Source organism: Homo sapiens, chromosome 7 (assembly GCF_000001405.40).
Source record: "Homo sapiens chromosome 7, GRCh38.p14 Primary Assembly".
Taxonomy (NCBI): Eukaryota; Metazoa; Chordata; class Mammalia; order Primates; family Hominidae; genus Homo; species Homo sapiens.
Genome location: NC_000007.14, coordinates 6,325,589 through 6,556,791, shown reverse-complemented (window position 1 = coordinate 6,556,791; position 231,203 = coordinate 6,325,589). Strand labels below are relative to the sequence as shown.

Below are 231,203 nucleotides of genomic sequence, written 5' to 3'. Positions count from 1 at the left end.
GCTAGGGTGGTCTCGAACGCTTGACCTCCGAAGCGATCTGCCCGCCTTGGCCTCTGAAAGTGCTGGGATTATAGGCATGAGCCACCATTCCCGGCCAGCCCTTCCTTGATAATGGGGAGCGGAGTCTCCTCTCATGGTTGACTTGAGGCCCCTCCAGGACGGCATGATGCCCAAACCCCACCTAGGCACAGGGGACCACGGGAGCCCAATGCTTTGCCACCAAGTGACAGAGGAAGTGTCCCTGAGGCTCCATGCCTAGGGGCCAGCACCACAGCCTGGCAGCTGGGGATGAGGACTCCCGGGATGTGTTTGGATCTGATCCCGCCAGCCTCAGGGTGTGACAACCTCTTTCCCACCTAGTGCAAGGAGTTCTCTCACTGGGCCCTCTGGTGGCCAGGTGACACCAGTTCTCATTGGGTGTCACTCAAGGAAAGTTCCTTCTAGTCCATCATAGATAGGTCTCTTCCTCGTCCCCAGTCCCCAACTCTGCAGCTTCCTGGAAGTATTCCCCAGGCCTCCTGGGAGAGGCTGGTTCTGCAAAGAAGACGGCCATAGGCAGATCTCCACACAGCTGCAGGGGGCTGAGCGGTACCCAAGCCCAGGGCCTTGCAAAACCAGCCCTCAGAGGTTCTTCCAAGCCAGCTCAGGAAGCCTTCACACACTGACCAGAACGACACTGACCACACCACATACTGCCTACGGTTTCAGAGGCCGCCATGGGCTCCCATAAGAAATCCCTGCTATAAAGAGAAACACACACCAGGCTGAGGCAGGAGGATCACTTGAGGCCAGGAGTTCAAGAACAGTCTGGGAAACATAGCGAGACCCGGTCTCTATTTTAAAAAATGGGCCGGGTGCAGTGGCTCACGCCTGTAATCGCAGCACTTTGGGAGGCCGAGGCAGGTGGATCATTTGAGGTCAGGAGTTCAAGACCAGCCTGACCAACATGGTGAAACCCCATCTCTACTACAAATACAAAAATTAGCTGGGCAGTAGTGGCACACACCTGTAATCCCAGCCACTCGGGAGGCTGAGGCAGGAGAATCACTTGAGTCTGGGAGGCAGAGGTTGCGGTGAGCCAGTCTGGGTGACAGAGTGAGACCGTCTCAAAAAAAAAAAAAAAGAAAAAAATTTTTATTTTTGTTTTTTGTTTTTTTGAGACAGAGTCTCACTCTGTTGCCCAGGCTGGAGTGCAGTGGTACGATCTTGGCTCACTGCAACCTCCACCTCACAGCTTCAAGAGATTCTCCTGCCCCAGCCTACCAAGTAGCTGGGATTACAGGCGCCCGCTACCATGTCCAGCTAATTTTTGTATTTGTAGTAGAGACAGGGTTTCACCATGTTGGCCAGGCTTGTCTCGAGCTCCTGACCTCAGGTGATCCACCCACCTTGGCCTCCCAAAGTGCTGGGATTACAGGCCCGAGCCACCACTACCGTCCTTAAAAAAAAGTTTTTAAAAATAAAACAGATTAAAAAAAAAGACACACAGAGATTGTTCCATCCAGCATAGTCCATCTTCACCTTTCCACTGGAGACGGATCTCCAGTCCCTCGCCAGCCCAATTGGCCTCTTTTGGAGGACAGAGCCACTTCCTCCCTGAGCCCATGCAAGAGCTAGGAGCCCAGAGACCTGAAATCAGCCATACCATCCTTCCCCGAGGAGGCCAAGAAGGAGAGTCTTACCTCCTCAAAGATTTGCTCAAAGGGCAAATCCCCTCTCACCAAACATCAACAGGAAATGAGATGAAACTTTCTTTTTTTTTTTTTTTGAGACGGCGTCTCGCTCTGTCACCCAGACTGGAGTGCAGTGGTGCAATTGATCTTGGCTCACTGCAACCTCTGCCTCCCAGGTTCAAGTGATTCTCCTGCCTCAGCCTTCCGAGTAGCTGGAACTACAGGAGCATGCCAGCACGCCCAGCTAATTTTTTTATTTTTTGTATTCTTAGTAGAGACGCGGTTTCACCATGTTAGCCAGGATGGTCTCGATCTCCTGACCTCGTGAGCTTGTGATCCGCCCGCCTCGGCCTCCCAAAGTGCTGGGATTACAGGCGTGAGCCACCGTGCCCGGCCGAGATGCAACTTTCATATGAGAGCTCTTCCTGTTTCCTCTTTACTTAGAGGTTTCTAGCACTGAGTGTCCCACTAGTTGCAAGTGATTGCATCTGAACTCTAAACAGCCTTAAATTTTTTTAAATGTATTTATTTATTTACTTATTCATTTGTTTGTCTATTTTTGAGACAGGGTCTCACTCTACTTCCCAGGCTGGAGTGTGGTGGCACCATCATGGCTCACTGCAGCCTCAGACTCCTGGGTTCAGGCAATCCTCCCACCTCAGCCTCCTGAGTCGCTAGGACTACAGGTGTGTACCATCATGCTCAGCTAATTTTTTTTTTTAAGACAGGGTCTGGCTTATGCCTGCAATCCCAGCACTGTCGGAGGCTGAGGCGGGTGAATCACCTGAGGCCAGGAGTTTGAGACCAGCCTGGCCAACATGGCAAAACCCTGTCTCTACAAAAAAAATACAAAAATTAGCCATGCATGGTGGTGTACACTTGCAATTCTAGCTACTCGGGAGGCTGAGGCAGGAGAATTGCTTAAACCTGGGAGGTGGAGGTTGCAGTGAGCTAAGATCGAGCCACTGCACTCCAGTGTGGGTGACAGAGCGAAACTCCGTCTCAAAAAAAAAAAAAAAAAAAGGCAGGGTCTTGTTCTGTTGTCCAGGCTGTCTTGAACTCCTGGGCTCAAGTGATCCTCCTGTCTCAGTCTTCCAAAGCACTGAGATTACAGGCGTGAGCCACCTCATCCAGCCAAACAGGCTTTAAAAAACAACAACCAAAAAGAGGAATTTATGAGCCTGTGTTACTGAGAAGTCCTTCTGTCAAATGTAAGTTGGGTGCATTTCAGGCACAGCTGGATCCAGGAGTTCGGATGATGTCATAAGAACTGATCCTCCACAGGGTGGCAACATGGCTGCCAGCAGCCCCAAACCTTTGACGTCCATACAGCCAACGGACCCACAGAAAGACCGTTCTCTCTCAGGACCAAAGTATCAACTCTGCAGGGGCTCCAAAAAGCCCTCTGTAGGACACAAAGGCTGAGATACAGTGATTGGCCAGCCTGGTCAATGCTCACCCTGGCCACCAGGGCCAGTACATAAATGTTTGTTCCCCAAATCCTAGGGCATAGGAAAGAGGACATCAACCCACTCCACCTCCTACAACACGAGTGAGGGGAAGCCAGTGAGGGCATCCTCAAGCCAGGCAGGAGACGTCTGGACAGAGGTTTGAGGCTTTGCCTGAGGTGTGTGTGGAGGCTCTGTGGAGACAGCCTTGGATGGGGCCTGAGGGTGACCTGGCACTGCCATTCCCCAGCTGGGTGACCTTGGGTTAGGGCCCTCTCCTGTCTCAAAGTGCAGACACGCCACATGCTGGGTCTGAGGAGGTTTCTTTCTTTCTTTTTTTTTTTTTTGAGATGGAGTCTCGCTCTGTCGCCCAGGCTGGATGGAGTGGAGTGCAGTAGTGCAATCTCGGCTCACTGTAAGCTCCGCCTCCCGGGTTCATGCCATTCTCCTGCCTCAGCCTCCCGAGTAGCTGGGACTACAAGCACCCGCCACCATCCTGGCTAATTTTTTTTGTAGTTTTAGTAGAGACGGGGTTTCACCATGTTAACCAGAATGGTCTCGATCTCCTGACCTCGTGAGCCGCCCGCCTCTGCCTCGCAAAGTGCTGGGATTACAGGCGTGAGCCACCGCACCCGGCCTCTGAGGAGGTTTCTAAAGTCTCCCCCAGGCTGGGTGCAGTGGCTCACATGTGTAATCCCAGCACTTTGGGAGGCTGAAGAAGGAGGATCGCTTGAGCCCAGAAGTTTGAGACCTGTCTGGGCAACATAGTGAGACCCCATTTCTATAAAAATTTTTTTTTAATTAGCTGGGCATGGTAGTATGCGCCTGTGATCCCAGCTACTCAGGAGGCTGAGGCAGGAGGATGACTTCAGCTTGGAAGGTCAAGGCTGCAGTGAGATATGATGGTGTTCCTGCATTCCAGACTGGGTGACAGAGTGAGACTTTGCCTCTAAAAAATAAAGCCCAAGAGGCTGGGCACGGTGGCTCACGCCTGTAATCACAGCACTTTGGGAGGCCAAGGCAGGTGGATCACCTGAGGTCAGGAGTTGGAGACCAGCCTGGCCAATATGGTGAAACCCTGTCTCTACTAAAAATACAAAAAGTAGCCGCGCATGGTGGTGGACACCTGTAATCCCAGCTATTCGGGAGGCTGAGGCAGGAGAATCGCTTGAACCCAGGAGTCAGAGGTTGCAGTGAGCCGAGATCACACCACTGCACTCCAGCCTGGGTGACAGAACAAGACTCTGTCTCAAAAATAAAATAAAATAAAATAAATGCCCAAAGATATGAATGGTCTCTGAGGGACCATTCTGCTCCAACATTCTGGACTTCCGTAAGTTTGTGATTCATGCCAGATCCCGAAAGGGAATTTTGGTAGATGGAGAGGGGTAAGAAGAGGGATTAAAGTGTAGGGAGTGAGGAGGGCCCATGGAAGCCAAGTGTACATGTAAGACAGTAAAACAGACCTGTGGAAGCAGGAGGGGCCCATGGAAAAGGATGTGGCCGCATTGGTTAAAAATCCAAGGCACTCAAAAGAAGACTTTAAGGAAGGGCCATTTTTCTTTTACACCCCCTCCCCAATTTTGTTTTTAGTAAAAACAAACAAACAAACAAACAAAAAACAAAAAAACAAGCCAGGCATGATGGTTCATGCCTGTAATCCTAGCACTTTGAGAGGCCAAGCAGGCAGATCACCTGAGGCCAGGAGTTCAAGACCAGCCTGGGTAACATAGTGAAACCCTGTCTCTACTAAAAATACAACAATTAGGCAAGCCAGGCACGGTGGCTCACGCCTGTAATCCCAGCATTTTGGGAGGCCAAGGCAGGCAGATCACCTAAGGTCAGGAGTTCGAGACCAGCCTGACCAACATGGAGAAACCCCGTCTCTACTAAAAATACAAAATTAGCCAGGCTTGGTGGCACATGCCTGTAATCCCAGCTTCTCAGGAGGCTGAGGCAGGAGAATCATTTGAACCCAGTAAGCGGAGGTTGCGGTGAGCTGAGATCACGCCATTGCACTCCAGCCTGGGCAACAAGAGCGAAACTCTGTCTTAAAAAAACAAAAACAAAACAAAACAAAAAAACATAGATGGAAGGGAATTGAGACAAAGACGGAGTCAGAGGGAGGAGGCAGAGATAAGTAGAGGCCTTCAGTGGCCCTGGGCCTTTGAGTGGCTTTGGAGCCATGGACAGAGCAGCAAGGAAATCCCTGTTCTGTCTCCAGTTCTAGGTGCATGGCCACCACTGCCACGCCGGCCACGAACCAGGGCTGGCCAGAGGACTTTGGCTTCCGGCTAGGTGGCTCTGGCCCCTGCTTCGTCCTGGAGGTGGCCAAGGGGAGCAGCGCGCATGCCGGAGGACTGCGGCCAGGAGACCAGATCCTGGAGGTGGAGGGGCTGGCGGTGGGCGGTCTGAGCCGCGAGCGCCTCGTGCGCCTGGCACGGCGCTGCCCACGTGTGCCGCCCAGTCTGGGCGTGCTCCCGGCTCCCGACGGTGGCCCCGGCCCAGGATCCGGCCCCGCGGCCCCGACCACAGTCTTGCGGGCCCCGCGGTGCGGCCGCGGCCTAGCTCTGGGCCGTGAGCTGCTTCGCCTGGCCGGCCGCAAGCGCCCGGACGCGGTGCACCGAGAGCGCAGGCGCAAGGCCCAAGAGTTCAGCCGCAAGGTAAGGCGCGGGGGTGGGAGGTGGGGGCGGGAAGGAGGGGGCTCATAATGTGGGCAGGGAGTGGGCCGGGCGCCGCTCTCCCAGGGCCAGAGGTAAGGAAACTTCTGGGGTCAGATTTAACAGAAATATGGGAATGCTCAACTTCAAAACCTTGCAAACAATTTTGCATTTTTTTTTTTTGAGACAGAGTCTCGCTCTGTCACCCAAGCTGGAGTGCAGTGGCCAGGTCTTGGCTCAGTACAACCTCTGCCTCCCAAGTTCAAGTGATTCTCCTGCCTCAGTCTTCCAGTAATTGAGATTACAGGCGTTTGCCACCACACCCAGCTAATTTTTTTTTTTTTTTTTTTTTTGGTATTTTTAGTAGAGACGGGGTTTCACCATGTTGGTCAGTCTGGTCTCAAACTCCTGACCTCAAGTGATCTGCCCACCTCTGCCTCCCAAAGTGCTGGGATTACAGGCATGAGCCACTGCGCCCGGCCTAATTTTGCAATTTTTATTCACTTGTGTTTCTTTTTTATTAAGGTACTATAGGTGTAAAGTGCATTAAGTGTGCAGCTCAATAAATTTTCCATATACATGCACCCTTGAATAACCACCCTCTTGATCAATATATAAAATAATAGGATATAGATAAAAATATAATGTAGACTATAGAATAATTGACACCAGAATGTTCCCACGTGCCCCTTTCTCTGTCTATCCTCCCCATTAGAACTTAACTGCAGGCCAGGTGCTAGATGTAATCCTAGCATTTTAGGAGACCAAGGTGGGAGGATCACTTGAGACCCTGAGTTCAAGGCCAGCCTGGGCAACGTAATGAGACACCATCTCTACAAAAAAAATCAAAAACTAGCTTGGCATGGTGGTGCATGCCTTATAGTCCCAGATACTCAGGAGACTGAGGCAGGAAGATCGCTTCAGCCTGGGAGTTTGAGGCTGCAGTGAGCCATGACTGCACCACTGCATTCCAGCCTGGGTAACGGAGTGAGACCGCATCTCTAAAATAAAAAGATAAAATAAAAAGAGCCACAGATATCGCTTCTTGGCCCTTCATCTAAGATCAAGTGTAAAAGAGCCAGTGGGGTGAGGTGGCTCACGCCTGTAATCCCAGCACTTTGGGAGGCTGAGGAGGGCTGATGACTTGAACTCAGGAGTTTGAGACCAGCCTGGGCAATGTGGTGAAATCCCATCACTATCAAAAATATAAAAAAAAAAAAAACCAGCCAGGTGTGGTGGCGCGCGCCTGTGGTGCCAGATACTCAAGGGTGTTGAGGTGGGAGGATTACTTGAGCTTGGGAGACGGAGGTTGCAGTGAGCTGAGATCATGCTACTGCACTGCAGCCTGAGTGACAGAGTGAGACTCCATTCCCCTCCCCGCCATTCCCCACCTCCAAAAAAATGTAAAAGAATTCCGCCTGTTCTAAGCCCCCACAAAACCAGGATTAGACCTGCCCTTGCACAGCGGCCTGGCTGGCTTGTTGGCTGCAGGAGGCCCTAGTTTGGCTTCACCAATCTGCCAAAGGCATTTCCTCTTGACTTTGGCACAAACCAGGCTGTGATAGACTGCAGGTGGAATATTAGCGTGGTCCTGAAGATTAAGAATGAGGAGCCTGGAATGGATCAGACCTCTAGCCACAAGAAGAACCCAAGGCCTGAGTCACCTGCAGGAAGTAGGGTGTGGCCACAAGCCAAGATGGAGGCACCATTTAGAGACCCAGGGCTGGGATGGAAAGAGGGAGGATAGAGTCGGTCTCAGGCCTGAATCCCAAGCAACCCCTGATTTGCAGGAACCTGCCATTTACTGGACAGATCCAGGCAATTCCAAGAAACCTGGGACGTGACATGGTTATAAAAGAAGAAGCTGCCTAGTATGGTTACAGCTACCCCAGGCCACTGACTAGGTCCCAGTACAGCAACCTCCCATGCCATTCACCTTCACTCCTGTCCTCCAGGGCTTTCAGATGGGGTCCTAAGGCCTTTATTTCACTAATACTTGAATGGAACAAAAAGTGATCCTGTGTGCGACTAGGAAATAGTCCGGAGCCAAGACACTCAGTCCCTACCCCTGCCTGGCTATCGGACCCCTGTGGACATGAAGCCTGGAAACTCAGTATTTGCTTGGCGGCTGGGACACTTAAGCTCATAGACTTTTTTTTTTTTTTTTTTGAGGCAGAGTCTCGCTCTGTCACCCAGGCTGGAGTGCAGTGGTGTGATCTCGGCTCACTGCAACCTCCACCTCCTGGGTTCAAGTGATTCTCCTGCCTCAGCCTCCCGCGTAGCTGGGATTACAGGCGTACCCCACCATGGCCAGCTATTTTTTTTTTCTGTATTCTTAGTAGAGATGGGGTTTCACCATATTGGTCAGGCTGGTCTTGAACTCCTGACCTCGTGATCCATCTGCTGCGGCCTCCCAGAGTGCTGGGATTACAGGCGTGAGCCACCGCATCTGGCCAACTTTTTTTACATTATTTTGATTTTTAATTTTTGTGGGTACCTAATACGTGTATATATTTATGGGGTATCTGAGATACTCTAATACAGGCATGCAATGTGAAATAAGCATGTCATGGAGAATGGGGTACCCATCCCCTCAAGCATTTATCTTTTGAGTTATAAACAATCCATCTACACCGTTTAAGTTTGTATTTATTTTTTTTGGAGCCAGAGTCTCGCTCTGTTGCCCAGGGAATACAGTGGTACGATCTCGGCTCACTGCAACCTCCGCCTCCCGGGTTTAAGCAATTCTCCTGGCTCAGCCTCCCAAGGAGCTGGGATTACAGGCCCCCACCACCATGCCTGGCTAATTTTTGTATTTATAGTAGAGACACGGTTTCACTATGTTGTCCAGGCTGGTCTTGAACTCCTGACCTCAGGAGATCTGCCTACCTCGGCCTTCCAAAAGTGCTGGAATTACAGGTGTGAGCTACTGCACCTGGCCTAAGTTATTTTAAAATGGACAATTAAGTTATTATTGGCTATAGTCACCCTGTTGTGTTATCAAGCTCACAGACTTTTCCTCCGTGGAAGGGAATCTGCTCAGTTCTGCCCCAGCAGCACTTGGCCATGGGGTTTGGGAGGTCAGGGAGCCTGGAAACTTTGTCGGAGTTTGACTATTGCAGAAATGCCTCCCAGCCCACTGCCCAGGCATCAGGTCCCCACCCACTCTGGCCTCCTTCAGTGCCCAAGCTTGGTCCAGTCCTAACCCCTTCCAAATTAACCCCCTCAGGAGTGTCTCCTCCATCATGTACCCTAGCCTGATCCCCTGAATGGGCTTTTCTGACCCTGAGTAGACCAGCCTCTGTGGCCAGATACACACACTCGCATACACACAGGACTCAACTCCAGCTTCCCTACATCACCAAAGTCCAGATCTTCCAAAGCTGTGACTTTCTTCCTGTACCCACAACAGGCTCTGCTGCTATAACAAACAAACCCAACATTTTTTATTGTTGTTGTTTTTGAGACAGGGTCTAGCTCTGTTGCCCAGATTGGAGTGCAGTGGTACAATCATAGCTCACTACAGCCTCCAACTCCTGGGCTCAAGTGATCCTCCTGCCTCAGCCTCTCTAGTAGCTGGGACCACAGGTGTGCACCACCACACCTGGCTGATTAAGAAAAAAAAAAAAGACTGGGGAGATGAGGTCTTGCTATGTTGCCCAGGCTAGTCTCAAACTCCTGGCCTCAAGCAATTCTCCTGCCTCAGCCTCCCAAAGTGCTGGGATTATAGGTGTGAGCCACTGTGCCTGACCCAAAATCAACAACTTAGTGCGTTTGCACTACAGAAGTTTACTTTTCACCCACAGAGTCCTCTAGGGGGTCAGTAGACTTTCTAGGGTGGCTTGATGTCCATACGAGGTCTCAGCATTTCAGACTCCTCCATCTCTATGTGAAGCTTCAGGGTTCCCTATGGAAGAGGAAGAGAGCTTGGAAAATTGTGCATCTCCTCTTAGAACAGCACCTGTCCTCAATGCTCATTGGGCAGAACTAGGTACACTGCTCCTCCCTAAGGATGCTGGGAAATGTAGTCTAATGTGTGTCCAGGAAAGAGGGAAGACCTAGAAATATTGGTGAGTGCGAGTAATGCCTGCTACAATCCCAGATCACCTGCCATGGAGCCAAAGGTCTATCCCAGACTCCATCTAATCCCTGCAGAGTTGGAAGGGGGCACGTTCAGAGCTCCAAACAGGGCAGGATGCAAGAGAAGACCTGCCCAGGAGCAGGGCTGGGCAGCAACCCGCTGAGGGTAGAATCCGACAGGCTGCCCAGGCCAGCTGCAGTGTGTTTTCTGGCAAGGAGGAACGGGGAAGTGGAGGATTTTGGTTAGGGCTCGCTGGGCACCCACAAAAGCTGAGAGTGAATCTCCAAAAATGACTTCCTCTGGAAGATGAAGGGCCTCCGTGGAGCCCAGTTGGTTTTCTATCTTTTTTTTTTTTTTTTTGAGACAGAGTTTCGCTCTTGTTGCCCAGGCTGGAGTGCAATGGCGTGATCTTGGCTCACTGCAACCTCCGCCTCCTGGGTTCAAGCAATTCTCCTGCCTCAGCCTCCCAAGAAGCTGGGATTACAGGCATGTACCACCACGCCCGGCTAATTTTGTATTTTTTTTAGTAGAGACAGGCCAGGCTTGGTGGCTTGGCTGGGCACGGTGGCTCACACCTGTAATCCCAGCACTTTGGGAGGCCGAGGCAGGCAGGTCACCTGAGGTCAGGAGTTCAAGTAGAGATGGGGTTTCACCATGTTGGTCAAGCTAGTCGCAAACTCCTGACCTCAGGTGATCCACCTGCCTCTGCCTTCCAAAGTGCTGGGATTACAGGCATGAGCCACTGCGCCAGACTGGTTGGTTTTCAATCACCAGCCCTCCAGTTCTCGCCTGCGCTTTCTGCCTGCCCCAGTTTTTCCTCCTTGAAGTGGCTGATATTTAATAGAAAATCCATTAGTGTCCCGTGATGATACCTCATGCTTAGATGTAGGCTGAGAACATCTGGGTAATAACTGACACCGAAACCGCACTGTAGCACGGGCCCCAGGAGGGAGGAACTATTTTTTCCTCTTTCTTACATAAAACATCTCTGCAGCCAGCCATGTTCTCCTTTGAATTGAGGTTGCTGCTGACTTTGATTTCCAAACTGGCAACCTTCCCCAGCACGGCGCGTGCGTGGGGAGGGGGCGGCTGGTGCTGCCAGCCTGGCCCACTCACAGGGAGGGAAACAGTGGTGAGCTGGGGCCTGCAGGAAGTGCAATGCAAGGCTGCTTTTTGATTCAGTCCCATCCACATTCTCTGAGTGCCTAATATGTGCCAGGCGCTGTGCTTGGGGCTGGACAAGCATGAGACCCCGGATCATCACACCTGGGTGGGGGAGACAGACGGTTACACAGACTCATGGTGCATCTGTGCTAGGATTCAGACGTGTACAGAACGTGGCCTCTGACTGGAAACCCTCGAAGCTTCCCGCTACTTCTCCTCCCCTTTTGGAATCATCTAGAAAGCGGGTGGATATACAGTTCCAGAGTTCAAGAGCGAGCTCTCGGCTGAAGATCGAGGTCTGAGAGTCACTGTCTGGGGTTCTTCGCCAGAGCTGGGTCGTGGAGAGCCTCAAGTGCAATAGTGAACTGCAGTGGCAAAGGGCAGTGGTACAGAAACAGCACGTGTAGACGGCTCCAGACTACAGAAGGGAGGAGAATGAGCAGCTTTCAGGATCAAAGGAGGATTGTCTTTTATTTATTTATTTATGGAGACAGGGTCTTGATCTGTCACCCAGGCTGGAGCTCAGTGGTGTGATCATGGCTTACTGCAGCCTTGATTTCCCGGGCACAAGAGATCCTCCTACCTCGGCCTCCCAAGTATCTGGTAGCTGGGAATACAAGCGTGCACCACCATATCTGGCTAACTTTTTACTTTTTCTTTTCTTTCTTTTTTTTCTTTTGAGATGGAGTCTGTCTCTGTCACCCAGGCTGGAGTGCAGTGGCGCGATCTCGGCTTACTGCAAGCTCCGCCTCCCGGGTTCACACCATTCTCCTGCCTCAGCCTCCCGAGTAGCTGGGACTACAGGCGCCCGCCATCACGCCCACCTGGCTAATTTTTTTTCTATTTTTAGTAGAGACGGGGTTTCACCGTGTCAGTTGGGATGGTCTCGATCTCCTGACCTTGTGATCCGCCTGCCTCGGCCTCCCAAAGTGCTGGGATTACAGGCATGAGCCACCGCGCCCGGCTGTCTTTCATTTTTTAGAGACAGGGTCTGGTTATGTTGCCCAGGCTGGTCTCCAACTCCTGGCCTCAAGTGATCCTCCCGCCTTGTCCTCCCAAAGCTCTGGGATTATAGGCATGAGCTGCTGTGCCCAGCTTGTTATTTATTTATTTATAGCCTGAGAGAGACTTGAACATTTATATAAGCTGCAGGGAATGGAGAAGTAGATATACTGAAAACCATGCAGGCCGGGCACAGTGGCTCACACCTGTAAACCCAGCACATTGGGAGGCTGAGGCGGGTGGATCACCTGAGGTCAGGAGCTCGAGACTGCCTGGCCAACATGGAGAAACCCTGTCTCTACTAAAAACACAAAACATTAGCTGGTTGTGGTGGCGGGTGCCTGTAATCCCAGCTACTCAGGAGGGTGAGGCAGGAGCGTCGCTTGAACCCGGGAGGCAGAGGTTGCAATGAGCCGAGATCATGCCATTGCACTCCAGCCTGGGCAATAAGAGTGACACTCCATCTCAAAAAAAACAGAAAGAAAAAAGAAAAAGAAAACCATGCATTTACCAGTCATTGATCATGGGCCTATGATGTGCAGGACAGGGGAAACAGCCATGAACAACACAGGCAAGGAGCCTGACTTCACACACCTAACATTACTGCAGGGAAAGAGACAGTAAGCAAGTGGATTAATCAATACACAAGCTATTAAAGATCATGACAGGCCAGGCACGATGGCTCAGACGTGTAATTCCAACACTTTGGGAGGCCGAGGTGGGAGGATCACCTGAGGTCAGGAGTTTGAGACCAGCCTGGCCAACATGGTGAAACCCCATCTCTACAAAAATTACCAAAATGAGCCGGGCGTGGTGGCATTTGCCTATAATCCCAGCTACTTGGGAGGCTGAGTCAGGAGAACTGCTTGAACTCAGGAGGTGGAGGTTGCAGTGAGCCAAGATCCCACCACTGCACAGAGCGACAGAGTGAGCGACAGAGTGAGACTTTCTCTCAAATAATAATAATAATAATAAAATTAAATTAAATTAGCCAAGCACAGTGGCGTGCACCTGTGATCCTGGCTACTCGGAAGGCAGAGGTGGGAGGATCGCTTGAACACAGGAGTTCAAGGCCACAGGGAGCTATGATTGCACCACTGCACTCCAGCCTGGGCAACAGAGCAAGACCCTGACTCCAGAAAAAAAAAGATGATGATGAATAAAGTGGAGGCATAAATAGGGTGAGGTGAGAGTGACGCAACCCACTTTGACAGGGTGGCCAGGAAAGGCTGCCTGATGAGATGATCTTTGAGCTGAAAGCTGAATGACAAGTAGGTGGCAGGAAGAAAGGGGTGGAGACTGGGAATGGTGAGGTGTCTGTGGCCTGGTGATTTGGCCTTGACTACAAAGGGGGCTTTTTTTTTTTTTGAGACAGAGCCTCGCTCTGTCACCAGGCTGGAGTGCAGTGGCACGATCTTGGCTCACTGCAACCTCCGCCTCCCAGGCTCAAGCAATTCTCCTGCCTCAGCCTCCCGAGTAACTGGGATTACAGGCGTTTGCCATCAGATGCTCAGCTAATTTTTGTATTTGTAGTAGAGATGGGGTTTCACCATGTTGGCCAGGCTGGTCTCGAACTCCTAACTTCAGATGATCCACCCACCTTCGCCTCCCAAAGTGCTGGGATGACAGCCGTGAGCCACCGCACCCGGCCGGAAGTGGGCCTCTTCAACCTCTGAGAGCAGAGGATGGAAGGGAAGGATGCGGAGTCTGTTGAGAAGTTTGGAGGTGGATGAGGGTGAGAGAGGCGGGGCCTGACAGCCCCAGTTCAGGCTGAAGTTGCACCCACAAGTCCTCGAGAGAGGGAGACGTGAACGACTCATGGACTCACTCAGCCGCCCAGCCTTGCTTCAGGGTCAGCTCCAGCTGTCAGTGCCCAGAGACAACCAGACCCTCAGCCAACAAGGGAAGGGTCTCATGGAGTATGTGCTTTCAGTGGCTAAACTGTATGACATGTGGGCAATTCGATGGTTTTTAATATATTCACAGGATTGTAACACCCATCACTACCATCCATTTTCAAACAATTTCATCACTCTAACAAGAAATTCTGCACTCCTTAGCCATCACTCCCTATTTCATGGTTTTATTTTCTTATTTATTTATTGAAATGGGGTCTTGATCTGTTGCCCAGACTGTATAGTGCAGTGGCACAATCTTGGCTCACTGCAGCCTCAACTTCCTGAGCTCAAGTGATCCTCTCACTTCAGCCTCACAAGTAGCTGAGACTACAGGCATGCACCACCACATCTGGCTAATTTAAAAAAAATTTGTTTGTAGAAATGGGGTCATGCTATGTTGCCCAGGATGGTCTTGAATTCCTGGTCTCAAACAATCCTCCTGCCTCGATCTCCCTAAGCACTGGGATTACAGGTGTGAACCATTGCCCCCAGCCCTGCCAGGATCTTGCCTCCCACCTACTTTGGGATTTTCTTTTTTCTTTTTTTTTTTTTTTTTTTTGAGATGGAGTTTTTGCTCTTGTTGCCTAGGCTGGAGTACAATGGCAAGATCTCGACTCACTGCAACCTCCGACTCCTGGGTTCAAGCGATTCTCCTGCCTCAGCCTCCCGAGTAGCTGGGATGAATAAAGGCACCCACCACCACGTCTGGCTAATTTTTGTATTTTTAGTAGAGACGGGGTTTCACCATGTTGGCCAGGCTGGTCTCAAACACCTGACCTCAGATGATCCGCCCCCCTTGGCCTCCCAAAGTGCTGGGATTACAGGTGTGAGCCACCGCGCCTGGCTGAGATTTTCCTCTTTGTTTTTGGCCTAGATAGCCAAGAAACTACAAATATCTCCCACATGGATGTACTGCAATTATTTAGCCCCCACTGTCAGATATTTATATTGCTGCCAACGTCTTAGTGTTAGAAATAATACACAGGTGAACCACCTCACTCATACATCATCGTGCATGTGTCTTGTCAGGATGTGTGTAAGATAAATTCCTACATGTGAGATCATTGGGTAGAAGGATGGGCTTTGGACACACTTAACAACCTGCCTTCCAGAAACGTGACCATTTGCATGCTCATTTCCAACATGACCATTTGCATGCTCATTTCCAATGTGCCCATTTGCACACTCGTTTCCAACGTGTGCATTTGCACGCTCGTTTCCACCATGTCTATTTGCATGCTCCTTTCCAACGTGATCATTTGCACACGTTTCCAACGTGTCCATTTGCACGCTCATTTCCAATGGCCACACACTCCTGTGTGCAGATGTGCCTTGATTAGTATCAGCTGGTTTGTGGACAAAGACAAAAGTTTGGAGAGAGAACTGAGGGAGTCAAAATTCAGGGCCAAGCTGACGTGCCAGGACTTTTTTTGTGGAGTCAGAATGTTCTGTGTGGGATCTCTCAGCGCACAGTATGGAAGGGAGTGTAGTATTATAATAATAGTAACTAGCAATTACTGAATGTGTGGTGTGGTTTTAAGCTTTTATATTAATTCCTTTGATCTTTACGATATTTATTAGAACAGCTCTCTTTGGGTTTGAATCCTGACCCTTCACTTTCACCCCGTGACGCCGTCACCTCTACCAGCCTCAGTTTCCTTACATGGAAAATGAAGATGCTGGCCAAGAGAGGTGGCTCACACCTGTAATCCCAGCACCTTGGGAGGCCGTGGTGGAAGGATCACTTGAACCCAAAAGTTTGAGATCAGCCTGGGCAATATAGCAAGACTCCATCTCTATAGAAAAAAAAAATTTAATTAGCCAGTTCTCTTTAAGTAGATGAGGGATTATAAAAAAACAGATTAGCCAAGCATGTAGGCACATACTTGTGGTCCCAGCTACTCGGGAGGCTAAAGAGGGAGGATCACTTGAGCCCAGGAGGTGGAAGCTGCAGTAAGTTATAATCACACCACTGCACTCCAGCCTAGACAACAGAGTGAGATGATACCTCTCAAAAATTAAATTAAAATAAATTGGCTGTGTGCGGTGGTTGACACCTGTAATCCCAGCACTTTGGGAGCCCAAGGTGGGTGGGTCACCTGAGGCCAGGAGTTTGAGACCAGCCTGGCCAACATGGTAAAACCCCATCTCTACTAAAAAAAAAAAAAAAAAAAAAAATTAGCCAGGTGTGGTCACAGGTGCCTGTAATCCCAGCTACTTGGGAGGCTGAGGCAGGAGAATCTCTTGAACTTGGGAGGCGGAGGTTGCAGTGAATCAAGATTGAGCCACCGCACCCCAGCCTGGGTGGCAGAGTGAGACTCTGTCACAAAAAATAAATAAATAAATAACAATAAATTAAAAATTAAATTAAAATAAATAAATAAAATGAAGATACTAACCATGCGACCAGGCCCTCTTCGCAGGGCAGATACATGGTTAGAAATGGCATGATATGGCCGGCCGCGGTGGCTCACGCTTGTAATCCCAGCACCTTGGGAGGCCGAGGCGGGCGGATCACCTGAGGTTGGGAGTTCAAAACTAGCCTGACCAACATGGAGAAACCCTGTCTGTACTAAAAATACAAAATCAGCCGGGCGTGGTGGCGCATGCCTGTAATCCCAGCTACTCAGGAGGCTGAGGCAGGAGAATCGCTTGAACCTGGGAGATGGAGGTTCTAGTGTGCCAAGATTGCACCACTGCACTGCAGCCTGGTAACAAACTGAAACTCCGTCTCAAAAAGAAAGGAAGGGAAGGGAGGGGAGGGGAGGGGAGGGGAGGGGAAGGGAAGAAGGAAGGGAGGAAGGAAGAAAGGAAGGAAGAGAGAAAGAGAAAGGAAGGAAGGAAGGGGCATGATATGGGCATAGCACTCAGGTGGTACGCCCACGTCAGCCATCCCGTGTAGGTAAACTGAGGGAGGAAAGGAAGGAGGAGAGCAGTTCTCCAGGGTTCCACTCTGGATCCCTTTTGGTCATTCACAGGACTCCTCCTTGCAGGTGGATGAAATCTTGGGGGACCAGCCAACTGCCAAGGAGCAGGTGTTCGCTGCACTGAAGCAGTTTGCAGCTGAGCAGCGGGTGGATGATCTGGTGTGGACTCTCACCCTGGCGCTGCCCCGAGAGGCCTGCGGGCCACTCCTGGACAACCTCAGGTACTGCGGGCAGGGGGCAGGATAGACAGGCAGGGTGGGTCTCACTTAGAGCCATCATTCCCTCACAACCACCCCAGGCACCCCTTCCAGCCCAGGTGGGAGATAATAGATGGTAGCCTGCTCTTGAACAGCATCGCAACATAACTGCAAGCCCCAAACAAGGGTAGGCCAATGACCCTGAGAAGGCAGCTGTTGGCTCTGCCAGATGCCAGGGTACCACCTTGAGTGATGGGAGAAGGGCCAGGACAGACCTCAGAAAGGATCCACCTTCTGATCCAAAGTCACCACCTTGGCCAGGCATGGTGGCTGCTGCCTGTAATCCACGTGCTTTGGGAGGCTGAGGTGGGAGAACCGCTTGAGGCCAGGAGTTGAAGACCAGCCCACGCAACATAGAAAGACCCCATGTCTATAAAATATAAAAATTAACTGGGTGTGGTGGTGCATGCTTGTAGTCCCAGCTACTTGGGAGGCTGAGGCTGGAGGATTGCTTGAACCCAGGAGGGTGGGGCTGCAGTGAGCTATGATTGTGCCACTGCACTCCAGCCTGGATGACAGAGCAAGACACTGTCTCAAAAAAAAAAAAAGGTCACAGTCTGCCCTGCTCCACCCCAAAACCTAGATTGTAAAAATCTCCAACAGGATACCAGACACTTCCAATTCTTTATTGAGACAGGATAATGGCACAATGTGAGGGCAGGGAAGCCCAGGACTGTGCCATGTGGGGCTCCAGTACCCCCTCGACCTCCACCCTACAAACCATGTGTGCTCTTGGCCCTTTGATTTCCTTTCTTTCCTTTCTTCTCTCTCTCTCTCTTTCTCTCTTTCTTTCATCTTCCTTTCTTTTCAGACAGAGTCTCACTCTATCGCCCAGGCTGGAGTGCAGTGGCGTGATCTCGGCTCACTGCAACCTCTGCCTCCCCGGTTCAAGCAATTCTCCTGCCTCAACCTCCCGAGTAGTTGAGACTACAGGTGCCACTACGCCCAGCTAATTTTCATATTTTTAGTAAAGATGGGGTGTCACCATGTTGGCCAGGCTGGTCTCCAACTCCTGACCTCAAGTGATCCACCCACCTCGGCCTCCCAAAGTGTGTGGATTACAGACGTGAGCCACTGTACCCGGCCTGATTACTTTTCTTGTTTTGTTTTGTTTTGAGACAGGGTCTCGCTCTGTCGCCCAGGCAGGAGGGCAGTGCCATGATCTTGGCTCACTGCAGCCTCCAACTCCTGACCTCAAGTGATTCACCCACCTCAGCTTCCCAAAGTGTGTGGATTATAGGCGTGAGCCACTGTACCCGGCCTGATTACTTTTCTTGTTTTGTTTTGTTTTGTTTTGTTTTGTTTTGTTTTGTTTTGAGACAGGGTCTCGCTCTGTCACCCAGGCAGGAGGGTAGTGCCATGATCTTGGCTCACTGCAGCCTCCAACTCCTGGGCTCAAGTGATCCTCCTGCCACAGCCTCCTGAGTAGCTGGGACTTCAGGTGCGTGCCACCATGCCCAGCTAATTTTTGTATTTTTTTAGAGATGAGGTTTCGCCATGTTGTCCAGGCTGGCCTCAAACTCCTGAGCTCAGTCAATCGCCCACCATGGCCTCCCAAAGTGCTGGAGTTACAGGCATGAGCCACGGTGCCCGACCCTTTGGTGATGATGATGAATGTGTGCCAAGGACCTCAGCAGACACTAGAGGAACACTCTTTCACTGAATCACCCAAGAGCTGTTATTAACCCCATTTCCCAGAGACAGACTGAGGCTCGGAGAGGTTAAGAGGCTGGCCTGAAGCCACACAGCAAATTGGTAGCAGTCACAGGACCACGAGCAGGGTCAGCAGTGCACTTTCTGCTCTTCCGCTCTGTTTTGCTCGAAGCTTTTTTGAATCGGAGTCTCGCTCTGTCATCCAGGCTGGAGTGCAGTGGCATGATCTTGGCTTACTGCAACATCTGCCTCCCGGGTTCAAGTGATTCTCCTGCCTCAGCCTCCCAAGTAGCTGGGTGCCACGATGCCACGCTTGGCTAATTTTTGTATTTTTAGGAAAGACGAGGTCTCAGCCGGGCACAGTGGCTCACACCTGTAATCCCAGCACTTTGGGAGGCCGAGGCGGGCAGATCATGAGATCAGGAGTTCGAGACTAGCCTGGCCAACATAGTGAAACCCCCATCTCTACTAAAAATACAAAAAATTAGCAGGTTGTGGTGGCGGGCGCCTGTAATCCTAGCTACTGGGGAGGCTGAGGCAGGAGAATCACTTGAACCCAGGAGAGGGAGGTTGCGGTGAGCTGAGATCACGACACTGCACTCCAGCCCTGCCAACAGAGCAAGACTCTGTCTCAAAAAAAAAAAAAAAAAAAAAAAAAGGTCTCACCATATTTGCCAGGCTGGTCTCGAACTCCTGACCTAAAATGATCCGCCCGCCTCAGCCTCCCAAAATGCTGGGATTACAGGCGTGAGCCACCGTGCCCGGCCTGCTCTCAGTTTATTTGTCAGAAGAAAAAAAATACTGGTGGGTCCTCACCTGGAGGGACCCAGGAGTCTCCTGACTCCACTTCCATCCTTGGAGGCCCTCCCTGCCTGCCCAGCTTGGACCAAACCCCCTCTGGGCTGGACTGCTGTTCTCCCTCCCCGGATCCCGCCGGGTTTCCCTCCTCACCCAGCCTCCTGGGCCTGCGACTGCTCCTCCATCCCTCCCCTCCCTCTTCCCGGACTCAGCCCGCCCCCTCCCCTTGCTGCCATTCACCCCGCAGCCTGCCCCTCCCTCTGGGCCTGGCCAATGTCAGGGACTGGGCTGGCCACCCTCCCCGCCGCCCCCCCGCCCACCCCAGCCCCGGCGCAGCTCTCGGCTCTGCAGCGGAGCATAGGCGACCACCACCGAAAGAGGCCACCATGAGCTGCCTGGGGTGAGTAAGGGGTGAGCCCCTTGCTAGGAGAATCAGAAGAGGGGAAAAAAGGAAAAAAGTTATTTCTAGAGCCGAATTTGCCGCGGAGATGATGCGCTGGCTCTGAGCGCTTCCTGGGGAGCTGATTGACAGGCAGCCCCCCGTCCCGCCCCTCCCCACCAGGGATGGGCCAGCGGGGCGCAGGCGGCCCAGCTGTCCCCCAGGAAGTTGGCTCGCTCGTCTCCCGGCTGCTGGCAGCCGGGCTCGGCTGGAGGCCCTCTCGGTTCTCCTCTCCCACAGCGCTGCCGGTGTCTGTTCCTGCCCCCTCCCGGGCCAGCCCGCCTGCCCCCCGGGACAGCCCCATGCCCGCCTTTCCCAGCCGCCGCTGGTCCCCAAGCCGCCGGCAGCTGCGGCAGCGGGTCGGGCAGGGCGCGGGAGGGGGAACCCCCTTGGGCGCGCTCGATTTAGAGCCTGGGCAGCGGGAGCCCTGGACACCTGGGGATGCCCAGTCCCCGCAGCTTGAAACGGCAGCCTCTGCTGTAAGCGCGTGTCAAGTGCGCCAGGAAAACTGGGGAGGCTGCTGGAGGAAGGGGCGGCGCCCAGCTGGGCTCCGCAAGGAGAATGTTACCCTGGCAGTAGGGCTTCAGCCACCCCGCACCTCTTCAAACCCCCTACTTCCCAACAACCCCCTCCCCAGGGCTGGCCAGTCACCCATGGCCCCATAGTGTGCTGGCCTCTAGGGTGGCAGCGATCTCTGGGCAGCCCCATCTGGAGAGAGGTCAGAGGGGGCATGGAGAAGCCACAGACGCAGCTGTGATTCCCAGGGTTGGGTGCCAGTTGATGGCTAACTCAGCACAGAGCAACCAGGGCAGGCTTCTTGGAGGAGGCAGCAGGAGGTGGCGGTGCTGTGGCTTAGTGACTGGTGGAGTCTGGTGGTGCGTCCTGTAGATGTGGGAGGACAGTCCCCAAGGAGAGTTCGGATGGGCCAGGTGCTAGCCATACAGGGTGAGGGCAGTGCCGCCCTGGCCTATGGCATCCAACAGCCCCCAGCTGTGAACCACCCAACAGGGAGTAGAGGGGACCACAGAGAGCCACCACTTGGGCCCTAAGACCCCACATTGAGGAGAGACAAGGTTTAATTTTTTTAAGAATTTATAAATAGAGACAGGGTCTCACTATGTTGCCCAGGTTGGCCTGGCCTCAAGAGATCCTCCCATCTCAGCCTCCCAAAGTGCTGGGATTACAGGTGTGAGCCACTGTGCCCCACCAAGAGGTAAGGTTTAAGTGAGAGGTTGAACAGCCAAAGGGTGGTAGGCAAAAAAATATACACGTGTGTGTGTGTCAGAGATCTGCAAGGAGGCCAGGACCCACCCAAATCAGAGAGGTGTGGCCTCACTAAAGGGTGATCCCAGTGGCCAAAATAGAAGGCTTGGGGAGAAGGAGAAGGGAGCAGTGACACCATGAAGCTGGGCCATCTAGCACAGTAGCCACTGGCCACACATGGTTATTTAAAGTTAAATGTGGCTGGGCGTGCTGGCTTATGCCTGTAATTCCAGCACTTTAGGAGGCCGAGGCGGGTGGATCACCTGAGGTCAGGAGTTCGAGACCAGCCTGGCCAACATGGTGAAACCTCGCCTCTACTAAAAATACAACAATTTGCTGGGCAAGGCCCGGCGCGGTGGCTCACACCTGTAATCCCAGCACTTTGGGAGGCCGAGGCGGGTGGATCACCTGAGGTCCGGAGTTTGAGACCAGCCTGACCAACATGGAGAAACCCTGTCACTACTAAAAATACAAAATTAGCTGGGGGTGGTGGCGCATGCCTGTAATCCCAGCTACTCGGGAGGCTGAGGCAGGAGCATCGCTTGAACCTGGGAGGCGGAGATTGCAGTGAGCCGAGATCGTGCCATTGCACTCCAGCCTGGGCAACAGGAGTGAAACTCTATCTCAAAATAAATAAATAAATAAATTAGCTGGGCATGATGGCAGTTGCCAGTAATCCCAGCTACTTTGGGAGGCTGAAGCAGAAGAATCGCTTGAACCCGGGAGGTGGAGGTTGCAGTGAGGTGAGAACAAGCCACTGCACTCCAGCCTCCAGCCTGGGTGACAGAGCCAGACTCTGTTCCAAAAAAAAAAAAGTTAAATGTAATTAATATTTGATAAAATATAAAGTTCAGCTTCTCAGTCTCACTAGCCACATTCCAAGCACACAACAGTGACAGTGACATATGGCTAGCGGCTACCGTACAGGACCAGGCGGATGTAGACCTTGTCCATCGTCACAGAACGTTCCCTTGGACAGCGCTGCTGCTGTAAAGGGTGAGATGGGTCCGTGGTCACCATGTAAGCAGGTGGTCTCCTATTCCTTCACCACAACAGTTAATCCTGCGACTGGGAGGCTAATTTGGGTCTCTCCCCAAAGGGACCCCGGTCTGATGAAGTGAGAAAATGGCTTTCTAATTAGGACAGGCCAGGCAGTTTGGAAAGTGTGACGTGGCCAGGAGGGAACAGGAAAGCAGAGTCAGCTTTGTGGTCCGCTAGCGTTTCAGGAAATATGAGTGGTGGCGTGGGGGGAACGGGGTGTCAGGTCAGGGGCAGGTCATGGTAGAAGCTGGGATTCGGAATCCGGACAGACCCGGCTTGAATACAGGTCCACTCACTGGCAGTGCAATCTCAGGCAGGTTCACTGACATCTACAGTTTGTCTGTAAAACGGGCTTGGTAGTTTCTGGGTGTTCTCAGCAGGGTTCTTGGTAGGAAACCATGTAAATGAACTTGGCCAACTGAAAGCAGGAAAGGTGAGTTGAGAATCTAAGGGTGGCCTGTGAGGGACTATCTGCACCCCGTCACCCTCTTCTGCTTCAGTGCCAAGTGTCATGAACACCATAATATAGAGTTATTGGGACTGGGTGCAGTGGTTCATGCCTGTAAGCCCAGCATTTTAGGAGGCTGAGGTGGGAGGGTTGCTTAAGGCCAGAGTTCAAGACCAGTCCGGGCAGCATAGTGAAACCCCATCTCTACAAAAAATACATATAAAAAATTAGCTGGGTTTGGTGGTTCATGCCTGTAATCCCAACATTTTGGGAGGCTGAGGTAGGAGGATCACTGGAGCCCAGGAGCTTAAGGCCAGCCTAGACAACACAGCAAGACCCCATCTCTTAAAAAAAAAAAAAAAAAAGTTTAAAAATGAGCTGGGGGCAGTGGTGCCTGCCTGTAATCCTAGCGATTTTGGAGGCTGAAACAGAAGGATTGCTTAAGGCCAGGAGTTGAAGACCAGCCTAGGCAACAGAGCGAGACCCCATGTTTACACACAAAAAAATTAAAAAATTAGCCAGGCATAGTGGTACATGCCTGTAGTCCTAGCTATTTGGGAGGCTGAGGTGGGAGGATCACTTAAGCCCAGGAATTTGAGGCTGCAGTGATTCATGATCATGCCATTGCACTCCAGCCTGGGTGACAGAGTGAGACTCTGTCTCTAAAAATAAATAAGAGAGATATTGGCAGAATTCTATGAGACGTGTAGATAGAAGCACCAGGCATAAAATATGTGCTCAATTAGTATTGGCTTCTCTTAGGGAAGCTCTCGTTCCCAAGAGCAGGTGTCTCAAGTAGGGCACTGCTGACATTTAGGAGCTGATATTTCTGTGTTGTCAGGGGCTGTCCTGCACATTAGAGGATGTTTAGCAGTATCCCAGGCCTCTACCCCCTAGATGCCAGTAGCACAACCCCTGTCAGTTGTCATTTTGTAACAAACAAAATGCCAAGTGACTGCCAAATATCCCCTGGGTGGACAAAAATCACGACTGGTTGAGAAGTACAGCTCTGGAGGAAACTTAAGCAGTGCCTTTTGCTGGAGCAGACACTTCAGGGAAGTCCGGCTGTTGCCTGTCCCCTGGTGATCACCTAGTGACTGGGTGACCACCTCATGCTGCCCTGGGTCACCTGGCCACAGGCATGAGCAGCTGGCCCCACTGTGCCCACGGAGACCTGGCTCTGAGGTAGCGTGCCTGGATTTGACCCTGGGCGTCTGCTCCCTGGTTGCATCTCCTGTGCTCACAGCACGGTGGATGGTTTTCAGAGCCTTTGGCCATGTGTGGTTCTGGATTCTGGGCCACTGCAGCTGGCACAATACAACCAGGAATGGCTCCAATCATAATGGGATGGCTGGGGCCCCACAGACGACAGAGAGCTGTGCTGGCTGGGAGGCTTGTCAGCTGCTTCTCTCCCTTGCAGGGCTGAGGACAGGGCTTGGGGAGGGCACGGCATGAGTGGGCACTGGCTCCAGTTTCTGGCTGCTTCCAGGAAGAAGTACAGCCACGGGGGGTCACAGCAAAGTGATGGTCTTGCAAGGGCCAGGAATGGGGGGCTGCAGTGTATTGGGGAGCAGTGCGTGGACAGTACCAGAGACCGATGATCGGACCAGAGGGTCCTCCCTGTGCTGCCTGCAGGTACCCACAGGCTGCCCCATGGGAGCTGTCCCTCTGAGTGAGACAGAGGGAAAGTCCCCGGGGCATCTTGCCTCTCCTGTTCCCGCCTGTCTTTGGAGAGGGCTTCATGCTGATGTTCTGGTTGGGGGTGCCCCTGAAGAGCCCCTCCCCAGGATGTGCCTTGAACTGGTTACCCCAACTCTCATTTGTTCCTCAGGCCTGATTCTGGGCCTCTCCAGAGGCAGTCGGGACTCCTTGAGACATGACACGCAAGCAGGCACGCTGGGGTCCCCTCCTGCTGCTGTTCAGGGGATGGCAGGCCCAGAGCCTCCAGGGATGAGTCCAGACCTCCTTTCCTGTGGCCTCCCTCTCCTCCCCTTTAATGTTCCTCCCCTCTTCTCTCCTGGCAGAGCAAGAGGCGCAGCTCTGGGAGGCCCTCTACTCGCTCCCTCCCCACTCACCTGGGTGTTGTCGCAGCCTGGGCGTCCTGTCCTCACTCGCACTGACTCCCCAGGCCTCAGACACTCCACCTCCTCTGTGTTTTGGAATTCGGCTTCTTGTCCCATCCCAACACCCCCCTCTGGGTCACCTCCCAGCATCAGCCCTCTCCTGGTGTGCCAAAACCTTTGGAGTCCTTCCACCTCTCCTGGAACCATGAAACCCTCCCACGGCTCCTTCCTCTTCCCAGAGTGGGGTCTCAGCTGCTGACCACGGCATTCAAAGCCTCCCTATCCAGCCTCTTCTCGGCCACAGCCGATAATTAGCCAGGCATGATGGTATATGCCTGTAGTCCCAGCTACTTGGGAGGCTGAGGTGGGTCCCTCCCGACCCCGGGGAGGGTAAACAGGGCTTCTTCTAGCCGGCCGACTCCTGCTGAGCCCTGGAGGCCCAGCGTAAAGGGCATCCCCTCCGGAAAATATTGCATGTTCTACCAAAGGCCGTCGGGGCTTCCTCTGAACTGCGGGGACTCGCCACTGTGTGGGGGTCCGGGGCGCAGTAGCTGGAGAGGACGCAGGCGAGGATCCTGGGAAGGGAATAACGGAGAGAGCCAAGGGGAGTGAGCGCGGCGGCTTCAAACCGCCGCCAGTTTCCGCTGCACCCCAGAGCGACCAAAAGGGTCCCAGCAGGGCAGAGGCGGGGCTACCTGGAGGGGGCGGGGCCACCAAAAGGGGCCAGGGCGGGGCTGCGGGCCGGGACGGCTCGGGAGGGGCCGCGCGCGCTCGCAGGGCAGAGGTGCGTGGAGTCGCGGCGCGCTCGCTCCATTCCTGGGCTCGGCTACCCCCTGCCCTTCGGCACCTGCCGCGCCGCGGTCCCCGGCTCCAGATGGGGAAGGACCAGGGCTTCTCTCGGCACTTTCGGTAGCTTCCCCATCGCGTCCCGCGCCTCCGGGAACCGTGCGCCCTCTGCGCCACGGATCCGCCTCGGGCTGGTCTGAAAGCGGGTGGGGCTGGAGCGTGGAGGGGCTTCCCTGCCCTGGGTGGGCACCCTCCGAGCCTGGGCGGAGCCCGAGGCCCAGGGAGGTTGGAAATAAACTCGGTGGGTACCGGGGCGGCGAGGTCTAAGCGTTGGGCGCTCAGAACCCGTGCGTGGCCCTAAAGAGTCGGTGTTGGGATAAAAGGCTGGGATTGAAAGCCCACTTTCCTTCCTACAATTGGGCTGGTCGAGGGGACAGGACAGAGGGCCGAGACTGAGGTTGGGTGCTCTTGTGAAAATCGGGGGCATCTCGTCCTGAGTTTGGGGGGCACGACCTCTCCACTGCCGTGCTCCCTATACTGAACCAGGGAACCCTTGTCCCCTTGCCACCATTTCGCTGGCTGATGATCAAAGGTGAGATAAAGAAAGCTGGGTGGGGGGCCAGGCGCGGTGGCTCACGCCTGTAATCCCAGCACTTTGGGAGGGCGAGGGGGGTGGGGGGTGCGGATCTTCTGAGGTCAGGAGTTCGAGACCAGCCTGACCAACATGGTGAAACCCCGTCTCTACTAAAAATTTAAAAAGCCAGCCAGGTGTGGTGGTGCATGCCTGTAGCCCCAGATACTCGAGAGGCTGAGGCAGGAGAATCGCTTGAACCTGGGAGGCGGAGGTTGCAGTGAGCCAAGAGTGTACCCCTGCACTCCATCCTGGGCGACAGAGAGTCTCTCTCAAACAAACAAACAAACAACAACAAAAAAGGCCAGGCGCGGTGGCTCACTCCTGTAATCCCAGCACTTTGGGAGGCCGAGGCGGGCGGATCATGAGGTCAGGAAATTGAGACCGTTCTGGCTAAAACGGTGAAACCCTGTCTCAACTAAAAATACAAAAAATTAGCCGGGTGTGAAGGCATGCGCCTGTAGTCCCAGCTACTCGGGAGGCTGAGGCAGGAGAATGGCATGAATCCTGGAGGCGGAGCTTGCAGTGAGCGGAGATCGCACCACTGCACTCCAGCCTGTGTGACAGAGCGAGACTTTGTCTTAAAAAAAAAAAAAAAGAGAGAGAGAGAGAGAGAGAAAGCTGGGTGGGGAGAGAGGACCCTAGGAGGGGGCGGGGTAGGAACTTGGGGTTGGATTTAGACCTGACTCTGGCAGAGAGAACAGAACTGACCCGGTGTGCAAGGTCATTGTGTGGCCCCCAGGAAGAGTCCTGTGGCCTGAGAGAGGCCTGTTGGCATAGCAGGGACTCCAGAGTCCAGAGACAGTGATTGCTGGACTGCCACTCAGGGGGGATAGTGACTGGTGGTAATAGTCACTGTGGCCCCACTGCTCCTGGCTCTGCTGGGTCAGTCGATTTAGGGCAGACCCAGGGCTGGGGACTCTGGGCCAGACTGAGCTGCATGGAGGGCCAGCAGGAGCCAGGTTGGATGTCTGGCTCACCAGGCAGCCTTGGCCTCTGTCTCAGCCCCAAAAACACCAAGTAAGGAAAGGGCTGCCCAACCTTCTTCCATCTGTGCAGTTGGTGACAGCCTGGTTCCCACCTGGGGGACAGGGCCTTTTCTTTTTTTTGAGATGGAGTCTCACTCTTTTGCCCAGGCTGGAGTGCAGTGGTACAATCTCGGCTCACTGCAACCTCTGTCTCCCCGGTTCAAGCAATTCTCGTGCCTCAGCCTCCTGAGTAGCTGGGATTACAGGAGTGCACTACCATGCCCGGCTAAGTTTTGTATTTTTAGTAGAGATGGGGTTTCACCACTTTGGCCAGGCTGGTCTCGAACTCCTGACCTCAGGTAATCTGCCTGCCTCGGCCTCCTAAAGTGCTAGGATTACAGGCTTGAGCCACCGCGCCCGGACGACAGGGCCTTTTCTAGTTGCTGCTGGAAGGTAGAGCTGTGATGTCCTCTTGACCCCTGCCCAGGTTGGACTCAAGGGTTGGGTGCATGGGGTGATGTCTTCAGAGTCTGTGGCTGGAGCCGGAAGTGAGGTGGACAGTCTCAGGTGTGTGTGTCTTCTCTCCTTTGCCTGGACATGAGGCTTGAGGTCTGGGAGGCGCTAGGGAATGTGCAGGCCTGGCAGATGGAGCGGTCAGGCTCTGGAGACCTTAAATGACCATCTGGGGGATGAGGCTGTGTTTCCGGATTTGCAGGAAGCATTGCAGGTGGATGGGAATGGGCACCGGGCAGAGGTGAGCAGGACATTCATCCTGGTTCCTGGTTACCCCCCGGACCATCGAGACCTGGAGCGGAGCTCACTGCGGGGACAGAGCCTCCTCCCTGAGAATCCACACCCACTTCCTCCCACCAGGCAATTTCTTTTGCCTGGCGGGCCTAATTACTCCTACCCACAGAGGTGGAGGGAAGTGTGAGGGCCGCTGGGACACCTCAGAGGGGTTTGTCTTTCAGCTGCAAGGCCACTGATCCCTTCTCCCTTCTCCCCCTCATCTTGCCCTTGGCCCTGGCACCTGGTACAAGGAACAGGGAAGGGGGCCTTGGGATGCAGCCAGGGAGACCTCACAGGCAACCAGACCTTCAGGGGCTCTTGTTAGAGGTCCTGCCACAGTGCTGAGCGCTGAAGTCTGTTCTCTGATGCCAGCTGTGCCACAGGCCAGCTGTGTAACCGTGGAGAGCTACAGGTCCTCTCTGTGCCTCAGAATCCTCTGCCACAGACCGGAGAGTCCATCAGGATGTTAACTGCTGCCATTACTCAGAGATGGGGTTAGGCTGCTGGTGGATCTCCTGTTGACTGAGTCTCTCCTATGTGCTGAGCCCTGGCTAGTCACTGTGGCTCAGGATTGAACTATAGACATAACCCCCGGAAAGCTTCCAAGGCTGGGTGTTGTAGCTCACGCCTGTAATCCCAGCACTTCGAGAAGTGGAGGTGGGAGTATCACTTGAGCCAAGGAGTTTGAGACCAGCCTGGGCAACATAGAGCCTCATCTCTACAAAAAAAATTAAAAAGAAAAAAAAATGCCGGGCACAGTGGCTCACGTCTAATCCCAGGACTTTGGGAGGCCGAGGCGGGCAGATCACCTGAGGTCAGGAGTTCAAGACCAGCCTGGCCAACATGGTGAAACCCCATCTCTACTAAAAATACAAAAATTAGCCGTCGTGGTGGCATGCATCTGTAATCCCAGCTACTCGGGAGGCTGAGGCAGAAGAATTGCTTGAACTGGGGAGGTGGAGGTTCCAATGAGCTGAGATCTCACCATTGTACTCCAGCCTGGGCGACAGAGCAAGACTCTGTCTGAAAAAAAAAAAAAAAATTAGCCTGGTGGCATGTGCCTGTAGTCCTAGCTACAAGGGAGGCTGAGGCAGGAGGATCCCTTGAGACCAGGAGTTCCAGGTTACAATGAGCTATGATCGTGCTATGATCGTGCCACTGTACTGTAGTCTGGGAGACAGAGCAAGACCCTCTCTCAAGAGAACGAGAGAGACAGAGAAAGAGAGAGAGTTTCTAGCCCTGCAGCGGAGACCCACGGGCCTTCCCCCTGCCTCTCACTTCCAAGGTAACTACTTTGAGAGCAGGAGCCACAGTCCCTTTAGCTTTGAACGCCAGTTCCTGGCTGGCACAGATAGCAGGGGCTCCCTGAATACATGTAGGATTAAGTTGAAAGGAGGCCAGTGTTGGGTACGGAGCCTCATTTAGCTAAGGAAGCAAAGGAGTGGACCTGGGCAAGAGCCTGGGCAAGAGCTTAGAGATAGGACTGAAGGTGGCAGAAACGGGGTTCCTGCCAGATATCTGAGTGGGCAGCTGCAGATGGGCCTGGACAGAGAAGCAAGCAGGAAGACTGGAGGCGTGGTGAGGGGCTCGTGGGTTCCAGTTTCCTCCAGCAGAGCCATCTAGAGACGAGGTGGGAGACAGTGGGTGGTGGGGATCCCTGGCTCAGGGCTTGGCCTGGCGGGTGCAGAGGGAGTGGGGGGAGAGGACAGAGGCAGGAGGAGGAACGGGTCCGTGGACTGGCTTTGAGGGGCTCGGGCCCTGCAGTGGCCAGAGTCATGGAGGACGGTCCGAACGGGCCATTCCCGAGGTGAAGCGAGCAGGACGCCAAGTCCTAGCTGGGGGCGCAAATCCGAGCAGCGAGGGGGAGACTGGGGTGCTACCGGCTGCTCATCCCGATCCCCCCAGCCCTCCGCCACTCCTAGGAAGAGGTGGGAGAGCCTAGGGCGGCGCCCGCGAGGACGCGCCTTCGGGCCGCGGTTTGCAGAGATCCGGGGTCCGGGAACGCGCCCCGACTCCGCCGTCCTCGCCGGCAGGATCTTCATCCCCAAGAAGCACCGGGCGCGCTTCGACGAGGTGGTGTCTCAGGGCCTCCTGGGCAAGCTGTGCCGCGCACGCCGGGCCCAGGGCGCGCAGCGACTGCGCCGGAGCCGCAGCGAGGAGCGGCCGGAGCGCCTCCTGGTGTCCACGCGCGCCAGCGCCCCGCCGCGCCGCCCCGATGAGCCGCCCCCGCGCAGGGCCTCCTTGCTGGTGGGCGGCCTCGCCGGCCCCGGGGGCGCGCGCAGGTACGCGGGGCTCACAGGCACTGGCAGCGGGCGCCTCCCTGCGGGTGGGCTCGGGACCGAGACCCGGGGAGAGGGCGTAGGGGCGGGGCTGGGCATCTGGGGTGCATAGGGGGCCGGAGAGGTTAAGGGGAGAGGGACACGGGACATCTCCAACCTCTGCGCCCCAGGGCCCCCTCTCCATCATGCTGCTCGCCCCTTCTTTTTCCCCCAGGACTGTCCGAGTCTACAAAGGCAACAAGAGCTTCGGCTTCACACTTCGCGGCCACGGGCCTGTCTGGATCGAGTCTGTCCTGCCTGGTGAGGGGTGGGCCGGTTGCCCTAAGAGTCCCTAAGGCCCAGGATGGGGTGAAGGGCCCCGTGGTGGCTCTGCCGGGTCATTGTACCCCATGTAGGCTCCTGCTCAGCAACCCCTCCACGTCAGGTACCATCCTTGTGTAGACCGTGTCCCCAGAGTGTCCCAGAGCCAGCAGATCTGAATCCCATTCCTACCTAAGATGCTTGAGGCCAGAGCCTTCTGCCTGAGTTGGGGCACCCCACCCCTGCCCCTCTAAATTCAGCATCCCCCCAAGCCAAGGGAACCAGGTTCTGCATCCAGACCTTTCCTGTGTCCACAGGGAGGGCCGGGGCACTGTCTAGGACTCTGGGGCAGCCAGGACTGAGCTGCTGCCTACCCAGGCTGTGCCCCCAGCAACACGAGCTTCATGGAGTGCCCACGCTGAACTGGGTTCTTGCCTGGCAGGCCAGACTCAGACAGCCAAAAGGGCCTCAGGGCCTCTGCCTGCTGTCTAACACCTGCTGAATATGGACTTCGCTCTCCTCCCACCCTGCTTGCTCCTTCTTGTTCCTGAAATCATGGCATCTTTTTATTTATTTTATTTTATTTTAATGAGATAGTGTCTCGCTCTGTCACCCAGGCTGGAGTGCAGTGGTGCAATCTTGGCTCATTGCAACCTCCATCTCCGAGGCTCAAGTGTAGCTGAGCCTCCAGAGCCTCCTCAGCCTCCAGAGTAGCTGGGACCACAGGCGCACGCCACCATGCCTAGCTAATTTTTTGTATTTCTGGTAGAGCTGGGGTTTTGCCATATTGCCTAGGTTGGTCTTGAACTCCTGAGCTCAAGTAATCCTCCCGCCTTGGCCTCCCAAAGCGCTGGGAGTACAGGCGTGAGCCATCACACCTGGCCTATTTTTAAAATTTTATTTAATTTAATTTTTTGAGACAGAGTTTTGCTCTTGTTGACCAGGCTGGAGTGCAATGGCATGATCTCAGCCCACTGCAGCCTCTGCCTCCCAGGTGCAAGCGATTCTCCTGCCTCAGCCTCCTGAGTAGCTGAGATTACAGGCGCCTGCCACCACACCCAGCTAATTTTTTTATATTTTTAGTAGAGATGGGGCTTCGTCATGTTGGCCAGGCTGGTCTTGAACTCCTGGCCTCGGGTGATCCACCCGTCTTGGCCTCCTAAAGTTCTGGAATTACAGGCAAGAGCACCACACTCGGCCTATTTTATTTTATTTTAAGAGATGAGGTTGGCCGGGGCAGCATTTTAGGAGGCCAAGGCAGGTGGATCACGAGGTCAGGAGATCGAGACCATCCTGGCTAACATGGTGAAACCCGTCTCTACTAAAAATACAGAAAAAAATTAGCCAGGTGTGGTGGCAGGTGCCTGTAGTCCCAGCTACTCGGGAGGCTGAGGCAGGAGAATGGCGTGAGCCCGGGAGGCGGAGCTTGCAGTGAGCTGAGATCATGCCATTGCACTCCAGCCTGGGCGACAGAGTGAGACTCCATCTCAAAAAAAACAAACGAGAGATGAGGTCTCCCTCTGTCACCCAGGCTGGAGTGCAGTGGCATGATCATGGCCCACTGTAGCCTCCAACTCCTGGGCTTAAGGGATCCTCCTGCCTCAGCCTCCTAAATGTTGGGATTACAGGCGTGAGCCACCATGCCCAACCATGGCATCTTGAAGAAGGCAGAACCTCTGCAGTGCAAGAATCCCTTTCTTCCTGCCCCTCCAGTGGGGCAGGGGTGTGTGTGTGCACTCATATTCATTGTGGAAGGTGTTTGTAGGGCAGAAGTGTCTCCTAGAGCTGAATTGAATTCTCCCTCCCTGTAACCATCTGCTCAGAACTGGGTCACCTGCTCTGTCCTGCATCCGTCCCCTCCCAGCACCTAAGTGTAATGCTCCTGGTTACACATCTCCATTGGTGGCCATGCCAATGCATTCTTTCCACACTCTGTGTGTCATCACATCTCCAGTGTATGGATCTGTGAGCTGGGCATCGTCTGATCCTGTAGTCCCAGCCCGGGACTGATCCCATGCCTTTCCTGTCATAGGAAGCCAAATGGATGCTTAGATGGACGCTTTTACAAAGGGGGAAACTGAGGCCAGTAGTCCCAGCCCTGGAAGAGCACTTCAGTGTCAGTGCATCATCCTTACAGGCTTCAGGCTGTTCTGAGACTTAATCCTGAGAAGTGGCATGTTCAGGTTCTTCCCCGATTTGGGCATCACTAACTTGTTGACACCATATTGTAAGCAAAAGGCCCAAAGCTGCTCTCTGGAGAGCTTCCTCTAGAAGTGATTAATCTCTCCTCTGTGGATGTGGCTGTTCCAACCATGCCACCACCACCATCTCCATCTCCCAGTCTCTCCCACATGTGTAGCCAGAGATACCTGGCCTAGGGCCTTGTTAGAATCCAGGTGTGGCTGGGTGCAGTGGCTCACACTTGTAATCCCAGCACTTTGGGAGGCCGAGGCAGGAAGATCACTTGAGCCCAGGAGTTTGAGACCAGTCTGAGCAATAGTGAGGCACATGCCTGTAGTCCCAGCTACTCTGGAGGCTGGGGTGGGAGGATCACTTGAGCCCAGAAGTTCGAGGCTGTAGTGAGCTATGATCATGCCACTGCACTCCAGCCTGGGTGACAGAGCAAGACCCTGTCTCAAAAAAAGAAAAAAAAATCCAGGTCTGCTGTTCTTCCCAACCCAACCTTCAAGCCAGTGATCCCATGCCTTTCCTGTCATAGGAAGCCAAATGGATGCTTAGATGGAAGCTTTTACAGATGGGGAAACTGAGGCCTGGAGAGGCTCTGGTAAATTAAGGACCAGAAACTGGGATCTCCTGACTCCTGGCCCAGTGCTCTTTGATCCCCTGCGACAACCTCTCTAGCTGTCCCACCATTCCAGGCAGGCCAGATTGGATTCGCCACCACCATCACTCTCTCCTTTTTGGTCCAGGGAAAGGACTTCCCCCATCTCGCCTCTCCCGGGAAGTCTTCCCTAATTGTTCCCTCTCTTCTCTGGACAGTTTCCACTTCCCCCAGAGAGAACTTCTCGCAATCTGAGAGTATATTTTATTTAGCCATTGATCATTTTCCCTACTTTCCAAATTACATTTAGAATGATGACTCATAAAAGAGGCAGAAAGAGGACTACGTGGTGGCTCACACCTGTAATCCCAGCACTTTGGGAGACTGAGGCAGGAGGATCATTTGAGGCCAGGAGTTTGAGACCAGCCTGGGCAACATGGTGAAACTTCGTCTCTACAAAAAATACAAAAATTGGGTGGCCGGGCATGGTAGCTCATGTCTGTAATCCCAGCATTTTGGGAGGCCAAGGCGGGCGGATCACTTGAGCAGGAGTTCGAGACTAGCCTGGGCAATATGGCGAAACCTCATCTCTACTAAACACACGCTAACACACACACACACACACACACACACATATTAGCCAGGCATGGTGGCTGTAGTCCCACCTATTCAGGAGGCTGAGGTGGGAGAATAGCTTGAACCCAGGAGGCAGAGGTTGCAGTGAGCCGAGATCACACCACTGCACTCCAGCCTGGGTGATAGAGCGAGACTCCATCTCAAAAAAAAAAATTAGCCCGGAGTGGTGGTGCGTGCCTATGGTCCCAGCTACTCAGAGCCTGAGGTGGGAAGACTGCTTGAGCCTAGGAGGTTGAGGCTGCAGTGATCTGTGATCACACCTCTGCACTTCAGCAAGACCCTGTCTCTAAAATTAAAAAAAAAAAATACAGAAAATAATTCTCCTGAAGCAAAGAGGAATCCCAGACCCTGACAGGACCTTTCTGTGTGGGGCTAAGAACAGTGTATGGAGCAGGGACTCAAGAAGTACTGATGCTGCCTGAGTCCTGCCCTCCAGACCTCCCTCTTCTCCAGCACTGGGGGTCCATGCTGTACCCCTGCTAGGGGATCACTCCCGTGGTCCTTAGATCCTTAGAGCAGCTGAGATCAGAGACGTGCAGAGTCTATTACAGGGGTCTGCTGACCTGATTTGACTCTCCTCTGCCACCCATGCCTATGGGGCTCTGTATTTTTTTTCTTGGTAGAGATGGGGTCTCGCTATGTTGCCCAAGCTGGTCTCGAACTCCTGGGCTCAAGCGATCCTCCTGCCTTGGCCTCCCAAAGTGCTGAGGTTACAGGTGTGAGCCACCATGCCCGGCAAGCTATGGGTCTCTGAGTCTCCATTTCTCGCCTGTAAAACAGGATAGCATCCTGCTCTCAAAGTGGTACCCTGCCCAGCTGACCGGCACACCCTCTCTTCTTGCTTCCAGGGAGCCCAGCTGACAATGCTGCCCTCAAGTCAGGTGACCGGATCCTCTTCCTCAATGGACTGGACATGAGGTCAGAGGCTATTGGGGACACCAGGGGTTGGTGAGGAGCTGCCCCCACCCCCTGCAAGACTCCTGCCTCTTGGGGCACCCAGGCTGTGATCACAATCTCCTCTCACCATTTGGTCCCCAGGGTCTGTCCCTCTTCCAATGGGAACTCTTGAATCTAACCCTCCTCCTCGCCAGTCGCCAACTCTAGCCAGGACCTCAGTTCATCCTTCCAACCAGAAAATACTCCAGCTCCATGCTGGGGACACAGAGTCACACAGAGGTGGTCTTGCTGTGTGACCTCTGTGGGCAGGACAGGGAGGTCTGGCTGGTGGCCGTGGACAGGGCTCACCCCAGTCAGGCCCTCCTGGGCCATCTCTGCTTGGCAGGAACTGCTCCCACGACAAGGTGGTGTCCATGCTGCAGGGCAGTGGTGCCATGCCCACGCTGGTGGTGGAGGAAGGGCTCGTCCCATTTGCCAGTGGTGAGACCCCCATGGACACTTGGCTTCCTTGGCCCCCAGAGACCCTGCCCAGGCTGCTATATGTGAGAGTCACAGTGCGGAGGACTCAGCTCTTCCCCTAAACCTGCAGCTTGCCTCCCCGGGGCTGCCTCCTAAGTGGTGCTATAGAACCCCAGTGAGGCTGGGCATGGTGGCTCATGCCTGGAATCCCAGCACTTTGGGAGGCCAAGGTGGGAGGATCGCTTGAGGCCAGGAGTTTGAGACCAGTCTGAGCAACATGGCACAACTCTGTCTCTACTAAAAATACAAAAACTAGCTGGGCGTGATGGCACGTGCCTGTAGTCCCAGCTACTTGGGAGGCTGAGGCAAGAGAATCACTTGAACCCAGGAAGCGGAGGTTGCAGTGAGCCGAGATCACGCCATTGCACTCCCGCCTGGGCAACAGAGCAAGACTCTGTCTCAAAACAAACAAACAAAAAACCCTAGTGTATAGCCTTAGGGACCCTTCCCAGGGCTGACTCCCTCTATCCTTGGCCCCGGTGTCGGGCCACAGGCATGCCTTCCCATGCATGGCACTGGACAGCCACACCCCAGCTCAGGAGGTCTCCTGACCTCAAAAGCCAGGGAGACTACACCTGGCCTGGGGACTCTGAGTCACTCATGCCTCTCCCGCCTGTGGTCCCAGCAGACTCCGATTCTCTGGACTCACCCAACCCGTCGTCGGCGCTCACCTCCCTGCAGTGGGTGGCGGAGATCCTGCCGTCCAGCATCCGGGTCCAAGGGAGGACCTTCAGCCAGCAGCTGGAGCACCTACTCACACCTCCTGAGCGCTATGGGGTCTGCCGGGCCCTCGAGAGCTTCTTCCAGCACAGGTGGCCGGGCCAAAGCCGCGGTGGGGCCCTGCCCTGGGTGGGCCCTAAGTCCTGCCTAGACTCACATCCCAGTCTCCCTGCCTGAACCTCCTCAGTCCCGTTCTCCTGGGGGATGCTCAGGAAGGTGGCTGCTGGTATCAGGGGCCCCAGGGTGGTGGGCAATTGAGCTGCCCTGGAACAATCTCTGACTCTGACACCTCCTAGTCACGTGACCTTGGGCGAGTCTCAGCCTTCTCTGTGAAGTGAGGCAGACAGGAACCACCTGCAACATTCTATTTTTTTTTTTTGAGATGGAGTCTCGCTCTATCACCCAGCTGGAGTGCAATGATGAGATCTTGGCTCACTGCAGCCTCCGCCTCCTGGGTTCAAGCGATTCTTCTGCCTCAGCCTCCGAGTAGCTGGGATTACAGGTGCCCACCACCACACCCGGCTAATTTTTTTGTATTTTTACTAGAGACAGGGTTTTACTAGAGACAGGGTTTCACTATGTTGGTCAGGCTGGTCTCAAACTCCTGACCTCGTGATCTGCCCGCCTCGGCCTCCCAAAGTGCTGGGATTACAGGCGTGAGCCACCGTGCCTTGGCCCACCTGCAGCATTCTTGATGGGACCTTCACCAGAGCCCCACCTGTGGGCACTTGTCATGGGCTAGGCCCTTCGGGGTAGGGTTGGTGTCTTTCTTTTTGGACCTCAGCTGCAGCCAGCTGCATTTATCACACTCCTCGGTCCATGGGGTCATTATTATGGTCTCTGCAAAGCCTGTCACTTGTCCATACCTTTTTGTTTTGTTTGAAGGGTTTTTTATTTTTGTTTTTGTTTTTTGAGATGGTGTTTCACTCTCGTTGCCCAGGCTGGAGTGCAGTGGTGCGATCTCGGCTCACCGCAACCCCCACCTCCCGGACTCAAGCGATTCTCCTGCCTCAGCCTCCCAAGTAGCTGGGATTACAGGCATATGCCACCACGCCTGGCTAATTTTGTACTTTTAGTAGAGATAGGGTTTCTCCATGTTGGTCAGGCTGGTCTCAAACTCCCGACCTCAGGTGATCCACCTGCTTCAGCCTCCCAAAGTGCTGGGATTACAGGCATGAGTCACCGCACCTGGCCTGGTTTGGTTTTGTTTTTTAAAAAAGATGGGGAGGTCTCACTATGTTACCCAGGCTGGTCTCGAACTCTTGGGCTCAAGTGATCGTCCCAAAGTGCTGCGGTTACAGGCATGAGCCACTGTACTTGGCTCTAAAGAGTCTTAAGATGTAATTCACATACTATACAATTTGCCATTTAATTATACAATTCAGTGGTTTTTAGTATATTCACAAATACGTGCAAACATCACCACGGTCCATTTTAAAACTTCATCACATCAAAAAGAAACCCAGGCCAGACACCTATAATCCCAGCACTTTGGGAGGCTGAGGCAGGAGGATCGCTTGAGCCCAGGAGTTCAAAACCAGTCTGGGCAACAGAGCAAGAAGCCATCTCTACAAAAAGAAAAAATTAGCTGGGCATGGTGGTGCGCACCTGTAGTTCCAGCTACTTGGGAGGCTGAGGCAGGAGAATCACTTGAACCCAGGAGGCAGAGATTGCAGTGAGCCAAGATCACACCACTGCTCTCCAGCCTGGGTGACAAAATGAGACTTCGTCTCAAAAAAAAACAAAAAAACAAAAAAAAACTGTGCTTGATATCATGTTTTGTGTCTAACTTATTCACCAATTACTATGTGTTTAGCTCTGTCCAATGTATATTTCATACATTGATTATAACTAAAGCCAAATTCCTTTAGATCACAGTGATGCCCAACTTTTTATTTTTGCTAGTTTCTTTTTTTTAATTTTTATTTTTTGTTTGAGATGGAGTCTTACTCTGTCATCAGGCTGGAGTACAGTGGCGTGCTCTCGGCTCACTGCAACCTCCCCCTCCTGGGTTCAAGCGATTCTCCTGCCTCAGCCTCCCGAGTAGCTGGGACTACAGGCACTCTCCACCACGCCCAGCTAATTTTTGTATTTTTAGTAGAAACAGGGTTTCACCATGTTGGCCAGGATGGTCTTGATCTCTTGACCTCGTGATCTGCCCACTTCAGCCTCCCAAAGTGCTGGGATTACAGGTGTGAGCCACGACACCCGGCCTATTTTTGCTACTTTCTTAGCCATAAAAGTGACATCCTGTTATTTTTATTTGATTTTCTTCTATTACTAATTATTTTAAGCATCTTTTAATATGCTTGTGAACTTTTTCTGGGATTTTTCTCTATAAATTACTGTTCATACCCTTTGTCCATTTTTGTTTTCTTGGACTTTTTGTCCTTGTTGACTGGCATGAAGTTTCTTGTATATTTTATTTTATTTATTTTCTGAGACAGGGTCTCACTCTGTCACCCAAGCTGGAGTGCAGTGGTGCAAACACAGCTCACTGCAGCCTCGAACTCCCAGGCTGAAGTGATCCTTGTGCCTCTGCCCCCCAGGTAGTTGGGACTACAGGCACTCGCCTACCATGCCCAGCTAATTTTTTTTTTTTTTTTAGTAGAGACAGGGTTTTGCCATGTTGCTGGTCTTGAACTCCTGGGCTCAAAAGATTTGCCCATTTTAGCCTTCCAAAGTGCTGGGATTACAGGTGTGAGCCACTGCTCCCAGCCCCTTGTATATTTTATTTTATTTATTTATTTATTTATTTATTTATTTTGAAGCAGAGTTTTGCTCTGTCGCCCAGGCTGGAGTTCAGTGGCATGATCTTGGCTCACTTCAACCTCTGCCTTCCCGGTTCAAGTGTGTCTCCTGCCTCAGCCTCCTGAGTAGCTGGGATTACAGGCGCCCACCACCATGCCTGGCTAATTTTTGTACTTTTAGTAGAGATGGGGTTTCACCATGTTGGCCAGGCTGGTCTCGAACTCCTGACTCAGGTGATCCCCCTGCCTCAGCCTGCCAAAGTGCTGGGATGACTTGTGAGCCACGACGGCTGGACACCTTTGTATATTTTAGATGCTGATTTCTCCTTGATTTTGAACATTGTAAATTTCTCTCCCATTTGTTACTTCTGTTATTAGGTCTGTTGTGTCTAATATGAATGTGTCTAAGTTGGGCTTCCTTGAATAGATAACCTTGATTTTGCATAATCAAACTCACCACATTTTTGGTCTTATAGTTTTGTGTAGGGTCCAGCCCTACAGGGCCTGTGGGTTTTTCTCTTCGTGTGCGGAGATGAGAGATCGTAGAAATAAAGACACAAGACGGCTGGGCGCGGTGGCTCATGCCTGTAATCCCAGCACCTTGGGAGGCTGAGATGGGCAGATCACGAGGTCAGGAGATCGAGACCATCCTGGCTAACATGGTGAAACCCCGTCTCTACTAAAAATACAAAAAAAAAATAGCCGGGCGTGGTGGCAGGCGCCTGTAGTCCCAGCTACTCGGGAGGCTGAGGCAGGAGAATGGTGTGAACCTGGGAGGCGGAGCTTGCAGTGAGACGAGATTGTGCCACTGCACTCCAGCCTGGGTGACAGAGCCAGACTGTCTCAAAAAAAAAAAAAAGAAAGAAAGACACAAGACAAAGAGATAGAAGAAAAGACAGCTGGGCCCGGGGGACCACTACCACCAAGACGCGGAGACCAGTAGTGGCCCCGAATGCCTGGCCGTGCTGTTATTTATTGTGTACAAGGCAAAGGGGCAGGGTATGGAGTGAGAGTCATCTCCAATGATAGGTAAGGTCATGTGAGTCACGTGTCCGCCAGACAGGGGGCCCTTCCCTATTTGGTAGCTGAGGCGGAGAGAAAGAGGGGACAGCTTACGTAATTATTTCTTCTATGCATTTTAAAGACTTTAGTACTTTCACTAATTCTGCTGCTGCTATCTAGAAGGTGGAGCCGAGTGCACAGGGCAGAACATGAATGCGGACCAGGAGCGTGACCACTGAAGCACAGCATCACAGGGACAGCGTTAGGCCTCTGGGTGGCTGCGGGCGGGCAAGCAGTGGTGGAGCAGAGTCTTCTTTAACTCCACCAGGAAAGGGAGACTCCCTTTCCCGGTCTGCTAAGCAACGGGTGCCTTCCCAGGCACTGGCGTTACCAGTAGACCAGGGAGCCCTCTAGTGGCCCTGTCCAGGCATAACGGAGGGCTCACACTCTTGTCTTTTGGTCACTTCTCACCGTGTCCCTTCAGCTCCTATCTCTGTATGGCCTGGTTTCTCCTAGGTTATAATTGTAGGACAAAGATTATTATAATATTGGAATAAACAGTAATGCTACAAACTAATTATTAATAATATTCATATACATATCTATAATCTATTTCTAGTATAACTATTCTTATTCTATGTATTTTCTTTATTATATTGGAACAGCTTGTGCCCTCGGTCTCTTGCCTTGGCATCTGGGTGGCTTGCCGCCCACAGTTTTGGCTTTTGAAATTTTAAGCTCTTCCCTGCTTCTAGGTCAAAAGATATTCTCCTACTTTATTTTTATTTATTTATTTATTTATTTTTTATTATTATTATTTTGAGACGGGGTCTTGCTCTGTCACCCAGGCTGGAGTGCAATGGCGCGATCTCAGCTCACTGCAACCTCCACCTCCCGGGTTCAAGCGATTCTGCTGCCTCAGCCTCCCGAGTAGCTGGGATTACAGGCACACACCACCACGCCTGGCTGATTTTTGTATTTTTAGTAGAGAGGGGGTTTCACCACGTTGGCCAGACTGGTCTCGAACTCCTGAGCTCGTGATCCACCCACCTCAGCCTCCCAAAGTGCTAGGATTACAGGCGTGAGCCACCACCCCCAGCCTATTTTTATTTTTGTTTATTTATTTATTTTTTTGAGACAGAGTCTCGCTCTGTGGCCCAGGATGGAGTGTAGTGGCGCAATCTTGGCTCGGTGCAACCTCCGCCTCCCCGAGCTCAGGCGAGGCGATTCTCCTGCCTCAGCCTCCTGAGTAGCTGGGATTACAGGTGCACACCAACATGCCTACCACATTTTTGTATTTTTTTGTAGAAACAGGGTTTACCATGTTGGCTAAGCTGATCTTGAGCTCCCGACCTCAGATGATTCGCCTGCCTCAGCCTCCCAAAGTGCTGGGATTATAGGCATGAGCCACCATGCCTGGCCTGCTCTATATGTTTTTTGGTTTTTTGGGTTTTTTTGAGACAGAGTCTTGCTCTGTCACCCAGGCTGGAGTGCAGTGGCGCAATCTCAGCTCACTACAACCTCCGCCTCCCAGTCTAAGCGATTCTCCTACTTCAGCCTCCTGAGTAGCTGGGACTGAGGGTACATGCCACCACGCCCAGCTAATTTTTGTATTTTTAGTAGAGAGGGGGTTTCACTATGTTGGCCAGACTGGTCTTGAACTCCCGATCTGAGGTGATCCAACCGCCTCGGCCTCCCACAGTGCTGGGATTACAGGCGTGAGCCGCCACGCCAGGCCTGCTCTGTGTGTTTTAATCTTCACAACAGCTCTATGAGGTAGATGCTATTTTTATCCCCATTTTACAAATGAGGAAACTGAGGCACAGAGAGGGTAAGTCACTTGAGAAAGGTCACTTAGCTGGTAAGTGGCAGAGCTGAGATTGGAGTCTGGCTACCCTATCCCTGGAGCCTGCCTTCCTGCCCACTTCTCTCTCTCTCTCTTTTTCTTTTCTTTTTTTTTTTTTTTGAGTTGGAGTCTCACTCTGTCTCCCAGGCTGGAGTGCAGTGACACGATCTCAGCTCACTGCAACCTCCACTTCCCAGGCTCAAGCAATTCTCCTGCCTCAGCCTCCCGAGTAGCTGGGATTACAGGTGTGCACCACCACACCTGACTAATTTTTATACTTTCAGTAGAGACGGCCTTTCACCATGTTGGCTGGGCTGGTCTCGAACTCCTGACCTCAAATGATCCACCTGCCTCGGCCTCTCAAAGTGCTGGGATTACAGGCGTGAGCCACTGTGCCCGGCCCCCACTTCTGTCTTTGAAGGGTAGGGATAGGGCATGAGGGCAGACGCTGTGGCTTGGAAGTGCCGTCTTGTCTACCCCCACTCTGTGCATCATGGTAAGCCCGTGAGTATTGAGCCTCACATTCCTGCACCTTCCCCCAGGAACATCGACACCCTCATCGTTGACGTCTACCCTGTGCTGGACACCCCTGCCAAGCAGGTCCTGTGGCAGTTCATCTACCAGCTGCTGACCTATGAGGAGCAGGAGCTCTGTCAGGAGAAAATCGCATGCTTCCTGGGCTACACGGCCATGACAGGTAAGCGTCCTCTCCCCTGCCACTTCCCTGCCTGCAGCTGCTGACTGTCCAGCTCACCAGGTGAACAGACAGACACCTGTTCTCACATGTGAAGGTGTTTGTTTGCTTGTTTGTTTGTTTTGAAATGGAGTCTCACTCTTGTGCCCCAGGCTGGAGTGCAATGGCACGATCTTGGCTCACTGCAACCTCCGCCTCCCAAGTTCAAGCGATTCTCCTGCGTCAGCCTCCCGAGTAGCTGGGACTAAAGGCGCATGTCACTACGCCCAGCTATTCTTTTGTGTTTTTAGTAGAGAAGAGGTTTCACCATGTTAACCATGATGGTCTCTATCTCCTGACCTCATGATCCACCCACCTCGGCCTCCCAAAGCACTGGGATTACAGGTGTGAGCCACCACGCCCAGCCTTTTTTTTTTTTTTTTTTTTTTTTGAGACGGAGTCTTGCTCTGTCGCCCAGGCTGGAGTGTCGTGGTGCCATCATGGCTCACCGCAGCCTCAACCTCCTGGGCTCAAGTGATCCTCCCACTCCGGCCTCCCAAAGCACAGGGATTACAGGTGTGAGCCACTGCATCTGGCCTCACCTATGAGGTCTTACAGCCGATTTGGGCCCCTCCCACATAGAAGTGTCCACAGCCATGCACGTACACACCCAATACACCAGGGCTAGGCCCACACGTGGCCCCACGGACGCGCCTTCCCAGCGTGACCTTTATGCAGCATATACAACATAACCTGAGACTTTAGACACTGCACCTAACCACCTGCAGTCTCAGTTTTTGCACCCACAAAATGGAAGTGGTCTCAGTGGCTGCGCTCTGTACTCTGAGAAGTGGAACTTGTGAGAAGGAACTCGTGTAAGGCTGGACGTGGTGGCTCACACCTATAATCCCAGCATTTTAGGAGACTGAGGTGGAAGCATCACTTGAGCTCAGGAGCTCAAGATTAGCCTGGGCAACATAGCAAGAGCCTGTCTCTACCAAAAAAAAAAAAAGTTTTAATTTAGCCAGGTGTGATGCACACCTGTAGTCCCGGCTACTTAGGAGGCTGAGGTGGGAAGATGGCTTGAGTGCAGGAGATCAAGGCTGCAGTGAGCTATGATCAAGCTACTGCCTCCAGAAAAAAAAAAAGGAAAGAAAAAAAGAAAAAAGAAAGAAACTCACGTGGTTGCCAGACATGCCAACACCACCACCAGGATCATGAGCACACGACCACATCCCACCTGGCTGGTGGGCTCCCAGTGTACTCTTTCTTGCACACACACAGGCCTGCAGTGCCATGTGTGGCTGCCACCTGTCTGTTCAGCGTGCCCTCCGAATGCCCACAAACCCCTGCACTCAGCATGCAGGTCATGTGGATGGAAGGTGTGCCGAAGCCTGTGTTCTACCCTGTTCTAGGCATCCTGCACCTGCTATGAAAGCCGCTGCAGGTGCAGTGGTTCACTCTTGTAATCCCAGCACTTTGGTAGGCTGAGGTGGGTGGATCACTTGAGGTCAGGAGTTCCAAGTCCAGCTTGGGCAACACAACAAGACCCCCATATATTCAAAATATTTAAAAATCAGCCAGGGGTGGCCGTGCGCGGTGACTCACGTCTGTAATCCCAGCACTTTGTGGAGCTGAGGCAGGCCAATCACGTGAGGTCAGGAGTTCGAGACAAGCCTGGCCAACATGGGGAAACCTCATCTGTACTAAAAATACAAAAATAAGCCAGGTGTGGTGGTACGCAGTTGTAATTCCAACTACTCGGGAGGCTGAGGCAGGAGAATTGCTTGAACCTGGGAGACGGAGGTTGCAGTGAGCTGAGATCGCACCACTACACTCCAACCTGGGCAACACGGTGAGACTCCATCTCAAAGAAAAAAAAAATAAAAAATTAGCCAGGCGTGGTGGTATGCACCTGTAGTCCCAGCTACTTGGGAGGATGAGGTGGGAGGAGCACTTGAGCTCAGGAGTTGGAGACCAGCCTGGGCAACATAGCAAAAAAATTTGAAATTAGCTGGGTGTGGTGGCACACACCTGTAATCCCAGCTGCAGGGGAGGCTCAGGCAGGAGGATCTGTTGAGCCTGGGATTCAAGGCTGCACTGAGCCTTGATTGCACTCCAGCCTGGGGGACAGAGTGAGACCTGTCACAAAAAAAAAAAAAAAAAAGAAGAAAAGAAAAAAAGGCAGGTGTGGTGGCTCACATCTGTAATCCCAGCACTTTCAGAGGCTGAGGCAGGTGGATCACCTGAGGTTAGGAGTTGAAGACCAGCCTGTCCAATATGGTGAAACCCCATCTCTGCTTAAAAAAAAAAAATACAAAAATTTAGCCAGGCATGGTGGTGCATGCCTGTGGTCCCAGCTACTTGGGAAGCTGAGGCTCGAGAATCATTTGAACCTGGGAGGTGGAGGTTGCAGTGAGCTGAGATTGTGCCACTGCACTCCAACCTGGATGAGAAAGCCAGACTCTGAATAAATAAAGAGAGAAAGAGAGAAAGAGACAGAGAGAGAGAAAAGAGAGAAAGAGAGAAAGTGAGAGAAGGAAGAGAAGGAAGGAAAGGAAAGGAAGGAAAGGGAAGGGGCCGCTGCAGAGTTGCTGGTCCTTGTGTGCCCATGAGCTGCAGTCCCAGGGACCCACAATTTGCTAGGGTTTTAGCGAGAAGCTCAGGATCCATGCTGGACCACACATGCCTTACATATCTGCGTAGGCTCAAAAAACTTCTATTTTGGCCGGGAGCAGTGGCTCACACCTGTAATCCCAGCACTTTGGGAGGCCGAGGCAGGCGGATCACCTGAGGTCAGGAACTTGAGACCAGCCTAGCCCACATGTTGAAACCATATCTCTACTAAAAATACAAAAATTAGCCAGGCATGGTGACGGACACCTGTAATCCCAGCTACTTGGGAGGCTGAGGCAGGAGAATCGCTTGAACCTGGGAGGTGGAGGTTGCAGTGAGCTGAGATTGCACCACTGCACTCCCACCTGGGCAACAAGAGCAAAACTCAGTCTCAAAAAAAAAACACTTCTATTTTGCCCATAATCCTCTCTGGGCAGCAGTGACTTGGCCTGGGGCAAGCACAGGGCGTTGAGACTCTGGAAGCTGTTGTCATGAGATCTCTGCTAGGCCCCTGAGTTCAGGCTAGCTGCATTCTGGTGCTGCATTCTGGTGCTGCTCCTGGCACCTGGTTTCTTGCCCTGGGGCTTCCCCTCAAGAGCTGTTCTGGAGGCAAGCAGGGCAGGCCCCGTAGCTTGGGGTCTGCATATTGGTGCAGATGACATCTGCCCTCCCCTCCCTGTTTTGGAGGTCCCTTGTCTGGCTGAGAGGGCAAGAGGGCCCCATGTTCCCTGCATGTCCCACAGCAGAGCCGGAGCCTGAGCTGGACCTGGAGTCCGAGCCCACGCCTGAGCCCCAGCCGCGGAGCTCCCTGCGGGCTTCCTCCATGTGCCGCCGCAGCCTCCGGTCCCAGGGCCTGGAGGCCGGCCTCAGCTGCGGTAAGGCTGGTGTCAGGGGGAGGGTATGAATGGAGCTCAGTTTTCCCACCTGCAAAATGGGCTTGGTGAGGTGGGGAATCCCAGGGAATGGGGCTAAGCAGGGCTCAGGATTGGCCCTCCTGGGTCTGCGGGGCATGTTGGTTCTGGGCCGGGGCCTGAGCCGTAGAGCTCAGATACGGTAATGACATTATTCCCCGGTAGGTCCCAGCGAGTGCCCTGAGATGCCTCTTCCCCTGATCCCAGGCGAGCGCCAGGCAGGCGACGGCACGTCCCTCCCTGAGACCCCCAACCCCAAGATGGTGAGACCTTCTCTGCCCTCCACGTGGGGTCAGTAGGGGGCAGGGAATGGACGGTCCATAGGACTGGGCCCAGGAGACCCAGGCCAAGGCGTCCCTGTGCTGCTTCAGGCTGGGGCATATCCCTGCCTCCCGGCCCACCCAGGCCTGGACCACATTAGGGCTACGAGGGGAAGCAGAATGGGCTGGACTCTCCCCCGTCTCCCTCCAGATGTCAGCCGTCTATGCAGAGCTTGAGTCTCGACTGAACAGCAGCTTCAAAGGGAAGATGGGGACCGTGTCCAAATCCCGGGCTTCCCCTCCAGGCCCCAGCCCAGCAGTCACCACAGGTAGGGCTCCAGCCTCTGTCATCTACTGTCTGGGTGTTTCCCTCCACCCCAGGCTCAGCCCTGGAGCTGCTTCTCTGCTCCATCAGGGTCAGGGTTGTCCCAGTCCCTCCCATGGCCCTGTGACCCTCACCTCAGCTGTGGATCAAGAAAGTAGCCTGGGTACCGTGGGTCGTGCCTGTAATCCCAGCACTTTGGGAGGCCGAGGCAGGAGGATCAATGGAGCCCAGGAGTTTGAGACCAGCCTGGCAACATAGTGAGGCCCCATCTCTAACAAAAAAAATACAAAATTAGCTGGGCATGGTTGCATATGCCTGTAGTCCCAACTCCTCAAGAGGCTGAGGCGGGAGGATCACTTGAGCCCAGGAGTTCAAGGCTGCAGTGAGCTATTTCGAACCACTGCACTCTAGCCTATAAGCAACAGAGTAAGACCCTGTCTTAAAAAAGAAAAAGAAAGAAGGCAGATGCCTGATTCTGAGGAAGTCCCCGAGTTAGCAAGTGGTTATTGGATAAATGATCAAGTGCAACGCGTTGTACCAGCGTTGGCACAGCTGGGAAGACAGTTGCTCTGCAGCTCAGAAGGCAGGAGCCCTGGGAGGCCCTCCTGTGATCTCAGGGCTTGCTGGGTGCGCGAGACGCTCCATGACTGTGGCTCTGGGCCCTAGAGAAACCCCTCCACCCTTTGAGTTAATGGTGTTCAGTGGCTCCCAGCTGGGACCCCTGGTGACCATTCCAAGGTGAGCTGGCGTCCAGCCTGTCCTGAGGCCGAGCAGTGCTCCTGCTCACCAGATCTGGCCTTTAGTCATGCTTGGAAGGCAGGGCCGCTCAAGGTCTTCCTGCACTGTGCCCAGAGAGGGAAAGGAGAGTGGCCTGGGACACAGAGCCAGTCTGTCCTAGGACCCTCTCTCCAGCTTGCACCTGGAACCTCGGTGCTGGCTGAAGAGGAATCCTCATACTCCATCCCTCCTCCAGGGCCCAGGACCCTGTCCGGCGTCTCATGGCCCAGCGAGCGACTCTTGCCCTCCCCCTGCTACCACCCGCTGTGTTCGGGGGGTCTGGCCTCCCCCAGCAGCTCTGAGTCCCACCCCTACGCCAGCCTGGACAGCAGCAGGGCACCCTCCCCACAGCCAGGCCCCGGGCCCATCTGCCCCGACAGCCCCCCAAGCCCGGACCCCACCCGCCCGCCCAGCCGCAGGAAGCTCTTCACCTTCTCCCACCCTGTGCGAAGCCGCGATACTGACCGCTTCCTGGACGTGCTGAGCGAGCAGCTGGGCCCCCGGGTCACCATCGTGGATGATTTCCTGACCCCGGAGAACGACTACGAGGAGGTGGGCACGCAAGCAGGTGTGGAGGGAGGCGGGTGAGGCGAGGTGTGGCGGTCTGCAAGGCAACAGTGTTCCTGGGCTCCCGCAAGGGGCCTGCTGCCCTTGGGATCTTCCCCAGGCTATCCCACTCCCTAGCTCAAGCTATCCCACCCCTTGCCCCAGGTTACCCTATCTCCTGTTCAAGGTTATCATGCTCCTTGACTGAGGCTAGCCCATATTCCCTGTCGCAGGTTAGCCCATTCCTTAGCTCAGGCTATCCCACTCACAGCCTGAGGCTAACCCGTGACAGGGTCCTGTCCTTATTCCAGGCTATCCCCCTCACAGCCTGAGGCTTACCCATGAGAGGGTCCTATCCTTAGCCCAGGCTATCCCCCTCACAGCCTGAGGTTAACCTGTGAGACAGTCCTATCCTTAGCCCAGGTGTCCCTCACAGCCTGAGGCTAACCCGTGAGATGGCCCTGTCCTTGTCCCAGGCTATCCCATGATCCTTCACTTTGCACCTGCTCTAGTCTCTCTGGGCCCAGCCTCACCCTCCCCTTGCCTCTCTCCCCACCACCAGATGAGCTTCCATGATGACCAGGGCAGCTTCGTAACCAATGAGCGGAGCAGCGCCAGCGACTGCATCAGCAGCAGTGAAGAAGGCAGCTCCCTGACCTACTCCTCCATCTCTGACCACATCCCCCCACCCCCGCTCAGCCCCCCACCACCGCCACCCCTGCCTTTCCATGACGCTAAGCCCAGCTCCCGCAGCTCTGATGGTTCCCGGGGCCCTGCTCAGGCGCTGGCCAAGCCCCTCACCCAACTCAGCCACCCAGTCCCTCCACCACCCCCACCGCCCCTGCCCCCACCCGTGCCCTGTGCACCCCCCATGCTGTCCCGGGGCCTGGGCCACCGGCGCAGTGAGACCAGCCACATGAGCGTCAAGCGCTTGCGGTGGGAACAGGTGGAGAACTCAGAAGGCACCATCTGGGGTCAGGTAGGTGACCTGGGACCCAGCAGCGCTCTGTACTGGGGGAGGATGGCTTGGGCAGCAGCACTGAAGGAAAACCCATCGGCCAGGCATCTTCCAACATCATCCTCCCTACCCCAAGCAGAGGATGAGTAGAGGCCCAGCCCAAGAACGTCCCCACGCTTGGGGGCCACTGCAGGCATTGAAGCCAATCTGTGTCCCTCAGCCAAAGACACACACTGGGGACACCTGGAAATGCCACCCTACCCATCCTTGAAACCTATCACTTTTGAGGCCAGACAAGTTCTCTTAAACCTTTAAAAGAGCAGCTGGTTCAAACTCCTGCACACCAGCCTTCACCCTTTCACTTTGATGCTTGAAGTTCCTCCCTCACAACACTGGCAGTGTATGCTTGAACACCTTCAGTGGTGGGGAACTCACTACCTGTCAAGGTCTTCCTTTCCTCACTGGACGATTTTAACCATCCTTTGTCTTGCTCTGAAATCTTGTCTCCCCAGGATTCCCATGCCCTGTTTTCTTTCTGGCCCTTAAAATCGGGCAGAGCAATCTTATCCACAGACCAACCAATCTGCAAGATGAACAAGGTTCACCCCACCCCTTTTTTTTTTTTTCAGATCATTCTCTTAGAACATGGTTTCCAACCCCCACTCCAGTGTCCATGTCCCTGTCAAAGAGACATTCCCAGATGGAACCCCCAATGGGGCTTGACCAGCTCAGAGGAGAGAACAGGGTTCTCAGCTCCTTTGACTGGGACATCATACTCCTTTTAATATGGCAGGGGCTCCTTCCAGCTCCCAGGGCTGCCCCGTCCCAGTGCTCATGATCACCATCATCCTCAACTCCATCTTCTTGGGATCAATAGCTCACTCTCACATGTAGTCACACTGGGCAGAGGCATGCTTGTGATTTTTCCCCACTGCCATCTCCTGGGTCCCAATTCTGTCTCCTGCTTTCTCAGCCCACATCTCCAGGGACCCTTTCCAAGTTGCTAATAAAGATGCCCATTGAGGCCAGGCTTGGTGGTTCACGCCTGTAATCCCAGCACTTTGGGAGGCTGAGGCGGGAGGACTGCTTGAGCCTAAGAGTTCAAGACAAGTCTGGGCAACATAGTGAGATCTTGTCTCTACAAAAAAATCAAAAAGTTAGCCAGACCTGGTGGTGCATGCCTGTGGTCCCAGCTACTCGGGAGGCTGAAGAGGGAGAATCACTTGATTCCCACAGGTGGAGGTTGCAGTGAGCCAAGATGGCACCACTGCACTCCAGCCTGGGGTACAGAGTGAGACCCTATCTAAAAAAAAAAAAAAAAAAATACCTCAGTGAGACAAGGGCACAAATAAGGACCTCCTGGGTCCCCTGGAGACCTCACTCCTGCCAGCCTTGGACCGATCTTCAAGTATTGCTCCACAGCGTGGTTCTTCCATTGGTTACCAAAGGTGGACACAGGGACACAGGTCACACATGTGGCCAAACCCAAATCCATCCTCAGTGTCCCTGCCCTGCAGCCATGTTCTAAGACTTCATTCCCCTGCCTGCCCTCCCTTTGGGTTCTCTCCCTTTGGCAGCCACCCCGTCCGCACTCCCTGCCCCAGCCCCAGGCTGTTACCTCTCATCTATGCCATTCATCACAGCCACGTGTCCAGCGTCTGGCCCCTAGGCTGTCACAGTTGCAGTTCTCTCAGCACCAGCTCACTCTGCCCAGGGCAGCCCTGGTGAACTCACCGCTCTCCAAGGAGACCTGATGACAGAGCCAGACCCCTGAGCCACCTCCGGTAGCCCCTTACTTGGCTCTAGCCTCTTCACAGCTCCTTCATGCCCCCGCTGCAGTCCCACCTTGCTGGCTTCTGCACGAGTAGTGTTCCAAGTCTTGAGTCTCGATTGACCCCAGGAGGCGCTGGCTCAGCACCCGGTGACTCGGATGATCTGGCTTCTCCTGCAGTCTCCTCCTGCTCCGGGCTTTATCCCAGCACCTGATGGGTGCTTTTGCTCGGGAAGCCCCTATGGCAGCCCTCAGAGGGTGGGAAGTGGGAGGCCAGTCCAGCTGCTGCTGCTCCTCCTACTCTGAACCTCCCATCCTCCCTCGCAGCTCGGGGAAGACTCTGACTACGATAAGCTGAGTGACATGGTGAAATACCTCGACCTGGAGCTCCACTTCGGCACCCAGAAACCTGCTAGTGAGTGGCCTGATGGCCTTGGGGGAACCCCAGATACCACACCATCTGTGGCAGCCCCAGGCTTAGCATCTCCCAGGGCTGCACTGACTACTATTTAACCTGATGCGTCCTCAAGCCTTCAGTCCCTGAGTTATTTAATAGCTGGCATTTAGGCCGGGCACAGTGGCTCACGCCTGTCATCCCAGCACTTTGGGAGGCTGAGGTGGGTGGATCGCCTGAGCTCAGGGGTTCGAGACCAGCCTGGGCAACGTGGCGAAACCCTTGTCTCTACCGAAAATACAAAAAATTAGCCAGGCACATGGAGGATGTCTGTGGTCCCAGCTACTTGGGAGGCTGAGTTGGGAGGATCGATTGAGCCTCGGAGGTGGAGGTTGCAGTGAGCCGCGATCACACCACTGCACTCCGACCTGGTAACCTGGGTGACACAGTGAGACCCCGTCTAAAAAAAAAAAAAAAAAAAAAGCTGGCATTTACTGTGCAGTGATCAAACACCAGGGACTCTCATTTCTAAATCCCATGGCAACTCTGTGATGTACATAATGTGATCACCCCCCACTTCCTAATGAGGAAGCACAGAGAGGTCAGGTAATTTGCTCAGTCACACCGTAGACAGGAGGCATCCACAAATACATCTTCCAGGCTCTCTTGCCCTCACCCCTTCCTGGGTATCTCCCTGTCGTTGATGGGTGGAACAGGCGGTCCCAGGATGGAACAGAAAGACCTGGCTTCCTGCAGCACGGGGAGTGCACAGGACACGGGGCGGGGGAGGTTACACACAGGACCTGAAGGTCCCCGACCTGAGGAATGAAGGGACTATGGACGTGTAGCTGATTAAGTCGAGGTCGTGCTTAGGGGGATAGTGGCTGTTGGCTGTGACCACGCCACCCCTGGGCCTTCCCACTGCAGCCTCAGCCTAGCCGCCTCCGTAAACTGTCAGTTTCTTTTCCAGAACCGGTGCCGGGGCCGGAGCCCTTCCGGAAGAAGGAGGTGGTGGAGATCCTGTCCCATAAGAAGGCCTACAACACCTGTGAGGGTCCGGGGAACCCCAGGGGGTGTAGGGGGCAGGCGGCGGCCCTTTCTCTGGGCCTCAGACCTGCCCAGGTGGATGACAGAGATTAGGCGGTGGGGACCCGGCCTCCTGTCGCTCAGCGCGGTGAAGGCCCCCTCCCAGGCCCCATAGCCAGCCAGATCCCATCTGGGCGCGGGTGCTGGCCCCACCCTCACTGTCTAATCAACTTCCCGGTTCTGGCCCCGCCTCCAGCCTCATTCCCTCTCTCCTTCGCAGGCCCCGCCCTAGTCCCTGGCCCGACCCCCATAGACCCCACCCAGCTTCTCAATCTAGCGTCTCGAGAACCCCGTCCTCACCCTTAAATCGGTCGCTGAAAGACCGTCTCTATTTCAGGGCCCGCCCCTGCCCCGGCCCCCTACGGCACCCCTCGCAGGCCCCGCCCTTGTTCCTTGTCCCCTCCATTCGGTCTCCTCCCTGTAGCCGAAGCCCACCTGGAAGCTTCGCCCTCTCCCTGCTGGGCCCCGCCCTCTCCCCCCGCTCGAACTCAACCAGCAGCCCCGCTCAGTTTCCTTGCTCCTACCCGCCAGGCTCCTCACAGTAGCCCCGGCCAATCCCAAAGCCCCGCCCTCTTTCCACCCGGGCCCCGCCTCAGTTTAGCCTCATAGACCCCGCCCTGTTCATTGACCCCCACCCCTCTAGAGTTCCTCCAGTAGCCCAGTCCCCGCCCCAGCTCTGCCTCACAGGTCTACCTGCTTCCCTTGTCCCCTGCCCCTTCAGATTCCCCGCTGTATCCTGGGCCAACCTGGAAGCCCCGCCCCCTTCCTGCCAGGCCCCACCCTCTCCCGGCCCCTGCTCACCGAGCGGCCCCGCCCCCTTTCCTTTTTTCTTCCCCTTAGCCCAGGCCAATATTGAAGCGCCGTCCTCTCCCCATTCGGGAGCCGCCTCAGCTCAGCCTCTTGTCCCCGTCCGCGTTTCTTGTCCTTCCAGCCTCAAGGCCCCGTCCTCTCCCCTAGGCCCCGCCCCGTGTCCGCCCTCTCCCCGCCTCTGCCCTGCCCTCTCCGTCTTGGGTCCCATCCGGCCCCGCTCCGGCCCCGCCCAGCTCACCGCCCCGCCCCGCCCGCAGCCATCCTCTTGGCACACCTGAAGCTGAGCCCCGCGGAGCTGCGCCAGGTGCTGATGAGCATGGAGCCCCGGCGCCTGGAGCCCGCACATCTCGCGCAGCTGCTGCTCTTCGCGCCCGACGCCGACGAGGAGCAGCGCTACCAGGCCTTCCGCGAGGCGCCCGGCCGCCTCAGCGAGCCGGACCAGTTCGTCCTGCAGGTGCCGCGACCACAACCCCGCCCCGAGGCCTCGGCCGGCTCCACAGGGGCTGTCGCTGTGGCCAGGGCTGCTGGGGTCCCGCGCGCCTTCGGGGGCCGCCATTGCGCCCAAGCCTCTGAGTCCCAGTTTAACACCTTTAATGGCCGGGTCCTATCAGGGGTCCAAGGTACATGGGAGGCGGGCTCCCCCAGGGATCGTGCTTATTCTTCCTACCGGAATATCGGGCCGAAGCAGCCAGCAGATCCCCCCCTCCCACCCCAAAGCCTGCGGTGGGGCAGAGGGTCCCAGGAAGGGGATGGGTGAATCCTGGCTCTGCCTTCGAGGCAGATGCTGTCAGTTCCCGAATACAAGACACGCCTGCGCAGCCTCCACTTCCAGGCCACCCTCCAGGAGAAGACAGAGGAGATCCGAGGCAGCCTTGAATGCTTGCGCCAGGCCTCCCTGGAGCTCAAAAACAGTCGGAAGCTCGCCAAGATCCTGGAGGTCAGTGGGCGTACCCTTCCTGGCACCCTATCTGCTTCTCTGCCTCCTGGGGCTTCCAGCCTGGAGGCCCATCCAGACAGCAGGGTGGATGGGTGGTGGGGTGAGGACAGGACCTACCCACCTTCTTGTCCACAGTTTGTGTTGGCCATGGGCAACTATCTCAACGATGGACAGCCCAAAACCAACAAGACTACGGGCTTCAAGATCAACTTTCTGACAGAGGTGAGGGGACCTGCCGGCAGCAATCGACTGGTTTGCTCTACCAGCAAGGCGCTAACGCCAGGCCTAGCTCAGTTGTGGCAGAGGGCAGAAGAGGACATCGTGACCAAGGAGGGCTCTCCTCCTAGCAGGAAAAGGGCCACATTGAAGCCAGGATGTGACTGCAGCAAAGGGTGGGGTGGGGTGGGGTGGGGTGGGGGAACACACTCCCAGGATCTGGAAAAATGGAGTGAGGGAAGAGAGTTGGAAAGAGAGTGTCAAAGGCTGGGGATTGGGCTGGGTGTGGTGGCTCATGCCTGTAATCCCGGCACTTTGGAGGCCAAGGTGAGAGGATCACTTGAGGCCAGGAGTTGGAGACTAGCCTGGACAACATAGCTAGACCCCAGTTCTACAAAAATAATTAGCTAGGCATGTCACAGGCCTGTAGTCCAAGCTACTTGGGAGACTGAGGTGGAAGGATCGCTTGAGCCTAGGAGTTTGAGGCTGCAGTGAGTTATGATGGAGCCACTGCACTCCAGCCTGGGCAACAGAGCAAGACCCTGCTATTAAAAAAAAAGTGGGGGCGCCAAGAATTCATCATTGATGCCACAGTAGTCCAGGAGAAGCTGGGCCCATGTGACCCCATCTGATGGGGTCCTTGACGGGAATGTATATTGGGGGTCACTTGCAGCTGAACTCCACCAAGACAGTGGATGGGAAGTCCACCTTCCTGCACATCCTTGCCAAATCGCTGAGCCAGCACTTCCCTGAACTCCTGGGCTTTGCTCAGGACCTGCCCACCGTGCCCCTGGCTGCCAAAGGTATGCTGGGTGGGTGGATGGGGAGGCAGAGGCATGCTGTCCTGGGCTGGGAGAGTGGCCCCATGCAGCCCCTGTCCTCTTCCCTACAGTGAACCAACGGGCCCTGACCAGTGACCTGGCTGACCTCCATGGCACTATCAGCGAGATACAGGATGCCTGCCAGAGCATTTCCCCCTCTAGCGAGGACAAGTTTGCAATGGTCATGTCGGCATCCTCTGAGCAGCCTGTTCCTGCACCAGGCTGGATCCTGGGGTGGTTGGGTAGAGCTGGCTGTGGCTCCAGTGGCCGCTGGAGACCTCGACTTCCAGCAGAGATTCTGGACACAGGTTGCTGTGCACCCAGGGGTCCTGGAAGAGGCTCTATCCTGGGTTGTTGATTGATTGATTGATTGATTGAGGCAGGGTCTCACTCTGTCACCCAGGCTATGCCTGGCTAATTTTTGTATTTTTAGTAGAGACAAGGTTTTGCCATGTTGCCCAGGCTGGTCTAAAACTCCTGGGCTCGAGTGATCTGCCTGCCTCAGCCTCCCAGAGTGCTAGAATTACAGGTGTGAGCCACAACACCAGGTCCCATCCTGGATTATAAATTTATTTATTTATTTATTTATTTGTTTGTTTGTTTAATTTTATTTATTTTTTGAGACAGAGCCTTGCTCTGTTGCCCAGGCTGGAGTGCAGTTGCACGATCTTGGCTCACTGCAGCCTCCGCCTCCCAGGTTCAAGCTATTCTCCTGCCTCAGCCTCCCAAGTAGCTGGGATTACAGGCACCCACCACCACACCTGGCTTATTTTTGTATTTTTAGTATAGACATGGGTTCACTATGTTTTCCAGGCTGGTCTTGCACTCCTGACCTCAGGTGATCTACCTGCCTCTGCCTCTCAAAGTGCTGGGATTATAGGCCTGAGCCACTGTGCTTAGCCCTGGGTCATTTATAATCCAAGTGCTTATGCCAAGTCTGTGTGAAACTGAAGCCAGAGCTCTTTTGAGTGCCCCAAAGCCACTGTACCATCTGTCCTCTGGGGCAGTGGAGCCCAGAGCTAAGTGTCAAAATTACAAGGAGCAGCCTGTCAGGCCCTACCAGCCAAAGGCAGTCAGGAGGGTGGGACATTCCCACTGAGCCTCCAAACAGGGCCTGGCCAGTGGGTGACAGAGGCCCAGATGGGAAGACAGGAAAGAAGGGCATGTGGCAGTTCTCGCTGCTCCCCCTCTCTGGCTCCAACACCCCTTGGCAGGGAACACAGGGTTTTCCCTAATGCTGAAGCTAGGTAAGGGGGAGAGCTCTGGGGGCTGTGCCTGTGGCCAGGGCAGTAGGTGGTGAAAGCCCCTGTCACATTCCTCTGACTGCAGCACATGGGGCCTGGTGCGGGTGAGTGTCTGAGTAGGAATTTGATGTCAGATCTACCCCTGCCCTTTCCTCTCAGGCAGGAGATCTGCAGAGAATCACTAAGCAAACTCTACAGCTTGGGCAAGGTGCTTTTCACCCCCATCTTTCACCCACTTCACACCCGGATTTTTGTTTTGTTTTGAGACGGAGTCTCGCTCTGTTGCCCAGGCTGGAGTGCAATGGTGCGATCTCGGCTCACTGCAACCTCTACCTCCTGGGTTCAAGCAATTCTTCTGCCTCAGCCTCCCGAGTAGCTGGGATTACAGGTGCCCACCACCACAACCGGCTAATTTTTTGTATTTTTTAGTAGAGATGGGGTTTCACTATGTTAGTCAGGCTGGTCTCAAACTCCTGACCTCATGATCCACCTGCCTCGGCCTCCCAAAGTGCTGGGATTACAGGTGTGAGCCACTGTGCCCGGCCCACCCAGATGTTTTGCAGATGTGAAAACTGAGGCTGTTTAGGTAAGGGTTAGTCCACTCTAGCATCCCTCAGTCCAGGGGTATTGGCGGCTTCCTTGGGCTTGGAGGTCCCCAGAGAGAAGATGGATGGTCACATTCAAGGGTAGCCTCTGGGCCAGGTGCAGTGGCTCATGCCTGTAATCCCAGCACTTTGGGAGGTCAAGGCTGAGAGATTGCTTGAGGCCAGGAGTTTGAGACCAGCCTGGGCAACATAGGGGGACCGCGTCTCTACAGAATAATTTGAAAATGAGTCTGGCATAGTGGTGCATGCCTGTAGTCCCAGCTACTCAGGAGGCTGAGGCTAGAGGATCACTTGAGCCTAGGAGTTCAAGGTTACAGTGAGGTATGATCACACCACTGCACTGTAGCCAGGTGACAGAGTGAGACCCTGTCTCAAAAATAAAATGAAGGCAGTCCAGGCGCTGTGGCTCACGCCTGTAATCCCAGCACTTTGGGAGGCCAAGGAGGGCAGATCACCTGAGGTCAGGAGTTTGGGACCAGCCTGGCCAACATGGTGAAACCCTGTCTCTACTAGACATACAAAAATTAGCCAGGTATGGTGCCATGTGCCTGTAATCCCAGCTACTCAGAAGGCTGAGGCAGGAGAATCACTTGGACCCAGGAGGCGGAGATTGCAGTAAGCCGAGATCATGCCATTGCACTCCAGTCTGGGCAACAGAGCGAGACTCTGTCTCAAAATTAATTAATTAATTAATTAAAGGCAGCCTCTGCAAAGGAAATTGACCTGGCACATCAGACAGGCATAGGCCCAAATCCTGGCTCATTTCCTTACCTGCTGTGGGACTATGGGCAAGTCAGTTACCCTCTGTGAGCCCAGTTTTCTCATCAGGAAAAAGAGGGGTCATGAGAACCTCTACCACAGTGGTCATTAATTGATGTGACCCTGGTGGGTTCAACCGTGGCTCAGGCACCACAGTGCTTGCTGTGTGATCTTGGGCTAGTTGCTAAAGTCCTGTGTGCTTTAATTTGTTCACATGTAAAATAGAGATAATCTACCTCATAGAGGTGTTAAACGATGATTCAACAAGCTTGGAACAAAGCTCGGCACCATTTTAAGTGCTGAAAAAATGATAGCGATTCAGCCACTGAATCTTTTTGCAAGACTGACCATGTATCAGATGCTATTCTAAGCCCTGGAGGTGCAAGGAGGGAGCGAGCTTTCACTTAGGCAGTAGGAAATGAACTTATGAACAATTTCAGATCATGACAAATGCTCTAGAAAACAGAGTAAGGCCTAAGGCCAGGTGCAGTGGCTCACACCTGTAATCCCAGCACTTTGGGAGGCCAAAGTGGGAGGATCACTTGAGCCCAGGAGTTTGAGACCACCCTAGGCAACATACACCCCATCTCTATTTTAAAAATCAAAAAATTAGCTGGGTATGGTGGTGTAAACCTCTGGTCCCAGCTGCTCGGGAGGCTGAGGTGGGAGGATCACTTGAGCCTGGGAGGTAGAGGCTGGAATGATCTGTGAGCTGTGATCACACCACTGCACTCCAGGCTGAGCGACAGAATAAGACCCTGTCTCAAAAAAAAAAAAAAAAAAAAAAAAAGTAAGGCCTAGAGAGTGACAGAGGGGCCTACTGTAAATGAGTGGTTGGGGAAGAAGGTGGCAGTGGAAGCCTCTGATCAGAGACCCAGGGCCTGGCCCTGCAGAGAGAACAGGGGTGAATGGCCTGAGGCTGCACTGGCTGTGGCCAGTTCCAGGATGAGTTCAGTGGCCAGTGGGACTAGAGTCCCTGAACAGGGCCTGGTTCCCTGTTGGACACAGGGCCTGGCCCTTGGAAGGACTCAGGCCAACCGGGAATAGGGCTGCTAGGGACCTGTCTGTCGGGCCACCACCTGAGACCCTGGGGGCACAAGCGGGCTGGCTGTTTCCTTAACTGAGGCCTGTCAGTCCTTCCTGGAGACGGCCCAGCCAGCACTTCGGGCGCTCGACGGGCTGCAGCGCGAGGCCATGGAGGAGCTGGGCAAGGCGCTGGCCTTCTTTGGGGAGGATTCCAAGGCCACCACCTCTGAGGCTTTCTTCGGCATCTTTGCAGAGTTCATGAGCAAATTCGAGGTGAGCCTCGCTGGAGCCCTGAGGGGCCCTTTTGGAGAGGTGGGGGCCAGAGGCCAAATGAAGGGATCCTCCATGAAGCCAGGGCTGGGAAAGGGGCTCCAGTGAGCGACATGTCCCCCTAACCCCCTGATGGGCTGTCTAGTGTGGGAAGAGACAGGGAAGGCGTCACAGGTTCCTGGGACCACTGACCACCCTACCTCTGTGTTCCCCCTCCCCAGCGAGCGCTGAGTGACCTGCAGGCCGGGGAGGGCCTGCGCAGCTCCGGGATGGTTTCACCCCTGGCCTGGTGACAGTGGCCACACCGCGTCCTCTGCGGCCTGAGCAGGGAGATGGAGGCCGAGAGGGCAGCCCAGACACTGCCGAGGTCCGGGGCCACTGTGCCCCGGGCTCTGAGCACACCGCCAGCCTCTCCTGCAGCTACCTCAGCCGCCGAGCTGTGGTCGGGCCCTCCTCTGCCAGCCCTTGTTCCTACCCCCAGGCCCAGAGCCAGATGCTGTAGGAGCAGGTGCTGAGTGTGCCTGCACATGGAGGACCGTGCTCTGTCGGCTTCTTGGGCCCACTTCCCACTTCGCTCCCAGGCTGTCAGGGGGGCCTGGAGGGTGGATTACAAAGTGGCCACATTCCTGGGACATGTGGACCTTTTTTCTGATCCTGCTCCTAGTGGGTCCCTGTGAGGGGGCCGACACCCTTGAGCACGACCCTGCAGGCAGGCGCGAGACGCGAGAGGGCAGAAAGCCGGATGTAGAGGGGCCCTGGGGATGTGCACGCCCAGCCTGGGCCTTGGAAGCTGGCTTCAGGGACACAGGAAGAGAGAAGCCTGGGAGAGACGCAGGGAAGGAAGGACTGGAGAAGGAAGACCCCCTATGTCAGACTGCGGAATTGAGGTTTCATGCAGTGGACAAACCCAAACCTGTGTAGAGGTGGCCCAATTGGAAGTGGGGAGCCTGGGAGTGGAATAGGTGTGGTCAAGGTAGAGCAGACAGAATGGGGAGGTGTTGAGGCAGGAGGTGAGCAGGATCTGGTGGCCAACTGCCAGACTTCTCACCTGGACGGATGGTGATGTTCCCTGGAGCAAGTCATGAGACCGGGGCAGGTGTGGGGGCAGATGACACAATCTGGGATGTGTTTGGGACCCAAATGGTCATTTTACATGTGCCTAGGCATATAGCAGGAGTTACCTGGATACCAGGAGCAGGAGCAGGTGGCGTGGTGGGCAGGGAGGGAGGGTGTGTGAACTGTTTCACCTTTTTTAAAATTCTCTGATTGACAGATCCTTGGATCAGACAGCTTCCCTCGTTGCACTTTTTTTTTTTTTTTTTTTTGGAAAAGTCTGAAATGGGCTTTAATCCTGTCTCATGGATTCTTTTTCTCCCACTGCAATCAAATGGCTTACATTGCACCTGGGCAGTACTGGGAACCTGTTCAGTTCTTCCCAGTCTCCCCTAGGCCCCTCTTGGAAGCCACCTTTGTTTTTTTGTTCCTTGCACACAAGCACCATACAAAAACATCAAAACCAAAATATATACTGCAAGGGGGATGTGGCTAGTGGGGTACATTTCACCCTAGCAGCTCAAGCAGAATTGTTTCCAAAAGTTCCCAGTGCCTGTGTCTCTGGGAAACATGTCAGGAGGTCAGTTAAAACCTCTGCAGGCAGGGCGTGGGGGCTCACGCCTGTAATTCCAACACTTCGGGAGGCTGAGGCAGGTGGATCACCTGAGGCCAGAAGTTCAAGACCAGCCTGGCCAACATAGTGAAGCCATATCTCTACTAAAAATACACAAAATTAGCCGGGCGTGGTGGCACGCGCTTGTATTCACAGCTACTTGGGAGGCTGAGGCAGAAGAATTGCTTGAACCTGGGGGTCGGAGGTTGCAGTGAGCCAAGATCCTGCCACTGCACTCCAGCCTGAGCGACAGAGTGAGACTCCATTTGAAAAAAAAAAAAAAAACCCTGCATAAGATCTGTAGAGATAATAGACTCCAACAGGCGTGATTTCCAGGCCTGGTTAGCCCACATGGCATTTTCCTGCAAGTTAGAAACACATGTCCCTTCCAGGAGACCTAACCTCTTGATTGCACAGTGTGGCAGGCCAAGCACCAGCTAGGTTTTCTCCCTAGCATGCCTTTTATTGGTTGTTTGCTACAACAACGCTGCATAACAAACTGTCCCAAAACTCACTGGCTTCAAACAGCAATCACTTACTGCTCACAAGTCTCTGGGTCCCAGTTCTGATCTGAGCTAGGCTCTGCATCTTCAGTCAGCTATGAGTCAGCTAGGCAGCTTTGGTAATCATACCAAGCAATCTCATGTCTGGGGCCTTTGGCTGGAAAAGCTGGGATAGCCCTGTGGGGTCTCTCATTTTGCACCCAAATAGCCAGGATTTTTTTCATGAGGGGACTGGGGGTCAAAGAAGGTGAACAACCAAAGGCACAGAAGATGGCTTGAGGCTGAGGCTCAGAGCTGGTACACCGTGCCTTCTGCCACAATCTGCTGTCCATCCAAATGACAAGGCCAGCCCTGATTCTAGGGGAAGGGAAACAGGCTCTGCTAGGAGATATCGCAAAGCCACTCCACACAGGGTGAGGATTCAGGGACAGATGGAGAATCAGGAGCATTTTTGCAATTAATCTACTGGATGACCTCTTGGCCAGGGGTGCAGATCCCAGCCTCCTTAAAATCCCCAATGGCACTGGTGCTGCCTGGACCCAGCACAGATCTGGTTCCCCATCCCCATGTACTCACCAGGTGGCATGCTTCTGTGTCTTACCTGGTCACCCATGAATTACCTGACTTCTATCCAGATACTTAGTCCAGTCTGGGCACAGTGGCTCATGCCTGTAATCCCAGCACTTTGGGAGGCCGAGGTAGGTGGATTACTTGAGGTCAGGAGTTTGAGACCAGCCTGGCCAACATGGTGAAACCCTGTCTCTACTAAAAATACAAAAATTAGCCAAGTGTGGTGGCAGGCGCCTGTAATCCCAGCTACTCGGGAGGCTGAGGCACAAGAATCTATTGAACCTGGGAGGCAGAGGTTGCAGTGTGCCAAGATTGCGCCTCTGAACTCCAGCCCTGGTGACAGAGGGAGACTCTGTCTCAAAAAATAATAATAATAATACATAAATAAATGAAATAGATACTTAGTCCGGTGGGCAGTGTGGTCTGCCTGCCTGGCAACCAGTCTCGCCCTTCTGCTGGGAAAGGATTCCTGTTTCTCGTTTCAGAAATTATCTCTCCCCTACTCCCAGGGCCTGGAGCTGGAGTGATTGGATAAAGATGATCTTGTGACTCTGGCTGTGTGGCTCAGAGTCAGTCCAAGCCTCCGGCTGGCACTGTTTGAAAAAGAGATTCCCTTTGCTCTGGAATTTCTGGGTGTATAGAAGGTAGGAGTCAGGAGGGGCTGCCAAGACCACCATATGAAGGGCACCTGCCTGGATATAAAGCTAGCACAGGAGAAAAAACGGGGAGAAGATCACCATATACATCCCACTGTCCCTGGATCCAGCCATACCTGAAGCACACACTGGCCTTGTCAGTCTTCAAGACAACAGATTCTCCTTACATTTAAAAGAATTTTAAATGTATTTAAATTCCCTGGCTTAGGCTGGTTTGAATGGTTGCTATTACTTACAACCCTGAAAGGGTTAACTAACAGACCCATTAACAGATGCTGATAGATGTTCAGTACTCAGTGAGTGCTCTTCCTTCCTGCACTCATTGGCCAATGCCTTTTTTTTTTTTTTTTTTGAGACAGAGTCTCACTCTGTCGCCCAGGCTGGAGTGCAGTGGCACAATCTCTCAGCTCACTGCAAGCTCTGCCTCCCGGGTTCATGCCATTCTCCTGCCTCAGCCTCCCGAGTAGCTAGGACTACAGGCACCCGCCACCACGTCCAACTAATTTTTTGTATTTTTTAGTAGAGACAGGGTTTCACTGTGTTAGCCAGGATGGTCTCAATCTTCTGACCTCGTGATCCACCCTCCTCGGCCTTCCAGAGTGCTGGGATTACAGGTGTGAGCCACTGCGCCTGGCCTGCTTTTTATATTTTATATATTTTTATTATCATTATTATTTTGAGACAGGGTCTTGTTCTGTCGCCCAGGCTGGAGTACAGTGGGATAATCTCGGCTCACCGCAACCTCTGCCTCTCGGGTTCAAGCGATTCTCCTGCCTCAGCCTCCTGAGTAGCTGGGACTACAGGCATGTGCCACCACGCCCGGCTAATTTTTGTATTTTTAGTAGAGATGGGGTTTCAACATGTTGGCCAGGCTGGTCTCAAACTGCTGACCTCGTGATCCGCCTGCCTCAGCCTCCCAAAGTGCTGGGATTGCAGACGTGAGCCACTGCGCCAGGCCGGCCAGTGCTTTTTAATTGCCTACTGTGTGCCAGGTGCGTTGCTAGGTACCAGCATCTTAGAAGGCAGCCTCTCTGAGTCTGGTTACCTGGGGTTATGTTTTATGGTGGTTCTACCCCAGAGTCAGTGCAAAGCCCTGTATGTGACTCAATATCTGTACCATATCCACCCAGACCCCCTAGTTCCTCACCAAATGACAAGGTGTGAATGCAGGCACTTATGCCTCAGGAATTCATTTATCTCCAATAATACTAACAAAATAACGTAGCCTCACGATACACCACCTTTCCAGATAGTAATATCCGTGAGTGGTTCGTTAGTGTGCTCAGTGTTTTTACGGATTTCATTTCATTTTACTTTCACAAAAACCCAAGGTGGATTTCATTACCTCTTTTTTGCAAGTAAAACTCTGAAACTTAGGAAGGTTATGTGACTTGCTGGATCTAAAACCCAAGTCTGTCTAAATCCAAAAGCCCCATCCTCTGAGTGAAAATAGCTGCCATACACACACACACACACACACACACACACACACACACACACACACACACACACACACACACACACACGTATCAGCACTCTAAGGGCCACAGATGCTGGGGGTTTCAACATAAAACCCTTACTTCTTTTCTCTCTTCCTGTTCCGTCTATTCGTTTGCTAGGGCTGCTATGATAAAAATACCATAGATTGGGCAGCTTAAACGAAAAAATGTGTTTTCCCACAGTTTTGGGGGCTGGAAGTCCAAGATCAAAGTGTCAGCAGGTTGGGTCTCTCCTGAGGCTGTTCTCCTTGGCTTGCAGACAAGCTTTCTCCCTGTGTCCTCACTCGGTCTTTTCTCCCCGGCATTTCTTCCTTCTCCTTCTCTGTCTCCGTCTCCCTCTCCATCTCCGTCTCTGTCTCCTCCTCCTCCTCCTTCCTCCCTCCTCCTCCTTCCTCCTCTATCCTCCTTCTTTCTTTCTTCTTCTTCTTCTTTTTTTTTTAAGATGGAGTCTTGCTCTGTCACCCAGGCTGGAGTGCAGTGGCGCGATCTCAGCTTACTGCAACCTCCACCTCCTGGGTTCAAGTGATTCTCCTGCCTCAGCCTCCCAAGTAGCTGGGATTACAGGCACACACTGCCAAACCTGGCTAATTTTTGTATTTTTAGTACAGACAGGGTTTCACTATGTTGGCCAGGCTGGTGTCAAACGCCTGACCTCAGGCCTGCCTCTGCCTCCCAAAATGCTGGGATTACAGGTGTGAGCCACTGCACTCTGCCTCTTCTTTTTTTCATAAAGACAAGGTCTTGCTCTATCACCCAGGCTGGAGTGCAGTGGTACAATCATGGCTCATGCAGTAAACACCAAGTAATGCAGACATATGGAGGATTGCTCGTGGGTTCAAGCAATCCTCCCACTTCAGCCTGCTGAGTAGCTGGGACCACAGGCATGTAACACCATGCTTGGCTAATTTTTTTTTAATTTTGTAGATATGGGGTCTTGCTATGTTGTCCAGGCTTCTGCCTCTTCGATTAAGGAAACCAGTCCTATTGGATTAAGCCCCCTCCCCATGTGGCCTCATTTAACCTTAATTACCTTTCTCCAAATACACTCACATTCTGAGATACTGGGCGTTAGGACTTCCACATACGAATTTGGTGGTGGAGGGAGAGCGATACAATTCAGTCCATAACACCCTCCTTTCAGGTGCCAAAGATATAATAGTCCTTAGTCTCAAGGAGGCCTCAAAGATTTTTGTATGAGTTGATGATGCTTCACAGAGAAAAGATTCTATCAAGCAGAGGCTGCACTGAGGCTCATGCCTGTAATCCCAGTACTTTGGGAGGTCAAGGAGGGTGGATCACTGGAGGTCAGGAGTTTGAGACCAGCCTGGCCAACACAAAGAAACCCTGTCTCTACTAAAAATAGAAAAAATTAGCCAGGCGTGGTGGTGGGGGACTGTAATCCCAGCTACTCAGGAGGCTGAGGCAGGATAATTGCTTGAACCCGGGAGGCAGAGGTTAGAATGAGCTGAGCTCGTGCAGTTGCACTCAAGCCTGGGCGACAGAATAAGATTCCATCTCAAAAAAAAGAAAAAAAAAGATTCTATCAGACAGGATTCTCCCACCCCATGCCTCTTCTACAAAGTTGTATGCATCGGCTCCCATCCTCATCACAGGGCATCCAGGCCTCCCTCCCCACTCCTCCAATTCAGAGTGAATTCCCTGTCTATGCTGGGCACCTGCCTTCCCAAGCTCTCACTCCATCAGTGACCACAAATCACTATCAACTAGCTCTTTCCCCTTCACTGGTAAATAAACCCTTCCCACCGCTGTCCACGCAGCATGCTGGACAGTTCTAGACCTCGGCGGCTGCTACCCTCTCCTTCCCCTTTTCTTTTCTTTTTTTTAATTGAGATGGAGTCTTGCTCTGTCGCCCAGACTGGAGTGCAGTGGTGCGATCTCGACCCACTGCCTCGGCTTCCCAAAGTGCTGGGATTACAGGTATGAGCCACCGCACCTGGCTTACCCAGGTTCTTAAGAGATAGTTTTACTGGGTGCTATGGTTTGGATGTTTGTACCATCCAAACCTCATGTTGAAATTTGATTCCACCTTTTCCAACTGGGGCTTTGCAGGATGGCTTCTGCAAAGAAGGGTGGCGAGAAGAAAGGTCGTTCCGCCATTAGTGAGGCGGTTACCCCAGAATACACCAGCGCATGGGTGGAGTGGGCTTCAAGAAGTGCCCCTCGGGCACACAGAGAGATCCAGAAATTCGCCATGAAGGAGATGGGGACTCCAAATTTGCACATTGATGTGAGGCTCAACAAAGCTCTCTGGGCCAAAGGAATAAGGAATGTCCCATACCATATCCATATGAAGTTGCCCAGAAAACTTAATGAGGATGAAGATTCACCAGACAAGCTCTATGCTTTGGTTCCTACATATACCTGTTACCACTTTCACAAATCTATAGACAGGCAATGTGGAAGAGAGCTAACCACTGATGGTTCAATACATTAAGTAAAATTATTTTTAAAAAAGAAATTTAGGCCGGGTGCGGTGGCTCATGCCTGTAATCCAGCACACTGGGAGGCCAAAGTGGGCGGATCATTTGAGGTCAAGCATTCAAGACCAGCCTGACCAACATGGTGAAACCCCGTCTCTACTAAAAATACAAAAAAAATTTAGCTGGGTGTGATGGTGTGTGCCTATAATCCCAGCAAAAAGTGAAAATAAAATAAAAAATAAAAACAAGACAAAAATATAAGAAGTTTTCTTTTTTCTTTTGGGTAAAGACTATTAATTGGTATGTAATGGATTGTATCTACCTTCCTATATAAAAGGGTGTTCTGTATTTTTTTGTTTTTTAGACAGTCTCACTTTGTTGCCCAGGCTGGAGTGCAGTGGTATGATCTTGACTCACTGCAACCTCTGCCTCCTGGGTTCAAGTGATTTTCCTACCTCAGCCTCCCGAGTAGCTGGGATTACAAGTGTGCGCCACCATGCCCAGTTAATTTTTGTATTTTTAGTGGAGACAGGGTTTCACCATGTTGGCAAGGCTGGTCTTGAACTCCTGACCTCAGGTGATCCACCCACCTTGGCCTCCCAAAGTGCTGGGATTACAGGCATGAGCCACTGTGCCTGGCCTGGTGTTTTGCCTTTGAAATCACTTTGATGGACTGCCAGTGATGCTCATCACAGTCTAGTCTGATGCTGATTCATTAATAAAACTATTTCATTCTTTTCTACATTTGGAGCAGAAGTTTTACTGGGTTAGCAGGAGATATTATTTTCATTATTTTTTCCCCAACAGTTACAGTGAAGACATCAGCCAAGGCTGCATTCATCTGAAGGCTTGACTGGGGCTGGAGTCTTCCTTCCAGGATGGTTTAATCATTTGTCTGTTGGCAGAAGGCCCCCTTCTGGCTGCTAATAAGAAGACTGTTTCTTACCACGTGGATTTTTACAGATGGCTGCTTTGGTGTCCTCATGAGCAGACAGCTAGCTTTCCCCAGAGGGAGTGGTTTGACAGAGAGGGGAGGAAGCTGCAACACCTTTTAGACCTAGTCTCAGAAGTGACAAGCTGGCATCTCTATCATATTCTTTTTATTAGAAGTCAGTCAGCCAGGTGTGGTGACTCACACCTGTAATCCCAACACTTTGGGAGGCTGAGGTGGGTGGATCACGAGGCCAGGAGTTCGAGACCAGCCTGACCAATATGGCAAAACCTCACCTCTACTAAAAATACAAAAATTAGCTGGATGTGGTGGCACACACCTGTAATCCTAGCTACTTGGGAGGCTGAGGCAGGAGAATTGCTTGAACCCAGGAGGAGGTTGCAGTGAGCTGAGAGCACGCCACTGCACTCCACCCTGGGAAACAGAGCGAGACTCCGTCTCAAACAAAATAAAAGAAGTGAGTCACTGGGGCTGGGCACAGTAGCTCACGCCTGTAATCCCAGCACTTTGGGAGGCCGAGGTGAGTGTATCACTTGAGGTCAGGAGTTCGAGACCAGCCTGGCCAACATGGTGAAACCCTGTCTCTACTAAAAATACAAAAAAATTAGCTGGCTGTGGTGGCACACGCCTGTAATCCCAGCTACTCAGGAGGCTGAGGCAGGAGAATCACTTGAACCTGGGAGGCGGAAGTTGCAGTGAGCCGAGATCATGCCACTGCACTCCAGCCTGGTGACAGAGTGAGATTCCATCTCAAAAAAATAAAAAAATAAAAAAGTGAGTCACAGGCCATGTGTAGTTGGCCAACTGGACAACACATGCCTGTTGTCCTGGCTTCTCAGGAGGCTGAGGTGGGAGGATCACTTGAACCCAGGAGGCTGAGGCTGCAGTGAGCTATAATCAAGCCACTGTACTCTAGTCTGGGTGATGGACCAAGACCCTCTCTCAAAAGAATAAAAAGTCACTAAGCCCATCCCATATTGTAGGGAAGGAGAATTAAGCTGCCTCTCAAGGGAAGTGTCATATCCAAAAGCACTGAACTATTTACATACAAGGAGTGCTAACAATCTGGTTAACTAGTATTACAGGCTGGGTGCAGTGGCTCATGCCTGTAATCCCAGCATTTTGGGAGGCTGAGGCGGGTGGATCACGAGGTCAGGAGATTGAGACCATCCTGGCTAACACGGTGAAACCCTGTCTCTACTTAAAATACAAAAAATTAGCCGGGTGGTGGTGGGCGCCTGCAGTCCCAGCTACTTGGGAGGCTGAGACAGGAGAATGGCGTGAACCCGGGAGGCAGAGCTTGCAGTGAGCAGAGATTGCGCCACTGCACTCCAGCCTGGGCAACAGAGCGAGACTCCGTCTCAAAACAAAACAAAACAAAACTAGTATTACAAATCCAAAAAGTATCACACGTTAGTCCCTGCACAAGAAAACTACAAGTACCCTGAAATCTTGCAGCTCTTCTGTGAAAGAAATGTGAGAGTTTCCCAAATGTGACAGTGGCCCTAAAAATTTCCAGGGTAGTACCCAAAACAAGTAGAGAAGATAAAGGAAATGTTTCCACAGTATCAAAAAATTTTTTTTCAATCAACAATGCTAGAGAAAAGACAATTTTTCTATTCTCACTATAGGAAACATGAAGGGGCAATCAAAGAGTGTACGGTGACAAAAATGTAAGAAAAAGCCAAGCACAGTGGTGTGCACCTGTAATCCCAGCACTTTGGGAGGCTGAGGCAGGAGGATCACTTGAGGCCAGAAGTTCGAGGCTGCAGTAAGCCATGATTGCACCACTGCACTTCAGCCTGGGCAACAGAGGAAGACCGTGTCTCGATGTAACATCAACAACAACAACCAAAAATATATATACACACACTCACATATATATGCATATATATTATATATGTGATACACATATATATGTATATACGCATGTGCATATATGCATATATAAGGATGTGCATATATGCATATATGTGCATAGACATACATGCATATAAATGTGTATGCATATATGCGCATATATGTATATATGTGTATACATCTGTAGAGAAAAGACTATTACAGAAGTGCGTGAGGTAGTTAATCAATAAAAGTATTATTTTCTGAATTTTGTGTTCTTCATTATCTGTGAGAAGAGCTGACTTCTAGTACAACAGTGCAGTTTCCCAGCGTACAGTGCTCTGAAGGGCCAACACTCAAGGTTTAATGTTTTGCAGTCACCATCCTGAAAATTTCAGCTTTGGATTTGTGTTTTGTGAAGCCCAGATGAGACAATGGAGCACGCAATAGAGACTGGAAGCCTGGGCACACACATGGTTCCACCTCTTGCCTCCCCAGGATGGGTTCTCTGAGCAGAGAACCAGTCTAGCAGCCTGGTCTCCCCATTTCTGCCCTTGCCCAGTGACCACTGCTGCCCTCTGTTCAGCTGGGGGCCTGGGCGTGGGTGCAGAGTGCGTCGGGCCAGGTAACAGTGGGTAAGACCAGACTCATATGCCCTGTGCCTCTTTGGGCAGGCCATGGTGGTGGCTGCTCACTGTGGGTGGTGCCCTGGTGCATTTGGTGGGCAATTCAGCAGAGGTAAGTCTCACCCCCACTCCTGATCCAGGTACCTAGCGGGTTCCTTGCATGAAGGTTGCAATACCCTTGAAGGTTGCCTTCTGCCAGGTCTTGGGGTGGTGTTGCATAGAAAGGGGTGATGTCTGACTCAACCTCCCTGCACTGGCCGGTCACTTGGCAGGAGAGGAAAGCAGCACCTGTCAAGCCCAAATGCATATCGCCTCCGCGTTCAATGTAGATGCTCATGTGCACCAGGGGAGCACGTGACTGTCTACACTGGCCCATCTAGCATCCCTATGCCCAAGGTGTGCGCTCAGCCAGCTCTGTGCCTGATGGACCCCCACCCCTTCCTTCCAACCTTCCTGTGTCTGGCCTATGCCTATCTCCTCTGGCCAGCCCCAGGCACACTCCGTGGACAAGCCATGAACTACGAATCATGTACTTTCTTGGATTTTTCATCTCAGTTAAATGATCTGATATTTGCATTCAAAATCGACATTGCCGGTCTGGGCATGATGGCTTAAGCCTGTAATCCCAGCACTTTGGGAGCCCGAGGCAGGAGGATCACTTGAGGCCAGAAGTTCGAGGCTGCAGTGAGCCATGAACGCGCCACTGCACTCCCGCCTGGGCAACAGAGCAAGACTCCATCTCTAAATAAAATAAAGACAAATGGGAAAGTTCATGGTCATTATTAAAATTTTCTAATTCTTCTTTACTTAGAATGACGTTAAATAGCAAACAAGAAATACCGCAAGTCGAGAAAGAGACTGCAAAAGGAAAAAGCTTTATCTTTTAGGATTTTAACAACACTTTCCCGCATTGCGGTTTTTTTTGTTGTTGTTGTTGTTTTTTTTTTTTAAGACGGAGTATCGCTCTGTCGCCAGGCTGGAGCGAAGTGGTGCAATCTTGGCTCACTGCAACCACTGCCTCCTGGGTTCAAGCAATTCTCCTGCTTCAGCCTCCTGAGTAGCTGGGACTACATGCGCGCGCCACCATGCCCAGCTAATTTTTGTATTTTTAGTAGAGATGGAGTTTCACCATGTTGGCCAGGATGGTCGGGATGTTTTTGTTTTTTTTTTTTTTCTTTTGAGACGGAGTCTCGCTTTGTAGCCCAGGCTGGAGTGCAGTGGCACGATGTCGGCTCACTGCAAGCTCCGCCTCCCGGGTTCACGCCATTCTCCTGCCTCAGCCTTAGGAGTAGCTGGGACTACAGGCGTCCGCCACAACGCCCGGCTAATTTTTTTTGTATTTTTAGTGGAGACGGGGTTTCACCGTGCTAGCCAGGATGGTCTCGATTTCCTGACCTCGTGATCTACCCGCCTCAGCCTCCCAAAGTGCTGGGATTACAGGTGTGAGCCACCGCGCCCAGCTGTTCTGGATCTCTTAACCTGTTGATCCGCGAGCCTTGACCTGCCAAAAGTGCCGGGATTACAGGCGTGAGCCAAGGCAGCTGGCCAGCTTTTTTTTTTTTTTTTTTTTTTTTTTTTTTTGAGACAGGGTCTCACTCTGTTGCCTAGGCTGGAGTGCAGTGGTGGAATCTCCGCTCAATGCAACCTTTGGCCCCTGGGCCCAAGCAATCCTCCCACTTCAGCCTCCTGAGTAGCTGGGAGCACAGGTGCGCATCACCATGCCTGGCTATTTTTCTTTCTTTTTTTCTTTTTTTTTTTTTTTTTGTATTTTTAGCAGAGACAGGGTCTTGCCATATTGCCCAGGCTGGTTTTGAACTCCTGAGCTTAAGCGATCCTCCCTCCTCGGCCTCCGAAAGTGTTGGGACTACAGGCATGAGCCACCGCACCAGGTCCTCGCCCCCGCCCTGCTTTTTGAACTGCGAACTGTGCGTTTTTGTTTTGCACTCCGTCCCGCAAATTATGTAGCAGATCCTGTTTGTCAGCTTTTTTTGTTTGCAATTTCTTGTGACGTCCCCATCCCGTAGAAATATTCAAGTTTCTTTTTTTTCTTTTTTTTTTTTTTTTTTTTTTTTGAGATGGAGTCTTGCTCTGTCGCCAGGCTGGAGTGCAGTGGCACCATCTCAGCTCACTGCAACCTTCTCCTCCCAGGTTCAAGCGATTCTCCCTGCCTCAGCCTCCCGAGTAGCTGGGATTACAGGTGCGTGCCACCACGCCCGGCTAATTTTTGTATTTTCAGTAGAGACGGGGTTTCACCACGTTGGCCAGCATGCTGTCGATCTCTTGACCTCGTGATCCTCCCGTCTCGTACTCCTTAAGTGCTGGGATTACAGGGATGAGCCACCGCGCCCGGTCAGACGTTCACTTTTCTACCTAATTTTGGATTCTCTTTCTTAAAGACAGTCCCCAGAATGGTAAAATCTTCAGACCCCTACATAAACTGCATCTTCCACCTCCACCTTCAATGTTGACCTTATCTTGAGTGAGGCAATCAGAAATCAATTTTTTTCCTCTTGTACTTTTTTTTGTTTTGTTTTGTTTTGTTTTGTTTGAGACAGGGTCTCACTCAGTCGTCCAGGCTGGAATACAGTGGTACAATCATGGTTCACCGCAGCCTCGATGTCCTGGGCTCAAGCAATCCTCCTGCCTTAGCCTTTAAAATAGCTGGTACTACAGGCACCCACCATCAGGCCTGGCTAATTTTTTAAAAAATTTTTGTAGAGACGGGGGGTGGAGGAACTCTCATTAGGTTGCCCAGGCTGGTCTCGAACTCCTAGGCTCAAAGGATCCTCCTGTTTCGGCCTCTCAAACTGCTAGAATTTCAGGCATGAGCCACCGCACCCGGCCTTCTCTTACACTTTTTCATACAATAGGCCTGTAGAGCTCTTTTGATATGTGGGAGGAAAGAAAAGATCCCCAGGGAGTGTTATTTCAAAAAAGTAAAGGAAACTGCTGGCACCCGAGGAGAAGCCGGAAACCCGGCAGGGAAAATTTGGCAGAGTCCGGGGTCTTCTTGCAAGGGAGTCCCTGCGAGCTGACCTGCTGAGCCTGCGCTGGGGCGCGCCCCCTTTAAGGGGCGGGGCCTGGCCCCGCTCTCCCAGGGTGCCCCGCGCGCGCGCGCGCCGGCAGTTCGGCCACGTCCCTGGCCACGTCGCGGGCGATCTCGCCATCTTCGCCGCTTCCTCTCAGGGGCCGCCGCCTCCTGAGCCGCCCAGCCCCGGGGCCGCCGCGCTGCGCCGACCGCCACCGCCGCCGCCGCCATGAACATTTTCCGGCTGACTGGGGACCTGTCCCACCTGGCGGCCATCGTCATCCTGCTGCTGAAGATCTGGAAGACGCGCTCCTGCGCCGGTGAGCGGCGGGGGAAGGCCCGGAGAGGCTCGGGCGTGGGGGCCGGGTCTCGCCGAGGACCCGCCGACCTCGGCCACCCCACGGCTCGCGGGGCCTGCGCCGGCCCGACACACCCCCTCGGCCGGCCTAACGGGTGCCCGGACCCGGGGGGCAGCGGCCTGCGGGCCCTCGGGGTGGGCTCCGGGCCGGGTGTCGCAGCGCGGGACCCCGCTCTGCAGTCGGTCCCCGCGTGAACTTGAGCTGTCGGAGCGCACCCGGCTGCGCGGGGCCCTGCTGTGTCTGAAAAGTTGGCGTGGGACGGGGGGTCCGACAGGCGTGGCCCCTCTCTGGGCTTGAATGGGGGCGCTTCTCCGGCCGGGATCTCCCGTGGGGGTCCCGGGGTTGCAGGAAACCCGCGAATCAATGGGACGGGCGGGAGGAGGATGGGCAGGATCGTGGCCGGCTGCGCCTGACGTGGCAGCCCAGCCAGCTCGGGAGGTGGGGCGGGCGCCGGGAGAGGTCACTCGGCTCCCCACCCTGCCCGTGCAAGACCGGGCTCTAGGTGTGGTGTAGTGGGGTCGGGTCAGACCTGTCCTTAAGTGTTGTGTGGGCATCACCCAAGCCCTTGGGTCCAGGATCACACCGCTGGGGAGGGGCTTGCCGAGAGGTCGTCAGTGATTTTCTTGGCGTAATTAATGCTGCTTTGGGAAACGATCTGGTTTTTAAGTGCCTCCATCTAATAATGGGTTCTCTTAAAACTGCGGCGCCCGGGGACCGCCGAGGCCTCCTATGGGCTCCTGCAATTCGTTGCTCCACGTCACCAGTGAGCTGGCTGGTTCCCTGATCAAGAGTACAGATTTCATGCAGGCACTGCTAGGCGGCAGTGAAACGAGTCTTTCCCAGATAATAGTTTTGGACTTTTACATTTCGTTAATTTTAAAGGTATAATAATTGAGAGTTTTTAACTTATTTTTTTTTTTTTGGAGGCAGGGTCTCGCTCTGTCACCCAGGCTTGAGTGCAGTGTGTGATCACTGCTCACTGCAGCCTCTACCTCCCCTGGCTCAGGTAATCCTCCTGCCTCAGACTCCTGAATAGCTGGGACTCCATGCGTGCACCACCATGCCTGGCTAACTTTTTTTTTTTTTTTTTTTTTTGCTATTTTTTGTAGACACAAGGTTTCACCATGTTGCCCAGGCTTTAACTTTCTTAAAAATCCCTTAAACTTATTTTTGATGCTCGGCAAAATAATTTTTGTTGAACTCAAGAACTTAATTTTTTCAGAGGCAGTAAAAGATGATCCTGAATTATCTGGGTGCAGAGACTCTATTTACCTGATTTATTTCTAAAAATTTTGGCGTCTAAAGTCACACTTACATCTCTGAATCTGCTGTCTGCAGGCCTCGCCTGTCTCCTTGGAACATAACTGAGATCCGGGAAGTAAGCAAAACCAAAAAGACCTTTGAACAGTTAAGATGGGTGTTACAAAGTCCATGTGCCAGTGTGTTTGACTTGGAGGTTATCTCTCAGTTGATACATAGTTCTGAGAGGTTCAACTGTATGATTTCCAGTGACAGCAAATAACTGCTGCAGTTTGGGTAAGTGATGTTTAGGCACTTGCTGTATATCAAGTAGTCAGCCGAGTGCTTTATATGGCTTATCCCAGGTAGTCATTAAAATAACCTTAGGAGGGCCGGCCGCGATGGCTCATGCCTGTAATCACAGCACTTTGGGAGGCCGAGGCAGGTGGATCACCTGAGGTCAGGAGTTCAAGACCAGCCTCAACATGGAGAAACCCCGTCTCTACTAAAAATACAAAATTAGCCGGGCGTGGTGGTGCATGCCTGTAATCCCAGCTACTCGGTAGGCTGAGGCAGGAGAATTGCTTGAACCTGGGAGGCGGAGATTGCGGTGAGCTGAGATCGCGCCATTGCACTCCAGCCTGGGCAACGAGAGCGAAACCGTCTCTAAATAAATAAATAAATAAATAAATAAATAAATAAATAAATAAATAAATAAACGACCTTAGGAGGTAGGTGCTATTGTTCCCATTCTGTGGAGGTGGGATCTGAGTCTTAGGGAGTGGAATAAATTAGTGATAGAGCCAGGATTGAAGCACAATTAGTAACTCAAAGGATTGGATAGATGAATGTCTAAGGGAGCCTAAATAAACATTTGATACCAAACCACGATGTTTAGATCCTTTTTTGTTACACTCAGATGATGTTAGTTTTTTTGTTTGTTTGTTTGTTTGTTTGTTTAAAACAGTGGGACCGATGTCTCACTCTGTCCCCCAGGCTGGAGTGCAATGGCTGTGTCACGGCTCACTACAGCCCCAAACTCCTGGGCTCAAGCGATCCTCCCTCCTCAGCCTCCTGAGTTGCTGGGTACAGGTGTGAGCCACAGTGCCCGGCGATGTTACTTTTAATCTTTAGTTTTGCTTCAAAATCTTTGTGTGAGTCTCTTCATTTTCTTCCATATGTTTTTCAGAATCCCCTCCTCTGGCAAATCATTAAGCCTTGAAGTGTGCTGTCTCCTAAACTTTTATCCAAACTAAGATATTTGGGAGAATTTAGTGCAACTTCAGAATAATGATTTTTTTTTCTTTCTTTTTTTTTTTTTTTGAGATGAACTTTTGATCTTGTGTCCCAGGCTGGAGCGCAATGGTGTGATCTCGGCTCACTGCAACCTCTGCCTCCCGGGTTCAAGCGATTCTCCTCAGCCTCCTGATTAGCTGGGACTACAGGCGCTTGCCACCACGCTCGGCTAATTTTTGTATTTTTAGTAGAGACAGAGTTTCACCATGTTGGCCAGGCTGGTCTCGGTCTCCTGACCTCATGATCCGCCCGCTTCGGCCTCACAAAGTGCTGGGATTACAGGCGTAAGCCACTGCGCCTGGCCGTTTGTTTTTTACTATTCACTGTTTTCATTTGAGAGATTCAGGAGCATATAAGGAAAATATGAAATACTTCAGCTAAAATGCTAACGAAGGAAGTGAAATAGATGAGTTAACTTCGTGTGTGTGTGTTTGCCAAGTATTCCCGGGACATTATTAAATTGTTCTTGTTCTCAGACTTAGGATGATTTCTGTCCTGGTTTGTGTGTTTTCCTGATTTTAAGTAAATCACCCAGATCATTTATTCAGAATTAAATGCTAACTTTGACAAGCTGCTTTATTTTTCCATACTAAATTATAAAAGTTGTTTAGAGTCTTTTGAAAGAGTAAGAATTTGATATGAGTTTCTCAAATGACTGGAATAGGAGAAACGTGCATCCAGATTGTGTTTCTCATTTTGAAAATACTCATACCAAGGTTCATTTTTAGGATTTTAGCACTGATTTTGAAAATGCTGTTTTAGTCTCGGAACCATGGTGCTTTTTACCCCATAAGGATCAGGGATGAGGCTGACTCGTGTGGAAGCTGGAGATTCTGTGTTCCTCATAGGCAGATTCCAGAACAGCTGCCTTTAAGGACCGTTTTAAAGTGGGGGCAGTGAGTTGATCATGTTTGAGGCTGCATTCTCTTGTGGCTGTATCTGCTGTTGTCATTACAGAAGGGTGTCAACATGGAATGTGAGTTTCTCCTATTCTGAATTATCATTGCAGCTCGATCCACGGTATGCTCAAGTTGTCACTTTATTTTTGTCCTAAACACTGACCTACATAACCTCGGAAGAACAAGCGGTGGTTTTAGATGAAGGGCTTCCTATTCAAATTTTCCTGTAGGCCAATGGTTATTAGTGCTGTATCTACTGTAGTGCTGTGTCTATTAGTAGTGTGTATTACTGTAGCTAGTTATCAGTAGTGTGTATCTACTGTAGCTAGAGGAGTCTTTCTGAGATCCACGACCCCGGGCCTTCCCCCTCTAGTCTGTCTCCTTCCCTCCTTCCCCTGTTGCTTAGATTGTTGTTAGCTGTTATGTAGGTTGTAAACTTTTCATCCTACCAAACCCCATACTGGATCTTATGGTGTCCATACATTTCAGATATGGGACAGTTGATATTTTTGGAGTAATATAGTGGGTAAGATGTGGAGTACTCCAAGAAGCTTTTGCTTCACATATGCAGCTCCCTCTGTAGCTGTTTGGCCTGTGCTCTTTTGAGTGCCAGTCTCTGAGTAATCATTACTCTCATTTATTGACCACCCACTATGTGCAAGGCACTGGCACACAATTCAGAGCAGCAGCTTGTAGCTATTAAAAGTTTTTGTTCTTGGCTGGGCGTGGTGGCTCACGCCTGTAATCCTAGGACTTTGGGAGGCCAAGGCGGGCGGATCTTGAGGGCAGGAGATCCAGACCATCCTGGCTAACACGGTGAAACCCCATCTCTATTAAAAATACAAAAAAATTAGCCGGGCATGGTGGCGGGCGGCTGTAGTCCCAGCTACTTGGGAGGCTGAGGCAGGAGAATGGCATGAACCCGAGAGGTGGAGCTTGCAGCGAGCCGAGACTGTGCACTGCACTCCAACCTGGGTGACAGAGGGAGACTCCGTCTCAAAAAATCAAACAAACAAACAAAAAAAAAGTTTTTGTTCTTGGCCGGTCTTAGTGGCTCATGCCTGTAATTCCAGCACTTTAGGAGGCCAAGGTGGGTGGATCACTTGAGCACAGGAGTTCAAAACCAGCTTGGGCAGCATGGTGAAACCCTGTCTCTACCAAAAATACAAAAGTTAGCCAGCCGTGGTGGTGCGCTGTGGTCCCAGCTACTCAGAAGGCTGAGTGGGGAGGATTACTGGAGCCCAGGAAGTCGAGGTTGCAGCGAGCCGTGATCACACCATTGCACTTCAGCTTGGGTGACAGAGTGAGACTGTCTCAAAAACAAAAGACAAACAAAAGAGAGAAAAGTTTCTATTCTCAAGAAAGCTGCAATGTAGTTGAAATGATAGGAAAATGTACAAAAGATGGCCGAGCACGGTGGCTTACACCTGTAATTCCAGCACTTTGGGAGGCCGAGGTAGGTGGATCACCTGAGTCAGGAGTTCAAGACCAGCTTGGCCAATATGGTGAAACCCATCTCTACTAAAATTACAAAAAAGTTACCCGGGCGTGGTGGCAGGCACCTGTAGTCCCAGCCACTAGGGAGGCTGAGGCAGGAGAATTGCTTGAACCCAGGAGGCAGAGGTTGCAGTGAGCCGAGATCGCACCACTGCACTCCAGCCTGGGCGACAAGAATGAAACTCTTGTCTCAAAAAAATAAAAATAAAAAATAAATATTAAACTTTGCTGATGGACATAGAAGATGACCTGCATGTATGTTCATACTACGGTCCTGGAGAGCACCCAGGAAGGCTGGTGAGGAAGCAAGATGACATCTCTCCAAATTGATTTCTTAATTCAGAATAGTATCAAAGCTAAAGACAATAAACTGAGTGAAATAATCTGTAATATACCTAAGTGACAAAAGGTTAATATCTATAATAAAGTACTCCTACAAATAAAAACCCAGCTGAAAAATGGGCAAAGTTGGCAATTCACTGAAGAATAACGAAAGACCAATGAAGCATGAAAGGATGCTTAGTCTTGCTAGGAGTTAGGAATTTGAATATGAAAATAGCAGTGCGGCCAGGTGTGGTGGCAGCGCTTTGGGAGGTCAAAGCTAAAGGATCACTTGAGGCCAGGAGCTTGAGACCAGCCTGGGCAACATAGTGAAACCCTGTCTCTACAAAAAAAATGAAAAATTAGCTGGGCGTGGTGGCGTGCACCTGTGTCTTAGCTACTCAGGTGGCTAAGGAGGGAGAATCGCTTAAGCCCCAGGCTGCAGCGAGCTGTGATCATGCCATTATACCCTGGGTTGGGCAACTGAGTGAGGTTCTGTCTCAAAAAAAAAACCGGGGGGCGGGCAAGCAAAGAAAAAAGAACAGCAGTACATACCACTGGGTAGGAAAATGTTGGCAAGGATGTGAAGAAAGGGTCTTTGCATTTCGTGTTAGTAGATACGTAAATTGGCATAGCCTTTCTAGGAGAAATTTGACAATATCAAATTTTAAAATGTTCATGTCTTATTTTTGGTTTATGTGTTTTAATTTGCATTATTTGGGGTTACGGATTAAAATTTTTTAATTGATACATTATGATTGGATCTATTTATGGGGTACAGTTTGATGTTTCAATACATGTGTATGTTGTATAGTCTAATCTGGGTAGTTATTTCCGTCACCTCATGTGTTTATCATTTCTTCATTCGAAAACTTCTAACTATTTTGTAATATATAATACCTCATTGGGAAGATTGCTTGAGCCTAGGAGGTCAAGGCTGGAAGCTATGATTGCACCAGTCTACTCCAGCCTGGGCTACAGAGAGAGACCCCATCTCGAAAACAAAACAGAAAACAAAAGACATTTAACCTGGCCCAGTAGGATAAGACAAGAATGATGTTGTTTAATGACTGATTTCCATTTAACAAGTTGTACTCCTTAATATAGATGTTTGGTGTATTTGGTAAGGGGATATCAGTTTCAGAAACATTTACAAAAGTGAGTATTCTGGGAGATCTTATTACCTGGTAACCTTAGCATGCTTTGATCTCAAAGTGGAGAGAAGCCGACTAGGAGCTGCTCTGGTTTAATAGCAGGTATTCTACTCCCAACCCCTCCAGGAGATTCTTGCCCCACCCCCTTCTGTCTTCAGCTAGGATTCCCATTTTCCTATGAAGACAGGACAGTTTTGTTGTTTTAAAGGAAGAAGCTGCTACTTCCTAATCAGGATCTCAGGCTGGGGAAGAACAGTGTGGGACCACGTTAGCATCCGCAGATTTCCAGCAAGGCTGTCCTGCGTGGACGCTACTCCATGGACCGGCTTCAAACCACACACTGCCCTGTGCGCACCTGGGGCTCTCTCACCCTCTAGCTAGTAGTTAATTAGGGCAGAGCCCTATTTACAGTCACAGAGACACAGTATGACCTGGACATTCTTCAGAAGTGTTCTCCCAAAATACCACAAAATGAGAATTTGACCCCATGACATGAAGATAAAATGAATCCCATTTTCTTTTGTCCATTTATTCATTCAGCAAATATTTTCTGAGTCCTGCTGTGTGTCAGGGCCCAGTGTCCCATGCAGGGAATACAAGATGGAATAAGGCATGACCCCAGCCTTTAAAGATCTTGGTACTGAGTGAGGTTTTTGGGGAGAGGAGAGGCAGGAACCACATCATCACAGTGTATTTTTATAAGTACTGTAATTGGAGCTAGGGCAGCAGCTGGCATGAAGCAGTTCCCCTTATGTGCTTGCTGAATGAATCAACAGTCCTGAGGGAGGGTATCTTCAGAGATGACATCCCAGAGGAGGTGGGATATGAGCTGGGTCCCCACGGGGGCTGGTAAAGACAATATGATGGTCCCTGGTTTTCAGTATAGGAATGCTGGGAATGAGGACACAATTTCAAATCTGCCTGGCTTCCAAAGTTCTGTTAGAGTAAAACCCTTTCCCACAAAATTCACCTACTTGTATCCTGTATGTTTATATTTAAAATATTGGAAAGAACCATATAGGAAATAAGCTGGAAATTGATTTCTCAAGGCTTCAACAAACACCAGGTATGGTCTGACTGCTCCCTGTTCTTTCTTCTTCCCCCTCTGAAACCTCCCGGTTTCTTGGTTAGCAGCAGCCTTGTCATTTCCCCTTTGGAACATTGGTCTCTGTAGGAAGAAATCAGTTATCCGTTACGGGGAAAAGACTAAGAGCAGATTCACTGTCCGTGTCTCCTCCTTTGGCCCTTTGGTTTCTATTGATGGATCTGGAAGGGTGGCATCAACATTTTTTTCCATTTCTATTTAGATGTGTATGTGAATAGGCTGAGACTACAGTTATTCATCTGAGAAAGTAACATTCTTACATTCAGGTTTTCAGTTTCAGCAAGCTGCAAAATGATTGTTCATAAAATATTGAAAAACAACATGTAATACAAATATTAGCCAGGTGTGGTGGTGCACCCACCTGTAGTCCCAGCTACTCAGGAGGCTGAGGTGGGAGGATCACCTCAGCCCAGGGAGGTCAAAGGTGCAGTGGGCTGTACTTGTGCCACCGCACTCCAGCCTGGGCAACAGAGTGAGACCCAGTCTCAAAAAAAGAAAAGAAAAATAATGTGCTTTTCACGTTCCAGAGGAGTGTTGTGAATGATTTGGGTGAAGTGACTTTTCTGTTAAATTCATACTTACTAAAATGTGTAGTGGTGTGAAGTATGCATTATAGATGAGGGTGGGTGGGTTCTGACATTTAGTCAGCCTTCAGTTTCTTTAATGCATTTGCTCAGTCTCCAGCATCTGAAACCCATAGTTTGCGTCCTTTGTCACATAAATATTTGGCCAAATATAGATGTCAGAAAAGCTGTGTGCACACCACATAAATGTCCAGCCTTCCTGGCTGAGTGTGGCTGTGCCATGCAGTGCTCTGGAGGTGGGTTGGTGGTTGGAAGTGGAAACACAGTTTCAAGGCTTTAAAAAAGACAGCTGCTTTTGAAGACCAGCTGTAGTTGTGGGTTCATACCTTCATGTTGTCCTAGCATTCAGGAACATTTTTATACAAATACAATGGAATTTCTATTTTATTGTAATTAATTTATTTTTTGAGACAGGGTCTTGCTCTGTCACCCAGGCTAGAGTGCAGGGATGTGACCACAGCTCACTCAGCCTCAGCCTCCTGGAGTCACGCAATCCTCCCACCTCAACCTCCCATGTAGCTGGGACCACAGGTGTGTGCCACCTTGCCTGGCTATCACTTTTCTATTTTTCGTAGAGATGGAGTCTGGTCTCAAACTCCTGGGCTCAAGCGATTCTCCCGCCTTAGCCCCCCTATATGTGGAGATTATAGGCATGACCACTATGCCTAACTGAGAGGGAAGCTTTAAAAATCTTAACATATCCAAGTAATTGCCGCTCTTAGCAAAGAAGTCACCATGGGATGCGATGCCATTATTCCAGCGGGAGTTCCTGCCCAACTCTTACCTGAGTCGGTGCTTCTCATCTACTCCTCATCCCCCTTAATGACAGTAGACTCCATCTCCGTTCTCAAAAGATTTCTCACCATGGAGATACTGTTTTACCATACAAAGAAGGGACCAGGCGACATGGCTCATACCTGTAATGCCAACGCTTTGGGAAGCTGGGCCCAGGAGTTCAAGACCAGTGTGGGCAACATGGTGAACAAAAAATTTGTTTAAAAATTAGCTGGGTGTGGTAGTTCACACCTCTAGTCCCACCTACTCTGGAGGCCGAGGTGGGAAGATTGCTGAAGCCCAGGAGGTCAAGGCTACAGTGAGCTTGATCGTGCCTCTGCACTCCAGCCTGGGCAGCAGAGGGAGACCCTGTCTCAGGGGAAAACAAAAAAGAAAAATCTGAATGTAAGAGACAAGTTATAACACTAAATGACAGCAGAATTATTGAGAAATTTGTTCCTACTTAAGGTGATATATTTGAGAAGTAAAAGGTTCGTTTGAATGATACACATCCTGGCATAATAAAGCCCCTTTCCTGTGGTCGCCCTTTATAGTGAGACAGAAAAGCCTGTTAGAGCCTCCCAAAAGGAGCATGTTTGGGAATGGGAAGGGATAGAAAAACTACAACTGCTCTTGTTCATTCAGAGCCATCCCTAGACCTGGGCCTTGACCCCACGCACCCCTCCTTCCCTGTCTGCACTCCCTGCACAGTGTGATCCACAGGAATCCCAAAGCTCTTCAGGCCCTTCTAATACTTCCCTTCTGTTTCTCTAGGTATTTCTGGGAAAAGCCAGCTTCTGTTTGCACTGGTCTTCACAACTCGTTACCTGGATCTTTTTACTTCATTTATTTCATTGTATAACACATCTATGAAGGTATGGTATGCCATCCACAGGAATGTATTTCATCTACAGTGCACAGGTCTATGGACACTTAATTTATGTCAGCTGTGTATTTTTAATTAAAATGCTCCAAAAATAATGTCTTAATATGCTGTTCTTGACTTTAAAACTTTCAGACCACCTTGTATATATAACTGGGACTAAACGAGCTATCAGTAAGCATACATTTTTGGTTTCAAAACAGTAGTTAATTAAAATACTTTGAAGTTAGAACTTTTTTATTTTAGGTTCCTTAAGTATGATAAATCTAAAGCTCTTGATAACTCTGTAAGTAAGAGCGGTAACTATTATATTTTCAAGCCGTGGGAAATTACAGAGTCCCCAGAGAAATCCAGCAAGTTGGTACATAACAAGGAACGAAAGCAGGACTCCTAGTTGCAGTGTCTCATTTCGCTGCTGTGTGAGGAACTGTCTATAGGCTTCTATCTTTTTTCTTTGCCACTGAGTCAGTTTTACTTAAACTGTTGTGTGTGTGTCATTTTTATTACATTTGCCGTGCTTAAATGATCTCTATACCATCATTTACTTAGTAACGTATTTTTTTAAACCTTTCAACTTGTCCTAATTATTAGTATCTATAACACCTTTGTTGTCTTTCTTATATTTTTTCTAATTCACATTAAAACTAGTGTATAACTATTAAAATACAAAATGTTTGCACACCACCTAACACTTTGTGTAGCACTGGTGGCACACACCCCACACTGGGGGAAGTTGTGGACTACGTGAGCTTCAGTTCTTTCGCACAGTGTTGAATTCATGCTTGTGAACACCTACAGAGCTGGGAACTGAGGATGCGGCAGAAAATAAGCAGAAGTCTCTAGGCTGGTGTGGGAGAGTACACAGATCATGGCAGTACAAATGACTGCGATTTATGATGGGTGCCACAAAGGAAAAGTATAAGAGTTGCGAACCTATGGATATAAAAAACATGAAACAGGCCCAGTAGCTCCCGCCTGTAATCCCAGCACTTTGGGAGGCCAAGGTGGGTGGATTGCTTGAGCCAAGGAATCCGAGACCAGCCTGAGCAACATAGTTAGACCCCTGTCTCTAAAAAAAAAAAAAAAAAAAAAATACAAAAATTAGCCAGGCATGGTGGCATACTCCTGTAGTCCCAACTACTCAGGAGGGTAAGGTGGTAGGATCGCTTGAGCCCTGGAGGTTGAAGCTGCAGTGAGCCGTAATTGCACCACTGCCCTCCAGCCTGGCAGCCTGGGTGACAGAGCAGGATCCTGTCTGAAAAAAAAAAAAAAAAAAAAGAACAGGGGCTCTCAGGATATGTAATAGGAGTCTGATTTCTTTCTTTCTTTCCTTCTTTCTACAAATACTGAGCACCTGTGCACCAGGCACTATTCTAGGCCATTTGGTTATTAGCATACCCAAGGAAGTAATATTTCAACTGAATCCTATTGGTATGGCACCTAAACAACCTCCCCCCAACATTTTGTGTTCAAGAGCATTTTCATAAGCACTGTTGAAAGGAGACAAAGCAGTATGTGAGTCTGGTCTTTACTAAAAAGCAAATTTGAGTCACTTATAATGGATTCTTCATTACCAAATGATGGGAACCTAGTATTCAGGAAATAATGAGCTTACTTAAAAATGGTTAGGTCCCCACTTGTCTAGGCAAGTTAAAACTGCAGGCATTAGAGGTGTGTGAGCAAGAATCCTCTCTCCCCCTCAGGATGCCCAGGTTTCAGAGGAATCCATGCTTGCTTGGTTGTAGTTTCTAAGCACGATGTCCTGAAAGTCTGGCGTGAGACCCGAGGTGCTCGTGTCTTTTTACTTTAACTTCTGTGTGCTGGTGAGAGGAGAGAAGCAGCTGTTCTTCTCCAGGTGCTGCTAAGGCCTTAGTGGAAATAACGCCCATCAAGTTTTTATTAATGTTGAGCTGGCCACAGTCTAGGTCCTGGTGAGAGGCCTCTCTGCTGTGAGCCTTGGCTAGATGCGCTGAGGGGGCTCAGTGCATGTGTAGATGGATGTGTGTCTTGTTTATGCATGTAGATTTTGTTTTGTATTTATTCACATACATGGTGAGGAGATCGAGACCATCCTGGCCAACATGGTGAAACCCCATCTCTACTAAAAATTAGCTGGGTGTGGCGGCATGCGCCTGTAATCTCAGCTACTGGGGAGGCTGAGGCAGGAGAATTGCTTGAACCCGGGAAGCGGAGGTTGCAGTGAGCCGAGATTGCTCCACTGCACTCCAGCCTGGTGACAGAGCAAGGCTCCGTTTCAAAAAAAAAAAAAAAGTTAAACTTACACTTAACATATGACCCAGCAGTCCCACCCCTAAGTACATACCCAAGAGAAGTGAAAACTTACATTCACACAAACACTTGTACGCAAATGTTCACAGCAGCTTTATCCACTGTCCTCCCAAATTAGAAACCACCTGTCCTTCAACTGGTGAGTGAATAAACAAACTGGTGCATCCATACAATGGACCACCAATGGACGCAGCTATAAAAAGGAACAAATTATTAACACTAGGCCCTCACTTAATGTCATTGGTAGGTTCTTGAAGTGAAACAACACACACTGCAACTTGAAGTGAAACAACATACACTGAAGCCAGTTTTACCATAGGCTAATTGACATGAGTAAGAGTTAAGTTCCTACAGCATATTTCCGGTCCCCAAAACACCACCAGACTTTTAAATAAAGACCCAAAACAGGCCGGGTGCTGTGGCTCACGCCTGTAATCCCAGCACTTTGGGAAGCCGAGGCAGGCAGATCACCTGAGGTCAAGAGTTCGAGACCAGCCTGACCAACATGGAAACCCCGTCTCTACTACAAATATAAAAATTAGCTGGGCATGGTGGCAGGCGCTTGTAATCCCAGCTACTTGGGAGGTTGAGGCAGGAGAATCGCTTGAACCTGGGAGGCGGAGGTTGCAGTGAGCCGAGATTGTGCCACTGCACTCCAGCCTGGGCGACAGAGCGAGACTCCATCTCAAAAAAAAAAAAAAAAAAAAAAACCGAAACAAATGTGAGCTATACATTTATTTATTTATTTATTTATTTATTTTTTATTTTTTTTGAGACAGAGTCAGTCTGTCACCCAGGCTGGAGTGCAGTGGCGAGATCTCGGCACACTGCAAGCTCCGCCTCCTGGGTTCACACCATTCTCCTGCCTCAGCCTCCTGAGTAGCTGGAACTATAGGCACCCGCCACCACGCCCGGCTAATTTTTTGTATTTTTTTTAGTAGAGATAGGGTTTCACCATGTTAGCCAGGATGGTCTCGATCTCCTGACCTCATGATCCGCCTGCCTCGGCCTCCCAGAGTGCTAGGATTACAGGCGTGAGCCACCATGCCCAGCCAACATGAGCTATACATTTAAGAAAGATTAATAAAAGCAACATAATTATTTATCCAGTTTTTGGTGAATCCGTGCATGATGGTGGTCATAGTGGTGGCGGATTAAATCAAGAAGTATATGTTTACAAACAAAAATTATAAGGAGTACCTCCTACTACCATAAAGTTCAAAAACAAACAATAACAAATATAGCAGGCTCACTGAGTGCTTTTGTACTACATTGTTTATTGTGGTACATATGTATAATTATTGTATACTACTTTATGAATTATTTTACCATAGTTTGTATTCATTTTCCAACCCACTTACTTCATTTCAGGGTCCCAGGTGGCCAGAGCCTATCCCAGCAGCTCAGGTTCAAGGCGCGAACTTTCCCCCAACTGCATAGGATGCCATTCCATCACAGGGCGCGCTCACCCACACCCACTCACACTAGGACAGTTCACACATGCCAGTTCACCTAACTGGCATCGTTGAGATGTAAGAGGAAACCAGAGTATCTCTGGTGGGAGATTCTCCAAGAGTATCTCTTGGAGAAGACCCACGTGGACTCGGGGAGAGCATGCAAACGCCATGGATGGCGGCCCCAGCCGGGAACCAGTTTCTTTTCTCATCAGTGTTACAACCAAAGGATGTTATTGGCAGACCTGCTATACACACAATAAGTTTGGTTGCCTCTCAGATGCATTAGGCTAACTGAAATTGGACCCAGAAGGCAACATACTATGTGACTCCATTTATGTGGCTTTCTAGAAAAGGCAAAACTATGGACAGAGAACATAAGTGTGATTGCACTGCAGGAGGTGAAGGAAGCCTGGGGGAGTTTGACTGCGAAGCGGCAGCATGGCAGAATTTTGGGGATGATGGAACTATTCTGTGTCCTAATTTTGGTGGTGGTTATGCCTCAGAACTGAACACCTCCAAAAAAGAGAATTTTACTATATTTAAGTTTTAAAATTCCAAAAACAAAGCTAAGGAAAAAAATCTTGCCTTTCCAAATACATGGGTGATTAAAAAAGCTGGGGGGTGCTGGAACAGTGGCAAGGTATTGACACCTGGTGTTTTTTCTTTTATTTGTAGGTTATCTACCTTGCCTGCTCCTATGCCACAGTGTACCTGATCTACCTGAAATTTAAGGCAACCTACGATGGAAATCATGATACCTTCCGAGTGGAGTTTCTGGTGGTCCCTGTGGGAGGCCTCTCATTTTTAGTTAATCACGATTTCTCTCCTCTTGAGGTTAGTTTAAAAGGTTACTTAGGGCCAGGCATGGTGGCTCATGCCTGTAATCCCAGCATTTTGGGAGGCCGAGGCGGAGTTCAGCCTCCACTTTGGGTGGATCATGAGGTCAGGAGTTCGAGACCAGCCTGGCCAACATGGTGCAACACCGTCTCTACTAAAAATACAAAAAATTAGCTGGGTGTGGTGGCACGCACCTGTAATCTCAGTTACTCAGAAGGCTGAGGCAGGAGAATCACTTGAACCCAGGAGGCGGAGGCTGCAGTGAGCCGAGATCACGCCATTGTACTCCAGCCTGGGTGACAGAGCAAGACTGTCTCGAGGGAAAAGAAAAAAGAGGTTATGGCTGGGCGTAGTGGCTCACGCCTGTAATTCCAGCACTTTGGGAGGCCAAGGTGGGCACATCACGAGGTCAGGAGATCGAGACTATACTGGCTAACATGGTGAAACCCCGTCTGTACTAAAAAATAAAAAAAATTAGCTGGGCATGGTGGCGGGCACCTGTAGTCCCAGCTACTGGGGAGGCTGAGGCAGGAGAATGGCGTGAACCCGGGAGGTGGAGCTTGCAGTGAGCTGAGATTGTGCCACTACACTCCAGCCTGGGCGAGAGAGTAAGACTCCGTCTCTCAAAAAAAAAAAAGAGGTTATTTAGGTCTGGGCCTGGTGGCTCACCACACCTGTAATCACAGCATTTTGGGAGGCCGAGGTGGGCAGATCACTTGAGGTCAGAGGTTCAGGCATTCAGCCTGGCCAACATGGTGAAACCCTGTCTCTATTAGAAATACAAAAACTGGCCATGCGCAGTGGCTCACGCCTGTAATCCCAGCACTTTGGGAGGCTGAGGCAGGTGGGACACGAAGTCAAGGGATTGAGACCATCCAGCTAACACGGTGAAACCCCGTCTCTACTAAAAATACAAAAAACTAGCTGGGCGTGGTGGCGGGCGCCTGTAGTCCCAGTTACTTGGGAGGCTGAGGCAGGAGAATGGCGTGAACCTGGGAGGCGGAGCTTGCAGTGAGCCAAGATCGCGCTACTGCACTCCAGCCTTGGCGACAGAGCGAGACGCTGTCTCAAAAAAAAAGAAGAAAGAAAATCAAAAATTAGCTGGGTGTGGTATCGCACGCCTGTAATCCCAGCTACTCAGGAGGCTGAGGCAGGAGAACCACTTAAACCTGGAGGCGGAAGTTGCAGTGAGCCGAGATCGAGCCACTGCACTCCAGCCTTAGCGACAGAGCAAGACTCCATCTAAAGAAAAAAAGTTAATTTCATGGTCATGTCTGGTTATCTAGAATGGACCTATTTGCATGTTTGCAGATCGTGTAGGTTTTCATGGAGTTTTTTGTTTTTATTTTCTGGTTTGGCAAACTCTAGTGCAATGTTCATGACTGGTGTAAAAAAATCGTAGATGAGAATTAAGCACCCACATATTTAGGTGTCTGCTGACAGTTTACTGTCTGATTCATTTGAAATAGAAACTTGAAACTGTATTTCATTATCTTGACTTCAGTGGTACCAAACACAGAGCCCTGCCTGTCCCAGTGTGGGAAGAACAAGGTCTCCCTCCTGTAGCCCACATTTTGTTTGCTTTTCATGTACAGATGTGCACTGATGTCGTGTCTGTGACCCTGCTTAGCAGCACTCTGCACCTCTTGCCTTTAGGAAAGCTGGTTTGTGGTGCCCCTAGTACTGTGCAGTGAGCTGATCTGCTCCTGAGTGCCTCTTCTTTCCCTGCTGAACAGGCAAACGGTGCTGCTTCACATCCTGGGGCCGATCAAGTCACTGTGCTACCCTGGGTGTCTGATGGGTGCTGGGAGTGCCTGGACTTTTCTTTTTTTTTGAGACAGAGTCTCGCTGTCACCCAGGCTGGAGTGCAGTGGCATGATCTCGGCTCACTGCAACCTCCGCCTCCTGGGTTCAAGCGATTCTCCTGCCTCAGCCTCCCGAGTAGGTGGGATTACAGGCACCCACCATCATGCCTGGCTAATTTTTGTATTTTTAGTAGAGACCGGGTTTCACCATGTTTTCCAGGCTGGTCTTGAATTCCTGATCTCAGGTGATCTGCCTGTCTCGGCTTCCCAAAGTGCTGGGATTACAGGCATGAGCCACCACACCCAGCCATGCCTGGACTTTTAAAATACTCAAGGACCCTCTGAAAGTCCTTCTATCATCATCGTGAATAAAGTCATACGCTGGGCAGAGAATTTCCATAATTACAGTTGTGACTTCTACCCCTTTGATTTAACCACACCAGAAAGCTTAAGGAATAAGAAAAATAGTGAAAATATTTCAGTAGTTTGGCAAGATCAGTCAGTGAGGAAAAACAGCAGTGAGGAAGTGGAAGGAGCTTATCAATTATCAGTATTGTCAATCCTGGCGGAAAGCAGGGTTGATTTGGTATCCCAGATCTGGAGCAGGACAAGCTTGTCCAGGAGAAACCTCTGTATGTAGATTCATAGAAAATTGAAGAGGGAAGAATAAACCTGGAGAGACAAGGTGATGAAAATTCAAAGAGGTAGAGGTGTCCAGGTTACCCAGCTTGTCACACTGGCAGTGCCTTGCCTCTTAAAGGTTGCTTAAGTTTCTGTGATTTATGCCAGGAGTCCTCAACCCCTGGGCCACTGACTGGTACTGGTTCATAGCCTGTTAGGAACCAGGCCACCCAGGAGGAGATGAGCCGTGGGTGAGCAAGTGAAGCTTCATTGTATTTATAGCTGCTCCCCATCACTCACATTACTGCCCAAGCTCCACCTCCTGTCAGATAACTGGCAGCATTCAATTCTCATAGGAGCATGAGCCCTATTGTGAACTGTGCATCTGAGGGATCTAGGTTGCATGCTCCTTATGAAAATCTAATGCCTGATGATCTGTCACTGTCTCCCATCACCCCCAGATAGGACCATCTAGTTGCAGGAAAACAAGCTCAGGGCTCCTACTGATTCTGCATTATGACGAGTTGTATAATTATTTCATTGTATATTATAGTAATAACAGAAGTAAAGTGCACAATGATTGCAATGTGCTTGAATCATCCCGAAACCATCCATCCACCCTGCTGGTCTGTGGAAAAATTGTCTTCTATGAAACCGATCACTGGTGTCAAAAAGGCTGGGACCACTGGGTTATGCAGTTGCCAAGCTGTTGTTCTATTTTGGGCCGACATGCCCCACTCCCCACTCATCTTAGGCTGCTTTGTGGTAAAGAAAGCAAGAGTGTTTCCTCTGAGCTCCTGGTGGGCAGTGGGTCGTGATGGAAGCTTGCCATTTCTCTTCCAGATCCTCTGGACCTTCTCCATCTACCTGGAGTCCGTGGCTATCCTTCCGCAGCTATTTATGATCAGCAAGACTGGGGAGGCCGAGACCATCACCACCCACTACCTGTTCTTCCTGGGCCTCTATCGTGCTTTGTATCTTGTCAACTGGATCTGGCGCTTCTACTTTGAGGGCTTCTTTGACCTCATTGCTGTGGTGGCCGGCGTAGTCCAGACCATCCTATACTGTGACTTCTTCTACTTGTACATTACAAAAGGTATGTTGGGTGCGACCTGCGTTGTTTCTAGAGTGACGTGTTCTTTTAGGAGTGCCCTTGCCCAGCACTCTTCTAATCTGGCACTCTCTCATAAACTGGCTCCAGAGAAACACTTTCATGATTGGCCAATAACATTCTGGATCAGGATGTTGTCTTTTTAAATATAAGAACCCTTTTTCTTTTGCAATAGCTTTTCCTAAAGTGACACATTTTCACTGTAAAAGATTCATCTGGTGTTTCAGTGAACATTAACACCAGATACCTCTCTATGCATACACAGACACATGACTTAAACTGTACATTGCTGTTCTATACACTGCTTTTATCCCCTCACATTTTTCATGTCACTAGAAATCTACATAATTTTCAGTAGCCACAGAGTGTTTCATTATGTGCATGTACCATAATTTATTTACCCAGCCCCCATTCATGGGTGGTCAGGCCGTTACTGGTTTGCTGTTAAAATCCAGTCATTAAATCAGCATCCTTGTGTATATGTGTTTTTGCATTTGTATGAACATAGGACGTGTGAACTTTACAAATATTTGATGAAAGCTATCATCCTTGTTCAGAAAAAAAAAAACATTTATGCCAGGTGCAGTGGCTCACGCCTGTAATCGAGCACTTTGGGAGGCCGAGGCGGGCGGATCATGAGGTCAGGAGATCGAGACCATCCTGGCTAACACGTGAAACCCCGTCTCTACTAAAAATACAAAAAACTTAGCCAGGCGTGGTGGTGGGCGCCTGTAGTCCCAGTTACTCGGGAGGCTGAGGCAGGAGAATGGTGTGAACCTGGGAGGCGGAGCTTGCAGTGAGCCCAGATCGCGCCACTGCACTCCAGCCTGGGTGACAGTGCGAGACTCTCTCTCTCAAAAAAAAAAAAAAAAAAGATATTTACGCAAATGCACCCAAATGCATGTATATAGTTTTGAGGGGTTCAGGAGCCCCTGAAACCCAACCACAGATCCCAGGCTAAAAATCCAGCTATACAATAAAATTCCTAATGGTGGAATTGCTAGGTAAAAAGCATATATAGGTCGGGTGCGATGGCTCACGCCTATAATCTCAGCACTTTGGGAGGCCGAGATGGGTGGATCGTCTGAGGTCAGGAGTTCAAGACTAGCCTGACCAACATGGCGAAACCCCATCTCTACTAAAAATACAAAATTAGCCGGGTGTGGTGGCACATGGCCTGTAATCCCAGCTACTTGGGGGGCTGAGGCAGGAAAATCTCTTGAACCCGGGAGGCAGAGGTTGCAGTGAGCTGATATCACGCCATTGCACTCCAGCCTAGGGAACAAGAGCAAAACTCTGTCTCAAAAAAAAAAAAAAAAAAGAAAAAAAAGAGCATATATGTCTTATCTCTTTCCTTTTGTTTTTTTTGAGACCGAGTCTCTCTCACCCAGGCTAGAATGCAGTGGCTTGCTCTCAGCTCACTGCAACCTCTGCCTCCCAAGTTCAAGCGAGTCTGCTGTCTCAGCCTCCCGAGTAGCTGAGATTACAGTCGCGCACTACCATGCCTGGCTAATTTTGTTTTGTTTTGTTTTGTTTTGAGACTGAGTCTTGCTCTGTCACACAGGCTGGAGTGCAGTGGCGCAATCTCGGCTCACTGCAACCTCCACCTTGCAGCTTCAAGTGATTCTCGTGCCTTGACCACCCTAGTAACTGGGATTACAGGTGCGCACCACCACGCCCGGCTAATTTTTGTATTTTTAATAGAGACGGGGTTTCACCTTGTTGGCCAGGCTGGTCTTGAACTCCCAACCTCGTGATCCGCACACCTCAGCCTCCCAAAGTATTGGGATTACAGGCGTGAGCCACCACGCCTAGCTTTTTTTTTTTTTTTTTTTTTTTTTTTTTTTTTTTTTTTTTTGAGACAGAGTTTTGCTCTTGTTGCCCAGGCTGGAGTGCAATGGTACAATCTTGGCTCACCGCAACCTCCACCTCCTGTGTTCAAGCGATTCTCCTGCCTCAGCCTCCTGAGTAGCTGGGATTACAGGCATGCACCACCACGCCCAGCTAATTTTTGTATTTTTAGTAGAGATGGAGTTTCTCTATGTTGGTCAGGCTGGTCTCGAACTCCCGACCTCAGGTGATCCTCCTGCCTCAGCCTCCCCAAGTGCTGGGATTACAAGCATGAGCCACTGTGCCCAGCCTAATTTTTGTATTTTTATTAGAGATGGTGTTTCACCATGTTGGCTAGGCTGGTCTTGAACTCCTGACCTCAGGAGATCCGCCCACCTCTGCCTCCCACAGTGCCGGAAGTATAGGCGTGAGCTACCTCACCCTGCCATCCTTTGTGTTTTTTTTTTTTTTTATCTTTTTAAAGAGACAGGGTCTCACTCTGTTACTCAGGCTGCAAGAATGCAGTGGTGTGATCCTTCCTCACTGCAGTCCCAAACTCCTGGGCTCAAGTGATCCTCCCTGCTCATCCTCCTGAGTAGCTGGGACTACAGGTGCATGCCACCACACCTGGTTCTTTTTAAAATTTTTTTTTTATAGAGATGGGGTCGCTCTCACTTTTTTTGCCCAGGCTGGTCTTGAACTCCTAGCTTCAAGGGATCCTCCCACCCTGGCCTGCCAAAGTACTGGGATTACAGGCATGAGCCACTGCATCCGGCCTTTATGTTATAGTACCCAGAATTTCATAGGCCTCCCTACATAAGCTATATTTTACTATATATTGATTAGGGTGAAAGTCATAATAACAAAAAGCCACTATGAATTTAGTGGCACTTTCAATCAAATTTGTATTTTTAAAATACAATTGCTTATTTCCTATACCTTACTATGTAGAATCTTGTGTGTGGGAGACTTCTAGGAATGGGAAGAAGGAAGCTAAGTTTGTCAATATCAGTAACCTTTTGTTTTCTTTTCTTCTCTTTGAAATTCTAGTACTCAAGGGAAAGAAGCTCAGTTTGCCAGCATAAGTGCCAAAGACCATCACCAGCATCTGTCCTTCAGGGTGCTCGGACAGAATTCTTACCACAGCAAAGGCATAAGATGCTTGATACGGAAAATCAGAAACTTAACTCTTTTGTTGCAGATAGTCATCAGTGGCTCTGTAAAAACGCAGAGGAAAAGAGCCAGAAGGTTTCTGTTTAATGCATCTTGCCTTATCTTTTTTTATTACTGTGTACAAAGATTTTTTTACACAAAGAAACTTAATGCTGTATTAATAAATTCAGTGTGTAGCTTCAATTGGGATAGTTCCAAAAGTGAAGATTTTGTGAGGAATAAGTGCAAATTTTTTTTTTATTTTAAAAAATTCTTTGAAACTCTTAAGTCTTTGTGTCTGCAATGAAATTGTACTCCTTGACAGTTGATAGATTATATATTCTTCCATCCCTCAAACTTGCATTCCACTATATTTATTTTTTGGCAAAAGATGAGCTGTATTTGTTTGAAATCTGAGACACTATGTTCAATTGGATGTATCTGTTCAAATTTATTCCCACGTGACGTGGAAGTCCTTCGTTGGATGTCACAACACTACATTTAAGGTTGGTAAGGATGACTTGGAGGTCCATGGTTTTCATTACCAACATTTTAAGATTCTGAATGTCGATGGAGTCTCACTGAAGAGTCACCAAAGGTGCCTGCCCTCCTCCCCTGCTGGGAAGTGTCAGTTGGAGACTGTCCCAAGGGTGCTGAAGAATCCAGTGGCAGGGGTTCTGGCTGCTTTCCATCTGAGTGTGGGATGGGAGGGGTGTTCATGATCATTTGGATATAGCAATCTACTCTGAGAAATGGAACACAAGGAGTTACCTATCACTTTCACTTATAATTCCAAAAGATGACTACAACCATGTCCATGCTCAGATTCAAACAGTTTTCCATATCACTTTTGGGTGGTAAGATGATTTAATTACAGTTTTTTTTTTAATTGGCAGCACCACTAACCATTCCTTACATTCTTTTTTGTATGTGTGGTTTTCTTTTTATTTAACCCGCAGCCGACATCGTAGTTTCTTGTTTTGTTTTGTTTTACAGAGCTGTTGCATGACTTATGTTACCATCCTAAAAAACACTATATTAAACATGGAATAAATTGTCTTTTTATGAATTAGGCTTTTTGAACATCCTGTGTTGGGATTTTTTTGTTTTTCAATTGGCAACAAAAGCTCTGTAGGGCTGCAGACATTTAAAGTTCACATAATCATCTGTAAGACATTATGTATTTTGTGGAAATACTAGAATTTTTTTCCTGATTTTGCCATTATATGGATTTGCTATTTTTTGATTAATGCAAAAGTATATGACTTTGTTTTTTATGTGATACACCATAAATATTAAAGTGTTGAATACTAACAGTGCTGACTACAAGAAGGATGTAGTATTTTGGCTTTCTGCATTACAACGTCTTCTGGAGGAAGGGAGCAGGATGGGTTTCATTTGTATCTAGTGTGTGTCTTAACATCTTTCTAAATCGGCAGTGTAACTGCATAGTTTAACTTCCTGTCTGTCTCCCTCATTTTACTCTTCCCTCCTTGTCTTATGTTTTGGCTTTTGTGTATCAGAGCATCTTTCTTTGCAGCATCCTAGTCTTGCTTCAGTTTCTGTGGTCTCTTTTCATCCTGCTTGAAGATTCGGAGTGTGGAAGGAGGCTAGGAAGTCTGGTGCAGTAGGTGAGCAGACCTCTTGCTGCCCAGCCCAGGGTGGGTGGGGCGCACACCTGTCTTTGTGCATGCAAATCTGATACACCTGGCGCATCCTCTGGAGAGCACAACGCATGGAAAGGTCTGGAAGCTCTGTGTAGCCATTCCTTCTGCAGTCATCCTACCCAAGTAAAAGTAACCTTGGCTATGTTACCACCGTTTTGGTCACCCAGGAGGACATCTTAGCAAGGGTGCCTGCGAGGGAGTGTGGGACTGGGCCTCATCCTCGCCGGCGTTGGAAACCAAGGCCTTGTATGCCACGCCTTATGAAGCACTGTTTCACAGTTACTTTCACTTCCCGAATAAAGGTTACCAGGTAATTAATATTTTTATTGAGGTGTTTGTGTGTTTTTCAATGTAAGCATCATGAGAAATAAAGCAAAGTTCAGATATTTGCCCAGTAATGGATATAGGAAAAGCTGCTTTCCAGCCAGGCCTGGTGGCTCATGCCTATAATCACAGTACTTTGGGAGGCTAAGGCAGGAGGATCACTTAAGGCCAGGAGTTTCAGACCAGCCTGGGCAACCTAGCAAGACCACATCTCATTTAAAAAACTAGTAAAAATGAAAACTTAAAAATAATAAAGGCTTCTATCCATTGGCTCCTTAACAGAGAGAGACCAATCTATTCCCCTGTCCAGTTCAATCACAAAGAAACTTTGAAGAAGTTTCCCTGTTGCCTTATGCCCTGGCTAAGAGAAGAGCAGGTGGAGAAGTGGTTTTAATGGAGATCATAGTGATTTATGGGAACCCTTAAGTAAGAAAAGCACATGCTTTGGGCCCAGGCATGTGTTGAGGCTTGGTTCCCTCACTTGTACTCCCTGGCCCTGGACTTCACGTGAGCCTCGTTGCCTCCAGTTACATAGGTAAACTGCCAGGGATTTCTGTGTGGTTTAAATGAGCTGCTGTTGGCAAAGCTCGTGGCTGGAGCTTGGTACATATACAGTAATCATATTTGCCCTCCTAACTTTCTGCTTACTTTGTGACATCTGTTTGAAAAGCTGGTTGGAAACTGGTTCTGGCAGGAGTCCCTCTGACTCGTTTGATATGGGTCAGTTTTGCCAGAAGGTTCACAACCCTCCTTAGGCGCAGCGGCTCACACCTGTAATCCCAGCACTTTGGGAGGCTGAGGCGGGCGGATCTCTTGAGGTCAGGAGTTTCAGACCATTCTGGCCAACATGGTAAAGCCCCCACTTCCACTAAAAATAAAAAAATAAGCCGGGTGTGGTGGCACACACCTGTAATTTCAGCTACTTGGGAGCCTGAGGCACAGGCATCGCTTGAACCTGGGAGGCAGAGGTTGGAGCTGCTGAGATCATGCCACTGCACCCCAGCCTGGGAAACAGAGTGAGACTCCATCTCAAAAAAAAGAAAGAGCCAGGCATGGTGGCTCACACCTATAATCCCAGCACTTTGGGAGGCGGAGGCGGGTGGATCAGGAGGTCAGGACATCGAGACCAACGTGGCTAACACGGTGAAACCCCGTCTCTACTAAAAATACAAAAAAATTAGCCGGGCGTGGTGGCGGACTCCTGTAGTCCCAGATACTAGGGAGGCTGAGGCAGGAGAATGGCATGAACCTGGGAGGCGCAGCTTGCAATGAGCCAAGATCGCGCCACTGCACTCCAGCCTGGGCGGCAGAGCAAGACTCCGTCTCAAAAAAAAAAAAAAAAAAAAGAAAGAAATTGACTCCTTGGTACCTTCCAAAAGCAGCCACCCATCTGAGGCTAGCTTGATTGGATCTGCGTGGGTGTTTTCTGTGTGCCTCTGTCCTCGTACCACCCAGCCATCCTCACAACTATCTGGGTTAACTGGAATCTGTAGCCTGGAATCTGCTGGAAGTGCTGTGGGTGTTTCTCCAGTTTTGAAACAATTCCTTTTGTCCCTGCACTTTAAAAGCCATTTGCAGCGTAACATAGTACATATCCTTTTAAGCAATGACAAGGGTACTTTTTTATAATACTAAAATAAAATGCTCTGCCTAGTTTCATCTTGGGCACTTAAAAGGTGAGAGTCACCTGGCGTGGTGGCTGACGCCTGTAATCCCAACACTTTGGGAGGCTGAGGTGGGCGGATCACTTGGGGTCAGGAGTTCAAGACTAGCCTGGCCAACATGGTGAAACCTCGTCTGTACTAAAAATACAAAAATTAGCTAGGCGTGGTGGTGCACACCTGTAATCCCAGGTATTTGGGAGGCTGAGGCAGAGGAATCCCTGGAACTCAGGAGGCAGAGGTTGCAGTGAGCCGAGATCATGCCACTGCACTCCAGCCTGGGCTGGAGTCAAGACTCAGTCTCAAAAACAAAAAAAAAAACAAAAAAACTGCCAAGAAAGGCTATGAAGAATACTCTGTAATTTGCAAATTATGAAACTGACTGAAAGAACAAGCAAAGAAGAATATTAAGGGTATTTTATTTTTCCCCAAAATTCATGATGGGATAAATATGGCAGGATGTTATTCTGTGTTAAATCTACACAGTGGGCCCTTAGGTGTCAGGCATCTTCTATGTATCTGAAATATTTCCATCATTTCAAAAAAGTCATTGTGAGTCACTTTTGTAAGAGCTGTGCTTTGATCTCGATAGTTCATCTGGGAAATAAGAGTTTCTTAAAGATTTTTTTTTTTTTTTTTAAGACAGAGTCTCACTCTGTGGCCCAGGCTGGAGTGCAGTGGTGGGATCTTGGCTCATTGCAACCTCCGCCTCCCGGGTTCAAGTGATTCTCCTGCCTCAGCCTCCTGAGTAGCTGGGACTACAGGCGCATACCACCACGCGAGGCTAATTTTTTTTTTTTTTTTTTTTTTTTTTTTTTTTTTTTTTTTTTTGAGACGGAGTCTCGCTCTGTCGCCCAGGCTGGAGTGCAGTGGCGGGATCTCGGCTCACTGCAAGCTCCGCCTCCCGGGTTCACGCCATTCTCCTGCCTCAGCCTCCCAAGTAGCTGGGACTACAGGCGCCCGCCACTACGCCCAGCTAATTTTTTTGTATTTTTAGTAGAGACGGGGTTTCACCGTTTTAGCCAGGATGGTCTCGATCTCCTGACCTCATGATCCGCCTGCCTCGGCCTCTCAAAGTGCTGGGATTACAGGTGTGAGCCATCGGGCCCAGCCGAAATTTTACTTCTTAAAAAAATTTGTGGGCTGGGCGCAGTGGGTCACACCTTTAATCCCTACACTTTGAGAGGCTGAAGTGGGTGGATCACTTGAGGCCAGGAGTTCCAGACCAGCCTGAAACTGGACATGGTGAAACCCCGTCTCTACTAAAAATACAAAAATTAGCCAGGCATGGTGGCATACGTCTGTAATCCCAGCTACTCAGGAGGCTGAGGCATGAGAATCGCTTGAACCCAGGAGATGGAGGTTGCAGTAAGTGGAGATTGCACCACTGCACTCCAGCCTGGGCTACAGAGGGAGACTCTGTCTGAAAAAAAAAAAGAAAAAGAAAAAGAAGCAAAAAATTGTGGCTCATGCCTGTAATCCTAGCACGTTGGGAGGCTTGAGGCCAGGAGTTCAAGACTAGCCTGGGCCACATGGCAAAACCCAGTCTCTACTAAAAATGCAAAAAAATTAGCCAGATGTGGTGGCACGTGCCTATAGTCTGAGCTACTCAGGTGGCTGAGGTGGGAGGATCGCTTGAGCCTGGGAGGTGGAGGTTGCAGCGAGCCAAGATCACACCACTGTACTCCAGCCTGCAGAACAGAATGAAACACTGTCTCAAAAATAAAATAAAATAAAATAAAATTTGTATACTACCAGTTTCCCAAAAGAGATTTCTTTGAAATTAAATTGTTTTGTAGGGTTTTGTTATTGTTTGTAACATTAAGTTCACAATACCTTTACTTATACTAACAAAAGTTTATGTAGAAACATTATCTTATTGCTAAGTACAAATCCTGTTTTTAAAAGAACTATTACTTTTAAGAATTTGGCAGGCATGAGGTGGGGCATGGTGGCTCATGCCTGTAATCCCAGCACTTTGCGAGGCCGAAGCGGACGGATCACCAGAGATCAGGAGTTTGAGACCAGTCTGTCCAACATGGTGAAACCCCATCTCTACTAAAAATACAAAAAAAAAAAAATTAGCTGGGTATGGTGGTGCGTGCCTGTAATCCCAGCTACTCGGGAGGCTGAGGTCGGAGAATCGTTTGAACCCGGAAGGCAGAAGTTGCAGTGAGCTGCGATCGCACCACTGCACTCCAGCCTGGGTGACAGAGTGAGACTCTGTCTCAAAAAAAAAAAAAAAAAAAAAAGGATTTGGCAGGCATGGTAGCTCATGCCTGTAATCCTAGCACTTTGGTTTGGGAGGACGAGGTGGGTGGATCGCTTGAACTCAGGAATTTGACCAGCCTGGGCAACGTGGCAAAACCCGTCTCTACAAAAAATACAAAAATTAGTCAGGTGTTGTGCTGTGCACCTATAGTCCCAGCTACTTAGGAGACTGAAGCAGGAGGATCACTTGAACCTTGGGAAGTCGAGGCTACAGTGAGCTGAGAGTGGGCCACTGTGTTCCAGTGTGGATGACAAAGTAAGACCCTGTCTAAAAAAAGAAAAAGAAAAAAAAAAGTCGAGGCCAGGAGCAATGGCTCACGCCTGTAATCCCAGCACTTTGGGAGGCCAAGGCGGGCAGATTACAAGGTCTGGAGTTCGAGACCAGCCTGGCCAACATAGTGAAAACCTGTCTCTACTAAAAATACAAAAAATAAGCCGGGTATGGTGACACACGCCTGTAGTCCCACCTACTCGGGAGGCTGAGGCAAGAGAATCACTTGAACCCAGGAGGCAGAGGTTGCAGTGAGCCGAGATCCACCACTGCATTCCAGCCTGGGCAACAGAACGAGACTCCGTCCTCCCCGCCCCCCCAAAAATAAATAAATAAATAAATGTAAATATATAAATAAATATATGTGTGTGTATATATATATATATATATATATATATATATATATATATACACACGATCATAGGCACAACCTACTACTGAATTAATGGTGGCTCAGCGTTTTGGTTATATATTTGCATGCCACACATACGTATCACGATATGTTTGTGTGTATGTAATTACGGAGAGATTAGGCAAAGTTGAACAAGCATCATTTGAAAATAAACTTTGTTTTCATGCATACATAAAATTAGAGAACTTGTTTTACCTCACCCTTAAGTTTTAAATAGTTTATTTATTTTATTTATTTTTTTCAGACGGAGTCTTGCTCTGTCGCCCAGGCTGAAGGGCAGTGGTGGGATCTCGGCTCACTGCAACCTCCGCCTCCCAGGTTCAAGTGATTCTCGTGCCTCAGCCTTCCAAGTAGCTGGGATTACAGGTGCCCAAAACCATGCCTGGCTAAGTTTTTTGTATTTTTAGTAGAGATGGGGTTTCCTCATGTTGGCCAGGCTGGTCTCGAACTCCTGACCTCAAATGATCCGCCTGCCTCAGCCTCCCAAAGTACTGTGATTACAGGCGTGAGCCACTGCACCTGGCCCAGTCTTGGGTACTTTAAAGAAACTCCTAGATGGCATATTTCATCCATAGATACTACATTCTAGTCCTAGTTGATAAAGACTTTTTATCACACCAACAAAGTTAGTACTTCTTTTTTTTTGAGATGCAGTCTCGCTCTGTCGCCCAGGCTGGAGTGCAGTGGCACATCTCGGCTCACTGCAAGCTCCGCCTCCCGGGTTCACGCCATTCTTCTGCATCAGCCTCCCGAGTAGCTGGGACTACAGGCGCCCCCCCAGCAAGCCCGGCTAATTTTTTCTATTTTTTTTAGTAGAGATGGGGTTTCACCGTGCTAGCCAGGGTTGTCTTGATCTCCTGACCTCGTGATCTGCCCGCCTCGGCCTCCCAAAGTGCTGGGATTACAGGCGTGAGCCACCGTCCCTGGCTAGTAATTCTTAAATATCATCTAACAGTCTATGTTCAAATTTTCCTGTCTCAAAAACATCTTTTTATCTCTGATCAATGGTGTCCAGCAAAAAAAAAAAAAAAAAACCAAAAACATATTTTTTATGGTTTGTCAATTTGAAGCACATCCAAAGCCTGCACGTAGCAGAAGCAGATTATCACTTTTTTTCTTTCTTTCCTTCTTTTTTTTTTTTTTTTTTTTTTTTGGAGGGAGGGTCTCTCTCTGTTGCCCAGGCTAGGGGGCAGTGGTGCCATCATAGCTCACTGCAGTCTTTAACTCCTTTAACTCCTGGGCTCAAGCAATCCTCCCACCACAGCCTTCTGAGTACTTAGGACTACAGGCCCATGCCAAGACACCTGGCCAATTCTTAAATTTCTTGTAGAGACGGAGGTCTCACTATGTTACCCAGGCTGGTCTCCAACTCCCGGGCTCAAGTGATCCTCCCGCCTCAGCCTCCCAAAATGCTGGGATTACAGGTGTGAGTCACCATGCTCAGCCTGGCCCACTTTTATAACTAAAGGCTTAAAACTCACCAGCAACAGCCACGCTTTTAGAGTATATAGTAGTGCGTGCTGTGGTGGTATTTAGTAACTAACCCATCAAAAAAACTAATATATGCACATATATACATACTTTTTTTTTTTTTTTGAGTTGGAGTCTCAGTCTGTCGCCAGGCTGGAGTGCAGGGCGCGATCTCGGCTCACTGCAACCTCTGCCTCCCAGGGTCAGCGACCTCCCTGCCTCAGCCTCCTGAGTAGCTGGGACTACGGGTGCGCACCACCACGCCCAGCTAATTTTTGTATTTTTAGTAGAGACGGGGTTTCACCATGTTGGCCGGGATGGTCTGGATCTTTTGACCTTGTGCCCTATCCGCCTCGGCCTCCCAAATTGCTGGGATTACAGGCGTGAGCCACCGTGCCCGGCCCATACACATACATTTATTGTACATTTTACTGATTCAAAGAATGTTGTGTTGGAGATCCCCCAAACCACCTTCAAGTTGAGTGATTTTTTTTTTTTTTTTTTTTTTGAGACAGAGTCTCTCTCTGTCACCCAGGCTGGAGTGCAACTGCAATCTCGGCTCACTGCAACCTCTACCTCCTGGGTTCAAGGGATTTTCCTGCCTCAGCCTCCCAAGTACCTGGGATTACAGGTGCATGGCAGCACGCCTGGCTAATTTTTATATTTTTAGTATCACCATGTTGCTCAGGCTGGTCTCAAACTCCCGACTTCAAGTGATCTACCTGCCTCGGCCTCCCAAAATGCTGGGATCACAGAAGTGAGCTACTGAGCCCGGCCATGTTCTATGATTTGCTAGAAGCACTCAGGCTCAGAAAGGCTGTCATACTTATGGTTGTAGCTTATTACAGTGAATGGATATGGATTCAAATCAGCAAAGGAAAAGGTGCATAGGGCAGTGTCTGGGAGACGCCAGGCATAAGCTTCCTTTCACAGTGGAGTCATATATATATCCTTAATTTGCCCAGCAACAATGTGTGACAACATGCATAAAGTATGTCCAACTAGGGAAGCTTCCCTGAGCCTGGGTGTCCAAGGGATTTTATTAGGCTCGGTCATGTAGGCATGGAGCATCCGTGTGACTCACCTTACCTACTCAGTCTCCAGCCACCCACCCAGAGGTTAACCTAATACAGCATGGCGCAAGGCTGCCACCACCAACCCACTGTTAGCATAAACTACTAGATGTTGCCCAAGGCCTGAGATATACAAATACACTCCTATCAAGTAGAATATTCCAAGGGCTCAGAAGTTATGTTTTAGGAGCTGGTCAAGAGCCAATCCTTTCTTTAGAATGTGCATACCCCAGACCTGTTGTGATAACACTGTGCTGCATAGATGTGTAGCAGATAATTTATTACACAAATAATAATGATGACATATAATACTCTTTACTATAATTCCAGATTTCCAGATAGCCTGTCACAGATGCTTTTTTTTTTTTTTTTTTTGGAGACAGTCTTGCACTGTCGCCCAGGCTGGAGTGCAGTGGCACGATCTCAGCTCACTGCAACCTCTGACTCCCAGGCTCAAGTGATTCTCCTGCCTCAGCCCCCCGAGTAGCTGGGACTACAGGTGCCTGTGCCACCATGCCCGGCTAATTTTTGTATTTTAGTAGAGATAGGGTTTCACCATGTTGGCTAGGCTGGTTTCGAACACCTGACCTCAAGTGATCTGTCCACCTCCCAGAGTGCTGGGATTACAGGTGTGAGCCACCGCACCTGGTCAATGCCCAGAATTTTCATCAGCCCAGTGAAATACCCTTGTCTAAAAATGTATTTGTTCACAGACCTTGCAAGCTTGTATTTTAATTTTATTATTATTAGTTTCATTTATTCTGAAACTTTTGGTACAGATCTTGCAATGTTTTTACTTTTTCTTTTAAGAGACAGGGTCTCGCTATGTTGCCCAGGCTGGTCTCAGCCTCAAGCCAGCTTGCCACCTGGCTGATGTTGCAATGTTAACATTAATTTCCTGGTACTGTTCTCTGACTTCCATCTTCTCCTTCCCAAGCCCTGCCATACCGCTCCAGCCCCACCCCTGCCTCTCATTCCTTCTACTTACTCTTTTTTTTTTTTTTTTTTGAGACAAAGTCTTACTCTGTCGCCCAGGCTGGAGTGCAGTGGCGTGATCTCAGCTCACTGCAACCTCTGCCTCCCAGGTTCAAGTGATTCTCCTGCCCCAGCCTCCTGAGCAGCTGGGATTACAGGCACGTGCCACCACGCCCACCTAATTTTTGTATTTTCAGTAGAGATAGAGTTTCACCATGTTGGCCAGGCTGTTCTCGAACTCCTGACCTCAAGTGATCCGCCTGCCTCGGCCTCCCAAAAGTGCTGGAATTACAGGCGTCAGCCACCGTGCCTGGCCCCACTTACTCTACACATAATCAGTTATTCATTCATTGAGAATTTAAGAATGCCTAGAATGTGCTCTATTACATTCATAGGAGTGAATAAGATGGACAAGGTGCCTCTGCTCGTGAAACTTACACTTTTAAGGGAGGAGGTAAGAGATAATAAACATGATGTAATGTCAGGGGCTCATTATGTGCCATGAAGGAAACTAAAGCAGCGTAAGGAACAGAGCCTGACAGTTTTGCTGTTTTAGCTAAGGTGGTCAGGGAAGGCCTCTTTGATGCAGTGACACTTGAGCTGAGGCCTGAATGAAGTGAGAGATAGAAATGAGGCAGGAGCGGGGCACCATGGCTCACACCTGTAATCCCAGCACCTTGGGAGGCCGAGGTGGGCGGATCACTTGAGGTCTGGGGTTCAAGACCAGCCTGGGCAACATGGCGAAACCCTGTCTCTACTAAAAATACAAAAATCGGGCCGGCCACGGTGGTTTATGCCTGTAATCCCAGCACTTTGGGAGCCCGAGGCAGGTGGATCACGAGGTCAAGAGATCGAAACCGTCTTGGCCAACATGGTGAAATCCGTCTCTGCTAAAAATACAAAAATTAGCCGGGCGTGGTGGCCCATGCCTGTAGTCCCAGCTACTAGGGAGGCTGAGGCAGAAGAATCGCTTGAACCCAGGAGGCGGGGGTTGCAGTGAGCCGAGATCGCGCCCTACACTCCAGCCTGGCGACAGAGCGAGACTCCGTCTCAAAAAAAACAAAAAAAACAAAAACAAAAAAAGAGGCAGGAGAGGCTGGGTGCGGTGGCTCACGCCTGTAATCCCAGTACTTTGGGAAGCTGAGGTGGGCGGATCACTTGAGGTCAGGAGTTCGAGACCAGCCAAGGCCAACATGGCAAAACCCTGTCTCTACTAAAAATACAAAAATTAGCTGTGCATGGTGGCATATGCCTATAATCCCAGCTACTCAGAATGCTGAGGCAGGAGAATCGCTTGAACTCAGAAGGCTGAGGTTGCAGAACTCAGATCGCGCCATGGCATTCCCACCTAGGCCACAGAACAAGACTCCATCTCAAAAAAAAAAAAAAAGGAAATGAGGCAGGAGAATCAGGAATGAGGGTAATCAATGGTTAACAAGGGTTAAGGCATAAGCAAAAGATCAGCAGGTGCAGCCAGTTCTGGGCAAGATAAGGCAGCATAGAGGCCACATCTGCACTTCTGTGATAACAAGACAGAAGTTTCCACTTCAGCCATGAGTGTTAACCACATTCTTTCTGCTTAATGAAGACCCTAATTGAGGGGTCTCTTGAGCTGTGTGGTCTCTTGAACTTCGTGTCAATCAATCTGTGCTTTTTACGCCATTTGTTTGTCTTTTGTTGATTTGTTTTTTGTTGTTGTCGTTGTTGCTTTGTGGGGTTTTTGTTGCAATTTTTATTTATTTATTATTTTTGAGATGGAGTTTTGCTCTTGTTGCCCAGGCTGGAGTGCAGTGGTGTGATTTTGGGTCACTGCAACCTCCATCTCCCGGGTTCAAGCAATTCTCCTGCCTCAGCCTCCCGAGTAGCTGGGATTACAGGCATGTGCCACCACATCCAGCTAATTTTTAGGAGAGACGGGGTTTCGCCATGTTGGCCAGGCTGGTCTTGAACTCCTGACTTCAAGTGATCCTCCTGCCTCAGCCTCCCAAAGTGTTGGGATTACAGGCATGAGCCACCGTGCCTGGCCTAGTTTTTGTATTTTCAGTAGAGACAGGGTTTCGCCATGTTGGCCAGGCTGGTCTTGAACCCCTGACCTCAGGTGATCCACCCGCCTCGGCCTCCCCAAAGTGCTGAGATTATAGGGGTGAGTCACCGTGCCCGGCCTTGTGTTGCAATTCTCGGTTCAACGCGCAAGCCCCTGACCAACTCACAGCCAAGACTTTCCATCCAGTAACAGAAAACCTGCAGGAGGACTCTTCCTGGCAGAGGAAACACAGAATGTAGAACCCCTGGAGCAAAAATGACCCTGATGTCTTTTCAGAGGGGGAAAAGGCGGCAGGCAGTGGGGTGGGTGATAGAGGCAAATAGTAACCAGGGAGACAGATAAATGAGCCCTTACAAACTTTTGATGTGTGACTACCAGGGAAAGGCCTTTGCCAGGGGCTGGAGTGTAATTTTTTTTTTTTTTTTGAGACGGAGTCTTGCTCTGTTGCCAGGCTAGAGTGCAGGGCGCGATCTTGGCTCACTGCAACCTCCGCCTCCCAGGTTCAAGCGATTCCCCTGCCTCAGCCTCCGGAGTAGCTGGAATTACAGGCATGTGCCACCACATCCAGCTAATTTTTAGGAGAGACGGGGTTTCGCCATGTTGGCCAGGCTGGTCTTGAACTCCTGACTTCAGGTGATCCTCCTGCCTCAGCCTCCCAAAGTGTTGGGATTACAGGCATGAGCCACCGTGCCTGGCCTAGTTTTTGTATTTTCAGTAGAGACAGGGTTTCGCCGTGTTGGCCAGGCTGGTCTTGAACCCCTGACCTCAGGTGATCCACCCGCCTCGGCCTCCCCAAAGTGCTGAGATTACAGGCGTGAGTCACCGTGCCCGGCCTTGTGTTGCAATTCTCGGTTCAACACGCAAGCCCCTGACCAACTCACAGCCAAGACTTTCCATCCAGTAACAGAAAACCTGCAGGGGGGCTATTCCTGGCAGAGGAAACACAGAATGTAGAACCCCTGGAGCAAAAATGACCCTGATGTCTTTTCAGAGGGGGAAAAGGCGGCAGGCAGTGGGGTGGGTGATAGAGGCAAATAGTAACCAGGGAGACAGATAAATGAGCCCTTACAAACTTTTGATGTGTGACTACCAGGGAAAGGCCTTTGCCAGGGGCTGGAGTGTAATTTTTTTTTTTTTTTTGAGACGGAGTCTTGCTCTGTTGCCAGGCTAGAGTGCAGGGCGCGATCTTGGCTCACTGCAACCTCTGCCTCCCAGGTTCAAGCGATTCCCCTGCCTCAGCCTCCCAAGTAGCCAGGACTACAGGTGCGTGCCACCACACTTGGCTAACTTTTTTTTTAAATTTTAGTAGAGACGAGGTTTCACCATGTTGGCTAAGATGGTCTCGATCTCCTCCTGACCTCGTGATTCGCCCACCTTAGCCTCCCAAAGTGTTGGGATTACAGGCGTGAGGCACCGCGCCTGGCCTGCAATGTAATTTTATGCACAAAGTGCAGCCTTGCAAAGTCCCAGGCAGGGTGCAGGCTTTATCTGAAGGTTCACAAAGTCACCCTGGCTGCTGAAGAGGGCACAGCAGAATGAGAAAGCACAGTGGGGTGATGAGCCCAGGCAGGAGATGAAGGTGGCTCAGACCAGGGTGGGGCAGTGGGGGTACTGAAAAGCGCTCAGACTCCACCCCGCCAGCTGCAGGGTGGTTTCAGACCCTGAACTCGAGGGGTTCCTAACACGGGCTCCTTACAGCAAGGGGCACAGATGGAAGCAATGTTGTCCCATGCTTGCAAGTCTCACAGAACGGGATATGAGTCCCACACCTGCCATTGACAGCCTGGGTCTCTAGGCTAGCTAATTCCTCCAGGCCTGAAGCGTCCCTCCTTATAAAATGAAAATTTCGGTCAGGTGTAGTGGCTCACGCCTGTAATACCAGCACTTTGGGAGGCTGCGGCGGGAGGATGGTTTGAGGCCAGGAGTTCAAGACCGGCCTGGGCAACAGAGTGAGACTCCGGTCTCTACAAAAAATAGGAAAATTTATGGAGAAACCCCATCTCTACTAAAAATACAAAATTAGCTGGGCATGGTGACACATGCCTGTAATCCCAGCTACTCAGGAGGCTGAGGCAGGAGAATCGCTTGAACCCAGGAGATGGAGGTTGTGGTGAACCAAGATCGCGCCATTGCACTCCAGCCTGGGGCAACAAGAGCAAAACTATGTCTCTAAATAAATAAATAAATAAATAAATAAATAAATAAAAATAAATTAGCCGGGAGTGTGGCACGTGCCTTTGGTCTCAGCTACTCAGGAGGTTGAGGTGGGAGAGTCGCTGGAATCCAGGAATTCAAGGCGGCATTCAGGAGTTCAAGGCTGCAGTGAGTCATGATTGCGCCACTGCACTCCACCCTGAACGACAGAGCCATACGCTGCCTTAAACAAACAGACAAACAGGGCCGGGCGCAGTGGTTCACGCCTGTAATCCTAGCACTTTGAGAGGCCCAGGCGGGCGGATCACTTGAGGTCAGGGGTTCGAGACCAGCCTGGCCAACATGGTGAAACTTCGTCTCTACTAAAAATACAAAAATTAGCCGTGGTGGCGCGCTCCTGTAATCACAGCTACACCGGAGCCTGAGACAGGTGAATCGCTTGAGCCCGGGAGGCGGAGGATGCAGTGAGCCGAGATCACACCCACTGCACTCCAGCCTGGGAACAGAGCGAGACTCCGTCACCAAAAAAAAAAAAAAAAAAAAAAAAAAAAAAAAAAAAAAAAGGAAAAGGAAATATCACCAGAACGGATATCACTGCACTCTTCACGAAAAAGAAAAAGAAAATACCAGAACGGATTTCACCGACCGGCAGACCTGCAATCGACTCAGCCAGCGCCTTCCGGATCAGCGTTTCTGCGCAGGCGCAGACAGCTCCGGCGGAAGAGGCGGTGTAGGGCTCAGTGCGCTTGCGCCGATCTCGGCCTCAGCGTGAGCATGCGCAGGTCCCCGCCCTCGCTGCGTTTGCGCTTGAGCGCCGATAATTTGGTGGCGGCGTCCGGAGGGTGCTGGTTTGTTCTCGGTGAACGGCGCGCGGGGTCTCTCCTGAGTGCGAGCTACGGGACCTTCGCCATGCCGGGGATGGTACTCTTCGGCCGGCGCTGGGCCATCGCCAGCGACGACTTGGTCTTCCCAGGGTTCTTCGAGCTGGTCGTGCGAGTGCTGTGGTAAGGACGGCGGCTACGGGGGCGGTGGAGCCCACCGGAGAGGGAGCGGGGGGCGAGCTGTCCCTTGAGACGGTGACAGAAGTGGCTTCCCAAGCACTGTCGCGGTCCCAGCGCTGGCCACGCATCCTCTTATCGAGTTCTCACCACTGCCCGAAGAGGTGGGCAGTGGTGCTGTGTCCATTTGACGGATGACAAACCGAAGCCCCCAGAGTGTGTGGGCTGACCCCGGGGGACAAACAGGGGGTTTCGAAGTCCGCGCAGCAGGACGCGAGCACCCCTTTGTGTGCAGCGCCGAGACCTGGCCCTGGGGTGCCACGAGGGTGTTACCGCCGGCAAAAGCCTTGGCCTCGAGTTCTCCTTTCTTGAGGCGGGAGCAGCCACTTGTGCCCTTCCTTCCCTTTGTACGGGGCACTTGAATCTGCAACACGAAGGATAGGAAAAAATACCGAGCCGGTTGTGGCTGCATTTCGTGAGAAGCAGACAGGCTCAACATACAACGCTGTTGTCTTTCAAAGTGTGGAATCAGTGGGAAGTGGCATTGGTACCTGAAGTCTGTTCCCAGAGGATCTGTGCAGGGAATGAATCATTGTTATGCAAAAGTAGATTCTTGGCTGGGCGCCATGGCTCACGCCTGTTATCTCAGCACATTGAGAGGCTGAGACGGGAGGATTGCTTGAGGGCAGGAGTTTGAGACCAACCTGGGCAACATAGTGAGACCCCTTTTCTTTTTATTTTTTTGAGACAGGGTCTCACTCTGCTACCCAGGCGGGAGTGCAGTGGTGCGATCACCACTCACTGCAGCCTCAACCTCCTGGGCTCAAGCGATCTTCCCACTTCACTCTTCCAAGTAGCTGGGACCACAGACTCGTGCCACCACGCCCAGCTAACTTTTTCTATTTTTTGTAGAGATGGAGTCTCACCGTGTTGCCCAGGCTAGTGTCCAACTCTTGTGCTCAAGTGATCCTCCTGCCTTGGCCTCCCAAAGTGCTAGGATTACAGACGTGAGCCGCCGTGCCGGGCCTAGATCTTTTATTGTTGGCAATTATATTCCAGGCCAGGTGCAGTGATTCATGCCTGTAATCCCAGCACTTTGGGAGGCCAAGGCAGGAAGATCACTTGAAGCCAGGAGTTCAAGACCAGTCTGGGCAACATAGCAAGACCCTGTCTCTACAAAAAGAAAATTATATTCCAAAGTGAACCTTGCCTTGTTTTGGAAAATATTAACTCCTTTTATTTCTTTTTTTTTTTTTTTTTTTTTTTTTTTTTTTTTGAGACGGAGTCTCATATCGTTGCCCAGGCTGGAGTGCAGTGACACGATCTCGGCTCACTGCCACCTCCACGTCCCAGGTTCAAGCAATTCTCCTGTCTCAGCCTCTCGAGTAGCTGGGACTACAGGTGCGCACCACTACGCCCAGCTATTTTTTTTTTTTTTTTTGTATTTTTCGTAGAGACAGGGTTTCACCATGTTGATCAGGATGGTCTCGATCTCCTGACCTTGTGATCCGCCCACCTCACCCTCCCAAAGTGCTGTGATTACAGGTGTGAGCCACCGCGCCCTGTCCCCTTTTATTTCTTTGTATCATGTTCTACACAGCAGCTCCTTGGATTTCATTTCTGACCCTTCCCTTTTTTTTTTTTGCCAGGTGGATTGGCATTCTGACGTTGTATCTCATGCACAGAGGAAAGCTGGACTGTGCTGGTGGAGCCTTGCTCAGCAGTTACTTGATCGTCCTCATGATTCTCCTGGCAGTTGTCATATGTACTGTGTCAGCCATCATGTGTGTCAGCATGAGAGGTAAAAAGTAGCCTTTTCTATTTGATACCTATTTTTTTATAGCTTTATTGAGATATAATTCACATACCATACAATTCACTTCTGTAAACTTTCCAATTCAACAGTTTTTAATATAATCACAGAGTTGTGCAGCCATCACCATCATCAAGTTTATACCATTTTCTTCACTCCTGAAAGAAATCCTGTACCAGGCGGGACACAGTGGCTCACACCTGTAATCCCAGCACTTTGGGAAGCCGAGGTGGGTGGATCACTTGAGGCCAGGAGCATGAGACTAGCCTGGCCAACACAGTGGAACCCCATCTCTACGTCTCTACTAAAAATAGAGAAAATTATGTTGGTGCATGCTTGTAATCCCAGCTGCTAGGGAGCTGAGATCATGCCACCGTACTCCAGCCTGAGTGACAGAGTGGAGACTCTGTCACAAAACGGAAAGAAAGAGATCCCATACCCATTAGCAGTCACTCCTCATTTTCCCCAAACTCTCCCAACCCTAAGCATTCACTAATTTGCTTTCTGTCTGTGTACATTTGCCTATTGTGGACATCATATAAGTGGAATTTATTCACTGTGTGGCCTTTTGGTCTGGTTTCTTAAGCTTAGCATAATGTCTTCAAGATTCATCGATGTTTTAGCATGTATCAGTACTTCATTTTGATGGCTGAATAAGAGCATCGAATGAATGGACCACATTTTATTTATCCCTTTGCCATTTGGTAGGCATTTGGATTGTTTCCATTTTTCACCTATTACGAATAGTGCAGCTATGAACATTCGCATACAAGTGTTTATACAGACATGTTTTCATTTCTCTTGAGTGTGTACCTAGGAGTGAATTGCTGGATCATGTGTTAATGCTCTGTGAAACCTTTTGAGGAACTGCCAGACTTTTCCAAGCAGCTGTACCATTTTACATTCCCACCAGCAGTGTATAAGGGTTCTAATTGCCCAACGCTCTTATTATATGACTTGTTAATTATAGCCATCCTAGTGAATGTGAAGTGGTAGCTCATGATTTTGTTTTGTTGTGTTTTGTTTTGTTTTTTTGAGACGGAGTCACACTCTGTCACCCAGGCTGGAGTGCCATGGCGCAATCTCGGCTCACTGTAACCTCTGCCTCCCGGGTTCAAGTGATTCTCCTGCCTCAGCCTCCCGAATAGCTGGGGCCACAGGCCATTTGTTTTTTGTCTCATGGCTTTGAGGAACATTTCTTTGGTGACTAATGATGTTGAGCATCCTTTCATTTGCTTATTGCTCATTTGTGTATCATTTTTGCGGAAATGTCTGTTCAGATCTTTTGCCCAATTTTAGACTAGGCTATTGATCCTTTTATTTTTTATTTTTATTTTTTGAGATAGAGTCTCCCTCCGCTGCGCAGGCTGGAGTGCAGTGGCGTGCTCTCTGCTCACTGCAGCCTCCGTCTCCTGGGTTCAAGTGATTCTTGTGCCTCAGCCTCCCATGTAGCTGGGATTACAGGCACCCGCTACCACGCCTGGCTAATTTTTGTATTTTTAGTAGAGATGCGGTTTTACCATGTTGGTCAGGCTTGTCTCGATCTCCTGACCTCACGTGATCCACCCGCTTCGACCTCCCAAAGTGCTAGGATTACAAGTGTGAGTCACCGCGCCTGGTCCCTTTTATTTTTACATTGTGAGGGTTACAACTATTTTGTTGTTGTTAGAGACAGTGTCTTGCTCTGTTGCCCAGGCTAGAGGGCAGTGGCGCAATCATAGCTCACTGCAGCCTCAAATACCTGGGCTCAAGCAATCCTCTCTTCTCAACCCCCAAGTAGCTGGAAGTACAGGCACGTGCCACCATACCTGGCTAATTTTTTTTATTTTTATTTTTTGTAGAGACAGGGTCTTGCTATATAGCTTAGACTGATCTTGAACTCCTGGGCTCAGGTGATCCTCTCGTCTCGGTCTCCCAAAATGCTAGGATTACAGGGGTGAACCACCGCGTCTGATCACCTATTCTTCATATTTTTTATATGTGTTACAGTTTTCTGTAGATAACCATTTATCTGAGAATGTCTCCAGAAGTGTTGGAAACCTTCCCTGTTGGATTCCTCTGCTTCATAGGATGATGTGAGCACTGTGGTGACTAATAAAGGAATGCATTCTTAGAAATGATTCATTGGTCAGAGGCAGGGCTGTGTGACATGCCACCATCCGCCATGTTTTAGTCCTTTGTCACTGCTTGAATTGGGATGGACGAGGTATGCATATCAGATATATGCTGGTGGTGAGGTGCACTGGGAGGCGCTGGTGATACAGTGAGTGACGGCATCAAGATCTTGACAGTTTGGAATAAAGGACTGAAATGTAAAAGGTGTTAGCTCATAGGAGCAATGTAGAGGGTAGAAATGTTAGCAGCAACATCTTTCATGAGAAAAAGACCTTAGGGTTTGGGATGACCAGCAAGAGTGGCATGTGCCTGATTACCACAGTAACATAGAAAACAGAGCTCTGTGTATTTTATTTTACTTTTTTCTTTTGAGACAGAGTTTTGCCCTTGTTGCCCAGGGCTGGACTGCAATGGCGTAATCTCAGCTCACTGCAACCAACCTCTGCCTCCCAGATTCAAACAATTCTGCCTCAGCCTCCCAACTAGCTGAGATTACAGGCACGTGCCACCACACCCAGCTAATTTTTTTGTATTTTTAGTAGAGACAGTTTCTTTTTTTTTTTTTTTTTTTTTTTTAGTAGAGACAAAGTTTTTTGTTTGTTTTGTTTTGTTTTTTTTGTTTTTTGTTTTTTTTTTCCGGATGGAGTCTCGCTCTTTCACCCAGGCTGGACTGCAGTGGCACTATCTCTATCTCGGCTCACTGTAAGCTCCGCCTCCCGGGTTCACGCCATTCTCCTGCCTCAGCCTCCCAAGTAGCTGGGACTACAGGCGCCCGCCACCGTGCCTGGCTATTTTTTTTTTTTTTTTTGTATTTTTAGAAGAGACGGGGTTTCACTGTGTTAGCCAGGATGGTCTCCATCTCTTGACCTCGTGATCCGCCCGCCTCAGCCTCCCAAAGTGCTGGGATTATAGGCGTGAGCCACTGCACCTGGTCTAGTAGAGACAAAGTTGAACCATGTTGGCCAGGCTGGTCTCGAACTCCTGACCTTAGCTGATCCACCCACCTCATCCTCCCAAAGTGCTGGTATTACAGGTGTGAGCCACTGCACCCAGCTAGCTCTGTGTATTTTAGTATGCCTCTAGAAACATCCACGCAAGGAGGCTGGATTGATGGAGGCTCCACGTTTGTGTTGGCCCCCAAATGTAGGCTGTCATTGGTGCCAGATGCTTAAGGAAAGAAAGAAACCATGTGTACAGTGTGGCTTCAGCGCTGGGAAGCTTCTTATTGAAGGTGAAGTATTGAGACTGGTGTCATTTCAGATACAGCATTATCTAACTTATTTGCCCTTTTTTGTTCATCTCACATTCTGGTTAGACCACTGAGTTTGTGGCTGTAATAGCAGGGTCAGAGTGGAAGCAGTCGGTGTACTTTTTTTTTTCCTTACATGTTTGTTTGTGTTGAGATATTTTTGGTGTTGGGACGTCTTTACCTCCCTGTGAGGGATGCTCATATTCACTCCGTTCCCTCTTCCTAGACACTCGTACAATGCTTGCATCATCATGTACTTGTGGTCAGAGCTCAGAAGTCATCTGTGGGTTGTCGGAGTGTTCTGGGTTGTCTATCCCACAGCCTCCTCCAAACAGAACCCCGTTTTGTTTTGCCCCCATCCCACACATACCAAGTATGCGTCAGAGAAGCAGACCCTAGGCCGGGCTCACGTATTGGTGATTGGTTCAGGAATGGACACGTGACCCAGTTTGGCCCAGTGAGAGTCAGGGAGAGTTTGGTGGAAGGTTCTGGGGAAGTGCTTCCTTGCCCCTCTAGGAAGGATCCAAAAGCCATTTATCGTCGCTCTCCTGGCTGAAGCTGTGTCTCCACTCACAGCGCAGGGCAAGCTGACATACAGGGCAGGGGAGAGCTGGGAGAAGCACAAGGAGATGGAGGCTTGTCTCGGTCAGGGCAGCCCCGATGCCGTCTTGCTTCTGCACTCAGTCGCTCGAGTCATTGTGGCCCTTCCTGCTTTTCAGCCAGTTTGAGTTGAATTTTCTGTAACTTGTGGGTAGAGATATCCCAGCCAAACTGAAAACAGTATTTTATAAAAACATGTTCGTTTAATTGTCAGTTTGTTGCACATAACATTATATGCCTTATTAAAAATATGTATTGAAGGCCAGGCGCGGTGGCTTACACCTGTAATTCCAGCACTCTGGGAGGCTGAGGCGGGTGCATCATGAGGTCAGGAGATCAAGACCATCCTGACTAACACGGTGAAACCCCGTCTCTTCTAAAAATACAAAAAATTAGCTGGGCGTGGTGGCGGGCCCCTGTAGTCACACCTACTCGGGAGGCTGAGGCAGGAGAATCGCTTGAACTCGGGAGGCGGAGGTTGCAGTGAGCCGAGATCGCGCCATTGCACTCCAGCCTGGACGACAGAGTGAGACTCTGTCTCAAAAAAAAAAAAAAGAAAAAAATGTTTGTTTAATTGTCAGTTTGTGGCCGGGCGCGGTGGCTCACGCCTGTAATCCCAGCACTTTGGGAGGCCGAGGCGGGCGAATCATGAGGTGAGGAGATTGAGACCATCCTGGCTAACATGGTGAAACCCCGTCTCTACTAAAAAGTACAAAAAATTAGCCAGGCGTGGTGGCAGCTGCCTGTAGTCCCAGCTACTTGGGAGGCTGAGCCAGGAGAATGGCATGAACCTGGGAGGCGGAGCTTGCAGTGAGCCGAGATCGCGCCACTGCACTCCAGCTTGGGCGACAGAGCGAGACTCCATCTCAAAAAAAAAAAAAAAATTGTCAGTTTGTTACACATAACGTCATATGCCTTATTAAAAATATGTATCGAAAGCTGGGAGCGGTGGCTCATGCCTGTAACCCCAGCACTTTCACAAGAGGGAAACTCCGTCCCCCCCTCAAAAAAAAAACAAAGAAAAAACCAATGGTCAGTAGGAAAATGGGCAAAGAACATGAACATGTAAAGGAAATATAAATGATTGATTGACTGATGGATTGATTTTGAGATGGAATTTTGCTCTGTTGCCCAGGCTGGAGTGCAGTGGTGGGATCTCAGCTCACTGCAACCTCCGCCTCCCAGGTTCAAGCAGTTCTCCTGGCTCAGCCTCCCAATTAACTGGGATTACAGGCACACACTACTATGCCTGTCTAATTTTGTGTTTTTTTGTAGAAACCATGTTGGCCAGGCTGGTCTCGAACTTCCCGCCATGGCCTCCCAAAGTGTTGGGATTACAGGCATGAGCTACTGCACCCGGCCGACATAGCTAACTTCTGTTGTCCCTTTTGTTTCGTAAATCAAGTCCCAGTAGCCTGTCATCTGAGCTGAAAGAATGCTTCTTTAGCTTTTGGCTGATACTCCTCTCTGAAAGGAACATCACAAGATGTGGAGGGAACATTTGGAGCAGGTGGAATTCAGTCCTCTCCATCCAGAAGACTGATCCTCTTCTTCTGTAGCTCAATTGAGGAAAACTTTTTTTTTTTTTTTGGAGACGGAGTTTCGCTTTTGAGTCCCCAGGATGGAGTGCAATGGCATGATCTCGGCTCACCGCAACCTCCGCCTTCTGGGTTCAAGTGATTCTCCTGCCTCAGCCTCCCAAGTAGCTGGGATTACAGGCATGCACCACCACACCTGGCTAATTTTATATTTTTAGTAGAGATGGGGTTTCTCCATGTTGGTCAGGCTGGTCTTGAACTCCAGGTGATCTGCCGCCTCAGCCTCCCAAAGTGCTGGGGATTACAAGCCTGAGCCACTGCACCCGGCATTTGAGGAAAACTTTGATACTGTGGTAGTTTCTTTTTCTTTCTTTTTTTTTTTTTTTTGAGACAGAGTCTTTCTCCATCACCCAGGCTGGAGTGCAGTGGCGTGATCTTAGCTCACTGCATCCTCTACCTCTTGGGTTCGACCGATTCTCCTGCCTCAGCCTCCCGAGTAGCTGGGATTACAGGCGCCCACCACCATGCCTGGCTAATTTTTGTATTTTTAGTAGAGATGGGTTTTTGCCATGTTGGCCAGGCTGGTCTCGAACTCCTGACCTCAGGTGATCCACCCGCCTTGCCCTCCCAAATTGCTCGGATTATAGGTATGAGCCACCGCACCCGGCCTAGTTTCTATTTTTAATTTGAAAACCTCCCAAATGAAATCCCACTGTTGCACCTTGTGGGAGGTTTGATTGGAGATGGTCCACCCTTATGACTACCATGTTTTGACAGAAGAACCCTTTTGACATACAAAGTCTGCCTTGTGCCATGTGTGGCTTTGATTGTGGGATGCCTCCTTGTATCTCCTCTGTGTTTGTATCCCAAGAGCTCATTGCTAAGCTGGGTCAGAGAAGATTGCAGCATTGGCTATAGGAGTTGAGTGTACTGATTCTGGGACCTAGGCCTTCCTTTCATTGCTCTTCCATAAGTGGCTGTGTCTGATGATGGATGATAGGGTTACTTAACCAAGACAGTGGTGAGGACATTACATTTAGGAATGCAGCTGTGCTTGTCGGTTATGGGGCCAGCGACCTTAGGAAGCCTGCTGCGGCAGCCAGGTCCATACTAGCATCTGTTTTTCTTAAGGAAAAATAAAAGGGAAAGTTTTTCTTTTTTTTTTTTTCTTTTTTTTTCTTTTTGAGATAGAGTCTCACTCTGTCGCCCAGGCTGGAGTGCAGTGTCACAGTCTTGGCTTACTGCAACCTCCGCATCCTGGGTTCAAGCAATTCTCTTGCCTCAGCTTCCTGAGTAGCTGGGACTACATGAGCACACCACCATGCCTGGCTAATTTTTTATATTTTAGTAGAGATGAGGTTTCACCATGTCAGCCAGGCTGGTCTCAAACTCCTGAGCTCAGACAGTCCATCCACCTTGGCCTCCCCTGAGCTCAGACAGTCCATCCACCTCGGCCTCCCAAAGTGTTAGGATTACAGGCGTGAGCCACCGCACCCGGCCAGAAATTTTTTCTAGGCAGGCAAAACCGTGTAAAGGAGATTTTCTCAGTACCATCATCATCATCATCATCATCATTATCTTTTTTAAAAAATAATCAGAGATGAGGTCTCTCTGTGTTCCCCAGCGTGGTCTCGAACTCCTGGGCTCAAGCAATCCTCCTGCCTTGGCCACCCAATGTGCTGGGATCAATATCTTATTTTCTGGAACCTTAATCAGAGCAACTCCATCTCTTGATTCCTTGTCTGTGTATTTCATTAATGCAGTATCAGCAGTTGTCATCACAGTTGGAGTTTCAAGTCCAGGTGCTGCTGACATTAGGATGTGTCTGTTTTTAGAATCCCAGCCCTCCAGGAAGCAGTGTGTATGCAGATACTGTTTCCTGTTTCTCTGGGGTGTTTGGCTATTGTTATAACAAGCTCCAAATATAGGACTGTGTTTTTTTTTTTCCACATACCTGCACCCTTTCCCCCTCAGAGAGGTTAGTGTTACAATTATTTAGCTTATAAAATTTTGTCTTTGTGCCAAAAATGAGGCTGTTAGTGCCTAATATTTTATTTATTTATTTATTTTTGCATTTTAAAAATTATTTTTATACTTTAAGTTCTATGGTACATGTGCACAACATGCAGGTTTGTTACATATGTGTACATGTGCCATGTTGGTGTGCTGCACCCGTTACTCGTCATTTACATTAGGTATATCTCCTAATGCTATCCCTCCCTCCTCCCCCACCCAACTACAGGCCCCGGTGTGTGATGTTCCCCACCCTGTGTCCAAGTGTTCTCATTGTTCAGTTCCCACCTATGAGTGAAAACATGCGGTGTTTGGTTTTCTGTCCTTGCGATAGTTTGCTCAGAATGATGGTTTCCAGCTTCATCCATGTCCCTACAAAGGACATGAACTCATCCTTCTTTATGTTAGTGCCTAATATTTTAAAATGTAACTATTTCAGTCATTCTAACAGAAGATAATTTTTTGAATTTAAAAGCTATTTCCTGGTAGGGTGCTGTGGCTCATGCCTGTAATCCCAGCACTTTGCGAGGCAAAGGCGGGCAGATCACTTGAGGTCAGGAGTTCAAGACCAGCCTGGCCAACATGGTGAAACCCAGTCTCTACTAAAAATACAAAAATTAGCCAGGTGTAATGCCTCTAATCCCAGCTACTAGGGAGGCTGAGGCAGGAGAATCACTTGAACCTGGGAGGCGGAGGTTGTGGTAAGCTGAGATCACACTACTGCACTCCAGCCTGGGCGACAGAGTGAGACTCCATCTAAAAAAACAAAAACAAAAATTAACCAAAAAACGCCCACAAAAAAACAACTGTCTATGGGACTATGAGGCCTATTTCAGCGTGGTGGTGTGCACCTGTAGTCCTAGCTACCAGAGAGGCTGAGGTGGGTGGATCACTTGAGCCTGAGAGGTGGAGGCTGCAGTGAGTCATGATTGTGCCACCACACTCCAGCCTGGGCAAGAGAGTGAGACCTTGTCTCCAAAAAGAATGGTAGCTATTACGCTCTCTGAGCTTCAGTTTGCTTGCTCATACGTAAAATGAGATAATGACTAACCCAGTCATTGTGGGGATTACAGAACTACGCACATAAAGTGTTTTAGGTTGGTGTCTAGAACAATGTAGGTCTCAAAGGGACGTGGAGCTTGTTTTCATGGCTGTTAGAACTTGGGTGACCATATATCCCTGTTTGCCTGGGACAGTTCTGTTTTGTGCCTGTTGTCTCAGCATAATTATTACTATTATTATTATTATTATTATTATTATTATTATTATTTTGAGACGGAGTCTTGCTCTGTCACCCAGACTAGAGTGCAGTGGCGCAATCTCAGCTCACTGCAACCTCCGCCTCCTGGGTTCAAGCGATTCTCCTGTCTCAGCCTCCCTCGCAAGTAGCTAGGATTACAGACGCCCGCCACCACGCCTCGCTAATTTTTTAATTTTTAGTAGAGATGAGGTTTCACCATGTTGGCCAGGCTGGTCTCGAACTCCTGACCTCAGGTGATCTACCTGCCTTGGCCTCCTCCCAAAGTGCTGGGAGTACAGGTGTGAGTCACCGTGCCCGGCCCCAGCATAATTATTAATAGTCCCCTTTTTTCCTCTCAGAAGTATACCAGTTTGGGCCATGATTATATTGTCACCCCAGTGAGAACCCAGAAGTGTTTTTAATCCCTGCTAAATCTTAAAAAAGAGCCCAGGACTTCTTGTCACGTTTCCCATCCTCATTTTCTCACTTGCTGTCTGACTTAGGTGCTGATTACCAATTATAAGTAGAAAAAGTCAGGAGGCGGGTGTGCACAGTACAAATGTATGCTCTGCAAAAGCTGTATTTTTGCAAAAAGGAAGCTCTTCATCTCTGAGGAAGCAACTGAGCAGTCGGAACGTTTTTTGTATTTCAGGAACGATTTGTAACCCTGGACCGCGGAAGTCTATGTCTAAGCTGCTTTACATCCGCCTGGCGCTGTTTTTTCCAGAGATGGTCTGGGCCTCTCTGGGGGCTGCCTGGGTGGCAGATGGTGTTCAGTGCGACAGGACAGTTGTAAACGGCATCATCGCAACCGTCGTGGTCAGGTGACATCTCCCTTCTTCTCTTTGAGTTTCAGTGGATTTGAGGCATAGGTGAACAAACCCTTCTAACATGACAGAGAGTCCAGCGTCCCTCGGACTTCCTCAAATAGTTAGAAATTGGAGTTAGTTTCTGCGTAACTCATGAAAATTTAGAGACACTGTTTGTCCATGAAATACAACTCGTCTTTCGTTATGCACGTATTGATGTAGATTTCTTTCCTTACTGGTTCTTTATTTTCTACATTCCCTTCTGTCTCTCTCTCTTTTTTTTTTTTCTTTTTTTCTTAAAGTCTTTTATTCCTAACCCTTCTCTTATAAGAATTCGGAAGAAAACCAAAGACCAAAACCAGAGCAAAAACTAAAACTAAAGGTATGAAAAGAGATACGGTGTCCAGAAGTGGGACAGGGAATAATATTCTAGAACAATAAGGTTTTCGTGTTTTCTAGGCTAAAAATCTTAGAGATGATCCAGTCCCGCCCCCTTAACACCCTCTGTTCTAAATAAGGAATCAGACCTGGGCTGTTGCTGCGTTTCTCGAGTCACACCGCCAGGGGGCAGCAGAGCCCCTTCGGGAGGGGCATTTCCCGGTTGCGTGTGCTCCTCAATCCGGCGTCTTGCAGTGTGAAATATTTAAACATATAGATGAGAGGCCTATCAGAGTACTCTGTGATACCTTCATGAGAAGAGCCCTGAGGCACCGAAGGGGAAGGGCGTATGTCATGGTCCCAGGGCCATATGGAGAAGAAGTGCCCGCTGCATCCGGGCGCAGGCTGCAACTCTGCCCAGCGGACACCTCCCTGTTCCTTCTGTGGCCTTTACTGTTAGGGCAGGGCCTGGGTTAACCACTGATTCATAAGGAACTTTTTTTTTTTTTTCTTTGAGACGGAGTCTCCCTCTGTCGCCCGGCTGGAGTGCAGTGGCGCCTCCTCGGCTCACTGCAATCTCCGACTCTCTGGTTCAAGCGATTCTCCTGCCTCAGCCTCCTCAGAAGCTGGGACTACAGGCACGTGCCACCACACCCAGCTAATTTTTGTGTTTTTAGTAGAGACGGGGTTTCACTATGTTGGCCAGGCTGGTCTCGATCTCCTGACCTCGTGATCTGCCGGCCTCGGCCTCCCAAAGTGCTGGGATTACAGGTGTGAGCCACCATGCCCAGCCTCATAAGGAACTTTCTAGAAGAAAGTTGCTTGCCTCAGGCAGGTTCCAGGAGAGCTGCATCTTCCTCGGTAACAGAACCCTCCGTGGTAGAGACTCAGAAACTGAACCTGGAGGAGGGACCCCGGACATCTGCGTCTGGGCTGGGGCCCGCAGTCACCGAGCCTTTTCCTCTCTCTGTCTTGCAGTTGGATCATCATCGCTGCCACAGTGGTTTCCATTATCATTGTCTTTGACCCTCTTGGGGGGAAAATGGCTCCATATTCCTCTGCCGGCCCCAGCCACCTGGATAGTCATGATTCAAGCCAGTTACTTAATGGCCTCAAGACAGCAGCTACAAGCGTGTGGGAAACCAGAATCAAGCTCTTGTGCTGTTGCATTGGGAAAGACGACCATACTCGGGTTGCTTTTTCGAGTACGGCAGAGCTTTTCTCAACCTACTTTTCAGTAAGCCGAGGGGATCTGGTTTGGTCTGTTTCTTCTGTTTCAGTAAATGCTTCTGATGGAGCCGGTCCCTCTGTTCCCATAAAACCGCGTTTGAGAACCTGGTGTCTTTGGGTGTGTGGGGGGTGGCCGGAGACCCTCTGTCTGTGATGAGCCCTCCAGGGAGCAGTTAACTGCAAGAGCCACACCTTCTCAGACCCTGTGTCCCAATAGGACATGTCTTCGTATTGACACCCACTCACTACCCTGTCAAAATGCTGGATTAGCCTGTAAGGAACCACATAACGGACGCTGTACCCTTTGAGAATAATTTGCAGCTGCTGTTGAGCAGATACCAAGCACAGGCAGTGGCATGAATCGAGGTTGGAATCAGATAGTGAGTGACTTCTTACCACTTTGTATCATGATGGAAATGATCGACGATGCTACTTTTGGAAGACAGTTTGAATAGATGATTGCAGCACAGAAGGGAGCGTCATTCTAGAGCGAGTTCTTCCGCAATTTGAAAATGCTTGTTTTTTTTTTTTCACATGCAGCGTGTCATCTTTTTATATGACATTCTCTGCTAAATGCTGTTAAATTCCATACTGAGATGAGGTAAGGGAGGAAGAGTTCTCTGCTTATCCTGCACACCTGCCAGTCTCTCTTCCCACCTCTGTGCTATCCGACTTGGCACCATTCAGGGCTGGTCCTGGAGCCTGACACCAAGTCATAGCAGCAGCCTCCGTAGAGGGAAGAGGGAAGCGTGTCCCCTCAGTAACTTAAAGAAGTGCTTAAACCTAGTCTTAAGATATCTGGAAGAGGGAAGAAGAGAAGCTGGTTATTTCTAGAGGATGTCGTAATCTACATCACAGGCAGAACTGATGGCTCAGTGGCTGAGTGGCCAGTATATTGTCTTTTTTTTTTTTTTTTTGAGACAAGGTCTCGTTTTGTCACCCGGGCTGGAGTGCAGTGGCGCCATCTTGGCACAACCTCCACCTCCTGTGTTCGAGAGATTCTCCTGCCTCAGCGTACTGAGTAGCTAGAGTACTACAATAGCTGGGATGACAGGCACCTGCCACCACGCCCAGCTAATTTTTGTATTTATAGTAGAGACAGGGTTTCACCATGTTGGCCAGGCTGGTCTCGAACTTCTGACCTCAGGTGATCCGCCCACCTCGGCCTCCCAAAGTGCTGGGATTACAGGCGTGAGTCATCGCACCTGGCAGTATATTGTCCATTCTTACGGGCTACAAGTACCCGGAGGTGATTGAGAATTCCTAATTCCTCCATTTCCTGGAGAAAAAGGACATGTCAGGCCTAAGAAGACTCACTCTCTGTTGCTTTCCCAGCTTGGGGTCCTTTATGAGGCTTGCCATACCCTGTGAGTATGAGTTTAGTCTCATAAATCTCTACCATCCACTGTGTTTCAACAAAACCTTCCCAGCATCTTGAGAAATGAGAGTATAAACGTGGGCTAAAATGGTGCATTGCTACAAAAACGGACAATTTATCCATTGATTTCTCCACTTTACAAAATATTTGAAGTAGATTAAAAATAGTTGAGTCACATGAAGTGAAATTTTAAGACAGACGAATAGCATTTTTATATTCTCCAGTGGACTTGTCTGAGGGCAGGATGTGAAAACATATTCAGGTCACATAGAGAAGCACTCCTGCCAGGAGCAGTCTTTTTAACATACCTCTGTGTCTAGAAATGTCTGTGTGTGCGTGAATGCCTATCAACTATAGAAGACTGGATTTTAGGGAACCCGGGGGTGGTGCCTGCTGGGTTTTATGACAGGCCATTGTGGTTTCCCACCCAGGACACAGATCTGGTGCCCAGCGACATTGCGGCGGGCCTCGCCCTGCTTCATCAGCAACAGGACAATATCAGGAACAACCAAGAGCCTGCCCAGGTGGTCTGCCATGCCCCAGGGAGCTCCCAGGTGAGCCTGGCTTCATGGAGTGTCCAGTTCTGACACTTACACCTTTTGGTGGGTCTTCAGAATCATACAGCTAACCTATAGCAATTTCTTCCTCCCTTCCTTCATTCCCCTTTCCCCTCCCTCCCCTCCCCCTCCTCCCCTTCCCTCCCCTCTCCCACCTTTTTTTTTTTTTTTTTTAAGACGGAGTCTCGCTCTGTCGCCCAGGCTGGAGTGCAGTGGCACAATCGCGGCTTACTGCAAGTTCTGCCTCCCAGGTTCACACCATTCTCCTGCCCCAGCCTCCTGAGTAGCTGGGACTACAGGCGCCTGCCACCACACCTGGCTAATTTTTTTTCTTATTTTTAGTAGAGACGGGGTTTCACCGTGTTAGCCAGGATGGTCTCCATCTCTTCACCTCATGATCTGCCCACCTCAGCCTCCCAAAGTGCTGGGATTACAGGCGTGAGCCACCGTGCCCAGCCTCCCCTCCCCTTTTTTTCTTTTTCTTTTTATGAGATGGAGTTTTGCTCTTGTTGCTCGGGCTGGAGTGCAATGACACAATTGGCTCACCACAACTTCCACCTCCCGGGTGATTCTCCTGCCTCAGCCTCCTGAGTAGCTGGGATTACAGGCGCATACCATCACACTCAGCTAATTTTTTGTATTTTTAGTAGAGATGGGGTTTTGCCATGTTGGCCAGGCTGGTCTCAAACTCATGACCTCAGGTAATCTGCCTGCCTCGGCTTCCCAGAGTGCTGGGATTACAGGCATGAGCCACCACACCGGGCCTATTTTTCATTTTTTTAACTTTTATTTTAGGTTCAGGGGTACATGAGCAGGGTTGTTACACCGGTAAACTCATGTCACGAAGGTTTGTTGTACAGATTATTTTGTCACCCAGGTACTAAGCCTAGGACCCTACAGCAGTTTCATTAGCAGCAGGGTTGGAATCTGATTGGCGGCTTCCACTGGTTGTATTGCATCACCTGTCAGGTGAGGCATCTTCGTTATCAACTGGAGTTCAGGTAGTGGGAACCCATTCCTGGCCACTTTATCATCCATCATATCTTTATTTTTTATTTTATTTTTTGAGACAGAGTCTCTGTCACCCAGGCTGGAGTGCAATGGCATGATCTTGGCTCACTGCACCCTCTGTCTCCTGACTTCAAGCAATTCTCCTGCCTCAGCCTCCACAGTAGCTGGGACTACAGGCGTGCACCACCATGCCCAGCTAATTTTTGTATTTTTAGCAGAGACGGGGTTTCACCGTGTTGGCCAGGCTGTTCTCAAACTCTTAGCCTCAAGTGATTTGCCGGCCTTGGCCCCCCAAAGTGCTGGGATTACAGGCGTGAGCCACTGCATCCGGCCACATTTATCATATCTTTGAAGGCTTATGTTTTAGGAAATTTGCTGTTCAATTCTATGCATTAGAACAATTCCTCCTGGGATGGGGACTGCGATTCTCCCTGGGTGTGTTTGCTTTCTTCTCTGGGGCTGGGGGCAGAAGCAGTTCAGCTTTGCTTGGTGATAATTTTCCTGCCACAGGTTGTTATGTTTTTGAGAAAGAAAATTGCACGTAGACGGTATGTATCTTCGCTGCTCCGGGTTAAGCCACTCAGTTCTTGACAGCTCGTGTGTGGCAGTGGCATGGAAATGTACTAGTTTCAGGCATCTAGATAGGAAGCGCCGGCTCATTTCAGCAAAAACAGCAGAGAAGTCATTGGAGTGTTTTTTACTGTTAACTTCCCCGTGCTTGCTGTGTTCCTATAAAATGAGGAGTCAGGCTGGGCGTGGTGGCTCACGCCTGGCTTCCCAGCACTTTGGGAGGCCAAGGCAGGTTGATCACCTGAGGTCGGGAGTTCGAGACCAGCCTGGCCAACATGGTGAAACCCCGTCTCTACTAAAAATACAAAAATTAGCCGGGTGTGGTGGCGGGTGCCTGTAGTCTCAACGACTTGAGAGGCTGAGGCAGGGGAATTGCTTGAACCTGGGAGGCGGAGGTAGCAGTGAGCTGACATTGTGCCACTGCACTCCAGCCTGGTGACAGAGCGAGACTCTAAAAAAAAAAAAAAATGAGGAGTCCATGTCATCCTTATTGAAGGAGCAGTTTTGCCTGTGGGCGTCTGAGAGTTCTATTCAACGAAGGAGCAGGAAGAGTCAGGAATGAGTTCAGGTTTCAGGTCTCAGTGTGTTGATCCTCTGTGTCAGGAGTTCCCTTAATAAACAGTAGTTTTTGTCCTTCTCTTGTAGGAAGCTGATCTGGATGCAGAATTAGAAAACTGCCATCATTACATGCAGTTTGCAGCAGCGGCCTATGGGTGGCCCCTCTACATCTACAGAAACCCCCTCACGGGGCTGTGCAGGATTGGTGGTGACTGGTGGGTTGGCACAGTCTGAGCCTCCATAGCCATATTTCCCTTAAAAAAAAAAGCTATTTTGAGATATTTCAAAAATTTGAAAGAACAGTGCAAAGAACTCCCATGAATCCTTTACCTAGAGTCACCAGCTGTGACTCATCTGGTCACATGCGCTGTATCTCTCTCTCTCTCTCTCTCCCTCCCTCCCTCCCCCCTGCATATATATATATATATATATATATATATATATGCACATGTATTTTTTTTCCCCGAACCATTTTATTTTTCTCTTTTTGAGACAGAGTTTCACCCTTGCTGCCCAGGCTGGAGTGCAGTGGCGTGATCTCAGCTCACCACAACCTCCGTCTCCCAGGCTCAAGCGGTGCTACTGGCTCAGCCTCCTGAGTAGTTGGAATTACAGGTGCCCGCCACCATGCCCGGCTAATTTTCATTTTTTGAGATGGAGTTTCACTCTGTTGCCCAGGCTGGAGTGCAGTGGCACAATCTCGGCTCACTGCAAGCTCCGCCTCCCTGGTTCACGCCATTCTCCTGCCTCAGCCTCCCGAGTAACTGGGACTACAGGCGCCCGCCACCACTGCTGGCTAATTTTTTGTATTTTTAGTAGAGATGGGGTTTCACCGTGTTAGCCAGGATGGTCTCGATCTCCTGACCTCGTGATCCGTCTGCCTCGGCCTCCCAAAGTGCTGGGATTACAAACATGAGCCACCACGCCCGGCCACACCCGGCTAATTTTCTATTTTTAGTAGAGACGGGGTTTCACTATGTTGGCCAGGCTGGTCTGGAACTCCTGACCTTGTGGTTCACCTGCCTCACCCTCCCAAAGTACTGAGATTACAGGCGTCAGCCACCAGGCCCGGTCTCAGGTAATTTTTGTATGTTTAGTAGAGACAGGATTTCCCCATGTTGACCGGGCTGGTCTCAAACTCCTGACCTCAAGTGATCTGCCTGCCTCAGCCTCCCAGAGTTCTGGGATTACAAGGTGTGAGCCACTGTGCCCAGCCCCAGTAATACCCTTTTTAGCAATTTTTTTCTCCAATCCAGGATGATGCGTTACATCTAGTTGCTGTGTCTCTTTGGTCTCCTTCAAGTTTTAAGTTTCTCAGCCGTTCTTTCCTTTCATGATATTGACATTTTGAAGAGGACAGTGCAGATATTTTGTAGAAGGGCCTTCAATTTGCATTTGTGTGATGGTTTCCCCATGATTAGATTTATGTTTTGCATTTTTGGCGGGAATGGTCCATGACAACCATCCTTCCTAGTGTATCATATCAGGGGATACATGATGCCAGTTTGTCCCATTTCTGGTTATATTAACATTGATTGCTTGGCTGAGGTGGTGACTGCCAGCCTTGAGACCATTTAAATATCTTGTCCCAGGCCGGGCGTGGTGGCTCAGACCTGTAATCCCAGCATTTTGGGAGGTCGAGGCCAGCGGATCACTTGAGCTCAGGAGTTTGAGACCAGCCTGGGCAACCTGGCAAAACTCCATCTCACTAAAAATATAAAAATTAGCTGGGTGTAACAGTGTGTACCTGTAGTCCCAGGTGCTTGGGAGGCTGAGGCAGGAGAAACACTTGAGCCCAGGAGGCTGAGGTTGCAGTGAGCTGGGGTTGCACCACTGTACTCCAGCCTGAGTGACAGAGCAAGACGCTGTCTTAAAAAATAAATTAAATAAATATATATGTCTATATCCCACCAGGTGCAGTGGCTCATGCCTATAATCCCAGCACTTTGGGAGGCCAAGGCGGGCTGATCACCTGAGGTCAGGAGTTCAAGACCATCCTGACCAACACGGTGACACCCCGTCTCTACTAAAAATACAGAAATTAGCTGGACATGGTTGCACACACCTGTAATCACAGCTACTCGGGAGGTTGAGGCAGGAGAATCGCTTGAACCAGGGAGTTGGAGGTTGCAGTGAGTGGAGATCACACCATTGCCCTGCAGCCTAAGCAACAGAGCAAGATTCTGTCTCAAAAAGAAAAAAAAAAAAGAAACCAAAACAAAACAAAAAACAAGTAAGTAAATGTCCTATCCCTCTCTGAATTCTCATCTGGCAGTACAGCATCCATTGATTCTTGTCTGAATCACTTATTACCAGGATGGTGGCAAAATCATGATTTTTCTTTTTCTTTCTTTCTTTCTTTTTTTTTTTTTTTTTTTTGAGACAGAGTCTCAGGATCCTGGCTCACTGCAACCTCCATCTCCCAGGTTCAAGTGATTCTCCTGCCTCAGCCTCCCGAGTAGCTGGGATTACAGGCCTGCACCACCATACTCGGCTAGTTTTTTGTAATTTTAATAGAGACAGGTTTTCGCTGTGTTGGCCAGGCTGGTCGAACTCCTGACCTCAGGTGATCCACTCGCCTTGGCCTCCCAAAGTGGTTGGATTACAGGCATGAGCCACCGCACCTGGCCAAAATTGTGATTTTTCTAAATTCATCATTTCTTCTACATTAATTGTCATTCTCCTATAAAAAAGAGCTTTTTATCCCTACATCTTACTGTCAATATGGATTTATAGATTCTTAAATTATTCAGTGGGTTGTAATTATGACTGTTTATTTTGTATTAAGTACAGTGTTTATTTGATGCTCAAAATGTTCCAGATTTTGTCCTGCAGACTGGCTCCAGTGTTCTTTTCATATGACCCCATCATGTTCTGAGCACTTCCTAACCTCTGGATTTTGCTTTTTCTTTTTTTGGGACTGTTGCCCAGGCTAGAGTATAGTGGTATCATCACGGCTTACTGTAACACCATACCCTCAACCTCCTGGGCTCAAGTGATTCACCTGCCTCGGTCTCCCAAAGTCCTGGGATTACAGGTGTAAGCCACCACGCCTATGTATTTATTTTAAAGATCATGAGATTTTACTAATATCTTTTTTTTGTTTGTCTTTTAAGAGACGGGGTTCTCTCACCTCAGCCTCCCAAGTAGCTGGGACTACAGGCATGCACTGCCAGACCCAGATAATTTTTAAAAATGTTTTAAATTAATAAATTTCTTTTTAGAGACAGTTTTGCTTTGTGGCCCAGGCTGGTCTCCAACACTTGAGCGATCCTCCCGCCTCAGCCTCCCAAAGTGCTGGCATCATGGGTGTCAGTCTCCTGGCCCTGATATCTTTTAATTCTAGTCCAAAGCCACAGAGTTTCTCTTTGCTTCTCCACATCATGTCTGCAAAGAGAAGCTTGGCTCCCAGCAACATCAGCGTGAGTTACCCATGCTCAGTCCCCTATTACTAAGAAAATAGTTTCAGAATTGCTATACCCAGTTCCACTACAAAAAGGGCATCTGCTAAGTACAGTTTGCGATGTGTTTGTAGTTTTTTTAGTTTTTATTTTTATTTATTTTAATTTAATTTAATTGTATTTTTTGAGACGGAGTCTCACTCTGTCACCTAGGCTGGAGTGCAGTGGCGCGATCTCAGTTCACTGCAACCTCTGCCTCCCAGTTGCAAGCAAGTCTCCTGCCTCAGCGTCCCGAGTAGCTGGGATTACAGGCGCCTGCCACCACACCTGGCTGAGTTTTGTATTTTTAGTAGAGGTGGGGTTCCAGCACGTTGGCCAGACTGGTCTCGAACTCCTGACTTCAGGTGATCCACCTGCCTCGATCTCCCAGAGTGCCGGATTACAGGCATCAGCCACCACGCCCGGCCTCTTTTTGTTTTTTAAACGTAGAGCACAGTACTCAAAAGTTACTTCTATGATTTCTTGTTTATTTTCTACGGAGTTGGCTGTGCTGTTCATTTGGACAGGTTTGCTTTACCTGCTTCTGTTGGCATTCAGTTTTAGGGACTTGCCCATCCTTGTTGATGAATTTTTTGAATATAGAAATCATTAACATGATGCCAGAAGTCAGAACTCTATCCAAGAAGTGTACACAGAGAGGTATTATCTTTAATAAGCCATTCCGGGCCCAGTGCAGTGGCTCACGCTTATAATCCCAGCACTTTGGGAGGCCAAGACGGGCAGTTCGCCTGAGGTCAGGAGTTTAAAACCATCCTGGCCAACATGGCGAAACTCTATCTGTACTGAAAATACAAAAACTAGCCGGGCATGGAGGTGCACGCATGTAATCCCAGCTACTCAGGAGGCTGAGGCAGGGGAATCGCCTGAACCTGGGAGGCGGAGGTTGCGGTGACCTGAGATTGTACCACGGTACTCCAGCCTGGGTGACAGAGTGAGGCTCCATCTCAATCAGTCAGTCGATCAAATTAAGTTTTAAAAAGCCATTCCATGTCAGCCAGGCTAAGTCCTGAGAATTGTCCGCTCTGGTCCTCGCGTCTCTGGGAACATGTGGCAGTGAGGATGGACGTTCCTTGCCAAGTGGCTCTGTTCGGCATAGTAACGTCTTTGTCCTCTTTTTAGCTGCAGAAGCAGAACCACAGACTATGACTTGGTCGGAGGCGATCAGCTCAACTGTCACTTCGGCTCCATCCTGCACACCACAGGGCTGCAGTACAGGGACTTCATCCACGTCAGCTTCCATGACAAGGTGTGGACGCTGCAGACAGCGGCTCTTCACTTCTTTTGGGTCCTGGAGCTGTTAGAGATTCTGATGGAAGTTATGAATTATTCTTCCCGTAATTCATAGACACACAAACACACTTCTAAGTCCTGTGTACTATTTCAGAGGGGCCACAGACTCTGGGGGAGCCACACAGATGCCCTGGTGCAGGTTCAGAACCCAGGTTTCACATAAGATAGAGACGTCTTCATCAGAGATAGCGCGCTGTGTTTCTTACCTCGCCCTTCTGTTGAGGAGTGAAATCCCTCAGTATTAATGCCGCATGGCCTTCTGGGATTCGTATCGTCGTCCTGGGTTGTGAGTGCCATCAGTAGTGTAGTGTAGCAGGTCTGGCACTCTGGGGGGGTCACTGTCACCTTGGGAGAAGCTGCAAAAGCCAGCTGTGGGCCGGGCACAGTGGCTCACGCCTGTAATCCCAGCACTTTGAGAGGCCGAGGCGGGTGGATCATAAGGTCAGGAGTTCGAGACCAGCCTGGCCAATATGGTGAAACCCCATCTCTACTAAAAATACAAAAATTAGCTGGGCGTGGTGGCAGGCGCCTGTAGTCTCTGCTGGTCGGGAGGCTGAGGCATGAGAATCACTTGAATCCGGGAGGCGGAGGTTACAGTGAGTTGAGATTGCGCCATTGCACTCCAGCCTAGGTGACAGAGCAAGATGCCATCTCAAAAAAAAAAGCCAGCTGTGCATGGCTGCAGTGCTGCGTGTTCAGTGTCGCTCGCTGTCTCTCCAGGTGATTCTCATAGGCACCGCAGCGGGAGGCCTGCTGGCGCAGATCGGCGGCTCTCCCACTTTGCTGCCCAGTAGAACCTCTTGAGGAGCTTTTAACACTGCTGAGGTCCAGGCCGCACCCTGGGCCAGTTCAATCCGAATCTCTGGGGAGGTCAGAGAGAGGCTAAGAAAACAAAGATCCTTTTTCATGTAGAGCAGCATGGTTTATGAAGGCCAGTCCCTGCCAGAGTGGGTCCCACTGTGTAGTGAGCGTGAGTGGAGAGGCGGTGTCCCCTCCTCTCTGTGCCGCAGGACTTGGGCTGTCATTGCAGACACTGCAGGGCTCCGACTTTGCGTGCTGGTGCGTGTGTTCACTGTTTAGGCCCCATGCTTGTTTCTTGCTCCTGCAGGTTTACGAGCTGCCGTTTTTAGTGGCTCTGGATCACAGGAAAGAGTCTGTTGTGGTCGCTGTGAGGGGGACCATGTCTCTGCAGGTAACGTTGGAACCTGACTTTCCAGCCCTGGGAGTGGGTGCGGGAGCGGGAGCCCACAGCTGCTCGGCTGGGGAAATCCGTCAGTAACCGCATGAGACACAGGGGAAAATGGTGAGGACAGAAAATGAGGATGTGAGCCTGGGGTTGGGAAATACTCCCTTTGCAAAAAGGGATGAAGCTGTTTCATCTTCACTGAGAACTGTCAGCAGCAGAGCGGCCAGCAGGTTGGCCCCCCCGCCACAGGAGCTCCCAGAGGGCACCTGCTTGACCCCTCCCTGCCTAACTTCCCTGAGCCCAGCCAGGCCCCACACCCGGGAGCCCTCCCGGGGAATTTCTGCACCAGAGCCAGATGGCGGCAGTGAGTCAGTCTTGCTGCAGAGAGTCACGCCCCTGGCCACCAGCCCCGCTGGAGGCTCCCGGTTTGGATCCTCACAGGCCCTCGTGGCCTGCCGTTCTCCAGGTGAGGTCAGGACTGCCGACATCCATCCCCAGCCCATGGCCCCTCTTCTGTCTTCCTCAGTCCATACTCCTGGGCCCCTTGGAGATGCCAGGTGACGCTTTCCTTGTCAAAGCTTTCTTCTCTCCATTCCGGTTTCCTCCTGGCCACTCCTCAGTCTCACTTCCCGTTCTTCTCTGCTGACCCAGAAAATGAGTTGAGACTCCAGAGCCTGTGTGCTCAGCCCTCTTCTGCTCCTGACTGGCTCTGGGGTAGCCCCCCTAAGTCCAGGGCCAGGACCCCAAACTTGCATCTTCAGGAGCCATCTGTGGGTCTCCCGGGAGGCACCAGAGAAGCCACACTTCCCACAGGGCTGCTCCTCCCGGGGGGCGCCCTGTTCACGTCAGCTCTGCCATCGTCCCCCCATTGCCCATTTAAGAAGCAGTGGCGCCTGTAATCCCAGCACTTTGGGAGGCCAAGGTGGGTGGATCACAAGGTCAAGAGATCGACACCATCCTGTCCAACATGGTGAAACCCCGTCTCTACTAAAAATACAGAAAATTAGCCAGGCATGGTGGTGGGCTCCTGTAGTCCCAGCTACTCAGGAGGCTGAGGCAGGAGAATCACTTGAACCCGGGAGGCGGAGGTTGCAGTGAGTCGAGATTGCACCACTGCACTCCAGCCTGGAGACAGAGTGAGACCCTGTCTCAGAAAAAAAAAAAAAATTAGCCGGGCATGGTGGCGGGAACCTGTAATCCCAGATACTCAGGAGGCTGAGGCAGGAGAATTGCTTGAACCCGGGAGGTGGAGGTTACAGTGAGCTGAGATTGCGCCATTGCACTCCAGCGTGGCGACAGATCGAGACTCTGTCTCAAAAGAAGCAGTGGCGTCGTCTGTGGTTTCTGTGCGCCCTGTCTGCTGTGTGTGAACTTCCTGCCCCAGCCTATGTGGCCCTCTCTCCATTTCCAGCGCCATGGCCCCGCTTTTGGCCCCAGTCCTCTAGCTTCCCATCTCCGTCCTTGTCTAGTCTCATCTCCCCAGTCTGTTTGATTGTTTGTTTGTTTCTAAGACAGGGTCTTGCTCTGTTGCCCAGGGTGGAGTACGATGGTACAGTCAGCTCACTGCAGCCTCCACCTCTTGGGCTCAAGTGATCCTCCTGCCTCAGCCTCTCAAGTAGCTGGGAATACAGGCATGTGCCACTACACCCAGCTAATTTTTTCTATTTTTGTAGAGACAGGATCTCACTATGTTGCCCAGGCTGGTCTTGGACTCCTGGGCTGTAGCCATCCACTCACCTCAGCGTCTGTCCATTGTCCTGTCCACCAAGGACTCACTCTAGAACACGGATCGGATCTTACCGTCCTGCTCAGATACCTCCAGTGGCTTCCCATTGCCTTTATGGATTTATCTTTAAATGTTCTTTTTTTAATTCCAACTTTTATTTTAGATTCAGAGGGTACATGTGCAGATTTGTAGCTGGGTATACTGTGTGACGCTGAGGTTTGGGGTACTGTTGATCCCGTCTCCCAGGTACTGAGCATAGTACCCAGTGGTTAGGTTTTCATTCCTTCCCCTGCCCTCCTCTAGTAGCCCCAGTGTCTATTGTCCCCTCTTTGTGTCCATGAATACCCAATGTTGAGCTTCCACCGTCGCATCAGACCATGCGGTGTTTGCTTTTCTCTGTCTGCGTTAATTCGCTGAGGATGATGGCCCGCAGCTGCATCCGTTGCTGCAGAGGATGTGTTTTTGCGCTTTTCTATGCTTGGGCCCACTGTCTTTAACATCAAGTTTGTGTTTCTTATCACAGCTCTGGGTGCTTTACCCAGCAGCCTCCCCCATGCCCACTCCGCAGCCTGGACGCTGCTGCCGGGGCCTCCAGCCCAGCAGCACAGCACTCGCCTGTGGACCTTTTCAAATATGGCTGGTGTGGAGCCGTGCCCAGGGCCCCAGCCAGCGGGTCCTGCTGCCCCTGTTGGGAGGACGCCGCCTGTCCTCTCTGCTTTCACAACAACCTCTTCCTTCGGGTCTGGCTGTGGCGTCACCTCCTCCAGGGAGCTGCCCCTGCGCCTGGGCTGTGCCCCATCCTCTGACTCGGCACTGCCTGGCCCTTGCTGTGGTGCTAGTCTAGGCCTCCTCCTCTCCACGGTTTCACCTGTTACGGGGCTCCTGAGGACGGGAACCAGGCTTTGTTCAGAACCCTGGCACAGGTTCTGTGCCACGGGGTCCTTAGAATACGTGTGTGTGATGGGGAAGGCGCAGGGCGTGTCTTAGGCACACTCCATGGTCCCCTCCACCCTTCACGCCTGGCCCAGAGCTGGTCGTGCCATCAGGGCCCTCAGGAGCCACCGCTGGGTTTCCCTCTTTAGTTTAGGGTTCAGTCCCAGGACCGAACTAGGAGATGGTGCCATCCCCGCCATCCTCCACAGAAGTGTCAGGAGCAGGGACCACCTGTCATTCTCCCACCCTGCCCATCACAGGCTGACGGCCGCTTCTGCAACGCCCTTTTTACAGGATGTCCTTACGGACCTGTCAGCGGAGAGTGAGGTGCTGGACGTGGAGTGTGAGGTGCAGGACCGCCTGGCACACAAGGTATGAGCGCGGACTCGTGTGTCTTGCCTGTGAATGCTGACCACACAGAAGATGGGTGCCTCGGGTCAGGGACTGCACAGAGCCCGCGCTGCCTGCGCCTCCCGCGCTGCCTGCGCCTCCCGCGCTGCCTGCGCCTCCCGCGCTGCCTGCGCCTCCCGCGCTGCCTGCGCCTCCCGCGCTGCCTGCGCCTCCCGCGCTGCCTGCGCCTCCCGCGCTGCCTGCGCCTCCCGCGCTGCCTGCGCCTCCCGCGCTGCCTGCGCCTCCCGCGCTGCCTGCGCCTCCCGCGCTGCCTGCGCCTCCCGCGCTGCCTGCGCCTCCCGCGCTGCCTGCGCCTCCCGCGCTGCCTGCGCCTCCCGCGCTGCCTGCGCCTCCCGCGCTGCCTGCGCCTCCCGCGCTGCCTGCGCCTCCCGCGCTGCCTGATTCTCACAGCAGCCCTGGGAGGCTGTGGGATTTCGTTTGTTCTAAGAGAGAGAAGCCTGTTCAGAGAGAGCGAGTGCCTTGCCCAAAGTCGCGTGGCTACTGGAATAAGTAGCAGGTTGGGCATTTGAGCCCAGCTCTGTGGCTTTTCCTTCTCTCTGTGTGTGTTTTCTGAGAGGCAGTCTCCCTGTGTTGCCCAGGCTGGTCTTGACCTCCTGGGCTCAAGTAATCCTCCTGCCTCAGCCTCCCAGAGTATTGGGATTACGGGCGTGAGCCACCACACCCAGCCTCTGAATTCATTCAGGTAGTACATTCTCATGGTGAAGAACAGCTTCATCAAAGCTCAGAGCAGCAGAGAGTGCGCACCAGGGTCTCAGGAGGCAGGCCCACCCCACGGGCGCTCTGCCGGGTCATTCACATATTCTCTGTGCAGATGGCAGATGGCACGGTGCCAGGCTTACAGTTTCATGCTCACTGTGCTATGGGTGTGAGGCTGCCTCAGCTCCTCCCGAAGGAATGAAAACCCCCTGCCCAGAGTAGAGGGGTAGGGGTTTCTAGTTTTGGGGGCTTCCTGTAACTGGTGAGATATTCCTGACACACATTGGTCAGTTTCACTGTTCGTTGGTCGTTAGTGTATAGTTCCGGGCATCCAGTGCGTTCACAGTGCCGTGAACCCGTGTCCAGTCCCACACCCCTAACACAAGCTCTGAACCCATCACCACTCACTTCCGCTTCCTCCCTTCCACGGCCTCTGGGAACCTCTGTTCTACTTTGTCTCTATAAGTCGTCTCTTCTGGGAACCCCACAGAAGTGGAATCGTACAGGATTTGTCCTTTTGTCAGTGGCCTGTTTCTTTTCTTTTTTTTTTTTGAGATGGAGTCTTGCTCTGTCGTCCAGGCTGGAGTGCAGTGGTGCCATCTCAGCTCACTGCAACCTCTGCCTCCCAGGTTCAAGCAATTCTCCTGTCTCAGCCTCCCAAGTAACTGGGACTACAGGCGCACGTCACCACACCCAGCTGATTTTTGTATTTTTAGTAGAGACGGGGTTTCACCATGTTGGCCAGGCTGGTCTCTATCTCTTGACCTCGTGATCCACCCACCTCAGCCTCCCAAATTGCTAGGATTACAGGCATAAGCCACCGCACCTGGACTGTTTTTGTTTCTGAGACAGGGTCTTGTTCTGTCACCCAGGCTTGAGTGCAGTGGTGTGATCATAGCTCACTGCAGCCTCCATCTCCCAGGTTCAAGTGATCTTCCCACCTCAGCCTCCCAAGTAGCTGGGATTACAGGCGTGTGCCACCATGCCTGGCTAATTTTCTACTTTTTATTTTGTAGAGATGGGGTCTCTCTGTGTTGCCCAGACTGGTCTTGAATCTCCTGGGCTCAAGCAGTCCTCTTGCCTCAGTCTCCCAAAGTGCTGGGATTGCAGGCGTGAGCCACCACGCCTGGCCCTTTGCTGTCTTTTTTGTATGCCAGTTCACAAAAGACTCCAGTTTGCCCATTACTGTGTGAGGAAAGGAGGAACTGTAAGCCTTAGTACAGAGATGCCCCAGAAACCCGTCAGGGGCCAGGGGGCTTGGCCTGGGTGGATCTGCTCAGGCAAAGGCTTTATGTGACCACAAGCTGAGGATCCGCGGCTTGGCTGGCAGCTGAGGCCCCCAAGTGCTGGGTTCATATTTTAGTGACAGTTCATCCCTTGGGTCGGGAAGGCTGCCGCTCAGGGCCTGTCCTGTCCTCTTGGCTTCATTTGTGCCAAATCACGCTGAGTTTGGCTCTGACGCTGTCCACGGTAATTGGACTCCAAACCTGTGTGGCCGAAAGGGCTTTGGCATTTGTTGTTGGATGTGCGCCGGGGAGGCTCGCCAGCAGCAGCTTAGTCCACGTCCTGCTGGGCTCTGCCTGCCCAGCACCAGCCACAGGGTAGGTGCCCAGTGAGTGTGGCCTGGAGTTGACTGCATCCCGCCGTCGCAGGAGAGAGAAAGGGCATCTGGTAATTTGTTAAGAAGTGCTGTCAGGGCCGGGTGCAGTGGCTCACACCTGTAATCCCAGCACTTTGAGGTCAGGAGTTTGAGACCAGCCTGGCCAACACGGTAAAACCCCATCTCTACTGAAAATACAAAAATTAGCCGGGTGTGGTGGTGAGTGCCTGTAATTCCAGCTACTCAGGTGGCTGAGGCAGGAGAATCGCTTGAACCTGAGACTCCGTCTCAAAAAAAAAAAAAAAAAAAAGGAAGTGCCATCTGAATGCACACAGAGTGTTGAAGCCTTTTTAAAAATTTTCTTATATGATGGCTGGGTTCAGCATTCTACTTGTAGAATTATTTAATTCTTAGAAACTTGTAGTTGCAGCCAGGTGCGGTGGCTCACGCCTGTAATCCCAGCACTTTGGGAGGCCGAGGCGGGTGGATCACGAGGTCAGGAGATGGAGACCATCCTGGCTAACACGGTGAAACCCCGTCTCTACTAAAAATACAAAAAATTAGCCGGGCGTGGTGGCGGGCGCCTGTAGTCCCAGCTAGTCAGGAGGCTGAGGCAGGAGAATGGCGTGAACCCGGGAGGTGGAGCTTGCAGTGAGCCGAGATCGAGCCACTGAACTCCAGCCTGGGCGACAAAGCGAGACTCTGTCTCAAAAAAAAAAAACAAAAAAAGAAACTTGTAGTTGGATTAGAGATGATCAAAAACCATCTCCCATCTTCTGTGGGATTTCCTCCACCCCGTCCTATTAGAATCGAAGCTGCACGGGACAGGGGCCAGGCCCGCTTTTCTCCGAGCCCAGCACAGGAGCACACTGAGGAAGCATTTTGAAGATATTTTTGATTGACAGGGTCATTTCTTCCCTGGCACTGCTTTTCTTTTTTAAAAATTTTTTTAGGGCTTAACTGCGTGTAGGGAATGGCTTTATTTTTTTTCTTTTATTTATTATTTTTATGATGATTATTTTTCAGAAAGAGTCTCACTGTGCCACCCAGGCTGGAGTGCAGTGGTGCAATCATAGTTCACTGTAACCTTGAACTCCTGGGCTCAAGTGATCCTCCTGCCTCAGCCTCCCAAAGTGTTGGAATTACAGGCATGAGCCACCTGCTTAATTTTCAAGAAGCCTGTTTCAGAGGACAGATGTATATGTTAGAAAATTTTAAATTTTTGCTGGGCACAGTGGCTCACACCTGTAATCCCAGCACTTTGGGAGGCTGAGGCGGGTGGATCACGAGGTCAGGAGTTCGAGACTAGCCTGGCCAACATGGTGAAACCCTGTCTCTACTAAAAATACAAAAATTAGCTGGGTGTGATGGCGCATGCCTGTAATCCCAGTTACTCAGGAGGCTGAGGCAGGAGAATTGCTTGAACCCAGGAGGCAGAGGTTGCAGTGAGCCGAGATCGCCCCATTGCACTCCATCCTGGGCAACAGAGCGAGACTGTCATTCATTCATTCATTCATTCATAAATAAATAAATAAAATTTTATTTACTTTTTGAAGTTAAAGCCAAACCTGACCACCCTAAAACTCACTTCTGATGGTTTAGTTTTACCTTTGCAGGAACAGTGGATGCTTATCAGTGTCTTTGATTCAGAACTTCGTGGATTCTGTAGTTGTTTTAGAGAAATGGGGTCTTGCTATGTGGCCCAGGCTGGTCTCAACCTCATGCGTTCAAGTGATCCTCCTGCCTCAGCCTCCCAAATAGCTCAGATTGTAGGTGTGAGCCACTTGGCACAGCGGTAGAACTTTATGTTTAAATGTTATGTAAAAAGTCTAAATCTGACCAGCCGTAGGAACTTGGCTGAAGTAAATTGTGATATGTTCACACAGCACAAAACGGTGTAGCTACAGAAAAAGCCACAGAAATGTATCTGTGGAAAGATGTTTGGTTGTTTTGGGTTTTTTGTTTGTCTGTTTGTTTTTTGAGACAGGGTCTCACTCTGCTGCCCAGTGGTGCGACGATAACTCACTGCAGCCTGAACTTCATGTGTTCCAGCGACCCTCCCACCTCAGCCTCCCGAGTAGCTGGACTATAGGCGCTCGCCACCAAGCCCCGTTAATTTTTTTTTTTTTAGTAGAGTCAGGATCCAGGCTGGTCTTGTATTTTTATTTTAGTAGAGACTATGTCGCCCAGGCTGGTCTTGAACTCCTGGGCTCAAGTGTCCTCCTGCCTTGGCCTCCCTAAGTGCTGGGATTACAAGCGTGCGCCACCACACCTGGCACCTGCTTCACGTCAGGCGCTGTGCAAGGTGCCAGGAGCACAGCCATGCACGATGGACGTGGCTGCTGATTCTGCAGTCTCAGATCCCAGGAGAGACTCACACATCAGTGCACAGCGTCATCCCATCTTTGAGTCTCTGCTGGGCCTGCCTTGTCTGAGGATTAACGGCCACCTTCTTTGTCTGTGTTTTTAGGGTATTTCTCAAGCTGCCAGATACGTTTACCAACGACTCATCAACGACGGGATTTTGAGCCAAGCCTTCAGCATTGCTCCTGTGAGATCTTAGTTAACGTTTCTTTCCTTGTCCTCTTTGGAGCTGTTGTTTTTACCCTTCACCTCATTCTGCTGTCTGTCCTCTAGGAGTACCGGCTGGTCATAGTGGGCCACAGCCTCGGGGGCGGGGCGGCCGCCCTGCTGGCCACCATGCTCAGAGCCGCCTACCCGCAGGTCAGGTGCTACGCCTTCTCCCCACCCCGGGGGCTGTGGAGGTGAGCCTTTGTTTTCCTGCTCTAACAGCTTGCTACTTACAAGTCATGTGGTCAAGACTCATCTTTTTTTTCTTTTATTTTCCTGAGATGAAGTCTTGCTCTGTCGCCCAGGCTGGAGTGCAGTGGCGTGATCTCGGCTCACTGCAAGCTCCACCTCCCAGGTTCAGGCGGTTCTTCTGCCTCAGCCTCCCGAGTTGCTGGGACTACAGACACCCGCCAGCATGCCGGCTAATTTTTGTATTTTTAGTAGTGGTGGGGTTTCACCATGTTGGCCAGGCTGGTCTTGATCTCCTGACCTCAAGTGATCTGCCCGCCTCGGCCTCCCAAAGTGCAGGGATTACAGGCGTGAGCCACCGCACCCAGCTGAGGTTTGTGTTTTGAAGCGCTATTTCACAGAAGAAAGTCTGTCTAGCCTTTCTTAGACCTATGTGACCATACCTGTAATTTCCTCAATGATTTAATTCTAAGAGTCTTTTTTCAAACAGACTTTATTTTTTAGAGCAGTTTTAGGCTGACAGCAAAACTGAGCAGCAGATTGTAGGGATCTCTCATACCCTCCCTCCCCACAAGCAAGCACAACCTCCCCCATTCTCACAGCCCTGGCAGAGGGGTCCGGTTGTTGACATCCATGCGCCTGGTAGGCACATCGCCCAGAGCCCGTAGTATGCTGAGCACTCCCTCCGCCCTCTCGGGGGGCATATGCCCTGGGTGGGGACACATGCATAATGCACATGTTTAAAGACATTTTTATGAGTTTGAAAATTACTTTTTTTTTTTTTTTTGAGACGGAGTCTTGCTCTGTCGCCCAGGCTGGAGTGCAGTGGCGTGATCTCGGCTCACTGCAACCTCCGTCTCCCAGCTTCAAGCGATTCTCCTGCCTCAGCCTCCCGAGTAGCTGGGACTACAGGCGCCCGCCACCACACCCGGCTAATTTTTTGTATTTTTTTAGTAGAGACGGGTTTCACCGTGTTAGCCAGGATGGTCTCGATCTCCTGTCTTCTGACCTCATGATCCGCCACCTTGGCCTCCCAAAATGGTGGGATTACAGGCATGAGCCACCACGCCTGGCTGAAAAGTTTATATTTTTTTTTGCTGATTCCAGCATACTGACTGTTCTGTGTAACCTTTTGCCATGATTATAAAGGAAAATTATACCACTTTATTTCATTAAAATGAAATAAAGGCCAGGCGTGGTGGCTCATGCCTGTAATCCCGGCCCTTTGGGATGATTAAAAAGTATGTACGTAAAGAACAAAAAGAGCTTTTCTTCGCACACTTGGTTTCTTTGACATATAGTTCACACAGGAAAAAACAGGAGAATGTATAAGTGCTTAAATCTTTCCCTCAATAAAGAAGTGTTCAGAATAATGAATTGTTGCCTAGCAGTCTACAGAGGCAGACATTAATTTTTTAAAACTTAAATTTCAGTCGTCTGTTTTCTTGCTGTCTTTTTTTTTTTTTTAATTGACACAGAGTGTCACTCAGTCTCCCCAGCTGGAGTGCAGCAGCACAGTCATGGCTTGCTGTAGCCTCTGCCTCCTGTGCTCAGGTGATCTTCCGGCCTCAGCCTCCCAAGTAGCTGGGACCATAGGCGCACACCACCACATCCAGCTAATTTTTGTAAGGAACAGGGTCTTGCTATGTTGCCCAGGCTGGTCTTGAACTCCTGGGCTCAAGTGATCCTCCTGCCTCACCCTCCCAAAGTGCTAGGATTAAAGGTGTTGAGCACTGTGCCTGGCCTCATTTTCTTGCTTTCTCAAGAATATTCTCAAGTTTTGGGCTTGAAATGAGCAAGTATTTTTTTTTTCCATCGTCCATATCTGGAATCAACCGTTTCTCCAAGGAATATTGGTTCCTTTTAGCAGGAAATGGTATTTCTGAACTGAAATCGGGGCACTGGTAGTTCTCATTACCACAGGGCTGGTCATAATTTCCAGGCCTTTTCATTGGAAAGAGGTAGGAAAGGCTTTTGTTACACCAAAGAGAAAATGTAACTGTAGTGTATAGTGATACTTAAACATCAGGAGGCTGGGCATGTTGGGTCACACCTGTAACCCCAGCGCTTTGGGAGGCTGAGGCAGGAGGATCACTTGAGCCCAGGAGATCGAGACCAGCCTGGGCAACATAGACCCGGTTCCTTACAAAAATTAGCTGGACGTGGTGACGTGTGCCTGTGGTCCCAGCTACCCGGGAGGCTGAGGCAGTAGGATTGCCTGAACCCAGGATGAAGAGGTTGCCGTGAGCCGAGATCGTGCCACTGCACTCCAGTCTGGGTGACAGAGCTACACTCCGTCTCAAAAGAAAAAAAAAAAAAATTGGCCGGGTGTGGTGGCTCACACCTGTAATCCCAGCACTTTGGGAGGCCAAGGCCGGCAGATCATGAGGTCAGGAGATCAAGACCATCCTGGCTAACACGGTGAAACCCTATCTCTACTAAAAATACAAAAAATTAGCTGGGCGTGGTGGTGGGCGCCTGTAGTCCCAGCTGCTTGGGAGGCTGAGGCAGGAGAATGGCGTGAACCTGGGAGATGGAGGTTGCAGTGAGCTGAGATTGTGCCGCTGCACTCCAGCCTGGGAGACAGAGCGAGACTCCATCTCAAAAACAAAAAAGTCCTTTCTGTCACCCCAGAGGTAGAATGTGGTGGTTTTGACTGGTGTTTCCATTATGTCCATGGCTGGAAGGAAGCGTGTCTGTGTTCCTCTCCTCCTGTTGATGAAAGCCTGCACCTTTTCCCTGCTCTTCTGTCTCTGGTCGTGGCTGTTCACTTTCACCGCATGTCCTGAGATGACCCCGCAGTGGCACACACAGTCCTCCTCCTTCTCCCAGCTGTGCGGGACGCACTATTATGTGACTCGTTGTTGGGAGCTGAAGGCAGTTCTGTGGATGGGTGTTTGGAGGCTCCAGCCTCTGCCGGTGCAGGTTCTGCCGCAGTGAATCGCCTGTTGCCTCTGCCCCTTCATTTTTGCTGGGGCATCTTTTTTTTTTTTTTTTCTTTTGAGATGGAGTCTCGCTCTGTCGCCCAGGCTGGAGTGCAGTGGCGCGATCTCAGTTCACTGCCAGCTCCGCCTCCCGGGTTCATGCCATTCTCCTACCTCAGCCTCCTGAGTAGCTGGGACTACAGGCGCCCACCACCACGCCTGGCTAATTTTTTGTATTTTTAGTAGAGACGGGCTTTTACCGTGTTAGCCAGGATGGTTTCAATCTCCTGACCTTGTGATCCGCCTGCCTCGGCCTCCCAAAGTGCTGGGATTACAGGCGTGAGCCACTGCACCCGGCCTCCAGTGCATCTTTGATGGAGTCTTCCAAGCGCGGTTTCTGGGTCAAAGGACAGATCCATGTGCTTGGTCCGCCTTGGTGTCCAGTTTGCGGTTTTAGCTGCGGGGCGTCTCTGTTGAACACATATTGTGGCTTTAGTAGGATCTGGCCAGTGAGTTGCCATAACTGACGTTTCCCCTACCCTCCCTTTAGAGAAGAGAGAACAGAGCTGAGGCCTGGGAACCTAACCCCTCAGTGTTACTGATTTCTTTCATGGAAGCCCTTGTGGGCAGTGTCATCGTAAAGCTAACATCCTCTCTCTGTTTGGAATTTCAGCAAAGCTCTGCAGGAATATTCTCAGAGCTTCATCGTGTCACTCGTCCTGGGGAAGGATGTGATTCCCAGGTAAGCCCACCTGGTGCTGTGCCCAGGGCTGGGGGGTTGGGAGTGCCAGGTCCCAGCCTCAGTGTGCCCCTTTGCTAAACAGGCTCAGTGTGACCAACTTGGAAGATCTGAAGAGAAGAATCTTGCGAGTGGTCGCGCACTGCAATAAACCCAAGGTAAGCGGGTGCCTTGTTGAGAGGGTCAGCAGGACACGGGGCCTGTCCCTGAGATCCTGTGGAGAGCCGGGAGGAATTGCACCCTCAGTGCAGGGCACTCTATGCTGTTGCTGGAAGTTCTCCTTCCACCATCTGATCAGATTCTGGGCTAGGACTCTGTGATGTCTAAGAAAGCAAATGGCTGCAGCAAGTGCGGGAAATGTCACAGGGAGGAAACAGGATCTGGGCTGGGAGCAGTGGTGTATGCCTGGAATCCCAGCACCTCAGGAGGCCAAGGCAGGAGGATCCCTTGAGGCCAACCTGGGCAACACAACAAGACCCTGTCTCTATTCTAAAAAAAAAAAAAGAAAAGAAAATACTCTGGAGGAACTGTTTGATTTTGCTTTCTGACAAACTTCTTAGTCCTGTCTTGTGACTAACAGTTTGTTAATGCCTTTTGGCTTTGTTGTCCGAAAGCTTAGAAAGCAAGGCTGCCAAATAGACCTTAAGAGGTACAGGCACATTTATCTACACTGTGGATATCATGCAGTTATTAAAATGGTGATATATGTCCACGTCAAGGGTTTTTTAACATGGTGGTAGAAATTTATGTCTGCTGGCCAGGCGCGGTGGGTCACGCTTGTAATCCCAGCCCTTTGGGAGGCTAAGGCAGGCAGATCACCTGAGTCAGGAGATCGAGACCAGAGTGGTCGACATGGCAAAACCCCGTCTCTAGTAAAAATACAAAAATGAGCCAGGGGTGGTGGTGAGTGCCTGTAATCCCAGCTACTTGGTAGGCTGAGGCAGAAGAATCGCTTGAACCCAGGAGGCCGAGGTTGCATAAGCCAAGATCGCACTCCAGCCTGTTGGATAGAGTGAGGCTCTGTCTCCAAAAAGAAGAAATTTCTGTCTGCCGATAAAGATAGATATCCATTGAAAAGTTCAAAAGAAAAAAAACTTAAAAATTATTCTTAAGAGATATGACTCATGGCAGAGAGTGGGGACAAGGAGATACAGATATATGAATTTTGACAAAAATTTGAAAATACGTATGCCAAGGGTGGTTTTGTTTAGTGTCGGTAGAGATGATTTTTACTTGTTTAATCCCTTTGTTTTCTGACCTTTCTCATGGTTTTGTTCCTAATCAGAAAGAAGAAACGCAATTTAAATTTTTCTCCTTACCAATTACCTCCCCCAGTTTTTTCTTTTTTGAGACAGGGTCTCGCTTTGTCACCCAGGCTGGAGTGCAGTGGCGCAGTCTCGGCACATTGCAGCCTCCCAAGTTCAACTGATCCTCCCACCTCAGCCTCCTGAGTAGCTGGGGCTACACTACAGGCATGCGCCAACACACCTGGCTAATTTTTGTATTTTTTGTAGAGACAGGGTCTTACCATGTTGCCCAGGCTGGTCTCAAACTTCGGGGCTGAAGCAATCTGCTTGCCTTGACCTCCCAAAGTGCTGGGATTACAGGTGTGAGCCACTGCTGTGCCCAGCCTAAAATTTTTTTTAGAAATTAGTATCTAGGGCGGGCCCGGTGGCTCACGCCTGTAATCCCAGCACTTTGGGAGGCTGAGGTGGGTGGATCACCTGAGGTCGGGAGTTCGAGACCAGCCTGACTAACATGGAGAAACCCCGTCTCTACTAAAAATACAAAAAATTAGGCCGGGCGCGGTGGCTCACGCCTGTAATCCCAGCACTTTGGGAGGCCAAGGCGGGTGGATCACGAGGTCAGGAGATAGAGACCACGGTGAAACCCCGTCTCTATTAAAAATACAAAAAATTAGCCGGGTGCGGTGGCGGGTGCCTGTAGTCCCAGCTACTCTGGTGGCTGAGGCAGGAGAATGGCGTGAACCCGGGAGGCGGAGCTTGCAGAGAGCCAAGATTGTGCCACTGCACTCCAGCCTGGGCAACAGAGTGAGACTCCGTCTCAAAAAAAAAAAAAAAAAAAAAATACAAAAAATTAGCCGGGCATGGTGGCAGGAGCCTGTAAGCCGAGCTACTCAGTAGGCTGAGGTAGGAGAATCGCTTGAATTCGGGAGGCAGATTGTGGAGCCAAGATCACGCCATTGCGCTCCAGCCCATAGAAATTAATATCTAATGCCTTTCAGGGAAGGAAGGGTAAAGCTGATTTCCAGAATTGCCGGAAAATAATTAAGGGAAATATCCCTCACAGTCTGTATGGCTTAGTTTTTAATATTGCTCCACGTGTGATGGTTTTACTGCCCAAGAGAGAGCCCACACTCATGATCTGTGACTAGGCATAGAGCCTTGTCCTGAGCCGAGGTGGCTGCCACCCAGCACAGCTCGCCGGTGCATCTTTGCTGGAGTCTTCCAAGCGGGGTTTCTGGGTCAAAGGGCAGATTCCTGTGCCTGGTCCGCCTTGGTGTTTCGGGAGGTCTCGGGTGACAGAGGGTGAGTGACAGCATTCTACTGATTGGGTCTCGCCCTCAGTACAAGATCTTGCTGCACGGTTTGTGGTACGAACTGTTTGGAGGAAACCCCAACAACTTGCCCACGGAGCTGGACGGGGGCGACCAGGAAGTCCTGACACAGCCTCTTCTGGGGGAGCAGAGCCTACTGACGCGCTGGTCCCCGGCCTACAGCTTCTCCAGCGACTCCCCACTGGACTCTTCTCCCAAGTACCCCCCTCTCTACCCTCCCGGCAGGATCATCCACCTGCAGGAGGAGGGCGCCTCGGGGCGGTGAGTGCGGCGTGGTGGGTGTGGTGGGCAGGCAGGAGCAGCGCGGGGTCAGCCCTGGGGCCGCGTGGGAGCTGTCTCTCCTTTTCTGCTTCAGGTTTGGCTGCTGCTCTGCTGCTCACTATAGCGCCAAGTGGTCACACGAAGCGGAATTCAGCAAAATACTCATAGGTCCGAAGATGCTCACCGACCACATGCCAGACATCCTGATGCGGGCCTTGGACAGCGTGGTCTCCGACAGAGCGGCCTGCGTCTCCTGTCCAGCACAAGGGGTCTCCAGTGTGGACGTGGCCTGACCAGGGCCACTGGAAACTGTCCCAGGAACGATGGACTCACGCTTTTGTCCTTAAACTGACTTACCATCCGAGGAGTTCCCATGACGCCAAAACAGCGAATGTCCATCAACAGGAATCGGATGGGAACAGAATTCCATGGTCTCAATGACTTAAGTTTATGGGAAGTCATTGTGGCCATAATGGTAGCAGAAGTAGTGAGCACGCTCAGGTGATAGGACGACTCCTGAGACCCAGCGACCGTGGAGACAGCCTCGGGAAGCCCTGGCCCGTGGATGGATCCCTTGGCTGTCTGAGGACTGCTCCAGAAGTGCGGGAATCCAGGGCCCACCCAGAAGACCGTGAACAGTTCCTTAGCCTCCCACCCCCAAGGCAGCTCTTTTCATCCAACTCAGTTTACAGGCGTGGTTTGTTTTTCAAACTGGGCTTCCTGGATGTACAAATGGAACTGTGGTGAGGGTGCGGGCTGGGGTTTTCTCCTGGGCGTCACCAAGGGCAGCCCTGGGCTCTGGCTGGGGATGAAGACGAAACCCGATCGGGAAAGTAAGTGGAGCCCCCGGCCCCGCCGAGCCACAGCCCCCCAACTGCCTATTCCCACTGCCCAGTTGTTTGTCCACATCAGGAGTTGCTGATTGAATTCTTGCTACTCTTCTGGCTCTGGGGTCGGCCAGTGGATTCAGGAGTTGAAACAATAAAGCGCGCGTCACCATAGTGCTTGTGTGTACAGCTGCGTGCTCTCTTATTGGGGATTTCCAGGTAGCGCTACTATACTGGGTGGTTGTAGAGCAATGATGTTTCCACGTTTTTTTTAAACCCTGGGGTTCTGGCTACAGATGGAAGATTGCCCAAGCACTGATTTCACCCCCTCTCCCACCGGAAGCCCAACAGAATGACAGGAGGGAGATTTCTCCAAAAAAGCAGAGACCCACAGGATGGGAAAAGACACTCCAACAACAGTCAGAGGACGCACAGTACAGAACCTTAAGGGGGAAGGAAAGACATGAACTGACCCCAGCTTACAAGACCCTGGGCAGCTGTGAAGTGGGAGTGATGCAGACACGCCCAGCTAAAGAGCAGGTATGCTGGAAAGCGGGAAGAAACCTGGCCTGTCGTTTGCTCTGAGGTGGAAGGTGGGGCCTGGGCACAAGCAGTTGAGGGAAGGAGACTGTGCCCCTCCTGGCTCCCAAGTCTTCAAGGAGAAGATTCTCCCGGGAAATCTGACCTCAGAAGACACCTCCTTGGGGCCTCTCTGCTGTCACAGCCATGCCACCTTAGAGCTTTGTAAAGCCTGCAAAGGGCTCTTTAAAAACTTCAAGCCAGGCGCAGTGGCTCACACCTGTAATCCCAGCACTTTGGGAGGCTGAGGCAGGCGGACACTTGAGCCCAGGGGTTCACAGCTGCAGTGAGCTGCGGTCATGCCACTGCACTCCAGCCTGGGTGACAGAGTAAGACCCTGTCTCACAGAAATAAGTCTAACTTGAATTGAAATGCTGTAGCAGGCTGAGCGCAGTGGCTCTTGCCTGTAATCCCAGCACTTTGGGGAGGACAAAGTGGGCGGATCACCTGAGGTCAGGAGTTCGAGACCAGCCTGGCCAACATGGTGAAACCCGTCTCTACTAAAAATACAAAAATTAGCCAGGTGTGGTGGTGTGCACCTATAGCCCCAGCTATTCAGGAGACTGAGGCAGGAGAATCGCTTGAACCTGGGAGGCGGAGGTTGCGGTGAGCTGAGATCATGCCACTGCACTCCAGCCTGGGCAACAGAGCGAGACTCCGCCTCAAAAAAATAAATAAATAAATAAATAAATACATAGCCAGGCGTGGTGGCAGGTACCTGTAATCCCAGCTACTCGGGAGGTGAGGCAGGAGAATGGCTTGAGCCCAGGAGGCAGAGGCTGCAGTGAGCCGAGATCGTGCCACTGCGTTCCAGCTTGGGCGACAGAGCAAGACTGTCTCAAAAAAAAAAAAAAAAAAAAAAAAAAAAAAAAAAAAAAAACAGTAGCAGCGTCCAACTGCTACAAGCTTTGTTTCTAAACCCAATTCCTGCACTCACCTAGTGTCAGAAAGGTACAAGATGGACTCGCTACATGGTGTGACCCTCCTAGGGAACTGCTTCCAACTTCAACTTTTAAGCATGAGCCAAGGACTCCTGACACTAGAGGAACAAGACACCAAAAGAAACATGATGTGGACAGAAGCCTCCTAATGACCCATGCTATGGCTTGGGACTCAGAGAAAGCGCTGTGACTCAGAACTGACCCTGAAGGCCCACAGTGGGGAGAGTGGAAAAGAGCTCCTGAAGATGAAAAGCATCAGACAAAATCAAAAGCTCAAAGATAACAAACCAGGAAAAGAAAAAGGTTACGAGGACACTCCAGGTCTGACATCTGAGTTTGAAAGTCACGAGTTTCCAAGACGGAAAGAGGCCATCAAGCGCACAGCACGGTGGATAAAAGAAACCCTAGGATGTGGAAGAGAAAAGGACAATCTCACAAGAAAAAAATACATCCCAACAGAAATGGCTAAGAAAAATCATGGAAGAACTGCCCTCAGAATTCTGAAGGGACTAGGTGCAGTGGCTCAGGCCTGTAATCATTCCATTTTGGGAGGCCAAAGTGGGAGGATTGCTTGAGCTCAAGACAAGTGTGGGCAACACAGCAAGACCCCATCTCTTAAAAAAAAAAAAAAAAAATTTTTGAGATGGGCGTCTCACTATTGCCACCCAGGCTGGAGCACAGTGGCACGATCTTGGCTCACTGCAACCTCGTCTCCCAGGTTCAAGCAATTCTCCTGCCTCAGGCTCCTAAGTAGCTGGGATTACAGGCGTGCACCACCACGCCTGGCTGATTCTTGTATTTTTAGTAGAGACGGTCTCACCATGTTGGCCAGGCTGCTCTCGAACCCCTGACCTCAAATGATCTGTCCACCTTGGCCTCCCAAAGTGCTGGGATTACAGGCATGAGCCACTGCGCCTGGCCAAAAATAAATTTTTTTAACCGAAGGGAGGCTGGGTGCAGTGGGCCAAGCCTGTAGTCCCAGCTACTTGAGAGCCTGCAGTGGGAGGATCACTTGAGCCCAGGAGTTTGAGTCTAAGCCTGGTCAACATAGCAAGAGCCTGTCTCAAAAGAAGAAATCTGCAGCCTAAGCAACATAGTCAGATCCCATCTCTACAAAACAAAATTAGCTGGGCATGGTGGTGCACACCTGTAGTCCCTATTACTCAGGATGCTGAGCAGGACTGCTTGAGCCCAGGTTGTTGAGGCCACAGTAAGCTGAGATCATGCTACTGCACTCCAGCATGGGTAACAAAGTGAGACCCTGTCCCAAAAATATAACTTAAAAGGGATGTTCACACCAACCTAGAATTTTAGGCCCAGCCAGAAGTAATGTACAACAGTTGTTTTCAAAGATGCAGGGGCTCAAAAATAAGAGTGATGCCTTACTTAACGATGGGTATACATTCTGAGAAACACGCGGGTGATTTCATTGTTAATGTCAGCCTACTACACACCTGGGTCAAAGGTAGGGCCTGTTCATTGCTCCCAGGCTACTCACCTGCACAGCCTGTTACTATACTGAATGCAACAGGAGTTCTAACAGTGGTATTTGCGTATCTGTACACAGAAAAGGTACAGTAAAAATAAGGTGCAGTCACACACTATCATACATGCAATACACTGTTGACTAAAATGTCATTACATAGTGCATGACTACGTACTTCCAACTCTCTCAAGGGATTTCTTGGAGAAACCATTCAGGATGAAGTAAATCAAAAAAGGGAATGTGGATGCAGGAAATGAAGACCAGCACCTAAGAGAGGTGCAGATCAGATGACTCCAGGAAAATGGGTATTGGCAAAATAACAACACATCTGAATATCTTGAGAGGTTTAGACAATAGATGAAAGTTCACAGCTGAGGCCGCGCACAGTGGCTTATACCTGTAATCCCAGCACTTTGGGAGGCTGAGGTGGAATGGTGGCTTCAGGCCAGGAGTTCAAGACCAGCCTAGGCAACACAGGGAGACCCCCCCCCCCCAACTCTACTAAACATTTTAAAAATTAGCCGGGCATGGTTGCACACACCTGTGGTCCCAGCTACTCAGGAGGCTAGGGCAGGAGGATCACTTGAGCCTAGGAGCTGTGATGGCACCACTGCACTCCAACCTGGGTGACAGAGCAAGACCCTTCCTTAAAAAAAAAAAAAAAAAAAGTTCACAATTGAATTCAGTACATAGGAAAGTAAGCAAAGTACTAATTATCCCAAAGAAAACCAGAAGTTCTGCAGGAAACACAGTTTTGTTGCTACATGGCAAGGCCAGTGAGTAGTTTATGTAGTAGTGATCATGCCGGCACTAAACTGAGTCCACCAAAACCATCAGATTGAGGGGATGAGAAAGGTTTTGGGTGGAGAGGGCTACAAGCGGGAAAGCAAGCCTCTCATCGTCCATGCTGGGAATGTCGATGAGAATGGCTGAACTCAGAAGTTACACTGGAACAAAAAGCCTAATTTAGACACAGCAGGTAAAATACCAAAAATCAGGTAAGCAAACAAAGTATTCCTTCTGGAGAGGCTACGAAGGGGGAAGTGTTTTTCTTTAGAAACCACTAAAACTTTTACTTTTAAAAACTGCATATTGACAGGTATGGTGGCTCACACCTGGAGTCCCAGCACTTTGGGAGGTCGAGGCTGGTGGCTCACACCTGGAGTCCCAGCACTTTGGGAGGTCGAGGCTGGTGGATTGCTTGAGCTCAGGAGTTCAAGACCAGCCTGGCCAACATGGCAAAACCCTACAAAAAATACACACAAAATTAGCTGGGTGTGGTGGTGCGCACCTGTGGTCCCAGCTACTCCAGAGGCTGAAGTGGGAGGATGGCTTGAGTGCAGGAGGCATAGGTTGCAGCGAGCCAAGATCACGCCACTGCACTCCAGCCTGTGAGACAGAGCCAGATCTTATCTCAAAAAACAAAATCTGCATTATTTATATCTGTTTAAAAAAAAAATACTCAGCTGGAGGCGGTGGCTCACGCTTTTAATCCCAGCACTCTGGGAGGCCGAGCAGATCACCTAAGGTTGGGAGTTCAAGACCAGCCTGGCCATGGTGAAACTATGGTGAAAAAATACAAAAAATTAGCCAGGCGTGGGGGGAGGCACCTGTAATCCCAGCTACTCGGGAGTCTGAGGCAGGAGAATCGCTTGAACCCGAGAGGCAGAGATTGCAGTGAGCCGAGATCACACCATTGCACTCCCAGCCTGGGCAACAAGAGCAAAACTCCATCTTAAAAAAAAAACAAAAACTCAAAAACAATCTTCAAAGCAATAAAAAGGAATATTAAGAAAACGAATTCTAACATGAACCTTTATGTAGTACAAGTTCAGGCTCTTGCATTTTTTTTTTGGGTAGGTCTCTTTCTTGTCCAGGCTGGTCTAGAACTCCTGGGCTTAAGCGCTCCTCCTGTGTCAGCCTCCCAAAGCGTCGGGCTTAGAGGCGTAAGCCACGCACTCAGCCTCTGGAAAGGATCTTAAGGGCATGTGGTTCACCAACCTCTACTCTTCCAGGGCCAGTCTAGGGTCCCAACATCTCCATCTTCAGCCCCTAGCTCTGGGCCAGGATGTGCACACACACCCCGATAGGCGCTTCTCCCTCAGAGCTTCGCCACTGTTCGACAGGTCCAAACATGAATGTCACCTCCACTCCTGCCGTATTTGGGCTCACCCAGTTCTCCCCTGGAGGTGGCACTCCCTGTCCCTCCTGTGTGGAGACACGCATTGAAAATGACTGTCTCCAACAACCCAGGACTTTAAAGCAAGGCAAACAAACACACACCAGGAACTTGTTCATCAAGTCTCAAAAACACCAGTATTACCAGTCGTATGATTCAAGGATTTATTAAGTCATACATGCAAAACATAATGCTAATTGCATTAGCAAAAGATCAATGTAAAAACACTCCACAATTCTGCAACTGTCAATTTAAAAAATTCTGTTGTAGTGGCTGAAGGGTCCCACGCTGTATTCTCGCCAGTGAGTTAAGTTGTACAGAACATCGTCAGCACTAGCACAGTTTACAGAACCTCACAGACCCAAAGGAACATCAATAGGCAAAGCGACTACAGGAGGCGTGTGTCCGCGTGGGCGAGGTAAAGAGGGTCAGTATTGGTCAAGTGACAGTGTCGGTAATCTGGCAAGACAGTGATGTTAAGAAGGTTCATAGTTTAAGAATTATCTAAAATATTTTAAAAACTATAAAGCTGCAACACATGATTTTTACACCTAGTTACTAGAAAACTAAGGAAAGCACTTATTAGCTCTGAATAAAGTAACATGGAAAGCACTTTTACTAATCGACAAAAAAACCTTCTAATGCATTATCAGAAAGATTTTATAATACAAGGAGGCATATTGCTCAGTCAGAAGGGGTTCTATAAGAAAAGCACTTACTAAGTTAGCGACTAACAGAACAACCAGTTTAAAGATGAATTAAATGCCCAATTTGGGGAGGCATGGCAGGTGTAAGAGAAAGGAAAAGCTTAAGAAAACATTTCCTGATAATACCAACCTTTCTTTCATCATCTACTGCATTTGACAGAAATTAACCTTTTAGAGTTTTTACCCGTGACACTTTCATTCCTTGTACAATGTAGTGTAAATCTCCACTTCGTATTTTGTCAAAATACTGTCTTTGTCCTTTGATCACACACACCCCACCCGGCACACCCACAGCTAAACAGAATTCTTCATTAGAGGAAATAGCAGTTCTGTTCAAAATCTCCGCAAAAGCTGGTCAGAAAACTCGCTATGAAATCACAAAGACTGATCCAAAGAGCTGAGCTGCTACGCTCACTCCATTACAGTACAATGTTATGTCGGGAACACGTGCTGCTAACTCACTGGTGAGTTCAATGGCAACGCTTCATTCGGGAGGCTGTTCTGCTTTACGCATCTGAGAACTACATAGGAGAGCAAGTGTCTGCACCTCCTAACTGCAGAAGCTACCGTCTTCTCAAAGACGAAGGTCTTTGCAAAGTTCAGTGCTCGGTGTTCTCGGCACAACAATGCAGTGTAGTTCAGAAGGTATTTTGGCAACTCTTAATCTGAACAAGAATGGGGGGGGCGCTTTTGAAAAATAAGGCTTTAAGAAGGCTTGTCATTTTAGGGCTAAATTTTAATAGAATGTGAGTCTGAACTCTTACATTTAGAACAAACAAAACCTTAAAATTACTGATTGGTTCAAAAAATGGTTTTATGGAAAAATTAATCTGTAACAAAAAGTTGGCATTGAGTGCGAAGGCTCCACCGTTGTTTTTTTTTTTTGTTTTTTTTTTTTGTTTTTTTTTGAGCAAAGCGTACAAAGGTTCCAAGGGACAGGACCAAGAACGAGGGGCTGAGACATTTACAACAGCAGGCATTTTCTCTTCCTCTTCTTCACGGGAGGCGGGCAGAGGACTGCTCGGATCGCTTCGTCAAACACTGTCTTGAGGCCTCGCTGTGTGAGCGCCGAGCACTCCAGGTATTTTACAGCACCTACAGGAAACACGACCACACGGCAATGTACACTCGACCCCACTCTCTTCTGATCACACCACCAGCGGGAGGCAGCTCCTGGGGCCCGGGCGCCTTCTGCCGGCTCCCAGCCCTGCTTCCACCTTCCAACGCTGACGTTAAGACCCACAGGGCCTTGCCAGCTGGTTCCCCAAGAGTACACCAGGCCCTGAGTGGGAGACACACACCCTCCTTTCCCAGACTGGACTCCAGTCTCTGTCACTACAATAAAAGAGGTACAAGGAGGAGGAAAAACACAGGATTCCATACCAATCTCCTTAGCCATGGCTAGACCCTGCGGATAGGTGATGGGAGTCAGCTTCTTCTCCTTCAGTTTCTCGATCGTGTCTTTATCATCCCTAAGATCAAGTTTAGTTCCCACTAGGATGATGGGAGTGTTGGGACAGTGGTGCCGCACCTCAGGATACCACTAGATGTGAAGAAGGAACAGAGGTTGTGACACGCTCCTTTACAGATGTCCTTCACCTAAATCACACCCAGCCGGCGGCACTCATGCCAGACACCTAACCTCAGGCAAGGCCTCCCCACGGAGGCTTCAGGTGGTTCCCACCTTCAATTCAAGCCTTGAGCCATAAGGAACATCTCAGGTGTTCCATTAGCAAGCTAGGACTCCCGGATCATGGCTGGACAGAACCACGACCGGACAGAACGGGCTCTACAACCGCAGGGGAAGGGGGGAAGGGAAGAGAAACAAAAGGAAGGGAGTTCCTCCCAAAGCAAATAGATCACTTTGTTTTTGGTAAAACAATTTCTTAGGGTCATCTGAGAAAATTCATCATCTGTTCAGAAATGAGAATAAACTACCTAGCCCAAGGTCTCAGGTCTGCCGCTATTATCTCCACTGAAAATGCCCCTACTGAAGGGCCTCACTTGTCATTTTCACTAAGAAGTTTGTGAAAGAGACTGGAGTAGAAAGAAATGGTCGTTATTTTTATTAGACCAATTCTGAGTGCCTCATTATTTTAATGAGACCCAGGAAACTTCTGAACCAGAACCTGAAGCTTTAAAAATCCACGTATTAGGCCGGGCATAGTGGCTCACACCTGAAATCCCAGCACTCTGGGAGTCTGCGGCGGGTGGATCACTTGAGGCCAGGGGTTCGAGACCAGCCTGGCAAACATGGTGAAACCCCGTCTCTACTAAAAGTACAAAAATTAGCCAGGTGTGTTGGCGGGCACCTGTAATCCCAGCTACTAAGGAGGCTGAGGCAGGAGAATTGCTTGAACCGGGAGGGGGAGGTTGCAGTGACCCAAGATTGTGCCACTGCACTCCAGCTTGGATGACAGTGCAAGATTCTGTCTCAGCCGGGCACGGTGGCCCACGCCTGTAATCCCAGCACTTTGGGAGGCCGAGACGCGCGGATCACCTGAGGTCGGGAGTTCGAGACCAGCCTGACTGACGTGGAGAAACCACATTTCTACTAAAAATACAAAATTAGCCGGGCGTGGTGGTGCATGCCTGTAATCCCAGTTACTCGGGAGGCTGAGGCATGAGAATCACTTGAACCCAGGAGGCGGAAGTTGCAGTGAGCCAAGATTGCGTCACTGCACTCCAGCCTGGGCAACAAGAGTGAAACTCCATCTCAAAAACAAAAACAAAAACAAAAAAAAAGACTCTCTCAAAAATAAATAAATAAAATAAACTGCTGATGGGCCAGATGCAGTGGCTCACAGCTATAATCCCACCACTTTGGGAGGCTGAAGCTGAAAGATCACTTCAACCCAGGAGTTTGAGACAAGCCAGGGTCTACAAAACCAGCCATACAAAAATTCTTTTAAGATTAGCCACGCATGGTGGTGCACATTTATGGTCCCAGCAACTCAGGAGGCTGGGGCAGGAGAACTGTTTGAGCCCAGGAGTTCAAGGCTACAGTGAGCTCTGATGTCACCACTACAACTCCAGCCTGGACACAACAGAGTGAGACCTCCGTCTCAAAAGAAAAAAAAAAACCCAATCATGTACTTAAGTAGCAAATTGCTAAAACCAATTTAAATAACTAAAAATTCCTAGGCTAAGTGATATTTTAAAGTATTTATTTCTGAGAGGATCATTCTATAACTTACATACACATTTTAAATCCCCACCTACCTTTGCACGGACATTTTCAAATGATGCAGGACTCACAAGGGAAAAGCAAATTAAGAACACATCCTACAAAAAGGAAACACAGGGAAACATTTAGACAACAACCTTAGAATGAAGCATGCACTTTGCTTTCTACATGTTGCTGGGAAGGACTTGTTGGACGCAGAGCGTGTCTACCAGTGGTGTGGTCAGACGCTTCCTGATCCACCCTTTCAGTTTGTCAGAGGGCTCCCAAACCAAACCCAGCATGTCAAGCCACCAGTTACTTATGAAAATGGGGAGCATGAAGGGAGAATGATGCTGGAAGCTCTTCAAGGATCAGGAGGATCAGACCAGACCCTCAGGAGGCTTCCTTTACGCCTAACTATCTAAAATGAAAAAATCAAGTATAAAGGTATGATTCCAATATTTCTGTAAAATCTGGTTTAGAGTACAAACAGTTTTAGATGGTCACTGGTTCCAATTAAACTGCTTCTTCAGGAGCTGCCTGTCACAGCTCCCAGCACCAAGCGGGGGCTCCAATATTTGCTACTTGAGCCCTTCCCTCCACAAGGAAGGAGGACTTAGTGTGTAAGTGGCACCTTCACAGCTGACAACCACCCTCACGCTGCCCTAGAGTCAGCACAGCCAGGGCCTCAGGAGAACTCGCTCCCGGGGCAGCTGTGGCTGACGCAGAGGCGCAAAGGGTGGGTGCAGAGGACAGAGTAGAGGGTGCTTCGGGGCACACGCCAAACATCTGCATGCTTCATCCATTCTGTATTTTGTGTCAAACCAAATTCAAATATTCACCTGTATTTAAAAATGCCCAAGAATTCTAAAATGCTAGATTTCTAAAATATTCTCCTGGAAAAAGGCAATTATGCTACTTTATGAAATGCACACAATTCCCAAGCTACACTTTCAACCCTCCAGCTGATACCTTGTACCTGAAAGGGAAAGAAACATCCCACACAACAGCTTTTTATAACTGGCATTTGAAGAATGCTGGCGCATGCACAAGCTCGTCCAAGAATCACCGCGGCACCCAGCACACCATCTCAAGCACGGTGGGGTTAGCTCAGCAGCACTGCACAGCCACGCCCAGACAGCCCCACCACACGGGACACCCAAGCGGAGAAAGAAGGCCCCGGCAACAAGGTTAGTCCTGCTCCGGCTCGGCTCACAGCCAGGTGGGCTTCCGGGAGGAGTCTCCATATCTGCATCTCCAACCAGCCAGGAGAGGGGCCCTCTCACTGTCCCCTCCTTTCACTTGGGAGGAGAAGATCACAGTTCACAAACTGCTTTAATTCAAGCCGGTGGGTAAACTATCACACTCTAATGAAGTTTATTTCATCAAGCAAAACCCCAACCTTGAGTGAATTAAATATAAAACACTCAAGGAGCTTGAGGCTTAATAAAAAATCCTAGGAAAACGAAGTGAAATGAGAGAACAGAGAAAGCTTGAAACTGAAGTGGACTGAAAGTTTTACATACGGCAATCGGCTTGTCTTTGCCCCGGGAGGTTATATCCTTACCGTACGTTTCTCCAACCTAGTAATGCATGAGAACTTGGTTTGAGTTTAGTACAGACTGAGGACAACAAAAATCAATATAACCTCTTATCGATTCTTTATTAGAATTTTGTCTTAACCCTCCGGAGAGATCCAAAAGCATACAATAGATTCTAACATATCTTCGATGACAAATGCCACTGAAACACTCCACGCTACCTGGTCAAAAGCAGGCGTTAAGTTCAACGATGGTGAAGACAGAGGTCAGGGAGATCCTGAGGGGGGGCAACAACGTGCTCCTCCTCCCATGGCAGCACCCACCAGAATCTACAACAGCTGGCACAGCCGGAGATGTTCTGCACTGTCCCTTACCGCAAAGGCAGGCGGGAGCCACGGGCACTTTCAAGTGCTCCATCCGAGTTCTCAGACACAGCCTAGTTGAAGCCACAGCATACAGGAAAAGGACCCGTCTGTAAATGATGCCTGCCAAAGGGCTCTCCCAGAACATAGCCGGGCCTCAGGGTTTTAATGCTGCCAGAACATTCCAAGTCTCCTATGCAGAAATGTTCCTATCTTCCACCTAGTTCTGGGAGACTGGTTTGAATGTACAGACTTGCATTATCAAAATCAGCACTGTTGCTGACACTAAGACCTCCAATTCTGGGCTACTTTGTAGGTCTGGGGGAAGCCACCCCTTAAGGACAAGCGTTTTTGAGACGGAGTCTTGCTCTGTTGCCCAGGCTGGAGTGCAATGGTGAGATCTCAGCTCACTGCAACCTCTGCCTCCTGGGTTCAAGCGATTCTCCTGCCTTAGCCTCCCAAGTAGCTGGGACTACAGGCACACACCACCACGCCCAGCTAATTTTTTGTATTTTTAGTAGAGACCAGGTTTCACCATGTTGGCCAGGCTGGTCTCAAACTCTTGACCTCAGGTGCTCCACCCACCTTGGCTTCCCAACGTGCTGGGATTACAGGCATGAGCCACCACTTTCAGCCATGGACAAATTTTAGAAGTGACACTTCCAGTGTTTATCACAATGCTGTCAATTCATTTCTTTGTTCCAATAAAAACTGACAAACTCGCTCTTCCAACATAGAACCCTGGAACTCTTTTAAGAAAAGCGCTCACGCCTCTAATCCCAACACCTTGGGAGGCCGAGGCAGGTGGATCACGAGGTCAGGAGTTCAAGGCCAACCTGGCCAAGATGGTGAAACCCTGTGTCTACTAAAAATACAAAAAATTAGCCGGGCATGGTGGCAGGCACCTGTAATCCCAGCTACTCGGGAGGCTGAGGCAGAGAACTGCTTGAACCCGGGAGGTGGAGGTTGCAGTGAGGCGAGATTGTGACACTGCACTCCAGTCTGGGTGACAGAGCGAGACCCTGTCTCAAAATGAGAAAATTATTTTAATTTCATCTCACTCAAGCTTTTCTTTTTTTCTTTTTTTTCTTTTTTTTTTTTGAGACAGAGTCTCGCTCTGTCGCCCAGGCTGGAGTGCAGTGGCGCGATCTCGGCTCACTGCAAGCTCCACCTCCCGGGTTCACGCCATTCTCCTGCCTCAGCATCCCCAGTAGCTGGGACTACAGGTATCCGCCACTGCGCCCAGCTAAATTTTTTGTATTTTTAGTAGAGACGGGGTTTCTTTTCTTTTTTTTTTTTTTTTTTGTTTTTGAGAGGGAGTCTCGCTCTGTCGCCCAGGCTGGAGTGCAGTGGCACGATCTTGGCTCACTGCAAGCTCCGCCTCCCAGGTTCACACCATTCTCCCTGCCTCAGCCTCCCGAGTAGCTGGGACCACAGGTGCCCGCCACCACGCCCGGCTAATTTTTTGTATTTTTAGTAGAGACGAGGTTTCAACGTGTTAGCCAGGATGGTCTCGATCTCCTGACCTCGTGATCCGCCCACCTCGGCCTCCCAAAGTGCTGGGATTACAGGCGTGAGCCACCGTGCCAGGCCACTCAAGCTTTCCTGACTTAACATTCAAAGAGCACATTAGTTTCCACAGCTATCTGGGTTTCATCTATGGGCTACTGTTGAAGATTTGTCCTCCCAAGGACTTCATATGGTGCCAAATCTTTACCATGGGAGAGGATCATCGAGAACCAGTTACAAAAATGCAGCTTCCAAAGAGCCTCTGATCGTATCTGTGGCATGCTTTCGATTTTTAAGAGCCTCTTTTTTGATGGAGAAGAGACACACACGACAGGAGCGAGCAGTTCCACTTTCCACCCGGCGTTCGTGCTATGCCATCTGCCTGTTCCTTCCTTGTTCCTTCTTCGTCCCCAGCTAAATATAGCTTCCCAAAACCCTGTCTAGTGCTTCTGGTACTCACTTCCTAGCATCCCCTCCTCCCGGCCGTCGCTGTCCTGACGCTTCACATACAGAGGCTGTGCTGGCTGACCCTGGCTGGGAGGCTCTATTTCTTCCCCGTCCTCGTAACACTCAAGAGGACCTGAGAGGGCACCACCGGTGTCTCTCCAGGGTCTCTCAGTTTCCTTCCTCACAGGTCACTTGTGTGTTCTGGAGCCTCAGGCTGTCTCCGGTCACCGGCCTATGTTTCCAGTCAACCTGAGCACTGCTTTCCCCTTTCTGACTAACCCAGACTCCCGCGTGCCTGTTACACACGTGGTGCCTTCAACGCCTTTGTTACTCCTGCATCACACACCACTCCCTCCTCGGTGGTAAGTGTAGCCAGGGCTGCTCTTCCCACAGCCTCCTGCCCACTGGTGGAACCATCCACAACAGATGGGTCCACTTTCCATGGAGTAAGACAGGGCGGGCATCTGGACAGCTGAGATCTCACTACAAAAAAGTAGTGTTGTTTCTACTTCGTTTTATTCTCTTCCAAATGCTATCCACCTGGATTTTACTTTCAAGTTTGGAATTTTAAAACACACAGACATTCTGGCCAGGCGCAGTGGCTCACGCCTGTAATCCTGTAAAAGGGTCAGGCAGCCCTGACGTATGAGAACCAGCCTGGCACTCGCAGCTTCGCCCTGGTGGAGGTGTTACTATTGAATAGAATAATCTCGCAGAACACTAACATCAGAGAAGGTCACCTGTGTGACTGTGCTGAAATAGGACCAAAAGTAAGTAAACTTTAAAAAAAACAACTCATAATCGTTTCTAAGTAGTGACAAATCCAAGATCATCATACAAACCACAAAAATCACCAAATATCCCCTGCTCCCGGCCAGTAAGAGTGAGGGCCGAATTCCCACAGTCCCCAGGTGCGTGTTTCCCTCGCGGCGAAGAGTAACAACTCTAGTTCTGCGGAACCACATGTGTGTGCCTGGTGCTCTCTGGCTGCACTTGTAACAGCCAACCTCACAAAAGCTGAGGCCTTTTGAAACTCAAAACTGCCAAGCTGAACACCACAGTTTTTCTTTTTATCTACCATCACAGGAGTCTAGCCCACCACTTTAAAACCTCTAGCACTGGCCAGGCGTAGTGGCTCACGCCTGTAATCCCAGCACTTTGGGAGGCAGAGGCAGGCGGATCACCTGAGGTCAGGAGTTGGAGACCAGCCTGACCAAAGTGGAGAAACCCCCGTCTCTACTAAAAATACAAAATTTGTAATCCCAGCACTTGGGGAGGCCAAGGCGGGCGGATCACAAGCTCAGGAGATCAAGACCATCCTGGCTAACATGGTGAAACCCCGTCTCTACTAAAAATATAAAAAATTAGTCAGGTGTGGTGGCGGGCGCCTGTAGTCCCAGCTACTTGGGAGGCTGAGGCAGGAGAATGGCGTGAACCCAGGAGGTGAAGCTTGCAGTGAGCCAAGATCGCACCATTGCACTCCAGCCTGGGCGACAGAGCAAGACTCCGTCTCAAAAAAAATAAAATACAAAACAAAATTAGCCAGGCATGGTAGCACATGCCTGTAGTCCCAGCTACTTGAGAGACTAGGGCGGGAAAGTCACTTGAACCTGGGAAGCGGAGGTTGCAGTGAGCCAAGATCACACCATTGCACTCCAGCCTGGGCAACAAGAGCGAAACTCTGTCTCAAACAACAACAACAACAACAACAACTTTTAGCCTAGAGAGAAAATGAAACAACTGGCATGACGCACTGGGGTCCTGGCTGACCCCAACATGGAGGCTCAGCATCTCAGCGAACCCGCTGCACAGCCTGAGTCTCAGGACACACACAGGGCTCAGGACTCGCTGTGACACTGACAGGTCACTTAGGCTCCCACTCACACCACCAATGCTGGTACAAGCAGGCAAATAAATACAGGTGATCTACACAAGGGAAGATGCTGGACTTGAGCGTTACTCTGACAAGACTTGATTCTGTGCATAGCAACTGAAGATGAGTATGCAGAACTTAGCAAAGATTTTCAAGAGAAAATAATGTAAGGATTACGTAATTCGGGAAATAAAAACCTGAAGGGCAATTTCAACTAAGAATGGCGACTACCTGCTCACCATCTTTTGGAGAACGAAGAAGAAATGAATGGTCTGAACAGACTTAGCCCGACAGAGCTGCCCAATAGAGAGGATGCCAATGTTAAATGACCACAAGAAATGTAACATCTCTTTTTAGGACACCCTAGATAAGAAATCTTCCAACTGGTCCTTCAGGAGAGTGTCTAAGCAGTCTTGGATGAGCTACATCAACAGGTCTGCAGACCACAGAGCCAGCAATCAGGGACCACATTCCATGTAGTACAAAATTTAGAGGTTTCCCCTTTATCAACAAGAGACCCAGGTGCCAGCATGTTACTACCAGATCCAGTTCTTCTTAGGACAGTGTGGCTCAAAGGGATGAGACCTTCCAGACACTGGTATCTGAGCATCTGTGGCCTGCCCCTGAGTTGTCAAGATAATTTCCTTATCTCTGAAGGAGTCCAGACAGGAATGCTTCCACTGCTGGGTGGGTGCTCGCCCCTCTTGCTCCTTAAGCGCCCGGCTCACCCCCTTGCTAGCACAGGGTGTCTTACACAGTTTATGGGACTTTTCTGTGAACTACCTGAGGGCAAGAACCATGTCCCACTCCCTCCTTGCTCCTCAAATATTTTATAGGAAAGCAGTCCACAGTCTCACACAGAGGAAACATGAAGTTTAAGTTCTAGCCCTATGAGGACAACACCTACTTTGATACCAGGCGTCACACTCTACAGCTTTGTTCAAGCTGAGGAGAGTTCTCTTTCCTTATCTGTGTGTTCCTCAGAACACAAAGTGGGACTCCTGCCAAGTCACCCTTGACTTACTGTGAGGCCTTCCTTAGAGAGGCCTCACCCTGCCCGGTACCCCCTGAGTCACAGCAGGGTGGCTCTTGTTTCTCAGAATGACACCACACCCTTCCACATGTGTCCAGTGGGCTGAAGTCTCCTACTCTACCAGCCAGTATGTTTTTAAATCCATTTACAATCTGAATTATTAAACATCCACTGGGTATAGAAGAGTTTCCTAAGATACTGAAGAATTTGAATTGTCTGGGGATTATAGACTGATTTTTAATACAGCAGACTTAACCACTAAGTTATTTCACCCATATTACCCCCTACAACGAAGTACTGGTTGAATCAATCACAGGCTGCCTCATCATCAATCAGGGCTCAAAGCCAGCCTTTCTCTAGGATGTCTTCCTGACCTCAACCCAACCCCAACCCCAATCCCTCCGGCCAACCCAGGTGTGCTGAGCACCACACAACTTCCACTCATTTGGGCACAACGTGGAAAGCAGCACTCTTTAGGCCGACCCACCCGCACACTGAGGAACAGGAGAATTCTGACAGCGGCTGGCCCCACAGTGTGTGCTATGTGCCCAGGACTGTTATGCGTGCGTGACACGTACTCATCTCACCCTACAAGGAAACAGGCAAAGACTGGAGAGAGGATGAAGCCTGCCTGAAGTCACAGAGCTAGGACATGCACACAGGTTATCAACCCAAGGAATCTCAAGCATATTTAACTTTTGCTTCCAAAGATACTTTTAAAAATGAAGAACAAACATGTAACAAGATAAGCAAATGATACACAAGTAAAACCGCTGCTTAAAGAAAAGTAACTTTTAATGACAACAATGTCTTCTAAGTACCCATTTTCACCAGCTACTGCTCTAATTAGCTTTGGTAAATAAATCACTTAGTTGTCTGATACAGAAGCAAAAGTAAACTTTTTTTTCTGATTAGACACAGTGGATACATTTTACAAAACCAAAACTTCAATCTACATTGAATAAATTTAGGTTCTATTGTATGGTTCACAAAATCCATACAAATTATGTATTTTGTGGGAAAAAATGTATTAAACCTGTGAGATTAGTTACTAACTTGGTTTAAAGAAACCTGAATCTTAACTGCCTAATTTGATTCTGTGGTACAAAAATGTCACACAGCAAACCTGCCTTCAAACTAATTGGTGTTAAAAACTGGTTTGCAAAAACAAAAAGTAGCTCTTTCATACGGTTATTCTAAAGCTAAATGGAAGACTGTAAAATGCCCAACAATGGAACAGCTGGTAACGCTCAAAACACAAAACCCCTGGGCTTGCATCTAGGGGGATGTTTACATGGAACCAATCCCACCCTGTTTGCTATTTACTCAATACCCAAATGATGGCAATATAAGCAAGTCCATAGGTAACATGCACTAATTAAGCGCTCGAGAATTATATACTCTAAAAGACACATTAAAAGTCAGCTGCAATCCTTACTGTTTGCGGATAGGATAGGGGGCGTAATCTGTCATAATCTTCTTGTCCAGCTGTATCCCATAAGCCCAGATTCACCGGTTTTCCATCTACCATAACATTGGCAGAATAATTGTCAAAGCTGTAGAATGGAATGAAAATGGTTAGTCACAGGTGTAGAAGCTAAGTCACTGTCCCAGCCATCCTAGAGAAGGTGTGCCAAGAAAAAGGCTGGGGACGGGCCTGGAGGCTGCCACACCAGCAAATGTCCCTGCAGGCACAAGGAGGAAGGCGGCACGGGCAAAACTTGCGGGAAACAAACCAAACCCAACCCAAAACTTAAGAGAAATGAAAGAAACAAACAACAAGCTATTTAAGTGAAACAAATCACCGTCAGAAATAAAAACATTTTACTTTAAACAAAGTTTAAGACTTTTATCCCCAGAAGAAATAAGGGTACAATTAGCCCCGCTTTCAAATCCTACTTGTTGGGTTTTTCATGTACTTATGTTGCTCATTTTCAGCAAGAGAGCTAGCTGGCCACTAGAGCTACCCTCTGCAGGGTTTCCAGAAGGCCTGAGTGTAGAGCAGTCACACAAAATACACCTGACTTAACAAGCCTCCCAATAACATTTTCAAAGTGAGTGTTAACTGATGATACAAATGTTTAAATTCATGTGAAGTTGCTACACAAATTAGTCAGGAGAGATAACCCAGCAAAGCCTATAGGCTGACAGAGGGAAATCAGACTGATGTTAAAAATTGCTACTGGTCAGCAGAAACCAAGCTTTAGAAGAAAATAGTGTTTCCTCTGCACAGGAAGGCAAAAAAGAAAAAAAAAAAAAGGAAAAATATAATAAAAAGCAGAGGCTGGGCACGGTGGCTCACGCCTGTAATCCCAGCACTTTGGGAGGCCGAGGTGGGCGGATCACCTGAGGTCAAGAGTTCGAGACCAGCCTGGCCAACATGACGAAACTTTGTGTCTACTAAAAATGCAAAAATTAGCCAGGGCGTGGTGACAGGCACCTGTAGTCCCAGCTACTTGGGAGGCTGAGGCAAGAGAATCGCTTGAACCCGGGAAGCAGAGGTTGCAGTGGGCCAAGTTGCGCCACTGCACTCCGGCCTGGGCAACAAGTGCGAAACTCGGTCTCAAGAAAAAAGAAGAAGAAGAAAGAAAAGGTGTGATGGTGATGGACATGTTAATTATATTTCCATAAGAAAAAAATTATTGGATAAATAGTATTGTGACTTTTTTTCCCCATAAGGGAAAAAGAATCAGGTCCTTGCCTCATTCTATACCAAAAATAAGTCCTAAATGAATTAAAGATAAAAATTTTAGCCACAAAAATCCTAGAAAAAAATACTAGAGCATACTTTTGCATTATTTAAGTAGGAAAGGCCTTTCTAAGTACAACATACAATTCTGAGGGAGAGGTGGTATTATCATTATTATTATTATTTTTTTTTTGAGACAGAATCTCACTGTCACCCAGGCTGGAGTGCAGTGGTGCGATCTCGGCTCACTGCAACCTCCACCTCCTGGGTTCAAGTGATTCTCCTGCCTCAGCCTCCTGAGGAGCTGGGATTACAGGTGCACGCCACCATGCCCGGTTAATTTTTGTATTTTTAGTAGAGATGGGGTTTCACCATGTTGATCAGGCTGGTCTTGATCTCCTGACCTCATAATGCGCCCACCTCAGCTTCCCAAAGTGCTGGAATTACAGGTGTGAGCCACCGTGCCCGGGTAAGGTGGTATTATTTACATTAAATGCTAAATTTCTATATGGCAGAAGACACCATAATGAAGTACAAAGACAAATGACAGACTGAGGATTATTTACAAAACGTTCCATCAGGCTACGTGCAGTGGAGCATGCTACTCAATAGGCTGAGGTGGAAGGACCAGTACTTCAAGTCCGGCCTGGGCAATACTGCAAGACCCCATCTCAAAAAAAAAAAAAAAAAAAAAGGGAGGGAGGGAGGGAGCAAGGGAGGGAGGGGAAAAGAAAGGAGAAGGAAGGAGGGAAGGAGGGAAGGAGTAGGAGAGGAGGGAAGGAGGGAGAGAGGGAGGGAGAGGAGGAGGGAGGGAAGAAAGGAAGGGAGGAAGGGAGGGAGAGAGGGAGGGAGGGAAGGAAGGAAGGAAATGTTCCATCAGTAAGAAAAAATTTCAGTAGAAAAATACAAAAGATTTAAACAGACAATTCACAAGAGACTAAAAATGTACAGTAAACATTCAAAAGAGCCAGGTGTGGTGGCTCACGCCTGTAATCCCAACACTTCGGGAGACCAAGGTGGAGAATCACCTGAGGCCAGGTCTTCAAGACCAGCCTGGGCAATATAGCAAAACATAGCTCTACAAAAACACATATTTTTTTTTTCTTTTTTGGAGACAATGTCTTGTTCTGTTGCCCAGGCTGGAGTGCAGAGGCACAATCTTGGCTCACTGCAACCTCCACCTCCCAGGTTCAAGCAATCCTCCTGCCTCAGCCTCCCGAATAGCTGGGATTATAGTCATGTGCCACCATGCCCAGCTAATTTTTGTATTTTTAGTAGAGACAGGGTTTCACCATCTTGGCCAAGTTGGTCTCAAACTCCTTACCTCAGTGATCCGCCCAGCTCAGCCTCCCCAAGTGCTGGGATTACAGGCGTGAGCAAACTTTTTTAATTAAAAAAAAAAAAAATTCAAAAGATTTTAACCACATCTGTGATTGGAAATGAAAACGGTTAGATAACTTCAACCCACGTTAATGGCAGTGTGTACTAAGAGGCCACTTAAGTCAAGGCCAGCAAAGTGACAGCTTTATAGACAGCAATTTGGTAGTTATCTACCAAAAAATAATTTTTTAATTTTTTTTTTTTTTTGGGAGACAGAGTCTCACTCTGTTACCCAGGCTGAAGTGCAGTGGCACAATCTTGGCTCACTGCAACCTCTGCTTCCCGGGTTCAAGCAATTCTCATGCCTCAGCCTCCTGAGTAGCTGGGACTACAGGAGTGCACCACCACACCCGGCTAACTACTGTATTTTTAGCAGAGGTGGGGGTTTTAACATGTTGGCCAGGTTGGTCTCGAACTCCTGACCTCAAGTGATCCTTCCGTCTTGGCCTCCCAAAGTGCTGGGATTACAGGCGTGAGCAATCACGCCCAGCTGTATCTACCAAAATTTAAAACATCCATTGTCTTTTGATTTGGCACGATTTTGCTTCTAATAATCTATCAAGTGTACACAAAGACATAAGGGACAACACTGAACCCAGCAATGTTTGTTAACACCAAGAGTCCAAGTGACCAGTGGGTTAAATCAGTTATAGTACTTCAAAATCATTAATCATTAATGATTAAACCTTTATCTACATATGTAGATAAGGAAAATCTCCCCCATAAATTTAGGACAACAGGGACAGCATGATTCCACTTACAGTAAAAAATGGGTGCCGTGGCTCACGCCTGTAATCCCAGCACTTTGGGAGGCTGAAGTGGGCAGATCACCTGAGGTCAGGAGTTTGAGACCAACCTGGCCAACATGGTGAAACCCGTCTCTACTAAAGAAACAAAAATTAGCCAGGTGTGGTGGTGTATGCCTGTAATCACAGCTACCTGGGAGGCTGAGGCAGAGAATCACTTGAACCCAGGAGGCAGACGCTGCAGTGAGCTGAGATCGCATCACAGCACTCCATCCTGGGCAAGAGAGAGAGACTAACTCCAAAAAAAAAAAAAAAAAAGGAAAACAACAACAACAACAACAAAAACATGGGTACGACACTTCAGAGAGCACCTGGGTGTGTGTTGTGCCTGAGGAGGTGAACACAGGTGGGGAGGAGGCGACACCTCCCCAGCCTGCACAGGGAGGACTCACAGCAGCTGCAGGATGGTGCATTATGAGGCTCAGCTACGTGCGCTCCCGGGTAACCCATCACCAGAGCAGCACTTTCCTGTCTCCACCCAATTCTGCTGCCTATAGGGAGTAAGCAATTCAATAGCCAATTCCACCCTCCCATTCCCCCTTCAACACACACACCCAAGTTTCAATTCCAAAGCCCTACACCTCAATGCGGACATGTAACCAACTGATGACTTATCAGAAAAGGCCAATTAAAACGTAATGGAATCTTTCCCTTTCCAGTTCCCAGAAAGCCAGTGTATCTGAAACTCGTGCACTGACAAGGACTGTTTCTGATCAGACTTTTGGTCAGAGTTCTTGTGTCCAACTATGGTTTTCTTTAACATCATCCAGTCTCTGTACCTCACAGACAGTTAAAGTTTGCTTTCTGGATGTCTAAAAATCAACTAGCAAAGTTGTGAAAAGTTTATATTACCCTAAGTTTCTTTTTTTTTTTTCTTTTGAGATGGAGTTTCGCTCTCATTGCCCAGGCTGGAGTGCAGTGGCGTGATCTTGGCTCACTGCAACCTCCGCCTCCACGGTTCGAGTGATTCTCCTGCCTCAGCCTCCCAAGTATGTGGGATTACAGGCACCCGCCACCACACCTGGCTAATTTTTTGTATTTTTAGTAGAGATGGGGTTTCATCACGTTGACCATGCTGGTCTCGAACTCCTGACCCTCAGTTGATCCACCCGCCTCAGTCTCCCAAAGTGCTGAGATCACCACCCCCAGCCCTATTTTTTAAAAGCCTAATATACCTTATAATTAGGTTTCAGTGAATGTTTAAGAAAAAATTAGTATCTGTTCATATGAGGATTAAAGATGGCTTTACAGCAAAACAAATGGTCAAAGAAATGTGAAACCCGTAACACAAACAGGTTAATTCCCAATTTAAGATACTTACACAGTAGGGATATATTCTCCAGGAAATGCATTGGTTGTGTAACTGATCAGTAGGCAAGTTTTACCTACAGCTCTAAAGAGAAAGAGAAAAAAGGTTGCTTAGTCAACATGAATGTAATCTTAGCTTTCACTATTAAGTTAAAATAATTTCTAGAGAAAAAAAATCAAGGCATATACATCACATACTTAGCATTAAAGAAAATGTTTTCTATAACCCTTTATCACCACATACACATTGGTACCCTGAAATTTAAAGTAAACAAACTAGAATTTCTCAGAAAGATAGAGTCAGGAGCCATCACATTCTGTTTAGGTACCCGGTGTTAGCATTAATAGTCAAGAAACAGTTGTCACCTAGCTACAAGACTCAAGAGAAACAAGATTTTAAAACTTCACGTCTCTTCTGTGAACATCTGTAGAGCCTCTCATCAAGAATCTTAAGTTTGATCCTGAAGATATTTTCTTTTTTTCTTTTTTTTCTTTTTTTTTTTTTTTTGAGACCGAGTCTCGTGCTGTCGCCCCAGCTGGAGTGCAGTGCAGAGGCACCATCTTGGCTCACTGCAACCTCTGCCTCCCAGGTTCAAGCGATTCTCCTGCCTCAGCCTCCCAAGTAGCTGGGATTACAGCTGTCCACCACCACGCCTGGATAATTTTTTTGTATTTTTAGTAGAGATGGGTTTTCGCCATGTTGGCCAGGCTGGTCTCGAACTCCTGACCTCAAGTGATCCGCCCACCTGGACCTCCCAAAGTGCTGGGATTACAGGCTGGAGCCACCACACCCAGCCTAAAGGTATTTTAATTAACACTAATATACAAACACAGCCTTCCTCTTTAAGTAACTTATTCTGCTGCCTTAAGTGGGACAGCTCAAAATCCCACCACATCCCTACAGCCTCCCCTATGGCAATCAGCAATGACTGTTCTCTTGAGAGAAAGTGCTTAGTCAATAAACTACCACACGTAACTGCCATCACATTGATTCAGCTGTATTTAAATGCCACCTCCCCCAGCCCCAATCCTCACACAGCACCATAAGTCTATAAGCAGGGACTATCACAATACATCCCAGACATTTAATTAACAGCTCAGAGACGATGGGAGTTAAACTTGCCAAACAGAGAAGTGTGTAGAAATACTTCAGAGAAAGGAGCACCACCTGCACAACTGGCAATGGGTAGAGACTAATCCTAATATTACCAGTGTGCCGCCAGGCAGAAGAGTGGTGGCTGAAAGTCTCCCAACCACCTGGAATGTTTTTCAAGAGGCTATCACCTAATAACTAAGGTCACCACATCATTAGCAAAACATAAAGGTCTCCAATTTTTACAGCATTGACAAGGCAAGCTTAAGGGCTTACATGAGAATTCAAGTCTCTGGCATCCTGAGGGTTCAGTTAGCCAAGTGCTCTCCTTAATGAGCCCTTCTCTCTGCTGTGCTGTCAGTTTACCAAGGTCACAATGACACATCAGCATCATAATTTTAAGATTTTTGTCGTTCAATCTCAACTACTATAAATTAGAATTCACCATAAAGTTAAGCGCTTTTCCATTTTCCCTCACACTCAAGGCAGATTACAGGCCCAGCCAGTCTTGCCAATATTCATTCACTCATGACATTATTGAGGGCTTAACAAAAGTTGGAACTCCCCATTCCAAAGACTTTAGAGAGTCAAACATTACATCACCAGGAAGTAGCTTCCAACTCCTAAAGGCTTTCTAAACAGAAATGACTCATTGGACATACATTTCGTTAAAAGCTTAGAATGTGAAAATAAACCTGTATGAGCAGGAGCCTAAGCTTTGGAGTCAGAAGCCCAGATTTGAGACCCAGGGCCAATTCTAGCACGTACTGGCTGTATTTTTTGGCAAGTTTCAACTTCCTCATGCCTTTTTTTTTCACCTGCAAAATTAATGCAGAACTACCAGCTCCATCCCCAAACTACTGTGAGCATTAATTCAATTTCAATTTATATCAACCGTGTGCTACACCAGAAGCACACTAGGTGCTAAAGATGTATCAATGAACAAGACCTCATGAAGTAAGTGCAGTTGTTAAATTTAAAAATTAAGAATGCAATCATCACATGAAATTATGCGTGTGATAACTGTCATTATTAAAGCAGCTCTGGAAATGTACAGCAAAAGAGCTAACATTTCTAGAGCTGAAAAAAATATTTTTAGGCCAGGCATGGTGGCTCATGCCTGTAATCCTAGCACTTTGGGAGGCTGAGGTGGGTGGATCGCTTGAGCCCAGGAGTTCAAGACCAGCTGGGCCAACATGGAGAAACCCGTTCTCTACTAAAAATACAAAAATTAGGTGGGTGTGGCGGTGTGCAGCAGTAGTCTCAGCTACTTGGGGGGCTGAGGCACGAGGATCACTTGAACCCAGGAGGGAGGTCAAGGCTGCAGTGAAACAAGATTGCACCAGTGCATCCAGTCTGAGGGACAAAGTGAGACCCTGTCTCAAAAAAATAAATTTTTTTAAATTAAAAAATAAAAGCCTGGTGCAGTGGCTTAGGCCTGTAATCCCAGCACAGGAGGCTATAATCCCAGCACAGGGGCCTGAGGTGGGAGGATCGCTGAGCCCAGGAGTTCAAGACCAGCCTGGGCAACATAGGGAGACCTTGTTTCCACAAAAAATTCAAAAATAAGTGGTGGCTCTTGCCTGTAGTCCCAGCTACTCAGGAGGCTGAAGCAAGAGGATCCCTTCAGCCCAGGAATTCAGGGCAGCAGTGAGCTGTGATCACACCACTCCACCCAGCCTAGGTGACAAAGCACGATCCCATCTCAACAATAAAAAAATAAGTGGGCAGTGGCATAGGGAAATACGTTACCTCTTCTTGTTAAGGACATGGGGACTAGATCCTACTTGGAAAGTCACAGGTTTTAAATTGCCCAGAAAGCACTGGATTTTAGAAGAAGCCTCCAACTGCAGTGTGGCAGGAAGCCTGAGGACGCCAGGGACTCAGTCAAGGCAGACACACATGGAAGCTGTTGCTACAGTCCAGGAGCCATCCATGGTGGCCTGGACCAAGAATGGGGACTGGACAGTGAACATAAGTGGGCTGTTTCCTGGACTGCTTGAACTTGGAGGCAGATCAAGCATCGCTTACCCATGGTTTGGATGTGGCAGCTGAGGAAGAAAGTGGAGCCTAAGGCTCTAAGGGACCTTTTTAAAAATGATAAAGGTTGGCTGGGCTCGGTGGCTCACACATGTAATCCCAGCACTTTGGGAGGCCAAGGCGGGCGGATCACCTGAGGTCAGGAATTCGAGAAGAGCCTGACCAACATGGAGAAACCCCTCTCTACTAAAAATACAAAATTAGCCGGGCGTGCATGCCTGTAATCCCAGCTACTCGGGAGGCTGAAGCAGGAGAGTCGCTTGAACCCGGGAGGCGGAAGTTGCAGTGAGCCGAGATTGCGCCATTGCACTCCAGCCTGGGCAACAAGAGCAAAACTCCGTCTCAAAAAAAAAAAAAAAAAAAAAAAAAAAAAAAAAAAGATAAAGGTTGTGTAAAAACCTTAACAATAGTTGCCACTCAGTGTCAAGGATAAGCTGCTATGAAGGTTTTGACTGTTATGATAAAATGTCATTATCACTTCTTTTACTATTCTGTCCTAAGTCTCTATGTATATGAGGAACAAAACTACTAATATAAAGGCAACCAGCTGTGTCTAAAATCCTCTAAACTTCCTTTCCTGAATGACATCTTTAGCTGAGAAAGGCTCAACCGGGAAGAAATTCAAGGTACTGGCATAATCTGATACTGACTGAAATTTTATTACCAATCACTATTTGTTACAAATCTATGTCTTATAAGAATATGATTATTAAACTACAGAATTCTTAAAGTGCAACCTTATATTTAAGCTTAGTGCAATCAAAAGATAAAATCGACTCCTCTTTAAGTCTTCTGATTAAAACTTTTACTTAATTTATTCAAATAGGTAAAAGAAAAAGGTTATTCCACTCCTATTAGTGTATATTCATTCCTTGTCCACGCTGCGCTTCCACAAACCAAGTCAACATCTGCACTGGGCAATGTGACAGCCTTTCCATGGCCTTTCCCTCATGAAGAATGGAAGCCGTATTTGGCCACAAGTCTTGACTGATACTGCTGGAGAATTTCTGGTAGTTACTACTTCTTTGGAATTTCTAACTTTATATAATTAACTGCTCAGTTCAACCTCTTTTCAATCATCGAGCAATGTCATCACTCTAGGAAACGAACATGAGTCGGCTGGAAGAAAGTTCATGCCATTTCTACATTGGATTTCCCCCTAGCTCATGATGCTACAATTTTTTTTAACCTATCTGTGCTTCCCCTGCCCTGTCCTGTAGAAATAACCACAATGAAAGCAAATAACTTATGTTGCTATTATGTTCTTCATTTTTCCATTAAGAGAACTTTAAGACGGAGTCTTGGCTCTGTCTTCCAGGCTGGAGCCCAATGGTGCAATCCTGGCTTACCACAACCTCTGCCTGCTGGGTTCGAACAATTCTCCTGCCTCAGCCTCCCAAGTAGCTGGGACTACACGTAAGCACCACCACATCCAGCTAATTTTTTTTTGTTGTTGTATTTTCAGTAGAGACAGGGTTTTGCCATGTTGGCCAGACTGGTCTCGAATTCCTGACCTCAGGAGATCCACCCCATCGGCCTCCCAAAGTGCTGGGGTTACAGGCGTGAGCCACCACGCCCAGCCAAGAGAACTTTTTACTTACTTTTTGAGGAGAGTAGGGTAAACTTTAGTGTTACTTCCTGAAATCTATAAACCAAAACTTAAAAGCACAATCAACAAATCTAGAAACGCTAGGAATTTCCTCACGTTAAAAAAATAAAAGATCCAAGAAGCTCAAAAAATAACAACTTTCTGCACTGCCTTCTTTTAAAGACACGTTGATCTCAGGACAGAAAAGCCAAACTCTTCCAATGACAATTACAATTGCAAACCAAAATACAGAGCATATATTGCTGTCTAAAAGTGAGTAGATCTTGGCCAGGCGCAGTGGCTCTTCCCTGTAATCCCAGCAAGAGGCCAAGGCGGGTGGATCACTTCAGGCCAGGAGTTCGAGACCAGACTGACCAACACAGCGAAACTGCATCTCTATTAAAAATACAAAAAATTAGCTGAGTGTGGTGGCAGGCGCCTGTAATCCCAGCTACTCAGGAGGCTGAGGCAGAAGTATCGCTTGAGGCCACGGGGTAGAGGTTGCAGTGAGCTGAGATCGCATCACTGCACTCCAGCCTGAGCAACAGAGCGAGACTCTCTGACTCAAAAAACAAAAAAAAGTATGTAGATCTTAAGGACAAGGCAGTAGAATTTAGTAACTGTCAAATATATATTCCTACTTATTGAATAAATTAAAGACCTCGCATGAAGGTCCTCGATTTACACTGACAAACAAGGTATGGGGATTCTGTAACGGTAGGCCTTATATATAACTGCGTTAACTATGCAGATAAAATCTGTCCAGAAAAATACACCACTAGAGTAGTGCAGTGCTAAATAAACACAAAACCCAATCTAAAATTATGATGTTCTACTACCAATATCTGACTTCACAATCAATGTAAAGAAAGCTAGCCATAAGCCAGGCACGGTGGCTCATGCCTGTAATCCTAGCACTTTAGGAGGGCAAGGTGGGCGGACTGTCTGACCTTAGGAGTTCAAGACCAGCCTGGGCAGCACAGTGAAACCCCGTCTCTACTAAAATACAAAAGAAATTAGCTGGGTGTGGTGGCACACGCCTGTAATCTCAGCTACTCAGGAGGCTGAGGCAGGAGAATTGCTTGAACCTGGGAGGCAGAGGTTGCAGTGAGCTGATTTCGTGCCACTGCACTCCAGCCTGGCGACAGAGCAAGACTCTGTTTCTACCAAAAAAAAAAAAAAAAAGCCAGCAATTATTACCACTAGAAGCTTCAAAAAATTAAGATAGTGCATAAAGTTTCTCACTTAGGCTGAAGACACTATGTACAACTGAGCTGAAGTCTGAATCCACCCTTCCAGAATCAAGGCTAACCCTGGTGTAGTTGATACAAGCCAGCTGAACACACAAGAGTTCAAAAATAAGAATTTATATGTAACTGCACACAGTCCCTATTCTTTTTCAAAATCAGGCCGGGCATGGTGGCTGACGCCTGTAATCCCATCACTTTGGGAGGCCGAGGCAGGTGGATCACCTGAGGTCAGGAGTTCCAGACCAGCCTGGCCAAGATGGTGAAACCTGTCTCAACTAAGAATACAAAAATTAGCCAGGCATGGTGGTGGGTGCCTGTAAGCCCAGCTACTCAGGAGGCTGAGGCAGGAGAATCGCCTGAACCTGGGATGCGGAGATTGCAGTGAGCAGAGATCATGCCATTGCACTCCAGCCTGGGCAACAGAGCAAGACTCCACCTCAAAAAGAGCAAAACAAAACAAAACAAAAAACAAAATCAACTCCTCTATAAATCCTCTTAAAAGGTTCCCTCTGATAACAGGAAGACATGATAAAGCAAATACAGCAAAATGAACAAGTAGAGCAAAATACTGTCATAGAATCCAGGCCATGGGTATGTGCATGTTGACTGTACAATGCTTTCCACTAGTCTGTTTGAAATTTTTCATATTAAGACATTGCAGGAAAATATTCCTACTGATCACATGCAATCCTGCCTTGGTGGCAAAGACTCTTGACAAAAACATCTCCTTTCAAGGAAGACTACAATTTTAAGAGCTACGTAGTGATGGAGATGTGAAAAAGTAGGCAGTACTAAGGTATCAGATGACTAATGCAAAAAGACAGAAAGTTATAAAGGGTGAATTTAAGGTTTCTAAAAATGGCTTCCTGATGCTCCTCCCACTTAGCCCAACTCCAAACTTTTACTGTAACTATCATTTGAAATTAAAACACACACACACACACACATTATGTATAATTTTTTTGGCTTATCAAGAAAAAAAACCACATTATGTATAAAATCATCAACAAAGATCAGAGCCATATACTACACCTACATTTGGAGGCCAGTGCAGAATTCAAATACCTTTACCACAGGTCAAAAATATGAAACCCCATGCCTTGAGAGGAAAACACACAAAACAGCTGAAAAGCTTAAACAAATTCATGGTTCACGCCACCACCGTTCAACAGAAGTAAAGAATAAATGTAAAGAATGTTCCTGTAAGGATGATGTCACGGAAGGCATTTTTCACATTCAGCTAAGAAACTCCTGGACAGTAATGTATGTCCAAGTCAGACATTGGGCTAGACAGGCCACTAGCCCAATCTGGACTCCACTTTGTATAAAGAGTGAAACAGAGAGGGCTTCAAGTCATTCGTTCCCATTCCTTTAATCAACCAACACCAAAACAACACTATTAAAATAGTTGTGGCCGGGCGCAGTGGCTCGGGCCTGTAATTCCATCACTTTGGGAGGCCAAAGCAGGAGAACTGCTTGAACCCAGGAGGCAGAGGTTGCCATGAGCCCATATCATGCCACTGCACCCCGGCCTGGGTGACAGAGCGAGACTCCATCTCAAAAAATAGTAATAAGCAATAAAAAAATAAAAAATAAAATAATAAAACTGTTGTTTAGGCCAGGGACGATGGCTCACGCCCATAATCCCAGCACTTTGGGAGGCCAAGGCGGGCAGATCGCCTAAGGTCAGGAGTTCGAAACCAACCTGGTCAACATGGTGAAACCCTGTCTCTATTAAAAATACAAAAAATTGCCAGGCGTAGTGGCTCATGCCTGTAATCCCAGTACTTTTTGAGAGGCTAAGGCAGGTGGATAACCTGAGGTCAGGCGTTTGAGACCAACCTGGCTAACAAGGAGAAACCTCGTCTCTATTAAAAATACGAAATTAGTCAGTGTGGTGGAGCGTGACTGTAATCCCACCTACTCGACAAGCTGAGGCAGGAGAATCGCTTGAACCCAGGAGGAGGAGGTTGCAGTGAGCCGAGATCGCACCACTGCACTCCAACCTTTGCAAAAAGGGCGAAAACTCCTTCTCAAAAAAAAAAAAAAAAAAAAAATTACCTCGGCATGGTAGCAGGCACGTGTAGTTCCAGCTACTTGGGAGGCTGACGCAGGAGAATCACTTGAACCCAGGAGGTGGAGGCTGCAGTGAGCCAATATAAAATAAAAACAAATAAATAATAAAAGTTGTTTATAAATACCTGAATGTAAGATGCTGTCTTTTTTTTCCTTTTTGAGACGGAGTCTCACTCTGTTACCCAGGCTGGAGTGCAGTGGCACGATATTGGCTCACTGCAACTTCCACCTCCCTTGATTCAAACAATTCCCCTGCCTCAGCCTCCCGAGTAGCTAGGATTACAGGCGCCCCCCACCATCCTTGGCTAATTTTTTTGTATTTTTAGTAGAGACAGGGTTTCACCATATTGGCCAGACTGGTCTCGAACTCCTGACTTCAGGCAATCCGCCTGCCTTGGCCTCCCAAAGTTCTGGGATTACAGGCATGAGCCATCGCGCCCGGGTGATGCTGTCTTACCTAGGAAAAGCTGAGAGAAAATCTTGGGGCAAAGGTCCACTAAGTGAAAGTTAAAAGGTGGGGCAGCAGTAAGGTGGAGGAAAAAAAAATTATAGACCCCATGCTCAGAAAGGACTATCTTAGAATAAAAGAGTATCAACCCTATGTAATATTTCTTGGCCAATCTCAATTAAATTGCTATTCAGGAAATCTAGAATTTTCTAACATGCTTTGCAAATTATTTCTGACTTTTTTTCTTTTTTTTTCAAGACAGAGCCTTGCTCTTGTCGCCCAGGCTGGAGTGCAGTGACACAATCTCAGCTCACTGCAACTTCCGCCTTCCGGGTTCAAGTGATTCTCCTGCCTCAGCATCCTGAGTAGCTGGGATTACAGGCGCCCACCACCACGCCCGGCTAATTTTTGTACTTTTAGTAGAGACAGGGTTTTGCCATGTTGGCCAGGCTGGTCTCGAGCTCCTGACCTCAGGTGATCCGCCTGCCTCGGCCTCCCAAAGTGCTGAGATTACAGGCATGAGCCACCGCACCTGGCAGACATATTTTCATACGGGTGTATTATCAGTCTCTATCAGTCAGGGTCCCAGAAGGAAAAAACTCATCCCAGAAGATTGAAATAGAGATTTTCATGAAGGAATTATTTACACAGCCCTGTATGCAGAGTTAAGGAGCAAACAAGATGGCAAGGCATCCAATTCTAGAAATGATAAGACAGAACCATCCCTAGGGATGATGAGACAAGGAGCAGGAGTTTCCTTAAGAGCCCAGTGTAAGCAGAGGCACAGGAGGGCAGGATGGAGGGACGTACAGCCTGAAAGGACACTGCCATGGTCCAGGCAAAGGGTCAAAGCAGGAACAGATGAAGATGTATCTCCTTTAAAAACAAACAAACAAAAAAAGACAGTTTCCCTCTGTCACCCAAGCTGGAGTGCAATGGTACAATCTTGGCTCACTGCAACCTCCACCTCCCAAGTTCAAGCGATTCTCCTGCCTCAACCTCCTGAATAGCTAGGATTACAGGCGTGCCCAGCTAATTTTTCTATTTTTAGTAGAGACGAGGTTTCGCCATATTGGCCAGACTGGTCTCAAACTCCTGACCTCAGGTGAACCGCCCACCTCGGCCTCCCAAAGTGCTGGGATTACAGGCTTGAGCTACCGTGCCCGGCCAAAGACGTATCTCTAATAGTTTTTGTTTTTGCTTTTTTGAGACAAGGTCTCACTCTGTCGCACGGGCTGGAGTGCAATGGCACAATCTCAGCTCACTACAACCTCCACCTCCTGGGTTTCAAGCGATCCTCCCACCTTAGCCTCCCGAGTAGCTGGGACTACAGGCACATGTGTCTACACCTAGCTAATTTTTGTATTTTTAGCAGAGACAGGGTCTCGCCATGTTGCCCAGGCTGGTCTTGAACTCCTAAGCTCTAGTGATCCACCCACCTTGGCCTCCCAAAATGCTGGGTTACAGGTGTGAGCCACCTGACCTGGCCAGGTACATTTCACTTCTAATATCACTTAGCTGTAGTCAACATCAATACTAAACATAGTATTAAAAAATAACTGTGCTTGTTCAAATGCTCATAACTAATTAAAAAAAAAAAACAGACTGAAAACTCAAGGCCACAGACTTTTAAGCCTAATACTCCCTCACAGAGTCTCAGTAGTAGAAACCGCAATAACAGTACCTGGCATTTACTAAGCATTCAGCAAGGGGCACCTGCGAGGTAGTTAATAACCAACATCTTGTTTAGTCTTGTTGACCTCCCATTGAACCGCCTCTCTTGGGAGGTGGGGGATGTGCTTAGGGTTACCCCATGTAAGCGGTGGGGTGGGGATTTGAAGGGACGGTCCAGATTCCATGACATTCAACAAGTTATTTGACTAGATAAAACAGCCAATTCAAACAGCAGAGGTCCACAATCGGTTAGTATTAAATAAACGTATCTGCTATGCTTATGTTTTAGTTTTAGAAATTTTCAAATAATTATCAGCAATATGACTTAAAAAAAAAAAAAAAAAAAAACAGGCCGAGGCGGGCGGATCACTTGAGGGTCAGGAGTTTGAGACCAGCCTCACCAACATGGTGAAACTCCGTCTCCACCAAAAAAATACAAAAAAAAAAAAAAAAAACAAATTAGCTGGGCATGGTGGCTTGCGCCTGTAATCCCAGCTACTTGGGAGACTAAGGCACGAGAATCGCTTGAACCCGGGAGGCAGAGGTTGCAGGAGCAGAGATCGCGCCATTGCACTCCAGCCTGGGCGACAGAGTGAGACCCCGTCTCAAAAAAAAAAAAAAGAAAAGAAAAAAAAAAAAAATTGGGCCGGGCGCCGTGGCTTACGCCTGTAATCCCAACACTCTGGGAGACCCAGGCGGGTGGATCACCTGAGGTCAGGAATTCGAGACCAGCCAGGCCAACATGGTGAAACCCCGTCTCTACTAAAAAATACAAAAATTAGCCGGACACGGTGGCGCGTGCCTGTAATCCCAGCTACTAAGGACACTGAGGCAGGAGGATCGCTTGAACCTGGGAGGCGGAGGTTGTAGTGAGCCGAAATCGTGCCACTGCACTCCAGCCTGGGCAACAGAGTGAAACTCCGTCTCAAAAAAAAAAAAAAAAAAAAAAAAGCCTGAATAGCCTACATACTCTAATACTCCTTCACACTTCCAAGACAAATCCGACAGATGGGCATCTTACAAAAATCAGCTGTCTAATTATCCTTCTTGCATCTGAATTGCAAGAACCAAAATCTGTCCTAATGATAAGTTTGAAGAATATCAATCCAGTTAACCGTGATGCCAGAACTTTCCTTGGACTTTACTGCAACATGTACCAGTTGCATTGAGTTTGATTAAACTGGTAGTAATTCTTCCTCGCTAACACTAACCTATACAAGCAACGCTGAGACGCGCGATTTTGCTCGGGTTACACTGAGATTCTTGTTTCTATGGGAGAAAAAAACTGCATAAGACAAGTTTTGTCTTCCTCTAGGGCCTGTAACCATCACGGACAATCATGAAAAGCAATGCCTGGAGTCACAGGGGGCCAGTTCTGCTACATCCCATACCTAACGCGTTAAGCAAAGAACAGTTTTTTTGTCAATGACCACACCACGTTGTTTAAAAAAAAAAAAGAAAGAAAGAAAAGAAAAAACAGTCCCCCATTACAGCCGGCTCCTCCCAGCCAGCATCTTCAAAACTTTCTCCACGGAAAGGGCGAAAACAATTTTAAGAATCCTAACAGTGGCAGAAGTGTAAGTCAAAAAACCTGTCGAAAATAAGTTGAGAGGCCGGGCGCGGTGTCACCCCAGCGCTTTTGGAGGCTGAGAGGCAGGAGAATCACTTGAGCGCAGGAATTCGAGACCAGCCTGGACAACACAGTGAGACCCCATTTCTACAAAAAACTTTTAAAGATTAGCCAGGCGTGGTGGCACACGCCTGTAATCCCAGCATTTTGGAGGCTGGGATGGGAGGATTGCTTGAACCCAGGAGTTCGAGACCGGCCTGGGCAACACAGCGAGACCCCGTCTATGAAAAAAAAATTTTTTTAAAGAAAAGTTTGGGGGCACCAAAGCGGCCCGTACAATCAAGCATGCATCAAATATGATCGACTTGACCGCCGCGTTCCCAACCCAATTCTCAAAAGGGGATCGAGAGGTTCATGCAAAAAAAATAAAGGGTCCCTTTTTGGAAAAATGGTCAAAATCTCCAAGAGCGCTTGCTCTACGAGCGCTCCCGAGGAGGGCGGCGGGCGGCGTCCGGGAAGAAAGCCGGAGGGTGGAGTTCACTTTTCCCTCTAGCCGGCGAGCGGCGAGGCCCTCCTCCATCGAGAGCCGGAACCAGGCACGCGCCGCCCGGGCCGTCAGGGTCCGGTGGGGGCGCCCGCCCGCGGCCCCCGCCCCGCGACACAGGCCCAGGCCCACCGCCTACGCGAGACCGCGGCGGACGCCGGCCTGCCTGGGCCCCAGTCCGGGCCCAACCCCCCTCCGCGCCCGATCCCGCGGCCTCCAGCCCGGCCCCGGCCGCGCACTCACCCGTCTCCCACCACCACACACTTGATGGCCTGCATCAGGGCCGCTCGCTGGGCCGCGGCGGCGGCGGCAGGGCGCTGAGATAGGAAGCGGCGGGCTCGGGGCGCGGCGGACGGGCGCGCGGCTTGCGGGCGGCGGGGCGCTGGGTGCCGGGGCCGCTGTCCACGCCGCCTCGCCCTCCGCGGACTGGAAGCCGATGCCCGGCAGCGGCCACCACCCAAAGCTGAGGAAAACTGCAGAGAAACAGGAAATGGCCGCTCCACTCACATCCGGCCTCCCCTCCCCCGCGCCGGCGCCGCCGCTCCCAGGTTCCGGGCGGGGCCGCTCCCGCCCGCGCCGCTCCCGCCCGCGCCGCTCCCGGAGTTTCTCTGGACTTCGGGAATGCTCGGAAGCGCTCGGGCCCACTCGGCTCCGGCCGCGGGGCGTGGCAGCCGCCATCTTGGCGCGCTAAAGCGGCCTGGGCGTGGCCGGGCCTGCAGGTCCCTTCCCTGGGACTCAGGGCTTTAAGAGGAACCTGTCAGCTCGGCGCGGTGGCTCACGTCCGTAATCCCAACACTTTGGGAGGCTGAGGCGGGCGGATCACCTGAGGTCACGAGTTCAAGACCAGCCTGGCCAACATGGTGAAACACTGTCTCTAATAAAAATACAAAAAATTAACGGGGCGTGGTGGTGGGCGCCTGTAATCCCAGCTACTCAGGAGGCTGAGGCAGGTGAATCACTTCAACCCGGGAGGCAGTGGTTGCAGTGAGCCGAGATCCTGCTATTGCACTCCAGCCTGGGCGACAAGAGCGAAACTCCGTCTCAAAAAAAAAAACAAAAACAAAAACGAGGAACCTGTCAGACAGGGCGCGGTGGCTCAAGCCTGTAAACCCAGCACTTTGGGAGGCCGAGGAGGGCGGATCACAAGGTCAAGAGATCGAGACCATCCTGGCCAACATGGTGAAACCCCGTCTCTACTAAAAATACAAAAATTAGATTAGCAGGGCGTGGAGGCGCGCGCCTGTAGTTCCAGCTACTCAGGAGCCTGAGGCAGGAGAATCTCTTGAACCTGGGAGGCGGTGGTTTCAGTGAGCCCAGATGGCGCCACTGCACTCCAGCCTGGAGTCAGAGCGAGACCCCGTCTCAAAAAAAAAAAAAAAAAAGAGGAACCTGTGGTGGCTGGGCGCAGTGGCTCACGTCTGTCATCCCAGCACTTTGGTTGGGCGGCCCAGGTGGGTGGATCACAAGTTCAGGAGTTTGAGACCAGCCTCACCAACATGGTGAAACCCCATCTCTACTAAAAAAATACAAAAGTTAGCTGGATGTGGTGGCAGGCGCCTGTAATCCCAGCTACTAGGGCGGCTGAGACAGGAGACTCGCTTGAACCGAGGACACGGAGGTTGCAGTGAGCTGAGATTGCGCCACTGCACTCCAGCCTAGGAGACAGAGTGAGACTCCGTCTTAAAAAAAAAAAAAAAAAGGAACCTGTGGTTGCAGGAGCCATGTTCCTTGTCACTAACTCCTGCTTGAGGCCATTGGAGGGCATTGACTCCCCCTGTTTCATTATCTTTATGTGATAACTATCTGCAATGACATTAGGTCCTTTTAGAAAATTCGGAATCTAAAACTATAAGGAAGAATAAAATCATACACCATACGTTTACTCAGCAATAACCATGTCCATTCAGCCAAAAAAAATGTGTTGCCGGCCAGGTGTGGTGGCTCACACCTGTAATCCCAGCACGTTGTGAAGCCAAGGTGGGTGGATCACCTGAGGTCAGGAGTTCTAGATCAGCCTGGCCAACATGGCGAATCCCCATTTCTACTAAAAATACAAAAAATTAACCGGACATGGAGGTGGATGCCTGTAGTCCCAGCTACCCGGGAGGCTGAGGCACGAGAATCGCTTGTACCGGGGAGGTGGAGGTGGCATTGAGCCGAAATCTGGCCACTGCACTCCAGCCTGGGCGACACAGCAAAAAAAAAAAAAAAAAAAAAAAAAGTGTTGCATGTTCTCCTCTGTCGCATATGCATTTTCTGTTACTTGTTTTTAATGTATTTAGTGCTATGCCTCGTGCTTTGTACCAGGTTCTGGAGATAATGGCCATTAGACGGTGAAAGTGCAAATATTTTGGTATATTTCCTCTTAGTTATCTTTTGATATGCATAATGAACGTTTTGTAAGCAAAATCAAGAAATCATACAGAGTCGGTGTGACTTTTTTTTCTTTTTTATAAAATAGAGGCAGGATCTCACTATGTCGCCCAGTCTGGTCCCGAACTCCTGGGCTCTAGCGATCCTCCCACCTCAGCCTCCCAAGTTGCTGGGACTACAGGCAGGTGCCACCATACCTGGCTAATTTTTCTATTTTTGGTAGAAATGGAGTTTCCCCATGTTGCCCAGTCTGCTATTGGAACTTTTTTTTTTTTTTTTGTACTACTGCACTCCACCCTCCAGTCTGGGCGACAGAGCGAGACTCCATCTCCAAAAATAAAAATAAATATGCCAGGCACGGTGGTTAATTCCTGTAATCACAGCACTTTGGAAGGCTGAGGTGGGAGGATTGCTTGAAGCCGGGAGTTAAAGACCAGATTGGGCAACACAGCAAGACCCCCATCTCTATAAAAATTAGCCAGGCATGGTAGCATGCACCTGTTGTCCCAGCCACTTGGGAGGCCAAAGCAGGAGGATCTCCTGAGCCCAGAAGGTCGAAGCTGTAGTGAGTTGTGATCGAGCTACTGCATTCCAGCCTGGGTGACAGGGACACCCTGTCTCAAAAAAAATTAAGTTAATTAAATTAATGTACAACCCACATATGAAAATCAGTTAATTTAAAACTGAGTGAGAACAGTTGTCCAAGTTTAGGCTTGAGTATCTGCTTGGAATGTTCCCCATGGCAACAAATGATCCACAAAGTTAAATTTTTTAAAATTGTGGGGTTTTTTGAGACAGGGTCTGCCTTTGTCACCCAGGCTGGAGTGTAGTGGCATAATCACAGCTCACTGCAACCTCTATCTCCTGGGCTCGGGGATCCTCCCGAGTAGCTGGGACCACAGGTGCACCTTACCACACAAGGATAATTTTTGTATGTAATTTTGTATATTTTTTGCTATGTTGCCCAGGCTGGTCTTCAACTTCTGGGCTCCAGTGATCTGCCGGCCTCAGCTTCCCAAACTGCTGAGATTACAGGCATGAGCCACTGTGTGCAGCTTAAATTACAATTAATAAATGCGGCTGGGCACGGTGGCTCACACCTGTAATCCCAGCACTTTGGGAGGCTGAGGAGGGTGGATCACTAGGGTCAGGAGTTCAAGACCAGCCTGGCCAACATGGTGAAACCCCCGTCTCTTCTAAAAATACAAAAATTAGATGGGTGTGGTGGTGGGTGCCTGTAATCTCAGCTACTTAGGAGGCTGAGGCAGGAGAATTGCTAGAACCTGGGACGTGGAGATTGCAGTGAGCCAACATCGTGCCATCCAGCCTGGGCGACAAGAGCAAAACTCCATCTCAAAAAAAAAATTCATCAACTCAAATAATACTCGATTAGACCACGTGTGTTTCTTTTCTTCTTCTTCTTCTTCTTTTTTTTTTTTAAGATGGAGGTTCACTATGTCACCCAAGCTGGAGTGGAGTGGCTCGATCTCAGCTCACTGCAACTCCCAAGTAGCTGGGATTACAGTCATGCACCACCACACCCAGGTAATTTTTGTATTTTTAGTAGAGACAGGGTTTCACCATGTTGGCCAGGCTGGTCTCGAGCCGCTAACCTCAAGTGATCTGCCAACCTCGGGCCTCCCAAAGTGCTGGGATTACAGGTGTGAGCCATCGCCCCTGGCAACCATGTGTGTTTCTAAATGTGTTATGCTAAGGATGCAATCATACACCCTGCCTAGGTCCTCCACTCAAGGCCATTCATTCATTCCACTCCACTGGCTGCCTAGATGTTAGAATGTGAAATGAACGAAAGAGATCCCTGCTATTCTGCATTCTAAAACCTACATTCTAGTGGGGCAGACACATAATGGGCAATGAACATATAGTATTCATTTCCAGGTTAAGATGACAGATTGGATGTAAGTGTCTAATTTCACTTCTACCCAACATTCCACTAGAACTCCAGAAAGGGGACTTTTGAAAAAAAAGGCAGAAACCTAGAAGAGAGGGAATAAGAAAGAAGGAATGTGTGGACAGAATGGTTGTAACTGACTTAGCCACCTACACTGGCAGTGGGAAGGGCAGGTCAACACCAGACCTAGGCTGGGCCCAGTGGCTCATGCCTGTTATCCCAGCACTTTGGGAGGCCAAGGCGGGCGGATCACCTGAAGTCAGGAGTTCGAGACCAGCGTGTTCAACATGGTGAAACCCCATCTCTACTAAAAATACAAAAATTAGCTGGGTGTCGTGGCAGGCGCCTGTAATCCCAGCTACTTGGGAGGCTGAGGCAGGAGAATCGCTTGAACCCAGGAGGCGGAGGTTGCAGTGAGCTAAGATCGTGCCATTGCACTACAGCCTGGGCGACAAGAGCGAAACTCCATCTCAAAAAAAAAAAAAACAGATTTACTTCAAAGAATCACTTAAGAGCTGGGATTGATGGCACCCTGGCCTTATGGAACTGGGAGTAAGGGGAGAGTAGGATAAGGAAGACGGGATGAAAGCTGAGAAGCAGCAGGAGACCTGCATGGCCACCTGTTATGCACTCCGCAAGGAGGCTGCCCTCACCTTCACTTAGAAAAGACATGATTCCCCTCTAGAGAGAATGAAACAGAGGGTATTCGGCCTTAGGACCAGGCATAGGGCCTGGAAAACAAAACATAAAAACAGAGATTTAGTAGGCTGAAGCTTGAGCCTCCCCAATCCCTTCCTTCGTGGTTCCATGCTGATGGTTTCCCACTGGGGAGGAGGGTGGAGGGTGGGATCTGTCCAGGGCAGGAGGAAAAAAACAAACAGATATCAACATGGGGCCAGGCGCCATGGCTCACATCTGTAATCTCAGCAATTTGGGAGGTCGAGGCAGGAGGATTGCTTGAGTCCAGGCATTTGAAACCAGCTTGGGCAACATAGCAAGACCCATCTCTGGAAAAAAAATATTTTTTTTATTTATAGAAATAATATCTATTTTATTTATATAAATATATGTTATTCATATATATATATATATTTTTTTTTTGAGGTGGAGTCTCACTCTGTCACCCAGGATGGAGTGCAGTGGTGTGTTCTCGGCACGCTGCAACTTCCACCTCCCGCGATCAAGCGATTCTTCTGCCTCAGCCTCCTGAGTAGCTGGGATTACAGGCACCCGCCACCATGCCTGGCTAATTTTTGTATTTTTAGTAGAGATGGGTTTTCACCAAGTTGGCCAGGCTAGTCTCGTACTCCAGACCTCAGGTGATCCACCTGCCTCGGCCTCCCAAAGTCCTGGGATTACAGGCATGAGCCACTGCACTTGGCCTATATTATATTTATATATAAATATGTATTTATATATATATTTTAGGTAACGATAAGATATATATTATATATATTTAGACCCATATATATACATATTTTTTTTTTTTTGAGACAGAGTCTCACTTTGTCACCCATGCTGGAGTACAGTGGCATGATCTCGGCTCACTGCAACCACTGCCTCACAGGTTCAAGCGATTCTTCTTCCTCAGCCTCCTGAGTAGCTGGGACTACAGGTACACGCCACCATACCCGGCTAATTTTTGTATTTGTCAGTAGAGATGGGGTTTCACCATATTGACCAAGCTAGTCTCAAACTGCAGACCTCGTGATCTGCCCGCTTCGGCCTCCCAAAGTGCTGAGATTACCGGCATGCCCGGCCAGTAAATGGTTATTTTTAAGGCTAGAAATAAGATAATATTATTCATCCATGAATAAGAAGGGAGTTCTACTTAAAAAGGAAGCATTAGAAAGTTTTTTGTGTTTTTTTATTTGTGGAAATTAAAAGCAACTTAGCAGAAATTAAAAATACTCAGTTGAAAAGCTGGGACTGGGTGGGTGGGCGCGATGGCTCACGCCTGTAATCCCAGCACTTTGGGAGGCCGAGGTGGGTGGATCACCTGAGGTCAAGAGTTCGAGGCCAGCCTGGCCAACATGGTGAAACCCCGTTTCTATTAAAAATACAAAATTAGCCGAGCGTGGTGGTACATGCCTGTAACCCCACCTACTGTGGAGGCTGAGGCAGGAGAATCGCTTGAACCCAGGAGGCAGAGCTTGCAGTAAGCCGAGATCACACCATTGCACTCCAGCCTGGGCGACAAGAGTGAGACTCCATCTGAAATAATAATAATAATTAGCTGGGCGTGGTGGTGTGCACCTGTAATCCCATCTATTCGGGAGGCTGAGGCACGACAAGAATCACTTGAACCTGGGAGGCAGAGGTTGCAGTGAGCCGAGATAGAGCCACTGCACTCCAGCCTGGGCGATAGGGTGAGACTCAGTCTCAAAAAAAACAAAAAAATGCATCCTATAATAGAAAAAGAAAGAACAAAGAACAAGCAAAGGAGGAAAACAATCATGAAAATATTGAAAGGAAATTTCCCAGACCTTAATGACAACAGTTTACGGATGGAAAGTCCAACCCAGTGAGTGAAATAGTCCCAACCTAGAGTGCATCACTGGGAAACTTGAGAATAGCAACAGATAAGATCCTACAAGCTTCCAAAGAGAAAACACATGGCTTAAGGAAACAGGAAATAGAATGGTTTGGGGTTTCCCAGCAGTTACAAGGGTGTGGCAATGCCTTCAAAAAAATTCTATAGGAAAAAAGTTTTCACACAAGAATTCTGCTCATAGTCAAAAACTATTGATCAACTAGGCTGATAAAATAAGAACATTTTCAGGCAAGTTCTCAAAAAAGTTTTACCTCCCACACACCACATCCCAGAAAGCTGCTGGAACATATGTTGCTTCAGTAGGAGGAAATAAACCAAAAGAAAGAAGCTACAACAGGCAGAAATGGGAGATACCACAAAGCCGAAGAGAGAAGGGGCCTCCCAGGTCATGGGGTCTGTTGTATGACCAGCCCGTATCGGAGCAGGGAGACTGTGGCCATAAACCCGCACAGGGTCTATAACTGGGTCAATTTCCACCAGTGTGAACAGCCAGGAATAGTTACAAGACAAACCACTTTTGTTAACCAGCTCCCCTGTGATGACAATGCATGGAGGTGATAACAACGAGAAGTATATTCTTTTGTTTGTTTGTTTGTTTGTTTGTTGTTTTTTGAGACGGAGTCTCTCTCTGTCGCCCAGGCTGGAGTGCAGTGGCGCGATCTCGGCTCACTGCAAGCTCCGCCTCCCGGGTTCACTCCATTCTCCTGCCTCAGCCTCCCGAGTAGCTGGGACTACAGGTGCCTGCCACCACGCCTGGCTAATTTTTTGTATTTTTAGTACAGACGGGGTTTCACCATGTTAGCCAGGATGGTCTCTATCTCCTGACCTCATGATCTGCCCACCTCAGCCTCCCAAAGTGCTGGGATTACAGGCGTGAGCCACCTTGCACGGCCAAGAAGTGTATTCTTGGTGCCTCTGCCTCTCCTTTCTCTTGATTTTGTTTTTGTTTTGACACAGAATCTTGCTGTGTCACCCAGACTGGAGTACAATGGCACCATCTGAGCTCACTGCAACCTCCGTCTCCTGGGCTCAAACGATTCTCCTGCCTCAGCCTCCCGAGTAGCTGGGATTACAGGCACCTGCCACTAGGCTCAGCTAATTTTTGTATTTTTAGTAGAGACAGGGTTTCTCTATGTTGGCCAGGTTGGTCTTGAACCCCTGACCCCAGGTGATCCATCCACCTCGGTCTCCCAAAGTGCTGGGATTACAGGCATGAGCCACCACGCCCGGCCCTAACATTTTATTATACAAGTTTTTTTTTTTTTTTTTTGAGATGGAGTCCCTCTGTCGTTCAGGCTGAAGTGCAGTGGAGCAATCACCACACACTGCAATCTCTGTCTCCTGGGGTCGAGCAATTCTCCTGCCTCAGCCTCCTGAGTAACTGGGATTACAGGTGTGCACCACTACACCTGGCTAACTATCCTTTTTTTTTTTTTTTTTTTTTTGAGACAGAGGTTTGCTCTGTCCCAGGCTGGAGTGTAAGTGGTGCAATCTCGGCTCACTGCAAGCTCTGCCTCCCAGGTTCATGCCATTCTCCTGCCTCAGCCTCCTGAGTAGCTGGGACTACAGGCGCCCGCCACCAAGCCCGGCTAATTTTTTTTTTTTTTTTTGAGATGGAGTCTCACTCTGTCGCCCAGGCTGGAGTGCAGTGGCACGATCTTGGCTCACTGCAAGCTCCGTCTCCTGGATTCATGCCATTCTCCTGCCTCAGCCTCCTGAGTGGCTGGGACTACAGGCGCCCGCCACCATGCCCAGCTAATTTTTTGTATTTTTAGTAGAGACGGGGTTTAACCGTGTTAGCTAGGATGGTCTCCATCTCCTGACCTCGTGATCCACCCGCCTGGGCCTCCCAAAGTGCTGGGATTACAGGTGTGAGGCACTGTGCCCGGCCTTTTTCTTCTTTTCTTTTTTTTTTTTTTGAGATGGAATTTCACTCTGTCACCCAAGGCTGTAGTGCAGTGGTGCGATCTCGGCTCACTGCAACCTCCGCCTCCCAGGTTCAAGCCTCAGTCTCTCTAGTAGCTGGGATTACAGGCACAGGCCACCATGCCTGGCTAATTTTTGTATTTTTAGTAGCAACGGGGCTTCACCATGTCGGCCAGGCTGGTCTCGAACTTTTGATCTCAAGTGATCCACCCACCTCGCCCTTTCAAAGTGCTGGGTTTATAGGCATGAGCCACTGTACCCGGCCTACAAATTTTCAAATGCACCGAAAAGTTGAAAGAAATATACAGCGAACAGCCGTATGTCAACCCAAATTCTGCAATAAACATTTTATTACACTTGGTTTACCATGTATCTGTTTATCCATTCAACAATTCACATTGTTTTTAAATTCAATTCAAAAGAAGTTACAGAAATCAGTGCATGTTACCCTTCAACACTTCAGAATGCACTTTTTTTTTTTTAGAAACTGATGTTTATTTTCCATCAACCTATTTCCACGTTGCTTAAGAGCCCGTGCAAGAACACCTTAAGGCCATTCAGTTGTTGCTGTTACCCATTCAGCAGCCTGAGCAGTGGGAGCTGCAGACCAGTCTTCCGTGGCAGGATGACTGCTCCAGTCTTCAGCAGGGAACTGCTGGATAGGCACAGAGGGCACCTGCATGCCGTAAGACCAGTCTGCAACCTCAGGTTGAGTAGCGGTGAATACAGGAGCTGGAGCTGTCCATTCACCCTGAAATTCCTCTTTGGTCACAGCCTTTTCAGCAGCAGACAGGTTTTTAATTTTATTTTTATTTATCTATTTATTTTTCTGAGATGGAGTCTCGCTCTGTCGCCCAGGCTGGAGTGCAGTGGCGCGATCTCAGCTCACTGCAACCTCCACCTCCTGGGTTCAAGAGATCCTCCTGTCTTAGCCTCCTGTGTAACTGGGACTACAGGCACGCACCACCATGCCTGGCTAATTTTATTTTGTATTTTTAATAGAGACGGGGTTTCACCATGTTAGCCAGGCTGGTCTCGAACTCCTGACCTTGTGATCCACCCACCTGCGCCTCCAAAAGTGCTGAGAGGGCCGGGCAGGGTGGCTCACTCCTGTAATCCCAGCACTTCAGGAGGCCGAGGCGGTTGGGTCACGAGGTCAGGAGATCGAGACCATCCTGGCTAACATGGTGAAACCCCCATCTCTACTAAAAATACAAAAAATTAGCCAGGCGTGGTGGCGGGCGCCTGTAGTCCCAGCTACTCGGGAGGCTGAGGCAGGAGAATGGCGTGAACCCAGGAGGCGGAGCTTGCAGTGAGCCGAGATCGCAACACTGCACTCCAGCCTGGGTGACAGAGAGAGACTCCAAAAAAAAAAAAAAAAAAAGACAGATGATAAATTATATTAACACACTATGAGAATTAGCCAGGGGTGGTGGTGTGCACTTGTAGTCCCAGCTATTTGGGACTCCATCGCTTGAGCCCGGGAGTTTGACTGCAGTGATCCAAGATCTTGCCACTGCATTCCAGCCTGGGTGATAGAGTGAGACCTTGTCTCTAAATAAAGTGCTGGGATTACAGGTGTGAGCCACCATGCCCGGCCAATTAACATTCAATATTTGTTGATAGTTCCTTCTCTTCTTTTATTTATTTATTTAGAGACAAGGTCTCTATCACTCAGGCTGCAATGCAGTGGCAAGATCTTGGATCACTGCAGTCAACCTCCTGGGCTCAAGCGATGGAGTCCCTAATAGCTGGGACTACAAGTGCACACCACCACCCCTGGCTAATTCTCATAGTGTGTTAATATAATTTATCATCCTTCTTTTTACCTTCTTTTTTTTGTTTTTAGAGTCTCACTCTGTCACCCAGGCTGGAGTGCAGTGGAACCATCATAGCTCACTGTAGCCTCAACCTCCTGGGCTCAACAGATCCTCCTGCCTCAGCCTCCTGTGTAGCCGGGAACACAGGCATGTGCCACCACACCCAGCTAACTTTTTTGTAGAGACAGGATCTTGCTATGTTGCCCAGGCTGGTCTTGAACTCCTGGACTCAAGCGATCCTCCGGCCTTAGCCTTCCAAAAAGTACTGGGATTACAGGTGTGAGCCACTGTGCCCACCCTAATTTGCCATCTTAATGAAAAGAATAAAAACTCCAAGGAAGGTTCTGGATCCCTTCAAATACAAGTGTCTGATGGCCCAAAGAAAATGACTGTTTTCTCTTAATTATGTAAACCTTGCTGACATTTTGCACTGGAAGCATGGTATAGTGGAAGGCACACTGGGATAGAAGCCCAGGAACTGCCGACTACTGCTGCCAACCTGGCCCCAGGTTAATCACCAATGGGCTCTGTGACATCGTTAAGTCATTAAGCCTTTTTTCCTCATTGCTCATCTGTACAATGAGGAGAATGAACTTTGTGTTCTCCATTCTACAAGTCCGCAAGTCCACTAAGTGCTGTAAAGATGTGGAGGAACAAGATAGTACTTTTTTTTTTTTTTTTTGAGACGGAGTCTCACTCTGTCGCCAGGCTGCAGTGCAGTGGTGCAATCTTGGCTCACTACAACCTCTGCCCCTGGGGTTCAAGCGATTCTCCTGCCTCAGCCTCCCAAGTAGCTGGGATCACAGGCATTACACCTGGCTAATTTTTGTATTTTTAGTAGAGATAGTGTTTCACCATGTTGGCCAGGATGGTCTTGATCTCTTGACCTCATGATCTGCCTGCCTTGGCCTCCCAAAGTGCTGGGATTACAGGTGTGAGCCACTGTGCCCGGCCTGATTTTTTTAAAAATTAAAGTCATTTAATTTAAATGACTTTAAATAAATAATTTACTTTAAATGATTGTTTAACAATGTGCACATTGTTAAAACATCAGCTAGTACAGAAGAGCTCATACTTTAGACCTCAAAAAAAAAAAACAACTTTATTTTTTGTTTTGTTTTGTTTTTGAGATGGAGTTTCGCTCTTGTTGCCCAGGCTGGAGTGCAATGGCGCAGTCTTGGCTCACTGCAACTTCTGCCTCCTGGGTTCAAGTGATTCTCCTGCCTCAGCCTTCCAGATAGCCGAGATTACAGGCATTCTGACCTTAAGTGATCCGCCCACCTCAGCCTCCCAAAGTGCTGTGATTACAGGTGTGAGCCATTACGCCCGGCTTTTTTTTTTTTTTTTTGAGACAGAGTTTCACTCTTGTCACCCAGGCTAGAGTGCAATGACCCGATCTTGGCTCACTGCAGCCTCTGCCTCCCAAGTTCAAGCGATTCTTGTGTCTCAGCCTCCTGAGTAGCTGGGGTTACAGGCACCCATCACCATGTCTGGCTAATTTTTGTATTTTTAGTAGAGACAGGGTTTCACCATGTTGCCCAGGCTGGTCTTAAACTCCTGACCTCAACTGATCTGCCAGTCTCTGCCTCCCAAAGTGCTGGGATTACAGGCGTGAGCCCGTCACCCAGCGAGTTATTTGTTTTTTTTTTTTAATTAAAGTCATTTAGTTTAAATGACTTTATTTACTTTAAATACTTGTTTAACGTAGTGTACATTTTTAAAACCTCAGCTAGCACAGAAGAACTCATACTAAAGACCTTAAAAAAAACTTCGGGTTTTTTGTTTTTTGTTTTTTGTTTTTTTTTTGAGACAGGGTCTTCCTCCGTAACCCACGCTGGCATGCAGTGGTGCAATCATAGCTCACTGCAGCCTTGAATTCCTGGGCTCAGCCGATTCTCCCGCCTCAGCCTCCTGAGTAGCTAGAACGACAGGCATGCACCACTACATCTGGCTAATATTTTTATTTTTATTTTATTTATTTATTTTAATTAATTCATTCATTTTTTTGAGATGGAGTCTCTCTCTGTCACACAGGCTGGAGTGCAGTGGCACGATCTCAGCTCATGCAAGCTCTGCCTCCTGGGTTCACGCCACTCTCCTGCCTTGGCCTCCGGAGTAGCTAGGACTACAGGCGCCTGTCACCACGCCCAGCTAATTTTTTGCATTTTTAGTAGAGATGAGGTTTCACCGTGTTAGCCAGGATGGCCTCGATCTCCTGACCTCCTGACCCACCTGCCTCGGCCTCCCAAATTGCTGGGATTACAGGTGTGAGCCACCACGCCCAGCCTGTTTATTTTTTTAGACGGAGTTTCGCTCTTGTTGTCCAAGCTGGAGTGGAATGGCGCTATCTCGGTTCACCGCAACCTCTGCCTCCTGGGTTCAAGCGATTCTCCTGCCTCAGCCTCCCGAGTAGCTGGGATTACAGGCACACACCACCATGCCCGGATAATTTTTTGCATTTTCAGTAGAAATGGGGTTTCATCATGTTAGCCAGGCCGGTCTTGAACTCCTGACCTCAAGTGATCCGCCCGTCTCGGCCTCCCAAAGTGCTGGGATTACAGGCGTGAGCCACTGTGCCCGGCCAATATTTTTATTTTTTGTAGAGACAGGGTCTCACTATATTGCCCATGCTGGACTCAAATTCCTGGCCTCAGTGATCCTCCAGTGTTGGCCTCCCAACGTGCTAGCACTACAGGCGTGAGCCACAGAGATTTGCCAATGATTTGGTAATAAATAAAAAATTTTCAAACAGCCCAACACAGTGGCTCACGCCTGTAATCCCAGCACTTTTGGAGGCCAACTCTGGAGGATCACTTGAGGTCAGAAGTTCAAGACCAGCCTGGGCAACATAGCAAGACCTCATCTCTACCCTAAATTAAAAAATTAGCCATCCATAGTGGCGTGTGCCTGTGGTCCCAGCTACTTGGGAGGCTGAGGAGGGAGGATCACTTGAGCCCAGGACGTTGAGGCTGCAGTGAGGTATGATTGCACCACTGCACTCCAGCCTGGGGGACAGAGTGAGACCCTGTCTCAGAAAAAAAAAAAAAAAAAAAGCAAAAAAAAAAACTAGCTTATATTCTTATTGCTTGATCAATTGTTTCTTTTGTTCTTCTTTTTCCTCACCCTGTCTTATAGGCTGATTGTTTGATCAATTGTACACATTATCTCTTGTCTTTTGGCTGTGATACATCAGAATTTAGCTCACTGATACCAGCATTCCCCTCATTGTGGTATATCTCTCTATTTTAGTTCTCCTCTTGGTTACCAATGAAACTTTAAATAACATGCGATTCCTGTCTTCTTAGCTCCTCCCACTATTTCCTGGATCCTCTTATGTAAGATGATGATAACTCCATAGGTCCAGCTGGGCCAGCAGGGCCTGGGCCTGGCCCATCACAGAGCAAGCAATGCAGAGTTCATCAAGTTTGTGCTCTTAGGCCGGGCACGGTGGCTCACACCTGTAATCCCAGCACTTTTGGAGGCCTAGGTGGGCGGATCACTTGAGGTCAGGAGTTCAAGGCCAGCCTGGCCAACATGGTGAAAACACATCTCTACTAAAAATAAAAAATTAGCTGTGCGTGGTGGTGCATGCCTATAATCCTAGCTACTCAGGAGGCTGAGCAGGAGAATTGCTTGAACTCAGGAGGCCGAAGTTGCAATAAGCCAAGATCACGCCACTGCACCTCAGCCTGGGCAACGGAGCAAAACTCCATCTCAAAAAAAAAAAAAAAAAACAAAAGCCAAGAATACTAGGTAGCTCACAGAATAAAAAACAAAGGAAAAGTTGAGTAACCAGAACTCAGAAAAGATAGAATTCAGGGCCACTCAGAGACCCTCAAGAATCTTATTTTGGGGGCACTGACATCACCTTCGTCAGGAACACCTTTAGGTCTAGGCAAAACTGAAAGCTGTATTTCTTCTGCATTCCTGCACTTGTTAATATAATACATAATGAATATTTCAGGATAAATACAGCTTTGATTAATAAGAATCTGTTTATAATCTGGCCAGGCACAGTGGCTCACGCCTGTAATCCCAGCACTTTAGGAGGCTGAGGCAGGTGGATCACCTGAGGTCAGGAGTTCAAGACCAGCCTGACCAAGATGGTGAAACCCTGTCTCTACTAAAAATACAAAAAAATTAGCTGCGTGTGGTGGCAGGCTCCTGTAATCCCAACTACTCAGGAGGCTGAGGCAGAAGAATCGCTTGAACCCAGGAGGTGGAGGTTGCAGTGAGCTGAGATCATGCCGTTGTACTCCAGCCTGGGCAACAAGAGTGAAACTCTGTCTCAAAATAAAATAATAATAATAATAATAATAATAATAATAATAATAATCTGCCTAGGGGTCCCTGTGCCAGTCCACCCAGGTTTTCATTCCTGATGACTCGAGGAGTCTTGGTTGGTTGGATTTGTTCACCTGCCCACCTGTTGCGGAAAAGAGAAGGACCTAGTGACTCACAGTCCACCCCACCCAAACCATATGGAATAGGGTAGAGGAAGTCCCCCAAAGAGAATGGGAAGCTGTGGCTGGACAGACAGAAACAAGAGATATCCACTGTATTTATGATGACTAGGTTTAGTGCACATGACAGAGACCTACAGTGGCAATAATTTAAACAAAATTAAAGCTTTTTTTCTCTTGCAGGTAAAAATCCAGAGGTAAGTCATCCAGGCTGGTACATAGCTCTTCTCCATGAAGCCTGGTGCCCCAACCCCTTCTTCATGGGCCAAGATGGAGCTCTAGTCAGCACATCTAAGTCCCAAGAACAGGATGGAGAAACAGAGCTAGAAGAGGACAAAGAGGCTAGGTGCGGTGGCTCACACCTTTAATCCCAGCACTTTGGGAGGCCAAGGTGGGAGGATCATGAGGTCAGGAGATAGAGACCATCTTGGCCAACATGGTAAAACCCCGTCTCTACTAAAAATACAAGAAATTAGCCAGGCATAGTGGTGCATGCCTGTAGTCCCAGCTACTTGAGAGGCTGAGGCAGGGGAATTGCTTGAACCTAGGAGGCGGAGATTGCAGTTAGCCGAGATCCTGCCACTGCACTCCAGGCTGACAACAGAGTGAGACTCCATCTCATAAAAAAAAAAAAAAAAAAAAAAAAGTGGGGACAAAGAGAGGGTGCTAAGTGTTTTCTTCTGGATGATTCTAGGAAGCCATTGTGCTTCTTCTCACATCCCATTGGCCAGACATAGTCACATGACCATTCCAAGCTGCAGTGCAGGCTGGGAAATAGAGGCTCTGCTAAAAATTCTACTATCACTAAAGAAGAGAAGAGTGGGTCTTAGAGGACAATGGTCAGGTCCTGCCGTATCTACCATGTACATCTGGTGGATCTCACGACTCACACGCATATATCTTCCCATACATTTAATATTTTTAAATGCTCCTACCCCACCATAATTCAATCATTCTAATGTCACACAAAACCAATAACACACTTCCTCCTCAAAAGAGACAACTAGAGTCACACACAGGTACTGTAATAGCTCCAAGTCCAGGAACTCTGGGAAACATCCTTTCTTCAGTCTCACCTCAATATTTTGCAATCTGTGGACGAAACAGAAGTCTTTTTTCTTTTTCTTTTTCTTTTTTTTTTTTTTTGACAGAGTCTTGCTCTGTCACCCAGGCTGGAGTGCAGTGGCTCGATCTCTGCTCACTGCAACCTCTGCCTCCCGGGTTCAAGCAATTCTCCTGCCTCAGCCTCCTGAGTAGCTGGGACTACAGGCATGTGCCACCATGCCCAGCTAATTTTTTGTATTTTTAGTAGAGACAGGGTTTTACCATGTTGGCTAGGCTTGTCTTGAGCTCCTGACTGCGGGTAATCCACCCACCTCGGCCTCCCAAAGTGCTGGGATTATAGTCTTGAGCCATTGCTCCCGGCTCCAATAGAAGTTTAATCAGCACCTGCTCACCCTGTATATGATAATGAGAAAACGGACAGAAAATCTTCTTACATTTATTTTTAATTTTCATAATCTTTATTACAGATGGGGTCTTGTCATGTTGCCCAGGCTGGTCTCAAACTCCTGGTCTCAAGCGCCCCTCCCGCCTCAGCCTCCCAAAGTACTGGGACTACAGGTGTAAGTGACTGCACCCAGTTTAGAAACATTTTTAAATAATAGTATGACCCAGGCCAGGCATGGTGGCTCACGCTTGTAATCCCAGCACTTTGGGAGGCCGAGGCAGGCAGATCACGAGGTCAGGAGATTGACACCATCCTGGCTAACACGGCGAAACCCCGTCTCTACTAAAAATACAAAAAATTAGCCGGGCGTGGTGGCAGGCGCCTGTAGTCCCAGCTACTGGGGAGACTGAGGCAGGAGAATGGTGTGAATCCAGGAGGCGGAGTTTGCAGTGAGCCGAGATCGTGCCACTTCACTCCAGCTTGGGTGATAGAGTGAGACTCCGTCTCAAAAAAAAATAAATAAAAAATAAAAATAAATAAATAAATTATGGACAATTTCAAATGTATGCAAAAATGGACAGAATAGTAGTGAATCTCCATGTATATGTCATCTGATTTAACAATTATCAATTTATGGGTAATCTTGGGTCATCTGTACCCACTCTCCTACATTGTCATTACTTGGAAGTAAGTTCCATATATCATACAGAACAGCTATAAACATTTCAATATGTATTTCTTTTTTGGGACGGAGTCTCGCTCTTTCGCCAGGCTGGAGTGCAGTGGCGCTATCTTGGCTCGCTGCAACCTCCGCCTCCCGGGTTCAAGCGATTCTCCTGCCTCAGCCTCCCGAGTAGTTGGGACTACAGGCATGTGCCATCGCGTCCAGCTAATTTTTGTATTTTTAGTAGAGACGGAGTTTCATTCTGTTGGCCACGATGGTCTCAATCTCCTGACCTCATGATTTGCCAGCCTCGGCCTCCCAAAGTACTAGGATTACAGGCAGGTGCCTGGCTTCAGTATGTATTTCTAAAAGAGAAACTATTTTTACAAACTTAACTGTAATTCCATTATTGCACCAAAAAAAAAAAAAAAATTATTCCAGGCCAGGGGCGGTGGCTCACGCCTGTAATCCCAGCATTCTGGGAGGCCAAGGTGGGCAGATCACGAGGTCAAGAGATCGAGACCATCCTGGCCAAATGGTGAAACCCCGTCTCTATTAAAAATACAAAAATTAGCTGGGCGTGGTGGTGTGTGCCTGTAATCCCAGCTACTTGGGACGCTGAGGCAGGAGAACTGCTTGAATCCAGGATGCGGAGGTTGCAGTGAGCCAAGATCGTGCCACTGCCCTCCAGCCTGGTAACACAGCGAGAGACTTCGTCTCAAAAATAAATAAATAAATAAATAAATAAATAAATAAATAAAATTCCGTAAAATCATCAAATTCCAATTTTTGCCAATTCTCCTCCCTGCTTTTATTCACAGTTGACTTTCCTTTGTTTTGTTTTGAGACAAGATTTTGTTCTGTCACCCAGGCTGGAGTGCAATGGCACAATCTCAGCTCACTGCAACCTCCACCTCCCAGGTTCAAGTGATTCTCCTGCCTCAGCCTCCTGAGTAGCTGGGATTACAGGCGCTCGCCACCACGCCCAGCTAACTTTTGTATTTTTAGTAGAGATGGGGTTTCACCATGTTGGTCAGGCTCATCTCAAACTCCTGACCTCAGGTGATCTCCCCACCTCGGCCTCCCAAACTGCTGGGATTACAGGCATGAGCCATCGCGGCCAGCCTAATTGTTTTTTTTCTTTTTGGTAGAGACGGGGTTTTGCCACGTAGTCTAGGCTGATCTCAAACTCCTGGGCTCAGTTGATCCTCTCACTTCAGCCTCCCAAAGTGCTGGGATTATAGGTGTGAGCCACCACACCCAGCCTACAGTTAACTTTTTAAAAATAAAGTCCATACGATGGACTTGGCAGATACATTTCTCAAGCCTTCCTCTCTTTTTAAAATTACATCTCAAGTCTTTTTAAATTCATGGGTTCCCTTCCACTCTTTCTCTTCCCTTTTTTTTTTTTTTTTTTTTTTTTTTTTTTTTTTTTTTTTTGAGACAGAGTCTCGCTCTGTCGCCCAGGCTGGAGTGCAGTGGCGTGATCTCGCCTCACTGCAAGCTCCGCCTCCCGGGTTCATGCCGTTCTCCTGCCTCAGCCTCCCGAGTAGCTGGGACTACAGGCACCCGCCACCACACCCAGCTAATCTTTTTTTTTGTATTTTTAGTACAGACGGGGTTTCACCGTGTTAACCAGGATGGTCTCGATTTCCTGACCTCGCAATCCGCCCGCCTTGGCCTCCCAAAGTGCTGGGATTACAGGCATGAGCCACCACGCCTGGCCAGAAAAATGTATTCTTGTTAACTACCCGCTTACCTTGAAGTACAGCCCACAGTTCATACAGGTAAAGCAGGATATAATTGCTTCATCCTTTCATTTACTAGTTTACAAAAATGGGTGTCTCTCCAAGCATTTTCCAAAGGTTTCCCACGAGATTGTTTTTGCTTTGTGTAATTGAGTACTGCATTGGGTTGAATAGGGTCCTCGAAAAATTCATATCCACCCAGAACCTAAGAATGTGGCCTTATTTGGAAATGAGAGTCTTTGCTGAGGTAACTGGCTACGATGAGGTCACTCTGGAGTAGGGAGAGCCCTAAATCCAAGGCTGATTTTCACAAGAGGAGAGTTGGGGTACGGCAGCTAACGCCTGTAATCCTAACATCAAGGCAGGAGAATTGCTTGAGGCCAGGAGATTGAGACCAGCCTGGGCAACATGGTGAGACCCCCCCCCTCTACAAAAAATAAAATAAAAAATTACCTGAGGCCAGGCACAATGGCTCATGTCTGTAATCCCAGCACTTTGGGAGGTCAAGGCGGGTGGATCACCTGAGATCAGGAGTTCAACAGCAGCCTGGCCAACATGGTGAAACCCTGTCTGTACTAAAAATACAAAAATTAGCCAGGTGGCGTGACATGCGCCTGTAATCCCAGCTACTCTGAAGGCTGAGGCAGGAGAATTGCTTGCAGAGGTTGTAGTGAGCCGAGATGATGCTACTGCACTCCAGCCTGGACAACAGAACAAGACCCTTTCTCAAAAATAAATAAATAAAAATTAAAATAATAAAAAAAAAACAGTTACCTAGGTGTGGTAGCATGCACCTGTGGTGTGGTCCCAGCTATTCAGGAGGCTGAGGTGGGAGGATTGCTTGAACCTGGGAGGTCAAGGCTGTAGTGATAGTGGGCTATGATAGTGCCACTGTACTCCAGCCTTGGTGACACAACGAGACCCTGTCTCAAGAAAAAATAAATAAATAAAAACTAAATAAATTGGGCTGGGCACAGTGGCTCACGCCTGTTAATCCCAGCACTTTGGGAGGCCAAGGCGGGTGGATTACCTGAGGTCAGGAGTTCGAGATCAGCCTGGCCAACATGACGAAACTCCATCTCTACTAAAAATACAAAAATTAACTGGGCATGATGGCACATACATGTCTGTAATCCCAGTTACTCGGGAGGCTGAGGCAGGAGAATTGCTTGAACCCGGGAGGCGGAGGTTGCAGTAAGAAGACATCACGCCACTGCACTCTAGCCTGGGTGACAGAGCAAGACTCCATCTCAAGAAAGAAAAAAAAAAAAATTAGCTGGGTGCAGTGGCTCACGCCTGTAATCCCAACACTTTGGGAGGCCAAGGCAGGCGGATCACCTGAAGTCAGAAGTTTGAGACCAGCCTGGCCAATATGATGAAACCCCGTCTCTACTAAAAATACAAAAATTAGCTGGGCATGGTGGCATGAGCCTGTAATCCCAGCTACTTGGGAGGCTGAGACAGGAGAATCTCTTGAACCCGGGAGGCAGAGGTTGCAGTGAACTGAGATCAGGCCATTGCACTCCAGCCGGGCAACAAGAGCAAAACTCAGTCTGAAAAAAAAAAATTACAGTTTTAATGTTTCTTCAAATAGTTCTTCTTTTTGTGTGGTTATATCACTAACTGGATATACAGATTTCACTTGTTTCATTTTGCTTTCAGGTTTTATGTATTTTTTAGAAATTTAATTTTGTTTTACCACTGTGGAAAATATTTACATGGTTCCAAAGTCCAATTCTAAAAACCAAGATATATGCTGGGAAGTATAACTTTTTTTTTTTTTTTGAGACAGAGTCTTGCTCTGTCACCTAGGCTAGAGTGCAGTGGCAAGATCTCCGCCCACAGCAACCTCCACCTCCCGGGTTCAAGCAATTCTTGTGCCTCAGCCTCCCAAGTAGCTGGGATTACAGGCGCGTACCACTACGCCTGGTTAATTTTTGTATTTTTAGTAGAGACAGGGTTTTGCCATGTTGGCCAGGCTGATCTCCATCTCCTGACCCCAAGTGATCTACCCGCCTCATCCTCCCAAAGTGCTGGGATTACAGGCATAAGCCACCTCACCTGGCCAAACCACTTTAAAATAAATTTATGGTATATCCTTTCATTTAAAGAACAAATAAAAACACATGTGTGTTTGTGTATATTTGCATATATGTATAGTATATAACATTTATGTATGTATATGTGTTTGTGTACATCTATATACACATATATATATGTGTATATCCTTCAATTTCTTTTTCTTTTTCTTTTTTTTTTTTTTTTTGAGGTGGGGGTCTCACTCTGTCACCCAGGCTGGAGTGCAGTGGCATGATCTTGGCTCATTGCAACCTCCACCTCCTGGGCTCAAGCAATCCTCCCACCTCAGCTTCCCAAACAGCTGGGACTACAGGTGTGTGCCACCACATCTGGCTAATTTTTGTATTTTTTTGTAGAGATGGTATTTCACCATACTGCCCAGGCTGGTCGCAAACCATCAGGCTGAAGCGATCCTACTGCCTTGGCCTCTCAAAGTGCTGGGATTACAGGTGTGAACCACCACACCTGGCTCCCTCGCTCCCTCCCTCCCACCTCTTTCTTTCCTTTCTTCCCGCCCTCCCTCCCTTCCTTCCTTCCTCCCTCCCTTTCTCTCTTTCTTTCTTTCTTGATGGAGTTTCGCTCTTGTTGCCCAGGCTGGAGTGCAATGACGCAATCTCAGCCACCACCACTGCGCCTGGCCTAAACTTGCATTCTTCTAAGGACGTGAGGGATCTAACCATGAAAATAGCTACCATTTAGGCCAGGCGCGGTGGCTCACACCTGTAATCCCAGCACTTTGGGAGGTCAAGGCGGGAGGATCACTTGAGCCCAGGGGTTTGAGACCAGCCTGGGCAACCTAGCAAATCCCCGTCTCCACAAAAACAAACACAAAAACAAAATCAGCAGCTGGGTGTAGTAGTGTGCATCCATAATCTCAGCTACTTGGGAGGCTGTGCTGGGAGGATCGCTTGAGCCTAAGAGGTTGAGGCTACAGTGAGCTGAGACCTGCCACTGCACTCCAACCTGGGCAACAGAGCCAGATCCTGTCTCAAAAAAAAAAAAAAGAAATGAGGCAGGAGAGGCTGGGCGCGGTGGCTTACTCCTGTAATCCCAGCACTTTGGGAGGCTGAGGTGGGCAGATCACTTGAGGTCAGGAGTTCAATACCAGCATGGCCAACATGGTGAAACCCCATCTCTACTAAAAATACAAAAATTAGCTGGGCGTGGTGGTGGGCGCCTGTAATCCCAGCTACTTGGGAGGCTGAGGCAGGAGAATCACTTGAACTTGGGAGGTGGAGGTTGCAGTGAGCCTAGATTTCACCACAGCACTCCAGCCTGGGCAACAGAGCCAGGCTCTGTCTCAAAAAAAAAAAAAAAAAAAAAAAAGAAAGAAAGAAAAAGAAAAAAAAAAGGAAAGAAAAGATAAAGAAAATAGCTACCACCACTTTCTCGGTGTCCTCTATCTGCCTGGGACTGTGCTAAATGCCGTGTATACCTGATCTCATTTATTTCTCATAAATACCCAGTAGGATGGCTGTCCTTATCCTCATTTTACAGAACCAGGTCACAGGGCACCAAGAAATTGCTAAATGTGAAACCTGACTTCTCTGTGCTTTCCTCACCACCAGATCATGCTGAAAAGAAAAAAGGCTTGGCTGGGCTCAGTGGCTCATGCTTGTAATCCCAGAAATTTGGGAAGCTGAGGCAGGCAGATCACTTGAGGTCAAGAGTTTGAGAGCAGCCTGGCTAACCCATGGTGAAACCCCATCTCTACTAAAAATACAAAAATTAGTGGGGTGTGGGGGTGCTTGCCTGTAATCTCAGCTACTCAAGAGGCTGAGGCAGGCGAATTGCTTGAACCTAGGAGGCAGAGGTTGCAGTGAGCCGAGATAGTGCCATTGCACTCCAGCATGGGTGACAGAACGAGACTCTATCTCAAAAAAAAAAAAAGAAAAAAAAAGCCTTGACTATTTCTCTCACCTGAGACACAATTTTCATAGCAGGGTGAAGATTGTAGGCAAAGGACATGGATCCTGTTGATCAATCATTTTATTTTTATATTTATTTATTTATTTACAGACGGAGTCTCACTCTGTTGCCCAGACTGCAGTGCAATGGCGTGATCTTGGCTCACTGCAATCTCTGCCTCCCAGGTTCAAATGATTCTCCTGCCTCAGCCTCTTGAGTAGCTGGGATTACAGGTGCCTGTAATCCCAGCTACTCAGGAGGCTGAATCACTTGAACCCAGGAGGTGGAGGTTGCAGTGAGCCGAGATCGTGCCACTGCACTCCAGCCTGGGTGACAGAATGAGACTCTGTCTCAAAAAACAAAAATATTATTTTTAATAATGATAATTATTGAAGGCCATGGTCTTTCAAAGTGTTGGGATTACAGGCATGAGCCACTGTGTTTGGCTCACACTGATTTATAATTAGTTCTGTCTGTGTTTGTTTCTCAAACCATAATGAGGAAAATGTATTCCCAAAGATGCTCAGTGACACTGGGCTGAGCTGAATGCTAGGTCAGGAACCTAGGCTGATTTCCCAGCCGGCACTGTAGTTTGGAACAATTAACCCAGATATACCTCAAATATTGTTAGCTTTCCCATGTGTCTCTTTGACCTCTCATTGCATCTCATTACAACAGGCTTCTTACCTTGCCCAGTTTAGCGTTGTGGTAATTTTGCTTGCCATTGTTTACAGCAACCGAATGGCTTGTTAAAATAACTCTCTGCCTAGGTAGAAGGATGGCTTGAGGTCAGGGATTCCAGACCAGCCTGGGCAACATAGTGAGAGCCTATCTCTACCAATAATAATAATAATAATAATAATAATAATAATAATAATAATAATTAATAAATAAATAAAATAAAATAAAAATAAATTAGCCGAGCATGAGGCAGGCGTGGTGGCTCACGCCTGTAAACGCAGCACTTTGGGAGGCTAAGGCAGGCGGATCACCTGAGGCTGGGAGTTCAAGACCAGCCTGACCAACATGGAGAAACCCCATCTCTACTAAAAGATACAAAATTAACCGGGCGTGGTGGTGCATGCCTGTAATCCCAGCTACTCAGCAGGCTGAGGCAGGAGAATTGCTTGAACCCAGTAGGTGGAGGTTGTGGTGAGCCAAGATTGCATCATGGCACTCCAGCCTGGGCAACAAGAGTGAAACTCCGTCCCCCGAAAAAAAAAAAAAAATTAGCCGAGCATGGTGGCGCATATCTGTAGTCCCAGCTATTCAGAAGGCTGTGGCAGGAGAATGGCTTGAGCGAGGGAGGTTCAGGGTGCAGTGAGCTGTGATCATGCCACTGCACTCCAGACTGGGCAAAATAGCAAGACCTCTCATCTTGAAATAAAATTTTTAAATGCCTCCCTGCCACAATGGCATTTAGAGACAATAAAAATGAGTAACCAGGGAGGATATGTATGCATGTGTGTATGATTCTGGGTGTGTGTGTGTGTGTGTGTCTGTACATATACATATACCTATCTCTCTCTTTATATATAATCACATGTTACCTCAGCCCATCTGGTCTTTCCACATAGTTCAAATAAACAGGACTGACAAACTTCCACCAGTGAAAATCTCTACAAGCCTAAGAATAAATTTAGCTGATCTTCAAGCCTGTTTACACATTACCAGATTGATTCTGTGTTTTCTGGCAAATGTTCCACTGAAGACTCTACCCTTTAAAATGTTTAAATTATTTGCCTAGATACTGCATAAAGACATTTTCATTCTACTTTTTATCAAGAGGATAGCTTGAAAAACAACAATTCTGCAGCATGTGCACTGCGGTGCTCAAGGAGGGCATGCAATGTGCACTGAAAGGAAAAAATAGCTTCCAAAAAAAGGAAGTGAGCTTTTTAATGTCAATGATAAATGTGGCAAAATATAATGCTGCAAAAATAAGGGAAACTAAAGGTTTTTTTTTTTTTTTTTTTTTGAGACAGGTTCTCACTCTGTTTTCCAGACTGGAGTACACTGGTGTGATCATACCACATTGCAGCCTTGAACTCCTGGGCTCAAGGATTCCTCTCACCTCAGCCTCCCAAGTAGCTGGGACCACAGGCGTGCACCACCATGCCCGGCTAGTTTTTTTCACTTTTTGTAGAGACAGGATTTTGCTATGTTGCCCAGGCTGGTCTTGAACTCCTGGGCTCAAAGGATGGACCTGCCTTGGCCTCCCAAATGCTGGGATTACAGGAGTCGGGCACCGCAACTGGCCTATTTTATTTGATTTATTTAAAAAATGCTAATCCCAGCACTTTGGGAGGCCGAGGTGGGCAGATCACCTGAGGTCAGGAGTTCGAGACCAGCCTGGCCAAAATGGTGAAAACCCCTGTCTACTAAAAATACAAAAATTAGCTGGGCATGGTGACGTGCACCTGTAATCCCAGCTACTCAGGAGGCTGAGCCTGGGGAATCACTTGAACTCGGGAGGCGGAGGTTGCAGGAGGCGAGATCATGCCATTGCACTCCAGCCTGGGCAACAAGAGCGAAACTCCATCTCAAATAAAAAGAAAAAAAAAGATTTAGTACTGCAACCTTTTTTTTTTTTTTTTTTTTTTTGAGACGGAGTCTTGCTCTGTCGCCCAGGCTGGAGTGCAGTGGCTCGATCTCGGCTCACTGCAAGCTCCGCCTCCTGAGTTCACGCCATTCTCCCGCCTCAGCCTCCCGAGTAGCTGGGACTACAGGCGCCCGCCACTACGCCTGGCTGATGTTTTGTATTTTTAGTAGAGACGGGGTTTCGCCGTGTTAGCCAGGATGGTCTCGATCTGCTGACCTCGTGATCCGCCCGCCTCGGCCTCCCAAAGTGCTGGGATTACAGGCATGAGCCACCGCGCTTGGCCTACTGCAACCATTTTTAAATGTATAGTTCAGCGGCGTTAAATACATTCACTTTGTCTGCAACCGTCGCTACCGTCCATCGCCTCCCTTTGTCTTCATTTTCAGACTCACCAGTAGGGGGCGGACGGAGACAGCGCATCAGCCTCGACCCCCACGCCTCCTCTCCCGCGCATGCGCGTCTTACCTGCCAAAAAGAAAGGTGGCAAGGGCGTGTCCAGGGGCGGGGCCTGTGGGCCGCGCAGGCGCGTGGCTGGCTTTGTGACGTCAGGCTGCGCGGCCAGGCTGGTACAGGCGGCTGCTCGCGGAGGCACTTCTCCGAGCGTGACGTGCGGACTCCGCTCCACTGCGGCCCGCCCGCCCGCCGGTCTAGCCGCCGCCTCCTTCGCTCCCTGAGCACGCCAGGCGAGGGTCAGCTGCCGGGGCGACGCGGCGCGGAGAGGGCGGGCGGGGGGGCTGTGGGAGCGCCGGTCTCTATATGGCGGCGGCTCTGTCGGGCCTGGCTGTCCGGCTCTCGCGCTCGGCCGCCGCCCGCTCCTATGGGGTCTTCTGCAAGGGGCTGACTCGCACGCTGCTCATCTTCTTCGACCTGGCCTGGCGGCTGCGTATCAACTTCCCCTACCTCTACATCGTGGCTTCCATGATGCTCAACGTCCGCCTGCAGGTGGGTGAGCCGTGCCTGCCCGGCCCCCGGCCCTCCCCGAGCGCCCGCCTCGCCCGCGGGATGCAGACGCCACGGCAGCTGCCACTGCCTAGAAGCTGAGTGTATGTCAAGCACCGTGCATTTTCCCGTGCGACCCTACTTTGGGGAGATCCACTGAGGTGGTCCTTATCCCCGTTCTGCAAACGCGGCACTGGGGGTCAGGTTAAGCGACTTGCCTTGGGGAAGGTCCCGCAGCTCGGGAGGTGGGGTCCGAGACTGCATGGGCTGGAAAGGTGTTGAAGAGGACCTTTATTAAATGTTGGGTGAATTTTCTAGTTCCCAAACTTTGCAACCCCCCCCCTTATTTTTAATTGTAAAGACGGGTCTCGGCCGGGCGCGGTGGCTTACTCCTGTAATGCACTTTGGGAGGCTGAGGCGGGCGGATTACCTGAGGTCAGGAGTTCGAGACCAGCCTGACCAACACGGAGAAACCCCGTCTCTACTAAAAATACAGAATTAGCCGGGCGTGGTGGCGCGTGCCTGTAATCCCAGCTACTCGGGAGGCTGAGGCGGCAGAATCGCTGGAACCTGGGAGGCGCAGGTTGCGGTGAGCCGAGATCGCTCCATTGCGCTCCAGCCTGGGCAGCAAGAGGGAAACTCCATCTCAATAATAATAATAATAATAATAATAATAATAATAATAATAATAAAGGGGTCTCGTTATGTTGCCCAGGCTGGTCTCGAACTCCTGGCCTCAAGAGATCCTCCCATCTTGGCCTCCCAGTGCTGGGATTATAGGCATGAGCCACCACATCTGGCCTGCATAGACGTTTTATGTTATCCTTGAAGCTAAAAATGGATTGGAAGTTAACAGCGTTTTGATAAATGTACCGTATTTTGGCCAGAGGTGGAACTGAGTTGTGAGGGTGAAGACCAGGGAAAATAAAGTGGAAGACGTGGAAGCACAAAACGTCTCAGAGGCCTGGAACCATTCAGCTGATCTTAGAGTATGCTCACACCCCAGCACCCTGGAGACCGCCTTTGCTGTAAAAAATTGGTATCTCTTTTTTTTTTTTCCCTGAGACAGAGTCTTACTCTTGCCCAAGCTGGAGTGCGGTGGCGCCATCTCAGCTCACTGCAACCTCTGCCTCCCGAGTTCAAGCGATTCTCCTGACTCAGCCTCCTGAGTAGCTGGGACTACAGGTGCCCGCCACCACGCCAGGCTAATTTTTGTATTTTTAAGTAGAGTTGGGTTTTCACCATGTTGGCCAGGCTGGTCTCAAAATCCTGACTTCAAGTGATCTGCCCGCCTCGACCTCCCAAAGTGCTGGGATTATAGGCGTCAGCCACAGCGCCCAGCCAAGAGACTGATATTTCTACATCCCTTGAATTCCAGTTGCCTTTTTCTTTCTTTTATATTTTCCTTTTTGGTAGAGACAGGGTCTTCCCATGTTGCCAAGGCTGGTCTTGAACTTCTGGCCTCAAGTGATCCTCCTGCCTTGCCCTCCCAAAGCACTAGGATTACAGTCAGAACCCAGTGAGCCCAGCCTCAGATGACTTTTTCTAGTGGAAGGAAAGGTTGTCAACTCGAGAATTCTTTCTCAAAGAAAGCTGGCCAAGTCCTGAGCCCCTCTTGCATTCCATTTGCATACCTCTGTGCTGAAGGAGGGACCCTCCTTTGGGGAGTTTACAGTTGGACGGTCCTTGGGTTGCTCCCTGGCGTGCAGAATGAACCAGTCTGAGCAGTAGAACCACCACACTGCAGGTGCCGTCCCTTTCTAACGTCGGTTTGGCCATATCAAAGTATGATTGTCCCAGTAGCAGGTCTTCAGGTGGCTGGTGCCTGACACAGGTGATGGTAATTAACATGAAACCTAACACCGGCTGTTGATCCAAATTGAGTTAAGATGGCTGGGCACAGTAGCTCACTCCTGTAAGTAATCCCAACACTTTGGGAGGCCAAGGTGTCTGCGTCGCTTAAGCTCAGGAGTTTGAGACCACCCTGGGCTACAGGGTGAAACCCTGTCTCTACTAAAATACAAAAAATTAGCTGGGCGTGGTGGCCGGGCAGTGGTGGCGTGCACCTGTAGTCCCAGCTGCTTGTGGGGCTGAGGTGGGAGGATCGCTTGAGCCTGGGAGGCAGACGTTGCAGTGAGCCGAGATTGTGCCACTGCACTCCAGCCTGGGCGACAGTAAGATTCTGTCTCAAGTAAGTAAATGAGTTGAGATTAACTGGCCTCTTTATTTTGAGGTCCAAATTGAGGTACTGTCATGTGATCAAGGGCTTGTAGCATTCTGAAATTATACCTGATTAGAGGGGTCAAAACCTCCACCAGGTGGCTTGAATTGAGTGAAGGGTGCTCCTGTGTCAGTTCAGGGGACTGGTAAACGAGAAGGCCTGAGCCCTCCCCAGTTACCACCTTCGAAAATAGGGGCCCAGTATTTGCCGTATCTAGTCAGCACCAAGAGAAATCAGAAGTCAAGATTTTTAGATTTCCAATCCGGATTTTTAAAAAACAAACTTTGGCTGGGCATGGTGTCTCATGCCTGTAATCCCAGTATATTGGGAGGCTGAAGCAGGCGGATCACTTGAGGTCAGGAGTTTAAGACCAGCCTGGACAATATGGCAAAACCCCATCTCTACTAAAAATACAAAAATTAGGCAGGTGTGATGGTGCACGCCTGTAATCCCAGCTACATGGTAGGCTGAGGCAGGAGAATCACTTGAACCCAGGAGATGGAGGTTGCAGTGAGCCAAGATCACCCTACTGCACTCCAGCCTGGGAAACACAGCGAGACTCTGTCTCAAAAAAATAATAATAATAACCACCACCAAAAAAACAGATTTTAAAAAAAGAAACTTTGAGGGCAAAACAAAAAGTGTCTACAGGCTGTATTTGGCTCCTGTACTCCCCTTTTTGTCTAGAGTAACGTAATTTGCAGTCATTTGTAAAAATCACAAGAATGGCTATAAGAGAAAACCTGCTACATGATGCTGTTTTGGTGAAAATTGGTATGCTCTTTACCATTGAAACAGTTACCTTTTTCATATATCTGCTTCTCTATTTATAACCACCTCTCTAGTCTACCCTACTGTATCCACTCGCCTGGACTATTGTAGTATCTGCCATCTCCACCAAGCAATCAGAGGCAACTTCTAAAAAACAAATCAGATCGAGGGCTGGGTGTGGTGGCTCATGCCTATAATCCCAGCACTTTGGGAGACTGAGGTGGGAGGATCACTTGAGCCCAGGAGTTCCAGACCAGCCTGGGCAACACAGCAAGACCCCAGTCTGTACAAAAAATAAATTAGCCGGGTGTCGTGGTGCGTGCCTGTAATCCCAGCTACTTGGGAGGCAGAGGTGGGAGGATCGCTTGAGCCAAGGAGGCCGAAGATGCAGTGAGCCGTGATCATGATGCTGCACACCAGCCTGGGCAACAGAGTGAGACTCTGTCTCTAAAATTAAACAACAACAAGAAAAACACATAACCTCCCATAAATCTGATCATGTCATTTCTAAAAGAAAGCTAAACTCTGGCCGGGCGCAGTGGCCGGGCGTGGTGGGATTTACGCCTGTAAATCCCAGCACTTTGAGAGGCTGAGGCAGGCAGATCACCTGAGGTCAGGAGTTTGAGACCAGCATGGCCAACATGGTGAAACCCCATCTCTACTAAAATACAAAAATTAGCCGGGCATGGCGGCATGCGCCTGTCATCCCAGCTACTTGGGAGGCTGAGGCAGGAGAATTACTTGAACCCTGGGAGGTGGAGGTTACAGTGAGCCAAGTTCGTGCCATTGCACTCCAGCCTGGGCAACACAGTGAGACTCCGTCTCCAAAAAAATAATAATAAAATTTAAAAAAAAGAATTGAGTGGGCCAGGTGCCGTGACTCAACCCTGTAATCCCAGCACTTTGGGAGTCCAAGGTGGGAGGATCACTTGAACTGAGGAGTTTGAGACCAGCCTGGGCAACAGGGCGAAACTCCGTCTCTACAAAAAATACAAAAATTAGCTGGGCGTGGTGGTGCATGCCTATAGTCCCAGCTACTTGGGAGACTGAGGTGGATCACTTGAGGCCAGAAGGTCGAGGAGGCAGTGAGCTATAATTGTACCACTGTACTCCAGGCTGGGCAACAGAGCAAGACCCCGTCTGTAAAAAAAGACACAAGTGTGAAGATTGTAGGCTTGGGCTTGACCAAGTGCAACAAGCAGCCATGTCACATCATGGGGGTGGGGAGTGGGGTGTCTGTCTTCTTGGCCTTGATATTTACCTCTGCTACTTTAAACTCCCCTGCAGGTTTTAGAGTTTTTGTTCATTTGTGAAAAAACACTAACTTACCTGATTTGAAGGTTTAATTTTTGTGGCTTTCTGGTAAAGGGAGGTACAACAGGAAATAGAATCTGAAGGAATAAGGGGGACAGCCCCACGCCTTTTTTTTTTTTTTCTTGTTCTTCAGAACATGCTTTACCCTCGCTTGAGGCCAGGAGCTTGAGAAGCCTGGGCAACATAGTGAGACACCATCACTACAAAACATTAAAAGTTAGTTGAATGTAGTGGTGCATGCCTGTAGTCCCAGCTACTTGGGAGGCTGAGGTGGGAGGATCACCTGTGCCTGGGAGTTCAAGGCTACAGTAAGCTATGATCCCACCACTGCTCTCCAGCATGGGTGACAGAGTGAGACTAAAAAGAAAAAGCCATACCCATCCTCTTCATTGCAGGAATGTTAGAATCTGTTTCATGAGTAATAAGGCCTAAGGAACTCCATTTTCCAAATTTGTTTAGGGAGCCCCTCCTCCCTAGATCTCTAGTTTGTAGGGCAGTGAGGCATTTTAAGGAGGTTAATACCTCTTTAGGATGAAAGATGATTAAATGAGAAAATGATGCAGACAGTTGTATACTGAGAATGGTTATGATTTTAAAATACTATTTGCAAGCAAGCCTTAATCTCCTGGAGTTCTTAGCATCCTTCTTATTTATACAGAATCTGAAATACAAGGCAGTTAAATGGAATCAATACCAAATACTAAATTTAGTAAAAGCAAGATTAAAAATGGTACTGTGAATCTGCTATAATTTAACAAGTCATGCCTACAACTTTTCAGTTATATGGCCTGTGGGAAGAACGAAGTGTTTCTTAGTCCTAGATCATATATATATATATATATATATATATATATATATATATATATATATATGAAATTATTATTATTTTTTTGAGACGGAGTTTCACTCTTGTGGCTCAGGCTGGAGTGCAGTGGTGTGATTTTGGATCACTGCAACCTCCGCTTCCCAGGTTCAAGCGATTCTCCTGCCTCAGCCTCCTGAGTAGCTGGGATTACAGGTGCCTGGTACCACGCCCAGCTAATTATTGTATTTTTAGTAGAGACGGGGCTTCACCATGTTGGCCAGGCTGGTCTTGAACTCCTGACCTCAGGGGATCCACCCTCCTCGGCCTCCCAAGGTGCTGGGATTACAGGTGTAAGCCACTGCACCTGGCCAATTTTTTCTTTTCTTTTCTCTTCCTCTTTCTTTCTTTCTTTTTTCTTTTTTTTTTTTGAGAAAGCGTCTTCCTCTGTCATCCAGGCTGGAGTGCAGTGGTGCGATCATAGCTCACTACAGCCTCCAGCTCCTGGACTCAAGCCATCCTCCCACTTCAGCCTTCTGAGTAGCTGGGGCTACAGGCATGTGCCACCATGCCTGGTTGATTTTTTCATTTTGTTTCTAGATGGGGTCTCACTATGTTGCCCAGGGTGGTCTCGAACTCCTGGCCTCAACTAATCCTCCTGCCTCAGCCTCCCAAAGTGCTGAGATTACAAGTGTGAGCCATCATACCTGGCCCTGCTTAGTCTTTTGTTTTTGTCTTTTATGTCTTTCTATGTTGGACTTTTGGGTTGCTTTCACTTTTTGGCTATTGTGAATAATGTTACTACGAACATTTGCATGTAAGCTTTGTGTGGACATCGGTTTTTATTTCTCTTGGGTGTATACTTAGAGCAGAATTGCTGGATCATATGTAACTCCTCTAACCATTTCAAAAAGATCACTTTTTTTTTTGAGACAGAGTCTCGCTTTGTCACCCAGGCTGCAGTGCAATGGTGTGATCTTGGCTCACTGCAACTTCTGACTTCTGGGTTCAAGTGATTCTCCTGCCTCCCGAGTAGCTGGGATTACAGGTGCCTACCACCATGCCCAGCTAATGTTTGTATTTTTAGTAGAGTCGGGGTTTTGCCATGTTAGCTGGGCTGGTCTCCAGCTCCTGGGCTCAAGAGATCCACCTGCCTCGGCCTCCCAGAGTGCTGGGATTACAGGTGTGAGCCACCGCACCCAGCCTAGACACTGTTTCTATAAGACAGAAAGAGAGAGAGAGAAAGAGAAAGTAAGAAACAAAGAAAAAGAAAGAAAAAAGAAAGGAAAGAAAATGAAGCTTTAAGAAGAGACTGTCTGCTTGGTATACCAACCTAATACCAGCACCTAGAACAGCACCTGGCACCTGGCGTAGGGTAGGTTCTTAATGAGTGATTGCTCATTGAATGTGTGGCAGAAAATCTTTAGAATCTTGAATCAAAGGTTTTCAGCACTTGCAATTTTTTTTTTGAGATGGAGTCTTGTTCTTGTCGCCCAGGCTGGAGTGCAATGGTATGATCTTGGCTCACTGCAGCCTCCACTTCTCGGGTTCAAGTGATTCTCCTGCCTCAGCCTCCCAAGCAGCTGGGATTACAGGTGCCCACCACCATGCCTGGGTAATGTTTGTATTTTTAGTAGAGACAGAGTTTCACCGTGATGGCCAGGCTGGTCTTGAACCCCTGACCTCAGGTGATCTACCCACCTTGGCCTCCCAAAGTGCTGGGATTACAGGGGTGAGCCACTGCACCTGGCGCGCACTCATAATTTTTTTTTTTTTTTTTGACAGAGTCTTGCTCTGTGGCCCAGGCTAGAGTGCGGTGGCGCGATCTCAGCTCACTGCAAGCTCCACCTCCTGGGTTCACGCCATTCCCCTGCCTCAGCCTCCCGAGTAGCTGGGACTACAGGCTCCCACCACTACACCTGGCTAATTTAAAAAAAATTTTTTTTTAGTAGAGGCAGGGTTTCACCACGTTAGCCAGGATGACAGTGCTCATAATAATAATAATAATTATTATTATTATTTTTTTGAGACAGAGTCTTGCTCTGTCACCCAGGCTGGAGTACAGTGGCGCGATCTCCGCTCACTGCAAGCTCCGCCTCCCGGTTCACACCATTCTCCTGCCTCAGCCTCCCGAGTAGCTGGGACTACAGGCGCCCGCCACCAGGCCCAGCCAATTTTTTGTATTTTCGTAGAGATGGGGTTTCACCGTGTTAGCCAGGATGGTCTCAATCTCCTGACCTCCTGATCTACCCTCCTTGGCCTCCCAAAGTGCTGGGATTTCAGGGGTGAGCCACTGTGCCTGGCCAGCACTCATTTTTTTTTTTGGGACAGAGTCTTGCTGTGTCGCCCAGGCTGGAGTGCAGTGGCACGATCTCAGCTCACTGCAAGCTGCACCTCCTGGGTTCATGCCATTCCCCTGCCTCAGCCTCCCGAGTAGCTGGGACTGTAGGTTCCCACCACCACACCTGGCTAATTTTTTGAATTTTTTTTTTTTTTTTTTTTAGTAGAGACAGGGTTTCACCATGTTAGGCAGGATGACAGCTTTCATAATTTTTTTTTTTTTTTTTTTGAGATGGAGTCTCACTCTGTCGCCCAGGCTGGAGTGCAGTGGCGCCATCTCGGCTCACTGCCAGCTCCGCCTCCCGGGTTCACGCCATTCTCCTGCCTCAGCCTCCCGAGTAGCTGGGACTATAGGTGCCCACCACCACGCCCGGCTAATTTTTTGTATTTTTAGTAGAGACAGGGTTTTACCGTGTTAGCCAGGATGGTCTCGATCTCCTGACCTCGTGATCCGCCCGCCTCGGCCTCCCAAAGTGCTGGGAATAATCCCACCATGCCCAGCCAGCACTCATAATTTTTTAAGTCATTGTCAACCTGCCCTCCTTCGAGTCTGTTATCCTGAATTCCCTCCCTGGCAATGTTGGGGAAGCTGTGGGTGGTCTGTATTTGCCCTTCAGCCAACTCCAGGTGCAGCACGGCCTCCGTGCTTCAGCCGACTCCAGGTATGGCACGGCCTCTGCCCTTCTACTGAAGTGTACTTACCCATGTTGGGGCTGTGTCTGTACACACATGCAGTGGTCGCTTCTCCGTCCTCCACCGCACCAACCCTCTCAGCAGCGTTTTGTCCTTCCCTGAAACACTTTTGGTCATGATGATGATAGTAGCTGCTGTTGATTCTGATCGACAGCAGCTGGGATGCCCTTAGGATGCTAGTCAGAGAAGAGTAGTCAGAGAAGATTCTGGCTGCTTCTCATACATCGAATCTTCACAGAATCCTGGGAGGGGCCGGGCGCGGTAGCTCATGCCTGTAATCCCAGCACTTTGGGAGGCCGAGGCGGGCGGATCACCTGAGGTCAGGAGTTTGAGACCAGCCTGGTCAACATGGAGAAACCCCATCTCTACTAAAAATACAAAAATTAGCTGGGTGTGGTGGTGCATGCCTGTAATCCCAGCTACTCAGGAGGCTGAGGCAGGAGAAGTGCTTGAACCCAGGAGGTGGAGGTTGCAGTGAGCTGAGATCATGCAGCTGCACTCCAGCCTGGGCGGCAGAGTGAGACTCATGCTCCCTGCGGAAAGTCAGTTGCCTGACGCCGAGCTGGCACCCGGCCTCTGCACACTCTCCTCTCCTTGTGATCGCACCTGTGAGCATCCAGGGGACCGGGAGGGGGAGACAGGGCAGTGGTTAAGAGAGGGGTACGGCTGGGCACAGTGGCTCTTGCCTGTAATCCCAGCACTTTGGGAGGCTGAGGTGGGTGGATCATGAGGTCAGGAGATCGAGACCATGGTGAAACCCTGTCTCTACTAAAAATACAAAACATTACCCAGGCGTGGTGGCGGGCGCCTGTAGTCCCAGCTACTCCGGAGGCTGAGGCAGCGGAATGGCGTGAACCTGGGAGGCGGAGCTTGCAGTGAGCTGAGATTGCTCCACTGCACTCCAGCCTGGGCGACAGAGCGAGACTCCGTCTCAAAAAAAAAAACAAAAAAAGGGGTACACAGCTGGTTTTATAGGGGCAGATGATTTATTTTTTATGGAGATGGGGTCTTGCTATGTTGCCTAGACTGGTCTCAAACTCCTAGGCTCAAACGATCCTCCCACCTCGACCTCCTGAGTAGCTGGGACCACAGGTGTGTGCACCACACCCAGCTAATTTTTTAATTTTTTGTAGAGATGGGGGTCTTGCTGTGTTGCTCAGGCTGGTCTCCGGCTCCTAGGCTCAAGTGATCTCCCCACCTCGGCCTCCCAAAGTACTGGGATTACAGGTGTGAGCCACCACACCTGGCCATCAGGTGTGATTTAGACGTGCCAAGTGGCGAGTAGCAGGAACTCAGTGATGTTAGTGTGTTCCTTGTGATCATGATTCAGCCTAATTTAGAAGTGCTGTGGTCATTGCTGTTTCTCCTCCTCTAGGCTGTGTGGAAATCCGGGGGTTTGTTTCTGCTACCTCCAGTCTGATCATTTGGGCCATGAGCACAGTGAGTTAAGGTGTGCTAGCGTTCACACCTGAGGGGTGTGGAGCTGGCCCATCTGGGAGCGTGTGTGAGCTCTCCTTGCGTGCGGCAGTCCCTCAAGGCCCACCGCGGCCCTGCTGGTTTTAGCTGTGTCTTCTCCCCTTTGGGACTAGCCTTGCCAGACCTCTTTCAGAAACATTGGGGCCAAGATATTTTTAGTTTACAAAGCAACAGCACCGTCATGCCCTGGAGGCCAGGAATAGCTTGGGTTAGGGAAGGTGAGGGTACAGGCACTCATGAGGGCAACAGCTAAGTAGGTCAGGCCATTGTTGTCCGGCAGGTCAGCTGGGCAGGGATCTGCGAGGAAGGTGACCGCTCCTGTTGTGGTGAGGATCGGGTATACCTGGACAGCCTCGTTTCCCCTGGCACGGCGCCCCTGTGACCTCCCTGGCTTTGTGTTCAGCTTTTGTCATCTTTGGTGGGAGGCAGAGGGAGGTATAGGCTGCAAGATTTACCCTCTGGAACCCAGGGCTACACTTTATTTTTCCTGAACCATGCTTTCTTGAAGACTCCTTCCATCATTCTGGTGGTCTCAGCTTTGGTAGCTACCTTTGTTTGTAATACCATCATTTACACTGTTTTTTAAATTTTGTAGGATTAACATGGCATGAGGAGGCCAAAAAGAGCTGATTTTGTATACACTTAGGCATATTTTATCTGGTACAATATATCTCTAGCATACTGAGAAAAAACTATGAAAAAACTCATAAATGACTTAAATATGCCTAGAAATTATTTAGAAGTTATTTGTGGCCCTCAGAATACAGGTAATATGTATAACAGTCTAATACCAGAAGAGGTTAGTTGAGGGCTGTGAGCCAAAATGTTTTTGATAACCTGTTGAAGTCTTTTTGTGGCTGGGCATAGTGGCTCACGCCTGTAATCGCAGTGCTTTGGGAGGCTGAGGCAGGTGGATCACCTGAGGTCAGGAGTTCGAGAGCAGCCTGGCCAACATGGTGAAACCATGTCTCTACTGAAAATACAAAAATTAGCTGGGCGTGGCAGCTGGTGCCTGTAGTACCAGCTACTTGGGAGGGTGAGGCAGGAGAATTGCTTGAACCTGGGAGGCGGAGGTTGCAGTGAGCCAAGATTGCACCACTGCACTCCAGCCTGGGTGACAGAGCAAGACTCTGTCTCAAAATAAATAAATAAATAAATAAATAATGTATTGAAATCTTTTTGATGAGAGAATTAAATAGTTTATTACTGAATACTAAAGTACTAGAAGAACTTCAGGGGACAATTTATTCTATCATGATTGAATACATGTTTACCTTATTAAATGAATTTTTTTATGTTTCTGAGTTATAAAATAAGTGATTACTAATGGTACCTTATACTGCGTTAGTTTGCTAAGGAAATGAAAAAAAATAATGGTACTGTATTTAAAGTACTTTAACACAATTCTAGAAATGTTTCACCTTTCTGAACAATGCTAAATCCTTGTACAAGGACTTACTAAAAATGGTTAGAAACTTAATTTTTCTGAGCACTGTCCCATATTATATGACCTGTTTTTCTTGAGAATTAAAATACTGGGCGGGCGCAGTGGCTCACGCCTGTAATCCCAACACTTTGGGAGGCTGAGGCGGGTAGATCACCTGAGGTCAGGAGTTAGAGACCAGCCTGGCCATCATGGTAAAACCCCATATCTACTCAAAATACAAAATTAATGGGCTGGCAAGGCTAGTCCCAAAGGGGAGAAGACACAGCTAAAACCAGCCAGGGCCATGGTGGCATACACCTGTAGTCTCAGCTACTTGGGAGGCTGAAACAGGAGAGTCGCTTGAGTGCGGGAAGCAGAGGCTGCAGTGAGCTGAGATTGCGCCACTGCACTCCAGCCTGGGCGAGACAGAGAGAGACTCTTGTCTCAAAAAAAAAAAAAGAATTAAAATACCTATTTCAACATATATTGAAATATATTTAGGAATCCTTCCGTTTAAGGATAATGTTCATACTTAGCACATTTTCATCAGCAAAATAAATGTAAGGTTTGAAAGAATATGGCCAGCCATGGTGGCTCACGCCTGTAATTCCAGCACTTTGGGAGGCTGAGGTGGGCGGATCACTTGAGCCCAGGAGTTCAAGACCAGCCTAGGACATGGCAAAACATTGTCTCTACACAAAATACAAAAAATTAGCTGGATGTGGTGGCACACACCTGTGGTTCCAGCTGCTTGGGAGGCTAAGGTGAGGTGATGACCCAACCTTGAGGAAGTCGAGGCTGCAGTGAGCCGTGACTGTGCCATTGCACTCCAGCTTTTTTTTTTTTTTTTGGACAAAGTCTTGCTCGCTCTCTCAGGCTGGAGTACAGTGGTGCCATCTTGGCTCACGGCAGCCTCTGCTTCCTGGGCTCAAGTGATTCTCGTGTCTCAGCCTCCTGACTAATAGCTGGGATTATAGGCATGTGCAACCATACCCAGCTAATTTTTGTATTTTTAGTAGAGATAGGGTTTCCCTGTGTTGGCCAGGCTGGTCTCAAACTCCTGACCTCAAGAGATCTGCCTGCCATGGCCTCCCAAAGTGTTGGGATTACAGGCATGAGCCACCGTGCCTGGCCTGTATTCTTTTATGTGGTTCATATATATACAGTTTTTTCTTTTCTTTTTTGAGTCACAGTCTTGCTCTAATTGCGCAGGCTGGAGTATAGTGGTGTGATCACAGCTTACTGCAGCCTTGAGCTTCTAGGCTCAAGCAGTCCTCTCCTACCTCAGCCTCTCAAGTGACTGGGACTACAGGTGTGCACCACCACCCCCAGCTAATCTTTTAATTTTTTTTTTTTTTTTGAGGCAAAATCTCACTCTGTTGCCCAGGCTGGAGTGCAGTGGTGCTATCTTGGCTTACTGTAACCTCCGCCTCCCAGGTTCAAACGATTGTCCTGCCTCAGCCTCCTGAGTAGCTGAGACCACAGGTGTGCACCACCATGCCCCATTAATTTTTGTATTTTTAGTAGAGACGGGGTTTCACCGTGTAGACCAGGCTGATCTCGAACTCCTGTCCTCAAGTGATCCATCCGTCTTGGCCTCCCAGAGTGCTGGGATTACAGGTGTGAGCCACTGCTCCCGGCCACTCTTTTAAAATTTTTTTGTAGAGACAGGGTCTTGCTGTGTTGCCCAGGCTGGTCTCACACCCCTGGGCTCAAGCCATCCTTCTGTCTGTGCCTCCCAAAGTGTTGGGATGACAGGGCTGAGCCACTGCACCTGGCCTGGTTCAAATATATTTTAGTGAATTATATAGAATAATGGTCACAATTCTATCAGTAAAAACTTTTCAGCATGTCCCACAAGATATATATAAGTATTCATAAAGTGTATATTTTGCTCACTCAGAATATGATACATATTATAAAACATAGAAAATGTTAAAAGGGAGAAGAAAGAAGAATGAACTAAACCAAGACATTTTAATATTTTCTCACATATTAACGGCTAGGCTGGGCACGGAGGCTCACACCTGTAGTCCCAACACTTTGGGAGGCTGAGGCGGGCAGATCACCTGAGGTCAGGACATCAAGACCAGCCTGGCAACATAGCGAAACACCATCTCTACTAAAAATACAAAAACTAAAATTAGCCAGGCGTGGTGGCGGGCGCTTGTAATCACAGCTACTCAGGAGGTTGAGGCAGGAGAATCACTTGAACCCAGGAGGCAGAGGTTGTAGTGAGCCGAGATTGTGCCATTGCCCTCCAGCCTGGGCAACAAGAGCGAGACTCCATTTAAAAAAAAAAAATAGCTGGGCATGGTGGTGGGTTCCTGTAATCCCAGCAACTTGGGAGGCTGATGCAGGAGAATCGCTTGAACCTAGGAGGCAGAGGTTGCAGTGAGCTAAGATTGCACCACTACGGTCCAGCCTGGGTGACAGAGTGAGACTCTGTCTCAAAAAATAACCACTGGCTGGGTGCGGTGGCTCACACCTGTAATCCCACCACTTTGGGAGGCCAAGGCGGGTGGATCACCTGAGGTCGGGAGTTTGAGACCAGCCTGACCAACATGAAGAAACCCGTCTCTATTAAAAATACAAAATTGGCCAGGCGTGGTGGCACATGCCTATAATCCCAGCTACTCAGGAGGCTGAGGCAGGAGAATCACTTGAACCCAGGAGGTGGAGGTTGCAGTGAGTCGAGATCGTGCCATTGTACTCCAGCCTGGGTAACGAGTGAAACTCCATTTCAAAATAACTAACTAACTATCCAGGCTGGGCGTGGTGGCTCACGCCTGTAATCCTAGCACTTTGGGAGGCCAAGGCAGGTGGACTGCCTGAGCTCAGGAGTTTGAGACCAGCCTGGGCAACTCGTGGAACCCCATCTCTACCAAAATATAAAAAATTAGCCGGGCGTGGCGGTGTGCACCTGTAGTCCCAGCTACTCAGGAGGCTTAGGCAGGAGAATTGTTGAACCCAGGAGGCAGAGTTTGCAGTAAGCTGTGATCCTGCCACTGCACTTCAGTCTGGGTGACAGAGTGAGACTCCATCTTTTCTTTTTTTGAGACAGAGCCTCTGGGACTCAAGCTGTTCTCCTGCCTCACCCTCCCGAGTAGCAGGGACTACAGGCATGCTCCACCATGCCCAGCTAATTTTTGTATTTTTAGTAGAGATGGGGTTTTACCATGTTGTTCAGGCTGGTCTTGAACTCCTGACCTCAGGTGATCCACCCAGCTAGGCCTCCCCAAGTGCTGGGATTACAGGCGTGAGCCACTGCGCCCAGCCAGTCAACAACTTTAAAAAAATACTTTAGCTGGGTACAGTGGTACACACCTGTAATCCCAGCTACTCAGGAGGCTGATGTGGGAGGAGCACTTAAGAGACCAGGAGTTCGGCTGGGTGCGGTGGCTCACGCTTGTAATCCCAGCACTTTGGGAGGCCAAGGTGGGCGGATCACGAGGTCAGGAGATAGATTCCATCCTGGCTAACATGGTGAAACCCCATCTCTACTAAAAATACGAAAAATTAGCCGGGCGTGGTGGCGGGTGCCTGTAGTCCCAGCTACTTGGGAGGCTGAGGCAGGAGAATGGCGTGAACCCGGGAGGTGGAGCTTTTAGTGAGCTGAGATGGCGCCACTGCACTCCAGCCTGGGCAAAAAAAGAGCAAGACTCTGTCTCAAAAAAAAAAAAAAAAAAAAAGAGGCCAGGAGTTCGAGACCATTCTAGGCAACATGGGGAGACCCTGTCTCTATTAAAAAAAAAAAAAAGACACTTGTTCTTCAAGTCACCTACTTGGATCTCTTCGAAGTGCACTTTCCTTTCTCACTCTAGAGCTTTGTAATAAACTTCTGTTCCTGCTCTGAAAAAAAAAAAATTTGCCAGGTGTGGTGGTGCCTGCCTGTAATCCCAGTGACACAGGAGGCTGAATTAGGAGGATTGCTTGAGCCCAGAAGTTACAGGCTGCAGTGAGCTGTGATCACGCCATTGTCCTCCAGCCTGGGAGGCAGAGTGAGACCTCGTCTCAAAAACAGCAACAACAACAATATGAAACTTTAGTCTGTCCCTCCTTATGATCACAGCCTTCTTTCTTTCTTTTTCCTGCTCTGTGGAACAGCCTCCTAACTAGTGTGTCTATTCTGAACCATTTGCAGTCTGTCCATCACAGTGTAGCCAGAATAATTTATCTGAAATGCAAATCCAGCCATCCTGTCCTTGCTGAAGCTTCTCGGCTGGCTCCAATCACCGGCTCCCTGTGACATGGCCCGAGGTCTCTTTCTCTAAACTCTCCCTGCTTTCTCCTTCAGCCTCTAATAATAACTGCATCCTTCATTTTCTCCCCAGTGTTTTTTTGTTTTTTGTTTTTTTTTTTTTGATTTTTTTATTTGGGATGGAGTCTTGCTCTGTCGCCAGGCTGGAGTGCAGTGGTGGGATCTCGGCTCACTGCAACCTCTGCCTCCCGGGTTCACGCAATTCTCTCGCTTCAGCCTCCCTGGTAGCTGGGATTACAGGCACCCGCCAGCACGTCTGGCTGTTTTCTATTTTTGATAGAGACAGGGTTTCACCATGTTGACCATGCTTGTCTCGAACTCCTGACCTCATGATTTGTCCGCCTTGGCCTCCCAAAGTGCTGGGATTACAGGCATGAGCCACTGCGCCTGGCCAAAATTTATAACAAATCTTAATGCGGTTATACATCCATTTAGCATTAAGAGTCTCCTAGTTCCATAAGATTAGAGAAACAGCAGTTTCCTACCTGCCATTTCTCCATCCCCGTCAGCCACTTTCAGCTGTAGCTGATCCTTTCAGTGTTGCTGCTCTTTAATTTTAATTTTTATTTTTTGAGACAGGGTCTGACTCCATTGCCCAGGTCAGAGGGCAGAGTGACTCGATCTCAGCTCACTGTGACCTCTGCCTCCCAGGCTCAAGCAATCCTCCCACATCAGCCTCCTGAGAATCTGGGACTATAGCTGCTGAGTTTATAAGCATGAGCCACCACGCCTGGCTGAGGGTGGTGGTGTTTTTTAAGTGAACACATCATGTGTCAAAATTACATTTAACGTGTCAATTAATAAGGGAACTAATATGATGTTACAACCAGTTTAAAGGAAAATTCAGACAACACTCAAAAGTGAGTTTACAGATAGATGCAAAGCTGGTCAGTATCCATAGGGCAGTAATCAGTACATTCCATGAGACTAATTTAATTAGTTTAATTAAACTAATTAGACTATTTTCTTTGGACAGGAACTTTTTTGCCTTACTCTTAAGGTTTTGGGCAAATGACAGAGTTGTAAAGCAGCTCAGAGACAATGAAGGTGCTGGTCCCTATAAAATTACATAACCTGAAGGATGCACTAGGTAGCATGCCCAGTCATGTTATTTTTTGTTCATTTCAAAGCCTTTTCGCAATTTTTTTTTTTTTTTTTCCGTGAGATGGAGTCTAGCTGTCGCCCAGGCTGGAGTGCAGTGGCATGATCTCGGCTCACAGCTACTTCCACCTCCTGGGTTCAAGCGATTCTCCCACCTCAGCCTCCCAACTAGCTGGGATTACAGACACCTGCCATCACACCTGGCTAATTTCACCTGGCCAACATGGCGAACCCTCATCTCTACTAAAAATACAAAAAATGAATTAGCTGGGCATGGTGGCAGGCACCTGTAATCCCAGCTACTCAAAAGGCTAAGGCAGGAGAATCGCTCGAACCTGAGAGGTAGTGGTTGCAGTGAGCCGAGATCGTGCCATTGCACTCCAGCCTAGGCAAAAAGAGCGAAACGCCATCTCAAAAAAAAAAAAAAAAAAAGCCTCTATTATTTGCTAATTTGAGGGTGGGGAACTAAGCCCACGAAATGTTCTCCACTAGGCCGGGCGTGGTGGCTCACGCCTGTAATCCCAGTACTTTGGGAGGCCAAGGCGAGTGGATCATGAGGTCAGGAGATGGAGACCATCCCAGCTAACTTGGTGAAACCTTGTCTCTATTAAAAATACAAAAAATTAGCGGGCTTGGTGGCATGCAACTGGTCGCCCAGCGTGGGCGACAGAGCAAGACTCTGTCTCAAAAAAACAAAAACCTTAATACGGCTGGGCATGGTGGCTCACACCTGTAATCCCAGCACTTTGGGACGCTGAGGTGGGTGGATCACCTGAGGTCAGGAGTTCAAAACCAGCCTTACCAATATGGTGAAACCCTGTACTGGAGACTGTCATAAAGATCTCAGTGTTTGTTAGGAAATATTTGGTGGGTGTAGATGCTCTTAAGACCCATGTGTCTTCATTTTAGAACTTTAATTTGATTCCCTTTCCTAGGTTCATATTGAGATCCATTGAAGGCCCTCCCAGACTGACGAAGGCGTGACCTCAGGCCCACCGCATCCAAGAACACGAAGCATGAGGGACAGAAGAGGGCCCCTCGGCACCTGCCTGGCACAAGTGCAGCAGGCCGGAGGAGGTGACTCGGACAAACTATCATGCAGCCTTAAGAAAAGAATGCCGGAGGGCCCTTGGCCTGCAGATGCACCCTCCTGGATGAATAAGCCTGTGGTTGATGGAAATTCACAAAGTGAGGCATTATCACTGGAAATGAGAAAGGATCCGAGCGGGGCTGGCCTCTGGCTTCACAGTGGCGGCCCAGTGCTTCCATATGTGAGAGAATCAGTAAGAAGAAATCCAGCCTCAGCAGCCACTCCGAGCACAGCCGTGGGTTTGTTCCCTGCTCCAACAGAGTGTTTTGCTCGGGTGTCCTGCAGTGGTGTTGAAGCTCTGGGGCGGCGAGACTGGCTGGGAGGAGGGCCCAGGGCCACTGACGGCCACAGAGGACAGTGCCCCAAAGGAGAGCCTCGGGTGTCACGACTGCCACGCCATCAAAAAGTGCCGGAAATGGGAAGTTTTCAGGATGACCCACCAAGTGCTTTTCCCAAGGGTCTGGGCTCTGAGTTGGAACCCGCTTGCCTGCACTCCATCCTGTCTGCAACGCTGCACGTGTATCCCGAAGTGCTCCTGAGTGAGGAGACAAAACGCATTTTCCTTGACCGTTTAAAGCCCATGTTTTCAAAGCAAACAATAGAATTCAAGAAAATGCTTAAAAGCACCTCAGATGGTCTGCAGATAACACTGGGGTTACTGGCTCTGCAACCTTTTGAATTAGCAAATACATTATGCCATAGTTAAGGTACAAGCAGAACAATACCAATAGATTAATTTTAAGAGTTGTCTTAGAATGATTTCTTTCGCATTAAGTCTGGATGCAAACTGTGCAGCCCTTAGGTTCCTGCTGTAGTTTTGTACGACCTGGCAGACTTAAAGTAAATTGAGTTTAAATTCAAAGCCAGTTGATGCGGAAGGAACTTTTTTGGCATGTGTTAAATTGTGCTTTAAAAGACATATAAAGAATTGGGAAACATTTCAGGAGACGATCATAGCCTGTATAAATACCAGATTAGAACATACGGATTTACCATGAAGTTCTGTCTTCAACATCCATTCTAAAGGGCTACTGTCCCAAATCCTGTGTGTCCTTTTGACTTGTCTGATCACCCAATGGAAGTGGATACTTGTAAAGTCTACACCACTGTACTTGGCGTTAAATCTTGCTGAATTCGTGGTAAGCTGTTACCATGTCTACATTTTGTAGAATGATTTTGGTCTGCAGCAAAATTCGATTTCACTTCTCATACCCCTTTCCTTCCACTTGAAATGCAATTTAGACAGAGGCCCTGTGGTGAAAGTTGCAATATTAAGTTTACCTTTAGAAGATCCCTTCTCAAACTCAGAACCCTAGCAGTGTTACCTTAAACAAAAATGAGCTCGAGAAAAAAGTAGCTCAGTTACAGAGAAGCAAATCGAGTTATTTCCCACATAAAAAGTTTCCCAGATTCTAAGAATTGCAGTATCCTGTACCCTAAAATTTTTCAAGGTGACTCCTGTTGTCGTCTGTTGATAACTTTAATAAAGGTCATTTAAGGACATAAGTTTTTAAAGACTCCCAAAGTGAAACTTAAACATTTTCGGGATTATCGATTGCATATATCAGTTTATGCTGTGTGCTGAATTACTATGCCATGTGCTATTTTAGTGTTTGGGGAAAATGAAAAATAAAATTTGTTCTTTAGCTTAATAAATATGTCTTATTTTATATGTGTGGTCTTGGTTCTTCTTGTGTTTTTATTAATGCCGTCGTCGTCCTGATAGTTTTTATTATTTGAGACAGGGTCTTGCTCTGTCGCTCAGGCTGGAGTGCAGTGGAGTGATCATAGCTTACTATAAACTTGAACTCCTGGGCTCTAGCAATCCTCCCACCTCAGCCTCCTAAGTTGCCAGGACAACAGTTGCATGCCACTGTGGACAGCTAATTTTTTTTTTTTTTTTTTTTTTTTTTGAGACGGGGTTTCACTCTTGTTGCCCAGGCTGGAGTGGAATGGCCTGATCTCAGCTCACTGCAACCTCCACCTCCGGGGTTCAAGTAATTCTCCTGCCTCAGCCTCCCGAGTAACTGGGATTACAGGCATGCGCCTCCACGCCCGGCTAATTTTGTATTTTTAGTAGAGACGGGGTTTCTCCATGTTGGTCAGGCTGGTCTCGAACTCTTGACCTCAGGTGATCCGCCTGCCTCGGCCTCCCAAAGTGGTAGGATTACAGGCGTGAGCCACCGCGCCCAGCCTTTTTTTTTTTTAAACATCGAGGTAGGTTGCCGATGCACAAGATGAGAAGCAGAGCTTGAAAAACAATATAAGGCTAGACCTGAACTCAACTCTCTGCTCCCAAGAAACAATGAAGTCCTGCCTTGTGATCCTTTCGGTTGGTGCTCAGAGTCCCAAAGAAAAAGTCCTTACAAGGCAATCCATCTCCATCTAATCTAAGTGACACTGCCTTGGTGGCGCATTTAAAACCCTGCTGAACAGCCATGCCCTTTTGGTGTCACTGTGATTGCAAAATGAGATGAAGACAGTTTTAAGTGTTTTAAAATAGAGACTGTTTTCTTGCCAAGCACTCCTTTTACTTCTCTCTTTTTTTTTTTTTTTTTTTTTTGAGACAGAGTCTCGCTCTGTTGCTCAGGCTGGAGTGCAGTGGCGCGGTCTCCGCTCATTGCAAGCTCGGCCTCCCGGGTTCACGCCGTTTTGCCTCAGCCTCTCGAGTAGCTGGGACTACAGGCACCCGCCACCATGCCCGGCTATTTTTTTTTTTTTTTGTATTTTTAGTAAAGATGGGGTTTCACCGTGTTAGCCAGGATGGTCTCAATCTCCTGACCTCGTGATCTGCCCGCATCAGCCTCCCAAAGTGCTGGGATTACAGGCGTGAGCCACCGCTCCTGGCCTTTTTTTTTTTTTTTGAGATGGAGTTTTGCTCTTGTTACCCAGGCTGGAGTGCAATGATGCGATCTCGGCTCACTGCAACCTCTGCCTCCCGGGTTCAAGCGATTCCCCTGTCTCAGCCTCCCGAATAGGTGGAATTACAGGCATACAGCACCATGCCTGGCTAATTTTGTATTTTTAGTAGAGACGGGGTTTCTCCACGTTGACCAGGCTGGTCTCGAACTCTCTACCTCAGGTGATCTGCCCACCTTGGCCTCCCAAAAGTGCTGGGATTACAGGCATAAGCCACCGCGCCTGGCCTTCCTTTTTTTAAAAAACGAAGTTTACTCCTTTGGGGTTGAACTTTCCATGCCCCACCAACTGTTTTATTTCCTTTGTTTTGTAGGTTGCAAGTATACAAATGTTCAACCAATTGCAAAAAGTACAGAATTCCCTATTAAGCATCCAGTGATATATTAATAAATTTTTACAGTTTTTTTTTTTTTTTTTTTTTTTTTTTTTTTTTGTAGAGACAAGGTCTCACTATGTTGCTTAGGCTGGTCTTGACTCCTGGCCTCAAGCAATCCTCCTGCCTCAGCTCCCAAAGTGCTAAGATTACAGGCATGAGCCACCACGCCCAGGCTGACATGCTTTCATATTGTGACATTAAAATATGGTGTGCATGCCGGGGGTTGTGGCTCACGCCTGTAGTCCCAGCACTTTGGGAGGCTGAGGTGGGTGGATCATCTGAGGTCGGGAGTTTGAGACAAGCCTGACCAACGTGGCGACACCCTGTCTGTAATAAAAATACAAAAATTAGCCGGGGCGTGGTGGTGGATGCCTATAATCCCAGCTACTTGGGAGGCTGAGGCAAGAGAATCACTCGAACCCGGGAGGCAAAGGTTGCAGTGAGCCGAGATTGTGCCATTGCTCTCCAGCCTGGGCAACAAGAGCAAAACTCTGTCTCAAAAACAAAACAAAACAAATCCTGCACTTTACATGCATTTTTTTCTTTCTTTTCTTTTTTTTTTTTTTTGAGACGGAATCTTCTTGCTCTGTTGCCCAGGCTGGAGTGCACACGTGGCGTGATCTTGGCTCACCGCAGCCTCTGCCTTTTGGGTTCAAGCAATTATCCTGCCTCAGCCTCCCAAGTAGCTGGGATTACAGGCGTATGCCATCACTCCCAGCTAATTTTTGTATTTTTAGTAGAGACGGGGTTTCACCATGTTGGCCAGGATGGTCTTGATCTCTTGACCTCATGATCCGCCCACCTCGGGCTCCCAAAATGCTGGGATTACAGGCGTTAGCCACCGTGCCTGGCTGAAAAAAATTTTAATACATTTACCTGAACAGTATGTATGAACTCAGAGATGGAAACTGCCAGTGAGTGGTAGAAGTTTTGAAACACACCCTGTTCAGTGGATAATATATTCAACATAAAAACTCAAAAGGAGAAGCCTAAGATTTGATTCTTATTAAATGAGTTTAATGGCTGCTCCTACTTGGCTCTCCTTTGTTTCCAGCATGTTCTCTCTCTTTTCTCCAAACATTTTATGTTTATTGAAACTTGATGGCTGGGCTTGGTGGCTCATGCCTGTAATCCCAGGACTTTGGGAGGCCTAGGCAGGAGGATTGCTTGAGTCCAGGAGTTGGAGACCAGCCTGGACAACATAGCAAGAACCCCATTTCTACAAAAAATTAAAAAATTAGCTGGGCATGGTGGCGCATGCCAATCATCCCAGCTACACAGACAGCTGAGGCAGGAGGATCGCTTGAGCCCAGGAGCTTGAGGCTGCAGTGAACTATGATCACACCACTGCACTCCAGCCTGGGTGACAGAGACTCAGTCTCAGGAAAATAAAAAATAATAAAAAATTAAAAACCATCATTAATCAGATAAATTTAAAAAAACATCTGACGGCTGGGCGCAGTGGTGCATGCCTGTAACCCCAGCACTTTGGGAGGCCGAGGTGGGTGGATCACCTGAAGTCAGGAGTTTGAGACCAGTGAAACCCCGTCTCTACTAAAAATGCAAAATTAGCCAGGTGTGGTGGTGCACGCTTGTAATTCCAGCCACTCAGGAGGCTGAGGCAGGAGAATCGCTTGAACTCAGAAGGCGGAGGTTGCAGTGAGCCGAGATCGTGCCATTGCACTCTAGCCTGGGCAATAGAGCAAGACTCTGTCTCAAAAAAAAAAAAAAAAAAAATCTGACTACTTTCATTTGCCCTTTAAGCCCTACAAACCATTCATTGAGAGCTGTAGTCTGTATGAGAAACATTTGGAATAGATTTTCAAAGGTGCTTGCTTAGGAATGGTAAACTTCGTAGGATAATTTTTTTTCTGCAATCAGTAGTCTTGCTTTATCAAGGTATATCAAGACTTTTAACAAAGTGTTTTGGTTGAGTTGGGGGGGCATGTTCCAGGTGGCCTGTTGTGTCTGAGAAGTCCTTGAGTGTGATGCTTTCTTATTTTTATTGCATTTTGTTTTGTTTATTTTATTTTAGACAGGGTCTCGCTCTGTCACCCAGGCTGGAGTGCAGTGGCACAATCTCGGCTCACCGCAACCTCCGCCTCTCGGGTTCAAGGAATTCTCGTGCCTCAGCCTCTTGAGTAGCTGGGATTACAGGCGCCCCACCATGCCCAGTTAATTTTTGTATTTTTAGTAG

The 231,203-nt window shown here is 49.3% G+C and overlaps 6 protein-coding genes, 1 long non-coding RNA gene and 2 pseudogenes across 14 annotated transcripts, besides 32 other annotated features; 6 read left to right on the top strand and 3 right to left on the bottom strand.

Annotated features, from left to right (window-relative positions):
• Positions 1–5,330: 5,330 nt before the first annotated feature.
• GRID2IP (Grid2 interacting protein) lies at positions 5,331–60,014 on the top strand. Of its 4 annotated transcripts, NM_001145118.2 has the most exons (22): positions 5,331–5,784; positions 16,920–17,074; positions 30,023–30,271; positions 30,483–30,568; positions 34,835–34,904; positions 35,269–35,363; positions 36,031–36,214; positions 42,263–42,417; positions 45,753–45,884; positions 46,086–46,183; positions 46,392–46,509; positions 47,479–47,834; positions 48,391–48,807; positions 50,885–50,972; positions 51,922–51,999; positions 53,105–53,301; positions 53,629–53,784; positions 53,920–54,006; positions 54,674–54,803; positions 54,893–55,011; positions 58,564–58,728; positions 58,947–60,014. In NM_001145118.2, exons 1-22 carry the CDS (start codon positions 5,356–5,358, stop codon positions 59,016–59,018), a joined length of 3,636 nt encoding a protein of 1,211 aa, NP_001138590.1. In that variant the 5' UTR covers positions 5,331–5,355; the 3' UTR covers positions 59,019–60,014. The 4 variants fall into 4 exon arrangements, with proteins under 4 accessions (NP_001138590.1, NP_001375332.1, XP_047276321.1 ...); NM_001388403.1 differs by lacking the exons at positions 5,331–5,784; positions 16,920–17,074 and adding an exon at positions 19,909–19,961 and having other exon boundaries at positions 45,756–45,884; XM_047420365.1 differs by lacking the exons at positions 5,331–5,784; positions 16,920–17,074 and adding an exon at positions 19,909–19,961.
• Positions 19,083–20,062: an enhancer, noted in NCBI's record as "H3K27ac-H3K4me1 hESC enhancer chr7:6576361-6577340 (GRCh37/hg19 assembly coordinates)". NCBI's record gives its function as "activates a minimal SCP1, AML or CMV promoter by ChIP-STARR-seq in naive H9 embryonic stem cells {active_cell/tissue: H9 hESC(naive)}" and the evidence as "EXISTENCE:reporter gene assay evidence [ECO:0000049][PMID:30033119]".
• Positions 25,442–25,841: a silencer, noted in NCBI's record as "silent region_17952". NCBI's record gives its function as "represses an Ori minimal core promoter by ATAC-STARR-seq in GM12878 lymphoblastoid cells {active_cell/tissue: GM12878}" and the evidence as "EXISTENCE:reporter gene assay evidence [ECO:0000049][PMID:35858748]".
• Positions 29,894–29,943: an enhancer, noted in NCBI's record as "active region_25630". NCBI's record gives its function as "activates an Ori minimal core promoter by ATAC-STARR-seq in GM12878 lymphoblastoid cells {active_cell/tissue: GM12878}" and the evidence as "EXISTENCE:reporter gene assay evidence [ECO:0000049][PMID:35858748]".
• Positions 30,124–30,293: a silencer, noted in NCBI's record as "silent region_17951". NCBI's record gives its function as "represses an Ori minimal core promoter by ATAC-STARR-seq in GM12878 lymphoblastoid cells {active_cell/tissue: GM12878}" and the evidence as "EXISTENCE:reporter gene assay evidence [ECO:0000049][PMID:35858748]".
• On the bottom strand, positions 39,757–52,281 carry LOC101927325 (uncharacterized). Of its 2 annotated transcripts, XR_007060200.1 has the most exons (5): positions 50,632–52,281; positions 50,405–50,536; positions 47,748–47,886; positions 46,640–46,776; positions 39,757–40,386 (listed from the first exon to the last, which is right to left on the bottom strand). It is a non-coding gene; the product is annotated as an uncharacterized LOC101927325 (long non-coding RNA). The 2 variants fall into 2 exon arrangements; XR_927004.2 differs by lacking the exon at positions 46,640–46,776 and having other exon boundaries at positions 50,405–51,191.
• Positions 51,709–51,928: an enhancer, noted in NCBI's record as "active region_25629". NCBI's record gives its function as "activates an Ori minimal core promoter by ATAC-STARR-seq in GM12878 lymphoblastoid cells {active_cell/tissue: GM12878}" and the evidence as "EXISTENCE:reporter gene assay evidence [ECO:0000049][PMID:35858748]".
• Positions 51,949–52,008: an enhancer, noted in NCBI's record as "active region_25628". NCBI's record gives its function as "activates an Ori minimal core promoter by ATAC-STARR-seq in GM12878 lymphoblastoid cells {active_cell/tissue: GM12878}" and the evidence as "EXISTENCE:reporter gene assay evidence [ECO:0000049][PMID:35858748]".
• Positions 52,109–52,158: an enhancer, noted in NCBI's record as "active region_25627". NCBI's record gives its function as "activates an Ori minimal core promoter by ATAC-STARR-seq in GM12878 lymphoblastoid cells {active_cell/tissue: GM12878}" and the evidence as "EXISTENCE:reporter gene assay evidence [ECO:0000049][PMID:35858748]".
• Positions 52,419–52,468: a silencer, noted in NCBI's record as "silent region_17950". NCBI's record gives its function as "represses an Ori minimal core promoter by ATAC-STARR-seq in GM12878 lymphoblastoid cells {active_cell/tissue: GM12878}" and the evidence as "EXISTENCE:reporter gene assay evidence [ECO:0000049][PMID:35858748]".
• Positions 52,529–52,698: a silencer, noted in NCBI's record as "silent region_17949". NCBI's record gives its function as "represses an Ori minimal core promoter by ATAC-STARR-seq in GM12878 lymphoblastoid cells {active_cell/tissue: GM12878}" and the evidence as "EXISTENCE:reporter gene assay evidence [ECO:0000049][PMID:35858748]".
• Positions 52,749–53,078: a silencer, noted in NCBI's record as "silent region_17948". NCBI's record gives its function as "represses an Ori minimal core promoter by ATAC-STARR-seq in GM12878 lymphoblastoid cells {active_cell/tissue: GM12878}" and the evidence as "EXISTENCE:reporter gene assay evidence [ECO:0000049][PMID:35858748]".
• Positions 53,089–53,138: a silencer, noted in NCBI's record as "silent region_17947". NCBI's record gives its function as "represses an Ori minimal core promoter by ATAC-STARR-seq in GM12878 lymphoblastoid cells {active_cell/tissue: GM12878}" and the evidence as "EXISTENCE:reporter gene assay evidence [ECO:0000049][PMID:35858748]".
• Positions 53,259–53,368: a silencer, noted in NCBI's record as "silent region_17946". NCBI's record gives its function as "represses an Ori minimal core promoter by ATAC-STARR-seq in GM12878 lymphoblastoid cells {active_cell/tissue: GM12878}" and the evidence as "EXISTENCE:reporter gene assay evidence [ECO:0000049][PMID:35858748]".
• RPL31P34 (ribosomal protein L31 pseudogene 34) lies at positions 65,691–66,051 on the top strand (annotated as a pseudogene).
• Positions 72,494–72,563: a silencer, noted in NCBI's record as "silent region_17945". NCBI's record gives its function as "represses an Ori minimal core promoter by ATAC-STARR-seq in GM12878 lymphoblastoid cells {active_cell/tissue: GM12878}" and the evidence as "EXISTENCE:reporter gene assay evidence [ECO:0000049][PMID:35858748]".
• Positions 72,640–95,703, top strand: KDELR2 (KDEL endoplasmic reticulum protein retention receptor 2). Of its 2 annotated transcripts, NM_006854.4 has the most exons (5): positions 72,640–72,825; positions 82,508–82,608; positions 87,038–87,196; positions 90,469–90,721; positions 93,617–95,703. In NM_006854.4, exons 1-5 carry the CDS (start codon positions 72,735–72,737, stop codon positions 93,649–93,651), a joined length of 639 nt encoding a protein of 212 aa, NP_006845.1. In that variant the 5' UTR covers positions 72,640–72,734; the 3' UTR covers positions 93,652–95,703. The 2 variants fall into 2 exon arrangements, with proteins under 2 accessions (NP_006845.1, NP_001094073.1); NM_001100603.2 differs by lacking the exon at positions 90,469–90,721.
• Positions 72,644–72,863: a silencer, noted in NCBI's record as "silent region_17944". NCBI's record gives its function as "represses an Ori minimal core promoter by ATAC-STARR-seq in GM12878 lymphoblastoid cells {active_cell/tissue: GM12878}" and the evidence as "EXISTENCE:reporter gene assay evidence [ECO:0000049][PMID:35858748]".
• Positions 72,954–73,013: a silencer, noted in NCBI's record as "silent region_17943". NCBI's record gives its function as "represses an Ori minimal core promoter by ATAC-STARR-seq in GM12878 lymphoblastoid cells {active_cell/tissue: GM12878}" and the evidence as "EXISTENCE:reporter gene assay evidence [ECO:0000049][PMID:35858748]".
• Positions 73,684–73,753: an enhancer, noted in NCBI's record as "active region_25626". NCBI's record gives its function as "activates an Ori minimal core promoter by ATAC-STARR-seq in GM12878 lymphoblastoid cells {active_cell/tissue: GM12878}" and the evidence as "EXISTENCE:reporter gene assay evidence [ECO:0000049][PMID:35858748]".
• Positions 77,411–77,500: an enhancer, noted in NCBI's record as "active region_25625". NCBI's record gives its function as "activates an Ori minimal core promoter by ATAC-STARR-seq in GM12878 lymphoblastoid cells {active_cell/tissue: GM12878}" and the evidence as "EXISTENCE:reporter gene assay evidence [ECO:0000049][PMID:35858748]".
• Positions 108,581–108,630: an enhancer, noted in NCBI's record as "active region_25624". NCBI's record gives its function as "activates an Ori minimal core promoter by ATAC-STARR-seq in GM12878 lymphoblastoid cells {active_cell/tissue: GM12878}" and the evidence as "EXISTENCE:reporter gene assay evidence [ECO:0000049][PMID:35858748]".
• DAGLB (diacylglycerol lipase beta) lies at positions 108,838–147,663 on the top strand. Of its 2 annotated transcripts, NM_139179.4 has the most exons (15): positions 108,838–109,044; positions 110,688–110,839; positions 120,259–120,430; positions 121,772–122,030; positions 123,833–123,955; positions 126,185–126,312; positions 130,678–130,804; positions 131,957–132,040; positions 134,988–135,065; positions 139,871–139,951; positions 140,038–140,165; positions 143,758–143,826; positions 143,909–143,981; positions 146,412–146,662; positions 146,757–147,663. In NM_139179.4, exons 1-15 carry the CDS (start codon positions 108,950–108,952, stop codon positions 146,953–146,955), a joined length of 2,019 nt encoding a protein of 672 aa, NP_631918.3. In that variant the 5' UTR covers positions 108,838–108,949; the 3' UTR covers positions 146,956–147,663. The 2 variants fall into 2 exon arrangements, with proteins under 2 accessions (NP_631918.3, NP_001136408.1); NM_001142936.2 differs by lacking the exons at positions 121,772–122,030; positions 126,185–126,312.
• Positions 117,247–117,447: a silencer, noted in NCBI's record as "peak6358 fragment used in MPRA reporter construct". NCBI's record gives its function as "represses an SCP1 promoter by STARR-seq MPRAs in K562 erythroleukemia cells {active_cell/tissue: K562}" and the evidence as "EXISTENCE:reporter gene assay evidence [ECO:0000049][PMID:32103011]".
• Positions 120,157–120,266: an enhancer, noted in NCBI's record as "active region_25623". NCBI's record gives its function as "activates an Ori minimal core promoter by ATAC-STARR-seq in GM12878 lymphoblastoid cells {active_cell/tissue: GM12878}" and the evidence as "EXISTENCE:reporter gene assay evidence [ECO:0000049][PMID:35858748]".
• Positions 131,773–132,272: an enhancer, noted in NCBI's record as "H3K4me1 hESC enhancer chr7:6464151-6464650 (GRCh37/hg19 assembly coordinates)". NCBI's record gives its function as "activates a minimal SCP1, AML or CMV promoter by ChIP-STARR-seq in primed H9 embryonic stem cells {active_cell/tissue: H9 hESC(primed)}" and the evidence as "EXISTENCE:reporter gene assay evidence [ECO:0000049][PMID:30033119]".
• Positions 140,892–141,468: an enhancer, noted in NCBI's record as "H3K27ac-H3K4me1 hESC enhancer chr7:6454955-6455531 (GRCh37/hg19 assembly coordinates)". NCBI's record gives its function as "activates a minimal SCP1, AML or CMV promoter by ChIP-STARR-seq in primed H9 embryonic stem cells {active_cell/tissue: H9 hESC(primed)}" and the evidence as "EXISTENCE:reporter gene assay evidence [ECO:0000049][PMID:30033119]".
• Positions 146,583–147,119: an enhancer, noted in NCBI's record as "H3K4me1 hESC enhancer chr7:6449304-6449840 (GRCh37/hg19 assembly coordinates)". NCBI's record gives its function as "activates a minimal SCP1, AML or CMV promoter by ChIP-STARR-seq in naive H9 embryonic stem cells {active_cell/tissue: H9 hESC(naive)}" and the evidence as "EXISTENCE:reporter gene assay evidence [ECO:0000049][PMID:30033119]".
• Positions 152,825–182,265, bottom strand: RAC1 (Rac family small GTPase 1). 2 transcript variants are annotated; one of them, NM_018890.4, is made up of 7 exons: positions 182,022–182,265; positions 169,509–169,580; positions 164,751–164,868; positions 158,074–158,130; positions 156,604–156,666; positions 154,765–154,924; positions 152,825–154,476 (listed from the first exon to the last, which is right to left on the bottom strand). In NM_018890.4, exons 1-7 carry the CDS (start codon positions 182,054–182,056, stop codon positions 154,346–154,348), a joined length of 636 nt encoding a protein of 211 aa, NP_061485.1. In that variant the 5' UTR covers positions 182,057–182,265; the 3' UTR covers positions 152,825–154,345. The 2 variants fall into 2 exon arrangements, with proteins under 2 accessions (NP_061485.1, NP_008839.2); NM_006908.5 differs by lacking the exon at positions 158,074–158,130.
• Positions 160,484–160,583: an enhancer, noted in NCBI's record as "active region_25622". NCBI's record gives its function as "activates an Ori minimal core promoter by ATAC-STARR-seq in GM12878 lymphoblastoid cells {active_cell/tissue: GM12878}" and the evidence as "EXISTENCE:reporter gene assay evidence [ECO:0000049][PMID:35858748]".
• Positions 163,226–163,475: an enhancer, noted in NCBI's record as "active region_25621". NCBI's record gives its function as "activates an Ori minimal core promoter by ATAC-STARR-seq in GM12878 lymphoblastoid cells {active_cell/tissue: GM12878}" and the evidence as "EXISTENCE:reporter gene assay evidence [ECO:0000049][PMID:35858748]".
• Positions 181,826–182,395: a silencer, noted in NCBI's record as "silent region_17942". NCBI's record gives its function as "represses an Ori minimal core promoter by ATAC-STARR-seq in GM12878 lymphoblastoid cells {active_cell/tissue: GM12878}" and the evidence as "EXISTENCE:reporter gene assay evidence [ECO:0000049][PMID:35858748]".
• Positions 182,956–183,005: a silencer, noted in NCBI's record as "silent region_17941". NCBI's record gives its function as "represses an Ori minimal core promoter by ATAC-STARR-seq in GM12878 lymphoblastoid cells {active_cell/tissue: GM12878}" and the evidence as "EXISTENCE:reporter gene assay evidence [ECO:0000049][PMID:35858748]".
• Positions 187,703–188,202: an enhancer, noted in NCBI's record as "H3K4me1 hESC enhancer chr7:6408221-6408720 (GRCh37/hg19 assembly coordinates)". NCBI's record gives its function as "activates a minimal SCP1, AML or CMV promoter by ChIP-STARR-seq in naive H9 embryonic stem cells {active_cell/tissue: H9 hESC(naive)}" and the evidence as "EXISTENCE:reporter gene assay evidence [ECO:0000049][PMID:30033119]".
• Positions 188,203–188,704: an enhancer, noted in NCBI's record as "H3K4me1 hESC enhancer chr7:6407719-6408220 (GRCh37/hg19 assembly coordinates)". NCBI's record gives its function as "activates a minimal SCP1, AML or CMV promoter by ChIP-STARR-seq in naive H9 embryonic stem cells {active_cell/tissue: H9 hESC(naive)}" and the evidence as "EXISTENCE:reporter gene assay evidence [ECO:0000049][PMID:30033119]".
• Positions 191,022–191,341, bottom strand: RPSAP73 (ribosomal protein SA pseudogene 73; annotated as a pseudogene).
• Positions 207,733–208,232: an enhancer, noted in NCBI's record as "H3K27ac hESC enhancer chr7:6388191-6388690 (GRCh37/hg19 assembly coordinates)". NCBI's record gives its function as "activates a minimal SCP1, AML or CMV promoter by ChIP-STARR-seq in primed H9 embryonic stem cells {active_cell/tissue: H9 hESC(primed)}" and the evidence as "EXISTENCE:reporter gene assay evidence [ECO:0000049][PMID:30033119]".
• FAM220A (family with sequence similarity 220 member A) lies at positions 207,825–227,381 on the top strand. The gene is made up of 2 exons (NM_001037163.2): positions 207,825–208,219; positions 225,557–227,381. Exon 2 carries the CDS (start codon positions 225,638–225,640, stop codon positions 226,415–226,417), a length of 780 nt encoding a protein of 259 aa, NP_001032240.1. The 5' UTR covers positions 207,825–208,219; positions 225,557–225,637; the 3' UTR covers positions 226,418–227,381.
• On the top strand, positions 207,825–227,381 carry SMIM10L3 (small integral membrane protein 10 like 3). The gene is made up of 2 exons (NM_001395995.1): positions 207,825–208,219; positions 225,557–227,381. Exons 1-2 carry the CDS (start codon positions 208,034–208,036, stop codon positions 225,575–225,577), a joined length of 207 nt encoding a protein of 68 aa, NP_001382924.1. The 5' UTR covers positions 207,825–208,033; the 3' UTR covers positions 225,578–227,381.
• Positions 207,845–208,174: a silencer, noted in NCBI's record as "silent region_17940". NCBI's record gives its function as "represses an Ori minimal core promoter by ATAC-STARR-seq in GM12878 lymphoblastoid cells {active_cell/tissue: GM12878}" and the evidence as "EXISTENCE:reporter gene assay evidence [ECO:0000049][PMID:35858748]".
• Positions 208,233–208,734: an enhancer, noted in NCBI's record as "H3K27ac hESC enhancer chr7:6387689-6388190 (GRCh37/hg19 assembly coordinates)". NCBI's record gives its function as "activates a minimal SCP1, AML or CMV promoter by ChIP-STARR-seq in primed H9 embryonic stem cells {active_cell/tissue: H9 hESC(primed)}" and the evidence as "EXISTENCE:reporter gene assay evidence [ECO:0000049][PMID:30033119]".
• Positions 227,382–231,203: the final 3,822 nt, after the last annotated feature.

What these genes read in the sequence shown, in the direction of transcription:
- KDELR2 (NM_006854.4), top strand. Translation starts at nt 72,735, where the DNA reads ATGAACATTTTCCGGCTGACTGGGGACCTGTCCCACCTGGCGGCCATC. An exon ending in ACGATTTCTCTCCTCTTGAG is followed by an intron (nt 87,197 to 90,468) that starts GTTAGTTTAAAA and finishes TTTCTCTTCCAG; the next exon opens with ATCCTCTGGACCTTCTCCAT. An exon ending in CTACTTGTACATTACAAAAG is followed by an intron (nt 90,722 to 93,616) that starts GTATGTTGGGTG and finishes TTGAAATTCTAG; the next exon opens with TACTCAAGGGAAAGAAGCTC.
- DAGLB (NM_139179.4), top strand. Translation starts at nt 108,950, where the DNA reads ATGCCGGGGATGGTACTCTTCGGCCGGCGCTGGGCCATCGCCAGCGAC. An exon ending in CCACCCCGGGGGCTGTGGAG is followed by an intron (nt 140,166 to 143,757) that starts GTGAGCCTTTGT and finishes TTGGAATTTCAG; the next exon opens with CAAAGCTCTGCAGGAATATT. An exon ending in CGCACTGCAATAAACCCAAG is followed by an intron (nt 143,982 to 146,411) that starts GTAAGCGGGTGC and finishes TCTCGCCCTCAG; the next exon opens with TACAAGATCTTGCTGCACGG.
- GRID2IP (NM_001145118.2), top strand. Translation starts at nt 5,356, where the DNA reads ATGGCCACCACTGCCACGCCGGCCACGAACCAGGGCTGGCCAGAGGAC. An exon ending in CCACTCCTGGACAACCTCAG is followed by an intron (nt 17,075 to 30,022) that starts GTACTGCGGGCA and finishes CCTCGCCGGCAG; the next exon opens with GATCTTCATCCCCAAGAAGC. An exon ending in GGCCCCGGGGGCGCGCGCAG is followed by an intron (nt 30,272 to 30,482) that starts GTACGCGGGGCT and finishes TTTTTCCCCCAG; the next exon opens with GACTGTCCGAGTCTACAAAG.
- RAC1 (NM_018890.4), bottom strand. Translation starts at nt 182,056, where the DNA reads ATGCAGGCCATCAAGTGTGTGGTGGTGGGAGACGG. An exon ending in CCCTATCCTATCCGCAAACA is followed by an intron (nt 158,131 to 164,750) that starts GTAAGGATTGCA and finishes ATGCATTACTAG; the next exon opens with GTTGGAGAAACGTACGGTAA. An exon ending in GCAAAGACAAGCCGATTGCC is followed by an intron (nt 156,667 to 158,073) that starts GTATGTAAAACT and finishes TCCTTTTTGTAG; the next exon opens with GATGTGTTCTTAATTTGCTT.